The following is a 288,358-nucleotide window of genomic DNA, read 5'->3' on the forward strand; positions in this document are numbered from 1 at the left end:
TTTAAATGCCATGCAAATTATCATTTTCTTTTTCAACAAATACTGAGCACTTTTGATGTACCAGACATTGACTTAAGCACCAGGAAAACATCAGGGAAGAAGACAAATGGGATCCCTGCCCTCAGGAGCTTGCTGTCTAGGAAGCTCAGAGAAAATAATATCAATATGGGGCACTGATCCTGTGCCAACTACCCTGCTGAAGACTTATTTTACATAATGTCACTTAATTACTAAAGAAACACTTAAGTATTTTCTATATTAATGCCATTTTATTGAGGACATTGACCTGGAAACATTAAATAACTTATCCAAAATCACAAGGTTAATATGGCTTAACCCACGCCAACTTAACACCAAAAATAGAATTCCGAACCACTGGCTCTAAATCATGAAACCCCAAAGCCTGTGTTCTGTTTTCTGTGTTACATTGTCTAAAGTAAATCTGATTTTGAGTAACTATTGGAACAATGATAAATGATTTTACCAAACTGAAAAATTAAACATGTATTACTAATTTCAGGATAGGTCAGGTGAGCCTTGTACTTGTGAATTCTTTCGACCATCAATCCAACTACAACAGAATCTGTTGCACTTTGTTAGTGTGAGCACCTGGGTTTCTGTCTCGGTCTATTTCTTCTGTTATTAGTGTCAATACATCATTCTGGTTTTGCATGTCTTTGTTGATCTCATGGGTCAGGCCTTATTGTATGTGTGTTTTGCATGTTATATTCAAATATACTACTGTAAATATAATTTATGTTTGTAAATATACTCAGTAAATGAAATACTATTATCATTACTATTCCATTCTTTTCACAAATCTTCAGTTGTCTCTCCATTTTTTTCCTTCCCTTCCATTTTGTGCTATTCTCTTGCTGTTTGATCTTTTCTGGTGTACTTTTTCTTCTCTGCATTCTGCACAGGTTCTTTCTCTCTGCAATACAGCTACTACTTCTTCACTTCCCTTCTTGTTTTGACTAAAATACCTCTAAGCATATAACCTTTTTCTTTACTCACATAAATTCGCTGGCATCTATGCTCACCATGCCACCAAAAAAATTCTTTCAGTAGGAAAAGCTGTTTCTCTGCAATGCTACAAAAAATAACTTTTTATTTTTTGTTTGTCTTACTTTTAAAGCAATACTAAAAGCAGGGTGGTATAGGCAAAATTATAAACAAACTGATCAACAGGACAGAATAGCTAGCCTAGAAGTAGCCCCAGAAAACTTAAGAACTCAACTCTATATATTTTCAAAGTAGTATCAGAAATCAATGGGAGGGATAGATTATCCAATAAGTTATGTTGAGAACATTTGATATGTGGAAAAATGTATCATATTATATCACCACCTCGCACAAGGCACCAAAATTTTTTCTGAATGTAGGAGTTTAGAGTAAAAAAAAACTGCACAGGAGAAACAAAATTTAAGCTGAGGAAAGATTTTCTAGTCATTAAGGCAATATAAAAATATCAAGAAGGTCTGTTAATAAATTTCACCATAAATATGAGCATGACATCATCACCAAACTTCATAAAGACAGAATAAATAACAAACTAGGAAAAATACTTGTTCAAATATGATGGATTATTAGCCTTATTAAAAAAAAACTCTTCAAACAAATAAAAAATGCTAATTCCAAAGGAAAAGTATGCAAAAATAGTAACAGGCAAGTCACCAGAAGGGAAACACAATGGATAATAATAAATCACTAAATTTGTTTCAGCCTCACTGGTGGTTAAAGAAATGTACAGTGAACTGGTTTTCTCAAAGATTTGTAAAGACTTTAAAAAGAACACCACTTCATGCTGGAAATAGTGCCACGAGACAGACACCCTAACTGTTAACAGACACATACATCTACCTAACCTTCTGGAAAGCAATTTGGCCATATCTATTAAAAGCCTCAAAATATGAATACATTCCAATCCAATATTTCTACTTTCAGGAATCAATCCCAAGGAGAGATGGTGTCAAAAATTTAAGAGCAAGGATGTTCATTGCAGCATTACTTATAGTACCATTAAGAAAGAAAAAGAAACTAAATGTTTCACCTAATAGTGTAATAGTTAAATCATGGTATTTACATATTATTGAATATTACACAGCTATTGACTTAAACTGGAAAAAAGTTTAATAATTTTTTGTGATATAATAGCTGTAAAAACCAGGAAATAAAAGTTCAATGCTAGCATGCTCTTGTTAGGTTAAATACAAAGGAAATGTATCAAATATTAACTGTATGTTCTCAGCATTGATAAATAATGGGCAGTTTTTACTTTTTATATTTTTCTCTATTTACTAGAGTACTTTAAAAATAATAACTATACATTACTCTTAAATAGAATTTTAAAGAATAAAGCATAAAGGAATTAGTTATTTCCAGTTGAAAACAACCTTCCCTCAGTGATGAGATACTGGAAAATGACAGTTCAGGCTTCACTCTATTTTGAATTTGCTAAAATTTACCATAGATTGGATGTGCTCATCTTTTAGAAAGTGTTAATTTCATAAATATGTTTGGTTTCTCTAGTCCCTATAAGTGTATAATTCCCAAAATGCCATCTCTGTATTCTTCTATTCAAATGAGAGAAATTAGGTAATTTGCAGGATGATCAGACATCATCTCTGAAAAGTTTATATATTGAAGTTTTTATAAAAGGTATTCTAGAATCTTGCAGTCAGAAGTGTGGTCTGCAGACTGGCAGCATCAGCAGCAGCTAGAAACTTGTTGAAAATGCAAAACTTCGGGTCCTACCCCAGATTTACTGAATCAGAATCTGCATTTTAATAACATTTCCAGTTGATTTGTAGGCACATTCATATTTGATAACCACTGGTATAGAACACATATTCTAGTTCTAACTACATGTCTACAATGCAACTATAGTCCTCCTTTAAAACTTAATCTATGTTCATGTCCTAAGTACCAGTATTATCTTTATGGTCTATGAGTTCTAAACATTTTCTTAGAACAAGAGCGGCTTCCAACTGATGAATGGGATATATCCTAAAAATATATTGGTAGGTCAGTTGTTAACTTATACACTAATATTATTAATGCTAGATTTCTAGGTCATCTTACAGTAGCTTGCATAACCCATAATATAGTTGAAGAAGAGGACTAATTGCATTTAAATCATTTTTTATGGGAAAATATGTTCCCAGTTCTAACAGAAGATTCTAGGAAAGCCTGATACTGCCATCAATACAGGACTCCCAGATGGATGCAACTATTAGTATTTGTGTATGTGTAGACAATTAGTAGAGCTGATTTTCCGATTCTGAAAATGTTCTAAACAAAAATAATAAAATGTATTAAAAAGACAGGAATGTCAAGAGTTGCTATTGACTCATTCACATTTTCTCCCAATTTTATTTTGAACAAACACAATGGTAGGATCACATCAATGGTTTGAAAGAGGTTTGTGGATACAATGAAGCATCTAATGGAAAACCTACAGATGGATGGATACTCTAACGTGTAAAGTAAACATGGCCATCAATAACAAATGTACATTGTCTTCTATATATTTTTTTGCTTGTATGTTGAACTGTCACTCAAATGTACTTAACTTCATTGGACAAGGTATAAGGCTTGCCAATTTCCAAAGTCTGGCAATCCAAAATCCTTAGTAGCCATTCTGGAACTGCTATTGTTTATAGCATAATATGATTGTTATTTTAAATACAGCTTTGTTCTAATATGCCTCCTCCATCCCCAAATACACATTCACCTTTTATGCCTTAAAAATGGACTTCTCGGTAGGAACAAAGGAAATTTAACCACTGTCTATTATGGTGAGAACAACACAAGACCTAGAGAAAGCACTGGAACTTCTGTGCCAAGCCTGTGGGAAGGGGTCGTTGGGGTCATGGGAGAGGGAAGGAGAAGCCTCTGTCTTTAAGACTCCAGGTTATTTCAGAATATACAAGTTCCATTTTTGATTTAATCAAAGGTTTTAGGTAACACTGTTAGAAACAATTTAAACCTTTACAAAGAATAATTCAAATTGATTCAAAGATGCAGAATTCATCAGATTATCTTATAGAGACCAGTGTGACTTAATTCTCCCTAGATTTTATGAACTTTTATTAATAGAAATCAAGCTTATTGTCCAAAGTGACAATATATCAAAGAAATACATACCAAAACCTGCCGCCATTATAGTTTTTAACATTTTTATTGCATATTTACAATGTGTGGAACATTATAAGGATTTACAGTAGAAGCCAAATTTCCCAGCCCTTAAAATTTTAATAGGAAAAATCAAAAAAACCATACATATTTTTGAAAATGAGCATTAGAAACACACAGATGATTATAATTTTATAGACTAATACAGGTGAATGCTGTATGTAACAGAACAGCTGGGACAGGTAAAACAGAGTGGATAAGAAAGTCATCAGAGTGTGAAAAAACTACACTGGGTGGTATTGAATAAAGAGACAATACTGAAAATATTTTTAAAGGCTAAAATGTCCTGTAAAAGCATAGCTATCCCCTATGCAAAACTGTGAGGTAGAATTTTTCCCATCCCATTTTCTGCTCTTCTGACCACCATTTGGGGGACTTCCCTGCCCAGGTGACTCTCTCTCACATTGCTGTACCTGGGACTTATAGCAATACATGCTTTCCACTACCCCCTCAACCTCATCACAAAAGTAACCTTTTCTGTTCAATGATCAGTCTTACTTTACCTACTGAAAACGGGTGGTGAAAGTTAGTAACATAAACCAGTGCTGTTTCTTCTAGCTAACATATCACCATGGTTGGGCTTTAACCTTTCAAGGAGTGAAATATTGCTAAAGTTTCAGGCATAGGAACCCCTTGAGGAGCTGTTTGGGGCAGACAGGCCTTGCTTTCCTCAAATAGTTCCAATTGTCATCCTTGACCATGAACAATGCCATTGTTATTCCAAACTCACTTCTTCTAATATTTCAATATGGATCATAAAAATAGTTTACACCTTTATGCACATCAAAATACAAAATACAGGGCACAATAAAACTGAACTGGAAAAAGGTATGGCAGTTTCTTTTAAAACTACCCTGTGACCCAGCAATTCTAATCCAAGGAATTTACTGCAAAGAAATGAAAACCTATGTTCACAAAGACTTACATAAGAATGCTCATAGCAGCTTTATTTATAATGGCCAATCCTGGAAACAGCCCAGGTATCTATCAATAATAGGAAATTAAATAAACAAACTGTAATATTGTCATACAGTGGAATACTACTTAGCAATAAAAAAGAACAGCAATAATGAACCCTTGTAGAAAAGCATACATGTGTGAATCTATTTATACAAAGTTTTAGAACAGAAAAATCTTACGGTAGAAAAAGGAACAGTGGTTGCCTTTGAGGGTCAAGGAGGGACAGGAATTGACTGGAAAGGGCAGTGTGGAAACTTTCTAGGGTGGTGATAATGTTTCCTATTTCCATAGCACTATATGCATTTGCCAAACCTCAGTGAACACATATGTTCTATGCACTTCATTGTATGCTAATTTTATGTAAAAAAGCCAACAATGAACTCCAGTTAATATGCAATTTAAAATGCATCAGATAATAATATGAACTGATGAATGGATATGTGACAAAGCAAGCACAGGTAATGCTAATTAGCATCTAGGTAGTGAGTACACTATAAAATTACTTTAACTTTTTAATGTATTTGATAATTTTCATAACAAAATGTTGGGTAAAAATACAGGGTGCAATGTTTACCAAATAATTTTGCTGAGAATTCCATTATTGATTTTATGACAGTATGATCATCAAATTCTTATAAGTGTCCATTGAGAAGTTGTTTCTCTTAAAGCCTTCTGAGACTATTCCTAAGTGTGATGTGAGCAATCGGTTCTCAAATCTACTCTGGTTTATAATTGTCAAAGTGGTATTTCGATCCTTTCACCTTTACAAAATACAATACATATATTTTGATGATATATTCTGAGCAAATTTGTTGGCCATAAAGATAACGTAAGAGTTAAGACGAGAAAACATTCCTAAGAGAAAAATCAAATATAGAAATTTTATTTACCCTAACTTCCAGACTAAAAAAGAATCTGTAGCTGTAATAGCAAAGAAGTGAGGCTTGGTCATAAATAGTGAGTGGTCTACTGTGTTCTGAGTGGAAAGGCATCCAGTCATCTCTCATTTCTCCCCCAAGACAGAAGCATTTGGACACCCTAAAGACATGGCATTCAGCTTGCAAGACTTCTAAGGTGCCTCCTGGAGAGTCACTGGGAACTGGCTTGAGTTCAATAGCCCTTTAGTTAGAAAGTTTTCTACATGCCTAACTTAAAATCCCTAATAACACTGCTCCTGATAACTAGCAGTTGATAACTATTTTCAGTTAAGAATTCCTATAAAATTACATATAGGAATTATATATATAGCCTCATAAAGTTCTCCAAAAAAAATCTTTATGTGCCCACTGCTTTCAAAATATTTCATCATAGTTCTGGCTGTCTTTTGATCTCTAAGTTCTTCATGTTCTAGTACAGGTTCTGCTTTTTCTTGAAGTAGAGGGACTAGTGTTTATTCTCAAGCTTTCATGTTTGCTTTAAAATTCTCATGTTTGCTTTAAAATTCTGCAGTAATGTTGAGTCATATTAAGTGTCATACCCATGAACTTTTTTCAGTCTTAAAGACTCCCCTGTATTTATGCCAGCTCATGGAGTGTCCTTAGTTCTATGCCTCTATTACAGTATCAGTCGGCCATTTTCTGTTCATCATCACTGCCTGAGTTGACCAAGAGACTGCTCCTCTCTAAGCATAACCAGCACTAATTGTGGTCTTTTCATGATTTGTTCTGTTTTTTTAACCTCATTATTGGGATACTTTATAAATAACAGATTTATGCTGTTGTTGTTTCTACTGGTTGGCGCTTGCTCACTAATACCCATTCCTAGTATGATTTTCTTTTACTTGTGTCTATTAATGGGGTTACGTCACACCGTTAACCTCAAAACAGTTACTCATCACTTGTCTTCCATCTTGCTGGTCTATTATCTCCCTACAAAAATAGCTAATTTGTCAGATTTCAAAGCCTTGTTATTTACTGATGAGCTTACCAACTGGACCTTTTGTATCTTCAGTGTGTAATTCTGAAGATGCATTCTGATACATTAGCGAACTGGGGGTGACGGTGAAGGGGTGGTGGAGCTAAGGGGGGCGGGGCGGCGAACATAGGCAATGTGCCATTTCCTCACCATCCCATGCTTGTCATGTGAGACAACATAAAGGATAAAGAATACCCTATTTTCTATTCTGAAAAGATAATCACAGCAATGATACCTTCCATTCTATTTATTTCTGGTTATTTTGGCTTCAACAATTCTTTATATCATATTTTATTCTTGAAATTGGTATGACTTCTCTATTTTACAGCCCCAGATAAATTCTCAGATTTTTTTGTAACCAAGGTCACAGTAAATGGCAAAGCCAGATTTTTGAAGCCAAGTATTCAAGCTCCAAACACTTTCCATTATGTTCATCACAGTTCTTGTTTTAGCTGGTATGTTCTTTCCTCTACAAGTTTTGCCATTATTTACGCTTCTTAGCTAAACCTAGACTTTTCAGTAGCATGTATTAAAGTCAAATAATGTCAAATGGTAAGTTTCTACTTCATTTTATCTCATCAGGGTATTTGTTGCTCTATATAGCAGCATAGTGTATTTTCTACTCCCAACTGAAGCTTTTTATTTTTAGGACTGAAAGTTAACAATAAGTCTACTAATTAGGTTAACTGCTTAGTTATGTTCCAGCCATGTTTTTAATGCTAGAGAATTTTTCCTTTAGGGGCTTAAGCAAAGATATCCTAATCATACAGATCTCACTACTGATGATAATATACTTAATGGTGCCTGTTTCTGCCTGTACCATTCCCTATAGGCTGAAGATGTAAAGGACATTAGCAACCACAGTATGTTTAGTTTTTAGTAGCAACAGTGTTTTAATATGGCCTTGTGTACTTTGGGTAGGATGTGAGAAGGGGAGGAGTACATAATAATGTCCAATCTCTATTGGCAAGTGACTTACAATGTCGTAGAGAATTCTGAACTATTTCTTCAAATGTAGACCACATAGTGAGATAGATTCAGCTAACTTCATAATACATCATTGGTAACAATAGGTTTAGATCAGAGTATGGTTTAGTCATCACTGTCAGTAAGGTAACTTAATTGTCATGCTCATACTAAGGAGTATGACACTAATAATACCACTCCATATGTCAGCTAATAAGATAATGCAATAACAAACATGTTAAGACTAGCTAACACATGGGAGCAATAGCCAATGTAAATTTCTATAAAGTGAGAAGTATTCAATCTTCTACCTAGCAATGAGGACTAGACCTGCCATCAATATCCCAGCTGGCAGGCTGAGCAGTTTCATTAACATCACCAATGAGTCACCAGAACTGAACAAAGTCACCAACAATGAGGACTGGGAACAAAGCCAATATGACCTAAAATGAAGTTATCATTTTTGCATAACTCTGCTGGGTTAGACATGTGCGAAGAACAGATGCCAAACTGCCATTATATATTAAGCTTACACAGGAGCAAACAAATGATAAGAAGATAAAAGAAAAAAAATCCTCAAACAAAAAAACCCCAAAAAACCAAAACAAAACTAACCCTGCCAGTATTTCAATAATTCCCTGAGATGGGCTAAAGGAATGTGGGAGGTTGTGACATATACCAATTAGAAATGAGTGGTTCTTTCGGAGATTTGCAAGCTGATGTTAATTTATGACATAGAAACAGCTTGTGGTTTCGAACACACTGCAGTCACTTTTTTCACATGTTCACTTTAAGTGAGCTATGACCCTATGGAAAGAAGTTGTTTTAGGGCATTACTGGATTTTCATTCATAACTCTATGTACAGATACACATATGAAAGCAGCAGCAAATTTACAGATGAGGAGCAATGATATTCATTATGTTAAAATCATACTTGGCCTCATGTGAAACACTCAATTTACAAGTAACATTTATGAATCCTGCCTTATTTTACTTTTTTTAGGCAAGATAGCTTAAGGTATATAAAAATTAACATTTGGCAATTATAACTCCATGAGTTGATGGTAGAATTACTAACAAACCAGTTCCTTTCTAGCAAAGTCTTAAGAAAAACATTGTAACTACTCTGAAATTCAGTAGAAGAAACAGATGTTGAGTATTGATATTTAGTTATTGAGTATAACTAAATATCTAAAGTAGTTAGTATCTAAGAATCTAAGAATAGATTCACTTGTCAGTTCTAACTTTAAAAAAGTAAGTATGTTTAAAACATACTTCAGACTGCAATATAACAGGGATTATTACTAATGCCTATAATACAGCATTCATATTTAGGAGAACTGGGTATCTGTTATGCATGAGCAAGACTGGGAATAGGAGAAGACAAGATTCCTTCCCTCAAAAGAGCTTAGTGGGTACAGACATAAACAACTATAGAATGTGACTAGCACCATCATGAAGACTGAAATAATCACAAAAGTTCATAGTCATAGCAGTAAAGCCCCAAAGGACTGAGAAGATTATCAAGTACAGAAAGAACTTCCTGGATGTTCTCAGAAGCAGTGACCACATAAGACAAGAGGGAGCAGATGACCTTTGCCCTGAATTTCCTGGCATGTTTGACTAGGAAAAAAGGCTGCACCATTAACCTAAATTGTTCCAGGAGGAAAAGGTGATAAATATAGTAAATCTTTAATCAAGGTTGAAATGTCAAGTAGGCAATTAAAAAGCAGTACAAGTCTAGATTTCTGGACCAGGTATGTAATCCAGAACATTGGTATAAAATAAAAACCATAAGGATGAGATACCTAGAGAAGAGCCAAAAGCATTCTGACAGGATCTGAGAGAGCACATGTTCAGCAGGCACATCTTAAATTAGGGTTATGCAACTGTACTCACAGTTATTTCAGAGGATAGCATCTTCAAGGAAGGAGACATTGTCTAGGAAAGGTTGCTCAATGGTGTAAATGTTGCAGAGAGAAAAGGGTAAGGGATTCAGACAGAGAAAAAACCATTCAGTTTGGTTAACTGGGAGGCCATTGCTGACTTTCAAAAGAACAGTTTCAGTAGAGTGCTGTGTAAAACCAGACTGCAAGGTGCTGAGTAGTGAGTGATGAGGATGTAGGGGCACTGGATGTGGATTTCTCCAAGAAGTCTGTCAGTGAAGAAGGCTGGAAAAACTAGCAGGTTAAAAGGGAGGGTTTTTTTTTTTGCATTGGAAGATACATGAACATGTTTGTAGACCTCAAAAAGGAACCAGTATACAACTCGTTTATAATTTTGTTAACGACTACAAGCCTAAAAAATAATTTTTAATCTTTTAAAAAATTTTCTGAAATAAAAATACACAAAATTTAAATTATATGCATTTTACCATTTAAACTTAATACAAACTTAAAAGCACTAGCATTTCATGATAAATTTTATTTCTAAAGGAGTCATACAGTTGTTATTGGACTACTTCAGAATTTATTTTGCTTTTAGACTATAATGAGAAACTAAATTTTATTAACAATTGCTATTTTAGTTCCAGAAAGATTACTCTGATATAAAGGATTACACTGAAGTAATTATGTATGCCTTCTTCCTCAGCCCTCCTCCCCTAAAGACAGAGTATCTTCAGGGTAGTTAATAATTTTGAGAATATATTTCAAGTTGAAGAAGAGAAAAATTAGAAATAGTATTCCGTTATTAATAAGTTCTTAAAGATCTAAATTGGTCACAATAATTTTTTATGATAAAACATGCTTATTTATTATATACACATGCTTACATATGAATTTCCTGTCTAAAATACATGCAACCACCATGAAAAAACAATTAAACCATCCTCACAGTCCTAAGAATGCCCTTTTAAATAAGGCACTCATGTTTGGAAATAGGATGTAACTACTAAATTAAATAAGATGTTTAAAGAAGTCTTTTATTAAGCACAAACAACTTTTAATACATTATCAATACAAATAGGAAAAGGTCTTTTAATGACTATGATATATCAAAGATTTGAAAGGCTTTCTCTGTATTGACACAATAAAAATAATCAATTCTGAAGAATTACAAAGTAAAATTTTGAGGACACCACTGTCTACTAATAAGAGTTTAACTACTGTCTAAATTTACTAAATCACCTGTGGAGGAAGGGCAACTTTTTTTTTTTTTAATAGAATTCCTACTCTTATTAGCACCATTCAAAGCTTATTATCAGTTGTTTATCTATAAACTGACAGGTCAGGTAAAGCTTTAAAGCAAGTTTTCAGTGCAATGTTTATAGTTCCTTCTTTTAAGATACTTGGAATCTATAGCCTCAAAGCATGTTAAGTAATTATGCCTTGGTAGTAGCAAGGTGTTAACATGTAAAGAGAAATGTGTCATGAAAAGAAATGAGACTTATTTTGGCTGTGAAATGCATTTTAATGTGTGGTGGCTAATGCTGTAGTATGTTGACAACATGCGGGATTATGAACTGCAAATCTGTAGGTAGCTGGTAGCCATTAGCTCTCTGTGGTCACCATTTCAGGATGTCTCAGCTGCTGCCTTTTGAGATTAACTAGTTTCATCCTGTCTCTGATGTGTTCTGCAGTAGAAGCCATGTCACTTGGACTCCCAAAATATTGTTCGGTTCTAAAAATCAAAACGCACAGAAAAACCTCAGATTAATACAAATCTATTAACTGCAGTGAATACAAATAGAAGCAAAAATTTACCATAAAAAATCTACATGAGATAGCCTATGTGTAAATATCAGTTCATTGGTGATCATACTTTTTATCTCTGAGCAGGAAATTCAGCCAGAAAAACATTTTTTAAAATGGCATAAAATACATTAAGAAATGAGAAAAATATATTGGTGGTGTAAAGGTTATATCATGTGTAGTTATGATAATAGCAACAAACTGAACAATGAAACACTGGAAATATGTGGGTCCAGAAGCATACACAAACATAAAATTTATATAGGTACTTGAGTGCTACCGGCTGGGGACACCACTTGTCTATACAGCTGGCAAGCAAAATAAATATTCTTTTTAATGTTACGACATTGTTTGGTACATTAACAGATAAAATTATTAATTTTATTCTACTCTCAAAGATACTGTATTCAGAGTCACAGAATATTTTTAGAGCTGGGAGATTTCTTGGAAATTATCAGGTTAATCTCTTTATTTTTTAGATCAGAAAAGTGGAGCCTAGCAAGTTAAATGGTGTAAGCAAGATCACACAGGGAAAAACTAGAATTTGAACCTAGGTCTTTGAGCAGTGAATCCAGAAAGACCATCAATCTTTTTTATTTTACCAGGAGAAGGTATAAAAGACAAATCTGTCTAACCTGTCAAACAAACTATACATGGCATAAACAGATTACCATTATATTAATAATTATGGAAAACATTATACACAACTTTGGGAAATATTTAATTTAGCAAAATACCTAAAAGAGATATACGTAAGTTTTAATATGAATATAAAGTGGAATAAAATAGCAATTCCAAAATATTAAAGGTGGGTGTGAACTTTGAATATACAGTACTAACATTCTTTTATCTTAAAAGGATGAGGAAATGACACATGGACTATCTGTGAAACACAGATGAGAAGCTGAAGCAAGCATACTAGGGAGAGGTGTTCCTAGGCTGACATGGGTAGAACAGGAGACTGACGGTGTGACAACTGGCTGCGAAATGTAGGAATCAGGGAGGGTAAGGGATCCTGGAATGGAACAACCAGAAGCACGCCTATAATTCTGCTACTAGCTGAATTTTGTTCTCTTTTATTGCAGATGTGTAATACAACTTTAGGTGACTTTAGGCTACCTCTGATTGTTCAAGTTTAGGTGTGGCTTGAGATAACGTAAGTATAGATTATGAATAATATTCTTTCAAGGGAATAAAATGCCATCTTTTCAATATCAATCCCAAATAGTCACTGGAAGATCATGGCACAGTAGCAGCAGTGCTTATTATATGTCAGATCTGTTTTAAGTACTTTATGTTTATTTAGCTCAGGTAATTCCCACACCCCCGTAACCTGAGGTGGTATGAGTGTTACATGGCAGCTTTTAGATGAGGGAATTGAGGCACAAAGGTTAAGTGGCTTGCCTAAGGTGTTACAGTGAATAAGTGGTAGAGCTGAGACCTCTGCCTCCAGAGTGCACAGGCTCATCACACTATACCACAATGTTAAAGATACTTATATTTTTATTTAATGGTTTGGTTACTCTATCATTTGAATTAAATATCCTCTGGATTATCTCTAAATTACTTTCACTAAGAATCAGGATTAAATCACCAGGGATGAAGCTCCTCCTGATTCTTTTTTTTTTGAGACGGAGTCTCGCTCTGTCGCCCAGGCTGGAGTGCAGTGGCGCGATCTCGGCTCACTGCAAGCTCCGCCTCCCAGGTTCACGCCATTCTCCTGCCTCAGCCTCCCGAGTAGCTGGGACTACAGGCGCCCACCACCACGCCTGGCTAATTTTTTGTATTTTTAGTAGAGACGGGGTTTCACCGTGTTAGCCAGGATGGTCTCGATCTCCTGACCTCGTGATCCACCTGCCTTGGCCTCCCAAAGTGTTGGGATTACAGGCATGAGCCACCACGCCCGGCCGAAGCTCCTCCTGATTCTTTTCCTGATCCATTTATTTTGCATCAGATTATTTCATATTTTTATCACTATTTGAAATGGAAAGGTGTAAGATAATCAGGACCCCATCCCTTCACACATAAAGAAATTAGAACGCCATACAACACAGTACAAAGAGAATGGGTTTGGAGCCACACAGACATACCTGAGACTGTATCTTTACATTTAGAACACTTAGAAGCTGTGAAATCCTGAGAGCCTCACTTAATTTCTCTGGGCCTCAGTTTCTTCATTTGTTAATCAGGAATGATCATACTGGTTTGGTCCTCTTTGGTCAAAAGTAATGAAGGTGAAATGTTTCACTTGGTACTTGGCATATATTATGAACTCACTAAACATTAGTCCCTTGTCCCCTCTTCCTTTTCCTGAATGAAGCCCCAAGTCACACTATTCCCTACCATCATAGCCAAGGCTAGAACCCAGTGTCTTAATCTAGTCAATGATCATTCTACAACAAGCTGTCAAGAACACATCTGCTGTTGGCAAGTACCATTACTGTGGCTAAGAGGTGTGGATTTCTTTTCATTTTAAACTAATTTATCGTAGGAGTTAAAGATGTGGACCAAACCTAATTTACTTGGCTTTTTAAAGAATAGATTTCCTCTTTTAATGATTTCACTTTAAGACCACACCAATAAAAAATAAAATTATAAGAACATGCCCCATACCCATCAGGATAAACTACAGGAACAGTTAATCTATCCAAAAGTGATTTCCCAACTGCTTCAATTTCATCAAATTGCTCCTCATCATTAATAGCTTCAGGCTCTTCTGGACAGTCCTGCAAAATCTGCAGCAAATAAAAGAGCAACATCAATCAAGAGACACAGACAGGTCTGCAGTTTCAGAGGATCACCCCCCAACCCCACCCCCCCCAAAAAAAAGAGAGAAAAGAAAGACACAGAAATGGAATCAAGCTCATACAAATTTGGTAGATTAAAGGCATTTTCTTGTTCTTAGCATCTTCAGGTATACCACTATATAAGACTGATCTATTATTGGCAAAATTCAAGAAATCAACAAAATGAAATACATAATTCCTACTAACAATATGGTGATTTCCAAGAAAGAAAATGCTAGACTACTATTTAGAAAGTAAGTTCAATCTGTCCTTAAGAAGTATTCTTTCATTTATTAAGTAACCATTTATTGAACAGTTTATGTTTATTTAGCAGCCTGGAAGGTGAAGGAGGTATAGACTGTGTTCTCAAAGAGCATACAGACATTACAAATGAAAAATTATATAAATAAAAAACAACAAAGAGTACAAATACATAAATGATGTGACAACTTAGCTAGATGATAATGTTTAACAACTGATCTGCTGGCTTGAGTTAACTGCCATAAAATGATTAGGTTATAAGTCAAATATGGGAATCTCTATAGTCCTTGATGAGATACTGTTCTTCACTTCACCCTAACCATTACCATTGAAATTAAACCACAAGAAAGAACTGCAAAATTTGAGAAAAGAAAAAGAAGTATTCATTTTTACAACTTTTTTTTGCATTACACTTTATGTAATCTAATCATGTTTACTTCAGCATTACTCATAAACAGACATTTTTGTATTTTAAAACTCAAGATTTAAGTTAGATATTTTTCTAATCATTTTACTATACAATTTGCTTATAGTTGCGGTTATTTATATTTATGCTTAATGGTATAAAATAGAATACAGTCAAGAGGAAAGTAGTATCTGATAACAAATGGCTTTACTTAGGTTTGTACAACAAGCTCCGGGAGGCGGAGCTTGCAGTGAGCCGAGATCGTGCCACTGCACTCCAGCCTGGGCGACAGAGTGAGACTCTGTCTCAAAAAAAAAAAAAAAAGTTATCAGTGGTGCTAGACATTGGGCCAATGGTCACCCTTTGACAGTGAGGTAATTGGGGGAGCAGTACTGTGACTACAGAAGGTGGGGGGAGCTTCTAGGTGCTGGTAATGTTCTGTTTTTTTTTTTTTGAACAGTACACTGATTACACAGTTGTGTTCACTTTACGAAATCTCACTGCACAGAATACTTGTGGTCTGTATGTTTTCTATGTTAATAGTATACTTCATAATAATGAAAAATTCTCATTGAAACAATCAGTAGATAAACAAGTTACACCATTTTGTATACTTCCACTTATCATCATTAGGCCCATGTTAATCAAACACTGATCTATGGAGTTCAATGACCAGCTGAGAAATGAGGTAACTACGGACCCTTTCCCAACAGATGTACTTCATAGATAGAAACTGTTTAATTCCTGAGGTTCCTTGCAACATCTGTTCTATGGATCAAGTTAGGTTTGCTAATATCTCAAAGTGTATTGAACATTCCCTACATATAAACTTTTATTGTAAGAGATCAAAACAAAATTAACTACATAATAAAGTTCCTTTTCAGAATGGATATATAAGGCTTGGGTACAATAAATTCTTACTATGAAGAGTAAGAAAAAAGTTCTATTGAAAATGTGTCCAAATAACCCTGCATATTTTATTTTTTGTTTCTGAAATTAATGACCTTAATTCATCGAATCATAAATTCTAGAATGAATCTTTAAAGAACACATATAAAAAAGCATTTTACTTTTGTCCTTATTTTTTTGATGTCCCTACTTTATAAAATCACAAGGTGCCTTTTAAAAAATGTGTGACAATTAATAGCAGTTGCCAAAGCAAAAAGTTTCCCTTCCAGGCATAATGAAAGAGATTGAACTCATGATACTCTAAAGAACAGAGGGCATATGCTGGACACCAGGCTTGGTGAGGAGAGAAGTATAAAGAGAAGACTACCAGGTGGTTCTAGATTTCTCCAATCACGGCTCTCCAGCACTGGTAAGGATTAAGGAAATTTAATTTGAACTCTCTAAGGCAATATATTATATCTAAACAAACTGTAACAACGGAACTAATATAAATATTGAAAAATAGATTAGTCATATAGTTACATTACTAAAATTAACATTTTAAACACATATAATAAATACCACTGAGAATAATATTTCAAAAACACAAGCAAACCTTTTCAGCATTTGAGTGAAATGCAATAGCCATTTCCAATCTATGTACTCTCTCTTCAGATGCTATTGTAAATTGTTTCCATACTCTGTTCAATCGAGGAAGTGTATCCCCAGATGACCGAGAAGTGCAGCGCAAAGATTGGCATAACACAACTGTGGCCTGTAGCAACTGCCTGCCATAGTCATAAGTGCTCTAAAAAAGAAAAGGAAACATAAAATTATAATAAAAGAATTCTTAAGAGAAGGATGGAGAAAGTGTGCAGGAAGATTGTTGTTACAATTAAGTGACACTACTAGAAATCAATACTGAATAAATCTAGTGGCACTTATTACTATAAATCATCTGTGTGTATAAGTAATAAAGGGGAAGCAATATTTTTGGTTAGTTTATAAGAATTTTCATGGCCAGGCACAGTGATTCATGCCTGTAATCCCAGCACTTTGGGAGACTGAGGTGGGTGGATCGCTTGAAGCTAGGAGTTCAAGACCAGCCTGGCCAACATAGCAAGATCCTGTCTCTAAAAAAAATGAAAAAAATTAGTTGAGTTTGGCCACACTTGCCAGTAGTCCTAGCTACCTTGGAGGCTGAGGCAGGAGGATCACTTGAGCCCGGGAGTTTGAGGATGCAGTGAGCTATGATTGTGCTAAAACATCGTATCCTAATTGACAGAGCAAGGCCTTGTCTCAAAAACAAAAACAAAAAAATTTGTTTTAAAATTTTTAATTAGAAAAAAAGTCTCTTTCTGTTAGGCTTCCCCACTTTATTCTGTTTCCCCCATTGCAGTCTGCTTAAATTTCACTGGCCAGAAAGAATGTCTGCTTATGAATTAATCAAAACTACTTTCAAAAGTAGGTGAAATTAGGCACTCTATATTCCATATAGGAAACTACTCTGTTAAAATGTGAACTCATTAGGGAAAATAAGATATTTTTTGGCTTGGCGTGGTGGCTCACGCCTGTAATCCAGCACTTTGGGAGGCTGAGGCGGGTGGATCGCTTGAGGTCAGGAGTTCAAGACCAGCCTGGCCAACATGGTGAAACCCCATCTCTACTAAAAATACAAAACTAGCCAGGTGTGGTGGCCAGTGCCTGTAATCCCAGCTACTCAGGTGGCTGAGGCATGAGAATCGCCTGAACCTGGGAGGCAGAGGTTGCAGTGAGCTGGGATTGCATCATTGCACTCCAGCCTGGGCAATAGAGGAAGACTCTGTCTTTAAAAAAAAAAAAAAAAAAAAAAAAAGATACTTTTCACTACAAAAATGTTCTGTATTATTATGCTAACACTAGTGAGATGCAGAAAGTGAGGTTTCTTATTTACTGATATTAACATCCATTTCATATTAACTTCTATGAATGAACAGTTGGATTGCCTTAAAAATGCCATAATATATAGCATAAATCAGAGGGACCATGCAGAACATGTATTAAGGGAAACATAAACCCTCTCAAGTTTATGCAGGCTAGTTTTGATGCACCAGCTGACATTTTCTTAATTCTGTGACACTTCTGGAATAACAAAACTAACCTTCGTGTACTTGGAGGGTAAAGTTACATTATAATCATGCAGAAAGCTATTCAAACACTGAGCTTGTGGAAAAGGAAGATAACCAGTTTTGCACCTGTGCAACATCAACAAATTTTCTATGCTTTTCCAGCAAAACTTTCGTTTCTTGAGCATCATCGCCCAATCTGATGTGAGTCTTAAGCAGAGCATCCAGAAGTTCACTTAGCCATTCTACTGCCTAAACGAAAAGACATAACAATGAAGCTGGATTCAGAACTCTTTACTTATTGTATCAAAATGTCATTTATACAGAGATTACTATCATGTGATTAATGAATCCGTTAATTATAACATAAAGCTTTTAAAAGCTTATGTCATTCAATGATAAGCTACATGAATTAATGACCTCTCCTACTCCTCAAAATTCTTTAAATCTGAAGGCAAGACATACTGAAGAAAAGCATTCTTCTAAAATTAATATCACATAATAAAAGATCATGTATTTCTGTATATAGATCCATCAGGATTGCATTACAGATTTGTGTTCCTATATAAAATCAAAAATTTTATCTAAATCGAACTGAAATGATGTTCTCTGATGATAATGACAAAATATATCAAATTGTTTATCTGGTATTGAAATTTCTCTTGCAGATGCAAGAGAGCAAAATGCAGTGTGCTCCACCAGGTTTTATCCTGGATGTAACTGACAACCTAATCAACAATAATAAATAACAAACAATCCCAATCTCTAGCTCAGTAGAGGATTTCACTGAGAAGATTAAGTTAAATGAGATCAATAAACTAGCTGGGAATACCAAAGTGTATTCTTCAACAAGATAAATTAGAACCTGACTTCCAGAATTTACTTTTTTAGGACCATGAAAAGTACACTTTTGTTTGTAGTTAGATGAAATCAATCTTCTAAGAAAAGTTAACTACATAATGTAGCTGACTGGTCCTTACCTGGGCAGCGTCTTCTTCACATTTAAACAACTGCACCATTTGAAGCATCTTTAATCTTCGCACATCTACCATGTCTTCACATCTAATGAACCCAAACACAAATTTAACTCATCATTTGTTTTATTGATTACTACTGTAACATCATCTTTTGGCACATGTATTTTATAGTACACTAAAATACTTAGTCCTACACAATGGAGAATGCAAGTTTTTTGTATTGATTTGTAAGAATTTTAGGGATATTTATATCAATGTTACATCGAAACATCAAAATACCCGAATGATACTCAATGACAAACCCTCTTAAGGATAGCATGGATTCTGCAAAATAATAAAGCAAACTGTAAGGACAATAGTACACTAAAACCCCTTTGCTGTTTAGTATCAAACAAGTTTCAAGAATAAAAGTGTAATGTTTCTCAAATACAGGATGATATTTTTTTGACAAGGTCTCACTCAAGCACCTAGGCTGGAGTGCAGTGGTACCATCATAGCTCACTCTAACCTCAAACTCCTGGGCTTAAATGATCTTCACACCCCAGCCTCCCAAGTAGCTAAGACTACAGGTGTGCATCACTATGCCCAGCTAAAGAAACATTTAAAAATTAATGCTTTTCATTATATTATAGTACCTAAAGTAATATTTAATTCTGATTTTTTTTTTAAACCCCTCATCTACATTCTTAAAAACTAGATGGAGGGCTTAAAAAAACAAAAAAACTCTACTGACCTCTGGGTGTAGAGAAACACAATTCAAATTATTTTTTTAATGTCACTGTGGTCTGTTTGGATAATATAACCATTTAAATTTTTAAGGCAACTTAACTTAACTCTGGTCCATTTCCTTCATTTCTATGAAATTCTGTGTACTGCAGGTGGGATGGGGGACTCCCACTGCAGTCTCAAATACCAATAACAAGTTACCAGACACTGCGCTCTACTATACTTGATGTCCTTGAAGAAAGCTTAATAACAATATAGAAGTAGGTATCACAAGGCTTTTTTTTAAAAAAAAAAATAAAGATGCTCTGAATAAAAGCTATAACATGACATTAAAATTCAACTCGGTTAAAGTAATTCTCCAATGGACTGAAGGGAAGTGGTAATTATTTTTTAAATATGAAACTAAAAAACAATGTAGGCCACTTTAATGATGAAGATGGTATCATACATATACTGTATTCAGGTATTAGATAATGTGTGCTGGGGAAAATGTAAGATATGGTCTCTACTATGAAGATGCTTCCATTTGCAGAGATGTAATAAGTACTATTATAAAGCTATTTAAAATGTTTTATAAGAGTAGGGAGGAGCAAGTGACTAACTTGCCTTAGAAGTCCAGAAAGGCTTCCTAAAGTAAGTATCCCTGAGTATTGAAGAGTAAGTAGGAATTCACTGAGCAGAAAACAAGGAAAGAAGTATTCTTAGTCATGGATGCATGAAACAGCATGAAGCTTTCAGGGAGATAAAAAACAACTGTGTGATTTTATGGGAATGTTATAGAAAATTATGCAAGGACTGGATTATGAAGGGTCTCCTACATTATTCCAAGAAGACTAACTCCATCTGAGCAAACAGGAAGTCACTGAAGGAAGTTTTATACAATTGTTGTACTTTATGAAAATTACACTTATATACAAAAAGCTAGAGAGTAGCCAGGCCAGAGGCAGATAAGAGTTTAAGATCTTGACCATAAATGTTTGAGATTCAGAGACAGCAGAACCTGGACATTTGATTAAGCTGTAAAGGATGAGAAAGACGAAGGATTTTAGGATAAATCTCAAGTTTGGTAGCTGATGGAAACTTTAACCTAGGCAGGAAATTAAAAAAAGAGGGCAAGTTTTAGAGGAAAATGATTCCAGTCTGGACATACTAGGTGATCTAGTTTGGATCTGGGTTTTGGATTTGCATCCCCACATAAATCTAACATCAAAGTGTAATCCCAGTATTGGAGGAGGAGCCTGGTGGGATGCGATTAGATCATGGAGGCAGATTTCCCCCTTGATGATCTTGTGAAAGTGAGATCTCACAAGATCTGGTTGGTTAAAAGTATGTGGCACTGCCCCCTTCACTCTCTTCCTCCTCCAGCCGTGTAAGACACGCCTGCTTCCCCTTCATCTCCCACCATGACTGAAAGTTTCCTGAGGCCTCCCCAGCCAAGCTTCCTGTACAGCGTGCAGAACCTTGAGCCAATTAAATCTATTTTCTTCATAAATTACCCAGTCTCATTATTTTTATATAGTCTGTGAGAGCAGACTAATACCGAAAACTGGTACTGGGAGTGGGGCATTGTTATAAAGATACCTAAAAATGTGGAAGCAGTGATGGAACTTGGCAATGGGCAGAGGTTTGCACAGTTTGGAGGGGTCACAAGAAGATAGGGAGATGAGGGAAAGTTTGGAACTTCCTAGAGACTAAATTGTTGTGACCAAAATGCTCATAGTGATATGCACAATGAAGTCCAGGCTGAGAAGGTCTCAGATGGAGATGAGGAACTTATTGGGAACTGAGGCAAAGGTCACTCTTGCTATGCTTTAGCAGAGAGACTGGCAGCATTGTGCCCCTGCTCTAGGGACACATGGAACTTAGAACTTGAGAGAGGTGATTTACAGTATCTAGTGGGAGAAATTTCTAAGCAGCAAAATGCTCAAGACTTCACCTGGCTGCTTCTGGCAGCCTAGGCTTATATTTGTGGGCGAAAAGATGATCTGAGATTGGAACGTATATTTAAAAGGGACGCAGAGCATAAAAAGTTTGGAAAATTTGCAGCCCAGCCATGTGGTAGAAAAGAAAAACCCATTTTCTGCAGAGAAATTCAAGCTGGCTGCAGAAATCTGCGTTAGTAAAGAGGAGCTGAATGTTCATACCCAACACAATGGCGAACATGCCTCGAAGGCATTTCAGAAGCCTCTGCGGTAGCCCCTCCCATCACAGGCCTGGATGCCTAAGAGGGAAGAACGGTTTTGCTGCCAGGCCCAGGGCCCTGCTGCCCTGCACAACCTTGGGACACTGCTCCTTGTGTCCCAGCCGTTCCAGCTCCAGCCATGGCTAAAAGGACCCCAGATAACAACTCAGGCCACTGCTCCAGAGAGGGTGCAAGCTGTAAGCCTTGGTGGCTTCCACATGGTATTAAGCCTGTGAGTGCACAGAGGGCAAGAGCTGAGGCTTGGGAGCTTCTGCCTAGATTTCAGAGGATGTATAGAAATGCCTGGATGTCCAGGCCATAAGTCTGCTGCCTCATGGAGAACCTCTACTAGGGCAGTGTGGAGGGGAAATGTGGGGTTGGAGCTCCCAAACAGAGTTCCCTGGGACACTGTTGAGTGGAGCTGTGAGACCCCAGAATGGCAAATCCACTGACAGCTTGCACGATGCACCTGGAAAAGCTGTAGGCACCCTATGCCAGTCTGTGAAAGCAGCCAAGAAGGCTGTACCCTGCAGAGATACAGGGAGGGAGATGCTCAAGGCCTTAGGAGCTCACCTCTTGTATCAGTGTGGTCTGAATGTGAAACATGGAGTCAAAGGAGATTTTTCTGGGGCTTTAAGATTTGCCCTGCTGGGTTTCAGACTTGCATGGGGCCTGTAGCCCCTTTGTTTTGGCCAAATTCTCCCTCTTTGGATGGGTGTATTTACTGAACGTCTGTACCTCTGTTGTATCTTTGAAGTAACTAACTTTTTGATTTTGCAGGCTCATAGTTGGACAGGACTTGCCTTGTCTCAGATGAGACTATGGACTGTGGACTTTTGAGTTAATGCTGAAATGCATTAAGACTTGGGGGACTTGTTGAGAAGGGATGACTATATTTCGCAGTGTGAGAAGGACATCAGATTTGGGAGGAGCCAGGGGTGGAATAATATGGTTTGGATTTGTGTCCTCACTCAAATCTCTTGGAGGAGGGATGATATGGTTCAGCTGTGTCCCCACCCAAATCTCACCTTGAATTGTAATTCCCATAATCTCCACACATTGTGGAAGGGACCCAGCGGAGGGCAATTGAATCATAGCAGTGGTTATCTCCATGCTGTTCTCATGATGGTGAGTTCTCATGAGATCTAATTGTTTTATTAGGTGCTTTCCCCGCCTTCCCTCTGCACCTCTCCTTGCTGCTGCCATGTGAAGACGGATGTGTTTGCCTCCCCTTCTACCATGATTCTGTTTCTTGAGGCCTCCCCAGCCCTGCAAAGCTGTGAGTCAATTAAACTTCTTTCCTTTATAAATTATCCTGTCTTGGGTATATCCTTACAGCAGCGTGAGATTGGACTAATACAAGGGGCCTGGTGGGAGATGATTGGATCACAGGGGCACATATCCCCCTTGCTGTTTTCATGTCAGTAAGTGAGTTCTCAAGAGATCTGGTTGTTTAAAACTGTGCCGCACCTCCCCATTCACTCTCTTCCTCTTTCTCCATCCAAGTAAGATGTGTCTGTTTCCCCTTCACCTTCCATCATGATTGGAAGTTTCCTGAGGTTTCCCCAGCCATGCTTCCTGTACAGCCTGTGGGACTGTGAGTCCATTAAGCCTCTTTTCTTTAAAAATTACCCAGTCTCGGCCGGGCGTGGTGGCTCACGCCTGTGATCCCAGCACCTTGGGAGGCCAACGTGGGCGGATCACAAGGTCAGGAGTTCGAAACCAGCCTAGCTGACATGGTGAAACACCGTCTCTACTAAAAATACAAATATTAGCCGGGTGCAGTGGCACACGCCTATAGTCCCAGCTACTTGGAAGGCTGAGGCAGAAGAATCACTTGAACCCAGGAGGCGGAGGTTGCAGTGAGCCTTGATCACGCCACTGCACTCCAGCCTGGCAACAGAGCAAGACTCTCTTTCAAAAAAAAAAAAAGAAAAGAAAAATTACCCAGTCTCAGGTAGTTCTTTATAGCAATGCAAGAATGGACTAATACACTAGATTTTGGCAGTACATGGAGCATCCCGCAGGCGACACTAAGTAGACAACTGGAATTATGGGTCTACAGCACAGGAAAGCGGTAACTACTAAACCATGATCTATTAAAGAAAGTAATTCAAGTAGTGAGAATGTCCAGGGAGAATATATAAAGAAGGGAATCTGGCCTCAGAACAAACCGTGCAAGCAGTAACTTTAGCTAGTGGCCAAGAAATCAGTGACAAAAACCAAGAAACAGAGAAGGATCATAAATGTGTTTTCAAGAAAGATGCAATCAAAGAAAAGTCAGTTGTGCCTAACGCTAATCACAGTTAAGCAAGTCAGGACTAAAAGTATTCTCTGAACTTTAAGTAAGATCCAGCATTTATTACATTGGTAATGCTGGTAAGAGCAACACTGAATGAAATAGTGAGGGTAGAAGTCAGACTGAAAAGGGTTGAAAATAAATTGGAGGTAGTGGGGGAAGTAGTATGAATGTACCATAAACCTATCCAAATGACTTAGCTGTGAGGAAGAGCTCTAATGCTAAAAGACAAAGAGTTGAAGAGGAAGACATACCCATGTGTGTGATTATTATTTTTAAAATAGGAGAAATTTAAGCATTTAAGTGAGGGCAAGGAACCAGAGTAGAGAATGGGATTTGATGGAGTTAGGAGTCAGGAGGGTGATCAGAATCAGAGCCTAAATGGAAGCTCAGCTTTGATATTTTTTGATATAAATGGAGAGCTCTATCAATCATCCTCTGTGGTGACAGAATAATGATAAGTTTGCAGATATGAGGGAAGAAATTTCTGCCTCATGAATGTTTTCTCTGTGATGTAGAAGGAGCCTTTCTGTGAAGTTTTGTTGATGATCATAAAGTTTTTAAGTGTGCAAAATTTCATATAACCATGCTAGATTGTGTATATTGCATAATTTTAATCCTTTGCAATACTTTGTAGTTGCTATTGCAAACTGAGTTTTCAAAGAATCTTTTAAATTCCTAGTTTTATAGAAAATGAAACTAAACATCACTAGTCCATTGTTTAATCCTCCTACAGCAAATATGAGAACGATGAATGTGTGACATTCTGTAAGTTTAGATGAAGAAACAGATCAATGTAGATGACAAGTTTAACAACAACTCTAAACTAAACTAAATGAAATTTAAAAAGCAAAATTATTCTTCAAAAAGTTTTTTTTAAAGCAGAACAGAGTCATAGACTACACTGGGGATATGGAATTTGAAGTAGTTGAGTATAATTGAAATTTTTACAACCCAATAAAAAGGAAAATGGTACCTAATAATTCAATAAATTATTACTATTTGTTAGTAAAATTATATACAGTAATTATTACATTCACCAAAAACCTGCTATATGTCTTCTATATAACAGTTAAGAACGTTTTGTCTGTATATAAAATGTTATATCACTTTTCATTTTAACTAATATTGTTATTATTTTAGTAAAAAGTAAATGGTCAAACTTTGCCTTTGTTTTCTAAGCTGCATATCTTCCATCACTCCTTGTATGTGGTCCACATTTTCTTTATTTTCAATGGTTACATCCTTTCCATAGGCCCAGGATGCCTGATTGGAGATCTGATCCAGGAGACCTTGACCTTTTTCACGCAAACCTTGCAATCCCACATCTAAAACAAAAGTTACTAGATTTAATCTCTTACACAACTAAGGCACCTTCCCTCCCTCAAACAAATTGTCTCATCAGATATTGTACCTGGATCCCAAGTATAGGAGCTTTGTACAGTAAACCATCTTGGGATGGAATCCCAAGACTCCATCCTATGAACATTTCAAGCAATAAAACCCTTTAAATGTAACTCAAACTGGAGCTCTCTTTCATGCCAAATTCTCCCTAAAGGGAATTTTGAAAACATGGGTTTCCATAGACAATAATTACTTTTAAAAAAGGAAAGCAGAAGAAAAATATGAAAATTTCTATTTCTAATAGAAAACAATTTTGTTTTTTCTTCCTGCTTTTATGCTGTCCAACTTATAGGAGAACAAGGCAAACATGTTGTTTAAAAAAGCACATAACCCTTGCAAAATTTTAAGACACTCCAGCAATGTATCATCAATGTCAAAGGATGTTGAACATTGTGACTAAAGGTACAGTCTAGCTTCTATACCATAGGAAGTAACAATTAGGGTATATTTACAATTCTCCACATTACATGTGCAAAGGAACTTTTTAAACAAAGACTGTGGCTCAAGAAAACTAATATTTTAAAATTCATTTGTCATATTAAATACTAAATATGTATTATGCATACCATCTGTTAAAATAACAGAGGCTGGCTGGGCGTGCTGGCTCATGCCTGTAATCCCAGCACTTTGGGAGGCCAAGATGGGCAGATCACCTGAGGTCCGGAGCTCGAGACCAGCCTGGCCAACATGGCAAAACCCCATCTCTACTAAAACTACCAATGCAAAAATTAGCTGGGTGTGGTGGCAGGTGCCTGTAATCCCAGCTACTTAGGAAGCTGAGGCAGGAGAATCACTTGAACAGGGAGGCAGAGGTTGCAGTGAGCCAAGATGGCACCACTGCACTCCAGCCTGGGCAACACAGCAAGACTCCATCTCAAAAAAATAAAATAAAATAAAATAACAAAGGCTGTAAGCAAGTAAAATGTCAGTACAAGTGTGATTTTTCAAACCAATTCCCTAAGGCAGTTTTCAATAATTAATTAATTTGGTTTAGTCATGTGCAACCACTTTTTACTAGTTCTCTGCCTTAAGTTCCTGTTTCCTCTCTTCCATTGCCATTTCCCCTTTTGTCCCCCTTGATACGACTCCCCACCTTCCCATTGTCACAACCTGACCTTTTAGGAAAGTTCACTGTGCTTCCTGCTGTAGAGAAATTCTAAAGGCCTTGATGTCAAATGACATCAAGCCTACATCAGCTTAATGTAACTGGACCCCTTAATGTAAATGTACCCCACTCCTTGGAGAATGGGTAATCTGACAATATTCCCAGTTTGGTGAGACAAGAACCAAAAACCCAAACCAACTATTTTTTCACAAGGTTAGGATAAAGCAACAACAAAAATCATTGCATAAAACACAATTTTGGGCATACAGGGTTTACCACAGAACATTTCACAGCTAATTACAGTTTATGCATGCACTACAAATAATTGTTCATAGTATATGCAACACACAGCACCTGTAGATATAGCTGGGTAAACAGGCAAGGATAAAGGCCCAGTGAAGGGAGGAGTGACTAACTAACGATGAAAAATAAAATTTTCAGCATAAATTATAACCCCTCAAGGGAATAAAACTTTTTATACTATTTTTCTGTTTCCTGAAAATAATACTACTTAATTTAGTGTAAGTTGACTTAATGTCTAACCATGGTAATGATATTTAAAAAAAAAAAAAAACCTTATGTTTCAGCATTTTTAAAATCTGCTTACCAACACTTTTCAGCTTCTCTTCAAGCAGTTTTAAAGTTTGCTGAATCGATGCTCCATCAGCTGGTGCTACATCTACGCACAACATCCCTAATAAGCCATCCAACTGCTGAGACAACTAAAGCAGAGGGACACCAAAGAGATAACCCTGATGTAATCAGCATCTAAAGTGTTTAATGATTAATGAGGTTTATATCTAATGAGGTTATCACAATTACACTTGAAAAGACTACACTGTTACAAGACAAAGACAAATCATTAGAATACGCGTTATCTGGAAGATAGAACACACAGATGCATGCACCAGGAAGACAAAGAAGTACATTCAGGTCAGCAGAATGCAAAAAACTATTGAGACTTCCATTTCCGTCTAAGTTTTAAAGCATAAACATTGAGAAGGAGTCAAAATAAAATATTCTACTAGATTGGAACACTCTAGTTAGACAATAAAAGGTTGAATTGCATGCAGAATGACTTAAAAAATACTTGTTTTTTTAAAAAATCAAAGAATTTTATCTCATAACCCCCACCAGTAATTCATTTTATTGGTTCAGAAAAATAATTTAGGAGGCATGCAAACCTGAAAAAAATTACGTGTAGATAAGTGTTCAGATAATTTGAAGAAAAGAATCAGAGTAGACACTTACATCTTGGGCAACACCATGAAATTCAAGAGCTGCTTGTAAGAGATTTTGCCTAAATTCCAGCTGACTGGCCTGTCGATAACAAACATCACTAAGTTGTTGCTGCAGTGACTTTAGTTCCACAAGATCTTCCTCATCGCCAGCATTCAAGAGTGCTGCAATTTGCTGATTAAGTTCCACATACACTGCAAACCATTCCTGTAATCAAGATGTTACAAAGTAAATTAAGGCTCAAAGTAGTTCCTGGAAGAGATTACATTTTATAATTTCTCCAGATAAACTAAGTAATACATGATTTTTTTTTCCTAAGGCAAAATTATTAAAATTGAGGGTGGAAAGTTCCTAATCCTCAAATCCTAACTGTGATCCCTGGAACTCAATCCCTGACCTCTAAATGTTCTCTTCTCTTCCTTGCTCTAAGTGAAACCTGTCCATCCTCAGTCACCCCTGCAGCCTTCTCAACTGATAACTGTTTCCATGTCTGACATACTGCAAGCCTGAAGGTGGGTTTGGGTGCCTCGTTCCTCACTACTTGCAGACCATTTCTTTTCCCTCCTCTTTCAAAACACCGTATCCCCTCTGAAGTGCATGCTGTGTTAGATTACATCTTTTCAGCTTTCTGTGTTGTATCCCCTCATCCACAGAAGGGTTTAGCAAAGGTCACACTGCCTTCCATCAGCCTTCTTAGTGACTTCCACTACATAGGTACCCACCACCATCCTGAACCTCCAGTTCCTTGACTCCCTCCCTCACCTCCAATTAACTTGTCCTCACCTCAACTCAGCTACCTCCTCCACTGGCCATAAAAACATGTCATCATATACTACTGCACAGCTCCAAAAATCTCAATTTCATGAAACTCATTTTCTGACCACCTACTGACTCTCCCATTCACCTCTGTTTGTAGGCTCACACCTACAATCCCACGGAATCCACCAATCTATTGACCTCTCTACTGTCCAGCACATGAGAACCTCTGTCCTCACTTCCATCCTTGATCAAAGGCTATAACCACCTCCCAGCATATAACCCATGCCCATGCCTGGCTTTCTTTCCTTCCATCAGAATGACCTGTTGAAACCTGAGATCTGTTTTCTCTGCCTAATGTGTGCCTGTACCAGAGTAGCCGAACATGGGTAGATTAAAAACAACTAGGTGGATAGCGCTCTCTCTTTTCCCTCACATCAGAAGGGTAATGTGCTGATGTTGTTACAAGGCTTAGAGGGAGACACATCTCAGATGAGTGTGAGCACCCATCATCATGCTTATAAACTACAAAAGGATCAACAGATCTCTTTTTAAAGTTATGACTAAATAATCTCAAATGAGTCTTTGGCAATCTTTTTATGTTTCTCTAGTAAATTAACTTTCTCATTCTCATGATCATTTATGTTTTTTTCACTTCTTCATTCTCAGCCAAAGATCTTAATTCACTGGGAAGTAATCGGAAAACTCTTTCATCTTCCCACCAACAAATCCCCCACCCTCCGGTTCTTCTACAGCCCTATGCTCTGCCCTCAGAGCTGTAATAATGAGCAGCCTGTCTCTTCTTCTAAGGCCAACCACTCCACTTGTGCATTATAGCCTATCTCTGTTGCCTACACAAAGCTTTGCTCTCAGTTATCTTCTCTGTCTCTCCATCAGTTCTTCTGTCTCAACTGGATTATTTCCAGCAGCATATAAATAAGCTGTACTATATTAAACAATAAAAGACACATTTAAGATTTGAGCATTTTACTATGCTGAAATTAAACGTCAGTTTAAAAAAACATTTTCTTAAAGGAGTTCTCTGTATTCACTCTTTTCTCATTTTTCATTCTTTTTTTAATCCATTCCAATCAGGATTTTGTTTTCCCACCCTTCTGAAACCAACTGTCAAATTCACCAAAAAATTCATCTTGCCACAAATCCAATGGTCAATTCTCAGTCTTTATTGAACCTCTCAACAAACAGCTTCATTTGGCACAAGCAAGCACTTCCTCCTCCTTGAAATGGCAACTTTTCTCTTGTTTTCTGAGACACAACAGCTCCTTTTAGCCTTCTTTGCTGGCTCTCCTCCCTCTTTTTGCACTTAAAAGTTTAGGTTGACCCAAGGCTCAGTTTTCCAGAGGCTCTCTTCTCACTGGGTTTGGAATGACTTCACCTACTCCCATACCTTTAAATAGATCTATAGGCTAAGAATTACCAAATTAATATAGGCTTTAAATATATCTATAGGCTAAGAACTACCAAGTTAATATAGGCTCTAAATACATCTATAGGCTAAGAATTACCAAATTAATCATCAACACTGACCCCTCTCATGAACCCCAGATACTGATACCCAACTGCCCACTAGCCACCTTCATCTGGATGACTACTAGATATCTAAAATCTAACCTGCCACCAAAGACACTGATTCACTATCCTCCCAACCTGTTCCTCTCGCAGTCCTCCCTGCCTTAGTAGCTGCTAAGGCCAAAAGCCTGATTCTTTCATCAGCAAGTCTTGCTGGCTCAACCTCATCAACTTCTATCAATCAATTCTCATTACTTCTAATGCCTCCATCTATCAGCCTCCTGCCTTTCATTTTCATTGCTAGTCTCTGTTCCCTATTTTCCACACAATAGCCAGTGATTTGCTTAAAACATAATTATCTGTCCAAAAGTTTCAAATAACTTCACATAACATTTAAAATAAATTTCAAGTTTCTTTTCATGGGCTAAAAGATATTACATGTTTTGGCCCCTGACTTCCTCCAAAACTTTATTTTCTGTGACTCCCCTTTGCTCCCTGTACTCCAGCCACACCAACATTCTTGCTGTTCCTCAATCATCTTCCTGTGCTGGGGTGTTTCTACTGCTGTGTCCTCTATCTGAACTGCCCTTTGTTTGGATTACTTCTTGACATCATTTCAAGGTTTCTGATTAAATGTCATCTCCTCAGAGAGGCCTTTCCTAAAATCTATACCTATATTGCTCTCCGCTCCCCAACTTGAATGTAAATTCCATATAGTAAGACAGTATTATATCGCAAAAGCCTAGAACAACACATGACACATAGTATGTGCTCAACATGCATTGACTGAATGTATAAAACATTAATCACTGTAGATTTACTGTAGATTTACATTAAGTAGGTAACAGAGGGTGACTTTGTCACTCAGGGAACATGTGGCAGTGTCTGGAAACATTTTGGGTTATCACAACTGAGGAGCGGCGATGCCACTGCATGCAGTAAGTAGAAGCCAGTGATGCTGCAAAATACCCTACAATGTGCAGGGCAGCCCTTACGACAGAGATTTATCTGGCCCAAAGTCTCAAGAGTGTGCTGGGGATGAGAAATCCTCCTCTATCCAATGGTGATGATAATATCTGTCTTACCTTGTTTATCAGTTATTGTTTGGCTTTAACTCAATAAGCATAGAATATTTTTAAACTACATAGTTTATAATGGTTAACAGACTATTTTAAAGTAGAAAATATTACCTCAGAAAATTATCACTGTCATGCTCTAAAATATAAAAGGATTTCAATACCTTATTCATAGTACTTACATATCATTAAATGATCTAAATAAATAGGCTTAACTCTTTGAAGAAGTAATAGCAAAGATTCTGAGAAAAGTAGTAAAGGATTAGAGTCCTAGAATAGCACTTTTCAGAGCTACCAGCATTAGACCACTTGGGGTGTTTATTAAAAATGTCTAAGCTTCACTCCTGACTTACTAAATCAGTATCTGGGAGTTGGGCCCTGGGATATATATTTTAACAAGCATCTCTGATGACTCTTATGCCCGTTAAGGTTTAGGAATCACCATTGTGGAGCTAATTATTTCCTGGTTTGAATTTGTTAAATACAGGCTCCAGCAACCTGACCAGGGATGCAAATACATTGCGACGACTAGTATGTCTCAAGAAATTAACACCTGAAATTAGAGACATTGATATTAGTGATTGAGGTTGCCATAAAGAAATAATTAGTCTCTCTGGGATGTGGAGAGCAAAAAAAATCTGGCTGATACATTTGCATATATTTAAAAAAAGTCATCCAAACGTTTCTTCCTAAAAAACAGGGGAATGTACGGCCGGGCACAGTGGCTCATGCCTGTAATCCCAGCACTGTGGGAGGTAAAGGTGGTCAGATCACGAGGTCAGCAGATGGAGACTATCCTGGCCAACAGGGTGAAGCCCCGTCTCTACTAAAAATACAAAAATTAGCTGGGCGTGGTGGCGCATGCCTGTAATCCCAGCTACTCTGGAGGCTGAGGCAGGAGAATTGCTTGAACCTGGGAGGCAGAGGTTGCAGTGAGCTGAGATAGCACCACTGCACTCCAGGCTGGTGACAGCGCTAGACACCGTCTCAAAAAACAAAAACAAAAACAAAAACAAAAAAAACCAGTGGAATGTAAACTGCCTAGAACCTTAGGTGTATTTTGTTCACTTACAGCCATTCTCTGGTCTGTCTCTTATGTATATTTAACTGTGTAGAAAATGATTATTTTATAGCAAAATAAACAGAACACCACCACCAATATATGGCATTTGGATTGAGATGGTAAGAAAAGAGCTTGAAGGTTCACATTTAGGACACAAGCAGTCAGGATTGACACTGCAAATCATATTGGCAGTGATGCATACTTAGTGAAATGATGGATATTTATACTTTATACCATGAAATGCGAATCCATACGTAGGCGGAAGGGAAATGGACAACTTGGGTTAAAAAGGTGATTATATTCAGACTATACATTAGGAGAAATGAGTCTTGATTCACCAGGTAGACCTGTTCTGCTGCTTACTATTATGCATACTGCACAGAGAAAGTGGTTTCTTTGTAGACCAGAACTCAGCACTATGAGATGGTGGGACAGTGACAAAATTCTGAAGTAGTTTCAGATATTTATGCTCCTCCATGTTCCTACCACACACGCTTTTCCTACCACACACGCTTTTCCTACCACACACTTCCTTCAACCCAAAACATAAAATCAGATTACTGAACTAAACTGCTTTTAAATTTATTGTCAGTTACTATAACCATTTTCATGTACCTTATTTTCTTTGTTGCGTTCTATTAAAAAACCAAGTTAACTTATAATTACCAATCCTTGAACTAGAACTACAGGTTGGCAGAAATTTCATTTTTCTATGTATTAAAACTCAATATCCTAACAAATTTGGGGTTTTTAGCCTTATTTCTGCATTGTGCTTTTATATGGACTCTAAAATTTAATATATGACATTGAGCTGGTAATGCAAGATTGTATGTTAAAAGTTTTCTCAAATTCTACCGTTAATAGCTGTCAATGCCAGAAATAGTCATAATTTCACAAGACTTGAACAATTCCAATAATGCTTTAATCTGTTAACTCTTAGTTACAGAGAGAAAAGAAAGCTTTTAATAAAATATTAGAATATCTTAAACATCATAAGCTAAATTCATCCAGCATCAACCAACCTATTCTCAAGGTGACAATGCAGTGCCACCTATTGGCTAAAACAGCACAACCAGCTTTTTAAAAATATTTCAAAAGTGGGAAGAATAGTATAATGAACTCCTTCCCATCCAGCTTCAATAATGATAAATTCATGGCTAATTCTGTTTCACATACACTCCCATCCATTCAATCTGTCCCTACCTCCCAATTCTGAAACAAATCCCAAATATCACACATGATTTAAGGAAATAAAATCTCTGATAGCCATCAATGTTTCTTTTCTTTAGGTCATGTCTATAAATGCAGATGTCAATGTATATGTATATTCCTAAGTATTAAAAGTACAAGAATGAAAAAATACTGTAGCTTAAGCATACCTGTAAAATTTAGTAGCTTTCTCTAAAAGACAGCTAGAGAAATGATCCCCCCTGGGTATCAAGAGATCTGTGTTTTAACTATAGTCCAAATATTCACTGATCAAAAAATGTAGCTTCCCAGTTTTTTTAACTATAAAATAAGATGAAGATATTAGAATAATCTATAAGGTATTTTGAAATTCAAAAGTATTATATATTGGTTCCACATTATAAGTAAGCTTAAGCACATGGGAAGGGCCACCCTTAAGCGATGTTTCTTTAAGCTGATTTTGAAAACCTTATAAATATATTAAAAATACAAAACCAACATCCGAACATAGCAATTTCTATGTATATCATCTGCAATTTCATCCATACTATACACAATATAAAATTTGCTATTGAATTCTTTTTGTAAACTTAGAGTATAGTACAGTATGTATACAATCCAATTTCTAACTATATTTCTTTTGGCATTTAAAAAAATAATAAAATATAGATAAATCCTGTCTTTAGAATCCTCATGTGTCCTTCCTAAAAAGAACTTTTGGAATACTTTCATAACTAAATCCCCTTAGGTGAAGTCTAAAATGTTCTACAGTAAATACAGTTTTCAGGAACTAAAGAGAGGAACAAATTGTAGACTCTAACTATAGTAACATGTTCTAGAACAGTTTACCAGGTTCAAATAAATCACAATCCATGTTAAAAACAAAAACAAAAACATTAAGTTATTTTAAAAGTATCAAGAGAATTAAAAGATTATATCCTCAGGAACAGGGTTTGTAATATGATTATTTTAGTATAAAAGGAAGAACCATTATGTTGGAACCTGTGAAATGCATAAAATAAATCGATTTTCAATTATGAGATTTCATTTTCAAGTTTTTTACAAGTACCAATTAGAAAAATTGCAAGGAATATATGTGTAGTGCCTTTAGACAATTCCAAATCTTGTAATATCTCTTACTATTCCTTCGGCTAGATTACAACTGCTTTAGGGTATAGTAAGTAGATTTTCTGCCAATATCAGTAACTGTTATACCTGATTTACAGAATATTATAAAGAAAACAATATGAGGAAACTAAGCAAAATGGAATATATTTAGAAGAAAAATAAGAATCAGATATCGTTAAATTCTAGTAAAGATGAGATTTACTCATTCAAATTTATTCCCAAGCAAACCATATTACTTACTCTTTAATCTTGTTTAGTTAAAAATGGACATTTCCTAATACTATCCAACATAATTACAGGAAAGAAGAAATGTTGCAGAAATTAATGTTCAGATGGTACTTAATGGTCAACTGGGTCCAGAGTTTAACATTTTGACCAACTTTTTTAAGACAACCTAAGGAGAAGGGAATTAATGGATTCAAATTTTATTTTTCCAATTTTGTATTTAATCTATTTTAAATTACCAAAGTAATATGACCTTGGGGAGAGGGGGGTGAGCTACCCAGTCCACAAGCTGGATGATCTCTTTCTCAGTAATGAAGAATTAACTATAACAGAGCAGGAGCTTAACGAACACTAGCTTCTTTCACATAACAAGTTGTTAAATTTTAAATTATCTTTAATAATTATTATCCATAATCTGCTTAAGAATCTACTTATTTCCCAATTTTATACCTGTAATTTGTCTGATTACCCCTTTCACAAATACAAAAGGGACCCCTAAATGCTCAGAGAATGGAAAAGTAGTCTGCATCCTCTGGACTTACTCTCCATCAGTTGTGTTTAATGCAGCAATTCTGCTATCACTCTCAGGCATTTAATTGTACTATATACTCCCAATGAAGCGGGGGTGGGGGGGTCTTGAAAACAGAAGTTCTGCCACAGACTACAGATGAAAGCTCTATTTTTGTATTATCACTCTTTTTTCTGTCACTGTAGCTTTTAAAATTTCATGCAAATTGTGCTTCTATAAAAATATAATTAAACTGCATTAGAGACAAAACCAAAAACCACCTTCTAATTAACATGTACTAAGTAATCAAAATGTACTTTATGACCTCTAGGCACTTAACAAACTGTACTTCATGCCCCATACCAAAGTTTGCAGCAACTTATTACTCAGAACCACATATGCTACTAATTACCCACGTTCATAATAGCATTGTAACTTGCAGAGGAAAAAGCCTCTCACACTGTGCTGGCTCTCAATCTCTTCGTGTTTCTGCTGTAGGGCCTGGGAGGCCCTAATGGAGTCTCCAATGCCCCACTGGGCTCTTAGTTGTTCTGATCCAGGCCCTTCTAGCCAGTTCACAACCTATAAACAAAAGTTGAGATAACATTTTTAAAGAATCAGAAACTTTTCAAACTTTCATTCTAATTTATTTTTCCCCTCCCAAAGTTCCCCAATTATTTTTAATGTAAATTATTTACATTTTATCACATAGGCAGTAAATATTTCTTTTGGAACTACACAGCTATAATGTGACAACATTTTCAAAACCTAAATGTGGAAGAATGTACACTGTAGCATCACAAGCTTTCGGCTATCTGATCATCTTCCAGGCTAAAAGAAATCTGGAATGCTTCTATAAAGGAGGATTAAAAATTAACTTATGATAAGAGAATCAGAGAATCATAAGATTTAGAGTTGGAAGAAACATCAGAAATGATATCAGTCAAAGTTCTTAACATTTAAGAAAACTGAGTTTCAAAGAGATTAAGTGACTTGCCCAAGATAACATAATCCATCATTGAAAAACTGGACTAACAGCCATATGTTCTAACTCATAGTCTAATGTTCTTCCCAAGCATTGAAAAAACCGACTGAATTAACTATTATAAAGTTAATATACCACTTTATCATTTCAAAAATAGAATTAAAAATTAATTAGAATTATACTAATGTAATAATATACCCTCTTGGAGTCTTCTTAGGATCAACCAACATTCAGACCCACAAAAGGCCCCACTGGCACCAGTCTGCTAGTAAGGATATAGGGTGGGAACTATAGTTTGCCAGGATGACAGCATCAGGAGTTCTTCAGCTGAGTCCCTCAAGCAGGTATAAGGAGATGAGATCAGTATGGGGCAGATATGGGAGACACTCTGGCATCAAAACGTGATACCCCACAGGACTATGCCCATTGAGTCACTAAACTCAAAGACCCCCACCCCAAGTTATGCCTTCCATCATATATTAATAATTCTCCCACTCCAGATCTGGAATAATGTTTAAGCAATATTGCCTAGAACATAGTTGACATTCCAATTTTTAATCAGGTCTTCAGGGGAACAGAGCTAGAGGGTTAAGCAAAGATCAAGTTCTCATGCAGAAGGAGAGGACTGTGCTGACACCCTACCCACAATCACATACACTCTGAAACTACAGACACATTGTGGAGTAATTTTAGTGGAAAAAATGGTATTACCAAGCTTTACCTTTTGCCAAATTAGAAAAAGGAATTTAAGAATAGATGTATGGTTATATCCTAAATCTAAACTCAGGATAGCTCCCAAGAAGTGAATGGGGGTATCTCTGCAGCATAATATTATAGACCCAGTGGGTAGGCTTAATGTAGAACTTTATAAAAGAGCAGTGCAGATACATATTTCTGCTGTTACCAGGTTAAAAAAATATATTTCTAAATCTAACAGTTCATGGATCTTTTTACAATTATATAAAAATACCACATCATAAAGAAAAATCACATACGCACTCAGCCCTGTCTGGATATCCACAGATTTTCATGCTTGAATTCAACCAATCACAGATTGAATATATTTGGGAAAAAAAAATCAAGCACAAAAAAATAATAATACAACAATTTAAAGATACAAATAATAAGCCAGTACACTATAACAGCTATTTTCATAGCATCTGCATTGTAGTAGACATTATAAGTAATCTAGAGATGATTTAATGTATATAAGAGGGTATCCATAGGTTATATGCAAATACTATGCCATTTTATATGAGACTTGAACATCTTTGATCTTGGTATTCACAGTCTGCAGGGCATCCTTGAAGCAATCCACCACAAATACCAAGGGACAACCGTATTCTATTTCCTTCCATTAATTTTTCACCTGCATAAGGGTTTTCATATGCTACTCCAGATTTCAGTGTTATAGCCAATTCTCATAGATAACAAGTAGTTTTCATCCTCTTTTTCACTTAGCATTAAACTATAATACTTTAATGATTTTCCACTTGGCTATTGTTATTATAACATAATTTTCAATGACTTTGCAAATCCTTTTTTCAGAAGGCCAATCCTGTTGCCTGCCTGCCTCCATCTCTCCCATCTGTCCAACCAACCAACCAATCAACCCACTCTTATTAAGAGCTAAGTAACGTACTGCCTCAAATAACTATTGTACCTGCTATGAATACTTCAATTCTCTATTGTCGGGAGCATAGAATGTTTCCAATTTCCATCAATTCTAAGTAATTCTATGACTAACGCATCTATAGCAGTTATATATAACATTTTTTTCTCTGTTTTATTTTCCCAGGAAAGGTTTCCAATAGAGATTGGGAAAGTTTTCCAATAGAGATCTTCTTGGGTCCAGTGATGATGTAATACTAATGCTTGTTAATATACTTTATAAAATTGCTCTCTAAAGCTCTTGTTTCTATCTGAAATACCCAATTAATGATAGTTTGAACTGTAAATAACCTCTACAAGGTATACAAACTATTGACTGTTAATATACTTTATAAAATTGCTCTCTAAAACTCGTTTCTATCTGAAACATCCACCAATTAATGACAGTTTGACCTACAATAACCTCTATAACGTATACAAACTATTGGATTTTTTGTTGTTGTTTTTTGTTTGTTTTTGAGACAGAGTCTTGCTCTGTTGCCCAGGCTAGAGTGCAGTGGCACGATCACGGCTCATTGCAACCTCTGCCTCCCAGGTTCAAGCGATTCTCCTGTCTCAGCCTCCTGAGTAGCTGGGATTACAGGCGCCTGCCACCACACCTGGCTAATTTTTCTATTTTTAGTAAAGACGGGGTTTCACCATCTTGGCCAGGCTGGTCTCAAACTCCTGACCTCGTGATCCACCCGCCTCGGCCTCCCAAAGTGCTGGGATTACAGGCGTAAGCCACCGCCCCTGGCCCAAACTGACTATTGTTTTTAAAATACTTCTGCCAATTGAAAAAACAGAAATCTTTCCATGTACTTTTTAAAGATTAGTGATTGAATACATTGCAAATGTTTGCTTATTCAAGGTATGTGATATTTTGTGATTTATGTCTTCATGTTCTTTGTTCATTTATGTTCTAGAGTCTTAAAGAACTAATATTAATATATAAACTTGTCCCTTCTCTTTATAAGGCTTAATACTAGAAAGAAGGCTAGGCACAGTGGCTCATACCTGTAATCCCAGCACTCTGGGAGGCTGCGGTGGGCAGACGGCTTGAGCTCAAGAGTTCAAGACCAGCCTGAGCAACATAGTGGGACCCTGTCTCTACTAAAAATACAAAAATTAGCCAGGCGTGGTATGCACACCTATAGTCTCAGCTGCTCAGGAGGCTGAGATTGGAGAATCGTTTGAGCCTGGAAGGCGGAGGTTGCAGTGAACTGAGATTGCACCACTGCACTCCAGCCCGGGTGACAGAGTGAGACCCTGTCTCAAGAAAAACAAAACCCAAAAATTTAGAGAGCAAAACTCAAAAACAAAAAAGTCAAAGTATTATTGTTGACTCAGTGGAACAGCCTAAGTGCTAGAACTTTCTATTGGCTAAACTCTGTTTTCACAGCACTAAGTTCATCTGCAAAGCTGTATTATCAGATGCTCTTTAGAGTGCAATGTTTTTTTCCTCAACACATCCACTCTTTCTGCGTTACTCTTCTGTATGAGTTATCTTTGGAGGGCTAGGGTACTAGGATCCTGTTTCTCTCTGCTAGCTTGGAGAAAGTATCACTTTTTCACAAAAGATACAGATAAGCAGTGTGATACAAAGAAAGCCCTAGCCATGATTCTGAATTCTGAATTCTCGTTCTGCCACCACTAGTGGGTCTGAACTTTGGCTCTGCTTCTTCTAGTTGAAAGACTTTGGTTCCTCATCTTTTAAATGATGTTAATGATACCTACAGTACAGGGCTGTTGTCAGGATTATGTCAGTCATTATATGTAAGACAGCACAGTAATGATACTAATAATTGTTAGCCTCTATGCTTTTCTTACTTTTTCTGTAGCCTAGTTCCCTCTGTCCACTAACTCTTTATGAAGTTTATTTCACATCTGCATTTTACAGTAACAACCATGAGTTTCTTGAGAAAGCCCCTGAACTACTGTGTCTGACACTTTAAAAAATAGAAATAAAAAGAACGAGTTTTAAGGAAACATAGGTAAACATTTTAAAACAATTTTCCATGTCATTTTGGGAATCAACTGCTTCTCATTTATCACTATGTGTTACAAATACAGATATAGAAACATAGTGATAAAATGACTTTTAAGTATTTAAATAATGTAATTATTTTACTAGAAATATCTAAGTTCTAAAAATAAAAGTGGAACAAATGCATCTAAAAAATTTAACTAACAATGTATAGTTTTTAGAAACTTAAGATATCATTAAACATTTAGACTTTGATTTTAGAATAATCTAGAAACAAAAGAAGCAGGTTAATATAAATCGTGATAGCTGGGGATAAACAATTCATTAACATGGACCTTTTAAAATGCCGTAAATTGAAAAATAAATCTTAAATAAAGCAAAGATATCTCCTTGCCTCAAAAAACCAGTTACATAGTAATGGACATATATATATATATATGGCCTTAATATAGGCTGAAAGTAATTTCCCTTAGTATACAACATCAGTAATGTACACATAGTAAATATATGTCTATTTCTAATAAAAATGATGCAAATTGAGGTTGATGCCCCAGTAAACAAGTCTATTTAAATGCATTAATAATGGCAGTTTGCCAAACTAGGTTAAAACTTAATTTCAATCAGGACATCTTGCTCAATCAATCTGAATATTAACTTACTGGAAAACCAGTTCTATGCCCAATCCATATCAACGTGACCCTTCAGATGGTTACATTTATATGCAAAGTATAACCTTGGAGCTATGCTTTTAGAATCCACCATGAAAAATATTTACACTGGCCAAAAATGCCTGTGACTATCCATGCTTCTTGCATGGCTAGGCTCATTTTTAAAAACTGCATGACAGAACATGTAGAAGTATGCAAAGTCAAACCAGGCAGAAGGGCATGGCAAGCAAATGTCAACCATCTAACCTGGAGAAAGAGTATGGGGAACTGAGAATACAGCCTCCAGCTGTATGCTTATGCAATGCAGTGTATTCTGTTTGGCATCTATGATTCCTCTCTACAGAGGAAGAAAAGCACATGGATGATTCTAGAAATAACATTTGCAGTGCTGGCAGTAATTACTGCCACAATAAATAATGAGCATGATGACAGCACATTTCAGTGAAGTGGCACTGTCTGCTACCCAGAAGCATGTGAAATCTAATTTTTAATTTTAACAGCAACAGCAGTATAGAGAATCTCTGCATACCACATGAAGTCTTGTGCTACCGATTTGAACTGTGGGGAATCATGGATAAATATCATGGTTATTACTTATATAATTTATCTATCAAAGCAATTGATTCCTCTTGCATTATGTTTTCAGTAGTGAGTCAGAAAAACAAAAGAAGTTTGAAACAATTCAATTTTCACTGATTTAACACAGATACTCAGTTTATAATTATCTTTATACAAGCAAAAAAATTTTCACATTTTCGTCAAATTTGTAAGACTGAATATAGTATGATTCATGCTCTGTGTGACCAACATATGATCAATGTTACTATATAGTTCAATATATATTATCATATAGTAATCATTTTGGCAAGGGATATGGATATTTCCTTAAAATGTGACCTGTGAAAAACAGAGTGCAGGAAACATTATATGCTGAATATTATTGTTCAAACAAATTCACTTGTTATCTTGATAAAGAAAACTGAATATGAAGTTCACCAGTTTTTAACAGTAATCTCGTTACCATCATCACCATCATTATAAATATAATCATCGTCATCTTCTTTCTCCAGTTTCTTCCTTACCCAGTTGAGCTGGTCCGTCATTTAAAAATGTGTTTGCCAATCCATTAACTCCTTTGCCCCTCTGTCTTTCTGTCATAATCACTTAACCCATTTAGCAAAGTACAAATGCTGGATAAATACTGTCACCCATGTTTTTTGGTGCCTGAACCTCAACAGCCAGCCATGAATTGTCAGATAGGGTTACATAAAAAGCCAGAAAGGTTCTGCAATAAATTCAAGATCAACACTACCCCAAAATACAGCTACATTTTTGTGATGTGAAAGTTGTCCGAATCAAAATGGAGTCACTAATATTGGGGGAAAAATAAACAACCCTGACAAATAGTGCCAGAGAAAGTCATGGTGAGAGGTTCTCATGCTTATATGCCTGCTAACAAAAACTATCACAAAGGACTGCAAAAATCAAAACTATACACAAAGGCACTGCAGCTTCACACAAAAAATACTTCTGCAGCCTGGGAGGCATGGTGAAACCCCATTTCTACACAAAATACAAAAAAAACCCAAAAACAGCTGGGCATGGTGGCATGTGTCTGTAGTCCCAGCTACTCAGGAGGCTGAGGTGGGACGGTCACCTGAGCCCAGGAGGTCAAGGCTGCAATGAGCCATGATCAGGTCTCTGCACTCCAGCCTGGGTGATAGACTGAAACCCTGTCTCAAAAAAAAAAAAAAAAAAAAAAAATCCTTCCACAAGGACATCTGTCCAGCAATTGCCTGTCCAATATCAGAAGAGCATCGCCCTTGTTATTGATCTTTGGAACCAAAGACAATTATTTCAAAACAATTATGTAATCCTCATTTTTTTGCCTTTAAAAACGTTTGTCTTCCTTTACCTCTCTGAATATGCACACAGCTTACTATGACATGCATATTCCCATTGTAATGTTCTATTCTCTAAAACAAATAATCTCTTCCTTTTAGAGAGCCTCTCACTGTTATTTAAGTTGACAGTGATAATTTCACTCTTCGATTCCCCACAAAGAAAATTTTTAATCACCTCCACTGTATTCAAACCACTGATCCTCTTTAACCATCACCCCTGCAATTTGTACCATCAAGCAGACGGCCTTTTCCTCTTTATGAAAAAAAAGACACATCACACAGTAACTCCTTCAAACTTCCTGATGCCTGATTTACACACAGAGCACCTCTGGACTCATCCTAAAACTGCCCCTATAAACTTTATAAAATTAATCAGGGAAGAAAGAAAGGGGAGAAATGAAAATATACCAAGCTTGCAGCAGGCTGAACATTGTTAGGTCAGCTCAGTTTCACCTGCTTCCTCATAGTTGTTTGGTGCCTATTGACCTAGAATCATGGACTGTGTTACAAGATTATAGTTCCTCTTAACTGTTCTATAAATAACAATCTAAACATAATGAATCGTTAAGTTTTCACTTTGAGACATTCCTTCAGGTCCTGCATACTGACGAAACTACTCTGCCAGCTGGTTTCAAGGACCCCACTGACTCAGCTGGTCTAAGGGGCCCCACAAGACGCCAACTCACCAAATGATGCAGTTTCTACATCCTGCTGACTTCACCTCCCTTGCCTCAACCAATCAACAACCCCCATTTTCCAGCCCCTTACCCTCCATGATCCCCTTAAAAACTCCAGCTCAGAACTCCTCGAAGAGATGGATTTGAGGGTCTCCTCCCATTTCCTTGCTTGGTGCCCTGCAATAATTAACTTTGCTGTATTCCTGCTGTCTGTGTAACTGGTCTGTTACTGGCCAGAGGTCATAGGAACCTCATGGTCCTATGGTAATCCTAGCCATCCTTCCTGCGACACAGAAGGAGCTCTTGCTCTTACATTCTAAAGCAAATCCCTTCTATTGTGCTTTGATTCCGTTTACGTCCACCTTGTTGGGAAATTGATAGTATTAATTATTCCTTCTCTCTTGTGTATTCAACCTCTCCCCCCAACACTTTACAGCAATCTTTAAAGTTTTTCATACCATGAAAAGAAAGAACAACTATCCTTACCCCTCCTATAGGCTAAATTGTGTCCCTCCCCTCAAAAATACATCTGTTGAAGTCCTGACCCCCAGTACCTCACATTCTAACAATATTTATTAGGAGACATTCTTTAAAGAGGTAATTAACCTAAAATAAGGTCTTTAGGGTGGGCCCAATCTAAATATATGACTGGTATCCTTATAAAGAGAGGAAATCTGGACACACACACATACAGAGAGAAGATAATGTGAAGACAGGCAGAAGATGGCCATTGTCAAGTCAAGGAGAGAGGCTGGAACAGAGCATTCCCTCATGGCCCTCAAATGAACCAATCCTGCTGAAATCCTGATCTCAGAACTGCAAGAAAATAAATTTCTGTTGTTAAATCACTTAGTCTGTTTGCTACGGCAGCCCTCGCAAAGCAATACAATCCCTCTTCCACCACTTATAGCCATTACTCTATTTCTCATCTTTCCTTCAGAGACAGGGTTATCAACCACTTGTCTATACTCATTGCTTCCTTCACCACACCTCCCTTTCATTCCTGAATTCACTCCACTGTTGCTCTTGGCCTTGCCACTCCATGCCCTGTGGTCACCAGTGACCTCAATCTTGTGCTTTCTAACAGACATTTTAAGTCCTTTTATTCAACCTTTCAACGGCATTTGACAGGGTTGTAACTCCTTCCCTGAAATGCTTTCTTCCCTTGGTTTCCATGACAAAGAACTCTTCAAACTTTCTCATCTCTGGCCAGTCCTTCACTGCCTTCTTTTCAGGTGTATGCTCCTCTACCTTGCCATGAAATGTTAGAGTTTCTCAAAGTTCAGTTTAAAGCACTCTTCTTACCTCTCTCAACTTTCTCTTCGGACAATTTTCATCCACATCAATGCTTTTAATTACCATTCACGCACAGATGACAAACAAATATACCCCAGCCCAGACTTCGAAGTCTGGACCTGTTGTGGACTACCCTTCTACATATTCTCTTAGAAGTCACAGTCACCTCAAACTTAACAAGTTTGAAACCAAACTCATGATTCTCCACACTATTTTGCATCCACAGTAATATCCAAATCTTGCCCAATGTTCCCTAGGTGGGCAACACCATTATCTTGCAAGCTAAGACACCAAGTCTTACAAGTTAGAAATATGATTCGTCTCTAATATCTTCTTACTCATCCTAATCCTACTCCCATCACTCTCCTTCTTGGCACCTGGTATAGCTGCAATTTCACAGCTGTTTGTGTCATCACGTAATTATGTCCCATGAAGCAAGAACCCTATTTTTACTCACCATCACATTGCTGAGCCTTGGACAATGTCGTACTATCGTAGACATTTGTTTTTTTTGAATAGATGAACTAATAGATGTTATTAATAGAAGACTCATTATGTGCCAGACACTAAATATTTTATAAAAATTACCTTCTTTAATTCTTGTAACAGTCCTATTAAGTAGGTATTATTGTTGTTGTTGTTGTGGTTACTGTTGTTATCCTCTGCTTACTGAAGAGGAGACTATGACATAAGGACTTTCTTTTTCCCCAAGGTCAAGCAGCTTGGAAGTGGTAGAAGAGGGTAGATTCAGATTATTTGAGTTCAGAATATGATTTTTGTACTGCTCTGCTACTCTATCTTAGTGGTTTTCTAAGATAATCTCAAGCTAATGGGCTAAAACTTACCTGAATTTAAAACAAACCCTTTAACTTATGAATGAAGTCCATGGAAAAAGCCACATACAATTAACGTATGCTCAGAAATCTCCAGTTTATATGTGGTTATCATGGAATAAATTCTAAATCCTTTTGCCTGAAATTCAACATCTTAGATGATCCAACTCCTTCCTTCCTTTCAAATATTTTTTCCCATAACATCCTGATGCTCTAATTTGAGAAGTCATGAACTAGATCAATTGTGCAGGCCAATTCTGGCCCACCACCTGTTTTTGTGTAATAAATAAAAGTTTATTGGAGAATGGCCACACATGTTGGTTTATACAATGTCTATATCTGCTCTTGTACTATAATGGCAGAGTTAAGCAACCACAGCTGCAAGAAAGACTGTATGGTCCACAAAGTCTAAATGTCTGGAATTTTACAGAAGTTTGCCAGCAACTGCACTAGACCTCTAAAGTAGAGTCTAGTTCAACAGAAATACATATAATAACTACCACTGATTGAGAGCTGGATTCTTTCCAAACACTAGCCTTTCAAAAGGGGTATTATTATTCCTGTTTCAATTAAGCAAAGAAGGCAGAGAAGGAAAGAAAGAGAGGAAAAGAGGAAAGAAAGAAGACAGATCAAGCGAGGCTCAGGTAGGTGAAGTATTGTGAATGGTCACACAGCTAAGTGGAGAAACTGGGATTGGGATCATGCTCTATGACTCAAAAAGGCCATCCACTTCCCACTGTGCCTACTGCTTCCTTTTTCAACAGAACTTGGGATTCTACGCTGCTATGATTTACTCATGCTACTCTTCATCCTCCACAAAATGCCAGTTCTTTCAAAACCTATCACTGCCTGGTGAAATCAGCTACATTCTGGGAGGACAATCTCAAATGCTACTTCCCCCACTAAGTCTTCCCAGATTACCTGCAGCTAGAGAAATAATCCATCCTGTAAGGGCCCATAACCTCTCAGTCATGTCCTTGTGACCCTTAACACTTTCTCTCCTTAAACTTATTGATAGCAAAAACCAAGTCTACCTTTATATCCTGTAAAAAAAACCTAGCACAATGCCTTCCACAGAGGAATCACTTAATAAATGTTTATCTAATGAGTGAATGAACCTAGATTTAAAAATTAGGATGTTTCCAGTTTGCATTTTTAAATAAAATATTCGAAGATTTATTTTCTTAATTATTCAACATAAAAATCCAGAGTGTAATCTAAATAGTAGAAATGTCTTCCTTTAGTATTTTTAGTATTTTAGCCTACTTTTCTTATAAAAATAAATTTTAAAAGAAATTAAAATTCCTAACTAAATACATTTAATATTTTCTATCAGTATTATAAAAAAATTCAATATTAGAATCATTTGCATTACATGTGTTATTTTGTTAAGATAGAAATACTCTTCATAATACCCAAATTACCAAAAAACTAAGTTATTAGAAATTAAGAATAAATCAAGTATCAATAATGAAATGTTATTTATTCCAAGATACACTGAGACCACTGATGACGTTTCCAAGAACCAGTTATTTTTGAAGTTCATTGTTACACTAAGCTGAATGCTCAATGTCATCACTGTGAAAATAACATAACTTTTAATTCAAATACTATTTGTAAAACAATACATAATTTAAAAGTTTTAGAATCCAGTTTGATGTGTTCTAAGGTTTTCTATATAGTATATATAAGACTTAATAGTCACATAGTAGAAATTAGAAGGAATTAAAAAGAGTTAAATATATTCAAATCAGACACCTACCTGCATCACCTTCTGTTGAATCTCTTCTAACTGTGTGCGCTTGCTACGTTGCCTACAAACTTCCTGGTAGCGGGTGTATTGCTCTCGGAGTGAATCTAACAATTTCATAACCTGTGGCTGTGCGAGAAGTTCATCATCCATAGGAGACCATGAAACCCCTCCATCTGAGCCATTAAATCGACGCTGCTGTAATTCGGATAACAATTCATGCCCTTTACAAATAAAAGATACTTGAAATTAATCTCTCTAAAGAAATGCAATTCTCACTTCTCAATATTCTCAATTCTAGTCCCTTGTTTTTAAAACCTATCTATCTACATATCTACCGGTTACAAATGGAATTTAAAAATGTATGTATCACAATAAATAGGAAAACTGCACATATTAATATGTATATGTGTGTATGTGTGTGTACATATATATTTATGTAAACTAGATAGTATATTAAAATGCTATATCATATATCATAGACACAACATAGAAATACTATACTACATATTAAATATGGCATATATACAGTTTATATATTTTTTCTATCAATCACATTTTTGTTATTGGTGAATTCATTACTCAGGATACTGTGCCAAACAATCCTATTTCCCTGTACAACAAAATTATACTGTGGGATTTCTGTCTGATGGTACTAATCCAAGTAATATGTTGTAGGATTTCAGTATTAATCCATATTCTCAATCATAGTATTTAAAAAAAAGGTGACAGTATAACGAATGATTAAAGGGAGAAAGTTTTTATTACAAGTACAAAATAATATTTATATAATCCCTATTTATAAGAATCTTCACAATATATTAACTGTGAATAATAACGGGCCATACTAGTGTTAGAACTGCAGTGAATGTGTCTCAATTACAGCAAACCCATGTAGAAAATCCACTCATACATGAGAAACTACAACTGTAGAATGTGCAACAACTAAAGCTGTACATATTAAATAGTTTTAAAAGTAAATAAGGTAAAAATTGCTTTTGTGACTAATATTCAGGCATCAAAACAATACACACATTTAAATTCTCTTCCTTATTTAGAATAATATCCTAAATTTAAATGGCTTTCAACATATAGCAACTGAACTTTTATTATGGTTTGGAGGTATTTCTAATTTCTAAAAGTACCCATGATTGTTCTAAACCTCTTCGTTTTATACTCTTTCAATACTTCCTTTAAAAGTTAATAGCATATAAAATAGGACCTAGTAGGATATAAAATTAAATTTAAAATAGAAATTATAAAAGCTTCTTAATTCAATGAATTAAAATAAAAAGCTTTCAAGCTGTTAAACATATATATGGAATTAAGTTTTAAATCTAGAGCATTTTTACTGACAGTCTACTGTACCTGCTAAATAGATAATAATTCAGAGATTACAAGTACTTCTTTGTTCTCTAACAAAATAAGCTGTATATCATACTGGAAGAACTTAGGACACCTGAATCAATACAACAAATATATTCAGAATTTACTTCTTTATTATTTATTACATTTTATAATTGGAAAAATAACTGTTCTAAAGGTTTGTGCAAAGTCTTTTTATATATATTCATAAAAGCTATGAATATCAGAATACATTTTTTTTTCTACTTTGGCAATTGTCACCCTTAATATTTTCCTTGTGGATATCATTTTCATTAGAGAAGCAGCATAGCATAATGATTTCAAAGAGCATGCTTTGAAATCAAACTGTCTAGGTCCAGGTCCCAGCTCCAGCATTTACTAGCTGTGTAAGCTCTATAAGTTACTTAACCTTTTTATGCTTCAGCTTTCCCATCTTAAAATTGGAATGACAATAGTATCTATTTCACAGGACTGAAATGAGTTAACATATGTAAAGTGCTCAGACAGTATGTGGCACACAAGTAGGATTAGAATTATGAGCTATTATTAAAAAAAGATTAGAAATAAAATTGAGGTATTTCAATTGGAAAAAATTACAATTTGATTCTCCTAGAGTTTGTAAAACTGCTACTTGAGATATTTGGGTTGGAATATACATATCAGGCAGCACTATGTGCAAGGCTTTGCAAGGTGATAAGTGTTTTTACATCGATGATTACAAAACAGCAGGGCTTTGGCTTTGGATTTAGCTATGAAGAGAGGGCTTAATAGTTACTTGATTTTCAGCAAATCATTTTCTATTGCTAAGCCTTGGCTTCCTCCAGTACAAAATAGATAAAATAATACTAATTCTCTCAAAGGCTTGTTAGGAGAATGAAAAATAAACAACCCAGTGAAATAAAAATTTTTATCTTCATTTTATAGATAATCCAAATTTTTAAGAGAGAGATTATTATTAATTTTTAAAAATATTATAAAGCTGGGGTTCCCCCCACCCCCACCCTGGGCCACACAGCAGGAGGTGAGCGGCAGGCCAGCAAACATTACTACCTGAGTTCTGCCACCTGTCAGATCAGTGGCGGCATCAGATTCTCATAGGAGCACAAACCCTATTGTGAACTATGCACGTGAGGGATCCAGGTTGCGTGCTCCTTATAAGAACCTAATGCCTGATGATCTGAGGTGGAACAGTTTTATCCTGAAACCATCCCTCGCCCAGTCCACAGAAAAACTGTCTTCCACAAAACCAGTCCCTGGTCCTCAAAAATTTCCCCTTGAGTTCCTTCCACATGTACCACATTCATGCTGAATTCATGTTTATTTAATGAACCAATCAATCCAATTGGTTTATTGGATTATTATCACAAATATTTTTTCAATCTTACCTGTCTGAAGAACCGTTTCAGGATCAACCGATGGAAGAAAGTTTAAATCCACAGACCTGGCAAACACCAATGGAGTAATTTTCAAAAGGCGTATTTCTATCAATGTAACTTTAAAAATTCCTTTACATATAAAAAAAACAAAACAGGGGCACAAAAGTATGAAAATCTGAAGCATACCATCCTACCATGCTAACCTCTCTCAAGCATAAGGAAGCCCATTAGGGAAAAGTAAATACCAGTAGCCAGAGAAATACCAACGTAATAAATCATAAAATAACAACTTGGAAAAATATAGTTTACTGTTTTTAGTCATAATATTATTTCAAATGTATCAAAGAAGTCCATTTAGTATTTATCCAATGAGTATTTGTTTCAAAATGAAGTTTGTCACATAGTAACCCAGAAATGTAACATTAAAAAAGGCATGCAGCCATCCTCCAGTCAAAACTTTATTTACCTACAGCAATCTTTGATAGCTGTGAATATTCCATCTTATATTCCAGGTGTGTGTGTGTGTGTGTGTGTGTTTCCTAGCAGTTGTACTCTCTTCCCTAATCATACTTCTTGTGCAGCTGGACATCTACCTTTATTCTCCTAAACACATACAGGAAAGAAAAGATGAAGGAAAGAAAGGGGACAAGGACCTTGCTGCTGTAACCGACTGGTCTCGTGCTAAATTTTTCGCTTTTTGTCAATGGATCTGGGCCCTCAGATGCTTCCTGAGGATTGACATAAAGAAGGTTGAAAAAAAAAAAAAAAAAGACAGTTGATAAAAATTTGCAAGAGGAGGGACTCTATTATCTGGGATCTGGGGTTTAAAGGAAACTAAGCAATAACACATCAGTTCCTTGAGGAGGAACTGGCAAATACAAGATTTTGATATTTCATGTAGTCATGGAAACCAGGACTTCCCAAAGTGTTTCCCAAAACACTGAACAAGATATGTTTTTTTTTTTTTTTGAGACGGAGTCTCACTCTGTCACCCAGGCTGGAGTGCAGTGGCGTGATCTCGGCTCACTACAACCTCCGCCTCCCAGGCTCAAAGGATTCTCCTGCCTCAGCCTCCTGAGTAGCTGGGACTACAGGCGCGTGCCACCACGCCTGCCTAATTTTTGTATTTTTAGTGGAGATGGGGTTTCACCATGTTGGCCAGGATGGTCTTGATCTCCTGACCTCGTGATCCAACCACCTTGTCCTCCTAAAGTGCTGGGATTACAGGCATGAGCCACCGCGCCCAGCCTGAACAAGGTATGTTTTAAGGAAGCAATTAAACAGGTTTCTTTGCTGCACTGCTTCTTCAGAACCTGTAATCTGCAATATTCACAGTCATTCTCAAAGAGGGAAATACAGTCAACAGCATCAAACTCTTTGACCATGGACTCATTTTCTATAGGCACCAACATGGGATGTCTTTCCCAAGGAATATAACTAAGAAACCTTAAACTTACTCTGATGGACTATCCAGAAAGCAAAGAAGTCCAGCTAATTTTCATCAAGTAACTCATGATATTTTCATTTCCTAAACCACAGCATGTATGTGTGTGATATCTACAGACACACAATCACATATTTATATACATATACAAAATTTTATAATTTTACATTTTTATATGGCATCTGTAGGATAGAAACATTCCTAACTGCTTGTGGTGACTTTAATCAGATTTACATTCAAACCATTTGTTTTCACAGTTCGACTTTGTTTTAATCAAGATTTTGTGTTAAAACTATGATCTTACACTCGAAAACTTGTTATGTGACTATATTTGGATTCATGGAATAACAACAAGCATTTTATTAATGTTCCACTATATCTTCAAGGTCAGATTCAAAGGAGACAGATAGGATGATAGGGAACACAAGGATTCTTTCACATTTCCTAATGAAAAATTACTGTTCTAGTGACCAGTAATAATCAAGTGGCCTGAATAGTTAATTTGCTTGCTAAAGTGCTTTTTATCTGAGGAGGGGGACTTGGTCTACCAACAGAAAAGTGAAAGCTGACAAGGTTGTAAAGTTCAAGGGAAATCTGTTAACATGATAAATCTAGGTAGTTACATTCAGATAATACAACTCAACTATTACTTCACTGCATGTCATAAAACACTAAATTCCCCAAGTTGAATTCATGAATATCACATATTTTACAAGAACAGAAAAAGTATTATAAGCTAGACATTTAAGTGCTAATGTATTCAAATAAGGTTATAATAATTGTATTTCAAACTGCAACTTTTTTCATATTCTTAACCAGGAAAGAAGATAACTCTAAAATGGTAGAAAATTGTTTATTTTGAAAACATGTTCTTGAAACATTTTATCTAGTGTCAGAAAAAAGTAAATACATTACTGTTAATTTAAAAATGGGCCGGGTGCGGTGGCTCACGCCTGTAATCCCAGCACTTTGGGAAGTCGAGGCGGGCGGATCATGAGGTCAGGAGATGGAGACCATCTGGGCTAACATGGTGAAACCCTGTCTCTACTAAAAACACAAAAAATTAGCCAGGCGAGGTGGCGGGCGCCTGTAGTCCCAGCTACTCGGAGAGGCTGAGGCAGGAGAATGGCGTGAACCCAGGAGGCGGAGCTTGCAGTGAGCCGAGATCATGCCACTGCACTCCAGCCTGGGTGACAGAGCGAGACTCCGTCTCAAAAAAAAAAAAAGGCTTTTGTGAAGAAACTTTGATTCAAACCAATACGTTTTACATGTAAAGCAAATTCAAATTCTCATGAATATTGTACATCAATTTTGATTGAATGAAGACTTTTTTTTACTGTAGTTCTTTTAGCTTGCATTAACAATAGAGGTATCTTTTATCAGAATAATTATAGTTTTGGAAGGATATAATTGCATGCCACTAGCCACCTACCTTTCTTTCTCTTGCTGATTTCCTTTATCACTTCCATTGTTAATCAAAGCAAGTTCATCTAATAATGATGTAGATTCCTTTGTAAACTTCTCAAAAACCTACAATATGAGTTTTATTAACATACTAAGAACAATCTTAAAAATTAATATGTAATAATGATTGTCAGTTAAGAGCAATAGAATTGGCCAGCTAGGATTTGTTTTCCTTCCCCGGCAGTTAGTGCAATTCTACCACCAGAACACAACAATGTACACAAGAGAAGACAAAACTGTTTCCTAAAGCAATGAATAGTTTCATGGATAAATAATTTTTAAAATTTAAATACATCAATAAATTATCTTCATTCTCCATTCAGATACGTGTTTCTTTGAGAAACATTTGCATTGATAACAGTTCTAACTACATACATGTAATTTAGAACATGCTAAGTCTCTAATAACAGTTACAGAACACTTCTTTATGTTATTCTATCACCAACACATGTTGGTTTCATATAATAGTTGTTATATACATGCATGTAGCATTTAAAATTAGTTATAATTTTAATGATTTCTTCAAATATTTCTGAAAAGGAATTTGGGCAAGTCTGTTTAAACGTAAGTAATGAAGTGGACAATCACTTGACTGACACCACTTTTTAAATATGGTGGAAATAGGCTGGGTGCAGTAGCTCATGCCTATAATCCCAGCATTTTGGGAGGTCAAGGCAGAGGGCTTGCTTGAGCCCAGGAGTTCATGACTGGCCTGGGCAACATGGAGCCTCCATCTCTACAAAAAATAAAACCTTTGTCAGGCATGGTGGCATGCACTTGCAGCCCCAACTACTTGAGAGGCTGAGGTGGAAGGATTGCTTGAGCCCAGGAGTTAAAGGTTGCAGTGTGTGGTGATCATGCCACTGCATTTCAGCCTGGGGCAAGACCCTGTCTCTAAATAAACTGGGTGGAAACAGAATTAGTTATCCATTCAGAGATAACCAAAAGTTCACTATTCTCCAATAAAATTATCATTTAATCTAAAATGGTTAATCTGACGTTTGTTCTTTCACTAGTTCAATAAAAAAAAATCAAATTACACAGAGTTGCAGATTTCAGAAGTCTAGAATGCCAAAGATGATACATTTTCACAAATGAAAATGCTTAATCTGTCAAACTGCTCTTCAAGTTGATAATTCAAATTAATGTTTAAATATCCTCTGAGAATGGTATAGCAAGTAGATCACCTCAAGAAATTATGCTACTGTTGGCTGGGAGCAGTGGCTCACACCTGTAATCCCAGCACTTTGTAAGGCTGAGGCAGGTGGATCATGAGGTCAAGAGTTTGAGATCAGCCTGACCAACATGGTGAAACCCCGTCTCTACTAAAAATACAAAAATTAGCTGGGCGTGGTGGCGTGTGCCTGTAATCCCAGCTACTCACGAGGCTGAGGCAGGAGAATTGCTTGAATCCCAGAGGTGGAGCCCAGATTGTGCCACGGCACTCCAGCCTGGGTAACAGGGCAAAACTCTGTCTCAAAAAAAAAAAAAAAAAAAAAGAAAACAAAAAGAAATTATGCTACTGTTATTCTAATTAAAAATTTTACAACTTTTACTGATGCTACTAATGACAGAACAGTAATAGCTAAAACTTATACGGTGCCACTATATCATGTCTGGTGCTGGTTCTAAATGCTTTATATGTATATTCATTTCATTTTACCCATAATCACACAAACGTAGGTACTATTATTATCACCATATTACAGATGTGGGAATCAGGCCAAGGCAAGATTAAACACATTGTTGAAGGCCATACACCTAGCAACTAGAATCAGGATTCTAATCAAGTAAGTCTGACTTCACAGTATTTGTCTATTATGCTATAATGTGGTATGCACATATTTCTCCATTTTTGTAAAAAGAAAAAATCTATATTTTAATAGACTAAAATGATAAAAGTTATCAAAATATATCTTATTTCTATGCAATAACATTTTATCTCATTGTAATATACCAACCAGCCTCTTATTTAACCAGTCCATGTGATCATAGGTGAGACTCCCACCAAAATCTTCTGTTAACTGGCATGGTTCTATATAACGAGTCAATTTGTTGGCGGACACTAAAATAACCTACAAAAAGGTTAAAAGAAAAGAAACATTTAGTAACCCACTATTAAAGTCCATGAAAGTAACTAGGAGGTAAAATTAGGTTAAAATATGCAATACTGTTTCCAACATGATGACACATTATCATTTACTTAATACAGTATTTAAAACCAATTCAATAAGTTATAGATACCTGATAAAAAATTCATCAAAAACTTTTTCTAATATCACATTTTAAAAAACAACAGGTACCAGCAGTTCAGATGAAATATTTTCAAAAATATTTTATCTTGTTTCTTTGTAATAAAAATCAGTTCCTTAATACAATGAAGTAATAAAAAATTTTCACATCATCTTAAAATTAGCTAAGGACACTAAAATGAAGAGTAAATCTGGCAATCAAAAAGTTATCCATTTTAAAGTTTTTCTAATGTTCCTCTGATTACATATAAACAAGTCCTCCAGTTGTAGAGTATAACCCACAATAACGTATGCCAATATTTAATTTTTAGTAAAAATTAGAAGATCAGAGTATTTATGAACTTGAGATGTACATATTAAAATGCTAATCTTTTAACTCTAACCTTAAAAAGATTTCAAATACAAATTAAATAAGTACCTAAGAGAACACTGCAGAACTAAATAAAACTTCAGTGAAGATACACATGCATATGAAAGAAAATACATCTATGGAAGAAAGGTATTCAAATGGTAGTGTTAATACTAAATGACATATGGAAATTTATTTATTTATTAAAAATGACTTGATAAGAAAAATAATGTGTCTGGCTGGAAACAGCATTATTCCCACTCTCACAATAACAAAAGCCAGACAATCTGCAAAATTGTAACTTTTTTTGGAACTCCTAAGAAAGCCACGGTTACAGGGAAACCTGTAACTAGTTTGAAGTTGAAGAGAAGGCAGGCACCACAGAGAGAAAGGTGAAAGGGGCTACCACAGAGCACATGTGCGAAATTTTTGGAGCTCTCCTGTATCTTGATTATGGCAAAAATTATGTGACTATATGTGCTTGTCGAATCTCATAAAACTATACACTAAAGTATGAATTTTACTTCACATAAATTATACCTCATTAAACTGACTTTAAAAAAATTTAAAAAACAACTTAAGGAGGACTTGTGGAAGAACCCAGAAAGAGACAAATGAAAAATTTAGAAACAGACACAATATGTAAAACAAGGTACATCCATACTGTATATGAAGCTATAATATCAACAATAAATAAGGAGAAATTACCAAGACTGCTTTGCCGGAAGAAGGAAAATTTCATCCTCAGGAAGATACCATAAACATTGCATGAAAAATTCACAGAACTATGAACGCTATCAAATTTGAGTGTACAACAAATTGCTATTGATAACAATACATTAAATGGAAATTAATAGTCTTAAATATTTATATGAGGAAACAAAGCCTAGTGATGAGCTAAGTGACCCATCTAAGAAGTCAGGAGAGGAAAAAGAATAAGTCCAAAGAAAATAGAAGAAAGGAGGTGAAAAATCAGAAGTAAATATAAATTAAGATATTACAGGGGCTCAAAAAAGCCAAAACTTATTTCTCGAAAAGACTAATGAAATCAACAAACTTCTGATAGGAGGAAGCAAGAAAAACAGTACAAATAAATAATGGTAACAACATAAAAGAGAATACAATTTCGTTGACAGCAATGGTTTAAAAGACACTAAGGACACAAGACAATTTTGTGCCAATATCTATAAACTTAGAATAGACATATTCCTATTAAAAAGTGTAACTTATCAAAACTGACATAAGAAAACAGAATACCTACAACCAATGAAGTGAATCATTAGATTCTTTATGTTTTCAGTAATCATGCTGTTAGTGATACTTTTAGTATTGCCATTCTGCAATCACTTGATGAGGAACAAAGCCAATGAGTGAGATGGGATATTATAATTCTGCCTATCTCCAATAACCTTAAGAAAATGGGATTTTTGGCAAGGGAGGAAGGAAGATGTGGGAGAGAAAAAGCATCCTTACGGTGCTCGTTTTAAATTGGAAGTATCAGTTTAAACTCCACAATATATTTCATTTTAAATGAACACACACACACTCTCATTCTCTCTCTCACGCACACTTATATGTATATTTTCTAGTTGTGTCCAATGGAAGGTTTAGAAATAATGACCAATTTTGTAGAAATATATGTTCCTAGCATCCAGACTGTGATCTCTGAGTACCATTTCTCATAAAAAAGAATCAGGTTTTGTTAAAATAGCATTAGTCAAAAAAAAAAATAATTTTAAAATAAAAGGAATCACACATGATGAGTGAGCTTGGAACATCTTACCCAGACATCAAAAAAGCTATCAAAGAGGACTATGGTTGTGATGAAAGGACGTGAAAAGGCTTCCACTGACCAAAGATGTGACAAGTTACAAATCAATAAGAATAATAAATGCCATGAATTGAAACATTAAATATGCTTAAATCAATGAGTGCATACTGATAAAAAGAAATAATCACCATTGGACTAAGCTAGAGAACACACTTATTATAATGAAAACGAAGACTGGGCACAGTGGCTCATGCCTGTAATCTCAGCACTTTGGGAGACCGCGGCAAGAGGATTGCTTGAAACCTGGAGTTTAAGACCAGCCTGGGCAATGTAAGAAAACCCAATCTCAATAACAAAAAATAAAAAATAAAAAAGGTATGTACTTGTAGTCCCAGCTACTTGGGAAGCTGAAGCAGAAGGACTGCTTGTTTCCAGGAGTTAGGCTGCAGAGAGCTATTATTGCACCACTGCACTCCAGCCTGGGGGACAGAGAACCCCACAAAGAAAAGAACGGAAGGAAAGGAAGGGAAGGGAAAGAAGGGAGCAAGAAAGGGAAGGAAGGAAGGGAGGAAGGAAGGAAGAGATGGAGGGAGGGAGAGAAGGAGACAGAACAGCAAATAAAGAGAAACAAGCATTTATTTCACTTTTCATATACAAACTGTATTACTGGATAGACAAATAATAAGTTTCTCATTATAAAATGATCCCAGCTAGTAAATGAAGAAGGAATAATAGAACTAGATCATCATTTTATAATTTTTAATGAAGTAAGAGATCTAGACACTGGACATTAATGGCTGCTAACATCACAAAAAAGACAACTATTACAAATCTCATGATCAAGGAACATATCACCACCTGTGAAGAGCCTTAGAAAAAGGAAATCAACTCTAAAACTAACCACTGTCTAAATCCAACTATCAATTTATAAAAACACATGTAAATTATACCACAGGGATACTTGCAGAAATATGCAGACTACTGGAAACTCTATAGGGCAAACAATTTGGTCTCTTAAAAAAATGTATACGAGAAAGAGAAGCTAAAGATTAAAAAGCTGCATTTAAGAGACATATACAGAATCCCACAACCAATAAGAATTACATGTTCTTTTCAAGCAAGTATGAAATATTTTAAAACTTGACTGTATATTAGTGCATAAGAAAGCCTCAGCAAATTTCAAAGGAATATATAATATAATCACAAAATTAAGCTAGAAATCAATAATCAATCATATCAGCAATCCGTATTACTGATTTCTAGCTCGCTGCAGTCTCTGTCTCCCAGGTTCAAAGGATTCTCCTGTCTCAGCCTCCCAAGTAGCTGGGACTACAGGTGTGTGCCACCATGCTCAGCTCATTTTTTTTGTATTTTTAGTAGAGACGGGGTTTTACCATGTTGGCCAGGCTGGTCTCACATTCCTGACCTCAAGTGATCCACCTGCCCTGGCCTCCTAAAGTGCTAGGATTACAGGTGTAAGCCACCGCATCTGGCCCACAACTCTTTTTTTGGGATCCACAGAAAGGCTTTCACACTAGGGAAATTAAACACAATCAGATCCCAGAAAAGAACTTTTCCTTTCTCCAAAAATGTCAAGCAATATATTAACAAGATATATAACTATATATACTAAGAATGAAACCAAGCAATATATATTTATTCTATGAGTAAATAAATTACTTGCTAAATTGAGCATGAATTCACATCTGAAAAGATAAAATCCCAGAGCACTCTCTCCTGAAAATGCAGGCCAGGCATGGTGGCTCATGTTTGTAATCCCAATGATTTGGGCAGCCAAGGTAAGAGGATTGCTTGAGCCCAGGATTTCGAGACTGCAGTGAGCTGTGATCGTGCCACTGCACTCAAGTCTGGGCAACAGAGTGAGATTCTGTCTCCAAAAAAAATACAAAATATAAGGATGGTCTTTTTGCTCTTCAATTGCATCTTATTTAACATAATATTCTATTTAAATACTGATGAAAATCTCTCTTTTGAGAAATCCCACTATCATGTCCCTTAGTTATTTTTAATTTTCCATAGGTTACTGAGGTACAGTTAGTGTTTAGTTACATGAGTAATTTCTTTAGTGGTGATTTGTGAGACTTTGGTGCACCCATCACCCGAGCAGTATACACTGCAGCATATTTGTAGTCTTTTATCCCTTGCTTCCCTCTCACCCTTTCCCCCAAGTCCCCAAAGTGTATTTTATCATTCTTATGCCTTTGTGTCCTCATAGCTTAGCTCCCACATATCAGTGAGAACACACGATGTTTGGTTTTCCATTCCTGAGTTACTTCACTTAGAATAATAGTCTCCAATCTCATGCAGGTCGCTGTGAATGCCATTAATTCATTCCTTTTTATGGCTGAGTAGTATTCCATCGTATATATATGTATATATGTGTATATATGAATACATGTACATGTGTATATACATATATATGTATATACGTATATATGTGTATACGTATATATGTGTATACGTATATACGTGTATATGTATATGTGTATATATGTATATATGTGTATATATACACACATATACACACACACATATATATACACACACACACATATTATATATATCACAGTTTCTTTATATACTCATTGATTGATGGGGACTTGGGTTGGCTCTATGATTTTGCAATTGTGAATTGTGCTGCTATAAATATGCATGTGCAAGTATCTTTTTTGTATGATGATTTCTTTTCTTCTGGGTAGATACCCAGTAGTGGGATTGCTGGATCAAATGGTAGCTCTACTTTTAGTTCTTTGAGGGATCTCCACACTGTTTTCCATAGTGGCTGTACTAGTTTACATTCCCACCAGCAGTACGAAGTGTTCCCTGATCACGGCATTCACGCCAACATCTGTTTTTTGATTTTCTGATTGGGGCCATTCTTGCAGGAGTAAGGTGATATCACACTGTGGTATTGATTTGCATTTTCCTAATCATTAGTGATGTTAAGCATTTTTTCATATGTTTGTTGGCCATTTGTATATCTTCTTTTGAGAATTGTCTATTCATGTCCTTAGCCTACTTTTTGATGGGATTGTTTGCTTTTTTTCTTGCTGATTTGAGTTCACTGTAGATTCTGGATATTAGTCCTTTATCAGATGTACAGATTGTGAAGATTTTCTCCCCCTCTGTGGGTTGTCTGTTTACTGTGCTGACTGTTCGTTTTGCCGTACAAAAGCTCTTTAATTTCATTAGGTCCCAGCTATTTATCTTTGTTTTTATTGCATTTGCTTTTGGGTTCTTGGTCATGAAATCCTTGCCTAAGCCAATGTCTAAAAGGGTTTTTCCAATGTTATCTTTTAGAATTTTTATAGTTTCAGGTCTTAGATTTAAGTCCTTAATCCATCTTGAGTTGATTTTTGTACAAGGTGAGAGATGAGGATCCAGTTTCATTCTCCTACATGTGGTTAGCCAATTATCCCAGCACCATTTGTTGAAAAGAGTGTCCTTTCCCCACTTTATGTTTTTGTTTGCTACCCCTTTTACAATAGCTGCAAAAAAATAAAATACTTAGGAATATACCAAACCAAGGAGGCAAAAGACCTCTACAAGGCAAACTACAAAACACTGCTGAAAGAAATCACAGATGACACAAATAAATGGAAACATATCCCATGGTCACGGATGAGTAGAAACAATATTGTGAAAATGCCCATACTGCCAACAGCAATCTACAAATCCAACACAATCCCCACCAAAATACCACCATCATTCTTCACAGAATTAGAAAACACAATTCTAATTTTATATATATAATATATTATATATATTATATATATGATATATAACATATAACATATATAATATATGTTATATATATATCATATATATAATATATATATATGATATATATACTGGTATGGTATAAAAATAGTCACACAGACCAATGGAACAGAATAGAGAACCGAGAAATAAGTCATTTATCATCTTATGATTTTAAATATGAAATAAATCATCCTATGATTCTAAATATGAAAACAAAGAAACAATGACACTGTTACTATGGCCTTATAGTATAGTTTGAAATCAGGTAGTGTGATGCCTCCAGATTTCTTCTTTTTGCTTAGTCTGGGTTCTGTACTTATATGGTATAAAATGTATATATATTATATATATATAAAATATATATACATTGTATATAAACATATTTATATATAATGTATATATATTTTATATATAACATATATACATTATATATAATATATAAACATTATAATATATAAACATATAAATATATATATAATATATATTTTATACCCATATCAGTACAGAACCCAGAAATAAATCCAAACACAGACAGATGTCCCTTATATTAAACTTAATTTTTAATAATGTGTTATTGATTCACTTAACAATCATTATTTAGTGGAGCTAAATTTATTTATTAGAAGACGTGTGTTTTAGTGTTGGGAATATGAGGATGAATAAGACATTTTTCTGGCAAAGAAATTAGATTTTCATTTGTTTCTTAGCAATATTTCTCTGCAATATTCCAGAGAAGGTTGTGTAATGCACAAGATGTAGAATAAAGTTTTCTGCTTTGTTCTAAAGCCTTTGTTGAAAATACCCTAAATGTCATTGCTGCTTTTGTCACCACCAGGCCTGCCCTAAAAGAGCTCCTGAAGGAAGCACTAAACATGGAAAGGAACGACCGGCACCAGCCACTGCAAAAACATGCCAAACTGTAAAGACCATCGAGGCTAGGAAGAAACTATAGCAACTAACGAGCAAAATAACCAACTAACATCATAATGACAGGATCAAATTCACACATAACAATATTAACGTTAAATGTAAATGGGCTAAATGCTCCAACCAAAAGACACAGACTGGCAAATTGGATAAGGAGTCAGGACCCATCAGTGTGCTGTATTCAGGAAACCCATCTCACGTGCAGACACACATAGACTCAAAATAAAGGGATGGAGGAAGATCTATCAAGCAACTGGAAATCAAAAAAAGGCAGGGGTTGCAATCCTAGTCTCTGATAAAATAGACTTTAAACCAACAAAGATCAAAAGAGACAAAGAAGGCCATTACATAATGGTAAAGGGATCAATTCAACAAGAAGAGCTAACTATCCTAAATATATGCACCCAACACAGGAGCACCCAGATTCATAAAGCAAGTCCTGAGTGACCTACAAAGGGACTTAAACTCCCACACAATAATAATGGGAGATTTTAACACCCCACTGTCAGCATTAGACAGATCAACGAGACAGAAAGTTAACAAGGATATCCAGGAATTGAACTCAGCTCTACATAAAGTGGACCTAATAGACATCTACAGAACTCTCCACCCCAAGTCAACAGAATATACATTTTTTTCAGCACCACACCACACCTATTCCAAAATTGACCACATAGTTGGAAGTAAAGCTCTCCTCAGCAAATGTAAAAGAACAGAAATTATAAAAAACTGTCTCTCAGACCACAGTGCAATCAAACTAGAACTCAGGATTAAGAAACTCACTCAAAACCGCTCAACTACATGGAAACTGAACAACCTGCTCCTGAATGACTATTGGGTACATAATGAAATGAAGGCAGAAATAAAGATGTTCTTTGAAACCAATGAGAACAAAGACACAACATACCAGAATCTCTGGGACACGTTCAAAGCAGTGTGTAGAGGGAAATTTATAGTACTAAATGCCCACAAGAGAAAGCAGGAAAGATCCAAAATTGACACCCTAACATCACAATTAAAAGAACTAGAAAAGCAAGAGCAAACACATTCAAAAGCTAGCAGAAGGCTAGAAATAACTAAAATCAGAGCAGAACTGAAGGAAATAGAGACACAAAAAACCCTTCAAAAAATTAATGAATCCAGGAGCTGGTTTTTTGAAAGGATCAACAAAATTGATGGACCGCTAGCAAGACTAATAAAGAAGAAAAGAGAGAAGAATCAAATAGATGCAATAAAAAACGAAAAAGGGGATATCACCAGCAATCCCACAGAAATACAATCTACCGTCAGAGAATACTACAAACACCTCTATGCAAATAAACTAGAAAATCTAGAAGAAATGGATAAATTCCTCGACAAATACACCCTCCCAAGACTAAACCAGGAAGAAGTTGAATCTCTGAATAGACCAATAACAGGTTCTGAAATTGTGGCAATAATCAATAGCTTACCAACCAAAAAGAGTCCAGGACCTGATGGATTCACAGCTGAATTCTACCAGAGGTATGAGGAGGAACTGGTACCATTCCTTCTGAAACTATTCCAATCGATAGAAAAAGAGGGAATCCTCCCTAACACATTTTACGAAGCCAGCATCGTTCTGATACCAAAACCTGGCAGAGACTTAACCAAAAAAGAGAATTTCAGACCAATATCCTTGATGAACATTGATGCAAAAATCCTCAATAAAATACTGGCAAACCAAATCCAGCAGCACATCAAAAAGCTTATCCACCATGATCAATTGGGCTTCATCCCTGGGATGCAAGGCTGGTTCAACATACGCAGATCAATAAATCTAATCCAGCATATAAACAGAACCAAAGACAAAAACCACATGAATATCTCGATAGATGCAGAAAAGGCCTTTGACAAAATTCAACAACCCTTCATGCTAAAAACTCTCAATAAATTAGGTATTGATGGGACGTATCTCAAAATAATAAGAGCTATCTATGACAAACCCACAGCCAATATCATACTGAATGGGCAAAAACTGGAAGCATTCCCTTTGAAAACTGGCACAAGACAGGGATGCCCTCTCTCACCACTCCTATTCAACATAGTGCTGGAAGTTCTGGCCAGAGCAATCAGGCAGGAGAAGGAAATAAAGAGTATTCAATTAGGAAAAGAGGAAGTCAAATTGTCCCTGTTTGCAGATGACATGATTGTATATCTAGAAAACCCCATTGTCTCAGCCCAAAATCTCCTTAAGCTGATTAGCAACTTCAGCAAAGTCTCAGGATACAAAATTAATGTACAAAAATCACAAGCATTCTTGTACACCAATCACAGACAAACAGAGAGCCAAATCATGAGTGAACTCCCATTCACAATTGCTTCAAAGAGAATAAAATACCTAGGAATCCAACTTACAAGGGATGTGAAGGACCTCTTCAAGGAGAACTACAAACCACTGCTCAATGAAATAAAAGAGGATACAAACAAATGGAAGAACATTCCATGCTCATGGGTTGGAAGAATCAATATGTGAAAATGGCCATACTGCCCAAGGTAATTTATAGATTCAATGCCATCCCCATCAAGCTACCAATGACTTTCTTCACAGAATTGGAAAAAACTACTTTAAAGTTCATATGGAACCAAAAAAGAGCCCGCATTGCCAAGTCAATCCTAAGCCAAAAGAACAAAGCTGGAGGCATCACACTACCTGACTTTAAACTATACTACAAGGCTACAGTAACCAAAACAGCATGGTACTGGTACCACAACAGAGACATAGATCAATGGAACAGAACAGAGCCCTCAGAAATGATGCCGCATAGCTACAACTATCTGATCTTTGACAAACCTGACAAAAACAAGAAATGGGGAAAGGATTCCCTATTTAATAAATGGTGCTGGGAAAACTGGCTAGCCATATGTAGAAAGCTGAAACTGGATCCCTTCCTTACACCTTATACAAAAATTAATTCAAGATGGATTAAAGACTTATATGTTAGACCTAAAACCATTAAAATCCTACAAGAAAACCTAGGCAATACCATTCAGGACATAGGCATGGGAAAGGACTTCATGTCTAAAACACCAAAAGCAATGGCAACAAAAGCCAAAATCGACAAATGGGATCTCACTAAACTAAAGAGCTTCTGCACAGCAAAAGAAACTATCATCAGAGTGAACAGGCAACCTACAGAATGGGAGAACATTTTTGCAACCTACTCATCTGACAAAGGGCTAATATCCAGAATCTACAATGAACTCAAACAAATTTACAAGAAAAAAACAAACAACCCCATCAAAAAGTGGGCAGAGGACATGAACAGACACTTCTCAAAAGAAGACATTTATGCAGCCAAAAAACACATGAAGAAATGCTCATCATCACTGGTCATCAGAGAAATGGAAATCAAAACCACAGTGAGATACCATCTCACACCACTTAGAATGGCCATCATTAAAAAATCAGGAAACAACAGGTGCTGGAGAGGATGTGGAGAAATAGGAACACTTTTACACTGTTGGTGGGACTGTAAACTAGTTCAACCATTGTGGAAGTCAGTGTGGTGATTCCTCAGGGATCTTGAACTAGAAATACCATTTGACCCAGCCATCCCATTATTGGGTATATACCCAAAGGACTATAAATCATGCTGCTATAAAGACACATGCACACGTATGTTTATTGCGGCACTATTCACAATAGCAAAGAATTGGAACCAACCCAAATGTCCAACAACGATAGACTGGATTAAGAAAATGTGGCACATATACACCATGGAATACTATGCAGCCATAAAAAACGATGAGTTCGTGTCCTTTGTAGGGACATGGATGAAACTGGAAAACATCATTCTCAGTAAACTATCGCAAGGACAAAAAACCAAACACCGCATGTTCTCACTCATAGGTGGGAATTGAACAATGAGAACTCATGGACACAGGAAGGGGAACATCACACTCCGGGGACTGTTGTGGGGTGGGGGGAGGGGGGAGGGACAGCATTAGGAGATAGACCTAATGCTAAATGACGAGTTAATGGGTGCAGGAAATCAACATGGCACATGGATACATATGTAACAAACCTGCACATTGTGCACATGTACCCTAAAACCCTAAAGTATAATAAAAAATAAAAAAGAAAATGAATTTAAAAAAAAAAAATTGACCAAGATTACTGCTATTATGTTTTTACCTATGCAAAATAGTTTTAAATAAGGGAAGGACACAATTATGGAGAGCTACAGAAAACTCATTTTCTCCATTATTATAAAACATTTTATACAATCCATATTCTTATAAAATTCACTGGTGGCTATTAAAAGTTAAAACAGTAGCCCTGCCATGCAGACATACAGAATTGTATCAACACCAAAGGTATCTCAAAGTTAAATACCGTATGTGGGGGAAAAGCAACAGTTTGAACAATCGGCAGACACACAATCACAATAATTTCCAATTGACAACTTACAGAACTATCTACTGTGATGAAACATCTCAGTTTCCACTGCAATAATCTCATTTTTGTTTAAGAGGGTGAAGGTGAGGAGAAAGGGCAGAGTAGGCTGGCTAAAGAGCAATAAATGTTTCCATTTTACTAGAAACATTCTTTTAGAAAAAGAATGAAGGGAAAAGACATTTAAGAGTGTGCAATAGTAGGAAACATCTCATTCTATGCATACGCTTTTCGCCTAACAATCACCTTTATAAAGTGGGTCAGGATCAGCATGTGTAAGGGGAAAGAGAATCCCTCCTTCCACTGCAATGCAAAAATACACTCTGTTTACAAAGGTGAAAAACTGTCTACCTGCTTTTGGAAAATTACACCACTTACCAGGATACAACATATAAATAACAGACAACTGCTTCCCAGAGGACAAACCAAGTTTGAATAAACAGACAATTCAACTCCACTCTAATGATGGCAATCATCACAGAAGGGTGTGATTTCACTGCTGTGAATTTGCTTGTGAAGAGCAAATTCAAATGTGCAAGCAAAAGTAAGAAACCATTTGCAGGGAGGGATTTAGGCCTGAAGTAGAACTGGAATGCTGAAAAAGGAAAACTGTAGAGATCTCTAGATATTTGAAAAGCAAAAACTCAACATGCAGAAAACAGAGAAAACTGACACATTTCAGGGTAATGCAACAAAACAAGATTAGGAATCCCAGACTAGGTGATTTTCTATAAATTGTTTCATTATAGCTTTTTAAATTACAAAATACCGGTAGGGCTTCCTATATTCCTTTCTGTTACAGCCCTTGAAGAGACCACTAAATTTTCATAGATAGCAAACCTATATGAAAGTTTAAATATAAAGCAATGCAAATCAAAGGATCAGTTTTATCTTATGCGAAATGTTCTATTACCTGGCAAAGAAGAAAAAAAACAAAGAAAGAAACATAATGAAAAAAAATTTTTTTTGAGAGTTTTGCTCTTGTCACCCAGACTGGAGTGCAATAGCATGATCTCAGCTCACTGCAACCTCCAACTCCCAGGTTCAAGCAATTCTCCTGCCTCAGCCTCCCAAGCAGCTGGGATTACAGGTGCCCACCATCACGCCCGCTAGTTTTTCTATTTTTTTAGTAAAGATGAGGTCTCACCATTTTGACCAGGCTGGTCTTGAACTCCTGACTTCAGGTGATCCACCTGCCTCAGCCTCCACGAGTGCTGGGATTACAGGCGTGAGCCACTGTGCCCAGCCCATAATCAAATTTTTTTAAAGTCCAGCCTCAGAGAGTAATCAACTAAAAGTAAGAACAAAATTAGAAAAGATTCCCCCTCAAAATCATATTAAGATCACGTGTATTATGTATAATTCATTTTCATCCTATGATTCTAAATATGAAAATGAAGAAACAATGACACAATTGCTGAAAATTCTAAAGAAATATTTTCCAAAGCTACAAAAAAAGCTTTGAAAATCTTCAGTGAAGTGATTAATGAGTAAGAAATAACACTGTGAATTAGAGCACAAATATTTAAAATACAAAATGGCACAAATATATAATTATATTAGATTATATTAATTTAAAAATTATATGGCTAATTCTTTATTATCTTCTGCAAAACCTTCTTTCAAATATTTATTGACATTGTCACTGGTTCTAATTTAGTGACCAATTGATAGAAACATCATACTCTAACCTAAAGACAAACCTTCTTTAAAAATCAAACAATTCATTGCCTGTGAAGAAGATGGAACCACAAACAACATTTTCATTTCTCAGAAAATATTTAAAAGAGTAACTTTTCCAAAAGTATCCAGCATTTCTTTAGACTAGCCTATTGTGACTCTCTAAATCACTACTTCCCAGTTATGAAAATCTCATACTCTCTCCATATCATTCTACTTTTTTTTGCAGAACATAATGAAGTAGTATATATAATAAGCTCATTTTAATTTTTTTAAAAAGGATTTTCTTAATTATTAGTATTACAAAATACTAAATTAAAGCAAACTTCATAATAACACACCTTAAACAATTATTTTTTTTTAGAGACAGGGTCTCTCTCTGGCACCTAGGCTTAAGGGCCACTGCACCTTGACTCTTTGGCTCAAGTGATCCTCCCTTCTCAGCCTTCTTAGTAACTAGGAATACAGGTGTGCACCACCATACCTAGCTATTTTGTTTTTAATTTTTTTGTAGAGAAGGGTTCTCATTATGTTGCCCAGGCTGGTTCCAAACTCCTGGGCTCAAGTAATCCTGCCATCTCAGCCTCCCAAAGTGTTGGGATTACAGGTGTGGGCCATTGCTCCTGGCCTTAAATAACATATTATACCAAGATAAAAATGTAAGACCAATTTGTATTTTTCCCACCTAACAAATGACATTAAGGATCTTCAGTTAATTTAGAAACAGTTATGTAAAATACAATGATTCATCACAAATCATTTATAAAGTTACCTTTCATGTTGAATTTTAAGATTACATATACATCACAATCAAAATGGTATTATGTTGGGAGGCCGAGGCGAGCGGATCACGAGGTCAAGAGATCAAGACCATCCTGGCCAACATGGTGAAACCCTGTCTCTAATAAAAATACAAAAATTTGCTGGCCGTGGTGGCACACACCTGTAGTCCCAGCTACTCAGGAGGCTGAGGCAGGAGAATCGCTTGAACCCGGGAGGTGGAGGTTGCAGTGAGCCGAGATCACGCCACTGCATTCCAGCCTGGCAACAGAGAGAGACTCTGTCTCAAAAAAAAAAAAAAAAAAAAAAAAAAAAAAAAATGCCATCAAAAATAGAGAGGAAAAGCTATTTTCATGACCTGATATTTGAAATTTTAACTTTTATACTTTTAAAAAACCTAGCTGGCTTGTTTTTTTAATTTTCGTATTTCTTTTTAAGTAACTATATATGAGAAAAAGTTTGCAGTCCTGGACTGGTAGATAACTCTTTGAATGTGTAAAGTCTTTTATTCTCCAAAAATGAAGAACCAAATTTGATTTCATCACACTGCATACTATGTTTTTTACCATTATTTTTAGAGTACTAAAGACATCTTGATGCTTCCTTCCTTCCTTCCTTCCTCTCTCTCTCTCTTTCTTTCTTTCTTCTTTTTTTCTTCCCCTCTGTGGCCCAGGCTGCAATCTACTCGGCTCGCTGCTGCCCGCGCCGCGGACTCCCTGGGACTGCCGGCGCGCGCCACAGCTGCCTGCTTTTTCTCCTTTGGCTGCAGGCGCGCGTTCCCCATGTTGGCGACGCTGGTCGCCAGCTCCTGACGCCGAGTGCTCTGCCCGCCTCAGCCTCCCGAGGTACTGGGACTGCAGACGGAGTCTCGCTCAGCCGGTGCTCGGTGTTGCCCGGGCTGGAGTGCGGTGGCGTGGTCTGGGCTCGCGGCAGCCTCCGCCTCCCAGCCGCCTGCCTTGGCCTACCAGGGTGCTGGGATTGCAGCCCCTGCCCGGCCGCCACCCCGTCTGGGAGGTGCGGAGCGTCTCTGCCCGGCCGCCCCTCTGCCCGGCCTCCCCATCTGGGAAGTGAGGAGCGCCTCTGCCCGGCCACCCAACGTCTGGGAGGTGAGGAGCGCCTCTGCCCGCCACCCACGTCTGGGAGGTGAGGAGCGCCTCTGCCCCGCCACCCATCGTCTGGGAAGTGAGGAGCGCTTCTGCCTGGCCGCCCCGTCTGGGAAGAAGTGAGGAGCGCCTCTGCTCGGCCGCCCCGTCTGGGAAGTGAAGAGCGCCTCTGCGCGGCCGCCCCGTCCGGGAAGAAGTGAGGAGCGCCTCTGCTCTGCCGCCCTGTCCGGGAAGAAGGGAGGAGCGCCTCTGCCCGGCCGCCCCGTCCGGGAAGAAGTGAGGAGCGCCTCTGCCCGGCCGCCCCGTCTGGGAAGTGAGGAGCGCCTCTGCCCGGCCACCCATCGTCTGGGAAGTGAGGAGCGCCTCTGCCCGGCCACCCCGTCTGGGAAGTGAGGAGCGCCTCTGCCCGCCGCCCCGTCTGGGAAGTGAGGAGCGCCTCTGCCCGGCCGCCCCGTCTGGGAAGTGAGGAGCGCCTCTGCCCGGGCCGCCCCGTCTGGGAAGTGAGGAGCGCCTCTGCCCGGGCGCCCCGTCCGGGAAGAAGTGAGGAGCGCCTCTGCCCGGCCGCCCCGTCCGGGAAGAAGTGAGGAGCGCCTCTGCCCGGCCACCCCGTCTGGGAAGTGAGGAGCGCCTCTGCCCGGCCACCCATCGTCTGGGAAGTGAGGAGCGCCTCTGCCCGGCCACCCCGTCTGGGAAGTGAGGAGCGCCTCTGCCCGGCCACCCATGTCTGGGAAGTGAGGAGCGCCTCTGCCCGGCCGCCCCGTCTGGGAAGAAGTGAGGAGCGCCTCTGCCCGGCCGCCCCGTCTGGGAAGTGAGGAGCGCCTCTGCCCGGCCGCCCCGTCCGGGAAGAAGTGAGGAGCGCCTCGCCCGCCGCCCCGTCTGGGAAGAGGTGAGGGGCGCCTCTGCCCGGCCACCCATCGTCTGGGAAGTGAGGAGCGCCTCTGCCCAGCCACCCACCGTCTGGGAAGTGAGGAGCACCTCTGCCCGACCACCCACCGTCTGGGAAGTGAGGAGCGCCTCTGCCCGGCCACCCACCGTCTGGGAAGTGAGGAGCGCCTCTGCCCGGCCGCCTCGTCTGGGAAGTGAGGAGCGCCTCTGCCCGGCCACCCACCGTCTGAGAAGTGAGGAGCGCCTCTGCCCGGCCACCCACCGTCTGGGAAGTGAGGAGCACCTCTGCCCGGCCACCCCGTCTGGGAAGTGAGGAGCGCCTCTGCCCGGCCGCCCCGTCTGGGAAGTGAGGAGCGCCTCTTCCCGGCCGCCCTGTCTGGGAAGTGAGGAACGCCTCTGCCTGGCCACCCACCGTCTGGGAAGTGAGGAGCGCCTCTGTCCGGCCACCCACCGTCTGGGAAGTGAGGAGCGCCTCTGTCCGGCTGCCCCGTCTGGGAAGTGAGGAGCGCCTCTGCCCGGCCACCCATCGTCTGGGAAGTGAGGAGCGCCTCTGCCCAGCCACCTATCATCTGGGAGGTGAGGGGTGCCTCTGCCCGGCCGCCCCGTCTGGGAGGTGAGGAGAGCCTCTGCCCGGCCGCCCCGTCTGGGAGGAAGTGAGGAGCACCTCTGCCCGGCCGCCCCGTCCGGGAAGAAGTGAGAAGCGCCTCTGCCCGGGCGCCCCGTCCGGGAAGAAGTGAGGAGCGCCTCTGCCCGGCCGCCCCGTCTGGGAAGTGAGGAGAGCCTCTGCCCAGCCACCCATCGTCTGGGAAGTGAGGAGCGCCTCTGCCCGGCCGCCCCGTCTGGGAAGTGAGGAGCGCCTCTGCCCGGCCGCCCCGTCTGGGAAGTGAGGAGCGCCTCGGCCCGGCCGCCCCGTCTGGGAAGTGAGGAGCCCTCTGCCCGGCCACCCATCGTCTGGGAAGTGAGGGGCGCCTCTGCCCGGCCACCTGTCGTCTGGGAAGAAGTCTGGGAAGTGAGGAGCGCCTCTGCCCGGCCGCCCCGTGTCTGGGAAGAAGTGAGGAGCGCCTCTGCCCAGCCGCTCTGTCTGGGAGGTCTACCACGGAGGCCAGAAGCAATGTGGGGGCTGGACGTGGTGGCTCACGCCTGTGGTCCCGGCACTCTGGGGGGCGAGGCGGGTTGATCACTTCGGGCTAGGAGTTCGAGACCAGTCTGGCCAACTTGGCGAAACATGAAAAATACAACAGACAAACCAACCAACCAACTCAGTGACAACAAAACAGGTCTACCCTGGAGTCATACTCTAATTTTTTCTATTTTCCTCCCTTTCTGATCCTTTATCCCACTTTCTTTTTCTTCCTCTTCCTTCTCCCTCTTCTTTGTCAAATAGAGGATTGAGTTATTATCACTGATCCATATAAAGTCCCTCTCTCATTTATTTTAACTCCCACTCCCCATTTCTATTCCCCGACTTCCCATGTGTAACCTTCCTAATATGTTTGATACGCATCTTTTTGTTTGTATGTATTTTTAGAAAGTGTTTATTGTTTTTGTGTGCAAAAAAAATTAATAAAAAAAAATGGGAAAAAAAAGACATCTTGATAAGCTACATAACAATTTTATGAAACGAATACAATTTACACATTTAGTAATAATTGTCTTGAGGTAAATTTATAGGATTACCATCCTTATTCTCCTTAAGCTGTCATATATCAATTATCAGTGACTCTTACGGTTTTTCACCAGTGGTTTATTTGAAATTGTTTAATAGAGAAAGCCACCAAACTGATTATGATTTCCAGCTGAGTGATAAATCTGAGCAACTGACAAATCTCCCAAACTAGTCAACTAATATCTGAAAATTTTCAAATTAATATATTTTAAGTAAAAAAACCCATATTTTTTAAAAGATAGTATTAAAAATATGATTCCTCCATTAAGGATATAAATCCTCTGGCACAATTTAGAAAATGATGTAGGAAAATGCTAAATAATGTTGCTCTCAGCTTGGAATACAAAGTTTAAAGAGAGACTGATACTTAGTTTGATACTAAAATATCAAACTTCAAGAAACAGCTTATATTATCTTGCAATGATCAATGCAGTATGTCACTGATATCTAAAATCAAGTTTTACAAAATATCCTCCTATAAAAAATAAAATTCATCTATCAGAAAAACTACCTAAATCTCAGAAACAGGCGTTTTTTTCATGCAGTGGTGGGTTTGTATCTTTGATTGACTCTCTATAGACTGATCAGTAGGTATTAAGCTCTGTAGGAGTAGAAGTTAACTTGTAGATTCTGTTTAGAATAAAAGCAAATAGGCTGGGCACGGTGGCTCACGTCTGTAATCCTAGCACTTTGGGAGGCCGAGGCGGGTGGATCACAAGGTAGGAGTTTGAGATCAGCCTGGCCAACATGGTGAAACCTCATCTCTAGTAGAAAAAAAAAAAAAAAAAAATTAGCTGGGCATGGTGGTGCATGCCTGTAATCTCAGCTACTCGGGAGGCTGAGGCAGAAGAATCGCTTGAACCTGGGAGGTGGAGGTTGAGCCAAGATTGCACCACTGCACTACAGCCTGGGCAACAGAGCAAGACTCCATCTCAAAAAAAAGAAAGAATAAAGGCAAATAATTGTTGTCTAACGAGATTGATATATTGCCGTCCAGTGGAATAAGAGACAACCTCAAAGTTTACAACTTATGGATCTATAGAACAATAATTAGTTTTGTAACTAATTTGGTTGGCAATCTTTTCCTATAAAAACCCTGAATTCCTCAAATGCTTTTTGAACCACAGCTTACAAATTACTGGTAACCTCATTTATCAATGAATTGAATAATGTATTTGACTTATGCTCATTTTATATTTGCATCAGAGTCATGATTTTACCTTTAGGAAAACGACACTTTAACATAAGCTTTATCAATTTAAGAATGTGGAGTGATGAAATTCTGACTTTCATCAACTATTTTCAAATAGCCATCTCCATGAACATTCTAATATTTATGCATACCATTAAATTTATGAAGAAAAAGGTTACTGGTTGCGTTCAAAGTAGTATCATTTTACTAAGCAGAAATCTAAATTTCAAATCTATCCTCACATTACCAAAGAAATCTGAAATCTAATAATCAGCATAAAGGGAACAACAATTAAAAAAAAAACTGTAAAAAAGAAGGAAAAAAAAGATCACTACCCTGGACAAGCATTTCAAACTTTTGCTAAGTCCTTTCAAAGGCAATACAAAACATAAAGTTTTAAAAATAATAAAGCCCTACATAAATATTACTTTTCCCCTTCATTTTATATATGCTAGAGAAGTTAAGACAAGACAAATTAAACGACTAAAGCACAATATTGTATTAACTAGCACATATCATGGTTCAACAAGTTTGAAGAGAAAGGTATTTACCATATGGTCTTCAATAAAACTTTTGTGCAGGTTTTCTTTCATCTCAAATTTTAACTTGCAGAAAGATTAAAAACTTGTTTCTCCTTTACTCTCATTATTCCTTCTGTAACTATAATACTTATCCTTTCCTAGTAAAACATTCCCCAAAAACCTACCACTGAAACTTTCATTTTGTAGGCACTGAGATGTTTTATTATTATTTCACTATTGCTAAGAATGTGCGTGCAAGATCCAGAATGAAAATCTGCCTTTGTATGTATTTCTGCACTTAGTAAAGATTCATGTGTGTATATATGTTCATACACATACTATTTTGATGTTTATGTCTGCTTGTACCTGTTTGTTGAAGAATATTTTTCTCACTCAAGGAAAATAGGTTTCTATAAAAACTGGAAAGAATCAGAATAAATGGAGCCAGAGGTGTTCTTGAAAGAAGAGCATCATGGAAGTCTTTGGTCCTGGATCCTACAATTACGTATAGTCTCAAAAAAAGAACGTGATTAGATCCAGTATTAAGAGGTAAGAGAATAAAGCAATTTAGAATGGGTGCTGGTTAACATTAAATAAACAACACTTTAATGAGTGACAAAAAAAGAGAGTGGAGATCCTTTTAATAATTAATCTCTCCATTTGAGGACAAGATTAATGCCAGTATGACCTCAATTTTATCTTGTCATTAGATAGAATATAGACACTATCATCAAACCAGCAAAACCTATCATAGTCACCAGGTACAACACTGCTGAAGGATACGAAGTACTTGAATATAATATCTGAGTTCCTAAAAAGGAAAATGAACAGGTAGGTATCTATGTCAGAGACAGGAAGGATATACAGAGAAATATTAAGGTTAGCAATGAGAGATGAATATTCAATCGCTGATGAAAAATATTGGAGGAGTGAATAGGAAGGAAGTTACCTAGAAGAAAAAATTTAGAAAGTATCATGGGCAAGAAAACAAGAAATCATGTGGGAACAAGGTGTCACCAAAATGACCACTGGGTGTATACTTGATGAGCATTGTGGACAGCTGGTAATAAATCTTTGTTGCAGATAATTTAATTTTATAAGGTAAAACATACATTTATGCTTACAGGATCACCACTACTCTTAACAAAGTTTTTAAAATATTTTTTTAAATATGTATACTAGATGTACAAACACAGGCTTAATTACAACAGCCTAAATTATCCAAAATAATACCAAGAAAAATAATTTGCAATTAAACAAGCATCTATGTTGGATTTAATTATATAGAGCTCTAAGTATCATTTAATAGATAGTGTTGAATTGTCCCCTTAAAGCCGGGTTTGCCTGGCAGTGTATTAACCAGCATTTGAAATTACTCGCACCTCATTAGGAAATTGGGCTTTTAATAAGTGCCCAGTGCTTACTTACTTGAGAAAACATCCTAGCTGAATCTCTTCAAGGGCTAAGAAAACATATTGATATAAGAAGTTTTAATGCTTCTTGTTTTATCTATGACACCACATCAAGGTAGACAGAAATTCTGTCTTCTATTTTATCCTCCAAGATGCAGGGTATTTAGTCACTATTAATTTATGTAACATAAGACCCAACTACCAGAGCATCTCTGAGCAGATGCCTATTTAGTTTATGCAGGATGTGACAGGTGCCTCATAAAAGGGATCTTCTGTGGTACTGGGTGTTCACAGCTTTAGTTTCGGCTATTTGCCCCTGGTTCACTTTGCATTGTCTCAGAGCAACATTCCCTGCATGCCCCAGGCCATGAACTGCAGACCTCACTGGCTGGCTGAAGTCTTCACTCACCATGCTCCTGACTCTTGAAGCAACATTCAGACCTCCTGGCTTCAGCTTTTACTTTCTTCCCTCACTATGCTTTTGTCTCTTTTTGTTGGGGCGAAGTTTTCCAATCAACTACCGGGGCAACACCCTTCCTAATGTGATCCAGCAGTCTTGGTCATCTTCCCTTACATTACTGGCACACATCCTTCCACAAAGTCTACATAATAGTCAAGTCTACCAATGACAAAAGTTGAAGAGAAAAGTGGGAAAAAATTCTGGCTCCTACTTAGGATGTAGAAAGTTGGAAAGAGCATGGCTCCAACTCTAATATAACAATGACAAAAAAAAATGCAAGTTAATCTGAAAAACCACAACTTTTCTGAAGCCACTGGAGAGCTAAATTCACAAGGAAACCAATTAACCTGGAATCTAAGGAAAGATCTGCATCTTCAAGAAGATGGAACTGGAGTACTTGCTCACCTGGGAAAAATGCCAGACCTGATGCCAGCCAGGTAGGAATTTAGGTTAAAATGTTTAATGAATCACTAAGGCCAAATGTGGGCTAGTGTGAAAGTACAGAACCCACGGGAAGTATAGACACAAGAAGAATTCATACTCACTTGGAGGCTGAATCTCTAGGGGAAAGATCTCTCTGCAGGAGTCATGAGAAAGACTGGAAATAAGAGGAATGAGAGATTTGAAAAAGCCTCTCTTGGAGCACAGGCCTGGGTGAGGGGAAGGGCAGCCACTAATGGAAAGGCATGAAGCACAGCCCAAAATCTTCAATGCTATCTCTCCTATGAAAAAAAAAAATCTTAGAGTGCTGCGGAAAGGACAGAAAATCCTGCTGACCTTAGAGGACAACTGAAGTCCCACCACAGGTGGAAGAAAGGAAAAGAAAAGACTATCACAGGGGAGGGAGTAGAGACAGGAATATATTATAAACCCGAACTATCATAGGTTCCCAAAACTGGGGGAGGGGCAACATTACCCACTAGGCTGAGGGACAAAGAGCCTGCCTAAGATTGAGGCTGAATAAGAACAACAGAGAATGCCTCTCTAACAAATACTGAATAACAAGTAACAGCAGCCTATTGCTGAAGGTCAACTGTATACAGAAAGACTTTCTCTGAGGCGCAGGTACAAAGAAAAGACCTAGAGCAGGGGGTAGAACAAATAATGAAAAAGCAAAATTCTCTGGCAAACCAGCCCCCATCTTCAACACAAAGCAACTCTAGAGAAATTAGAAGCCTGTGGTGCACTGAGGAAAATAACAGCAACAACAAAATCCAAAGCCAACTCAATTCCTGGTTAGAACTCAACCCTTCTCTTATGCTATCAAAAGCCTAGAAAAAGGGCAAGATGAGCCCATGTGCAGGCACAAATACTACCTACACCTCAGTCTTTACTGTCCTAAACAAGATGTCTAACATTCAATAAAAAATAACAAGGCACACACAAAAAAGGAAAGAAAATGACCCACTGTCAAGAAACAAAGCAAACAACGTAAGTGGAGTAAGACAGATGCAGATGTAAGGACTATCAGATAGGAAATTTAAGACACTGATGCTATAGAGAATGAAAAAATAACACAAGGACAGATGAGGAATTTCAGCAAAGAGAAACTCTAAGGAAGAGTCAAATAGAAATGCTACAAATCAAAAGCATGGTAATTTTCAATGGTCCCATCAACAAACTTAACACGACCAAGGAAACAAAGAGTGAACTTGAAAATGGATCAAGAGAAAATAACCTAAACTGTAACACAAAGAGAAAGACACAGGGATAAAAATAAAACAGAAGACCAAAGAAAATGGTGAGAAAATTTCAAATATTGTATCATACATCCAAATGGAGGTTCCAGAGGAAACAGAAAAAGGGCAGACAAAATATTTGAAAAGAGAATGTATAAGCATTTTCCAAAATTGATGACAGACATCAAACCAGATATCTAAGAAGTACAGAGAACACTAAGTGGAATAAATACCAAATAGAACACACAGAGATATAGCAAAATAAAACTGCTAAAAACCAAAATCAAAATGAAAATCTTGCAAGTGGCTAAAGGGGAAAAAAAGGCAAATAACATACACAGAGGACCAAAGACATAAATAACAGCGGCCTTCTTTTCAGTGACCGTTACAATGAGAAGGCAAAGGCAATGAGACAGCACTTTTAATTTTATTTAATTTTTACTTTTTTTTCTTTTTTGAGGCAGGGTCTCACTCTGTTGCCCAGGCTGGAATGCAATGGCATGATCTCGGCTCACTGCAACCTGTGCTTCCTGGGTTCAAGCAATTCTCCTGTCTCAGCCTCCCGAGTAGCTGGGACTACAGGCACATGCCACCACGCCCAGCTAATTTATGTATTTTTAGTAGATATGGGGTTTCACCATATTGGTCAGGCCAGTCTCAAACTCCTGACCCTCAGGTGATCCACTGCCTTGGCCTCCCAAAGTGCTGGGATTTCAAGAGCCACCGCACCCAGCGAGAAAGCACTTTTAAATACAGTTGACCCTTGAACAACTCAGTACTGAATTGCACAGGCCCACTTACAGGGGAGTTTTCTTCTGCCTCTGCTACCCCGAGACTGTAAGACCAACCCCTCCACTTCCTCTTCCTCCTCAGCCTCAAGACAATGAGAATGGAGACCTTTATGATGATCTACTTCTACTTAATAAATAGTAAATATATCTTCTCTTCCTTATGATTTTCTTAACATTTTTTCTCTAGCTTATTTTATTGTAAGAATACAATGTATAATCATATACAAAATTTGTGTTGACTGTTTATGTTATTGGTAAGGCTTTTGGTCAATAGTAGGCTATTAGCATTTAAGTTCTTGGAAAGTCAAAAGTTAGACACAAATTTTCAACTGCACAGGAGGCTGCTGGCCCTAACCCCTGCATTGTTCACAGGTCAAAGGCATGATTAAAGTGCTGAAAGAAAAAAAAAAAAACTTGAAAATAATTTTCAAAACTAAAATAGAAATACAGATTTTCTTTATTAGGCAAACAAAAAATGAGACAATTCAATGCCAACAGACCTGCACTGCAAGATATATTAAAAGTACTTTAGGCAGAAGGAATGTTAACATCAGACAAAAAGATGAATCTCCAAAAAGAAACGAAGAATGCCAGAAATGGCATAAATGAAAGTAAATATGAAATTAATTTAAAATTTTTAATTGCTGTAAAAGAAAACAGATTATCTGTAGCAAAAAAATGTAGCAATGTAGTGTTTGTTTATAGCACAGTAAAAGTGAAATGCATAATAATGGGATGGAAGTATTGGAGATATACTGTTTTAAGGTCCTTCTATTTCATGTGAAGTGGTATAATTGAAGGTTAGACTCTGATTATTAAAGATGTATACAGTAAACTAAGGTAACCATTAAAATAATTAAGAGACATAAATTACAAGCCAATAATGGAGTAAGGTGTAATTATAAAAAATACTTAGTCCAAAGGCAGAAAAGAACAAAAAAACCCCATAAAATCTAGCAAGATGGTAGATTTTATAAACTATATCAATAATTGCATTAAATATAGTCTTACCCATGAAAAGACAGAGATTGTTAAACTGGATATGACAGCAAGATCCAACTATATGGTGTCTACAAAAAATTCATTTTAAATATAAAGAAATAAAAGTAAAAGAATGGAAAAGATACAACACACTAACACTAATCAACAGAATGCTGGAGTGGTTATATTAATATCAGACAATGTACACTTCAGAGCCAGATATAGTATCAGGAATAAAAAAGAACATTAAAAAATGATAAATTGGGCCCTACTCACCAAGAAGACATAGCTATCCTAAATCTTTATGCAATAAACAATAGAGCTTCAAAACACATGAAGCAAAAACTGACAAAAATAAAATAGAAATAGTTCCACATATAACAGTTGGAGGTTGCAATATTCCTCTTTTCAGTTATTAAAAGAACAGGCAGACACAGTATTACCATGGATAGAGAAGACCTGAAAAACACTATGAATCATCTTGACAGTTACAGAACACTCCATCCAACAACAGAATACTTATTCTGGGAACTCACCAAGATAGAACATATAGTGTGTCACAAACCAAACCTTAAACTTAAAATGACTGAAGTCAGCCGGGCACGGTGCCTCATGCCTGTAATCCCAGCACTTTGGGAGGCCGAGGTGGGCAGATCACCTGAGGTTGGGAGTTTGAGACCAGCGTGACTAACGTGGAGAAACCCCGTCTCTACTAAAAATGCAAAATTAGCCGGGTGTGGTGGTGCATGCCTGTAATCTCAGCTACGTGGAAAGCTGAGGTAGGAGAATCTCTTGAACCTGGGAGGCGGAGGTTGCAGTGAGCCGAGGTCGCACCACTGCACTCCAGCCTGGGCAACAAGAGCGAAACTCCATCTCGAAAAAAAAAACAAAAAAACCTGAAGTCATAAAATACATATTCTTGACCATAGCTCACAAACATTAACTCAAAATAGATCACAGATCTAAATTTAATCCGTAAAACTATACAACTTTTAGAAGAAAATATCAAGGACAATCTTTGTGACCTTGAGTAAGGCAAAGATTTCTCAGATTAGGACAACAAAAGTCTGATTCATAAAAGAAAACTTTCTCCACCTGTGAAATCAGAAGGCAAAAAAAAAAAACTGAAAAAGTGGACTTCATCATAGTTAAAAAAAATTTCTTGAAAAATGTTAAGAGAATGACAAGGCAAACAATAGACTAGGAGGTAATATTTGTAAATTATGTTTCATAAATGACTTCTATACAAAATACATAAAAAACTCTCAAAATCCAGTAACAAAAAAAGACCTTATTTTTTTTTTAAATGGGTAAAAGGTTTAAACTGATACCATCTGTGATACTGTGATACAAGAAATATGCATTTACTCTTTGTCCCCGCTTCCTGGCATAGAACTCCTGAAACCTTGTAATTCCTAGGTGATAGGAGCATCCTTTATTACAGTATTTGGTCTCAGTCCCCAGTTATTGACACAAGAGTTATAAGATCCTTGGCATTTCTGGAGTGATAAGTGTTTTTTTGGATGTTGGTAAGATAAGTGGTGGCTGTGGGCCTCTAAACAGATTCAAGATGAAGGCTTGTCACCAAAAAGACCAAGGCATAATTTGAAACTTTCATGGCCACTCCTCTCCCTCCAGAGAAGGGAGAGAGGCTGGAGACTGAGTTAGTTAATCACTAATGTCCAGTGATTTGGAGAGTTTCTGGGTTGATAAACATGTCCACGGACCAGGAGGGTGGTGCACCCCAACTCCCTAGGGTTAGAAGCTCCTGCGCTCTGAATCATTCTAGACCTTGCACTTTGTATATCACTTCATCTGGGTTGTTCATATAAAGCCAGTAAATGTTAATAAAGTGATTCCCTGAATTCTGTGAATCAATATAGCAAATTACTAAACCTGAGAAGGGGCTTGTGAGTACAGAAACAGTTTTCCTACCACCAGTCAGGGGCTAGAAATGGAGAAGTTAACTATAGGAGCATATAGGGGAATTCTGGGTGTGATGAGACACTTCCTGATTTCTTGATTGTGGTTTTATATGTTTTGTCAGAACTCTCAGAACTATACACTAAAATGGATTAATTTCACTGCACATAAATTATAGCTTAATTTTTTTAAGTAAAGAATAAAACCATGTATTTTTAAGAAATTTCAAGCCATCTCCTTTAAGAATAAACTAAGTTTTCTCAAATCTTTCTATCCAATATACATTAACGACCTTTTCTCTATACCAAAAATATACTGATACTGACCTCGGTAAAAATAAAAATGAGTGTATAGTATGGCAAGTTCCAAAATGAATCTTTATTATCTGACTGTAAGCATTCCAAGGGCCTATATTACACCAGGTTGGAGTTAGACTTTGTATTCTTCAAAGTTTCCACACTTTATTTAGACAATGTAAAGTCTGTTATTTATCAACTCTCCTACTGGGAAGTTGAGAATTAACAGGTGTGGAAGAAAGAATATGACAAACTGCTTAGATTTACATTCCATCGTAGTGCTTTTTTCTAACCTACAATAAGATGTACTATCACACAAGGAAAGTGAAAGAGAGAAATAAAAAGTCAGTAGGAAAGGATGGATAACTGTTCATGTACTAAAACTGGCCAGATACTAAAAAATAATTATGACATGTCATAGAAAATATAATTTCAACTCCAAAATGTCTAGGATTTTCTAGTATTTGTCAAATTTCCTCTCCATAATGCAATAAAAAAATTTAAATACAAAGGTTCTACTTATTCAAAGAAGTTAACAAAGAATGATACAATTGAAAATGGAAAACAAGAAAGCTTTCATGACCTTTAACAAAATATCATACTTCATTCAGCAAGTATCCAAATGCTGACCATATGCTAATTATTACTTAGGCACTAATTAAGCATTCCTTAAGCACTGCTTAGTAACCAATGCTGAACCATCAAAAATAATTTCAGTAAAATACTATTTTTAAAGATATAAAGGACTTTAAAAAAAGAGATTACATTTACCTCAAAGCCAAGTCTATCCTTTTCCTTCCAAAAACAAAAATGTGTTACTTTCTTATCCCAGAATTCATCTGGCTTTACCACACAAACAAGGGACACCTCAGCTGGAACAACATTCTATAAAATACAGAAAAATAATTACAAATTACACATGTAAAATGAATAATTTACTAAATTTATAAATTACCAGACAGTCAAGATTAAGCTACGTAAGAGACTTTTGGAGAAGAATTAAAATAATAAAGAAGAAATTCTCTAGACTTCAAAACATACATGGCAATAAAGAAGAACTTGAAAGACAAGGTGATTCAGAAAATACTTCAAATAAACAATGCAGCATAAATTGTACATGTGAATTACTTTTTGTTTTATTGAATCTGTGTACTAGGAATATGTTTAGCTTAAACTGTAAGAGTTAATTTTTAGTTGAGAAATTATTAAATTTGATTTTTCTACAATATGAAAAATTTTTTCTAACACAATCATCTTGGAGAATTTCTTCAAAAGACGTAAAGTCAATTTTCTCACTAAAATAAGTTTTTTATCAGTCATTATACAATGAGACCAAGATTTTACATGATTATTAACTTTAAGAGGAGGACAAAAAGCTAATCTTTGACGAATACAATTTCACATTTACTTGATATGGTTACTTATACTACCTAATGAACTGAAATGAACATTTATTGAATTAATATTTCACATATATTTTATCAAGTCCTATAGAGTCTAACTTTAAAATGTATCTTAAATCCAACAAGTTCTACCACCTGCACTGTTAACAACCCCAAACTATCCAGCTTTCTGAAATACTATCATTACAAGGCTCCTTGCTTGACTTTCTCTTGCACTCTGAATGAAATTCAAATCTCTTACCAAGACCTAAAAGGCCCTTCAAGCTCAGGCCCCTGCTGGCCTCTCAGATCTCATCTTACACCTTCCCCTCCTAGCTCACTCCTCCACAACAGCCATGCTGACCTCGCTGCTCCTGCAATATGAAAAGTCTGTTCTACTTCAGGTCTTTGTCCATGCTATTTCCTCTATCTGGAATGTCCTTTGCCTTATACCTAGGAGTGCTCCCTCAGTTTATTTAAGATTCTATTCAAATATTCCCTCTTCAGAGAGGCCTTCCTGTCTACCCTACCTAAAGTGGCATCATCTGACTCAGTCTCTTTTACTGCTGTATTTTTCTTCACAGCATTTATCACCATGGGCTGTTACATTTGCTTAACTGCTTATTGTCTAACTCTTCAAGTAGAATATAAAATAATAAAAATAAAACCTTCCCAATGGCAGGTACCTTATCTATCCTGTCACCCCTATATTTCCAGTGTTTATGACAAATGTCTCACATATATAATAGAACACATGCTATAAATATTTGTTAAATAAATGAATCCTCTTTAACAAGTAGATCTCATTCTCTTAATTTTACAGGAGAGTAATTTGAGCTTCAGAGAAACAAAGTCACTTGTCTAAGACAACAGAGTTAAAAAGTCATTGAGCTGAATAGAAACCACCTCTGTCTGACTAAAGTTCTACTACACTACTTCATATGCTCTGAACCTGGGGTCAATACATTCTTTCCGAAAGGTCCAGATAATAAGTATTTTAAGCTTTGCAGGCCATAATGTCTCTATTGCTACCACTCAGTTCTGTCAGGATAGTATGAAAGCAGCCACACACAATATATAAATGAATGGGCATGGCTGAGCTCCAATAAAACTTTATAAATTCAAGGGCCCAACCTCTGTTCTAGACCATAAATTACAGCACTGAATAATTATAATAATAATTACTATTATTACTATTCAGGGAAAAATGGAAAACCTTTGGAGGTAAACATGCACACATCATAAATCTAGCATCCTCTGCAACAACTGGATTGTGACTAAGGTAAGTAAAATAAATTCAATGGTATCAAAACTTTTATCAGAGGGGCTGGAAAATTTAAGATAAAATTGAGCTTTATTCATATATTGCCTTGTGGAAGATTATTATTTCAAAATCATTGAATATGAAAGCTGTGAGAAACAAGAGAAACCACACCCCTCATTTTAGAGAATACTAGTTATAGGCATTGTGGGGTCCCAAACAGCTGGTCCCAGTACCTTCCGAGATGAAAGCAATGAATGACTTCATATGTAGAAACTGTTTGACTAGAAGTAAAAAGGCCATTGCAACTTCTGAAAATGTTAACTATTAATAAATCCAAAAGTTGTTAAAATACCTATCAGAAAAGAAATCGCAAGAGGGGATTAAATCATCCATTGATTGTTCTTCAAAACTGCCACTGATCAAAGTCCAGTTCAAACAGCAAGTCCCAAACAGCTCATCTGTGACACAGTTGAATGACAGGATGAAAGGAAGAACACAAGGTCATAATTAATGGATATCTTACCTAATAGTTATTTTAACAACTTTCACAGGGAAGAGTTAATTCTCAAGGTTTGAAATATAAAAGTGCTGGACGCACTTTTTTTTCCAAAGAAAAAGTTATTTTAGGACACCAATTTGTGCTCCCTTAAAAACTGATCCTGCAGAGGCTATGTCCTTTCTAACCCAAAGAGTGATTCTAGCCTGTAATCCCAGCGATTTGGGAGGCTGAAGCAGAAGGATCACCTGAGCGCAGGAGTTTGAGACCAGCTGCAGCAATATAGTCTCTACAAAATAAAAAAAAGTAGCCAGGTGTGGTGGCCCTCGCCTCCAGTCCCAACTACTCAGGGGGCTGAGGCAGGAGGACTGCCTGAGCCCAGGAGCTGGAGGCTTCAGTAAGCCATGAACTGCACTCCAGGCTGAGTGACAAAATGAGTCCCTGACTTTAAAAAACAAAGAAAAAAAAGGTGGGGTGGGGGGATTCTAATGATGAAAAGTATAAGCCAAACATTTAAGAAGAATGAGGCAATGGGTAGAAAATTCAGAGACCACCTCAGATACATGCCACTGGTAAACACACATTTTAAAATGGATAAAGTCAAGGTCTGGGGCTTACTTAGTCTATACTAAGTTCCAATTTTAAGTTATTTAAAATCCTTGAGCCTCGTTGACCTCTGTAAGGTTGTGAGGCCAAAATTAAATGAGATAATTCATATAGCAAGCTTAGCACAGTACCAGAAACATAATAAGCACTAAAACTAGAACTAAAACCTAAAATTACCACTTTGTTCCTATCCCTTGAATCCCTTTCTCCCAATTAACCTAAATAAATGATAAAACGTTAAAAACCATTCTCCTTAGTTATCATTTAAATTTTAAAATTATATACCTTTCCACAGAACCCTAAAGTAGCTACCTTATTTGTTGAATTCATTTAAAATTCTTGATCTTTCTTTCAATATCACTGATATCCACTTAAGTGAATGTTTATGATTCCACGTTACTACCAACTTATGTTTCCCCTAGACTGGCCTGCCGTCAGCTACTCTCATTGTATTTGCTTCATTATGAGCTATATTTAAGTCAGCGTACCTGTGAGGAAAGCCCTCTTTACTTTCATTCAAATTGGATAATTCAAATTTTACCTCTCTAGAAGCCCTTCTACAGAAGGCCAAGTGCATGAGAGCAATCTGCCCTCCCCGTCACTCAAATGTTTTACTTTTCCTTTCCATATCATATCTTCAATACCCTTAAAATAAATCAACAAATGTCTACTGGGTGCCTACTACATGCCAGGGGATCACATAAACATTCTGTGTGGAACATGAGGAAATATAAAACACAAGACTGGCATCAGATCTCAAAAAGTTTGTAATCGTAGATGTTTATTAAATGTTAATTTGTGAGGGGCTGAAATTCCTGAGGACACAGCTGTTAAGCAAGTTTCTTCTGGGCTACAAATAAATAAGATCATCATGAATCCTGATGCTTTATGTAAGAAATAGGGGACTAGAAGAGAAAGACATGCCAGAATCACCTGAGAAGTTTCTTCGAACGACACTTAACCAATCCTACCACCCACCTCTAGTTTCGGAATGGGGTGCAAGAGGGAGAATGATACAGACACCAGAGCATGCAAAAGCTCCCAGGTGAGTCTCATCATTTCAATGCTCACACATTGAAAATCACTGGCCTCCTTTCTTAAATTACTTAAACATGACATATTATTTTCATTTACAAACCTATTAGAATAGAGTTGAGATTTACTTAACTGCTTAAATTCAAACCTAAGGAGTTGAATTTGAACAATCCAATAGTGATAAGTGCATTTTCACAACTCAGTCACTGCTAGGAAGCCAGGCACAGTCCAATAAATTAAATGCATTTGCCATTTTCACCAGGATCTGTTGCTGTAAAATAAAAACCATTTCCTGATAGACAAAACCAAAATTACCTGTAGCATTACGACTACTGTTTTCACCACATTCCACTGTGATTTTCTGCCATCCACAATCACGGTGAATCCTCTAGCCTTACACTTCTCACTGAAACAAAACAAAATTACAAAGCATTAAAACAAGCTCCAGATTTCGTTCTTCATAATTCTAAATAAAGAAGGTTTAAAACTTAATCGCATATGGAGTAGAATTAATCTCACTTGGTTTAGTTTACATTGTCAATAAATAAAATTCTTGAGAGTATCCTTTCATTTTCTCAAGCAATTTATTTTTCTCATTTTAGGAAATGTTCACAATTTACAAACTAATGTGGCAAGAAAATTATTCTAAAAGCATAAAAATGTCTTAAAAAGTAAAGAAATAAAAGCAACATTCAAACAGTCCTACTAGTCTCTCAATTTCTTTGTCTGTAAAATGGGATCACAGTGAAGTAAGTTACTAATTGCCAAATGTGTTATATATTTCTTGTCTCACCTTCCTGCCAGAAGTATAAGATTTGTGAAGTGATAGTTCAAAACAGATAGAAAATAAAGTAAGTTATTAATAAACCACAATAATGGGCTTCTTAGCGTTCTTTTGGAGAAATTTAATGAGATGAGGTAGAACTTGCTGATTCAAAAGCTTGTATAGACCATGTTTAACCCACTTCTGCTCTCACTTTTGCATTCTCAGTCACTTGACCAGCAAAATATTATTTTTAGTGTTGGATTCCTGTATTACATTGAGTGATTTAAGTATTAACTAAACACTTCCCAGAAGTCTAACCTAGTAAAACACAACAATTTCTGGAGAGAAAAACTCCATTCTAAAGGCCAAAACTACATACCTATCATTATCATTATTATTATTATTGTGTTTACTTATCAACTTAATGTAAGGATCTCAACTGCCCTCCTTCCAATACAGTAAATGGAACTACAGCTTTGCTTATCAGAGCAAGATTTTGGTAGTGAAACCTGTCCCCATTCAAACTGTTCCCAATTACATACATTATAGGAAAAAATAAACAGACCTTTTCCTGGGATTTAAATCCACCAACAGTTCAGGGGACTTTACTAGTCCTCCTCTTCTCCCTCCAAGCATGCACACTAGTTCCAAGAAGGATCTTGGAGAAGTCATGTCCTGTTCTACCGAGAAACAGTAAGATCACAAGAAATGAGGATGATATTGCTAAAAGTTTAGAGTGGGAGGGAACAGGCAAGGACAGAAGCTGAGCTTCCAAAGTAAACAAAAGAGTATTCAAGAGGTAAGGCAAACTGATGCATATGTTCACACAAAAACCTGCATATAAATATTCACAGCAGAATAATTCATAATAGCTGAAGAGTAGAAACAATCCAAATGTCCACCAACTAATGAAGAGAAAAACAAAACACAATATAACCAAACAATGAGACATTATTCAGCCATAAAAAAAGAATGAATTACTGACAGATGCTAAAACATGGCTAAACCTCGAAAACATTATGCTAAGTAAAAGACGCCAGACACAAAAGGACACACATTGAACGATTCCATTTATATGAAATGTCCAGAATAGGCAAATCTAGAGACAGAAAGCAGATTAGTGGTTGACAAGGGTTAGGAGGGAAGAATGGAGAGTACTGCCAATGGGAACAAGGTTTATTTTGGGCTGATAAAAATGTTCTGAAATTAGATAGCATAATGGATGCAAAACCTGTGAATATACTAAAAATCACCGAATTGTCTACTTTAAAAAGATGATTTTTATGACATGTGAATTATATCTCAATAAAACAAAAGTACTCTATTTTTGGATTTGCATCACAAGATAAAGGATCCACTAAATATTCTTTGGGAAAAACTAAAGGTAAGGCCAATCCAGTGATCACTTGTGGGTTAGCAAAAGAAAATCAAAGACTTGCAGAGGAGGCTAGGCGTGGTGCCTCATGTCTCTAATCCCAGCACTTTGGGAGACTAGGGCAAGAGGATGGCTTGAGCCAAGGAGTTTGAGGCCAGCACGGGAGACCAGCAAGACTCCATCTCTATCTAAAAACAAATAAAAGACTTGTGGAGAGAAGCAAACCTGAAACACAATGACTATCTGTGGGCTCAAGTAATGAGGGGACTCCTGGAGTTCTCCACCAACAAAACATCTAAGAAGACCACCATGACACAGGAGAGGATACAAGCCCAAGAGTGATCAGCTAGGCAGGGTAGCTGGCTGTTGAGTGGTCTGGAGTAGTGGCAACAATGCAGGGATTCTACCAATGCCTTTTTCAGGAAGGAGAGCTAAGACACAGCAGTCCAGGAGAGGGCCTTCCCACCAACAGAAATGTGCCACGTGCCATTCTCATAATGTGATACTTTCTCAACACTGGCATCTGTATCCCTGAGATGTAGGTTACACAACCGTTTTGTTAAATACATTTTATATAAGCAATACATTTATATTTCAAAGCACACTATAAATTAATCTGTACATTAAGACTAAGAAAGTAATGAAGCTTGCAAATACCATCTGTAGTGATCTTAAAGGAATAAAATACTCTAAATTTATCTTTCAGAGTACTTAGAAACACGCTTAACTCTGTCATATTCTCACATTTTACTTAGATAATGAAAATACACAGAATCCAAAGATAACTATTTCAAAATTGCCAGACCAAGTGGTCTTTCAGGTACTTGAAAGGAAATAGTTTTGTTTTTTGCTTCATCCCTGTAAGTGGAATGATGGCTTAAACTGCTTTTAAGAACATATTTAATTTAGAAGCATGTTATACCCTTTATAAAGGGCCTGTTGTAGGACCTGAAGTGCCATTAATAACAAATTCCTATAGCCACTGTTAGCATGTTTATAACTATACTTTAAGAACAGTAATAGAAAAAAAAACCTAAGACCCAGCATCCTAGTTCCTAGTCCAGTTGAGCCGTTCAAGGGTGACATAGCTGAGTTAAAACATCCATGTAAAGTTGAAGCTGTCTAAACAGTCCACTCACTTTTGACACAGAAGACAATGTTAGTGGATTTCCTGGGGCCAACATCCTGCAGATCTTCACTCATTTCTTTGATTACAACTAAAGGCTCCTTCTCTTCCACTCATACAGCTCTGCTGGTACTTACATAATGGCACTAATTTCACTTATGCTTTTATTATAATTACTTGTTTACAATTCATCTTCATTAGATAATATGCTTCCAGAAAGCAAGAATGTTATCTTACAAATGTCTTGGCAGCTTCTAGCACTGTGCTTTAAATACGGAGGGCCTTTAATAATGTTAGATGACACACATCACATCACTCCTCAGACACGACAATAGCTTTCCATCTCATTCAGAATGGAAGCCATTGCCTGCATGGTCTCCCATGACCTGACTCCTGACTCTCTTCTGATCCCTCTCCCAGCACTGTGCTCCTCTCTCAAACTGTTCCAGCCACACTAGCCTCCTTGATGTTCCCAGAACATGTTAAACCTGCTCCTGCCTCAGGGCCTTTGCACTTCCTGCTCCCTCTGTCTTCAACGCTCGTTGATCAGATTCTGTAGGGTCTGCCTCTCCTTTCCATCATCTCTGGTAAAATAACATCTTATTTTGTAAAGTATCACCACTCTATCACTCTGACTCTTTCCATGCTGTTTTCATAGCACTCATGAATATCCAAAATACTGTACACTTAGTATCTGAAACACAAAACAAACTTACGGCCAACCTGTGTAGAAAAGAGTCAAGAAATGCTTCCATTCTCAACTGTGCTAGGTTACTCACTTAAAATAGCTATATATCACACTTTGTCCCTGTGATTATTAAAAATAAGCACAAAGTATAAGAAATTGAGTAATTTCTTCTTATTTTTACAAGAATTTTGAAAAGCTATTATTATATTCAAAACGTTAAGAAAGTCATTGCACAAAAAAAACAATTTTGGACATCTCCTATTAGGAAGAGGCTACCTTAGCTAGCTACACTGCTGGAGATGTTGGCAGATGTTCACAGCTGGAAGGAGTTAAACATTAACAGCTGGAAGCTGGGAGACAAAAGCAGGTCACAAAAGAATGTAGATATTACCAGAAATGAAAAAACCTTTCTAGACACATGCTGGGCCTGATCTGCTAGGGTAAACTTAAAAACATTCCTAGGACAAAAAGAGGGGTGAAACATGGGAGATAACGTAATAAAACAAAGTACAATATTAGTTTTAGATTTTCTAAGTGGTGGACATATGGGTGTCACCGTATAATTCCTTTAACTTTTTTGCATATATGAACATTTTAATAAAATGTTGGGTTATGTTTTAAAAGCACTCCTGAGTGGTGGAAACTCTGAATGAAAAACATTGGTTTTAAGATCACACATCTAGTTAACTGCTCTCTAGCATCGCAATGGAGAGATCAAAAACACCTTAGCTCTCTAAGGAAATGGCAAGTACGGATAAAAAGCTGACAGCCACGTTTGTTAATCCCAAAATTGTGGGAGGCTGATCCAAGAAAGCAGAAGGATAGAGTTCTCATGAATATTTGAGAAGGCCAAACTTTAGCAAAACAATCATAAGAAATAAAGTATCCAGGTATCTATTTTGCCTTGCTAGAATGAGTTCTTTCATATTGCTTCAACTTACACCTTCTCTGCTAGTTGGCAGGTACGCGTAGATATGCAGAAACTGATTCATCATTTACACTGGAGGAACATCATATGTACATTTACATGAGAAAGAGAAAATTTAAATAGTATAGGCTATTTTGCCTTCCACTGTACCTCCTGCTTATCCACGCCAGAGTGAACATCAGCCCGGAGATGTGAATGAATCTGCTAGTCCTTTAGCCTCCCTCAGTTACCCAGTGCCTCTGACAGGGTGAGCATCCTGTTGAACTGAATGCGATTCCAGTATACACAAACATGCATTTTCTTAAAACAAACCTAATCACAAGCTAACTATGTCTTCTGGAATTCAGTATGAATAACTTGCTCCAATGCTGAAGGAAAACCTAACACGTTCATGGAAAGATAATACAGTCTCTGATCCACCCTCAGGCATTTTTCAAGAGTAACTTTGACAATTAGGAGTTTTTGCTTTTCATTTGAACCTCAGAACTGGACTTCACATGAGATGCAACTACACTGAATTCTATTCACTTGAAGTACAAAAAGGCTCTAAATTGGTGTCAGGAATCGTGGACTCTCATCCCAGCTGTGCGACTCACTAGGTGTGAGATCTTGGGCAAGTAACCATAACCTCTGAGTTTCAATTTCCTCAACTACAAAATAAGGCAGTTGGCTCAGATGGCACTTGACATATTTAACCTTCTATGAATCCATCTATGAATTTTTTTTCATAATTTGTAAGCTATAAGCCTGGCTAACCATGGTTACCTAAAAAGCAGTTTGTTATCTAATGATGAACAAGTTAGCAATCCACAGCTTGGGGGATTAGCAAGATTACTGCTAATGCAATTAGCTAATGCTAATACTAATGCACTGACTACAGGTTCTCATCATTTTCACCCCCAGAAACTGAAAAAATTGAAAATTTTCACATGAAGACCTCTATTTCCACAATATTAAAAAAAAAAAACAGCAACAGAATCATTAAATTATAGAACACTATTGGATGCAGGTGTAATTAAAATCAGTTGTATTAACCCCATACTCTGCAAGGTGGTTTAAATGGAAAAAAAGCTATTGTGTCAATAAAATGCAAATACAGGAAAAACATATAAAGAATTGTTTACTCTGATGAAAATGTTTAAAATTCACTAGCTAGAACTTAAGAGCAGTATATGAGATAGTCGTGTTCCTTTTTCTACATCTACATTGTACACACACACACACACAAACACACACACACACACAGAAACCTGCCCTCATTTACATGCTTAATTGTAGTGGTTTACAAATCTGGTTGCACATTAGAAATACACAGGAAGCTTAAAAGACTTTTTAAAAATTCTGATAAGCAGGCTTCCCAAGAACAATTGGATCAGAATCTCTGGAAGTGAACCCCCCATCATTAGAATTTTGAAAAAAATCTCCAGATGACTAATATGCAGTCACAGTTGTGCCTCAGTCCCAATTATGGGAGAAGCAGATGGGGAGGAAGCTTTATTTTTGTTGTTGAAGTCATGGGTAGACTGGGGCAAATAAAGAGGGTTAAGTTGGATCTTCACTGAAGAAATGTGAAAATTAAAGTTAAAGGCCCTTTAGATTAAAATATAAACAAACATTTTTGACATTTTTTAAAATAAAAATATTTATAAACTCCTAATAGCCTTCACTCACTCAATACATTAAAACCTGCAGACATATTTATATCAATATGGTGAAATAGCTTACCTAAATAAAAGATGTTTTCTACTGATTAAATTCTCCAATTTTCCTAAAGTTACATGATATAGATGCTTAGTTACTGTGTTCCTTAAAAGTTGACAATACATACATTTTGGAAATCTGTATATCTTTAAATTCATCAAGAGCATAAAATCAGCATTTTATCTGCAATGAAGTTATAAGTCATTGATTTTAGTATCTATAATTATAATTTCACTGTGAATAAAAGCAGATAAGATAGCAAAGTATACTTCAACAATAGAAAGAATCATTAGTAACTGAATGAAAACATACTGAGATTTAAGAAAAGACACCTTTAGAGTCACCTTGGAATGCTGAGTAGGTAGTCTAAGGTGACACTCAGCTCATCCATATTTGTCTGTTCGAGGCATAATGGAATTGTCAAAATGAGGCCACTCCGTCTGTCCTTTCCTCCTATTAAAAAAGAGATTTAAATTTAACATGTCATACATATTAAGGCATAATTTGAATAATATATATTTGAATCCAATCTTACTAAAATAATGATAAGTTTAAGACATAATTTGGAAAATATCTAATGGCTACTTATAGATTGTAAATGTTTATGATACTATAGGAGAATTACAGAAAATTTAGAAAAAAGGAAAAAAATTCACCCATGAAATCTTCACCCAAACATAGCAAATATCACTTTATTTAAATTTCTTCCATTTAGTGTGCTTAATGTAATCAATTCATCAAACACCTCTCATGTGCCCAGCACAATAAGTATTTGCAAGCAAAATAAAATAAATTTCCAATCAACCTAGGAAGAAAATATTTAAGTCATAAGAAATATGATAGTTTGTTATGTTCTATAAGATATGTAAAATTATAAAAAGAGATTTAGAAAATGATTAAGAGCTGCAGTAAATGTGAAAAGTTTCATTGAAAAGACTTGGGAAAAACAGAGCTGGGGGTATTGGCGTGTCTGTAGTCTCAAGTCCCAGCTACTCAGGAGGCTGAGGGCGAGAGTATCAGTTGAACCCAGGAGTCCAGTACTAGCCTGGGCAACATAGCAAGATTGCATCGAAAGAAAGAAAAGAAAAGAAAGAAGAGAGAGAGAGAGAGAGGAAGAGAGAGAGAGAGGAAATAAGGGAAGGGAGGGAGGGACGGAGGGAAGAAGGAAGGTAGGGAGGGAGGGAGGGAAAGGAAAATGGGTAGAATTTGTAAACCAAGTCAAAACAGTATTCTGTGATGAGGAATGATCTGAGTTAACTCACAAAGGTCAGACAGGCATATACTGTTCATAAGACAATAAAGATAAAGCCCTGCCCAGCTGAGAAGGGTGCGTGGGAACTGGATATTGAAGTCTGAAATCAAGGTAGTAGAATACAGTTACATTCCATGTACGTTCAAGTTCCTTTCAGTGTGCCAAAAGTATAATGTAACTTTTAAATACTTTTATACCCACATCATGTCTTTGGAAGTTTCCTACATGTTTGATTTTCATACTGAAGCCCATCTTCTGACCAAACTGACATTTGAGGTAATTTTAGAAGCTTAAAAAGCAGCAAATACTGAGAGAAACAATTCCACATGATCGCTAGACGTCTATCACTAAAAACTGAATGGTGTGAAGAAAAAGACTCATATTAGTGACATAAGTGCAATTCATAACATATGAACCGTAAATGAACTTCCGTCCTCCATTAGGTCAACCATCACTGCTATCCAACCACTTTGTTTAATGTCAACAAATAACCCTCTAAGGTGATTCAACTTACTAATCAATCAATATGACTTCAATTGCCTATTTTTTTGTTCAGAATATAAGGGTCATTTTTCAAAAAAAAATGGATTAACACAAGTGGTTTTCAAACTGCATCCCCTGAATGACTCTCTCGGTTTGAAAAAATTTTCTCTATTACTAAAAAAGTTTGAAAACTACTGGCTTAAATCATCAATGGTCAAGAGAGGGCATTAATAGGAATAGGCTAAGAAGTCTTTCATTTACTCCTCAAAATTGCTAAGCTTTATCCATGCATTAAGCCAAGCCCTAAAAAAGGCTCACACCTGGACTATGGCACGCTGACTCACTGTAGAATTGTCTTTAGAAGGTAAATTTAACATTCAGGGCTATATTTAAATCCATTCCCCCTCAGCTTTCATTCAGGGACAATAAAATAATCACCAGTGTAAAAGTACCAGAGGTGTGAAAGCCAACAGGAAAAAGACTTTCAAGATACTTATGGTCAAAAGCATCAAATGCTACACAGAGACAAGTGTCACAAGATGCAAAAATGTCATGGTAAAGATTATAAGAGAATAATAATGTCTACTATTGAAAAGAGTGTGAGAACACAGGCATTTTCGCACACCCTTGGAAAAAATAGAAATTGAAACAATCTTCTTGGAGGGCAATCTGACAAAACCTAACACAAATATAAATGCATATTATCCTTATACCACTTCTACTTATAAAAATGCATACTGCTGAACTTGTACAAAATAGACAAAGCTTTCCAGGTATAGAAGAGAAAAAAATGCACAAAGCTATGAATAAGAATATTTACAAAATCATCATTCATATCAAAGTATAATATATAATATAGTATATATTAATATTATATATTGTATTAATATAGTATATAGTATTATATATTCAATATATATTACATATTGTATATATAATATACACAATATATAATATAGTATATTATATATTGTATAATAGTAATATGTATTGTAATATGATATATATTACATATTGTATATACTATATATTACTATTATACAATATGTAATATATTATATATTGTATACTATATATTATATACAATATATCATATACTATATATTGTTATATATTGTATATACAATATAGTATATTATATACAATATATAATACATACTAGGAAAACATGTCAATTTATACAGAGACATAACATACTTTGAAAAAAGGACATTAGTATTATCAAGGCAATTAGGACAGGACATAAAAAAGAGTAACACAGAGAAAGCAAGATAATGCAGTCCAAATAACTCTGAGTTGGCAGAGCTACAGTATCTATACTAAATCATGTAGAGATTTACTCAATGATTCAAACTCCAGAAGATCACTACACCCAATGTACCATACATACATGCTCCCACTCATAGCTTCCCCTTGACTCATCTTAGCTGATACATACTTTGAGTTGATAACTGAAGATAAATTCAAGTGTATATAAACAGTTTTGAACAGCAAAGAGTGAAAACAGAATAATGGATATTAACTCCTCCAGTGTACTGAAACTTTCTCAGAGGAAGATGGAAGAAAAAAGCTAGAAGACAGTTATAAAAACTAATCATTCTGTATTTCAGAAACAATTATTTGGATGCCAGTTAGTCAATTATTAATTATTACATTTTCGTATAAGTGAGATATCATGACATCTACCTTGTAGGGGTCATTTTAATGAAATTACAGAACAGAATAAGTATCAGAAGACTGTATTTTCAGGGATTTTGTTTTTGTTTTTTTGAGACGGAGTCTTGCTTTGTCGCCCAGGCTGGAGTGCAGTGGCGTGATCTCGGCTCAGTGCAAGCTCCGCCTCCCAGGTTCACGCCATTCAGGGATTATTTTTATAGTTCATTCCTAGAGAGCTTTCTCCAAATGTGTAGAGCATCAAAAATCTTAAAGGAGGCTAGAGAAGAGTCAGATCACATACAATGGGAACCCTGTCAGGCTAATAGTGGACTTCTCAGGAGAAACATTATAAGCCAAAAGAGACTGGAGGCTTATTTTCAGCATTCTTAAAGAAAAAGATTTCCAACCAAGAATTTCACATCCCACCAAACTAAGCTTTGTAAGTGAAGGAGAAATAAAATCTTTTCCATACAAGTAATTCCTAAGGGAATTCATTACCACTAGACCAAAGAGATCCTTAAGGGAGTTCTTTAAACATGGAAACAAAAGAACACCTGCTACTACAAAAACACATTTAATTACATAGCCCACAGACCCTATAAAGCAACTATGCAATTGAGACTACAAAGCAACCAGTTAACGACTTCAAAATAGGATTATAACCTCACATATCAATATTAGCCTTTAATGTAAAAGGACTAACACCCCACTTAAAAGATACAAAATGGCAAGATGGATCCAAAAAGAAGATTTGGCCAAGCACAGTAGCTCATGCCTATAATCTCAGCAACTTGGGAGACTGAGGTAGAAGGATCACTTGAGCCCAGGAGTTTGAAACTAGCCTGGGCAATATATAAGGACACCTGTCTCTACAAGAAAATTAGCTGGGCATGATGGCACATGCCTGTGGTCCCAGCTAGTCAAAAGGCTGAAGTGGGAGGACTCCTTGGGCCCAGGAGATCAAGGCAACAGTGAGCTATGATCATACCACTGCACTCCAGCCTGGGTGACAGAACGAGATCCTGTCTCAAACAAACAAACAAAAAACTCAAAAAACAAGACCCATCCATCCGCTGTCTTCAAGATACCCATCTCACATGTAATGATAATGATAGGTTCAAAGAAAAGGGTTGGGGAAAGATCTATTACACAGATACAAAACAAAAAAAGAGCAGGGGTCACTATTCTCATATCAGAAAAAACAGACTTTAAACCAACAATAATAAAATAGGACAAAGAAGAGCATTACATAATGATAAAGGGTTCAATTCAACATGAATACTTCATTATTCTAAATATATATACATGCAAGCAACACTGAAGTACCCAGATTCATAAAAAAAATGTAATTTTGGACCTACAAGATGAATTAGACAGCCACACAATAATAGCAAGGGATTTCAACACTCCACCGATAGAGTAAGACAGATCATCGGGGAGAAAACAAACACATTCTGAACTTAAATTTGACACTTGACCAACTGGACCTAATAGACATCTACAGAACAGTCCACCCATCAACCACAGAATATACATTCTTCTTATCTGCATATGAAACATACTCTAAGACCAACCACAGGCTCAGCCATAATGCAAGTCTTGATAAATAAAAAAAACTTGAAATCATACCAACCATACTCTCAGATCACAATGTAATAGAAATAGAAATCAATACCAAGAAGATCTCTCAAAACCACACAATTACATGAAAATTAAACAGCTTGCACTTGAATGATTTTTGTGTAAACAAAATTAAGGCAGAAATCAAAAAATTGAGATAAATGAAAACAGTGATACAACATATCAAACTCCCTGGGATGCAGCAAAAAGCGTTAAGAAGGTGGTTTATAGCACTAAATGACTACATCAAGAAGTTACAAAGATCTCAAATTAACAACGTAACGTCACACCTACAGGAACTAGATAAACAAGAACAAACTCCAAAGCTAACAGGAAAAAAAAGAAATAACTGAAACCAGAGCAGAAGTGAATGAAATTGAGACCCCAAAATACATTAAAAGGATCAACGAGGCCAGGCGAGGTGGCTCAGCCCTCAAATCTCAGCACTTTGAGAAGCCAAAGTGAGCGAATCACTTGAGCTCATGAATTTGAGATCAGCCTGTGCAACACAGCAAAACCCCATCTTTACAAAAAATACAAAAATTGGCTGGGCATGGTGGTACACACCTGTAGTCCCAGCTAATTGTCAGGGCTGAGGCTGGAGGATCGCTTAAGCTCAGGAGGTCAAAGCTGCAGTCAGCCTTGTTCGTACTACTGCTCTCCACCCTAGACTGAGTGACAAAGTGAGATCCTGTCTCAAAAAAAGGGGGGGGGGGCGCTGACAACACCAAACGATATACAAGATCAACAGACCACTAGCTAGATTAAGAAAGAAAAAAAAGAGAGGAGATAGATGAGATCCAAATAAGCACAATTAGAAATGACAAAGGTGACATTACAACTGATCCTACAGAAATACAAAAGACTTCTGTGCACACTAACTAGAAACTCTAGAGAAATGGATAAATTCCTAGAAACACAGACCCTCCCAAAGTTGAATCATAAAGAAACTGAAGCCCTCAACAGCCCAATATTGAGTTCTAAAACTGAATTGGTAATTAAAAAAAAATCTACCAACCAAAAAAAGCCCTGGACTAGATGGATTCACAGCCAAATTCTACCAGACATACAGAGAAGAGCTAGTAACAATCCTACTGAAATTATTCCAAAAAATTAAAGAGGAGGGATTCCCTCTCCTGTAAAGCCAGTATCATCCCGACACCAAAACCTGGTGAAAAAAATCAATATACAAAAATAAGTTGCACTTCCAAACACCGATAACACTCAAACTGAGAGCCAAAAAACATATTCCCATTTATAACAGCCACAAAAAACACCTAAAACTACACCTAAGCAAGGAGGTGAAAGATATCTACAAGGAGAGCTACAAAACACTGCTGAAAGAAATAATAGAAGACATAAAGTAATGGAAAAACATTCCATCGTCATATTTAAAATGTTAAAATGGCCACACAGCCCAAAGCAATCTACAAATTCAATGCTATTTGCATCAAACGACCAATGTCAATTTTCACAGAACAGAAAAAAACTAAAGTTCATATGGAAACAAAAAAGAGCCCAACTAGCCACAGCAATTCTAAGAAAAAAGAAAAAAGCCAGAGATATTACATTACCTGTCTTCAAACTACACTACAAGGCTGCAGTAAACAAAACAGCATGGTACTGGTACAGAAACAGACATATGGACCAATGGAACAGAACAGAGATTCCAGAAATAAGGCCACACACCTATAGCCTTCTGATCTTCAACAAAACATGCAATGGGGAAAGAACTACCTATTTAATAAATGGTGCTGGGATAACTTGCTAGCCATATGCAGAAGAATGAAACTGAACCATACCTTTCACCATATACAAAAATTAACTCAAGATGAATTAAAGACTTAAACCTAAGGCCTAAAACTATAAAAATCCTAGAAGAAAACCTAGGAAATACAATTCTGAGTATCAGCCTTGGAAAAAAAAATTATGACTAAGTCCTCAAAAGTAACTGCAACTAACACAAAAATTGAAAAGTAGGACATAATTAAACTAAAGAGCTTCTGCACAGCAAAAGAAACTATCAATAGAGTAAACAGAAAACCTACAAAATAGGAGAAAATATTCACAAACTATGCCTCCAACAAAGGTCTAATACCAAGAATCCATAATGAACTTAATCAATTCAACAAGGAAAAAATAAATAACCCCATTAAAAAGTGGGCAAAGGACATGAACAGACATTTCTCAAAAGACATACAAGTGGCCAACAAGCATGCACATCACAAATAATCACAAGAATGCAATCAAATTGACAATGAAATATCATCTCATACTAGTCAGAATGTCTATTATTAAAAAGTCGAAAAAATAATAGATGCTGGTGAGGCTGCAGAGAAAAGGAAATGCGTATACACTGTTGGTGGTTGTGTAAATTAGTTCAGTAACTGGAGAAAGCGGTTTGCAGACTTCTCAGAGAACTTAAAACAGAGAATCTATAAAACAATGTATTTTCCTTTGGGTATATACCCAGTAATGGGATTGCTACCATTCAATCCAGCAATCCCGTTACTGTGTATATATCCAATGGTAAATAAATTACTCTATCAAAAAGACACATGCATTCATACATTCCTTGCAGCACTATTTATAATAGCAAAGACACAGAATCAACTTAGGTGCCCATCAACAGTGGAATGGATAAAGAAAACGTGGTACCTATACATCACAGAGTACTATGCAGCCATAAAAAACAGGGAAATCATGCCCTTTGCCACAACATGCAGCCAGAGGCCATCATCCTAGGTGAATATTGACACAGAAACAGAAAACCAAATACTGCACGTTCTCATTTGTAAGAGAGAGTCAAACACTGGGCACACATGGACATAAAGATGGGAGCAACAGACACTGGAGACTACTGCGGGGGGAGGAAGAGAAGGGGAAAAGGGCTGAAAAACTACCTACTGGGTATTATGGTCACTACTTGGGTGAGGGGAATCAATTATACCCCAAACCTTAGTATCGTGTAATATACCCATGCAACAGACCCTGAATCTAAAATAAAAATTGAAATTAGAAAAATAAATTGGCCTGCCAAGAACCAGTACAGAGTTAGCTCTCCTAGCTCTTCATTCCAATTTAAAGATGTCTTAGAATACCTTCTAAACAAAACTTTCATAAAAAAATAAAATGCATTTGTCATACTTAACAAAGAAAAAACTATTAAAAAGTTTGTATATCAAACACTTCAAATTTTAAGAAGAAAACATACCTGAAAGGAAGGCTAGTTTTTTCTTCAGAATGGGTAGTATTACTGAGGCCTCCATTTTACTCCAGTGAACTTCCTTAATTCTGAAAACACAGAAAGTCAAATGTCAACTACAAGACAACAATTATTCCACGAAATATATCCTAATGATAGTTTATCCCAGAGTTTCTAAACCTGAGAACTACTGACATTTTGAGCAAGATAATTCTTTTTTTGTAGGGAGTTATCCTGTGCATTGTAGAATAGTTTGCAGCATCCCTGGCCTCTACTCACTAAAAACCAATACCACCTCCCTTTCCCAGCTCCGACAACCAAAATGTCTCTAGACATGGCCAAATATCCTCTGGTAGGCAAAATCACAAGTGGTTGAGAATCACTGGCTTAATTCTTTCTCAGAGCAATACTCGGGCCAAAACACTGCCTGGTACATAGTAGTAACTAAAAAAAAATAATTTGTTGAATAAACAAATGAATCAATCAAACAGGCAGTCAATCTTCCTTTGTGTTCCTTATTAATTACACAGCTTAATGCAAGATATCTGATTCTTTCCATTTCACTATTAAATGGCTTTTTCTGATTTCTCATATTTTTGCTCCCCTGTAACACATGGTACCATATCTTATCCTGTTTATCTCACTACATTTTCTAATACACTGTTTCAATTTTTGCCCCCATTGTTAACTGCCTCCATCTCTCTACATTTTACAGTTTTTAATTTTCCAGGGAAAAATTTGATTAGGCCAGCTCATCTTTTTGTACCAGGCCACAATTCACTATTCTTTGATTCAGTTTTCCAGGGTCTACTCAGCCATAGCCAGGGGTTATAGCTAAATACAAAAAGGGACTACCCTTATTGCAAGGGCTAAGGGCAAGATAGTTTCCCTTAAATGGAGGTTTTGCCATGGCAGGCATTCAGGCTTGGCCCGCCCAGTATAGTATCAAATTTTGATTTTAAGGAGAGCAGGACCTTTCAAACAAAACAACAACAAAAATGAACAAAATCAGATTCAATTCTATTATCCTCTTATACTCATGTCTGAGAGAGTATTCTCAATCACATTTTATCCCTCCTCCCCTGTCCCATCTCACACCCACCCACCATCACAACACAGAGCAGTTCCTTGAAGTGCACTGTGAAATTTTATTGTATTTAGTGAAAGCACACTCTCGTGAAGACATTTCTAGCACAGCAGAAAATCTGACTCTTTGTATGAGCATATTACTTATTCAGCAAACACCTGCTATTAACCTATCCCACCTAAGGCTGTGCTACCAGCTAGAGCTAAAAACTCAAGAAACAGCCCTGCTCTGGGGGCGGTAAGGCAGTCTTTAAAAAACAAGCAAAAAAATAGATGTTAAGAGAAAAAAAAGACGGAGTTCTAACATTGGTCAGATAATGGCTAATTAAACAAGACTAATTAAAGCAGTATATAATTTTATAGCTTTTGTATATACAATTTAAAAAACACGACCATTTGCATCCGTCTTCAAAGAAAACAAGTTGTCTATCTAGATGATATATTCAAGTTCCCTTGAATATTTGCAATTTGTTTATTAAAGTTTGTTCTTTATTAGCCCAGCAAACAGACTAGTAGGAAGTAGGAGGAAAAAAGCTCACAATTTACATCTTTAATCTAAAAGTAGTAGCACTTCATGATGAGTTGTCATCCAGTTACACAAGAACCCAGACAGCTTGGATTCACATCTTAGATCTCCTGTCTTGTGACCAGCTTGCTGAAGACCTGATTTGAAAGTTTGATAAAGGGGTGATAATAATTACTATAATTAACATTGACTAAGTGTTTATTATAAACTATGCACTGTTTTAAACGATTTCTTTTTATTATCTTAGTCTTCACAACATTTCTACAAGGTAGGTACTATTATTTTATTAGCCCCAAACAGCTTGTTGTTTTCCAGTCCCATCATGGGACAAACCCCGTCTATTCCTTCAGACTCATCTCTGAGTTGCATCCTAAAATACTGGATAAATCTGACCCTCAGACTCTCAAAAACAAAGTTTAATTTTCTTGTGTAATACAACATGGCCACCTTATAAACTTTCAGATCAGGAATCCTCCTGGCCACCAGGTGAGACCCTTGACCCAGTACTATTTTACAGCTAGACCTTTTCTGTTGCAACTCTTCTAAATGGTCCGAAGTTCCCATGTCCAGGCTTTCATAACTCACTCTCTCGGGATCCTGATCTCCACCAAATCTGCTGAATGTGCATGACTATATTCTCTGGCCACACTGACTCTTCTGACATTTTGGATGGCCTTTCTTTTACTCTCTCCCGTTCTCCCCAGCTAGCTGGATGGGTTGAGGCCACACCTTCTTCCCCTAACAAACCACCTTCACATTCAATTACACCCACTCCATCTGCTCCCTCTTTCTCACCTTCCCCTCAACATCCCAACCTTTGATGTTGTTTTCCAGTGCCTCCTCCTTATCAGGGATTCTCCTCCCCTTCTCATACTAGGTCAGAGGCCACCTATAATCTCATTTTGGCCTCAGAAAAAGTTCTGCTGCTCCAGGACATGGCAAATGGGGATCTAGGCACCATCAGAGTCCATGTTCCCTTCCTAATGTCTGATCTTCCCCAAATAAAAACTAAGCTTTGGCTCTTTCAGTAGGGGCCCTCCTCATTTCATGAAGGAATTTAAAGGACTATTGCTTCCTTCTACCTCACCTGGCAGGACATGTATATTATTTTTACCACTTGTTGCACCCATGAGGAAAAATCCCACACATGGTCTCTGGCTCAAAGGTGAGCAGATGAAGTGCATACCCCAAACCCCCAGGAGTCTGGCCCCAAACCCCCAGGAGAACTGCAATGCCTTACACTGATCCCAGGTGGGGTTATCAAGAGGGAGACCACAGCAGGAAACGTCATAATCACATGATCACTTGCCTGATTCAGGGCATAAAAAAGGCCATATAAAACCTGTAAATTATGCCAAACTAAGGGAAATAAGACAGGGGTCAAATGAAAACCCAGCCCTATTTTATACCAAGCTGGCTGAGGCTATGAGAAAATACACTAATATGAACCCCCAGAGCCCAGAAGTCCTCACTGTCATAGCTGTTTATCAGCCAAGCATCCCCATACATTAGACATGAACTCCAAAAGCTAGATCAGAGACCACAAACTACTTTCCCAACATTGCTGGACACAGCCTTCAAGTTCTTCAATAATTGAGAACAGAATAAGGGGACCAGAGCTATAGAGAAAGAAAAATGCAAGAAGAAGAGACAGGCTTAACTGTTGGCTGCTTTAGAAGCCTCCAGCCCATTCCAGATTGTCCTAAGGACACTTCTCCAAGTAAGTGTTCTTGATGCAGAAGGACAGGCCACTGGATATGGTTTGGCTTTGTGTCCCCACCCAAATCTCATCTTCAATCCCCATGTTTTCAGGAAGAGAATTGTAATCCCCATATGTAGAATGGGGGAAGTGATTACATCATGGGGCTGGTTCCCGCATGCTGTTCTTGTGATAGTGAATTCTCAAGAGATCTAATGGTTTCATAAATGGCAGTTTCCCCTGCCCTCTGTACTTCTCTCTCCTGCCACCCTGTGAAGAAGGTGTCTGCCTCCTCTTCTACCATGACTGTTAAGTTTCCTGGGGTCTCCCCAGCCATGCAGAACTGTGAGTCAATTAAACCTCCTTTGTTTACAAATTACCCAGTCTCAGGTTTTTCTTTATAGCAGTGTGAAAACAGACTAAATAGAAACTTCAACTTAGATAGTCATACTTCAGGGGTGTAAAATATAGCCCACACTTATTCAAACAAGCCCTAGCAAGAAACCTAATTGAACAATCTCTTAAGAAGGGATAACTTCTACCATATGTAAATTACCTCCTCATTTGATCCTCCTTCACAGAACTCACACAGCAAATGAAATGCAAACCTTAACTTCCCAACAAAAGGAAAATAATTTTTGTCTAATTCAAAGGTTACTTAAAGGTTATATATAAAACAAGGTAAAAGGAACCAGGGAATAAGAGAGACATGAAGAAGGTTATAAAGGTAAAAAGGTATTTTGAGAAAGGAAGGTTATTTTTTTAAAAAAAAGACTTTATATGGGAAAAAAAATCTTGTATGGTAAATTCTTGTCCTAAAATAGAATGACTGGTTGTTTAAGAAAGAGGAAGGCTTAGGACAAGTCACAAAGTCCAAGCATGTCAAATATAGGCTGTGTAAGTCATAAGAAGGTTTGTAAAGGGAAATTTATGAAAGGAATTTTGTATGTGATTAAGTTGGTCATAACTGAAAGGGAATTATTTAGGATAGTCTTTCTAACATTGCCTCTCCCCATGTTAAAACAAGGTTTTCTTAAGGTATTAATCTATTCTTAATAAAACTGCAAGAAGTTTTACTTTTCATTTTGTAACATTTATTTTTAAAACTTCTCAGAATCATCTCAGTTTAACTTTTGCTGTGTCCCGCTACTTTCTGCTTTTTCTCCCCTAAAGAAGGCCTAATAAAATAACACTCCCCAGTTTTTGTCAGCTCCTGTCACATTTTCCTCCAATTCTAACTGTCATTATGGCCTAATGCTAAACATTAGCATAATATTTTAATGTTTCAACTTTAAGGTCAAAAAACTTAAGCAATGTTTTCCTCTGACATAACTTAATTCTGGACCCTTGGCTTTTCTTGATATGTCTAAATTCTCAATGTAATCAAAAAAACAACTTATGCTGTTCCTAAGAGTCATGTATTCCCCTGCTGAACACACACTTTCTGTGTCTAATTAAATTCAAACACTTTTTCATTGAGTTTAATTTTCAGGTTACCTAAATGGGTTTCCAATAAGGAAAAACAGTCACAAAGCAAAAGGTTTGTCTCCCTTTTTGGTCAATGGCTTTAAAAAACAAAATTTTACCTTCTAGAATTCAACAGATTCACTTTCAAATGATACTGTGAATGGAATCATTCTCTCCCCAAAGATGCCTGCTACCTTTACGAATCTCCCCTGGATTCAGCTGGTCACCAGTTTCATCTTGACATGCTCCCCCTCTCTGATGAGTCCCTTCCTCCAGAAAGATCCAATATCCTAAGTCCCACAATCTGGGACAATGACCCACAGGGTTTCCTGACAAACCAACAACCATAGGTAGGGTCTACTCCATGCCCTAGGCATGCCAGGAAGTAGCTGGAAGATGAGACCTCCACCCCATTGCCAAAGATCTGTCACTGCTGTTCTGTCAGAGGGGGTGGGGGAGATGTGGAGTCTTGATAAGTAAGCAACAACAAGGAAGGGGTGATCCCAGATGGGAAACAATGAACAACTGTTCTAATAGATGGTTAATCACAATTGCAGATAGCCCCCTTGCAGCATGACTCTATACAATTTCCCTCCAGCCCCCACCTCTTGGCAGACAACCCTTTCTCTGCTGTGCGGCCCATTGCAACCTTGCAGCATATTTTTATACTTTCGCTAATAAATCTGCCTTTCTTTACCTACAACTGTCTCGGTAAATCCCTTTAAAAACTGCAAAGCTGGTCCCGGGCAGTAGCACCCATGACACCCAGGAGTTCAAGACCAACCTGGGCAACATGGCAAGAACCCCACTCTATTTTTTAAACAAGGGGAGGGGAACAGTTCAGAGAGCTTCCAGGTGGGTGAACACATCAAGATGCTGAGATGGTAGCACACCAAGAGAGGCCATGGAAGGTCCCCATGCCTCCTCCCCCGATACCTTGCAATAAACATCTCTTCTGTAGGCTGTTCCTGAGTTGTATCCTTTATAATAATCCAGTAATCATAAGTAAATTGTCTTACTGAAGTCTGTGAGCTGTTTTAGTGGATTATCAAACCTGAAGGGGTTGTGGGTGATGAGAACCTTGATTTGTAGCCAAGTCAGACAGAAGTGTGGGTCACCTGGGGACCCAATACTTGTGCCTGGCATCTAAACAGAGGACAGCCCAGCAATGGCATCTAAAGTGAAGACAGCCTGAGCCTGTAGTCCCAGCTACTAAGGAGGCTGTGGTGGGAGGATTGCTTGGGCCCTAGAGTTTGAGTCCAACCTGGGCAACATAGCAAGATCCTTGTCTATAAAAAATAAAAAGAAACAAATAAATAAAGTGAGGACAGTCTTGTGGGATTGAGCCCTTAAACCCTGGATCTGATAACTCCAGGCACTTACTGCTAGAATTGAATTGGGTTGTAGGACACCCAGGTGGTATCTGGAGAGCTGGAGAATTCATTGGTGTGAAGAAAAAACTCACACATTTGATATGAGAAATACTGTCAATGAAAAGTTATATACACACACACACACACACACACACACAGACACACACACATGTGTGTGTACAGATGAAAAAAGAAAGAACTTTTATCTGAGGAATGCAAGTCCTTTTAATTATCAGACCAAGAGAGACACTAAAATGAGACCACAATCATGCCCTACTCCACGTCTTGAGCGGTGTATTCATCTTCTGAAACTGCTTGCTATTGCCCTAAGTAGCTATAAATAAATCTAATAATGCCCCACCAGACATTATAACCCACATCCTACAGCTTAACAATGTAGAGCCAATCACTAATCAATGTTATTTCTGTGAACCAATGAGAATTTCTGACAACTTTTTTGCCATAACCCATACCTTATAGCTTAACAATGTAAAGCCAATCACTGATCAATGTTATTTCTGTGAACCAATGAGAATTCCTGACAAACAACTTTTTTTGCCCTTAAAAATCTACTTCTAACTGCTACTAATCAAAGTGCATGTTCAGGACAATTTGAATCTATGCTCCCAGGTTGCAGTCCTTGAGCTTAGCCAAAAAAAACGCTCTATTTATATTAATTTTGCCTCAGCCTCTTCCTTTTAGGTTGACATGCATACAGACATGCCACTGCCTTGATTCATGCTAAGGCACCAGCACTTTTTCTCACCAATGCTTTTACACCGTCAGCACAAATGTCAACACAGTAAACAGGGCAAATAAAACCTAAGAATTATAAAAAACAGTTTTGACCTCAGGGACTCCTGAAAGCTAGAAACAAGAGAACTACTGATCTCGGTTGTCCATGGGATGCTCCCCCAGAAAAAAAAAAATTCAACCTTGAGGAAGAAATGCAGATACAGAGACAACAGTCACAGAAACAGAACTGGCTTCCTAACCGGATTTTCCTTATGGTATATGAGCAGAGACAAATTCTCAGCTGCCTTTAATTCCTTCCTATTTTTTTGAACTTATTTCTCCATCCTTCTCATCAATTCTGTAAATTATACAAAATAAATCCCTTTTCTGCTTAAGTTGGCTAAAATAGGCTCCTCTTTTAATCAGTGGAGAAAGTTGGTAGAAGAAGCAAAACTAAAATTGAGAGTTTAGTAGACAGTCTCCAATCACTTAAGGCTTTTGTTTTTTACTGTTGCCATTTAATTTGAATAAAAATGCACATCAATACGTTGAAATTTTAACCCTTGCCATAGTCAAACCTAATTAAACAGCATCCAAGAAACAGGAACATCTGGAATCCCTAAGACAAGGCATAAGAAATGATAGATGCAGGTGACTCATGGATAAAATCTATTAATATTATTGAAGATTTCCAAGTCAAATTATTGATTTTACACCATCAAATGCTAAAATTGAATTTTTCACAACTGCATTCTCCACATCCCTAAAAGGGAAAAGGAAAATGGTTTTAGTCTCTTGGTCTAGATTTACTTTGGCAAACTATGATATCCAGAAGCAATCTTCCATTTCATCACTATCTCCTGAGAGATAGGTGCTTTATCCAAACTTTCCTTTACACAACCACTTCAGCATGGTAAAATACTGGGTTTGAAAAAAATTAAACAGCTTTTTAAAATTGTTTAAGAATATCTTGAAAGTGATAAAAATGTAGCTTAAAGTAATACTAAAGAGAAATACAGTTTTGTGGGTGTATAAGCCAAGATCAAATGAACTGATAGATAAAAAGTAAAGCAGTCAAGAGATGAAAACAATTGTATTTACTCTGTATCTTCCTCCCTTCTAGAGTCTCCTTTCCATCAATCTCTTTCACTGTTGTCACAAAAGAGAAGGGTAATAAAAAATAATTATTACTGTACCACTAGGTCAAATTTAATTTAATTTTTCAAAAGTTATTTGCTCCAGTTTTTCAAGTGTTTAGCACAGTCATTAAAAAAACAAAAATCTTTCTCTTTCTGGTTATCTTAGTATCTAATAGAAAAATTTAAATGGATAATGTACAAAATAAATAAAGGAAAAATCTTGCAAAATACAACCAATACCACCACCATCTCCACAATAAAATGTTAAATAACATAAAGGTGGAAAATGGCGAATAGGAGACAGGACTAACGTGCAGCTCCCACTTGGACAGACAGTACAGCATCTGGAGACACATATTGTTAACTTTTCTTCCAAGAATGACCACAGGAACATAACAGCAAAACTGAAGAGTTCACAGACCCTTCAAAAGAAGTGGCTTGCTGCTGCAAACACCACAAAACAGCTGAAAAACTGTGAATCAACAAAGTCTGAGAGGGGGAGAAGTCAGCCTCTGAACACACATCCCCACTGGGGAACCCAAAAATCCAGATCGTGGGAGAAGAATTTAATCTTACCCAGAGCTGAAATGGATTTAGGGAGCTATGTGAAACATAAAAGGAGAAGAAGCAGTTGGAAGAGCCCTGTAGGCACTCCTGGTCCCCAGCATGAGCTCAGGGAAGCTATTCCTGACCTCATCTCACAGAGGTCCCTTAGGGAAGGTGAGGCAGCTGGTGAAATTGGGGAAGGGCCACAGGGTGAAGGATGCTCCTAGCTGAACTCTGTAATAATTGTAACTGAGCACAAACTTTTCCTGAGCAGAATCCAGGGAGTAGGGGGCAAACAGGAAGTGAAGATACAAGCACAGAAGCCACAGCTGACCATGCAGGCAGGCAGGCAGGGAGGTGAGAGACCTGAGAGCCCTGCTTGTTTTCTCAACGTGAAGGCTTGTATCTGAGGGCAAGACCTCAGCCCTGCTCTCTGGCTGTCTGGATACAAACTCAGTGTGGTTGGTGGGGGCAAGGTGGGAGTGAGACTGGCCTTGCTGACTGGGAGCTGGGTGAGGCCTGTCACTGCTGGCTTTTCCCCACTTCCCTGGTGATCTATATGATGCAGCAGAGGCAGCCATAATCCCCCTGGAACATAAGTCCATTGGCCTGAGAACCACCCACCATCCCCCAGTGAAACCCCCACCCAAAGAGAGTTGGAACTCAGACTAGTCTAACCCTGCCGATGGTTTTGCTCTATCTGCCCTGGTAGCCAAAGACAAAAGATAAAGCTCTTGGGAGCTCTATGGCCACAACCAAACCGGAGAAACCAAAGTACTCATCCTGGCCAATGTGGGGCAAGATTATATCCACCTTCTACTACTGCAGCTGGCACTCTCTTGAAAGTGCCACCTCCTGGCTGGAGGTCAACCAAGTCAAGCCATTACAGTAACTCAACAGAATAACCCTGCTCCAAAAAAGGAGAAAACAACAGCTAATTCTACCACCTGCAACACTCTGGCTAAAACGAGGTCCTGATTCTGTCCACATGACACCTTCACTACCAGCATAACCAGCATTCAAGAAAACCAGCACCAAACAAAACTAAGATCAAGGACTCCCACAGAGTCCACTTTATTTACTCCCCTGCCACCTCCACCAGAGCAGGTGCTGGTAACCACAGAGGGGAGACCTAAAGACGGATGACATCACAGGACTCTTTGCAGACATTCCCCAGCACCAGCCTGGAGCCTGGTAGTCCCACTGGGTGGCTAGACTTACAAGGGCAATAACAATCACTGCAGTCTGGCTCTCGGGAAGCCCCATCCCTAGCACCACATCAAGGGATCACCCTGTGGGACAAAAGAATCTGAACAGCAGCCCCTGAGTTCCAGATCTTTCCACTGAAACAGTCTAACAAAATGAGAACGAACCAGAAAAATAAATCTGGTAACATGACAAAACGAGGTTCTATAACACCCCCAAAAGATCACACTAGCTCCTCTCCAGCAACAGATCCAAACCAACAAGAAATCTCTGAATTGCCAGATAAAGAATTCAGAAGGTTGATTAGGCTATTCAAGGAGGCGCCAGAGAAAGGTGAAAACCAACCTAAAGAAATTTTTAAAAATATAGGATATTAATGAAAATGTCTCCAGAGAAATAGATATCATAAAGAAAAGACAATCATAACATCTAGAAATAAAATACACACTTAGAGAAATGCAAAATACACTGGAAAGTTCCAACAATAGAATTGAACAAGTAGAAGAAAGGACTTCAGAGCTCAAAGACAAGGCTTTCGAATTAATGAAATCCAAAAAAAGACAAAAAAGAATTTTTAAAAATGAACAAGCCTCAAAGGAATTTGGGATTACGTTAAAACAACCAAACCTAAAAATAATTGGTGTTCCTGAGGAAGAAGAGAAATCTAAAAGCTTGGAAAACTTATTTGAGGGAATAATCGAGGAAAAGTTCCCTGGTCTTGCTAGAGACCTAGACATCCACTTACAAGAAGTTCAAAGAACACCCAGGAAATTCATTGCAAAAAGATAATCACCTAGGCACATAGTTTTCATGATATCTAAAGTCAAGACGAAGGAAAGAATCTTAAAGCTGTGAGGCAAAAGCATCAGGTAACCTATAAAGGAAAACCTATCAGATTAATAGCAGATTTCTCAGCAGAAACCCTGCAAGCCAGAAGGGAATGGGGTCCTATCTTTAGCCTCCTTAATCAAAATAATTATCAGCCAATAATTCTGTATCAAGCAAAACTAAGCTTCATAAATGAAGGAGAAATAAAGAATTTTTCAGACAAACAAATGTTGAATTTGCCACTACCAAGCAAGCACTACAAGAACTGCTAAAAGGACCTCTAAATCTTGAAACAAATCCTTGAAATACACCAAAATAGAATCTCCTTAAAGCATATATCTCACAGGACCTGTAAAACAGTAACACAATGAAAACAAACCAAGGTATTCAGTCAACAAACAGCATGATGAATAGAACAGTACCTCACATCTCAACACTAACGTTGAATATAAATGGCCTAAATACTCCACTTAAAAGATACAGAATGGCAGAATGAATAAGAATTAACCAACCAAGTATCTGTTGTCTTCAAGAGATTCAACTGACACACACGGACTCACATAAACTTAAGGTAAACGGGTGGAAAAAGACAGTCCATGCAAATGGACACCAAAAGTGAGCAGGTGTAGCTATTCTTCTATCAGACAAAACAAACTTTAAAGCATCAGCACTTTAAAAAGACAAAGGGGCCATTATATAGTGATAAAGGACTCGTTCAACAGGAAAATATCACTATCCTAAATATACATGCACCTAACAGTGGTGCTCCCAAATTTACAAAACAATTACTACTAGACCTAAGAAATGAGACAGATGGCAACACAATAATGCAGGGGAAATACAATACTCTCCTGACAGCACTAGACAGGTCATCAAGATGAAAAGGCAACAAAGAAACAATGGACTTAAACTACACCCTAGAACAAATGGACTTAACAGATATTTACAGAACATTCTACCCAACAAATGCAGAATATACATTCTTTTCATGAGCATATGGAACATTCTCCAAGACAGATCATACGATAAGCCAAAAAACAAGTCTAATAAATTTAAGCAAATTGAAATTATATCAAGTACTCTCTCATATACTACAGTAGAATAAAATTGGAAATTAATTCCAAAAGGAATACTCAAAACTATACAAATACATTAAAACAATCTGCTCCTGAATGATCTTTTGGGCAACAATAAAATCAAGATGGAAAAAATTTCTTTGAACTGAACAATAGTGACACAACCTATCAACACCTCTGGGATAGAGCAACAGTGGTGCTAAGAGGAAAGTTCATAGCATTAAATGCCTATTACATCAAAAAGTCAGAAAGTGCACAAATTGACAATCTAAATTCACACCTCAAAGAACTAGAGAAACAAGAACAAACGAAACCCAAACCCAGCAGAAGAAAAGAAATAAAGATCAGAGGAGAACTAAATGAAACAGAAACAACAACAAAAAAGATACATGAAACAAAAAGCTGGTTCTTTGAAGAGATAAACAAAAATCAATAGACCATTAATGAAATGAACCAAGAAAAGTAGAGAGAAGATCCAAATAAGCTCAATTAGAAATGAAATGGGAGCTATTATAACCAAGATCATTCAAGGCTACCATGAACACCTTTATGCACACAAACTAGAAAACCCAGAGGAGATGGGTAAATTCCTGGAACTATACAACCCTCCTAGATTAAACCAGGAAGAAAGAAAAACTCTAAAAAGACCAATAACAAGTAGTAGGATTGAAATAGTAATTTAAAAATTTCCAATGAAAGAAGTTCAGGACTAGATGGATTCACAACTGAATTCTATCACACATTCAAAGATGAATTGGTATCAATACTACTGAAAGTATTCCAAGATAAACAGGGAATCCTCTCTAAATCATTCTGTGAAGCCAATATTCCCCTAATACCAAAACCAGAAAAGGACATAACAAAAAAAGAAAACTACAGACCAATATCCCTGATTAACATACATGCAAAAATCCTCAACAAAATACTAACTGAACCAAATAGCATATCAAAAAGATAATACACCATGACCAAGTGGGTTTCATACCAGGGATGCAGGGTTGGTTTAACATACACCAGTCAATATATGTGATAACCACATAAACAAAACAATTAAAAACAAAAATCATATAATCATCTCAATAGATGCTGAAAAAGCATTTGACAAAATCCAGCATCACTTTATGATTAAAACCCTCAGCAAAATCAGCATAGAACGGACATATCTTAAGGTAATAAAAGCCTTCTATGATAAACCCACAGCCAACATTATACTGAATGGGGAAAACTTGAAAGCATTCCCCCTGAGAACTGGAACAAGATGTGGATGCCCAGTTTCACCATTTCCATTCAACACAATACTGGAAGTCCTAGCCAGAGCAATCAGACAAGAGAAAGAAATAAAGGGCATCTAAATCGGTAAAGAAGACAAACTGTCACTGTTTGTTGATGATATGATTGTATACCAATAAAACACTAAAGACTCCTCCAAAAGCTTCCAGATCTGATCAATGAATTCAATAAAGTTTCAGGATACAAAATCAATGTACAAAAATCAGTAGCACTGCTATACACCAACAGCGACCAAGCTGAGAATCAAATCAAGAACTCAGACCCTTTCAACAACAGCTGCCAAAAAAAAAAAAGGAATATACCTAACCAAGGAAGTGAAAGATCTCTACAAGGAAAACTACAAAACACTGCTAAAAGAAATCACAGACACAAACAAATGGAAACACATCCCATGCTCACGGATGGATAGAATCAATATTGTGAAAATGATCATACTGCCAAAAACAATCTATAAATTCAATGCAATTCCCATCAAAATACCATCATCATTCTTCACAGAATTAGAAAAAAAAAATCCTAAAATTCATATGGAACAACAAAAAAAAGAGCCTGCTTAGCCAAAGTAAGACTAAGCAAAAAGAACAAATCTGGGGGCATCACATTACCCGACTACAAACTATACTACAAGACTATAGTTACCAAAACAGCAGGGAACTAGTATAAAAACTGGCACACAGACCAGTGGAACAAAATAGAGAACCCAGAAATATGGCAAATACAGCCAACTGAACTTTGACAAAGCAAACAAAAACATAAAATGGAGAAAGGACACTCTTACTACCCTACTAAACAAATGGTGCTGGGATAATTGGCAAGAAATGTCACACACACACACAAACACGTCATGGAATACTACTCTTCAGCCACAAAAAGGAATGAAATAATGGCATTTACAGCAACCTGGATGCAGATGGACACCATTATTCCAAGTGATGTAACTCAGGAACGGAAAACCAAACATCATATGTTCTCAGTTATAAGTAGGAGCTAAGATATGAGGATACGAAGGCATAAGAATGATATAATGGACTCTGGGGACTCAGGGGGAAGGGCGGGAGGGGGTTGAGAGATAACAGACTACACACTGAGTTGAGTGCACATTGATCAAGTGATGGATGTACCAAAGTCTCAGAAATCACCACTAAAGAACGTATTCATGTAACCAAACACCACTTGATCCCCAAAAACTATTGAAATAATTAAAAAATATCTTCCGTTCCAAGATGGCCGAATAGGAACAGCTACGGTCTGCAGCCCCCAGTGTGACTGATGCAGAAGACAGGTGATTTCTGCATTTCCAACTGAGGTACCTGGTTCATCTCACTGGGACTGGCTGGACAGTCAGTGCAGCACATGGAGGGCAAGCCGAAGCAGGGCGGGGAGTTGCTTCACCTAGGAAGCGCAACGGGCCAGGCGATTTCCCTTTCCTAGCCAAGGGAAGCCATGACAGACTGTATCTGGAAAAACAAGACACTCCTGCCCAAATACTGCACTTTTCCCAAGATCTTAGCAACTGGCAGACAAGGAAATTCTCTCCTATGCCTGGGTCAGCAGGTCCCATGCCCACGGAGCCTTGCTCACTACTGGTGCAGCAGTCTGAGATCAAACTGCAAGGCAGCAGCCTGGCTGGGGGAGGGGCATCCACCATTGCTGAAGCTTAAGTAGGTAAACAAAGCAGCTGAAAGCTCCACCTGGGCAGAGCCCACCACAGCTCAACAAGGCCTATTGCCTCTATAGACTCCACCTCTGTGGGCAGGGCAAAGCTGAACAAGAGGCAGCAGACAACTTTTGCAGACCTGAACGTCCCTGTCTGACAGCTCTGAAGAGAACAGTGGTTCTCCCAACACAGTGTTTGAGCTCTGAGAATGGACAGATTGCCTGTTCAAGTGGGGCCCTGACCCCCATGTACCTAACTGGGAGACACCTCCCAGTAGGAGCCCAAAGGCACCTTGTACAGGTGGGTGCTCCTCTGGGACAAAGCTTCCAGAAGAAGGATCAGGCAGCAATATTTGCTGTTCTGCAGCCTCTGCTGGTGATACCCAGGCAAACAGGGTCTGGAGTGGACCTCCAGCAAACTCCAACAGACCTGCAGCTGAGGGACCTGACTGTTAGAAGGAAAACTAACAAACAGAAAGGAATAGCATCAACATCAACAAAAAGGGCATCTACACCAAAACCCCATCTGTAGGTCGGTCACCAACATCAAAGACCAAAGGTAGATAAAACCCAAAGGTAGATGGGGAGAAACCAGAGCAGAAAAGCTGAAAATTCTAAAAACCAGATCACCTCTTCTCCTACAAAGGATCGCAGCTCCTAGCCAGCAACGGAACAAAGCTGGATGGAGAATGACTGTAATGAGTTGACAGAAGTAGGCTTTTAGAAGGTCGGTAATAACAAACTTCTCCGAGCTAAAGGGGCATGTTCTAACCCATCACAAGGAAGCTAAAATTCTTGAAAAAATGTTTGACAAATGGCTAATTAGAATAAACAGTATAGAGAAGACCTTAAGTGACCTGATGGAGCTGAAAACCATGGCACGAGAACTTCCAGATGCAGGCACAAGCTTCAATAGCCGATTTGATCAAGTAGAAGAAAGGGTATCAGTGATTGAAGATCAAATTAATGAAATAAAGCGAAAAGACAAGCTTAGAGAAAAAAGAGAAAGAAGAGTAAAAAGAAATGAAGAAAGCCTCCAAGAAATATGGGACTACGTGAAAAGACCAAATCTACGTTTGATTGGGGTACCTGAAAGTGACAAGGAGAATGGAACCAAGTTGGAAAACACTCTTCAGGATATTATCCAGAAGAACTTCCCCAATCTAGCAAGGAGGCCAATACTCAAATTTAGGAAATACAGAGAATACCACAAAGATACTCCTCAACAAGAGCAACCCCAAGACACGTAACTGTCAGATTCACCAAGGTTGAAATGAAGGAAAAAATGTTAAAGGCAACCAGAGAGAAAGGTTGGGTTACCCACAAAGAGTGGGATCTCTTGGCAGAAACCCTACAAGCCAGAAAAGAGTGGGGGACAATATTCAGCATTCCTAAAGAAAAGAATTTTCAACCCAGAATTTCATATCCAGCCAAACTAAGCTTCATAAGTGAAGGAGAAATAAAATCCTTTACAAACAAGCAAATGCTGAGAGATTTTGTCACCGCCAGGCCTGCCTTACAAGAGCTCCTGAAGGAAGCACTAAACATGGAAAGAAACAACCAGTACCAGCCACTGCAAAAACATGCCAATGTGTAAAGACCATCGACGCTACAAAGAAACTGCATCAATTAATGGGCAAAATAACCAGCTAACATCATAATGACAGGATCAAATTCACACATAACAATACTAACCTTAAATGTAAATGGGCTAAATGCTCCAATTAAAAGACACAGACTGGCAAATTGGATAAAGAGTCAAGACCCATTAGTGTGCTGTATTCAGGAGACTCATCTCACATGCAGAGGCACACACAGGCTCAAAATAAAAGGATGGAGGAAGATCTACTAAGCAAATGGGAAGCAAAAAAAAAGCAGGGGTTGAAATCCTAGTCTCTGATAAAACAGACAAAGAAGAGCTAACTATCCTAAATATATATGCACCCAATACAAGAGCACCCAGATTCATAAAGCAAATCCTTAGAGACCTACAAAGAGACTTAGACTCCCATACAACAATGGGAGAATTTAACACCCCACTGTCAACGTTGGACAGATCAATGAGACAGAAAGTTAACAAGGATATCCAGGACTTGAACTCAGCTCTGAACCAAGCAGGGCTAATAGACATCTACAGAACTCTCCACCTCAAATCAACAGAACATATATTGTTCTCAGCACCACATCACATTTATTCTAAAATTGACCACATAATTGGAAGTAAAGCACTTCTGAGCAAATGTAAAAGAACAGAAATCACAACAAACTGTCTCTCAGACCACAGTGCAAACAAATTAGAATTCAGGATTAAGAAACTCACTCAAAACCACTCAACTACATGGAAAGTGAACAACCTGCTCCTGAATGACTGCTGGGTACATAACAAAATGAAGGCAGAAATAAAGATGTTCTTTGAAACCAATGAGAACAAAGACACAATGTACCAGAATCTCTGAAACACATTTAAAGCAGTGTGTAGATGGAAATTTATAGCACTAAATGCCCACAAGAGAAAGCAGGAAAGATCTAAAATCGACACCCTAACATCACAATTAAAAGAACTAGAGATGCAAGAGCAAACAGAAGGCAAGAAATAACTAAGATCAGAGCAGAACTGAAGGACACAGAGACACAAAAAAAACCTTCAAAAAAATCAATGAATCCAGGAGCTGGCTTTTTGAAAAGATCAACAAAATTGATAGGCCACTAGCAGACTAATAAAGAAGAAAAGAGAGAAGAATCAAATAGATGCAATAAAAAAGGATAAAGGGGATATCACCACTGATCTCACAGAAATACAAACCACCATCAGAGAATACTATAAACACCTCTATGCAAATAAACTAGAAAGTCTAGAAGAAATGGATAAATTCCGGGACACATACACCCTCCCAAGATTAAACCAGGAAGAAGGTGAATCTCTGAAGAGAACAACAACTGGCTCTGAAATTGAGGCAATAATTAATACCCTACCAACCAAAAAAAGTCCAGGACCAGACGATTCACAGCCGAATTCTAGCAGAGATACAAAGAGGAGCTGGTACCATTCCTTCTCAAACCAGTCCAATCAATAGAAAAAGAGGGAATCCTCCCTAACTCATTTTATGAGGTCAGCATCATCCTGATACCAAAGCCTGGCAGAGACACAACAAAAAAAGAGAATTTTAGACCAATATCCCTGATGAACACTGATGCGAAAATCCTCAATAAAACACTGGCAAACCAAATCCAGCAGCACATCAAAAGCTAATCCACCACTATCAAGTCAGCTTCATCCCTAGGATGCAAGGCTGGTTCATCATATGCAAACCAATAAACGTAATCCATCACATAAACAGTACCAACAACAAAAACCACATGATTATATCAACAGATGCAGAAAAGGCCTTCGATAAAATTCAACAGCGCTTTATGCTAAAAACTCTCAATAAACTAGGTATTGATGAAACATAACTCAAAATAGTAAGAGCTATATATGACAAATGCACAGCCAATATCATACTGAATGGGCAAAAACTGGAAGCATCCCCTTTGAAAACCGGCACAAGACAAGGATGCCCTCTCTCACCACTCCTATTCAACACAGTGTTGGAAGTCCTGGCCAGGGCAATCAGCCAGGAGAAAGAAATAAAGGGTATTCAACCAGGAAAAAAGGAAGTCAATTGTCCCTGTTTGCAGATGACATGATTGTATATTTAGAAAACTCCATCATCTCAGCCCAAAATCTCCTTAAGCTGGTAAGCAACTTCTGCAAAGTCTCAGGATACAAAATCAATGTGCAAACCACAAGCATTTCTATACACCAATAACAGACAGAGAGCCAAATCATTAGTGAACTCCCATTCACAACTGCTTCAAAGAATAAAATACCTAGGAATCCAACTTACAAGGGATGGGAAGGACCTCTTCAAGGAGAACTACAAACCACTGCTCAATGAAATAAGAGGACAAAAACAAATGGAAGAACATTCCATGCTCATGGATAGGAAGAATCAATATCATGAAAATGGCCATACTGCCCAAGATAATTTATAGATTCAATGCCATCCCCATCAAGCTACCAAAGACTTTCTTCACAGAATTGGAAAAAACTACATTAAAGTGCATATGGAACCAAAAAGGAGCCCACATTGCCAAGACAATCCTACGCAAAAAGAACAAGGAAGGCTGTAGGCATCATGTTACCAGAATTCAAACTATACTACAAGGCTACAGTAACCAAAACAGCATGGTACTGGTACCGAAACAGACATATAGATCAATGGAACAGAACAGAGCCCTCAGAAATAACACCACACATCTACAACCATCTGATCTTTGACAAACCTGACAAAAACAAGAAATGGGGAAAGGATTCCCTATTTAATAAATGGTGCTGGGAAAACTGGCCAGCCATATGTAGAAAGCTGAAACTGGATCCCTTCCTTAAACCTTATATAAAAATTAATTCAAGATGGATTAAAGACTTAAATGTTAGATCTAAAACCATAAAAACCCTAGAAGAAAACCCAGGCAGTACCATTCAGGACATAGGCATGGGCAAGGACTTCATGACTAAAACACCAAAAGCAATGGCAACAAAAGCCAAAATTGACAAATGGGATCTAATTAAACTAAAGAGCTTCTGCATGGCAAAAGAAACTACCATCAGAGTGAACAGCAACCTACAGAATGGGAGAAAATTTCTGCAATCTACCCATCTGACAAAGGGCTAATATCCAGAAGCTACAAAAAACTTAAACAAATTTACAAGAAAAAAAAACCCATCAAAAAGTGGGCAAAGGATATAAACAGGCACTTCTCAAAAGAAGACATTTACGCAGCCAACAGACACATGAAAAAATGCTCATCATCACTGGCCATCAGAGAAATGCAAATCAAAACCATCTCATGCCAGTTAGAATGGCGATTATTAAAAATTAGGAAACAACAGATGCTGGAGAGGATGTGGAGAAATAAGAACGGTTTTACGCTGTTGGTGGGAGTGTAAATTAGTTTAACCATTGTGGAAGACAGTGTGGTGATTCCTCAAGGATCTAGAACTAGAAATACCATTTGACCCAGTGATCCTATTATATCCTGGTTATATACCCAAAGGATTATAAATCATGCTACTATAAAGACACGTGCATACGTATGTTTACTGGGGCACTATTCACAATAGCAAAGACTTGGAACCAATCCAAATGTCCATCAATGATAGACTGGATTAAGAAAATGTGGCACATATATACCATGGAATACTATGCAGCCATAAAAAAGGATGAGTTCATGTCCTTTGCAGGGACATGGATGAAGCTGGAAATCATCATTCTCAGCAAACTATCACAAGGACAGAAAACTAAACACCACATGTTATCACTCATAGGTGGGAAATGAACAATGAGAACACTTGGACACAAGGTGGGGAACATCACACACTGAGGCCTGTTGGGGGTTGGGGGGCTGAGGGAGGGATAGCATTAGGAGAAATACCTAATGTAAATGACGAGTTGATGGGTGCAGCAAAAATATGGCACATGTATACCTATGTAACAAACCTGCACATTTTGCACATGTACCCTAGAACTTGAAGTATAATTTAAAAATAAATTTAAAAAATAACATAAACATACTAGTCCACATTCTTCTACAATGGGATATCTGACCTAAATATATCTGAGTGGATTATACTCTCAGACAAGGAATGAAGCCAGTAACAGACATTTACCTAACATGAAATAATGAAGAGTAGAAAGGAAAATACCTTAAAAAAAAAACAAACTTGTCTTGTAAAGCAGGCTAAGAAATGAAAGAAGGAATTCACAACATTCGTAACAAAAAAAAAAATACACAGCACTGCACTTATCCTATTTATATGGTCATTTAAAGCAGCACCTATTTTAAGTCATAGTTCATTAAATATAAAAGAGGCAGAAAGCCAGAGCTTATGACAAATTAAGTGCCTTAGAGACTGGTAAATATAAAGGAAAATGCAACCATGATTTTGTGTTAACTTCAACCAAAAGCAAGAAGCACCAAAAAAACTAATATCATTTCTAGGTGCAAAATAAGTACTCCTTAGAACAAAGCCCTTCTACAGTTAGGGACAATGAATTCTGAGAACTAGAAATACAGGGAGACTAGGTTTTCACGTATATTTGTATCCATTTCCTAGTTTAACTATCTTTCCCAATATTGTGGAGATTTAAAGAGGAAAATAAAGGCAACCAAGGCGTATTTAAGTTTGTATTTTGTCTCCCCAAGGGCAGAGACCACGTCATTTATTTTTGTATTTATTTGCTCACTCAAATAAATACATAATATTTATTTGTATAAATATATAAATCTATACTTAGAACCTAACAGACTGATAGAAGTCCAGATGGTGGACATTTCTGGCATTCCCAAACATCTGGTGAATTAATGGATAAATGAACAATAAAATGAACAAATGGTAAAGCAAAACACTTACTCTAAGAATCCTAACATTGTCACAACTACCTGAATGCCAACACCTTGAGGGGAAATCACAGGATTCACATATGCATGCTTTTCCTTCAAAGGAGCTCCCACCAGCTGCCTATCTACTGGGAGAGCCACCCAAGATCCCACAGCTACATAAGTTGCTGGATGCCAAGAACAGCAAGTTCTTGCTGGTTAAGATGGACATCAGTGGGTGCCATTAATGGGCTGCCATTAGAGGGCGGCAGAGGATGTATTCAGCAGCAGAAAATAGAATTGCAGGCTTTTTAATCAAGACTGGGCAAACTGCACTTTATGAGAGACTGTATTTGATGATGTGAGTGGGTACACTAGAACTCCTCTCTCAATAAATATAAATCAATCAGTTTATTTGGAAAATTCAGTTAAATTCTTCAAGGAGCATTTCTTTTTTTTTTTTTTTTGAGACGGAGTCTCGCTCTGTCGCCCAGGCTGGAGTGCAGTGGCGCAATCTCGGCTCACTGCAAGCTCCGCCTCCCGGGTTCACGCCATTCTCCTGCCTCAGCCTCTCCGAGTAGCTGGGACTACAGGCGCCCGCCACCACGCCCGGTTAATTTTTTGTGTTTTTTAGTAGAGATGGGGTTTCACCGTGGTCTCGATCTCCTGACCTCGTGATCTGCCCGCCTCGGCCTCCCAAAGTGCTGGGATTACAAGCGTGAGCCACCGCGCCCGGCCGGAGCATTTCTTACCAACCAGTGAAAACCCATTAGGATAGCCTAGGGGTAACTAAGTCATCTCTAATAAGTCTACATCACGTAGACACAAAATGGCAATGAACAAAATTAGAATGCAGGCTCTTTGGCCTTGTATTTCCAGAAGAAATACTATAGTTATAACTATCCATAAATTGAGATTAGAAATATTTTCAACTGTTGTTACGAAGTAAGAGCAATTTTAGAAATTAAAACATACAGGTACTCAGTGCTCTAATACTCCACATATCCACACATAAAATTATACAGAAATAAACATTATTCAACTTTAGGATAATAAATTGGTGAAGCAAATCAACAATGGAAATTTTATGTAATTTTTGTGTTATTGCAGGTGCCAGTGCATGATTACTAATCTGGTTTTGCAACAATACTGACAGTTGTAGAGGAAAGAACAACAATCCTTTGAGTAGACCTAAAATGAAAGTTATTTTTTAAAAGGGGTTTCACCAAAATACAGATTTATCCAAAAGCGTAACTCCTCTAAATTAATTTGAAAGTTAAAGTATCACCGAATATCATTTTTACCGTATGAATCAAGAACTAGTTTATTCAGTAAGAAATGGAGAAAAGAAGGAAAAGAAAGCCTCTGAGATGTCAAGTTTTCTATAAAACTACTGCTAATCCACCTTAAGAGACAAAAAAATCTACATTAAGAAGTCTAGTGGAACATTAAAAGTCCTATATTTAAAATTCAAAAGTCTACTGAAAATGGTAATGACAGCCCACCACTTAAAAACCCTTTTCAAAAACTACAATATAAGCCACTAACCCTAGACCATCCTCCTCACTCTGTCCCTTCTCCACCCCTCTGGCCATTCTACCAAACCCTTATCAACTGCAAACCTCCATTTTTGAAGGTCCAGATTTAAAGTTCCTTTCCTTAAACTTTCATATTAATATATGAAAAATTTTTTAAATCTTTGGTTCTTCTTAATTTACAGATAAATCCTTAGTTTGACTGCTTCTTCACCAAAATAGGAGCAGCAAAAGGAAAAGGGAACATTGCACTAGAGAAGCAAATCACACTTGTGTAATTCCAGGAGGGTCAAGATATTCCTGGAACCCCCAGCTTTAAAGTATCCCCTATGGCTAGGACCTCATTATCTACTGCCAGAGTTCCCTTAGATGAACTCTCTACCTGTACATTTTCTGCATCTAAGCCTGTGTTGAGCTCTAGAAACCCAAACCATTTCCTTTTCCTTTTCCAAGGCATGCATGTGTCCACTAAATTCACCTAGCTGGGTGAGGTCTCCTTCCATCACCAGTGGAGGAAGTGGATACAGCCACAATAACTTCACAAATTCCAGCAACTAATATCCAGATTCCAACCCCTCTTCACCTACTGTAGGTGTTTCCTCTCCTCTTCTTCAACTCAGAATTTCTCTGGGTCATTACCAAACCTCATTCTCTCCCAATCTTCCTCCTAGAAAGAGGTGTTCTTCCTCTCTCCTTGGTTAAAAACACACATGCCTTCCATTAAGTTAAGACTAAATGTAATATTCCAGATATATAAGATTTAAATGCATTTGGAACAGAGGTTCAGATGTATTACAGGGCCCCTAATTCCACATAATTGGCATAACAAATTAATTTTTAGTGCCCAAATGTCTATATGTTCAATACCACAAATACATAAAATAATACTTTTGTTCAAATGAAATAATATACCTGTATCATGAATTGAGATTTTGGCACTAAATTTTTTTGTTTGCATAATGTAAATATTTGGTATGTGCCGAACACTACATTGGGGAGGGGAGGAAATGTAAAAATAGTTTTTAAAAAAGGTTAAAAAAGTTTTAAGTTAACTTAAAAAATGGAATATTGCTTTAAAATGGAAATTATAATAGTGTTACCAAGGCAGAAAAAAGCCAGTGAGATGTATGAGTTGCTTTCATCAGAGTGAAAGTCTCATTTAAAAAAAAAAAATGGGGCCGGATGGGGTGGCTCACACCTGTAATCCTAGCACTTTGGGAGGCCAAGGCAGGTAGATCACCTGAGGTCAGGCGTTCAAGACCAGCCTGGCCAACATGGTGAAACCCCATCCCTACTAAAAATACAAAAATTAGCCAGGCGTGGAGGTGCATGCCTGTAACCCCAGCTACTCGAGAGGCTGAGGCAGGAGAATCGCTTGAACCCGAGAGGTAGAGGCAGAGGTTGCAGTGAGCCAAGATTGCGCCACTGCACTCCAGTCTTGGTGACAGAGCAAGACTGTTTCGGAAAAAAAAAAAAAAAAATGCCCCAGGCATGGTGGCTCATGACTGTAATTTCAACACTTTCGAAGACCAAGGTGAGAGGACTGTATGAGCCCAGGAGTTGGAGACCAGCCTGGGCAACATAGTGTGACCCCATCTCCACAAAAAAAAAATTAGCCAAGCATGGTGTTGTGCACCTGTGTGGTCCCAGCTACTCAGGAGGCTGAGGTGAGAGGATCCCTTGAGCCCAGGAGGTCAAGGCTGCAGTGAGCCATGATTGTGCTACTGCACTCCAGCCTGGGTGACAGAGTTAGACCCTGTCTCAAAACAAAAATTAAAAAACAAAAAATAACATATATTGTATTTTTTGTAGTAAAACTACTGAAACAATAGAACATTCTGCAAATTTTCAATCTGGTCAACTATTAAACTTGTTCAATTATTAAAATGTCATTTTGGAACAAACATAGGACACATGGAAAACCAAGTATTTATAGAGTGACCAACTCTTTTCTCTCTCGTAAGGACTGTAAGCGATATTAGCTATCTTTCCCAAAAAAAGACTTCCCTCACCAAAGATCTCTCTACTATGGGATTCTGTTCCAAAGAGTTGTTCTCCCTGAAATAAAGTTTAGTGCAGTGGCAAAAAACATGGCCTTGGAGCCAGGGTGTGACTCCCAGCCAGCCACTTACTAGCTAAGTGGTTTTGGCAATTCCTTTAATTTCTTTTATGAGCAAATCACTGAACCTAACTCATAGGACTGGGACTTAAGTGAACAAATTTGTATATATAGTTTAGTATACTCAGGATGATAAGGACCCAATAAATGGCATTTATTACTAGCAGCTAAATCTTCCTTCCTCCACTAATTACTGGTTTACCAGTTTACTACCAGTAACTCCACTGAGGCCACAGTGAAAGCATTCCCACTAAGGCATTCTTGATCTAGAAAAATAACAGTCCCAGCCTTATCCTGATACTTTTTTATATTCCAAGAATATTCTTTCATCCTCATATTTTTATATATGATTCTATTAATAACCCAATGTTTTCAGATGAAAAAGCTGAGGCACAGAGAAGTAATATGCTCAAAATAATATAGAAATTAACAGATTTATAAATCGTGAAATCGTTTAGTCTAACCTTTCCATGTTGTAGATAAGGAAACTAAAATCTGGAGACACAGACTTGCCATCCTAAGGCCACAAAACAAAGCAGCCTGTGAAACCTAGGCTCTTGCAACTCTGTCCAGTGCTTCTCTCCACTATATTACATAGTCAGATAATAAAACCAAAATTAAAAACACATAAATAGCAGATAACTATTATTCTATTAATTTTTTAAATAAAAAATATATCCACACAAAGACTTGTACATGAATGTTCACAGCAGCACTGTTCATATAACAGCCAAGATATGAAAGCAACCCAAATGTCCATCAATTCTATATGGATAAACAAAACATGACACATCCATATAACAGGATACCAACAGGCAATACAAATGAATGAAAACGCTGATATACGATATAACGAGGATAAACTTAGAAAACATACTAAGTGAAAAACGCCAGACACAAACATATATTGTATGATTCCTTTTGTATAAAAAATGTTCAGAATAGGCAAATCCAAAAAGAAAGAAAGTAGTAGGCCAGTGGTTGCCTAGGGCTGGGGTGGGTATGGAGAGTGACTGGTAATAGACACTAAGTTTCTTTTTGGGGTGATGGAAATACTGTAAAATTAAATTGTGGTAGTGGCTGCACAGCTCTGAAATCTACTAAAAATCAATCTGTATAATTAAAATGGGTGAAATTCATGATACATAAATTTTACCTTAGTAAAGCCATCAAAACTAATTTAAAAAATAAACAACTGAATTGGTCATTTTGTAAATCAGGACAATCTGGATGAAAATGATGTACACTTTATTAAGATATAAAAACTAAAAAAAAAAAAAGTAAGCAATATTCTCTAGAAAGTCTGTAAAATGAACTGCATATGGAAAGCAATTTATCCCCAAGTGGTACTATAATCAGAACATATTGCTATGAGAAACTTCAGTTTTGCAAAGACAAATTTCTTCCAACATTGTACATTCTGGATGGTATAAAACAATGACAATAAAAGACTAAATGGATTAAACAACGGGAAGAAAGGAGAGTATAAGCAGTATTGTTGATAACATTTATGTTCATAAGATTGTCCAAACTCTCTATTACTCTATATTGGAACTACAAAAGGAACTTAGATTTGCATTTTATTTTTAATCTCAAGGGAAAATTATAAAGGTCTTATATCTTAGGGTATCTCAAAGTTTTCACATCAACACACAGAAAGACGTCCAAGATTTGAGTAAAAGTTAAATGTATTCCTTTCAATGCTATTACATGTTTTAAAACAAATCGAATTTGCTTTTGAGAAAAGGATAAATGTGCCTATGGATTAAAACAATACTATTTTGTATTCCCTAAAAATAAACTCTGAAGAGCATGATTAAACACAAATCACTTTGAAACATGGCCTAATCTAAAAAATGGGATCTCAAATTAATTATGTGTATTTCCTCACACCTCCAAATAAAAATAACAATAATGCTAACATTACTGAGCACGTTTTACATATAAACACGATCCTAATCACTTTCTGTGCATTGTTTCATTTGTAACTCACAATTATCCTACTTAGTTAAAACTATTACCGTCACCATTTAACAGCAGAGGAAACAGCGGCCTAGTGAGATGGAGAGAGGTTAACCTGCCCAACATTATGCAGCAAAACTGGCATTTAAACCTAAGGCTAAGTCCAAGGATACAATATTGTGACATAAGAAATATACTCTATATTTTGTATCTGCTCCTGATTCTTGGCACAAAGCTCATACAACTCTTGGAATCTCTAAAGTGCTAAGTGTCTTTTGTATGCTAATGAAATGACTGATTGCTGAAGGCTCTTTTGAAGGATGGGGGCTGGTTGCCAGGGAAATCAACCCTGTGAATAGAGTTGGAACTTTCAGTCCAACCTCCCCCTACCCCCACTAACTCAGAGAAGGGAAGAGGAGCTGAAGGTTGTGTTCACCAATGGCCAATGATGTAATCAATCATGCTTATATAATGGAACCTCCACAAAAACCCTAGAGGACTGGATTCAGGGATCTTCCATATTGTTGAACACATGGAGGTTTCTGGAGGGTGGAATGTCGACCAGAGGTCATAGAAGCTCTATGCCCCTTCCCATACACCTTGCCCTGTGTATCTCTTCCATGTGGCTGTTCATCTGTATGCTTTGTAATATCCTCTGTAATAAATGGGTAAATGTACATGTTTCCCTGAGTTCTGTAAGCCATCCTAGCAAATCAAAACTGAGGAGGGGGTCATGGGAACCCCAATTTATAGCCAGTTAGTCAGTAACACAGGTCACAACCTGGGGCTTGCAATCAGTATCTGAAGCAGGGGGGTAGTCTTGTGGGACTCACCCTCAACCTGAGGGATCTGATGCTGTCTCCAGGTAGGCAGTGCTAGAATTGAGTTAAATTACAGGATACCCAGTTGGTGTCAGCTGGCAAATTGATAGGTTGCTAGTGGGGGAAAATTTCCACACATTTTGGTGACCAGAAGCGTTCTATGTTGACTGTGTCAGAGATGAAAAAAACAACTTAGGGTTTTTTTCTGTATCTCCTACAGAAGCCCTACTCTTAAGCTCTAAGTTATATTAATTCTCATGCTTATGGTAATTAATGTAGTAACCTTTACTGTAATATAATAAAAGTCTTTGACATCCCTCAAATATAATTATTCATTTTTTTAAAGATATGACATTAAGGTTATATTTTTTAAAAAGAGATCTTTATATTTTAAATGACATATACTTTAATGAAATACGTCTGGGTATTTTAATCTGTTCATGCTACTGTAACAAAAAAACCTGAGACTGGGTAATTTATAAATAATAGAAATTTACTTCTCACAATTCTGGAAGTTAAGAACTCCATGATCAAGGCACCACCAGGTTCAGTGCCTGGTGAAGCCCTGTTCCTCATAAATGGTATCGTCTAGGTGTCCTCACATGGCAGAAAGATGGGAGGGCAAAAAGGGTACAAATGCTATGTCTTCATGTGACAGAAAAGTGGGAGAGTAAGAGAGCATTCCCTTCAATCTCGAGTCCTTTTATAAGGGTGCTAGTCCCATTCATGAGAGCATAGCCCTTCTGACTTAATCATCTCCCAAAGGCTATATACCTCTTAATGCAACCACAGTTGGAACTAAGTTTCAACACATGAATTTTGGGGGACATTCAGACCATACCATTAAGATTTGCTTCAATAATGGAGAAGGAAGAATATGCATAAAACAGGATTGGCCACTTATTGATAATTGCTAAAAATGGATGATGGGTAAACAGTGGTACCTTTTATTATTCCCTTTGTTTGAAAAGGTCCATAAAAATTTTGGAAAACTAAATCCTTAAACGTATCAAAAATGTATAAGAGGGAGCTATAATTCTTAAAACAATTTTTCATTTTAGCAATATTTTTATTTCAAAATCTCAAGGGAAGGCAGAAAATAGGCTACACATACTCTTAAAATATTCTCATATTCACCAACATATTCTAAAGCCCAGTGTGGGGAAAAATCTGAGTATCTGGACCCCATTTAAGACTGCTGAGAACACAGGAGACCAATTCTGATCACTGCAACAGCCGTAAGATAGAAAGGGGAGGCAGGCATGCCGGCAGAACTCCAACTTCTGCCACTCTGTTGGCAATGGAGACATTTATTCCTTGTCTTGTTAGGCCTTTCTCACTTTTGTGACCGCAGTCATTTTCCCAGCAGTCTCCTTCTCACTATCACTATCACCATTATTATACTTTTTGTTAAGTGATTAAATTACTATGAAAAACAACAATTTATGTCCACAATATCCACTCATGCTGATACGTGCATAGAAGTGGTTGGTCAGAAGACCAGGCAGATCTCCAGGTTAATAATCAATAAATGTCATATTGTTTGACTCAGAAAAGAAACAGATTCCAAAGATTTTGAGCATGATGCATATTAACACTAAAGAGCATACCCAAATTTAATTAACAATCTATTTTACATATATTGTCAATAAAACCAAAATAGTTATTTCTGAAATCTAAAATAGATGTTGGCTATGTCATTTGAATGTGTCTATTTGTTTGCCTAGGACAACACCTGGCAGATGGCCAATGTGCAATAAATATTTGTTGAATAATGATCCTGCCAGCTTTCTCAGTTAGGTGCCACTTAGCAGAATACAGAGGAAGCAGGAGAAAAAGGAAGGAAAAAACAAGCTTAGATAATTTTAAACTTGCCAAAGAACTATGAATAGAGCATTATTTACTTTGAGCAGAATATTAAATTACATAGTTCAGGGACACTTACTGAAACATTTTGAGACCTGGCCCATTAGGATCATGAATGAAGAGGGGCACTTTATAAAGCCTTCTTTATGCTGAGTCAGCTCCAACTTCTGGCTTCAGAAATGGCTTATTTGACTTTACTACTTTTTACAGCCTAAGTGAGTTTCCATTATTTATATTTCAAAACTTGGAAAAAGTCACTATTTAACATGCAGATGTTTCCATTTTATAAAATTACATCTTAACTTTTATTACAATATTCACTATTACCCCCCACCTCACTTTCTCACTTTAGTATCTATGAAACCTTTTCAGTTCCTAGTACATTCTCAAAATATTTAGATGGCTCCTGACTGCCACTAACCTCTCACTTGGCAGATTATCTGATATCATCCACAAAAGAAGCACAGAGAAAATTTTGGGATTCCTCTGGACAGTCAAAAATAAGAGTTTTTGCTAGCAAGTATTTCTAAGAATTGAGGTAACAAAATTTTTGCCATCCACTATCATTATACTCTAAAACAGCTATTTGAACAAATAGTATTTTTTGAAAGAAAAAGCACAACACAAAATCTAATATTTAAAAATAAGGAACTATGATAATTGTTTCCTTTACAAAAAATCATTTAAGGTTAAAAGAGCTTTCTTAAAGTGTCACTGCTTTCAGTACAAAGCTTAGGTAGGAGGCACCGAAGTAGCGCTTCCTGGTTTTCAATGACTTCTGCACTGCCTGTGGAGCTCTTGACATTACTAGAAATTTTGGGGGGAAAATGAGTAGAGGCAGCAGGGTGTCATGATTAAGGCTAGCACCAGGCTGAACTGGGATCAAATCTGAACTCTGCCGCTTATTAGGTGTGTGACCTTAAGCAAGTTACTTTACCACTCACCCTGGCTTCAGTACCTTAAGAGGACCTAGCTGCCATTTGGTGTGGGGTGATATGCCAAAATTATTCCATTAAATCCCCCTTTTAGCTTAAGCCCACTCACATTGGTCTCACTGCTTAAAGAACTAGAAGTGAGACAATCATCCTTCCTGAACAGCCTCCTTATGATCCCTCCCCTCGTAGGAATCTACCATCTATCAATCACCGAGACAATAATCTACATATGGTCCCCAGACCCTCACACTGTGTAAGCATAGTGTCATTTAGTGTGTTACCAGGCAGCCTCTATAACATGACAGACATCAAATATGTCACGGGTGTATGTGTCTGTGTTTGTGCATGCATGTGTGCATGTATGTGTGTTGTAGATGAGGAAGTTCCTCAACACTACTCCTGGCCTGAATATTATACCTCTTACCTCGATTACACATTTTACATTTTGGGGAGTTATATATCTCCTTTTTAACAAATATGTCCATGTGTGTAATGGAAGGTGAAAGGAGTTCCATCTTAGGTTTTGCAAATACAGTGGCAGAAAAGATGTTGCAATGACTTTACCTTAAGATACAAGCCTGTGGTGGGAATGGGGTCTGTCTTTAATGAAGGAAAATACTGTAGAACCAGGGACTCATCCTACATCAGGAAAGCACACAGGCTTCATCTTGAATGCTAACCCAGGCCATTGGCATTATATGGACACACTAAGTAACCTACTCTGGTTTCAGTAGGGAAAAAATTATCAACTGAAATGAAGCTTCATAACTCATTAATCAAGGTATTAGTGGCCATGTAAATCAAAATCCTCCAGTATAACCTTCAAAAGCTAAAAAGACTAACAAGAAGAACAAATAAAACCATACAAATTTCACACTTTTAATACAAGACAAACTAACTTCAAATTATGTAAAGGAGAAAACATAAACTCCATTCTAGTGGAGATGTTACTCAAGCTCTTCCCCTAACCCATTACAGAGAGGACAGATAGATCTAGGGGAAGAAAAATTTTGCAAAAAGAAAAAGGGGGCTGGAGGCCAGGAGAAAGCCTAAAATTAAACTAAAATCATCCACAGAAAAAGAAAACCCAGCCTAAGTGAAAAAATCCTCAAGAAGACCACTCGTAGATGAGAGAAAATTATAGGGAAGGGATTTAAAAGTGCAGGGAGGATTCAAGAAGGTAATCTTGATAAGGTAATGCATCAAAGGTGTGATAGTAAATTTCACTTGTTAACTTGACTAGGCCATGAAATGCCCAAATATCTGGTTAAACATTATGTCTGGTTATGTCTATTACATTGTTTATGGAAAAGACGAGCATTTGAATTTGTGGAATAGGTAAGGCAATTACTTTCCCCAATGTAAGTGAGCATCATTCAACTTGTTAAGAGCCCAAACAGAACAAAAGGAGGGAGAAAGGCTGAATTCTCTCTATCTGCCTTACAGCTTGATACATCAGTTTTCTCCTATCCTTGGGCTGGAACTTACACCATTGCTGCTCCTAGTCCTCAGGCCTTCAGACTGACTGGAATTTACACCACAGCTCTTCCCAGGTCTCCAGTTTGCAGATGGTGGGACTTCTAAGCCTCCGTGATTACATGAGCCAGTTTCTTACAAAAAAATCTCGTTCTAGATATAGATATACATATGTATTTAGATATATATCTATGTAACTCTCCATCCTCTTGTTTCTATTTCTCTGGAGAGCCCTGACTAATACAAACAAGGATGGTGGTAAAAAGAAAAGAATGTGTGTTTTTGGAAATTAGATGATGAAAAAAGAAACTACAAAGAAAGTTTCAGGTTCTGTAAGGTGCATAAATACGTAAAGAAATTTAAGATTTTGTGAGAACTTACATATATATATATACTCAAACACACACACACACACACACACACACACAACCCTACTTGAGAAACACAAAATCCTCTCCCTCAAAAGATGAAAAAAAGCCATCCAACAAACAAACCATACTGTGCTACACTGACAGAGGAGGACATTCTTGAATTAGTAATCTCATAAAACCCCCTAAAACAACAGCCCTGCTCATAGTCACACAGAGTTGTTGCAATCTTCATCTATATAAAATTTCTAAAATAAAAAATAATGTTAGGACAATTAAGCTAATGAATAGCACCCCCCAAAAAACCAACAACAAAGTAGAAGATTTTAATAAATATTCCAAACTGAATTGTATCTCTCTTTTTTATTTTTATTTATTTATTTACTTCTTTTTGAGACAGGGTCTCACTCTGTCACCCAGGGTGGAGTGCAGTGGCACGATCTCAGCTCACCCTAACCTCTACCTCCTGGGCTCAAGTGATCCTCCAACCTCACCCTCCCCAGTAGCTGGGGCTACAGGCACACACCACCATATCTGGCTAATTTTTGTATTTTTTGTAGAGAATGAGTTTTGTCATGTTGCCCAGGCTGGTCTCAAACCCCTGGGCTCAAGCCATCTGCCCACCTCAGCCTCCCAAAGTTCTGGCACTACAGACATGAGCCACTGTGCCTGGCCTGAACTGTATCTCTTTAAACAAGCATTTAGGAGTATGAAAACCATCATAAATCAGAAATGTAAACCTAAAAATAGAATGGACAAAAAAAAAAAATAAGAGAAAAGGTGAGGACTAAATTCCTGCTCAAAAATAGAGTAAACTAAAACCTTAATAAAAGGCACTGGGGAAAACAGGAAAAGAACCAAGAGAATGAAAATGAGATAATGAGGTTAAAAAAAAAAATCACAGGAACAGTTGGTAAAATGGAAGCTAAACAAAGAAGGTATAATTATATGAGTAACTGAAGTCCCTGCAGAAGAAAAAGAAAATATTAGAACAGAATTAATATTTAAAACTATAATCCAAAAAAAAAATTTGCAGAAACAAAAACAAATCTGATTCTACATATTAAGAGAACCCACTAATGTAGCAAGGAAAACTGACCTGTTAAAATCAATTCTAAGATATATTATAGTAAAACTATTAGACTTTAAAAATATGAGAAGGAAAAGATCCAAGAATTCCAAACAAAAGATTCAAGCAACTCACAGGGGCAAGAAAATTAAGACCGGCATCAGACTTCTCAAAACAACAAAACATATAGAAAGCAAGGCCACATTATAAAAAGGGAAAGTCTGAACCAAGGGCTTACTTCTACCCAACCTGTACTACCACTATTAAGGCAACAGGAGAACAATTTTTAATATGCAGGAACTCAGGGAAAATTGTGGTCACCATGAGTTCTTCTTAAAAAATCCACTAAAAGCTGAGCTATATCTAACCAACAGGTAAACTTCAGCAAAAGAACTGGTGGTGAAATTTTAATATATTTAATTGTAGATCTAAGAGCAAAACGAAGTTGCAATTAAGGATTGAGGATGAAACAGACATAATACAACTGAAAAAAATGGAAAAAGAGAAAAAGAAAAATGTAAAATAAACTTTTGTTGAAATAGCGATAAGAATTATAGGATACCATTAAAAACTAACATAATAGATAGTATAAACTTAAATAAGAAAACAAAGAAATTAGGACATTTTAAAAAGGCATAAACACACAAGTAGCTGCTACAACAACAAACAGCAAAGCCTAAATATACAAAAAAAAAATTAAAGATGAAAAGGCAAAAAAGCACATCACAGAGAAATCAAGAAAAATAGAACAACGTACATAGTATTTATAACATAAGAGTTGAAATCAAACATAAGTCACTAAAAAGTTTTTCATTTGGCTATTAAAAAAATTCCTAATAAATGCTTATTCAAGAGATAACCTAAAACAGTATAGACCAAAAAGCTAAAAAAAAAAACTTTTTTTCATTTTAAAAAAAGGGATAAGCAAAGGCATACAAAGCAAATAGAAACAGTAAGGAAGCAAGAGTAATGATCTTGATACTAAAGAAGACTCAAGTCAAAAAGCCTTAAATATGACACAGAGAAACACTGTTTAACGTTAGAAGCTGCAATTCACAATGAAGATATAACCATTGTGTAGACCTATCATCACATAGCAACTACTTTTAAAAAGCAGAAACTACAGGGATGTACAGACATAGGAACATAACTTTAATAATACGAAAGACTGAAAACACTTATAAACTTAACTGAAAACTACATACCCTGATAATAAAAACTGTACCTTCTTCTCAAATGGACATAAATAATAACCAAAAAAAGTGCACACATATTAGGTAATTTAAAAAGCAACAGTATATTTTATGAAGTAGTAATAATGCAAACACTCTGATCATAATTCTAACAAAACTAGATATTAACAAAATCAAAAACGGCATTCTACCTCAAAATTATACATCTTCCAAAAAAAGGTACAAAATTACACATTTAATACCCTGAACAAAGTCTGTAGCCTTGAACATTTATATCAATAGTAAATTCATAATTCAAAAAGAACAAACTAAACCAAGAGAAAACAGAGACTAGAAATAATAAAGACAAAATAAATCAGCTGGGTGGGGAATTTTAAAAATCATATCATAAATCAAAATCCTGGAATTTTTTTAAGTAAATGAACAAGGTTAATCCAGAAAAAAAAAAAAAAGGAGAAAGTACAAATTCAAAATAAGAAGCAACAAGGGAGACGATACATTTCAACAATATAAAAACACGTATTACAAAGATTATTTATTGCAGTGTTATTTATAATTGGAAAATACAATCAGAAATAACCTGAATGCCCACAAATGGGAAAGTAATTGAATAAACAAGCTGTAGATCCACACAATGGAATACTATGCAGCTCTAAAAATTAATAAAGAGATCTCTATATCATTATAAAATATAGATATCCAGTATATACTATTAAGTGGGAAAAACAAAATACAAAAGAATATATGCAGTTTGACCCAGCCATCCCATTACTGGGTATATAACCAAAGGACTATAAATCATGCTGCTATAAAGACACATGCACACGTATGTTTATTGCGGCACTATTCACAATAGCAAAGAATTGGAACCAACCCAAATGTCCAACAACGATAGACTGGATTAAGAAAATGTGGCACATATACACCATGGAATACTATGCAGCCATAAAAAATGATGAGTTCGTGTCCTTTGTAGGGACATGGATGAAACTGGAAAACATCATTCTCAGTAAACTATCACAAGGACAAAAAACCAAACACTGCATGTTCTCACTCATAGGTGGGAATTGAACAATGAGAACTCATGGACACAGGAAGGGGATCATCACACTCCGGGGACTGTTGTGGGGTGGGGGGAGGGGGGAGGGACAGCATTAGGAGATAGACCTAATGCTAAATGACGAGTTAATGGGTGCAGGAAATCAACATGGCACATGGATACATATGTAACAAACCTGCACATTGTGCACATGTACCCTAAAACCCTAAAGTATAATAAAAAATAAAAAATAAATAAAAAAAAAAGAAAAAAAAAGAATATATGCAGTGTTCTACTTTTTGTATAGGAAAGAAGATATACACTTATCCGTCCATTTTGTGTACAGAGAACCAAAAGAACTATATACATGAGAAACTAACTAATCAGGGTAATCGCCTAGGGAGCACAGGACAAGGGATGCAGAAGATGAGTGAAGTGGTAGAAAAGATGGGAGGTATGATCAACACTTTTCTGTGTATAGCTTTCTGTATGGTTCTGACTTTTGGAACCATGTTAATGCTTAATATACTCAAAGAAATACGGAGATCCACAAAGATGAGAAAGGAAAAAAATTCTAAGATGGAAATCAAACAAAACAAATGTTTCTAATGGTATTTCAAATGATTCAGGGAAAATTTAGGAAGAAAGGAAGACCTAACCACCAAAGTAACTTTTGAACACAGTATTTTTACTACATATTCTCAGGACGTAAACAAAAGAGAACTGTAAGTAAACACTGAATTCCAATAAGTGGGTTTGCTTTTTATAGTGTTAAGGATTAGCAATTCTAAATTATTTTTTGTATATTCTAAGATTGAGCAAATAAGTAAGTATACTGTGAACAACAGAAACCAGACTTCCTATTGTTAAAGGTAGTTACAAATATGGAAAGTGCAGAAGGAGGCAAGAATGAAACCAGTAATGATGGCTGGCACAGGAATATGTCTTCATAGTTTTTTTTTTTTTTTTGCTTTTTTGTTTTTTAAGATGGAGTCTCGCTCTGTCACCCAGGCTGGAGTGCAGTGGCACGATCTCAGCTCATGGCAACCTCTGCCTCCTGGGTTCAAGCAATTCTCCTGCCTCTGCCTCCCAAGTAGCTGGGGTTAGAGGCGCACACCACAGTGCCCGGCTAATTTTTGTATTTTTAGTAGAGACGGGGTTTCACCATGTTGGCCAGGCTGGTCTCAAACCTTTGACCTCAACTAATCCACCTGCCTCAGGATCTGAAAGTGCTGGGATTACAGGCATGAGCCACCACATCCAACGTATTCATAGTTTTTATACAGAGATAGATACAGGGATACACGCACGCATGCACGTGCACATGGCCTGGAGTGTGTGCATGTGTGTGTGTGTATGCATGCCCTGGTGTGTGTGCATGTGTGTATGCATGTCCTGGCTCTGTCCACTTGGAGGGCTCTGATGGTTAATTTCAGTAATTTCAGGTGGTGACTTGACTGGGCCACAGTGCGTCCAGATATTTGGTTAAACATTTTCTTGTTTTCTGTAAGGGTGTTCTGGATAAGATTTACATTTTAACTGGTAGAGTAAATCAGTTTGCCCTCCGTAATGTAGGTGGGCCTCATCAAATCAGTTGAAAGCATGAGTAGAACAAAAAGACTGACTCTCAGTAAGAGGCATTCCTCCAGCAGGACTGCCTTCAGACTTCATTCACAACATCAGCTCTTCCACAACATCAGCTCTTCCTGCCTGATGGCCTTCAAACTAGAACATCGGCTCTCTCTGGGTCTCCAGCCTGCTTGCTGATTCTGCAGATTAGACTTACCAGCCTCCATGATCATGTAAGCAAATCCCTTTAAATAAATAAATAAATAGACATCTCTCAGTAACACGAGTGCCCAGATCTTGATTTCTAAATAACATTCGCACTAAAAAGAATTAGGGCTGCTTGAAAATATGACAGATTTCAAGGCTGGATAAGGTAAGTACAAGATGACTCTGAAATACTTGTTGCCAGAATATAAGGAAAGGCTCAGGCCGGACACAGTGGCTTATACCTGCAATCCCCCAGCACTTTGTGGGGCTGAGGCAGATAGATCACTTGGGGTCAGGAGTTTGAGACCAGCCTGGCCAACATGGTGAAACCCCGTCTCTACTAAAAATAGTACAAGTATACATCACCAGTAGAGGAACAAAACAATAGTATGGGTGTCCTGATAAGAGATTCTGAAGACACATCACTTCTGTAGTATTCCAGCCAGAAATGCATAACCTGAATCTAATCATGAGGAAATGGCAGACAAACTCAAACGGCAAAAATATTTCTAAAAAATAACTGACTGCAATTCTTTAAAAATGTCATTTATCAGCTGGGCACAGTGGCTTTTGTCTGTAATCCCAGTACTTTGGAAGGCTGAGGTGGGAGGATTGCTTGAGGCCAGTAGTTCAAGGCCAGCCTGGGCAACATAGTGAGATCTCATCTCTTAAAAAAAAAAAAAAAAAAAAGGCATATTATGAAACACAAAGGAAGACTGAGGAAGTGTTCTGCATTAAAGAACCTAAAGAGACATGAAAACCAAAAGTAACACATATAATCCTGAACTGGAACCTATACCAGGGGAAACAGTTTCTCTTTTACTTAAAAGGAAATTAGGAAATACTGCAACATTTAAATAAAGTCTATAGAGTACTGCATCAATGTTAACTTCCTGATATTATGACTATATTGTGGTTATATATTTTTAAAAAATCCTTATTTAGGGAGACATACTTAGGAATAAAGGGACATAAGTATTTAGGGGCTAAGGGGCATAATGTCTACAAATTATTCCCAAATGGTTCAGAAACAAATACTGTCTCATGAAAATATGAAACCAAATATGGTAAAAAGTTAATATTAGGAGAATGCGGAGTGAAACCTATACAGTAATTCTTTGAATTATCTTCGCAATTTTTCTATAAGTCTGAAATTATTTCAAAATAAAATAAATTTAGGTAAAATTACAGTCACATGTGACAAGCTTTTCTACGTTATTTCTCAACCTATGTCCAAACCCACACACGTATTGTAAAAACCAAAGGCGAACAACTAAGAAAATCCTCAAGTTATTCTTTTCCCATACCCTCTACATACAATGGCACGTAGCCTGCTGATTCTACCCTCTTCTCAACAGCACTACTGCCTCAATTACCGTATTACCTCAGAAACATTTCCTGACTCCAGACTCACCCGCCTTTACCCACTTGCAAAATTAATTCTTTCACTCCATTTGAAAATCCTGAATGGTCCTCCACAGCCAATTCTTTTACAAGACTTAAGTCTTTTCCAGATCATCCTCCTGCCTCTCTCTCCACTTCATGGTTTTCTCATTAGCAAGAAACCAAGTGCAACTCTCTGAACTTGCAATACTGTTTCATGGTTTGAGACCTGGCCTATGATGTCATCTTCACTGAAATATCATTACTACAATCCTTTGTCCATGAAATTCCTACTCATGCTTTAACCCTATCTTAGATTCACCTTCTCTGTGAAACCTTCCCTGACATAACACTCAAGGTGAGGATGAGTACCCGTTCTCTCCCTCCTCAGTGCTACCATTTACCTTCCACTCTATTATGATTATCATTCATCATTATCCATCTCCCCTTCTAACAAGAGCTCACTGACAGAAGGAACCATGTCATTTTTACTTGTTGAATTACTTAAGATACAATATGAACTCAAATAGCGTTTATTACAATGAGTAATTATATGTAGCCAGGTGTGGTGGCTCACACCTGTAATCCCAGCACTTTGGGAAGCTGAGGCAGGAGGACTGCTTGACCCCAGGAGTTCAAGACCAGCCTGGGCAACATAGTGAGACCTCATCTCTTTAAAAAAAAAAAAAAAGCTGGGCATCGTAGCACATGTCTACAGCCCTAGCTACTTGGGAGGCTGAGGTGGGAGGACCACTTGAGCCCAGGAGTTTGAGGTTACAATGAGCTACAATCGTGCCACTGCACTCTAACCCGGGCAACACAGAGAGATCCTGTCTCTAAAAAGTAATTTTTAAAAATTATATGTACATATACATACACACTACCTGAGCATATAGTAAAGGGTAGATGTTAAGAAAGCCTCAATCTGTATGTTGACAAGTAAAATCTAAGAAAATGAAAAAATAAATTTCAGTCTGAAAAATATTTAAATAGGGGAGATGACCGGTGCTCTTACTTGTAATTTAATATGTAAGAACAAGTCCTAGACTTAATTATTTTACACTCATGTTTGAAAAAAAATCTGATGTAGTTTTTTTTTTTTTTTTTATTTGCTATAGTTTGATGATTCAGAACACTCTGTGGTTCACAGGCTTTACAATCATGAGTTGGGACCAAAATAAATGTATGTAAATAGAATAATATAAAATCATATTTTACCAAGTAGTTTTACTTGGTAATATTTAATTACAAGGATCATCTTTTTGGCCAAGGTGTTTTAAAAGCAGTAATCCCTGATTTAAAATCAAGTCTATAAAAATATCTAATTAGGTCTTAATCTTATTTTCTTGATCTAAAACCAAACTGATTATATAATCTTCTACCAGAAAAATGTTTAAAAGAAAACATTGCAAATGTTACACTTGCCCTCCTTTCTAAGAGACAAATGAAATTATTTTCTAATAATTTACATTATTACAGGGACAAATGAAATTATTTTCTAATCCTAAAACAGAGATCCTTAAATCACTAAAGACATGATAATCTATATGAAAGCTTCTGTGAAAAAAAAAAATACCATGACACACAAATATCCACAACCATACCTACAGAAATTAGCACTGTTTTTCCTGTCTTCTTGTGTTTTAATACCCCATTCTCCTGGTTTTTCCGATGACCTTCTGATGTTCACCTTGTGTTAGACTTTTTGGGGGACTTGGCATGATTTGATCCTTGTTTACCTGGCCCTTCCCACATTTCCATCATAGCCTACGTTTCCAGGCATAAAATTTAGCATCTATTAAAAACGTGTGCTTTACAAAGTCAGGCACTGAGCCAGTTTTTATTTACCATTGTGTGTGTGTCCCTTCCCTACAAGTCCCAAGCATACTGTCAGTGAACATAAGACGAATGGTTAAGTTTGGAGATATTTTTAAGGGCTAATTTTTAAAAAGATTCATTTTCTTTTGAAATAAGGAAAGTGATTTTTTTCCATGGTCCCTTCTGTCAGTAAGCTCATTTTCCAAACTTGTAATATGACACATATGCCAAATATAGAAGCATAAAGGGTAACTTCAAAATCTGCCCTCAATGTTTGAGTACAGAGACTTGCACCACCCCTGCTCATCAGAGACAAGAGTCCATGGGAGTTGGTATCTTTATCTCCTGCCAGAATAACGGAGATCCAGTCATGGCATACAAATTTGGAAATGAAACTGTAAGTATTAATTGTAAGTTGACCTTTGAGCAATACAGGGGTTATGGGCACCTGCCCTCCACATAGTCAAAAATCCACATATAACTTTAGACTCCCCAAAAACTCAGCTACCAAGAACCTACTGCTGACCAGAGCCTTACCAGTAACATAAAACCGATTAACACATATTTTGTATGTTATATGTACTGTATACAATATTCTTACAATAAAGCTAGAGAAAATAAAATGTTATTAAGAAAATCAAAAAAAAGAGAACATATATTTACTATTCATTAACTGGAAGTGGATCATCAAAAATGTCATCATCCTTGTTGTCTTTACATTGAGTCAGTTGAGAAAGTGGAGGAAGAGGACAGGTTGGCCCTGCTGTCTCAGGGGTGACAGATACAGAAGAAAAGCCACATAAAGTGAACCCATCTGGTTCAAACCTGTTTTTCAAGGATCAACTGTACAATCATACTAATAAGTCCAAAGAAAACTGTTGGCATAATAAAATTAACGCCTTCTCATGGCCTTAGAAGTCCTGTCATGATCAAATTTCTTCCAAATTCTTAGATTCCATAAAAATATATATTAAATAAAAGTTACTCACAGCATATACATTTAGAAAAACAAAATTTGACAAATACTTTGACAATTATCTAATAACGTTCTTTCTACCATTCCTGGAGATTAACCTAATATGAAGCATCAGCCCCTTTAAAGTAGTCCCCTCAGTCATGCCAGTTTCTGTAAGAAACTAGAAACTTATTGCTCAATAAATTACTCTGTGTAGGGAAAAAGGTCAGTGTCATTTTATAATTCTTTCTGTGCTTTGGAGTCATAATATAATGAACCAAATTGAGTATACGGCCCTAAAATAAATAATGAACTAGAGCACCTAATTTCTTCTTCCTCAGAGGAAAGCCTTTGTTGTCACAAAGTTAATTGAATTCTTACCTTTGAGTCTATTTTTTCTCTATGTTCTTTATTAACTGACCTCTTTTCTCCTTCTTTTCTTCCTCTGCCTTGCCCTTGTTTCCTTATCCCTAACTGCTTTTATTATTAGAAACTAAAAGTCTGTCAGTCTCTTAAATTAAATATATTAACTACTTACATGCCAAATGTTTACACCAGTTTTATAAGAAATTCAGGAGTGTCTCATTTACTAATCACGACTAATGTTTGATTTCTCTGCTGTAGCAGTAATTTCTTTATTATCTATATTCGTGCCAACTATGTATCTTAGTATCTGACAAAAAGTAAACACTCGAAGTGAGATTAAGACTATTAATTCAACAAAAAATTCTACAGTATCAATGGATTATATAGGATGCTATATGCTGCTCTGTACTGTTTCTGCAACCACCTTTTAAAAAACTCAATAGAGAATTTTTTTAAATCTTTGAGAGAATAATCCTGAATTTTGTTATTTCGTATTGTCTACAGAAATTTAATTATTGTCACAAAATGTTTTCTTCCTTTTGCAAACCAGCTCATAGTTCATATAATGACTCTCCTGGATGAGTCATCTGCAGGAAGTACAAGGGTTTTTTTTTTTAATCTGCTAAGGTAAAAACTTTGAAGTATAAAGTTAAAAGCTGCACAGCTGGAAGCATTCTGGGAAAGAACTTTAAAAGTGACTGAAACCACTGGTATTCACTTATATTTTATCCCAGCTACATATTAGAATCATTTGGGGAGCTTTTAAAAATATCAATGCAAGAGCCCCAGTTCAAATCAACTGAATGACAATCTCTGGGTTTAGACCTAGGCACAGGAATTATTTCGGAGCTCCCCAGGTAAACAACATATGCAGCTAGGATTCAAAACCACTGGCCAGGTCTTTATCATTATTAAGGGAGATTAAAACAATAAGGCATCATTGAGCACTACTAACGCTTTATTCTTAAAGAAATGCCATTTAACTACATGTAAACGTTAAATTATCTACTATTCCAATGTTTAAGTCCAATACTCAACAAAGAGTAGATGCTCCACAATCAGTGACTGGTGATACTGATATATTAACAACCAAATTTACAATCATTACCTTACTTTGGAAGGACAATCAAACTATTCTGGTGCAGAACATATTATTTTGACATTTTTCAATAGTTCCAGCTGCACCTCTTCTGAAACAACTGATGATCCAGTCAAATACCTAACAGCTTGCAGATTACAAGGTGATGGGATACATGGCCTTGAGATGAAGGATTGGGGCATTTCAGATCAAAGAACAAATTGATCAAGGTCATGGTATACAGACAGTAGAAACACAGAATCCTATAGAATAGAATTCTATAGAACATCAAATGGTGTGACAGAGACACACAGGAGTAGCTGGAAGAGGAGAGAAAAGCTAAGATTCTTCACAGACTAAGAAGCTCTCTGAATAACATACTAAGAAACTTAGATGATGATCAACAGGCAACAGAGAGTCACTGAAGGTTTTCTAAAAGGAGTGACTTGGTGTTCTACTTCCTGGAAGATGGAGTAGATACAATTTTTCTATTCCTCTCACTAAGTACAAATAAAAGTACTACACATTACATATAAAACAAGCATAAGAAGTCTGTGAACGGTAGAGAAAGGAACGCAGACTGACTAGGGGCCTCAGGACCAAAGATTAAGTTTCCCTTGAGTTTTCTTTTTGCCTAATTACATCTCAGACTTGCAGCTGTAAAACTGGCAACCTGGAAATAACAATAGGAGAAGACAAAAATAAAGCCCTAACAAAAGCCTCCAGTCAAAAGACCAGGAAGGAGCAGTCCAGCAAGAAAGAAAACTTTAGACAAAAATAGTGCTACTCTAGCCCAAAGTACACAAAACACTGGCCTCACCCTCACCCATGCCAGAAGGTCAAATGGAGGGCCTAGATTTCCATTCTCCAAAGTCTCTAAGGCGGCATATAACACCCCTCAGGAGTGTGAAGTGAGAGAAAGCCAAGTAGGGATCCAACACATTCATCTAGTAACGATCTCCCACCTCCAACATCCCCCATCCCTGTTGTGTGAGTGGAGCCCAGTGGAGCCCACACGGGGCGCTGTTGGAATGATCTGACAATGATTTTAAAGCAGCTATGATGAAAATGCTTCCACAAGGAATTATGAACATGTTTAAAACAAATAAAACAACAGAAACCCTCACTAAGAAAACAGACAACCTTGGCAAACAAACAGAAAATATAAGAGAACCAAATGGAAATTTTAGAACCAAAAAATACAATAATCAAATATAAAAGTGCAGTAAATGGGATCAAAAGCAGAATGAGGGCACAAATGAAGGAATCAATAAAATAGAATATAGTAGAAGTTGCACAATAATAACAAGAACACAGACGGAAGAACAAATGAACAGATCCTCAAGGACCAGTGAGACTATATGAAAAGATCATTTGTTTCACTGGAGTCCCAGAAGCAGAGGAGAAAGGGAGGGGAGGACTGAAAAACTACTTGAAGAAATTAAAGGCTAAAAACTTCTCCAATCTGGCAAAGAACCCAAACACACACAAGGTGAATGAAGCGGAAAGAGGAGGGACACACACACAAAAATATGTGCCAAGTTACACCCTAATTAAACTTTCGAAAACTAAGGACAAAGAAAGCATTCAGAAAATAAATGAAATCTTATCTACAAGAGAAAAGAAAAACAATTAAAATGAAAGCAGATTGCTCATCAAAAGCCACCAAATGAAGTGGCTCATGATGGGGGCTCAAGCAGGAAGATTGCTTGGGCCAGTTCAACACCAGTCTTGGCAATACAGCAAGACTCTCATCTTTAAAAAAAAAAAAAAAAAATGTGGGGCCAGGAGCGGTGGCTCACACATGTAATCCCAGCACTTTGGAAGGCCGAGGCAGGTGGATCACGAGGTCAGGAGATCGAGACCATCCTGGCTAACACGGTGAAACCCTGTCTCTACTAAAAATACAAAAAATTAGTCAGGCATGGTGGTGGGCACCTGTAGTCCCAGCTACTGGAGAGGCTGAGGCAGGAGAATGGCATGAACCCAGGAGGCGGAGCTTGCAGTGAGCTGAGATCATGCCATTGCACTCCAGCCTGGGTGAAAGAGCAAGACTCTGTCTCATAAAAAAAAAATATATATATATATATTAAGAACAGGCAGGAAGGCCTAGAGAGAGCAATTGAGCAAGAGAAAGAAATAAGAGGCATATATATAAGAAAAGAAGTCAAATTATCTCTTTTCATTATAATATGATTGTATACCTAGAAAACACTAAAGCCTCCATCAAAAGGCTCCTAGAACTGATAAATGGGCTCAGTAGAGTTTCAGGATACAAAATCAATGTACAAAAATCAGTAGCACTTCTATACACAATAACATTCCAGGTGAGAGCCAAATCAAAAATACTATCCCATTTACAATAGCCACACACACAAAAATAAAATACCTAGGAATACATCTAACCCTGGAGGTAAAAGATCCCTACAAAAAGAACTACAAAACACTACTTAAACAAGTTATAGAGAACTAATGGAAAAATATTACATGTTCATGAATTGGAAGAATCAACATCATTAAAACGGCCATACTGCCCAAAGCAATCTACAGATTTAATGCAATTCCTATCAAACAACCAATGTCATTTTTCACAAAATTAGAAAAAACTATTCTAAAATTCATCTGGAACCAAAAAAGGACTCAAGTACCCAAAGCAATTCTAAGCAAAAAGAACAAAGCCAGAGATATTACATTACCCAACTAAAAACAATACTATAAGGCTACAGTAACCAACACAGCATGGTACTGGAACAAAAACAGACACATGGACAAATGGAACAGAAAAGTGAACCCCAAAATAAAGACAAACCTCAGCCATCTGCTCTTCGACAATACAGGCAATGGGAAAGGACTCCCTATTCAAATAAATGGTGCTGGGATAATTGGCTAGCCATGTGCAGAAGAATGAAACCGGACAGTACCTACATACTACATACAAAAATTAACTCAAGATGGATTAAAGACTTAAATATAAGACCTAAAAGCATAGAAATCCTACAAGAAAACCTAGGAAATACCATTCTAGACATCAGCCTTGGCAAATAATTCATGACTAAGTCCTCAAAAGCAATTGCAACAAAAACAAAAATTGACAAGTGGGACCTAATTAAACTAAAGAGCTTTTGTACAGCAAAAGAAACTATCAACATAGTAAACAACCTACAAAATAGAAGAAAACATTCACAAATTATGTATCTGACAAAGGTCTAATATCCAGAATCTGTAAGGAACTTAATCAATTCAACAAGCAAAAAACAAATAACCCTATTAAAAAGTGGGCAATAGACATGAACACACATTTCTCGAAAGAAGACATACAAGCAGCCAACGAACCTGAAGAAATGCTCAATATCACTAGTCATCAGAGAAATGCAAACATACCTGTCAGAATGGCTATTATTAAAAAGTCAAAAAAAAATGACAGATGCTGGCAAGGCTGCAGAGAAAGGGAAACGTTTATATACTGTTAGTGGGAATGTAAACTGGTTCAGCCAGTGGGGAAAGCAGTTTGGAGATTGCTCAAATAACTTAAAACAGGACTACCATTCAACGTAGCAATCCCATTACTGGGTATATATCCAAAAGAAAATAAATTGTTCTACCAAAAAGATACATGCACTTTTATGTTCACTGCAACACTATTCACAATAGCAAAGACATGGAATTAATCTAGGCACCCATCAACGGTGGACTGGATAAAGAAAATGTGGTACAAATATACCATGGAATACTATGTAGCCATAAAAAAGAAGGAAATCAAGTCCTTCGCAGCAATATGGATGCAGCTAGAGGACATCATCCTAAGTGAATTAACAAAGAAACAGAAAACCAAATACCACACGTTCTCACTTGTAAGTGGGAGCTAAACTACAAGTACACATGGACATAAAGATAACAAGAGACACTGTGGCTACTAGAGGGGAGAGGGTGCATGGGGGCTAAAGGCTGAAAAACTACCTATTGGGTACTTTACTCACTACCTGGGTGACAGGTCCATTCATACCCCAAACTTCAGCATCACGCACTACACCCATGTAACAAACTACATATGTACCCCATGAATCTAAAAGTGGAAATTATTTAAAAAAAAAATATATATATATACACACACACACACACACACACACACATGAGGTGGTGTACACTTTTATCCTAGCTACTTGGGAGGCTCCAGCAGGAGCCTCACTAAGCCCAGGACCTTCGGGCTGCAGTGAGCTATGATCTTGCCACTACACTACAGCCTGGGTGACAGTGCAAGACTCTGTCTCTAAATCTCTAAAAAAGTGAATTAATTAATTAATTTTTAAAGAAAACAAAACCAGCTGGATGTGTTGGCTCACACCTGTAATCCCAGCACTTTGTGAGGCCAAGGCAGGTGAATTGCTTGAGATCAGGAGTTCAAAACCAGCCTGGCCAACATAGTGAAACCCTGTCTCTTACTAAAAATACAAAAAATTAGCCGGGCATGATGGCGCACACCTATAGTCCTAGCTACTCGGGAGGCTGAGATAGAAGAATCACTTGAACCCAAGAGGTGCAGGCTGTAGTGAACCGAGATCATACCACTGCACTACAGCCTGAGAGATACAGTGAGACTCTCTCTCAAAAAGAAACAAAACAAACAAAAAAAAACATGGAGGCCAGAAGGGAGTGGTACAATATTTTTCAAGTGATGAACCAAGACTATCAACCCAGAATCCTATACTCAGTAAAAATATATTATAGGCTAGAGGGAGAAATCAAAACATTCTCAAATGAAGAAAAACTAAGCAAAACTTTTTCCAACATATATACCTCAAAAGAATGGCTAAAAGAAATTTTCTAAATAGAAAGATAATGGTAAAAGAGGAAACCACAGAAGAGTGGGAACAAACAAAAAAAAGGTGGTAAGCAAAAATATGGGAAAATACAATAGGCTTCCGTTGTCTAAATTATGTTTGACACCTGAAGCAAGGATATAGCTGTCTGACATGATTTTAAATGTGTATACAGGAAACACTGTAAGATGATTAAATTACAAATGAGGTAAAGAGCCATAAAGGAGGTAAGGCTTCTACACTTCACTCAAACTGGTTAAATGATGACAACAGTAGACTGTAATAAATTATGTATATACAATTAATAGCTAGAGCAACCACCAAAAAAGATACACAAAGAGATACACTCAAAAACAAAACACATGAATCAAAACAGAATTCGAAAATACGCTTGCTGGGTATGGTGGCTCATGCCTGTAATCCAGCATTTTGGGAGGTTAGGCAGGAGGACTGCTTCAGTCCAGGAGTTTGAGAGCAGCCTGGGCAACACAGCATGTTGGCAACATAGCAAGACGCTGTCTCTACAAAATATTTCTAAAAATTAGCCAGATGTGCTGGGCACGTTGGCTTACACCTGTAATCCCAGCACTTTGGGAGGCTGAGGCAGACAGATCACAAGGTTAGGAGTTCGAGACCAGCCTGGCCAATATGGTGAAACCCTGTCTCTACTGAAAATACAAAAATTAGCCAGATGTGGTGGCACATGCCTGTAGTCCCAGCTACTCAGGAGGCTAAGGCAGAAGAATCACTTGAACCCGGGAGATGGAGGTTGCAGTGAGCCGAGACAGCGCCACAGCACTTTAGCCTGGGCGACAGAGTGAGACTCTGTCTCAAAAAAAAAAAAAAAAAAAAAAAAAAATTAGCCAGATATGGTGGCACACACCTATGGTCCTAGCTACTTAGGGGGCTGAGATGGGAGGATCACTCAAGCCCAGCAGCTGCAGTAAGCTGTGATGGCACCAGTGCACTCCAGCCTGGGCAACAGAGTGAGACCCTGTCCCAAAAAAATAAAATATGCTCAAATAACCCATAAAAAGGGAGGAAAAAGAAAACAGACAAAAGAGAAACAGAGATGAACAGAAAATAAAATGGCAGACGTAAGCCCTAACATAGCAACAACTACAGTAAATATATTAGTCTAAATATATTCATTAAAAAACATGTTAATAGAGCTTAGATTAAAAAACATGACCCAACTAATTGCTCCCTACAAGAAACTCACTTCAACTATACTAAAAAGGCAACCTGAAAGTAAAAGGATGGAAAAAATAAATCATGTAAACATTAACCAGGCCAGGCACAGTGGCTCACGCCTATAATCCCAACACTTTGGGAGGCCGAGGCGGGCGGACCACGAGGTCAGGAGTTCGAGACCAGCCTGGTCAATGTGGCGAAACCTCGTCTCTACTAAAAATACAAAAATTAGCTGGGTGTGGTGGCATGCGCCTGTAATCCCAGATCCTCGGGAGGCTGAGGCAGGATAATTGCTTGAACACAGGAGGCAGAGGTTGCAGTGAGCTGAGATCATGACACTGCACTGTGGCCTGGGTGATAGAGTGAGAGTCCATCTCAAAAAAAAAAAAAAAAATTAACCAAAGAAAAGTGAGAATGGCTATATCAGAGACAGAGATGTACATTTTATAATGATAAAAGGGCCTATTCATCAAGAAGACATGGCAATCTTAAATGTGTATGCACCAAATAACAAAGTTGAAAAATATGTGAAGCAAAAACTAAAGAACTGAAAAGACGAATGCATAGTTATAATTGCAGATATCTCTTCAGTATCTCTCACTCTCTTTCTCTCTCTCAACAAGTGTTTATCACACAAGTGTCTATCGAACAACTACACAGAAAATCAACAAGGATACAGAAGAACTCAACACTATATCTACCAACCAGATCTAATCAACATTTATAAAACAGTCTACCACAAAACAGCAGAATATAAATTTCTTCCCAAATGCACACGGATCACAGACTAAGATAGATCATACCAAGATAGACCTGAGCAATAAAGCAAACCTCAACAAATTTAAAATAACAAAATCATACAGAATCTCTTCTCTGACCAAAATGGACTCAAACTAGAAATCAATAACAGAAAGATAAAAGAACAATCTTCAACCACTTAGTAACCAAGTAACATTTCTAAAAAATCTCATGAGAAGGTGGCAGAGTGAAAGTAGGTTAATGGTAAAACTCATTGGAAAGACCTACTCAGCAGTCTGCCCAAATCCAACTTTGAGGAGTTTATGAAATAGGAATTAGTCTCCCATTATATATATTATTTTTTTCTCTGCTTTGTCCATGTTGAGGATGATCTCCCACTTTCAGATTCCACTTGGGCATATATTCTTTTATTACCTACCTAGGTAATATTTATGACTACAATAGTGGTCAAGGCTGGGCACATATTTTTAAAGTATTTATTTTACTTATTTTTCTAATTGACAAATAATTGTACATATTCATGTAGTACATAGTAATGCTTTGATATATAATACATGCTGATCAGATCGGGGTAGTTTTTTTTTAAATTTAATTCCAACTTTGTTTACATTATATAAGACCATTTTATTTAATAAAAGCCTAAGTCTAGATGCTGCATGAGGGGTAAGCATATTAAAAAATAAATAAATAAATGAAGCATAAGTTCTCATAACATTTACAAAAATCTAGAAAACTCAGCTTTAGAAAATGGAAGCTGCCCAAATATTTTGTTTGTTTTTGTTTTTGTTTTAAGAGACAGGGTCTTTCTTGCTCTATCACCCAGGCAGGAGTGTAGTGGCACCTTCTTAGCTCACTGCAGCCTAGAACTCTTTGTCTCACACAATCCCTCCCACAACAGCTCCTAAGTAGCTAGGACTACAGGCATGTACCACCACACCTGGCTAGTTTGTTAAAATTTTTATTTTCTTTTTTTTGTAAAGACAAGATCTCGTTACGTTGCCTAGGCAGGTCTTGAAGTCCTAGGCTCAAGGGATCCTCCTGCCTTGGTCTCCCAAAGGGCTAGGGTTATAGGCATGAACCACCATGCCTGATTAAAGGATGTTATTTCTGACAGTATTATTTAGGATGGTAAATAATTAGCAATGACTTAAATGTACAGCAGATACAGGAATAAACAGAAATTTACACTACCTAAGAGCCAAATAGGAAGTCTCAAGGGAAATAAAAAAATACATTGAACTGAATGAAAAATGAAACTACAATATATCCAAATATATGGAACATAGCTAAGGCAATGCTGAAGGGAAATTTATAGCACTAAATGTATACATTAGAAAAGAGGAAAAAATCTCAAACCAATAATTTAAGCTCCCATCTCAAGAGCAAAATAAACCCAAAGCAAGCAGAAGGGGGGAAAAAAACAAAGAAAAAAAGAGACGACACAGATTACCAGTATCTGGAATGCAACAGAGATACCATGGCAGACTCTGCAGACAGCAAAATAGAGTACTATGAACACCTCTACACACTTTTAGACTAAATGGGCCACTTCCTCAAACTATCACAACCCATCTAATATAAAATAGATAACTGAATAGTTCTTTAGTTATCAAGTAAAATAAATTCATAGTTTATAAAACTCAAAAAGAAAAAAGAAAAAAAGAAATCTCCAAGCCCAGGTGGAGAAGTCAACAAAACACTTTAAAAGGAATTAACACCAATTCTACACCATCTCTTCCAGAAACAGAAGAGGAGGAAACACTTTCCATTTCATTTTATTAAGTTAGTATTACCCTGATGCCCAAACTAGGCAAAGACATGAATATAAACCTAAGAATCCCAAACTAAATATTACCAAATAGTATTCAGCAATATACAGCAAGATTATACAAAGTAATCAAGTGGGGTTTATTGCAGGGATGGCAAGTTGATTGAATATTAGAAAATCATATTAACAAGCTAAAGGAGGTAACAATCACATAACCATGAACTCTTGCAAAAAAAAGCAATAGGCAAAATTCAGTACCTAAGAAACCTCTTAGAAAAATATGAATAAAGGAGAACTTCATCAACTTGATGAAGAGTTTGCATTAAAAACTAAAAGCTAATATTATACTCAATTGTGAAAGACTGAACACTTTTTCCTAAGATAAAGAATATGGCAGCCAGGCAGGCACAGTGGCTCAGACTTATAATCTCAGCACTGTGGGAGGCCAAGGTGGGAAAATTGCTTTAGCCCAGGAGTTCAAGACCAACCTGGTTAACATAGGGAAACCCTGTCTGTACAAAAAAAAAAAAGAACAAAAAACTTAGCTGGGTGTGGTGGTGCCCACCTGTGGTCCTAGCTACTCAGGAGGCTGAGGTGGAAGGATTACTTGAGCCCAGGAGGTTGAGGCCGCACTGAGCCATGATCACATCGCTGCACTCCAGCCTGGGTGACAGAGTGAGATCCCGTCTTAAAAAAAAAAAAAAAAAAAAAGAGCAAGGCAAGTATGTCTACTTTCACCAATCTTTTCAATACAGTTTTGGAGGTTCTAATCAGTGCAATAACAAGGAAAGGAAATAAAAGGCATACAGATAAAAGAAAAGAAGTAAGACTACCCCTATTTGCAAATAATTGCCTATGTAGGAAATCCCAAGAAATCTAGCAAAAATTCCTAGAACTAGTGAGTTCTGTATGGCTGCAGGATATAAGACAAACGTATAAAACCCTATTGTATTTCTACATACTAGCAATGAACATATGAACAATGAAATTTAAAAAACAATACCATTTATAATCACTCCAAAAAATTAAATACTTAGTTATAAGTCTAACAAAATATGTATAATACTTGTATGCTGGAAACGACAAAATACTGATGAGAGAAATCAAAGAGCTATAAAACATTGAGAGACATAACATGTTCATGGGTTTGCATACTCACTATAAAAACGTGTCAATTCTCTCTGAATTTATATGAGTTAAATGCAATTCCTAGCATAATTCTATCAAAATTCTTTGTAAATATAGAAAAAAATTATCCTAAAAGTTACGTACAGAGGCAAAGAAAGAATACCTAAAACAATTTTGGAAAATAATGCAGTAGAAGGAATCAGTTAACCCAATAAATGAATAAAACAGGAGAACTCAGAAATAGAAACACACAAATATGCCCAATTGCTTTTTGACAAAGGTACAAAAACAACTTGATGGAGAAAGATTGCCTTTCCTACAAATGGTGGTAGAGCAACTGAATATCCACAGGCAAAAAAAAAGAACCTTGACCTAAGTCTCACACCTTATACAAAATCGATCATGGACTTAAATGAAAAGTGAAAAACTGTAAAACTTTTAGAATAAAAGTTTTCTAAAATTTTCAGGATCCAGAGCCGAAATTTCATCAAAATTAAAAATATTTGCTCTGTGAACAACCATGTTAAAAGAATGAAAAGACAAGCTACAGAGTGGAATAAATTACTTAACAAACCACATATTCAATAAAGAATTAGTTTCTAGAATACATAGAGAAGGCTTGAAACCCAACAGTTAAAAAAAACAAACAAACAAATAGAAAATGGGCAGAAGGGCAGAAGTCACGAACAGACAACTCATCAAAGAGGATACACAGATGACAAGCACATGAAACGATGTTCAACATCATCAGCCACCAGGAAAATGCAAATTAAAACCACGGTGAGACATCACTACAAACCTATTACAATGGCTAAAATAAAAACAGTGAAGAACCACATTGCAAAAAAACTGGATCACTCATTGCATTATTCTCCTAGAGCAACCATAACAAAATACTACAGACTGGGTAGCTTAAACAGCAAAATGTCTTTTCTTACAGTTCCGGAGGTTAGAAGTCCACGATTAAGGTGTCAGCAGGTTTGGTTTCTTCTGAGGCCTCTTTCTTTGGCTTGCAGGTACTGCCTCTTCTCTGTGCCCTTTCATGGTCTTTCCTTTGTGTGCACATATCCTTGGTGTCTCTGTGTGTCCAAATTTCTTCTTTTAAGGACACCAGTCAGATGGATTAGGGGCCACTCTAAAGACCCAATTTCAACTAAAATCACTTTTTGGAAAGACCTGTTTCCAAATACAGTCACATTCTGAGGTACAAGAGTTAGAGCTTCACATAACCTATGAAATTTGCGGGGATATAATTCCCTCTTTAACATTCGTATATTGTTAGTGGCAATTTAAAATATTAATAGTACAGACACTATGGAAGACAGTTTGGTAACCTCTTTAAAAACCTAAACATGCAACTACCATACATCTTGGCAACTGCACACTTAGGCATTCATTCCAGAGAAATGAAGACTCATGTTCACACAAAAACCTATACATGAACATTTACAGCAGCTTTACTCGTAAGAGTCAAAAGCTAGAAACAGCCTAGATATCCTTCAATGGGTGAAAAAACTGTGGTACATCCATACCACAGAATACTACTCAGCAATAAAAAAGGAACTATGGAAACAGAGTAACCTGTGTATGAATCTACAGCGAATTATGTTGAATTAAAAAAACCAATCCCAAAAATATATATACAATAAGATCCCATTTATATAGCACTCTTGAAATGACAAAGCTATAGAAATTGGAGAATAATGGCTGCCAGGTATTAAGGAGGAAGGAGTGAGTGAGAAGGAACTGAGTGTGGCCACAGAAAGAAACTCTTTATATCTTGCTATACATGGGTGGGAAACTTACCCGAAAGCTTTTTTGTACTTTCTAATATTTGAATGCTGTGTTCTAAAATAAAGTACAAGAATAACAATGGTCACATAGGGGTGGATGAAGATATATTAGTTACCATATGTGGAATGATTAAGGAGGGCCAGGTTCTGTCTAATCCAGACCTGTCCTTGCTCCAACGCCAGTGCTTCCAATCACCAGTCTATGCTGAATGTTTAAATGTCACCCAAAGCAACAACTGCAGTGTCCAGCATGATCCTGCATAAGAGATGTACTGTAGACTGAATGTGTCCTCCCCCACAAAATCATACATTAAAATCCTAACACCTAATGTGAGGGCATTAGGAGATGAAGCCTTTGGTAGGTGATTAGTTCATGAGGGCAGAGACCTAATCAATGAGATTAGTATCCTTACAAAAGAGATCTGGAGAGTTCCCTTGCCCTTTTTTCCCATGTGAAGACACAGCAAGAAGATGGTCAACTACAAACCAAGAAGCTGGCCCCCACCAGATACAAAATCTGCCGTGCTTGGATCCTAGATTTCCCAGCCTCCAAAACTGTAAGAAATAAATTTTTGTTGCTCATAAGCCACCCAGAATATGGTATTCTGTTATAGCACCCTGAATGGACTAAGACCAGATGTAAATTATAAAATTCTCTCTCCTATCAACATTCTTACTTCCACAGTATCTGATGTCAGCAAAGTATTACGGAGAATAGCAATAATTTGCTTAAATGATTCACACTAAGGTATGAGTAAGTGATAGGCTTAAATATTCTCTCAAGGTTCAAAAGCAGTTTAGCTCAAATGACATTTTAACAGAAACTGTATGTCAGAACAGAATTAAATTGTAGTCCAAGCGCTATCAACTGCTTCATTCAGAGGCCCTAATGCATCCACTCGCTCTATTTCTAATCTTGGAGTTCTTAGGTATTTTGAAAGTAAATGGGATATAAATCCTAAATTATAAAGTAGTAGTGGCTTATGCCTCACCACAACTCAAGATGCGTTATCTGGTTAGCTGCCTGTCCTACTAGGAGAAATATCTGGTATAGAGCTTTCATCTGGCTGTGAGTAAAGGTAATTCAAGATCTAGTAAAAACTGTAAAAATCCCTGTTTGTCTTCTGAGCTGCCTGTAAGCTCCCTTTTCTCTTGTCTGTTAAGTTCTCTATAGTATCCTTCCCATCTCCTGCCTCAGGAGTCCACTATCTTCCACCTTCCTCTATCGAATCAGAAAAAGATTTAAACAAGGACTGAACTGTCTTTTTAAACGCTTGTCTTGCACTTCAAGGCAGCTAAGAGGTATTTTTACCTTTTGGTTTGACTTGGTTAAACTGAGGAAGTAGGGGCTTTTTTATTTTGCTGGGTCCACTAGAAAAATTGTTTTAGTACAGATACCACACCTGGGAGAATCTGGCCCAAAAAGTTAATAGGTGACTTGACATCTCTTTTGTCCCTGCCACTCTTAATAAACTTAATTATTCAGAACCCAAGACTCAAGCTGCAAAGATCCAGATGTTATTTTCATAGTGTCTACTTCCCTCTCCTGGTTTGATACTCCTTTCCTTCTTTCAATGTGGTGACCATTTTTGTATATCTTCCTCCCTTCCAACCCCCAGGAATCTGTTCTCACATCCCAAACTTCTTACAGCCTCCATCCTGTGAGAATTAAATGAACTATAAAAGTCTGGGGAGAAGAAAGGCATAAAATACATAGGTGGCTAGGTTGACCTCACAGACTTCCAAACATAAAACTCAAACATGGGAAAAGAGCAAGGGACCATCACCACTACTACCCCCATCCAGCTGACAAAAAGTAAGATTCAACACTTTTGTTTTTTAGAGTGTGTGTCTTAAAATAAATCACCAGTACTTCTTAAAACTCACTATCATTAAAAAAAAAAAAAAAAAAAAAAAAAAAAACCTCTGAGAAACTGTCAGAGGAGACTAAGGAGAAATGACAACTAAATGCAATCTTGTTTTCTAGATGGTTCTTGAAACAGAAAAGAACTTTAATGGAAAAACTGGTGATATCCAAAGCAAGTCTCCAGTTAACAGTAACATACTGATGCTGGTTTCTTAGTTTTGACAAATGAACCACAGTAGGATACTGTCAGTGGAAACTGAAACTGGGTGAGGTGTATATGGGGACATTGTACAATTTTGCAACTGTTCTGCAAATCCAAAATTATTCTAAAACAAAAAGTATATTTAAAAATATAAAAGATGAAAGCTTTTAATGTAACTTTCCAAGAAGTAAAAAAAGTAAGGGACAGAACACTATGTGATACAGAAAAAGCAATATAGGAATAGGTACTGAAGTATCGTTTGTATAAAAAGGATGGGAAATCATATGCGTATACATAAAATATTTCTGAAAGAATACGTAAGAATCTGATGACACTGACTTTGTGAAGGAGAGAACTCAGCAGTTGAGTAGGAATGAAAGGAAGAATTTTTAATGTGTCCTCTTATACCTCTTAAATTTTGAGGCCAGGCACAGTGGCTCACACCTGTAACCCCAGCACTTTAGGAGCCTGAAGCAAGTGGATCTGCTTGAGCTCAGGAGTTTGAGACCAGCCTGGGCAACATGGCAAAACCCTGACTGTATAAAAAATACAAAAATTAGCCAGGTGTGGTGGCACGCACCTATAGTCCCAGCTACTCAGGAGGCTGAGGCAAGAGGATCACCTGAACCCAGAAGGTTGAGGCCGCAGAGAACCCTGACTGCACCACTGCATTTCAGCCTGGGTGGCAGAGTGAGACCTTGCCTCAAAAAAATAATAAAATAATAAAAAATAAAATTTGAAACATATTAATGTATTACCTATTCAAAAAATAATTAACTTTTAAAATAAAAAGGATGACCAGGAACCGAACTAAGACAAAGACTATGGAAATAATGTAGAGGATTAATGAGAAAAAAAATTTAGGAGCTAAAAAAGAAAATCTAATCTACTGTATCTATCCATTAAGGCTTTCTGCATCCCCTTCCTCACTTTTTCCACCAACCTCATTTCTCCTTAACGCACTACAGACTTTTTATTCTAGCTGAACCAATCTGACTGCTAATTCCAAAGAGTCACCAGCCATTTTTCCTCAAATCCACATCTCTCCCTATAAAACCTAACTTTAAACTTAAAAGCCACCCACCTATGTGCTATTTAGCATTCTGAATATTCTATCTACACCAGGGACAGCAAATACAGGCACTAACGCCACCACTACTCCTACTCATAACAATGAACACTGCTCAATGATCACAGTATCCTTTCCCACTAATCCAGAAGCTGCGTCCAACTAACTTCTCAATGCAGTCTTCCAGGCAGTCTTCACTATCAATCAAAGCTAGCCCATGAAATAAAACCTACTTGCCATATCTAGTCCCCACTATATTAATCTGTTTGCCTCGATACGTTTGCCATGGATTTTGTGTCTATTTACATGCATATCTCACTTTAATACACTTTGCTTTATTGTGCTTTGCAGATACTGTATTTTTCATAGATTGAAGGTTGGTGATAATCCTAAGTGGAGCAAGTTTGTCAGCCCATTTTTCCAACAGCATGTGTTTATTTTGTTTCTGTGTCATATTTTGGTAATTCTCACAATATTTCAAGCTTTTTCATTATTATTATATTTGTTATGGTGATCTGTGATCAGTGATCTTTGATGTTACTACTACAATTGTTTGGGGGCACCACGAATCACACCCATATAAGATGGCGAACTTAATCAATACATATTGTGTGTATTCTGACTGCTCTGCTGACTGGGGCTTCTCCTGTCTCTCTCCTTCTCCTCAGGCCTCTCTATCCCAAGAGACACAATAATATTGAAATTAGGCCAATCAATAATCCTACTTGGCCTCTAAATATTAAAGTGAAAGAAGGAGTCACATTTCTCACTTTAAATGAAAAGCTAGAAATGATTAAGCTTACTGAGGAAGGTATGTCTAAAGACAAGAGAGGTCAAAAGCTAGGTCTCCTGTGACAGTTAGTCAAGCTGTAAATGCAAAGGAAGAGTTATTGAAGGAAAGTAAAAGTGCCACTCCAGAAAACATACGAATGATAAGAAAGTGAAACAGCCACATTGTTAATATGGAGAAAGGTCCAGTGGTCTGGATAGAAGACCAAACCAGCCATAACATTCCCTTAAGCCAAAGCCTAATTCAGAACAAGACACTAGTTCTAGTCCATTCTATGAAGGCTGAGAGGTGAGGAAGCTCCAGAAGGCAAGTTTGAAGCTAGTAGGAGTTGGTTCATGAGGTTTAACGAAAGAAGCCATCTCCATAACATCAATGTGCAAGATGAAGCAGCAAGTGCTGATGTAGAAGCTGCAGGATGTTATCAAAAAAATCTAGCTAAGATAACTGATGAAGGTGGCTACACTAAACAACAGATTTTCAATGTAGATGAAATAGCCTTCTATTAGACAAAGACGTCACCTAGGACTTTCATAGCAAGAGAGAAGTAAATGGCTTCAAAATTTCAATGGACAGGCTAACTCTCTTGTTAAGGGCTAATGCAGCTGGTGACCCTGAGTGAAAACCAATGCTCATTTACCATTCTGAACAGACTGAAATCTACTCAGTCTGTTCTCCATAAATGGAATAACAAAGCCTGGATAATGACATATGTGCTTACAGCATGGTTTACTGAATCTTTTAAGCCTACTATTAAGACCTGCTGCTCAGACAAAAAAATAAAAAAGATTCCTTTCAAAATATTGCTGCTCATTGGCAATGCACCTGGTCATCCAAGAACTCTGATGGAGATGTACAAGGAGATTAACGCTTCCATACCTGCTGACACAAAAGTCATTCTGTAGCCCACGGATCAAGGAGTAATTTTGACTTTCAAGTCTTATTATTTTAGAAATACATTTCAAAGGCTATAGCTGCCATAGATAGTGATTTCTCTGATGGAGTTGGGCAAAGCAAATTGAGAACATTCTAGAAAAGATTCATCAATCTAGACTCCATTAAGAACATTTGTGATTCATGGGAGGAGGTCAAAATGTACTGACACGAATAGAAGTTTGGAAGAAGGTGATCCCAACTTCCATAGATAACTTTAAGGGGTTCAAAATTTCAGTGGAGGAAGTAACTGCAAATGTGGTAGAAATAACAAGAGAACTAGAATTAGAAGTGGAGCCTGAAGATGTGACTGAATTGCTGCAATCTCAAGATAAAACTTTAACAGATGGGGCCGGGCGTGGTGTCTTACACCTGTAATCTCAGCACTTTGGGAGGCCGAGGCAGGCAGATCACGAGGTCAGGAGATCGAGACCAACCTGGCTAACACGGTGAAACCCCGTCTCTACTCAAAATACAAAAAATGAGCCAGGCATGGTGGCAGGAGCCTGTAGTCCCAGCTACTTGGGAAGCTGAGACAGGAGAATCACTTGAACCCAGGAGGCACAGGTTGCAGTGAGCTGAGATCCTGCCACTGAACTCCAGCCTAGGCGACAGAGCGAGACTCCACCTCAAAAAAAAAACAAAAAAAAACAAAAAAAAAACTAACAGATGAGGAGTCGCTTCTTACAGAGGAGCAAAGAAAGTAGTTTCTTGAGATGGAATCTACTCCTAGTGAACATGCCATAAACATTGTTCAAATGACAACAAAGGATTTAGAATGTTACATAAACTTAGTTGATAAAGCAGTGGCAGGGTTTGAGAGGACTGACTCAAATTGTGAAAGTTCTGCTATGGCTGAAACGCTACCACCCAGCATCTCATGCCACAGAGAAATCTTTCATGAGAAGAAGAGTCCATCAATGTGGCATACTTCATTGTTGGTTTTTTTTTTTTTTTCAATTTTATTTAAAATCAGGACACATCTCATTCTATGTCATAGAATGAGGGAATCTATCTTGAACCTATTCTGATTCAGGGGGCTGCCCTTATGAAAAAAAAAAGAAAAAGGCAAGAAAGTAATTACCATAGCTACCCCAAACTTCAAGCAACTACCATCCTGATCAGTAGCTATAAACATTAAGGTAAGACCTTCCACCAGCAAAAAGATTACCACTCACTTAGACTCAGAGGATCCGCAGCATTGTTAAGCAATGAAGTATTTTTAAATGAAGATATACATAGATCATTTTTTAGACATAATTCTATTACACATTTTGTAAACTACAGTGTGAACATAACTTTTATATGCACTGAGAAACAAAAAATTGTGTGACTTGCTTTATTGAGATATCTGCTTTACTGTGGTGGTCTGAAACTGAACTGGCAATATCTTAGAGGTATGCCTATATTTGTATATACCCCATTTTGTTCTGCAAAGGATTAAAGACACAATAAATGAACTATAACAAGTTAACAAATTAAAGATAAGGGCAAAGAATAAAGAACCAAAAATGGTGCCAAGAAAAAGGCTAAAAACTGTATAATATAAAAACCTATTTATGGTATGGAGTGGGCCACAAATCTAGTTCTGGCTTTCTAGTAGCCATAACAAAAAGGAAAACCCAGGCAATCGAAGAGATACACAGAGAAGTACTCAGAAGGGGAGCTACCTTGGTAGTTAAACCAAGCAGTAATTTCATATAGCAAAAAGAACCCCACAGAATGATCAAAATATAGGAGACACATAACCACCAGTCTTCAAAGAGTTACATGTTTCTCATATTGTCCTTCAGGAGAGACCTATGACACCTTACCAAAGCCCAATGTGGCAAAATTGATTTTACAAAGACAAGACACAAGCTTTAAGAGCTCTTTATTCTTTTACTCAGTTTCTTCCTTCATTGCCTCCCTAATCAGATTATAAACTCTTTGAAAACAGAACCATGTTTTCTAATTCTTATATATAGCTCCAAAGTATTTTGTACTCTGCAGAAAAGACGCAACGTCAGTGAGAATTTACACAATGCAATTCAAGCCTTTTCTGATAAAAATTATCTAACCTAAACTCAGTAATTCCCACTTCTACTACAAAAACATGCTAACTGAAGCCCCAACAGATAGAATTCCTAAACTTTCTAAACTATTACTGAATCACAATTCATGACCTCTCAAAAGCATTTTGTTTCATATATGCCTAGCACAAAGTGTGCAAGGATACCAAATCAATATCACTGAACCTGATCAAATAAAATGAAACTCATAAGCAAAAGCTCTGGCAATACCTACTAAAGGAAAGACAATATTACTATCTTTCAAGAATATAATCAATAGGTCTTTACAAACCAATTGACAAAGGCAGGTTCATTTTCTAAATGATTCTGCAAATCTACTAGAAGGCAATGAATTATAACGCAGATTACTTCTTTCCAAGAATGTGCAGTTTCTGCATATGCCAAGCTGCTGAAGAACTGTACTTCTCAGCTCTCACACACACATGCACATGTACATGCATGCGTGCACATACACACACACACACCACTATCAAACCAGCTCTGACCGCTAACTTACTAATTTACTTCTCTGCTTCACCTGGTCAAACTGAAAATGAAATTAGGAGTAGGTAATAAATTATTTAGATAAGGTGATTATGAGAAAATGAAGTATCATCTTAAATTACTACTCTTAAGCATTGGCATTGGGACACATTAACAATCCTCTATTTGTATTTTATTAATGGAAGTCATTAATAAATAAGTAGTCTCATCCAACACTGGCTTAGTTCATTCATACACTTAGTATTTCAGTTTATAGTAGGCTCCCCCCTTGGTATTCACTCTATATAGGGGCACGCCCTATCATCCTAGGAGTGAATAGTTGTAATGAGCCAAAGAATATTCCCAGGACTGGGGGAGTCCACCAAGTAGACCTTGGAAAATCCAATTCCTGCACCTTTGTTTCTTTATCTATTAGAAATGGAAATGGAAATCATCTCTATCTGATATGATTATTGGAAAGATTAAATGAGATAAGGTTGTAAAGTGCCTAGTGTTAGTTCTCTAGCTTTTTTTTTTTTTTTGAGACACAGTCTTACTCTGTCGCCCAGGCTGGAGTGCAGTGGTGCGATCTCGGCTCACTGCAACCTCCACCTCCAGGGTTCAAGCAATTCTCTGCCTCAGCCTCCTGAGTAGCTGGGATTACAGGTGCCTGCCACCACACCCGGCTAATTTTTGTATTTTTAGTAGAGAGGGGGTTTCACCATCTTGGCCAGGCTGATCCTGAACTCCTGACCTCGTGATCCACCCACCTCAGCCTCTCAAAGTGCTGGGATTACAGGTGTGAGTCACCGCGCCCAGCCTTAGTTCTCTAGCTTTTTTATAGGTAAGGAAAACAGAAGGATCTAAGCACTTAGGTGACTCATCCACAGCCAATGGCTAATAAACATAGGACAGAACAAAACTTCTGACTTAGGGCTTAATGTTCTTTCCACCTCACCAAGCAGCCTTAAATTAGTAGAACTCAACATCTCAAGTTTGTCACTGTTGGGTATTCACTACATGCAAAGAAAAGAAAATTGACTATTTTGAACATCTATTACATGCTAGAAACCAATCTCTTTCTTCATAACTGCCCTGTAAGTGTTATCTCATGTTACTGAGAAATTAACTTGTCCAAAGTCACAAGGCTAACAAGTGACAACACAAGATTAATCCAGATCTGTTTAGTCAACGATTTTACCTACCATCCTTCTTAAAGAGTGTATTTAGATACCATTGTCCACCAGAATCAAATCCCAAATGGCCTGTGAATTTTTATAGATCCTTGTGATTTATTAGTGGAAACTGTCCCTAGCTCCACCATCCTATCTACTTAAATTTGTTCCTATTAGGTTAAAACATAATTATAGTAACTGTAGTAACAAATTTACATTTGTATAGCATGTTACAGTTTATTACATTTTTTTTGATTTTTGTTAGATGCAACTACTGAGCCTTTTCATATATTAGCTCATGTATCATTTAATATTTCAAGACTCTTATGAGGTAGGAATTATTGTCATTTGACAAATAAGAAAACGGGCGAGGGATTACATGTCTGTAATCCCAGCATTTAAGAAGGCCAAGGTGGGCAGATTGCTTGAGCTCAGGAGTTTGAGACCAGCCTTGGCAACACGAAGAAACTTCATCTCTACAAAACATGCAAAAATTAGCTGGGCATGGTGGCACATGCCTGTACTCTCAGCCACCTGGGAGGTTGTGGTGGGCGAAATCACTTGAGCCCAGGCAGTTGAGGTTGCAGTGAGGTGTGATCACGCCACTGCACTCCAGCCTGGGCGACAGAGCGAGACCCTGTCTCAGAAGAAAAAAAAATTAGAAAGGTCATCTCAGATCTCTCTCTGCCCCCACAGTTCTCAGATGATTTCTAGTAAACTTTCAAAGGGCAGATATTTTAAACTGTTCCAGAGCACAGAAAAAAGTGAAAACTTTCCTCATCATTCTTAATCCTGGCTTCATCTTGACACCAAAGCGAGGCATGGATAGTAAACTTAAATGAAAACATAATATTAGATTTATCCTTTGTAATTACAGATGGAAAAGTTTAACATATTTAAGTGAAAAACAAAGGAATATGTGTAGTATAATCCCATTTGTAAAAGAAAAAATATTGTGAATAGAAACATGTCTGTATATATGGCAGAATATGGAAATGTGTGTTTATAGATAAATACACACATAAATGCAAAGATACAGGTTTGGAAATATAAACCTCAAACTGTTAACAGCGGTTTCTCTAAGATGGAAGGGGTCTTAGGAGTGAAGAAGGGGAAAAAGACAAAAAGTGAAGGGAGATTTTCAGCTTTTACTCTCTCTATATATATATACATACATACTATTCAAATTCTGAAACAGTGGGTTCTAGGATCGGCTATGCCATTAAGAAGCTGTTACTAGGTTGAATCACTCTGACTCTGTTTCTCCATTGGAAATGTGGAAAGCAGACCTACCTTATTATGACAGAAGAAAAGGAATTTATTTGAAAATGCATAATAAAATCTGATGAATATGTGGCAGTGTTGCCACAACACCTTATTGTTTGTTATTGTTTGGTTTGATTTTTTTATTTTTCCCTCACTTTGTCACTGATCAACCAGACATTCACAAACACAATTTAATTTCTGTATGCCTCACTGAGTGCAGGAAGTAGAGTCAGAAGACCTGAGTTTACATTCAGACCTTGCCTCTTATTAACTGTAAGGTTAAAAAAACAAGCAAATGATTAAACAACTTTGCACTTCAGTTTCCTGGCAGTAAAATAGGAATAAACCTACCTCACGGCATCGTTTAAAACATTAAATGAGAAAATGATATACAAATGGCCAATAAAAACATGAAAAGATGAAATACAAATGAAAATCACAATGCAATATCACTTCACAGCCACTAGGATGGCTATCATCAAAAAGACAAACATTAACAAGTGTTGGCAAGGATGTGGAGAAAATGGAACCCTCATACATTCCTAGAAGGAATGTAAAACAGTGCAGCAGCTATGGAAAACAGTCAAGCAGTTCTTCAAAAAGTTAAACAGAATTACCATATAACCCAGCAATTACACATCTAGGTATACATCCAAGAAAATTGAAAGCATATATACCATACAAAAACTTGTAAATGAGTATCCACAACATTATTTATTATGGCCAAAAAGTAGAAACAACCCAAATGCCCATCAGTTGAAGACTGGATAAACAAAATGTGGCATAGCCATATAACAAAATAATATTCTGCCATAAAAGTAATGAAATATTGATATATGGTATAATATGAATAAACCCTGAAAGCATTATGCTAAGTGAAAGACACTAAAGGCCACATATTATGATTCTATTCACACGAAATGTCCGAAATAGGCAAATCCATAGAGACACAAAGTAAATTACTGGTTGTCAAATATGGGGAAGGGGGAATAGTAAAAGCTACCAGGTACAAGGTTCTTTTTAGGGTAATAACGTTCTTGGATTAGTGTTGACATTTGCACAATTTTGTGAATATATTAAAACCACAGAATTGTATACTTTAAAAAAGTGAATTCTATGGCATATGAATTATATCTCAAAGAAAACTATTATAAAAATTTAAGTCTCTGCTGTCTTTTTTTTCTTTTGAGACAAGGTCTAGCTGTCACCCAGGATGGAATGCAGTGGTCCAATCATGGCTCACTTCTCTGCTTGCTACTTTTTATTAGTAAATATTCTACTTTCCTCAAGAGGTTGCTCATGTTGCTTGCAACAGCTTTAAAAGATCTTTGAAGTTAGCTACTATAGAGATGAACGGTATTTTTAGTAAAGTAAAACTACTATAACAGAGAAACTTTCTAAAAATTGGATTAGTTTGGTACAATTTCATTTTTTCAAAAGAAATGTCATTAATACCAAGTTCATTTTTAAAGAGTGGAAAAGCTTCAACAAGTCCTTATAAAATACATTTTTTAAAAAGGTCAAAATGCAATACTTTGTTTTCTTAATTAGTGGACATTTCATTTTCAGATACATCATTAGTAGATTACCTGTTTAAAATGTCATTAAATGCCTAGCAATGAATTAAAACCCAAGTAGATGCAACTTCGTGACCTCTACTTACAACTTTCTACATTCTGCATTCTGTTGTCAGATTCCTAGTCCATCACTAGCTCCTAATCTCTTACATCAATTATTCCATTCAATTCTTACTCGCAGGGGCTAAAATGTTTGGTAAATGCAATCAATTCATTTTTCTAATGCTGGGGAACTTACTGGAGTGGGCCCAATTTTTAAGGTTAAATTTAGTCCAGAATGTTTGAATAAATATTCAACAAAACGATTTCCTGGAATTTGGAACATAAAAACAGCCTATAGAGTTGTGAAATGCTTTCTAGGTCCTTCGGGAATTTTTTCACGTATTCAGTCATGGGGCAAAGTATTACGTATAAAAGCTTCCTGGTCCTAGAACAAAGACGTATTTTACTGCTCAAAGCTAAAGGAATTAGTATTGTTACACTAAAATAGCATACCAATGAAACCAGCTAGGTATTGGCATAACCCAAGGTATGTAAACAAAGATAAATTGTACCTTATTATGCATTCTTCCTTGAGGGGAAAAATTCTCACATTAATAAGATTTAGCTAGCCAAAACAGAAAAAATACATAGATATATGTGTGTCTGTGTATGTAGGTTTGTATAAGGATTAGGATTTTGAGTGGCAATTTAAATTTGATGGTTTGCCAAGCTATGCTGGGATACATAGCGGGCATGCTTGACACAGGCAAAACGTGAAGCAAGAGACGACCTGTCAAACAGCTGCTATCTAGTTACTCCCTCGGCAGCACTCCCAACTTCTCCCGCGATGTCTGTGTATGAGAGAAAGATGTCAAAGCACCAAGAAAACCACGGGGGCTGTAAGCGCAACAGCCAAGTCCAAACCGTGCATCCCAGGGTGAAATCCCACCCGTACCCTCAAGAGCTGGTCAGACTGCGGCTCTTTTCTAATATGAGTCTACCTAAAATAGAAAAATAAACACACAACCACGGTCCCTGGCCAACCCTCTCTCTCCTCCCCTTTGTGACTCTCCCAAACGCTGGAGAGATGTTAACCTCCGGCAGGCCCGTGGAAGCCAAGCCCCGCGACCTGAGGAGGCGTCTAGGAGCCTCGGCACAGCCCTGGGGCCTCGAGCCCGTGTCCTCCACCCACCCGACAGGGCCGGTCACCGGTCACACAAAGGAGCCAGCCGCGGGCGCTGGACGCGGGACTCGCCCGAGAGCCGGGAGCCACATCTGGTTCCTGCACGCTGGCAAAAGAGAGCCGCTGGAAAATAAGGATTAACGGCCAAACCTGTTGCACAATTCGGGTCCCTTTCACCCAGAAATGAACAAGGGCGCTCAGGAACGGAAAAGCGCGCGGCCCGGTCTCTGCGGCCCGCGGCCGCACCCGGCAGACGGCGCAGAGGCAGAGGCGGCCCACGGGGCTCCCACCTCGGGCGCTTTGTCTGCGGCGGCGGGGGCGGCCGGGGCGCTGGGAGCGGAGGGGGTGGCGGGGCGGGGGCGCCCCTCCTTCACTGCGCAGCCCCTCCGCCCCGCGGCCCGCGCTGGGGAAGAAAGCCGGGCCCGCTGCCGCCGCCGCCGACTGCAACGGCCCAAGCCGGCCACCCGGCCGCGGGGCCTGCGCGCTTCTCCCGCCCGGGCCGAGAGGCGGCCACACTCACCTGGCTGGCGCTGACGCTAACGGCCGGCGGCTCCGGGGCGTTGGGGAAGACGGGAACGCTAGCGAGGTGCGGGCGGAGGCGGAGGGCGCGGCGGGAGGAAGGCGGGCTGGGGGCGGAGCGGGCCGGGGCGGCAGCGGCGGCGGCGGCAGCGGCAGCGGCAGCGGCGATGGCTCCAGTCACTCGCGGCAAATCGCGTCCCAGCCCCTCCGTGCGTCAGGCGGGGAGCAGGGGTGCGGGGTGGCCCGGCGACCTCTCGGCACCCGCTGCCCGAGCCGCGTCCGCGCGACCCCGCGCGCGCCCGGGTGACGGCGGTACAGCGACCCAGCCCGGCGCGGGAAGGGGGAAGTAGGCGGGGCGGGGCGGAGCGTCCAACCGGGCCTGGGGCTAAGGGCTGGGCGCGAGTGGGACTCTGGCGCTCCGGACGGACCCCTGCCGTCCCCACCCCTAGCCGAGGCCCAGGCTCCCCAGGCGGGAGGCAGTCTTGGGGAGTGGAAGGGCACCTAGACCTGGAGTCAGAAGTCTGGGCTTAAGAGAGGGCCCGTTACTTGACACCTTGGCAGGTCATTTATTTCCTCTGGCCTCATGCTGGAGTTCGAAGGTTCGCGTACAAAGTCTCCCAACAGCTGCTCCCAAGTACCCACTGCCAAGCGGTGGTGTGGCTGAAGGATGAAGGCAGATGAAAGGGAAAGGGTTGCGGTGAGGAAGGGCTGGATTCAGGGCATTTGTTTTGCTTTGAGGATATTTCCATTTGACAGTCCAAAATTAATCCACAAATGGGGCTCCCTGATAATGGCTACTTCCCCATTTTTACCAACCTAGTTATTTTTCTCCAAGTATACTGACTTAAAAGAGTCCTTGTTTTCATTTTATTGCGCAAATCATTTTTATGTCATTTCCTGAATTCAGTTCAAAAGAGTCATCAGCAAATTCACACCAGATCAGAGCAGCTGTGTGGTCCCAATTTCAAGACTTGCATATTATTCACTCAGCCACTCACTTCAGTATCACCTAATTCCATTGATAATATCTTCCTATTCCAACAACTAAGCAACCAAATTTCCCTCCACTAAAGTTTTCTGACTTAAAATCCCATGGATTAATTCTTCCTCTTAATTCTGTGAATATCAGTCTGTCTCCATGACTTCCACCTCTTTGCCACTCTAGGTCAAGCCTTTAATTTCACTGCTGCTTCAGTTCCATATAACTGCCAGAGAGGATGCTCCAAAAAGACAGAGCTAAGCATGAAATGTCCCTCTTTAAAATCATTCAGAGTTTCTCCACCTGGTTGAATCAGGTTCAAACTCATTACCATGGTTTACAAAGCCATTTAAAATCTGATCTCTTGACCTCCTTGGTGTCAGCTTCAACTCCTAATATATCTACATATCACACAAATTCAACAGACTTTGTCTTTGTGCCCTTGTAGTTTTCCCCCACCTGAAATCCATCCCTCATTTAACCAGTTGAACTCCTATTATCCTTCAAGATAATGAAGATAGTGCATCCCTACCTCCTTGGAATCTTCCCTGACATCATCTCCTTTCACCACATCTGTATCCTTACACCATACACTTACAATGAATTAAATACTCAAGGTTTTTCTCTCTGCTTTCATAAAATCGTCCATCTACAGTATTCCCTATGATAGTCTTTAGTACTTGCTTTTTTCCTGTTGCTTTGCTTGGTGGCCTTTTCTTCCTAGACTGTGTGTTCCTTAAAAGGACAGGGATTTTGTCTAGTTCATTTTTTGGCTCCCCAGAACATAGCATAGTGCTCAGCACAAAAAAGGTTCTCTTTAACTGTTTGCTGAAGTGTTGAAATAATTTTCCACTCCAACAAATAGATGTTGAGCATCTACTCAACGAGAAGAAAATACAGTGAAGTCCACAGTCCCTGCCTTTTTTAGCCTTCCGTGGTATTGCTGTTTTTCCCTTCTCTACTATGTGGCATTCTCTGCTTATCATCTTAAACTCTCTCAACTACCATTCACATTCTTTGCTTATCCTAGTAAAACAAGAGCATGCCAAGCAATCCATTATAGTAATTCACAAAATATCCCTGCCCTTCCTCTTTACATACTTCTGGTTCCACACTGTATAACCTAGGTGTTAGATGAGAGGTAACTGCTATAATGGAAAAAACATTAAACTGTAAATTCAGAAAATGAAATTTGGATGCTACGTTTTCCAATAACTACTGAATGAACTTAGCTCAATCACTTATAGTCATGAGGCATTACTTCTGGAGTTTCTTCGGCTCTATGATTAGCATTTGTTTTTAATATTTTATTATAAAGGTAAATATATATATGCTAGATCCTTGCAATGTAGCTATCCAGCATATGTTTGAACTCCAAGTGATAGGAAACCATTCACGACCTCACAACAGTGTTCATTTTTAAACAGTCCTGCTAGTTTCTATGTTCAACTAAAATGTGTCTCTGTATACATTTGGCAAGTAGTTACAGTATTGGTAGAAACACCGCTGGACTTAAACTCCAAAGAAGTGTGGTCAAATCCTGGGTTTATAACTTCCTAATCGTGTGACCTTGGAAAAGCACAAAACTGCTCCAAGTATGAGTTTGTTCCATTCTAAAAGGAGAAAATGATAATAATAGCACCTTAAATCATTATTATAAATATGAATGCAATGTGTATGAATGTGTCCAGTGAATCTGAACCTAGTACTAACATTGTTTAATACAGAACAGCATGGTTCCCCCTCTATATGCAGCCTTGTAAACATTTGAAGTCAGCAGTCACAATGTGTGCCTTCTCCACCCATTTTTTAGTCACATCCCATTCATCACCATACACATGTATCTAAACATTCTCCAGTGCCTCTTAAAATGTGGCACCTAGAACTGAATCCAATATTCCAAGTACAAAGGAATATTGTAGAGGAGTACAATTTTCTGCATTCTAATGATGATATTTCAAAATTCAGTTTGATATCACATTATTTTTCTACCACCCCATACTGTTCATAAATATCATGTCATTGCCAACTAAAAACAAGCAAAAATTACCCCCAAATCTTTTTTAAGTCTTTAACATATATACAGCTATAAAACCATATCTTCTCCAACCTGTATTTTGCAGTTTGTTTTTGGAAACCGTGCAGATCTTTGCATTTATTCCTCTTAAATATCACTTTGGAAGTTACGTACAGAAGCCCCTGCCAACTAGAAATCAATGTGAAATGAGAGCAACATTTTAAAAACATTAGAGGGTGGAGGAAAAGAATCCAAAGGCACCTCAAGCAACAAGTTTCTAAATTCTTAATTTCTCCTCTACTACTTCTCTTAGATTTATTTATTATCATTATTATTATTATTATTATTATTATTTACAGGGAGTCTCACTCTGTCACCCAGACTGGAGTGCAGCAGCACGATCTCCGCTCACTGCAACCTCCGCCTCCCAGGTTCAAGCCATCCTCCTGCCTCAGCCTCCCTAGTAGTTGGGACTACAAGCACGTGCCACCTTGCCCAGCTAATTTTTGTATTTTTAGTAGAGACAGGGTTTCACCATGTTGGCCAGGCTGGTCTCGAACTCTTGACCTTGTGATCCACCCACCTCAGCCTCTCAAAGTGCTAGGATTACAGGCATGAACAACCGTACCTGGCCTAATTTATTTATTTTTAAGAGATGAGGTCTTCCTGTATTGACAAGGCTGGTCTCAAACTCGAGGCCTCAAGCGTTTCTCCCACCTTAGCCTCCCGAGTAGCTGGAACTATGGGAGTGAGCTACCATACCAGCAAGGTTTTTTTTTTTAAGCCACATTTGAATGTCATCTAAAATTAGATAACTTCCCATACTCATCTTATTTTATTTATATCATAAATTAATAGTGAAAATGCCTTCTATGAGCCTGTTCCATACATGGTTCGCTTGAACCACGGAAGAATTCTCAGTCTGTCTCAAACTGGTATTGCTACTGCCAATTTCCTGAAACTCAGCTAGGTTAGGTAATTTGCTACACAGTCATCCGGCACCAAAGTTGGCTTGGAGAAACTGCCCCTCTTCCAGCCCTTGCTGAAGGGTGGCCCCAGGCAATACTGTTTTGTACTGTGTGTGTAATCCCTGAATCACTGTTGATTGCCCCTGGGTGGGCACTGACCTAGACACAGACAAGTCATACTCATTCAAAAAATGACCTGGGGGGAAAAAAATCAGTCCAAAAAAAAAAAACCCTGATCCAATCAGGCAATCAATTGGGGAAGCTGAAATCCAGAAGGACTCACAGAGGGTGTCCATGGGCAGGAAGGGCCCTATAGATCACCAGTAAGCAGAAGCTAATGTCTACCAAACAATGACTGAGCAGAAAATATCCATTCATATATTCATTCAACAAGTATTGATTAAGCGTCTCCTGTGATTTAGGTACTGGGGATAGAGTAGGGACAAAATACATAAAAATTCTGCCTCATGAATCTTGCATTCTGGTGGGTGGGACAGGCAATAAACACAAAATAAGTAAATCAAATTGTATATTAGAAGGTGATAAGTGCTGGATAAAAATAATGCAGGGAAGGGGACTAGAGAGTGCTGGGGTTTGGGGAGCAATTTTTACTATCAGGGAAGGCCTTGTTAAGAAGGTGAAGTTACAGATAAGGCTTGAAGGATCCAAGGCAGTGAGGCTGTGGAAAAGAAGGTAGGGGAGAAGCTGAGGGAGCCAGCTAGTGGCTGGGTCATCACGCAGCAGGCACCAGGATAAGGAGCCACAACTTCAAACTATACACAGAGCAGGACATTGACAATCTAGCTGGGAGCTTTTCCCCCAGGTCAACTAGAACAGAAACTTTGTAGATGGGACCTCAAAAGTCTGTATTTTTAAACACTCCTGAGATGATTAGGACATTCCACCAGGATGAGAATCCCTGCTCTTAAGAAAAGACTGCAAACTCCCACTGATGCCTTGGGTTCTGAACACCCGTTAAATTCTGTCTTCCAGAATGCACGATTTAATTTGCATTCCTCTCCTCTTAGGGTCTATATTAGTCCATTCTCACACTGCTATATAGATAATACCTGAGACTGGGTAATTTATAAACAAAGGAGGTTCAATTGACTCACAGTTCCACGTGGCTGTGGTGGCCTCAGGAAACTTATAATCGCAGTGGAAGGGGAAGCAGCCATGTCTTACATGGTGTCAGGCAAGAGAAGAGTGAGCATGTGTGAGTGCAGGAAAACCTACCATTTATAAAACCATCAAATCTCGTGAGCATTCACTCACTATCACAAGAACAGCATGGGGGAAAACACACCCATATTCCAATCACTTCCCTTCCTCAACATGTGGGGATTACAATTCGAGATGAGATTTGGGTGGGGACACAGAGCCAAAGTATATCAGGGTCTTTGATTGTTCAACTTTTCTGTTATTCATGGAACACTTGATTTCATGGCTGAGATTTCATAGGTATTTTTTATAAACTAAATGAAAAGAAACCAACACCCTAATCCCCAAAGTAACATGGTTGAGTTCTATATTTTGCAACCACAATCACCTAACATACCAAAGTCACAAAGCCGTGAGATGATGATGCCAAAACTGCAGCATCCCATAACTCATATCTTTAGGGGCAAAACAAAAATGGAAATTTGGGGCTGTCTCTTTAACATTTCAAAATAAATTTTTGAAAATTGTTGACGTATTATATAAAGGTATATAACATTTATTTTAATAATGTACATTTAATTAATCTGAGTGTCCAATTTATCGGTTTTGACTGATTTGATATTTTAATTCCCAGCTCAAAATTTCTCTCTTTCACTGAGGCCATTAAAAAGATCTTGTGTTTCTTAAAAAAAAAAACAAAAAAAACAAACAAAAAAAACTGTCATGATTCTGAAATTATACAAATGACATTTTTAAGTATTTTTGTTTTAGTTTTAGTCTCCTGTTAGTTCATTATCTAGGCCAATGTATTTTGAGTCCTTTAGGTCAGCCGTCCCCAACCTTATTGGCTCCAGGGACCAGATTCATGGAAGACAATTTTTTTCCATGGGATGAGGGGTTGGGGGATGGTTGTGAGATGAAACGGTTCCACCTCAAATCATCAGGCACTAGATTCTCATTGGAGTGTGCAACCTAGATCCCTCGAATGTGCAGTTCACAATAGGGTTCGTGCTCCTCTGAGAATCTGATGCCACCACTGATCTGACCAGAGGCAGAGCTCAGGTGGTAATGCTTGCTGGCCAGCCACTCACCTCCTGCTGTGCGCCCGGTTCCTAACAGGCCGTAGACCAGTACCTGTCCACAGCCCAGGGGTTGGGGACCCTTGCTTTAGGCAATAGAACCTTTTCTAAGACCAAGAGAGTTTGCATTCACTTGTGTCAGGTGGTTTTCTTCCCCCCAATCACACTTTCAAGAAATGTTTTTGGTAAACTGTCCAAAGGGGAAAACTAAAGAGCAGTGTTCGATTTTTTTTTTTGTAAAATCAGCAAAACTTTTTTTTAACAAAACTGATTTTCTTTTCTAGTTGTAAAATTAGGATCTTAAAACTGGAAGATACTCATCTATTCCATCCTCTTTTCCCTGAGACTCAGAGAAGTTAAGCAACATACCCAGCCCTACAGTTAGTTAACAAAATATCAAACACTATAATTCAGGCCTCTTGACTACTCGTTGATATAAGCCTTGGAAAATATTAGAATATTTGCAGTATTATCTGTATGTGTGTGGTGCATAGATGTGGTGCATAATTTAGGCAAAATACAAGTTTATGTCTTAAGCATTAAATGTGTTTTAATAGTATTGTGAATTATAGAAAATAAAATAGCATTTCAGACAAGGGAAAAGCTTCTAATTTCAGTGATCAATTTACTGTCACTCTTAATTAATATGAACGTTGTGAGAGAGGTCAACAAAGGAGGCCAAGTGAAAAGCAAATTGTTCAGGCAAATCATTTTAAATGCTCCTGGCAATATACAATATATTACATAATGGAATACAGTAAACAGGCTATGCCAATTCTTATAGTTCTCGTCAATCAATTTTTTTCCATAAGAACCCTTAAATGCTACAATATATGCTCAAATGAGCGTTCCTGAGTCATAACTCTTTGGTTGCAAGTGCCAAAGCCAATTTGAACTGGATCGAGGTGGAAGTATGATAGCTTTTCTGGATTAATACTGAGGTAACTCAGAGCATTGAAGGAAGAATTGCATTTCTGGGGACCTCAGAGACCAGCATCAGAGGACCTAGTAAAGTCAGCATCTTTCTTTTTGCCCCTTCTATCAAATCCATTCCTCTCGGACTTGTCTTCAATCTGTCCAACAGGAAATCTGTCTGTTTTAGACTACAAGGAGCAGAGGCCCAAATAGCACTGGCTGTACATACATCCCCCAGCTTGAATAGCTCATGCAGAAAAATATCAGGAATGGCTGATATTTTGTGTCAGGTGAAATTTCAAACACTGTGGCCAGTAGAACAAGATTGGCCTGGCATGTGGGGAGCTGGGTATCCTAACTGGCAGCTCTAATGTTGGGAGAAAGTTTACCCCAAAGAAGATGGGGCATTACCGAAGAAGGAGAGAAAGGGATACTAGGTAGATAAAAAAAATAGATATTCATTGCAGTTGTGTGCTTTACAAAGCCTCACACTGGAAAGGTGATTTTTGTGAAATATTTTATTACCCACTCAAATGTTAAAATTATAATGTAAATTACTTCTAGTCTCATCATTTTATATTAAAAACCTATACTCAATTACGTTTTTCTGGTTTGTGAATGTTCCTTTAAAATCCTAGCCTAGAAAAAAATCCTTCAATTTATTCATGATGATGGTAGAAAAACGCAATTTTGCTTGATCAGAACATTATTACTTATTACTTGCATTAGAAAATTTGAATCTAAAAATATGGTATTCAGAGCTAAAGAGGTAAAAATACTTGATTGTCAAATTCAATCTGCATAGTGAAATATTCAGATCTCATTGAAAAAGTATTAGTTAAGTTACAGAGAAAGCTCCTTGGTTTCTGTTACATGATATTTCAATATGGGGCTGGGTCCTAGATATTAGTAAGACAGAAAAGAATGTTAAAAACAAGCTTGGTCCAAGTCATAAGATTCTCCTTTGTTTTTCTAATGTGTGCCAGTTATCAGATTGAATACAAAGGTCAATATTTATCTTAGCCATCAAGTAATGTGTTCTGCCCTGGACGCCAACACTCTAGGCCATGGACTAAAGTGTTTTCCTCCTAGCTTCAATTCTCTGGTGGTCAGAAATGGTTCTCTTGTTTATCTACTGTTTTTTTTTTTTTTTTAATCCTGTGTTTTTGGACAAAATAGGGACAAACCACATTTAAAAATAATCTCCACCCATGCCCAGGCTCCTTCCACTCTGTCACTCTTTCCAGCTGCACTGGAGAGGTGTGTACACAGCTTAATGGCAGCTCGTGAGAAGTCCCATTGCATAAAGTCGGAGGAGGCACTAGCAACACAGAAGCAGAGTTGATTTGGTTGTGGGATAAAGTGGAAAATGGAAAGAATTGCCTTTTGTATCAGTCTAACTTTTCCTCTCCTTCTGAATAAAACATTATTGTGTAACAAAGGGCTTTTAAACAATTTCTTTCTTTCTTAAGTTGGCGATTTGACAAATACAGATTGTGTCATCTTGGGTTAAAGCCACTTCTTAGGGTGTGGAGTTACTTGATTCCGGCACTGTGGATCAGTGTGCTCAAAACATCTGACACCAGCTAGCTTTATGCCTCATTAATATTGTCTTAGATTTAGGGGGAAAAAAGGAATGGAGAGTAGGTTTCTCTTTCGGGTCTTGAAGAAGGGGAGCCACCGAGCTAACCTTCTTACCTAGTTAACCATTTTATAATGAAATCATAACTTTTTGTATAAAAAAGGTAGACAACTCAATGAATATATTCTATCATCATTTCTAATGATGGAAAAATTTGACATCTAGACTTCTCCACTTAAAGTACAGTAGCAAATTTGGGGCAGGAGCTATTGCTGCTGTTTAGCTTCCCCTCCTGACTACCAATCCTGTGTGTCTTGTCTGTACAGAAACCGTGCCTCGATGCTTCCAAGCAAGAGTATCTGACTCTGGAAGTGTTTAGAGATTCTGTGTGCAGGCATCGGCTTGGTTGTATCTGGGAAGATGTATCATTCTAATGTTACATGGCTGACTTTTAAACATTTTACTTCGAAAAAAGATAAGCATGAAGAAACATAGGAAAAGACATTCAATGACTTCTTTGTTCATGCAACCAAAAATGTCAGGCCAGCACTGTGTTAGAGACCTGGAGACAAAGACGGGGATGTCATGTGTTTGCTCTCATTGTAACTGGGAGACAAGAACCCAAGCAAACACTCAATGCAACATGATATATACCACAGTTGTAATTAAATTCTGCACAAAATGTTAGCAGGACCCAAATAGGAGTCACTGCCAGGGTGTTTAGTGAAGGGTTCACTGAGCCTTTGACATTTGAACTGAGTCTAGAAGAAAGTCATTATCTCAGCAGAGAAAGGGGGGAAAAAGCAGAAGAAAAAGTATACAGTGGCTGAGAAGCACCAAACAACATGCTGTTTGGAGGAGAATTTAGAGTATTCTTGCTGTGGCTGCATGAGGATCATTTAAGGATCAAAATGGGAAGTACCTGTGGGCCACGGGTGGAAAACTCAACAGGCTGCAGAGGCCAGGCAGGTAATGTAAATGATGTAAGTTAAGCAGCTTTAGGCACAAAATGCATTTGCTGTGTGTGTCAGAGCTGATAGCTCACTGTAGGACACAAAAACCTCTAAAAATATTGAATAAATTATATTTTCCCCCAGAATGTGAGAGATTGTCTTTTTCCTCATACTGTTTCCAAAAATGAGTATTTACAGGTTTTTTTTGTTCATTCATTCAGCAAACATTTATTGAGTGCCTTTTATGTTGAAGTATTATATTGGGAATTAAGGATGCTACAGCAAATAAAACAAAAATTCCTATCTTATGGAACTTACATTGTAATGAGAGAGGAGACAGAAAAATAAAGAAGTAAAATGTGCATTTGTCAAAGAAATGTTATGGAGAAAAATAAAGGAGGGAGAAGTAATAAGGAATGGGAGATAGTTTGGGTTTTAGATTGGATGACCTGGAAGGTCTCACCAGGAAGGTAGCCACTGAACAAAGACTGGAGAAGGTGAGCGGAGGGAACTATGGGGATGTTCATCTGTAGGAAGAACATTTCAAGCAGAGGAAACAGCATATGAAAGGACCTGAGGTGAGGTCACATCTGCCAGGGCAAGGGGGAAAACAGAATGGGAGGAGGGAAGAGAGATTGTATAGGGCCTTTTAGGGAATTGTAAGGACTAAGGCTTCAGCTCTGAGCAAGTTGAAAAACTTTTGAGCAGAGGAGTGATAGATGGGGTTTGTATTTTTAAAGACTTGGCTGCTGCGTGCAACCAGAATGAATCCCTTGGGGGAAGGGTGGAAGCACAGAAACCAGCTGCAAGGTGAGTGCTACTATACAGGGCAGACATGATGGTGGCTTGGCCCAGTGTGGTGGCAGCAAGGGTGGTAGGAAGTGGTTAGATTCTGGTTATATGTTAAGGATAGAGCACCAGAATTTCCTGACAGATTGGATGGGAGGTGTCACTAAAACAGAAATCCAGGGATAACTCTGAGGTGTTTGGCCTGAGTTATTAGAATGATAATATTATATTTACTATGGAGAAGATTATGAGGAGGAACAGTTTGGGAAAGAGGCAGAGCTCAATAATTCGGCTTTGAAAATGTTAACTTTGGGATGCCTATCAGACAGTAAGCACACTTTTAGAATAAGCAGCTGGACAGATGAGCCTGGAGTTAAAGAAGGAGATCTGGACTATAAATACACATTTGGAATGTGTTGGTGTGGCAGTGTATATATAATGTTAAAACCATGAGACTTGGTGAGATTAACTAGAGTAGAGAAGAGGTCTAATGACTCAGCTCTGGGGTACTGCAACATTTAGAAGCTGGGAAAATGAGGAGGAATCAGCAAAGGAGACTGAGGAGAAACAGCCAGTGAGGTTGGAGAAAAACCAGGACAGTGTGTTATCCTGGAAACCAAGCAAATAAAGTTTTCAGAGGAGGAGGGAATGAACAACTCGGTCAAATGCTACTAATAGGGCAACTGTTTTAGTCAGACTTTTTCTGAAATAGAACCAATAGGATGTGTGTATAGAGACTTTTTTTTAAGGAAATTAGCTCATGCAATTATGGAGGCTAGCAAGTCCAAAATCTATAGGGTAGGTGGACAGGCTAGATATCCAGGAAGAGCTCTTGATGTAATTCAAGTCCAAAGGTCATCTGCTACACAATTCCTTCTTGCTCAAGGAAAGTCAGTCTTTTGTTCTATTGAGGCCTTCAATTGATTGGATGAGGCCTGCCATGTTACAGAAGGCAATCTGCTTTCCTCAAAATTGACTGTTTTAAATGTAAATCTCATACCAAACCATGCTCACAGAAACATCCAAAAAAAGTTTGTCCAAATATTTGGACAATATGGCCCAGCCAAGTTGACGCACGAAAATACTTATCACATAAAGGAGGGGTGGAACAAGATGGTGGAATAGAAACCTCCACCGATCTTCCCGCTACAAGGATACCCATTTAAGAACTATCTACACTCAAAAAAACCTTCATAAGAACCAAAAATTAGGTGAGCACTGATAGTACCTGATTTTAACTTCATATTGCAGAAAGAGGCACTGAAGAGGTAAGAAAAACAGTTCTGAATCACTGATGCCACCCCTCCCCCATCCCCCGGGCAGCAGTGGCATGGTGCAGAGGACATTTCTATGCACTAGGGAGAGGGAGAGCCAGCATCTGTGAGGCATTGAACTCAGTGTTGCCCTTACTATAGCAGCAAAACCAGACCAAACTCAGCTGACATCTGCCCATGGAGGGTGCATTTAAAATAGCCCTAGCCAGAGTAGATTCACTAATGCTGGCAGTCGGAACTTGAGTTCCTGCAAGCCTTACCACTGCAGGCTAAAGTGCTCTGGGGCTTCAGATAAACTTGAAAGACAGTGTAGGCCACAAGGACTGCAACACCTAGGCCAGCCCTAGTGCTTAACTGGGCCTAGAGGCAGTGAACTGGGCGGGGCAGAGGGTTGGGGGCCATGCAAGCTACTGGGACATCATCTGGGACAGCTAAGGGAATGCGAGCATCACCCCTCCCTTAACCCCAGGTTGCACAGCTTATGGCTTCTAAAGAGACCTCTTCTTTCTGCTTGAGGAGAGAAGACAGAAAAGTCAGGAGGATTTTGTCTTATCCTTTGGATAGCAGCTCAGCCAGAGCAGAATAGGGCACCAGTCAGAGTTGTGAGGCTCCTGTTCCAGGCCTTAGCTCCCAGATGACATTTCTAGATACATCCTGGGCCAGAAGGGAACTGACTGCCTTGAAATGAAGGATCCTGTGTGGAAGGATTTATGATCTGCTAACTGAAGAGTCCTTGGGCCCTGAATAACCAGCAGTGATTCCCAGGTACATCAGAGAACTTTGGGTAAGACTCTGAGACTTCCTGGCTTCAGATGAGACTCAGCACATTCCCAGTTGTGTTGGCTACAGATTGAGACACCTTCTGTTTGAGAAAAGTGGATGGACAAGTGAAGGGGACTTTGTCTTGCACCTTAGGTACCAGCTCAGCCACAGGTGGGTGGAGCACCAAGTGGGCTCCTGGGGTCCCCAGTGCTAGTACTTGGCTTTTGGGTGGCATTTTTGGATTGGCTCTGGGCCAGAGGGGAGCCTGTTGCCCTGAAGGGTGAGTCTCAGATCAGGCGGCATTCACCATAAGCTGACCTAAGAGCCCTCAGGCCTTAGGAAACATCAATGATAGTTTGGCAGTACTCTTTGTGGGCCTGAGGTAGCAGTGGCCATGGGGTAAGGCCCCTCCACCTTTGGAGAGGAGAAAGAAGAGTTGGAAGGACTGTGACTTGTGGTTTGAGCACCAGCTCAGCCACAGAACAATTGAGCACCAGGTAGACTTCAAAAGTTTTTGACTTTAGACCCTTACTCCCACATGGCCTCTCTGGATCTTCCCAGGACATGGGGGAACTTGCCACCCTGAAGGGAGGAACATAGGACTGGCTGGCTTTGCACCAGCTGACTGTAGAGCCCTGGGGCTTTGCGTGAACATAGGTGGTAGCCAGGAAGTGATTACAGCAGGTTTTGGGCAAGACCCAGTACTGTGCTGGCTTCAGGTTTGACCCAGTGCAGTCATAGGGGTAGTGGCCATAGGGGTGCTTGTGTCACTACACCTCCAGCTCTAGCTGGCTCAGAGCAAAAAGAAACTCCATTTGCTTGGGAGAAAGTAAGGAAAGAGAACAAGAGTTTCTACCTTGTAATCCAGATAATTCTTCCAGACCTTGTCCAAGACCATGAAGATGGTACCTCTGTGAGTCTGCAAGAACCACAGCACTATGGTGCCTGGGGTTCCCCTTAAAGCAGATACAGCTTAAATTGCAAGACCCGCATTCTTTCAAATAGCTGGAAAGCTTTCCAAAGAAAGACAGGTATGAACAAGCCCAGACTGCAAATACTACAATAAATACCTAACTCTTCAGTCTCCAGACGCCAGTGAACATCTACAAGTATCAAGACAATCCAGGAAAACATGAACTCACTAAATGAACTAAATAAGGCACCAGGGATCAATTCTGGAGAAACAGAGATATGTGACCTTTCAGACAGAGAATTCAAAATAGCTATTTTGAAGAAACTCAAATGAAATTCAAGATAACACAGAGAAGGAATTCAGAATTCTAACAGATAAATTTAACAAAGGGATTAAAATAATTAAAGAGAATCAAACAGAAATCCTGAAGCTGAAAAATGCAATTGGCATACTGAAGAATGCATCAGGGCCTTTTAACAGCGGAATTGATCAAGCAGAAGAAAGAATTAATGAGCTTAGAAACAGGCTATTTGAAAATACACAGTCAGAGGAGACCAAATAAAAAATTAAAAACAGGCCAGGCGCAGTGGCTCATGCCTGTAAGGTGGCTCATACCTGGGAGGCTGAGGTGGGCAGATTACCTGAGTCAGGAGTTCGAGACCAGCCTGGGCAACCTGGTGAAACCCTGTCTCTACTAAAATACAAGAAAAAAAAAATTAGCGGGGAGTGGTGGCATGTGCCTGCAGTCCCAGCTATTCAGGAGGCTAAGGCAGGAGAATTGCTTGAACCCGGGAGGCGGAGGTTGCAGTGAGCCGAGATGGTGCCACTGCACTCCAGCCTGGTGACAGAGCAAGACTCCATCTCAAAACAAAAACAAACAAAAACAAAACAAAAATACAAAACAATGAAGCACACCTACAAGATCTAGAAAATAGCCTCAAAAGGGCAAATCTAAGAGGTATTCGTCTTAAAGAGGAGGTAGAAAAAGAGATGGGATAGAAAGTTCATTCAAAGGGATAATAACAGAGAACTCAAACCTAGAGAAAGATATCAATATTCAAGTACAAGGAAGTTATAGAACACCAAGCAGATTTAACCTCAAGGCATTTAATAAATAAGCTCCCAAAGGTCAAGGATAAAGAAAGGATCCTAAAAGGCACAAGAGAAACTAAACAAATCACATAAAATGGAGGTCCAATATATCTGGCAGCAGACTTTTCAGTGGAAACCTTATAAGCCAGGAGAGAGTGGCATGACATGTTTAAAGTGCTAAAGGAAAAATCCTTTAACCTAGAATAGTACATCTGCTGAAATTACCCTTCAAACACGAAGAAGAAATAAACACTTTCCCAGACAAAAAAAAGCTGAGGGATTTCATCAACATCAGACCTGTCCTATAAACAATGCTAAAGGGAGCTTTTTAATCAGAAAGAAAAGGACAATAATGAGCAAGAAGAAATCATCTGAAAGTACAAAACTCAGTGGTAATAGGAAGTACACAGAAAAGCACAAACTACTATAACACTGTAACTGTGGTGTGTAAAATTTTTTTTTTTTTTTTTTTTTTTTTTTTTTTTTTGAGACAGAGTCTCGCTCTGTTGCCCAGGCTGGAATGCAGTGGCGCAATCTTGGCTCACTGCAAGCTCTGCCTCCCGGGTTCATGCCATTCTTGTCTCAGCCTCCCAAGTAGCTGGGACTACAGGTGCCCACCACCACGCCTGGCTAATTTTTTGTATTTTTAGTAGAGACAGGGTTTCACTGTGTTACTCAGGATGGTCTCGATCTCCTGGCCTCGTGATCCACCCGCCTTGGCCTCCCAAAGTGCTGGGATTACAGGCATGAGCCACCGTGTCTGGCCTGTAAAATATTTTTATCATAGGTAAAAAGACTAAACAATGAACCAGTGAAAAATAAAAACTGCAACAACTTTTCAAGACATAGAGAGTACAATAAGATATAAATAGTAACAACAAAAAGTTAAAAAGCAGGGGGACAAAGTTAATGTGTAGAGTGTTGTCTTCTTTTTGCTTGCTCCTTTGTTTGTTTGTTTATGCAAACATTGTGTATTGGTCCATTTTCATACTGCTGTAAAGAAATACCCGAGACTGGGTAATTTATAGAGAAAAAGAAGTTTAATGGACACACAGTTAAACATGGCTGGAGAGTCCTCACAATTATAGTGGAAGGTGAAGGAGGAGCAAAGTCACGTCTTACATGGTGCATGCCATTAGATCTCATGAGACTTGTTCACTATCATGAGAACAGCACGAAAAAACCCACCCCCATGATTCAATTACCTCCCACCAGGTCCCTCCCAAGACATGTGAGGATTATGGGACCTACAGTTCAAGATAAGATTTGGGTGGGGACACAGCCAAACCATGTCACAGTGTTAAGTTGTTGTTAGCTTAAAATAATAGGTTATAAGATAGTATTTGCAAGCCTCATGGTAACTTCAAACGAAAATCATACAACAGATACACAAAAAGTAAAAAGCAAGAAACTAAATCATATAACCAAAGAGTACCACCTTCACTAAAAGGAAGACAGAAAGGAAAGAAAGAAGGAAGAGAAAACCACAAAACTAGCAGAAAACAAATCACTTACTTATCAATAATAACATTGAATGTAAATGGATTAAACTCTCCAATCAAAAGACATAGGTGAGCTGAATGGATTTTTAAAAAACAAGATCAATGATCTGTTATCTATAATAAACACACTTCACCCATAAAGACACACACAGACTGAAAATAAAGGGATAGAAAAAGATATTCCATGCCAATGGAAACCAAAAAAGAGCAGGGGTAGCTATACTTATATCAGACAAAACAGATTTCAAGACAAAAATTATCAGAAGAGACAAAGAAGGTCACTGTATAATGATAAAAGGGTCACTTCAGCAAGAGGATATAACAATTTTAAATATACATGCACCCAATACTGAAGCACTCAGCTACATAAAGCAAATATTATTAGAGTTAAAGAGACAGATAGAACCCAATACAATCATAACTGGAGACTTCAACACTCCACTTTCAGCATTGAACATATCTTCCAGACAGAAAATCAACAAAGAAACATTGGACTTAATCAGCACTACAGACCAAATGGACCTAATAGATATTTACAGAACATTTCATCCAATGGCTACAGAGTACACATTCTTTTCCTCAGCACATGGATTATTCTCAAGGATAGATCACAAAACAAGTCTTAAAACATTCAATAACACTGAAATAATAGCAAGCATCTTTTCTCATCACAATGGAATAAAACTAGAAATCAATAACAAAATGAATTTGGAAACTGTACAATTCCATGGAAATTAAACAGTATGTGCCTGAATGACCAGTGGGTCAATGAAGAAATTAAGAAGGAAATCAAAAATTTCTTAAGACAAATGATAATGAAAACATAACATACCAAAACCTATGGGTACAGCAAAAGCACCACTAAAAGGAAAGTTTATAGCTATAAATGCCTACATAAAAAAATAAGAAAAACTTCAAATAAACAATACAATGATACATATTAAAGAAATATAAAAGTAAAACAAACCAAAACCCCAAAAAGCAAAAGAAAAGAAATAATAAAGATCAGAGCAGAATAAATGAAATTAAAATGCAGAAAACAGTACAAAAAATTAATGAAACAAAAAGTTGATTTCTTGAAAAGTTAAACAAAATTGAGAAACCCTTAGCCAGATTAGCTAAGTAAAACAGAAGACATACAAATGGCAAACAGACATATGAAAAGATGCTCAACATCATTAATCATCAGAGAAATGCAAATCAAAACTATAATGAGATGTTATCCCGTCCCAGTTAAAATGGCTTATATCCAAAGATAGGCAATAACAAAAGCTGGTGAGGATGTGGAGAAAAAGAAACCCTCGTATACTGTTGGTGGGAATGTAAATTCGTACAACCACTATGGAAAACAGTTTGGAGGTTCCTCAAAAAGCTAAAAATAGAGCTACCATACTATCTAGCAATCCCACTGCTATATATACCCGTAAGAAAAGGACTCAGTATATTGAAGAGATATCTGCACTCCCATGTTTGTTGAGGCACTGTTCACAATAGTCAAGATTTGGAAGCAACCGAAGTGTCCATCAACAGATGAATAGATAAATAAAGTGTAGTATTTATACACAATGGAGTACTATTCAGCCATATAAAGAATGAGATTTGGCCGGGCGCGGTGGCTCACGCTTGTAATCCCAGCGCTTTGGGAGGCTGAGGCGGGCGGATCATGAGGTCAGGAGATCGAGACCACGGTGAAATCCCGTCTCTACTAAAAATACAAAAAATTAGCTGGGCATGGTGGCGGGCGCCTGTAGTCCCAGCTACTCGGAGAGGCTGAGGCAGGAGAATGGCGTGAACCCGGGAGGCAGAGCTTGCAGTGAGCTGAGATCGCGCCACTGCACTCCAGCCTGGGTGACAGAGCAAGACTCCATCTCAAAAAAAAAAAAAAAAAGAATGAGATTCAGTCATTTGCAACAGCATGGATGGAACTGGAGGTCATTATGTTAAGTGAAATAAGCCAAGTACAGAAAGACAAACATTGCATGTCCTCATTTATTTGTGGGATCCAAAAATCAAAATAGTTGAATCCATAGAGATAGAGAGTAGAAGGAAGGTTATCAGAGTTTGGGAAGGGTAGCGGGGTGGTTGAGGGGAGGTGGGGATGGTTAATGGATACAAAAAAATAGAATGAATAAATAAGACCTAGTATTTGATAACACAACAGGGTGAGTACAGTCAATAATAGTTTTACATTTTAAAGTAACTAGCAGAGCATAATTGGATGGTTTATAACACAAAGAATAAACACTTGAGGGGATAGATACACCATTTTTCATTATGTGATTATTATGCATTGCATGCTTGATCAAAACATCTCATGAACCCCATAAATATATATACTTACTATGTACCCACAAAAATTAAAAATAAAAAAATTAAAAATATCATCACAGCAAGGACTATATGGTTTGAATATTTGTGTTCCTCCCAAACCTCATGTTGAAACTGAATCCCCTATGCAACGTTATTAAGAGGAGGGACCTTTAGGAAGTGATCAGCCCATGAGGGCTCTGCCTTCATGAATGGATTAGTGTCCTTATAAAAGGGCTCAAGGGAGGGAATTTGGTCTGTTTTGCGCTTCCATACTTTGACCTTGTGAGGGCATAAGGGCATAGTTGGTGTCACCTGTGAGAAATAAGCCTTCATCAGGCACTGAACCCGTCAGTGCCTTGATCTTGAATTTCCCAGTCTCCAGGACCATGAGAAATAAATTTCTGTTACTTTAAATTACTCCATGTCAGGTATCCTATTATGGCAGAACAAACAGACTGAGACAATAAGTAAGATGAGGTGGAAAAGTGATCCTTGCACTTGGAGATTATTGGTGACCTTAGGAAAAGCAGTTTTGATGGAATGATGGGAGAGGAAGTTTGATTGAAAGGGGTTCACAAGAAAATGGGAGAAAGGTCTTATTTTGCTACAAAACGATAATGCCATGCACTTCTAGGCTCACAGGATTTGGGGGAATGAAAGCAAAGCAGTGGGCTGTAAGTCACCAGGTCAGACTGACCCAGAGAAAGGGTCCTGGGGCAAGTTGGAGAACTGATGAAGAGCAGCTCTCACAAAGCCAGAAACCTGGAGAGGAGCTACAGTGGTTCCAGATTACTAGTGGGGCATGTGACTCCACACAGAAGATGAGTTTTGGAAAAACACATCTTCAGGTTAGGACTCCAGGATTCCCACAGATTAAAATCAATTAAATGGGAGTTCATAATCAAGGGTTATAAAAAATATAAACAAGCAAATTCATGAAAGTATCAGAAATAACCAACATCACATTTAGTTAAATCGGAGTTCCACATACTGGAATGATCAGACAAAGAATATGAAACAAATTATATGAAATGTTTAACGTTTTAAAAGATAGAAACACGAAAATTAAGCAAGCAATAAGAGGCTCTTCTATAAGACCAGGCAAATTTGAAGACAAAACAAATAAAGCTTTTAGAAGTTAAAAAAATGGAATTGTTGAAGTAAAAATTTCAATTGATTGGTTAAAGCACACATTAGGCAGAGCTAAATAAAAATATTGGCAAATTCGAGGACCCATCTGAACAAATGATACAAAGTGCAGCCCAGAACACAAGCAGATAAAATACATGAAATGTTAAGAAATATGCAAACAGTCTTATCAAATTAATAGGAAGAGAGAAAGAGAAAACCCATTTGCTTCAAAGGCCTAGCAGCTCACCAAGCAGGTGGGCAGAAGATAAAATCCATAGGCTCATGCACACTAATACTGAACCAGAAAATCTGAGGTTGATCCGACTAATATTTTTTCCTTTGGGGGCTGTGGAGGAGGGGGTGGGAAAATGCAGAGCCAGCAGGAGTTTCTCTTCCTAGTTATTAATAATAAATGAAATACATAAATTGTGGAAGCACTTGCAATGTGCATGCTTTAAGATCTTCCTGTAAAATTAATCTTGCCATGTGACATCAGAATTGTCCTGTGAGTAATTTCTTTTTCTGAGGCTGCAAAATATTTATGTTTCTGTTATTTATAAAAGCCAAAATTCAAATATTCTTTGAAGCCATTATCTTCTTTTTCCTTCCATTCAGTGACAGCTTTCTTGTGCGTGAAAAATATCTAGAATTGAAATGATTACTTGTTCACCATTCATTCACTACTTGCAGCCTCCCCACTAAATCAACTGACATAGTTCTTTCAAAGTTAACAATGACTACTTAATTATCATATTCAGTGATTTTTTCCCTCTCTTCCCTCTTTATAGTACTTGATACTGTTAACCACTCATTCCCTTTTTCTTTTAATCAACAAATAGTTATTAGGTTTTCACTATTCTCAAAACTAGGTCCTGGGGATGAAAAGGACATTCTCTGATGTCAAATGTTGTTCAGTCTCTTTATCAAAGAAGATGTGCACAAACTATGTGATATAAAGCTCTAAAGGAAAAAAGTAGAACCACAAATGAGGGAGCAATTACCTCTACCCAGGGAAGTCATAAATGGCTTCACACTTGAGTCTTCTAGAAAGACAGCGTGTGTTGACCAGCTGGATGGAAACAGGCTATGGCATCATTAGTGGCAGAGGAAGTACATGACCAAAGGTGCAGAGACATAAAGCATCCAGGTCTGCTGAGGGCACTGCAAATAGTTCAGTATGTCTAGAACATAGGAACCAAGCTGGGCTTCACAGCTACAATGAAAGGCAGTGCAAAATAACGGAAGACATTGAACCTATCAAAGGAATTTGGACTTAAACCTATAGGCACTACACAAGGTGCTAACAAAGTTCTCCTTCTCCTTTTTGTCCTTCTTAATACAGTAGTAATTTGCAAATAACACACTTACTTGCAAGTAGATGGAAGCTGGATTGGAAGGCTATAAGACTGAAGGTAGAAGACCATGTGGGAAACTTGAACTTCTGAGTGAGAGAGGATAAGGATCTGAACTAAGAAGGAGGCAGATAGATGTGAGAGGTGGTGGACTGAGTGAATGACAGTCCCATTAGGAGAGGGGGTATACAAGGCAAAGGAGCAGGGTTTGGGAGGATGTTCTCAGGGATGAGGAATGTGGGCTGACTGGGCATCCCAAAAGGTGACTAATCCAATTTCTGCTCTTTTGTTGCTGTAATATTTATCACTTTCTTCATTATAAAATACATACCGTTCATTGCAGATGATTTCAACCATTCTGAAAAGTATAAGGAAAAGAAAAACCACCAGTGATCTCATAACACAGACATTTTAGAATATTTGAAAAGATCACACCACTGCACTCCAACCTGGGTCAAAGAGCAAGATTCTGACTCTAAAAACAAAAACCAAAAAAAGGTTCGCACTATGCACATATGTGTATTTTTAGAAAATTGTTTCTTACCCTATATAGAATGTTATAGCCTGCTTTTAACATTTAATCTGTACCATAAGCACCGTTCTGCATAATAAGATAATCTTTGGATATATCATTTTAATGACTTTATAGTGTTTTATCCTATGAATGAACCACCTTTTTTTAACCTATTGGTTAACATTGCAATTGACTTATGTTTTGCTCTCAGATATAATGCTATAATGAACATTTTGCATATAATATTAGGCAATTCTGATTATTTCCTTGGTACAAATTCCTGGAAATAAAAAATACAGTGTCAAATTTAAGAAAAAACATGCCAGGCACGGTGGCTCACACCTGTGATCCCAGCACTTTGGGAGGCTGAGTCAGGTGGATCACTTGAGGCCAGGAGTTCGAGACCAGCCTGGTCAACACAGTAAATAAAACCCCATCTCTACTAAAAATACAAAAATTAGCTAGGCGTGGTGGCACACACCTGTAATCTCAGCTACTGGGAAGTCTGCAGCACGAGAATTGCTTGAACCCAGCCAGCAACGGTTGCAGTGAACCAAGATGGCACCACTGCACTTAAGCCTGGGTGACAGAGTGAGACTCTGTCTCAAAAAAAAAAAAAAAAAAAGTTTAAGAAAGAACAATTATAAGGTCTCTTGATACATACTAACAAACTAATTTCCAAATATATATCCCAACTGATGTTCCCATTGGCATTGAGAACTTCATTACAATTTTTTTTTCTAAATATATAAGCAAAGATTTCTTCTTTTTAAATTTGCATTTCCTGAATGATAAAATAATATGTTTATTGGCAATTGTATTTTCTTGGTGAATTGTCCCTTCACTATTCATAGATAATTTTTCTATTAGAATGTTGGGTTTTTTCCCTTGATTTATATTAGCTGTTTTTATACTAAGTATATTGACTTTTTTAAAATTCTGCCACACTTTTTTGCAGATACTGATATACAAAATTTTATAATTATTTTACAGCTAAATGGTATTAATCTTTTCTTTTGGAACCCTTGATTTTCTTCTCAAAACTCTTCTCTTTGAATGTCCATGAAACTCTTTTAACCTGTTTTTCACTTCTCAGTCTATTTCCCTGTTAATGGTGTCTAGCTGACATTTTTTCCTTCTTCAAATAGAGACATTTGTCAGTCCTTGGCCCTTTTCTGCCAATATCCTTATACTCAGAGACCTAATCTATCTCAATGCCTCAGTGTTTTTAAATACTGAGTCTCTCAATCTAATTTTTTTGAGTACTATATGTACATAATATTAAATTCAAAACCACAAAATAATATACAGTGAAAAATAAGTGTCTTTTTTCTCCCTGACCCTGGGCCATCCAGTTTCTCTCCTAGGAGCTAACCACCACTATTAGTAATAGTCTTTTGTGGAACCATCTAAGAATAAGCTATGCATTTACAACTATTCACAATAGCAAAGACATGGAATCAACTTAAATGCCCAGCAATGGTAGACTGGATAAAGAAAATATAATACATACACACCATGGAATACTATGTAGCCATAAAAAAGAACAAGATCCTGTCCTTTGCAGGAACATGGATGAAGCTGGAGGCCTTTCTCCTTAGCAAACTAATGCAGGGACAGAAAACCAAATACCACATGTTTTCACTTATAAGTGGGAGCTAGATGATGAGAACACATGGGCACATACAGGGGAACAACGGACACTGGGGCCTAGTGGAGGGTGGAGGGTGGGAGTAGGGAGAGGATCAGGATAATCAGGATAAAAAACTAATTGCTATTAGACTTAATACCTTGGTGATAAAATAATCTGTACAAGAAACCCCCATGACACAAGTTTACCTATATAACAAACCTGCGCATGTAACCCTGAACTTAAAAAAAAGAAATTTTTACAATACATTCTGAACTTCATTGAATCTACCAACAAAAATGGAAAATGTTTATTATTACCTTGTTAATCTTTAACTTAAATGAAAATACTGATATTGGCCGGGCGCAGTGGCTCACGCCGGTAATCCCAGCATTTTGAGAAGCTGAGGCGGGTGAATCATTTGAGGTCAGGAGTTCGAGACCATTCTGGCCAACATGACGAAACTCTGTCTCTACTAAAAATACAAAAATTAGCCAGACAAGGTTGTGCAAGCCTGCAATCCCAACTACTCAGGAAGCTGAGGCAGGAGGATCACTTGAACCTGGGAGGCGGAGGTTGCAGTGAGCCAAGATCGCACCACTGAACTCCAGCCTGGATAACAGAGAGAGACTCTGTCTCAGGAAAAAAAAAAAAAAAAAAAAAAATTTAAGGTATTTAGTCAATCCCTTCTTTCAAAAGCTCTTAAGTTTAAAATGTGTTAAATTGTCAAGTTTGAAAATACAAATTGACCTACAAAGTAAAATGAAAATATTTGGATCCTCAATTAATGGCATCTGAAAAAGATAGGATATTATTTAACAGAATTAGAAGTATTTTAAAAGCAGGATACATCTAGAAATAAATTACTGCAATGGCTATAGATAACATTCTCTGATTTTTATGGCAATCACATAAACAATTTGTTTTTCTCTCTTTCAATTCTGTGTCTACATATTTTACCCCTCCTGGCAATTTTATAATAAAGATCAAATCTTCAAAAGAATATTCTATCCATTTACAAACATCTGAGTACATACATATGTACGTATATGTGTATAATTTCCCCACACAAATATTACCATACTATGTACTATTCTACACATTACATTTTTTTACTTAACAATAGATTTTGGGCCAGGCATGGTGGCTCATGCCTATAATCCCAGCACTTTGGGAGCCTGAGGTGGGAGGATTGCTTGAGCCTAGGAGTTCAAGACCAGCCTGGGCAACATAGTGAGACCTCGTCTCTACAAAAAATGAAAAAAAAAAAAAAAATTAGCCAGGCGTGGTGGCATGTGCTTTTAGTCCCAGCTACTTGAGAGGGTGAGGTTGTAGGATGGCTTGAGTCTGAGAGGTTGAGGCCACAGTGAGCCATGATCATGCTACTGCACTCCAGCCCTGCGCAAAAGAGCAAAATTCTGTCCCAAAAATAAAAAACAATTTTAAAAAAAGGCAAACACAAAAACAAAATGAAAACACCCCAGAAAAACAATAGATTTTGGAGATCTTTTCCTACTAGCATTGTATTTCATTGTTTGAACATGTCATAATTTTTTAACCAGTCTTCTAATGATAAACATCTACTCTGCTTCAAGTCTCTTATAATTTATCATAAACAATCATTTGTACTTACAGGATAAGTACTTAGGACTAGAATTACTAGTTCAAAAAGTATGTGCATTTGTTATTTTGATCGGTTATTGTGAAATTGCCTTTTGTTGAGGTTGTACCAATTTACAACCTCTCCAGTAATACTTGATTACTCTGTTATAAAATGTTTTGGTTTTTGCCACTCTGATAGGTGAAAGATAGCATCTCAGTGTAGTATAGTGAGGACTGATATCTTCATATATATGTTTAAAATCCACTTGTACTTCCTTTTTAATAAACTATTTTCAAAATATTCTTTAGCTCCTCACTTATATTTTACATTGAATAGTTGGTCTTTTAAAAATAATTTATAGGCCAGGCATGGTGGCTCATGCCTGTAATCCCAGCACTTTGGGAGGCTGAGGCAGGTGGATCACTTGAGGTCAGGAGTTTGAGACCAGCCTGGCCAACGTGGTGAAACCCCATCTCTACTAAAAATACAAAAAATTAGCCAGGCCTGGTGGCAGGTGCCTGTAATCCCAGCTACTCGAGAGGCTGAGATAGGAGAATCGTTTGGACCTGGGAGGCAGAGGTTGCAGTGAGCTGAGATTGCGCCATTACCCTCCAGCCTGGGTGATAAGCACAAGACTCCGTCTCAAAAACTAAAATTTATAGCAATTTGCTTCTGATATTTGGTGTATATATTATTTCTTAGTTTTTAGTTTATATAGGATGGTTTTATTTTGCTAATTTGCCTGCAGAATTTTTGTGATTATTATGTAGTCAAATTTACCAATCTTTAGTAGCTTCTGAGTTTTATGTTATCCTTAGAAGCCCTTCCCATGCTGATATTATTTAATATAAAATTATTCCATATTTTCTTCTGGTACTTTGGATTCATTTTTTTGTCTAAATCTTTGATCCATCTGGAATTTATTTATATGTAAAGTGTAAGGTAGGAATCCAATTTTTTTTTTCCAGCTTGCTATCCACGTGTCTGAATATCATTTGCTGAATAATTTTACTTCTTCCTAAATTTGAAGTGCTATAAAAGCAGCACTTGTATCATCTCCTTGTATGTTTTGTGGTCTTCTTCTGGACATTCTGTTTTATTAATGAACATGCTCCAAACATTCTGTTATAGAATAGGAAGTCCCTCATCTCTCCTTTGAAATTTATGATTATTATTTATATATTTTTACATATGAACTTTAGAATCAGCTTGTCTACTTCCAAATTTTAAAAATTCTTATTGTTATGTTTATGGGGATCAGGTTAAATTTACAGAATAATTTAGGAAGAACTGACATTCTTATGATGCTGAATTATCCAGTCTAAGAACACAATATGCTTTTGATTTGGTCAAGCCTTCTTTGATGTCCTTCAGAAGTGCTTTTCATTTTCCTCATATAAATGTTGTGTATTTATTTTAAAGTTCATTCTCATGTTTTTCATATTTTTGTTGCTATTGAAATATTTACTATTATAGTTCTATGCAATTCACTTTCAAATTTCTTTTAGATGTACCACACTCACATGTTCAGCTATTTTTTAGATATTTTCATCTGAAAGTTCTGCTGTTATTTTAAACTCGGCAAGTCCCAAATTTGATTCATCATTCTCCACTAGCCAAAGTGCAATCTGTCTTCTTCAGTTTTGTATCTTGCCAGGGTCTGGTACAGGGCCACATGCCTGGCACATGGTATGTTGACATATGTCTTCTGAGTTGAAACACTTGCATGTGTGCCTTCCCTTTCTACTCCTCTCTTTTTCTCTTTCACATAGACATACACACACTGAGGGCCAGGTACATAATTTGTGGAACCTCACACAAATGAAAAGTGAGGAGACCCTTGCTGAAAAGCAAGGAAAAAGTGCCATTCAAGGTATTGAAATAAAAAGCTTTTTCCTTTTTCCCGTGGTCTCTCTTTCTACTTGTCGTGGTGTTTTAATTTGATATTTAATGTCATCCTACGTAAAGACAAATTAAAATGTTTAATGATTAGCATTTTACCACTGACTTTTATGTGTGCAGTGCCAGTTTCAAACACAAATAGAACAATTTAATGTATGCAGAATCACAGAAATTTTGCCATTTCAGTGTACATGCATATGTACTTTGTTATTACCAGAACAGTGAAAACATTACACAAACCTAACTCAATTTTGATTTCACTTTTTTTTGAGACAGTCTCACTCTGTCACTTAGGTTGGAGTGCAGTGGCACCATTGTTGCTCACTGCAACCTCCTCCTCCTGGCTTCTGGGTTCAAGCAATTCTCGTGTCTCAGCCTCCTGAGTAGCTGGAATTACAGGTGCGCATCACCATGCCCAGCTGATTTTTGTACTGGGGTTTCACCATGTTGGCCAGGCTGGTCTTGAGCTCCTGACCTCAAGTGATCCACCTGCCTCAGCCTCCCAAAGTGCTGAGATTACAGTTGTGAGCCACTGCACCTGGACTATTTCACTTCTTAATACACATACATCCTGCCTGCACTGTGTGCCTTTGACTTGCTGATTAGTTAGGAAGGATTGAAAAGAAAAAGAACTACGGGTTACCTGTTTTCCCTTTTTCTTTTGTTGTAAGTATCTTCTATAATCTCCTTTTCTTTTATGTTCTTATTTTCAGCTTAAGTGGGTGACTAGTAAGAAAATTAACATGAACAGGAAATGATATAACAGCGTTCCTTGGTCATTCATGTTTCTTAGAATGCCATTGTCTTCTTTCTGTGTTTGAAGTAAGTTCTGGTTCAAAGGGAAGGTTTGGCCTCTTAGAGCTGTCAGCCCCTCCTCTTACTCAAGCATGGACATAATATGCTTGTCTTTTTTTTTTTTTTTTTTTTTTTTGAGACGCAGCCTCACTCTGTCTGGAATGCACTGCAACCTCCGCCTGCTGGGTTCAAGCAATTCTCTTGCCTCAGCCTCCCAAGCAGCTGGGATTACAGGAGCCCACCACCACACCTGGGCTTTTTTTTTTTTTTTTTTTTTTGTATTTTTAGTAGAGATAGGGTTTCACCATGCTGGCCAGGCTGGTCTCAAACTCCAGACCTCAAGTGATCTCCCCACCTTGGCCTCCCAAAGTGCTGGGATTACAGGCATGAGCCACTGCGCCAGGCCATGTGCTTGCCTTTTACTTGCTTCAAGTCTCATTGACCTTCACATGTTGTAGGTCTACCAGAATTCTGTGCTCATGGGCCATATGAAAGCTAAGGGCACATAGGGCAGCAAAGAACAGCAGGGATATATTTGTACGTATCTCGTCTGCCCATTCAGATGCTCCATTGTCTCATTGGGCTTCACTTACAAAACATAAGTTAAAGGATAAAATTATTAAGAATTTTAAGACAGGGACAGCAGAGCATTAAACCACACACGGCTCTCTTCTGGGAGCAGGTGCAGTTGGACTGAACAGGTCTTATGCCTGTGAAGCCAGCCTTACACACACCCAGCTTTGCTTTCTTCCTACTTCATTCTTGGTTTCCAGTAGCAAGGGGTCATGCTAACTTAGAATTTTGAAGTTAGTTTTGGCTTTTTCTTCTTTTCCTTGCTGTTCCACCCTCTTCTCTCACTTCTATTTACTAAATAATATGGCTTAAATCTATCTCTAGCATCTGCCCTTTCTTTCTATTCCCACTGTTATCATCCAAATTTGGATAATCTTATTTCTCTGTAGTATTTAGTAAAAGTAACCAATTGCTATGGACTAAATTATGTCCCCCCAAAGTTCACATGTTGAACCTTACTCCCCTATGTGACTGTGTTGGAAGTAGAGTCTTTACTAAGATGAGGGCAATTAAAGTTAAATGAGGTCATAAGGATGAAACCCTAATCCCATAGGGCTGGTGTCCTTACAGGAAAAGGACCAGAAGCGCTCTGTTTCCATCATGTGAGGAAACAGCCAGAAGGCAACCATTTGCAAGCCAAGAAGAGAGCCCTTGCCAGAACCCAACCATGCTGGCACCCTCATCTCAGACTTCTAGACTCCCAAACTTTCAGAAAATAAATTTCTCTTTTTTAAACTACCCACTCTGGATTATTTTATTTTATTATTTTATTTTGAGATGGAGTCTTGCTCTGTCACCCAGGCTGGAGTGCAGTAGTGCAATCTCGGCTTACAGCAACTTTGCCTCCTGGGTTCAAGCAATTCTTTTGCCTCAGCCTCCTGAGTAGCTGGGATTACAGGCTCACACCACTACACCTGTCTAATTTTTGTAGTTTTAGTAGAAGCGTGGGGTTTCACCATGTTGGCCAAGCTGGTCTTGAACTCCTGACCTCAAGTGATCTGCCCACCTCGACCTCCCAAATTGCTGGGATTGTAGGCATGAGCCACTCTGCGCAGCCCAAGCTGAGTTATTTTGTTATGGTAGCAGGAGAAAGACTAATCCATCGCCTAATACTTTTCCCCTATTTTTAGTTTTTATCTGCTTCCATCAGTATACTTTCTCTAGATTAATTATCTTAAACTTATAACTCAAAGTATTACCCCATTTAAAAACATTGGTGATTGAATTGAATGTTTGCTTCTCAGCCTGGCATTCAAAGACCTCCACATAAGTGGCTTTTACCTACTTTTCTGTCTTTTGTGCCTCAAGAAAATTGTATTGCTCATGCTTTCAGGAATAGGTCTCCTCTTTCCTGCCTCTGTGCTTTTGGAACTCTTCTCCTTCCATCTCTGCCTATTGAAATCCTCCTTCCTTTTATTCAAGGTCTGTTTCTAAATGTCTTTTCTTCCTTGAAGCTTTATCATACTGTGTTATCTCTGTTGGTTTTTGGTGACAGGGAGGAATCTCCTTGGCATTTCATTTCCAATCCCATATAGAATTTAAATAAAATTCAGGGCAGAGTATGATTTTGGTATTTTTCTTATCTTTCCTATTACAATATTTATTTCATATGGATAGTAGCTGGGTCCAAACTTGGGTTTTGGGAACTACGTGCCTTATTGTGGAGTCTAATAACTGTGTGAACTCACTGTGAAGTCTGCTTTTATATATCAATTTAAATAATTGTTATCTAGAGAGAGAAATTAAAAGATGTTGTAGTTTAACTCTCTGCTTATTGGTCTGTTTTTCCCCAAGGATGATGAGTTCTTCGAGGGCAGAAATAGTTGATTCACTTTTCTGTAATCTCCAAAAGAAATTTCATATTGATTCAATAATATTATCTAATATACATTCCAAGTCCCAAATTGTCTGTCATTTTTTTGAGGTCCAAGATCCAATTAAGGTTCATCCATTTCATTTTGGTGTCATATATTTTTCTCCTATAATCTAGAACAGGCTTTACCTTGTTTCTTTGTTTCGTTCAAAGTCTAGGTCCAATTATATGACAGAACGTCCTATAATTTGAATTTGTCAGATTATTTCCTCATGATTGGATTTCGGTTAAAGATTTCAGGCAAAAATATTACATAGGTAATGTCATGTCCTTCCCATTATATTACAAATGGAGGCACATAATTCCAGTTTATTCCATTATTGATGACTTTGCTTTTGACCATTTCATTAAAGTGGTGTCCTCCAGCTCTTACTACTGACAGGTATATTTTCTCTTTGTAGTAAGTAGATTCATTTGTGGGTCATACTTCAGGACGAATATCCTCTTTTCCAATCTCTTTTTATCTGATGGGTTTCATGGCCAATTAATGATCATTTTCTGAATCATTATTGTTACACTGAGGGTAGTAAAATGGCATTCTTTCACATTTGAAAAACAAAAATGTATGACAAAAATCTAAATATTTCTTTTAGAAGCTCCAGTAACAAAAAAAAGTATTGATCTTGCTAAAAAGAATGAGAAATTGGCACCCAAGGTTTAAACCCAGGTCTGAGAATTGGGTAGAAAGGCAAATGAAAAGCTATAGAACAAGTAACATACCAAAAAGGAGTCTTTTCTTTTAAGAGTTGTCTGTGCACGTAGGCAAGAATAGGAGCCATTTCCTGCTAAACTAAAGCTGTGCACAGAACATCTCCAAGTAACTTGGATGAATAAAAAAAGAGTAAGACTGTGGAATGGGAGTTAGCAAACTATGGTCCATGGAACCAGTCTGACCCGGGGCCTGCTTTTGTAAATAAAGTTTTAATTGGAATAAAGCCACGTTCATTTGTTTACTTTGTCTATGGCTACTTTTGTGCTAAAACACTGTATTTGGGCTTGCAACAGAGACTTAGCGGCCTGCAAAGCCTAAAATATTCACTGTCCGGTCCTTTACAGAAAAAGTTTGCCAGCCCCTGGTATAGAATGTCTCCAAATGTGTGTTTGGTAAAATGTGATTTTTATTCCTGCCTTGTAGGGTGGGGCCCCAAGCAAGTGAAGAATGACACATTCAAATAAGAAGATGAGACCCTTTAGACGAGAAGCAATAAAGCCTATTGCTTAGCATTGGCTCTGGAGCTAGCCTGCCTGAGTTCAAATCCTGGCTCTATCATTTATTAGCTGTGTGACCTTAGTCAAGATTTTAAACTTCTCTGTATCTCATGTTCTTGTCTGTATAATGAGGATAATCATCATACATATCTGATAGGATTGTTGTGGATATTAAGTTAATTGCATATAAAGTTCTTGGACTAGTGTCTGATACATAGTAAGGTTCTTTAACAGCTATTACTATGTAAAGCAACTCCGACATAATTTTTTATTTCTTAAAATACTTAATAAAATGGAGAAATATTAACTGAATACATGTTCTTAAAATCAAGATAAAGTGGAACTTGTCTGATAATGGCCCAGGTGCAAGAGGAAACTGTGATACATTTTGAAGGTCACAGGCAGAGGCCTGTCTGGTTTTGGATAGGTAAAAGGACAACCATAAAATATAATCTCTGAAACAAAAGGAAAATGACAGATTCCATAACTGGGTATTTTTTTACATTGCAAAAGTAATGTGCAATTCTAATATTTAGTAATTCTTTTAATTCTTTTTAAAAGATTATCATTTGATAATTTAAATAGTAACTAATATATTCGGTTGAAATCACTTGATGAGTTTATATTTTTGTTTATGAAACTATACATCTTTGAAATTTAAATATAACTATGAAAATTTAAAATTTGTTTATCATTTGTAGACATTACTGGCTTTAATATATTTTTGAAAACATGATTTAGTACAATAGAAGTTGATCCTCTGTTGCTTTTAGCTTTATTCATTCCTTCAATGAAAACTGATTAAGTACCCAAAATGTGCTATACTCTGCACATTACAGGGTTCTGTTAGCTGATATATTTATGTGTGTGTGTATTTGCATTTGGGTTTATATGAATATAAAATGTTTTCTACAGAGCTAAAAGCACTTTACATACATATTGCATCAGTTAATTTCAAAACTATGTTCTAATGTGCAGAGAGAGGACATAGCTTTTGCTTGCACTTACAAATAAAAGAAATAAAAAAAGTACCTTGTTTTTCTTTTTAGTTCTCAAATCATGCTCACATCTTTTTTATTTATTTAATTTTAGAGACAGGGTCTCGCTCTGTCACCCAGGCTGGCGTATAGTGGCGTGATCATAGCTCACTGCAACCTCAAACTCCTGGATTCGAGGGATCCACATGCCTCAGCCTCCAAGTAGCTAGGACTACAGGCGTGCACCACCCTGCCTGGCTAATTTTTAAATTTTTTTGTAGAGACAGGGTCTCGCTATGTTCCCCAGGCTGGTCTCAAACTTCTGGCCTCAAGTGATTCTCTCTCTTCAACCTCCCAAAGTGTTGGAATTACAGGTGTGAGCCACTGTGCCTGGCCCCAACATCTATTAACACATGTAACCAGTTCTCTGAGACAAAGTAGGTATAATTCCATCTAATAAATAAATTTTAAAAAGCCAAGGCTCTGAAGATCAAGAGATTTACTGAAGACTGTGAAACCACTCAATGAGCCCTGGAGGCCAGAGTTAGGTCCCCCACCATTGTCCATTTTCTAAATTAAGTCTATGTAGAAAAACCTTTCAAAACTTGCTTCTCTTTTAGAAACTTATCATGTTATAGGACCTATTCCTTCCAAGGTCCATCATGCTAGTCTACACGTGAATCAATTTTAGAGTCAAGAATAAATTCAGATCTGCTTACTCTCAAACCACTGTACTTTCCACATGTTACAAAAAAAAGGATCCTTTTATGCCATTTCTGACTCTGTACAGCTAACATTGTTGTAGTGTAGACTACAAACACAACTAACCTTATTAGTTTCTAAACATTTTTAATGAGGCCAGGTGCAATGGCTCACACCTATAATCCCAACATTTTGAGGGGCTGAGGTGGGAGAATCATTTGAACCCAGGAGTTCAAGAATAGCCTGGGCAACATAGTGAGACTCTGTTGCTACAAAAATTAAAATAATTAGCTGGGTGTGGTGGGATACACCTGTGGTCCCAGCTTCTTGGGAGGCTGAGGTGGGAGGATCACTTGAGTCTGGGATGCTGCAGTGAGCTATGATTGCACCACTGTACTCAAGCCTGGGTAACAGACGAAGACCTTGTCTCAATAAATAAATAAACATAAAGGTGTTTAATTACATAAAAATTCATATATACTCAGAAACAACTCATATGTCAGGGAAACTTTTATATTGAAAGAGCTGGCTAAAAACAACATTTAGGATGGGTGTGGTAGATCACGTTTGTAATCCCAGCACTTTGGGAGGCTGAGATGGGAGAATCACTTGAGTCCGGGAGGTTGAGGCCAGCCTGGGCAACATGGTGGTACCCTGTCTCTGCAAAAAATTAGCCAGGCCTGGTGGTGCACACCAGTAGTCCCAGCTACTCGGGATGCTGAGGTGGGAGGATCCTTGAGCCTAGGAGGTTGAGGCTGCAATGAGCCAAAATCACACCACTGCACTGCAGCCTGGGTGAAAGAGTGAGACCCTGTCTCAAAAAACAAACAAACAAAAACAACAGTTAGAACTGAGGGATAAAGAGCCTCTCCATGCACATGATAGAGCGGAGCTGCCATCTACTTAATATTTTCCTATTCATCATTTTCCTAAGGAATATGAATTTGGAGTCTATTGTCTTCCTGGAAACTCTTCAGTGAAGCCTGAAATGTAAAAATGCTGGACATACTAAATGCAGTTAGTCTATTTCCTGGGCAGCTGGACATTTAGGTTGGTGTGTGTGACTAGAAAGGAGATAGTTGTTTCCCCATTTGATGTTTTCTTAACCCCCTTATCACTGCCTACAAATGCTGGCTCCACTGGAAATTAAGTTTCTGAAGTATGCTGGAGTAAGCCATTTATTACTGAATATTTTCTGGAAAATGACTCATAGACAAGTAGAATAAAACCCTTGAGGGCAAGAACTTCCCTTTTGCTTGTGGCTCTTTGATGTACCTACTTTATTTAAAACAACTGGCGTCCCAATAACACAATGGAATTCGATGTATGATATAATCCATCCAAGACCTAGGAACTTCTTGAATTAGCTGAAGAGTTGGTCCACCTACTCCCCACATTTGGAGACACAAAGGGAAATGTCAAATCTTCAGCAGACCTAAAATTTTCTGGTTGGATTATAGCCCAGTTCTCCCAACCTGTGCAATACTAGCAATGAAGCTCAGAAAAACAATCTGAAGTAAGCAATTAAGAAATTTCTGTATTTCTATGTGTGTGTGTGTGCACAAAAGGGAGGTGTGGAGCACAGCTGACCCTTGGACAACGTCAGGGTTAGGGCCACTTTCTCCCCAAACACTTAACTACTAATAGCCTACTGCTGACTAAAAGCCTTAATGATAACGTAAACAGTCAATTACTCATGTTTTGTATGTTAGCTGTATTATATACTGTATTATTACAATAAAGTAACCTAGAGTAAAGAAAATGTTATTGATAAAATCATAAGGAAAAGAAAATATCTTTACAGTACTGTACTATATTTCTTGATACCGTAAGCTTGCATCTTCTGTTTACAAGATAAATTATCTCTCTAAAATGGTAGGCAACCACAGCTGTAGACTTCAATCTACAGAATATATCAAGCTATTCAACTTTTTCTTGTAATGTTATGACTTCTCTGCTTCTTGGGCGCAGTTTCAGCGCCAAGTGCCAAGTGGCACTTCCTGTGGGTCCCATGGTGTTATTCAAGGTTTACAGTATTGCACTACATGTGATGAAAAATACGTGAGAACCAGGAGAGATCACTTTTACTATAATAACCAATCTACTAGAGAGATGAACTGCTTATGCAGAGATAATTAGCCTCATGCAGTGCTATAAGTGGATACTTGCATCACTTGAACTTGCTGCAGTAGCAACAGGAGGTAGCTATAAAATAATTACAGTTGTGCAGTTTGTACTACAGTTAATTTTATGCAGTTATAATTTAATAGCATCTTTTTGGTTGCTTACATTTCTCTTGACACCTCATGGCACCATGTATGGTCTGTAAATATTTGTGCAGATTTTGATAAATTTTAACTTTTTATAGTAGATTTGTGTATATTTTGTGGTAGTAAATGATAAAATAATAGACTAATATCTACCTATATTTTATGCATCATGACATATCTAAGTTTTTCTTATTTTTTTCCATATTTCTAGGCTATCTTGGAGCAGGAATTTCCCTGAAGTCAAGAGCAAGCACCACTGCAAGACATAATGCAAGCCTAGCGGCACGTAGGATGGGATCACCAGCCCTGGGGAGAGGATTTGGGTGGAGTTTCACTGTATCCACTACAAGCCCGTACATGATGTGACCCCCTCATATCTCTGACCTCATCCTCTGTACAGCTGCACTGGCCTCCTTACTAGTTCCTGAAACTGCTGGGCACACTCCCACCTCAGAGCCTTTGTTCTTCCTGTTTCCTCTATCTGGAACACTTGTCAGGTGACCAACTGTCCTGGTTTGCTTGGGCCAGGACTGCCCTGGTTTCAGCACTGAAAGTCTTGCAACCAAGGAAACCCCTTAGTCCCCGACAAGCCAGGATGGTTGGCCACCTACACCTCTTCCAGATACCCACATTTGGCATAGATGTTATCTTCCTTGACCATCCTTTTGAAAACTGCACCCCTTTTCCCTCACATGCAGAATCCCAACTCTCTTTCCCTCCTTTTATTTTTATCCATAGCATTAGTACCTTCTAACGTAGGATATCATATAGATATCATATATTTGTTTTCTTTTTCTTTTTTTTTTGAGACAGAGTCTCATTCTGTCACCCAGGCTGGAGTGCAATTGTGCAATGTTGGCTCACTGCAACCTCTACCTCCTGGGTTCAAGCAATTCTGCTGCCTCAGCCTCCTAAGTAGCTGGGGACTACAGGCGCATGCCACCACATTTGGCTAATTTTTTGTATTTTAGTGTAGAGATGGGGTTTCATCGTGTTGCCCAGGCTGGTCGTGAACTCCTGAGCTCAGGCAATCTGCCTGCCTTGGCCTCCCAAAGTGCTGGGATTACAGGCATGAGCCACCGTGCCCAGCTTTGTTTACTTTAGGAATATAAATTCCACGATGACAGTTTCTGGTACATAGTATGTGTTGAATGGATAAAATAAATGAGTATATCTAATATTTTATAGAAAATATATGCTTTCTGTTCTCAAGAAGTATACGTTGTCCTTTAATAATTAGTTAAATATATTTCAGATCATAATCATTTATCATTGTTATTTGGCAATTATGCTGGCAAAAGGTCAAATTGATCACAGAACCATTTCTTCAGTAAGAGAATGAAGAAAGACTTTAAAATTAAATCATTTTACTTGGTGGCTGATGGTAATGATGTGCTATTTTTAAATTATGTGAAATAATTTAACAGATTACTTATTTAGAATTTGCAACTTGAAAAAAATAGGCTAGAAAAAATGGGGCAATCTAACTGACTGACAGCATTGTGAACTTAATACATGGTAGCAGCCATATCTTAAACACATCTTTATAAGCAAATGTTTAAATGGCAACACAGGACAGCTATGAGAATGAAATTCCAACAGCTATGAAGTCAAAGCATTAGATTTTGCTTTATCTTCAGTGATCCATATTTTCTTGAATAAGAAGGGCAGAGAAAGAGAAACAAGTATCATTTGGAGAGATAAATATTTATTTGCACTTGAAAGAAAAGTTTTTAGAAAATAAAATGGATACTCAAACACACATTTTCATTTCCATAGAATGTAATAGATGCTTTGACTCCTATTTCTAAGAACTTAGCTCAAACTATAGCTCGCTGTGCTCCACAAACAGTAAAATATGATAATAAATATGAAGTGGTCTCTCACAGTATCTGAAATGTACTTTTTTGCTTTGGGTTTTAGTAGATAATTTTTTTTTTTTTTTTGAGATGGAGTCTTACTCTGTCGTACAGGCTGGAGTGCAGTGGCATGATCTTGGCTCACTGCAACCTCCGCCTCCTGGGTTCATTTGATTCTCCTGCCTCATCCTCCTGAGTAACTGGGATTACAGGTGCCCACCAACACACCCAGCTAATTTTTGTATTTTTAGTAGAGACAGAGTTTCACCAAGTTGGCCAGGATGGTCTCGATCTCTTGATCTCGTGATTTGCCCGCCTCAGCCTCCCAAAGTCCTGGGATTACAGGTGTGAGCCACCACGCCCAGCTTAGTAGAGAATTAATATACCTTCAAACCCCTTTATCAGCCAACCCATAGTATGGACAAACAATTATTGTCCAGCCATGGAGAATTTTTAAAACAAAGAATGAGGAAAATTTTTCTTTAATTTTATTTCTGAAATATTTTGTCCCAAGAAAATGTAGGCCAGACGTGGTGGCACACACCTATAATCCCAGCACTTTGGGAGGCTGAGGCAGGCAGATCACTTAAGCCAAGGAGTTCAAGACCAGCTTGGGCAACATGGCAAAACCTTGTATCGAGAAAAAATAGAAAAATTAGCCAGGCATGGTGGCACCTGCCTGTAGTCCTAGGTATTCGGGAGGCTGAGGTGGGAGGATCATTTGAGCCCAGAAGTTTGAGGCTGCAGTGAGCCATGATCATATCATTGCACTCCAACCTGGGTGACAGACCTATACCGTGTTGAAAGAAAGAAAGGAAAGAAATAAAGGAAGAAAAAGAAAGAAGGGAGGAAGGAGGGAAGGAAGGAAGGAAAATATAATAAATGAAATCCAATTAAACACATTGCATTATGACAGAAGTTAGTATTAGTTTCCCATGATTTATACATAGATTCACACACAATATGGTTGAGTTAAAATAGGTCACATATCTTTGTTCTATGTATAAAACAATAGAAGAAGCTAATTCATCTAAATACTTTATCTGAAAAAGCCTATAGTTGTAACACATATAGTAATTCTATTAAAGACTAAAGTATTTTACTTTATGCTCAATTAGTTAATTTGCATTCTCTTTAAAGTTATGATATGGTTTGGCTGTGTCCCCACCCAAATCTCATCTTGAATTGTAACTCCCACAATTCCCATGTGTCATGGGAGGAACCTGTGGCAGGTGGCTGAATTATGGAAGCGGGTCTTCCTGTGCTATTCTCGTGGTAGTGAATGAGTTTCCTGAGATCTGATGGTTTTAAAAACAGGAGTTTCCCTGCACAAGCTCTCTTTTTCCCTGCTGCCATCCACGTAAGATGTGACTTGCTTCTTCTTGCTTCCACTATGATTGTGAGGCCTCCTCAGCCATGAAGAACTGTAAATCCATTAAACCTCTCTGTTTTGTAAACTGCCCAGTCTTGGATATGTCTTTATCAGCAGCAGGAAAATGGACTAATACAAGTTATAAATTAAACTCCAACATGGAGTCAAAGAAAATACGAAGATTTTTTAAAAAATTAAATGAAGCTGGTTAAACCCACTGTTATGGGTTAAACTGTGTCCTACCTCCATCCCTGAATTAGTATTTTGAAGCCCTAACCTCCAGTACCTCCGAATGTGACTGTATTTGGAGAATGGGCCCTTAAAGAGGTAGTTAATTAAAATGAGGTCATTAGGAAGGGCTCTAATCCAATCTGACTGGTGTCGTTATACGAAAAGGAAATTTGGATACAAAGAGAGACACCCGGGTTTCCTGAGTACAGAGGGAAGACCATGTGAGGCTGCAGTGAGAAGGTGGCCACCTACAAGCCGAGGAGAGAGGCCTCAGGAGAAACCAGCTGACGACATATTGATCTCAAACTTCCAGCCTCTAGAAGTGTGAGAAAATACATTTTTGCTGTTCCAGCCACCAGTCGGTGGTATAGTCATGCATCACTTACTCACAGGGGTACATTCTGAGAAATTTGTAGTTAGCCTTTTTGTAGTCGTATGAATGTCATAGAGTGTACTTACACACACCTAGATGGTACAGCCTACTGCACACCCAGGTATATGTTTTAGCCTACTGCTCCTAGGCTACACACCCATACAGTATGTCATTGTACTAAATACTGTAACAGCTGGAACACAACAGTAAGAGTATGTGTGTATATAAACATATGTAAACATAGAAGAGGTACAGTAAACAATGTGATATCATAATCTTATGGGACTACCTTCTTGTATGTGGTCTGTTGTGGACCAGATCATCTTTTAGTCCCCAATTAAAGTGCTATTTAAGTGTTTTGTTTGTTTGTTTTGTGGACCTTGGCATGGGGGCTGGATGAATTTTATCTGCCTGGAACCCTCACCAAGCATTTCTTGCTTCCTTCCTCCTTACCCATTCTCCCTGCTTTGTATTTTGTCCTTTGCTTCACTTCAGCTCTTTCCCTTCCAGGGCTTCGGAAGTAATCCACATGCTGCAACCAGATGTCTTTAAATGTATGAAAGGGGAACAAATGTCATTTTATTCCAAATGGAAAAAATAGAGAGAAACTGAAAGGTAAGGGGAAATAGATGGTACTAGACCTGATTTTAGGATGGCATTCTTCCTCATCTTAGAAACGAAGTTCTTAACATGTGAACAGATTTCTAATTAAATTACTTCTAAGTCATTTAATGATTTTACATTTCACTACCTTTGTAAGCCTTTATCTTATTTTCTCTGAAGAAAAACAATTCACTCATTTCCCTCTGTCTATATCCCTAAGTTTTGCTTCAAATCTATTTACATTTCTATTTCCCCCTCATTAAAAGTCATGCCTTGGTAAATAGTAGGCACACAATAATTGCTTGACAGATGAATATGTAAATACCAAAATGCATCTTGACATTTTCCACCTATTGCTATCCCCAGCTGTGGCCTGCATCTGAGCCTCATTATCTCTCTTGGTTCATAGTCAGGGGACCCCTAACTGGTCTCCCTATTCGCCTTGTTCCTGGCAGTCTGTTCTCAACACAGTAACCAATGGTTCTTTTAAAACATAAGGCAAATGTGTTACTCTCTCCCGAAAGTCCAGACGCAGTTCTCCATTTTACTCAGTAACACACCAAGATCTTACAATGGCCCACAAGGCTCTAGTAATCTGCCGTTCTCCACAGTCCCACTCACTCCACCTTACCCACCACCCTGCTGTTCTCCAGCCCTCTAGTTTCCATTTTAGAGCCTTTGTACTAGTTTTTCCTTTTGCATGGAGTAGGATATCCTTGCTATGGGCTGAATTGTGTTCCCCTAAAATTCATATGCTGAAGTCCTAACCCCAGTACCTCAGAACGTGACTAGTTGGAGATAGGGCCTTTAAAGAGGTATTGCACTAAATGAGATCATTAACATGGGCCCTAATCCAATATGATTGTGTCCTTGAAAAGAACAGGAAAGCTGGTCACAGACACGGAGGAAAGACCGTGTAAAGGCTTAGGGGAAGAGGGCCACATACAAGCCAGAGAGGGGTCTCAGAAATATCAATCCTGCTGACACCTTGACCTCAGACTTCTAGCCTCCAGAAGAGTGAGAAAATAAACTTTCTGCTTTGTTGCAGCAGCCTTAGGAAACTAACACAACCCCCAAAGCTCCCTCCTCACCTCCTTCAAGTGTCTTTAAAAATGTTACCTTCTCAAAAATACTACCAGGATTGTCCCACTTAAAATTACAACCTCCCCTATTCTCAACATCTCAACTTCTACTCCCAGTTCCCTTTACTACATTCTACTTTTTTTCACAACAGCATTTATCACCATCTAACACACTCTAAAATTACTTATTTATTGTTTATTTTTTATTATCTATCTTTCCTTGATAGAATTTGAATTCCACAAGGGTAGAGATTTTTGTCTTTTTCTGTTCCCTGGTATATTCTCTGTGCCAAGCACCTGGAATAGTGTTTGGCTTATAGTAGCTGCTCAACAAATATTCATTGGCTAGTGAATGAGTAACTGACACAGAATACTTGCCTGTGCTCCTAACTGAAAATGTATTTTCTTTGATCAACACAATGCATTTCCTCAAATTAATTCAGTCTGTTTTGTTTCAAAATACATGGCTTCTCACATAGTAATTTATGTATTGTTTAATCCAGAAATTGGGAAAAAATTCAAAGATCTATTCCAGCATTTATCGAGCACTTACAAAATATTACTTTTATATATAAATTTTATATAGAGAATTTTATAATTATATATTTAAATATTAAATATAATATTTAATTTAAATAATATTTAATATTTAATTCTAATAAAAAAGAGATATATTACTATTAAAATGACTCCCATTTTACAGATTGGAAAACAAAATAATAAAAATGTTAAATAACTTGTTCAAGGTTCTTGTGTTAGGAATGATGGAACAGAATCTGAACCCAGGCAATCCAGAAGTCTAGGCTTATAACCACTATATTATACCGCCTGGTAGAGGGATATTATTGATTTTCAAGTCCGTGTGTTATAACCCTACGTGCTGTGGACCTCCAGTACCAACTCTTAAGATTCTCAGGCCAGGTGCAGTGGCTCATGTCTGTAACCCCAGCACTTTGGGAAGCCAGGCAAGAGGATCACTTGAGCCCAGGAGTTTGAGACCAGCCTGGGCAACATGGCAAAACCCTGTTTCTACAAAAAAAAAAAATAGCGGAGCATGGTGGCACACACCTGTAGTCCCAATTACTCAGGGGGCTGAGGTGGGAGAGTCACTTGAGCCCAGGGGACAAATACTGCAGTGAGCCGAGATTGCACCACTGCACTCCAGCTGGGCGACAGAGCGAGAATCTTGTTTCAAAAAAAAAAAAACTAAAAATGATTTTCAAAGTTGTAATAGGAAGTATAGGCATATATACATATATATTTGTATATAGTTTATGTAAATAAGTAATAAACTATAAATTCTGATTTTAATGGGAATATAATTAAATTTCTTCTTTTAAAGATTCCTTTTACTTGGTATCAAACTTCTCCCTTAACTTGCTTTCTCACTCTGAATTACTTTTTTTTCTTCTAGAAGCGGTCAGGCATGCCTAATAGCATTATCGCATTCTTTGATGTCTCCATTTTATATTTTGGAGGGCAGTTTTAGCTAAAAACAAAGAGAAACTTTTCTTAAATATCAGAAAATAATATTCACATGAGTAAACTTTAGGTTAATGGTATTCAACAAGGAGGCAAAAAATCTCAGTCACTTAATCTGATAAAGTCAAAAGGCAATTAAATATATTATCTTGAGACTATGACCCTTGGGTAACTTTGATCTTCAGACTTGAAGGATTGGGATGATTTATTTCCTCGTCTGCACCCAGACTGCAAACTAGGTGTCAATAGAACTAGATGAATAGTGGCATTTTAAATTATGATTGCTTAACTCTACTGAACATGCTTATTTAAGGTATGAATGATTGACCAAAAGGAAGATGCTGTGCACTGAATGTTTGTATCCTCCAAAACTTATACGTTGAAATCTAATATGCAAGGTGATGGTATTTTGATATGAGGCCTTTGGGGAGGTAATTAGGTCATGAGCGCCACCTTCATGAATGGGATTAGTGCCCTTACAAGAAGAGGCCAGAGAGCTAACTTGTTCTCTTTCTGCTATGTGAAGATACAACAAGAAGTTGGTAGTCTGCAACCTGGAAGAGGGTCCTCACTAGAACACAACAATGCCAGCACCCTCATCTTGGACTTCCCAGCCTTCAGAACTGTAAGAAATACATTGCCGTTGTTTATAAGCCACCCAGTCTGTGGTACTTTGTTATAACAGCCTGAGCTAAGACGGAAGACAGAAGCTTATCAGATCTCTATAACCATTAGCACTCTATTTAAATACATACATTATGGACCAGGCCCCCTCAGCATCTTGAGCCCATTGTAGCTGGGGCATCAATGACATGCAGTAGTCATTCTGAGTCTGCTGTTGGTGGCTTGCTCACTTATTCTGCACAGCATTTGTTGGCAAATCCTCACTAGTCTTGTTAACTCCCCTGAAATACACTACCTCCCTCTTTGTCTCAGAAACCAACTTGCCTCTATTTTATAGAAAAAAAAGTGCTTTTGAAGAAGAATTAAAATATCCGTTTCTGGCCCTCATTGCTGATAACTTAGATAGACGTTTCAGTTCTCATCTTAACTCCTACCTCTTGGACCATTCCAGGTTCTCCTTAGTTAGTTGCTGCTTTGTTTCCTGCCCCTGATATTCTGTGTTTTAAGCCTTCTCTTCTGACTTCAAACACAGCATCTGTGTTATATGCTGAGCATCTCCAGAATAATATCTCTAGCCCAAACTTCTCCTTGGCACTCAACACTTGTATGTCCAATCATCGATGTGCCATTCTCTTGAATGTCTCACTTAACAAGTCCAAAACATGTTTTCTTCTAATCCTGCTTGTCTTTTAGCTCTGCAAGCCCAGAAAAGAGCACCATCATCTGCCCAGATGTTTAAGCCAGAAACCTGGCATTGTGCTCGATTCCTTCCTCTCCCTGTCTACACCCAGACTATCTAGTCTAATAGCAAGTCCTATGATATTACTTCCAAAATACATTTCAAACCAACCCACTCTCCATTGTGATTTTCCTCTTTTAGTTCCAGGCTGCATTTATCTCTCTCCAGAGCGGGGAGTTCCCTGCTTCTATTCTTGCTCCTTATGACCTCTTGACCCTAGGATTCCCTTTCCATCTCCCATATCATATAGCAGTTTCTCATCACTTTTCCTTTGGACCACTGCCATAGCCTCTTGTCTTCTTTCATTCTAATCCCTTTGGCATATTGCTGTCAGTTGGGTCTTTTTAACATGTGAGATCTAGAATCTTTAGCACTGCATTGAAGTCCTTTCCTGATCTGTTGTGTCTCTTTGACTCCAAATGTACTTCCCTGCCTTGTTCCCTATCAAAGCCACACAACACTATACACCTCCCCTACTTCTACACTTTTGCTGTGCTGCTCTCATGATGTCAACCCATTATTCATCTGCCTTTGTCCTGTTTGCTCTTTGAGAGAGTCAGTTAAGGTTCTATTCTTTCTAGAAAGCTTCCTTCGATTTCTCACAATTCAAGAAATGTGGCCCCTGAGTTTCTTGTCTAACTTCTGTCACAACACTTATCACAGAATATGCTATCTCTCCCACGAGACTGAGCAATTTTAGGGCAGAGACTCAGATTCTGATGGGTGGCACATGAGCAATGCTCACTGAATGATTGTGGTATACATTAATAGATGAATAATACAATTTCAAATAAAATTAGAGAGGTACAGATATTGAGCACAAAATAAAAATGCAACATAAAAACTGTTAACTCTGGAGAATATTGTGAGATAAATGGTTGAGTGAAGGAAGAATTTTCGTTTTTCTCTTTATGTGTTTAATTTAAAAAAAAAGAAAAACAACAGAGGCCAGGCTCAGTGGCTTATGCCTGTAATGCCAGCACTTTGGGAAGCTGGGGCAAGAGGATCGCTGGAGGCCAGGAGTTCAAAACCAGCCTGGGCAACATAGCATAACTCCATGTCTACAGAAAAAAGATAAAATAATAAAATGAAATTAAAAGGCCAGGCGCAGTAGCTCACGCCTGTAATCCCAGCACTTTGGAAGGCTGAGGCGGACAGATCAAGAGGTCAGAAGTTCGAGACCAGCATGGCCAACATGGTGAAACCCTGTCTCTACTAAAAATACAAAAAAAAAAAAAAAAAAAAAGCCGAGTGAGGTGGTGCATGCCTGTAATCCCAGCTACTCAGGAGGCTGAGGTAGGAGAATTGCTTGAACCTGGGAGGCGGAGGATGCAGTGAGCCGAAATTGTGCCACTGCACTCCAGCCTGGGTGACAGAGTGAGACTCTGGCTCAAACAAAAGGAAAAACAACTGGCCTGTTATGTGGGAATTATGAGAGTATGCCATGAGCATGATCAGAACTGGGCTCATTAGGCTCCTAACTAATTGAATAACCTTGGACAAACCGCTTAAGTGATTTGGGCCTTAATTTCCCCATCTATAAAGTTAGAGAATTGATGAAACGAGAAGTTCTATTAAGATCTTTCCAAGGTTTAAAATTCTACTATTTTATAAATTGTATTAGTCCATTCTCACACTGCTATAAAGAACTACCTGCGACTGGGTAATTTATAAAGAAAAGAGGTGTAATTGACTTAGTTCCACAGGCTGTACAGGAAGCATGGATGAGAAGCCTCAGAAAACTATGATCATGGCAGAAGGTGAAGGGGAAGCAGGCACATCTTACCATGGCAGAGCAGGGGAGAGGGAGAGAGAGAGAGACAGAGAGAGAGAGAGAGAGAAACAGAGACAGAGAGAGAGGGAGAAGGTGGAGCTGCTACACACTTTCGAACAACCAGATTTTGTGAAAACATACTCACTGTCATGAGAATAGCAAGGGGGAAGTCTGCGCCCATGATCCAATCACCTCCCACCAGGCCCCTCCTCCATCACTGAGGATCACAGCTGGAGATGAGATTTGGGTGGGGACACAGAGCCAAACCATATCATAAACAGAACAAATCAACAACTTTATAATAGAACTCTGAATTCTTGAACCTGGGAGGCAGGTTCTTATAATAGAACTCTGAATTGCTTGAACCTGGGAGGCAGAGGTTGCAGTGAGCCGAGATTGCGCCAGTGCACTCCAGCCTGGCGATAGAGCAAGACTCCATCTAAAAAAAAAAATAAGTTCCTTGTCTTATGAGCAGGTTGACTTAAGATAGGACAGTTTCGTGGCCTGGTAAGTGCCCTCGATGATTCCTTTCCAACCTGATCATGATCTCTAGCTATTTCATTTTTCTGTCTTGGTCTGTCTTAATGTCAAAGTTAATTTGTATGGAATTTCTTAAAGGTATCTATATACCACCTTAGAAGACCTCCGTTTCACTTTCTTGCTACTGATTAAAGTGGCTATAACTTTTTCTGTACAACATTTTAAACATTTGTATAGATATATTTTTACAGAAAATTTCCAGCTGATCTAGTTGAGATTTAAGCTTTTCTAAAAGAAAAAAAAATACATTATCTTAGAAATTGCTTGAATTTTTGTCCTATCACACTTAAACTATATTGGTAGTTAAAACACTTAAAATACAGAAGAATATATCTTTTCCATATTCCTTTGCACAAAATAGATATTATTCTATTCAGAGAAGCCAGTTGGATACCGAGAATGGTATATCATTCTGTCGTCGGCAGTACAAACTAAAAATCTGTAAAATGTCTCTGACATGTTTTATTATTCAAGCAGCTTCTCACCTCTTTTCTAAACAGATCTGCTAATGCTTCATCATCTTAAGAACAGAGTTGATGCCTCAAGCCGAAAAATTACAAAGCTTCAATTACTTGTCCTACTTTATAGGGATTTATTTTTAAAGCAGGCAAAGAACAGTGTTTTGATGGCCTGTGCTACTGGACCTCTCACGCTCAGCATGACTGCAGACAGCTGCAACCAAAGTTAGCAAGAGGCTAACCAGCTTTGACCTGACTGCGGAACTCCATCAATAATCTGAAGGAAATGCTGGGGCTGCAGCCAAAAGGAGTTGACAGCTGTCTTCTTAAGAGCATTTCACAACAATTTCAGAGAGCCTGATTGTAACTTCTTTTTAGAATTCTCTGGTTTTGAATTTTGGAAGACTGAGTAGTTGAATGGGGCTAATCTGAAAAATTCATAATAGCCCCATTTAGGACTCAAATAAAACAATACATTTGATGGAGCTGTGAAATAAATACTGTTTAGAGAGAAAGCAAGGTATCATTATTACTGGCATTATTTTCAAACGACAGACCCAGCTCTAAAAAGCAAGCTGTGGTTATATGATATATGAGTAAAATAAACTGACCCATGTTAAAAACATTAAAATCATAAGTATTTTAACATATATTTGTAGTTAGGTCATTTTATAGGTATGGTAATTAAAATAAACAAAATATTGGCCTAAGAATTGATAGGTTAGTGAAATATAATGAGTAACCCAGAAATTAACTGTGTAAAACTTTAAAATCAGATAAAGGCAGTAGCACAAATCAAAAAAGAATTAAGAGTTATTGAATAAATAGTGTCATGACAATTGAATAGACACAAAAATAATTATTTTATTGTAGTTATTCTAGTAAGGATGGGTATATTAAAACCAGGGAGCAGGCCGGGCGCAGTGGCTCACGCTTGTAATCCCAGCACTTTGGGAGGCCGAGGCGGGCGGATCACGAGGTCAGGAGATCGAGACCATGGTGAAACCCCGTCTCTACTAAAAATACAAAAAATTAGCCGGGCGTGGTGGCGGGCGCCTGTAGTCCCAGCTACTCGGAGAGGCTGAGGCAGGAGAATGGCGTGAACCTGGGAGGCGGAGCTTGCAGTGAGCCGAGATTGCGCCACTGCACTCCAGCCTGGGCGACAGAGCGAGACTCCGTCTCAAAAAAAAAAAAAAAAAAAAAAAAAACCAGGGAGCATTTAGAGCTAATTAAATAAATACAAACACTCAATAATAGGGAATTGCTTTTGTAAATTGTGGCGTATTTATGAGATGAAGTTGTAAACTGCCATTAAAACTTGTAGTTACAAAGATTATTTGGCAATTGAAAGTATGATCTAATAAGTTAAAATGATAGACTTTAGCAAAATTCATGCACTTACATTACTTAAGATTAAGTTCAGTCAGATGTGGTGGCTCATGCCTGTAATCTCGACAATTAACAATTTGGGAGGCTGAGGTGGGAGGATTGTTTGAGGTCAGGAGTTCAAGAACAGCCTGGGCAACACAGTGAGACCGTTGTCTCAAAAAAAAAAAAAAAAAAAAAAAAAGATTAAATTCACATATGTGTGAAGAAAGCCCTAAATAACAGTGGCTTAAAGTAGATAGAAGCTTATTTCCCTGTTAAATGAAAGTTCATTCAGCAATCCAGGGCCGGGATGCTGATGGCGCATAGACATTAACCTTGTGGATCCACCATGCACAGACTGAACGTTGAAGCTGAAGACGGAAGCATTTCTGTGTTCCAAGCAGCATAGGATGAAGGAATAAAGACAAAGGGTCTATGTGCTGTCTCTGAAGGATGATTCCCAGAAGTTGCCACATGACCCTTCTGCTTTGAGCCCTCTGGCCTGAATTCAGTTAAGTGGCCACTCATGGCTGCAAACTGGGGAGGGCAGTCTGTAATCTGGATGGTCATGTGTGCAGACAAAAGTCAGGAACTCCATTACCAAAGAAGAAGGGAGAAGGGATTTAAGGGGACAGCCAAAGTCTCCATTATAACATCATTTTACAACTATGTAAAAAAGGAAAGAGGGGAAAGAAAGGAAAGAAATAAACCAGTGGAAGAGGACACGTCACTGGAAGGAAAGACACTCAACTTGTACTTTCGTTCATGTTTGTTTTTAAAGTCCCTTCCTTGGCGGTGCCACCAAAAGGAGTTTCTTTGGCCTGGCCTCTTCTCTTCACATTGTCCTCACTGTCCATAGCTCCTGTCTTTTGGGTTACTTTCCCCAAATACCCAAACCCTCTATGCCTTCTCCCCTCTTTTCAGTTCCGCCTGTTTTAGGGATCAGTATGTATACAGGTGCTCAACAACAAAAAGACCTACAGGGCAATCACTCTTCACATGGCAATGATATTTTGTTACCTTCACTTATGGGCATTATTTTCCCTGGAAGGAAGCTTGAGCAACTCACAGAGAAAGCATTATACTAGTTAATCATTGTGCCCAGCTTGCCCATGAACTCCATTTGAGGAAAGCTGCCCTGTCCCTAACCTGAGTGTATTTGTTAATACACTTGTAACACCTGACATGTTACAAGTGTATTTTCATGGCCCCATCTCTTTTTAATGGTGAGTTATTCTTGCAAAAAAAAAAAAAGTTTATATGCTTAGTATACTTAATACAAATCTTATGAGTGGTGTTACAAGAAATAAGTTTTGGAAGCGAAATAAGTTTTGGAAGCAAAATAAGTTCTTAAATTGCCAAATTGGTAAAATCCTATAAACTTTGCTAGGAGATCTGAATGAAATTACTTGAATATTATCCAGTAATGTTTGCTGGTGTTTTCAACGTTTAAATATTCACTGCAGGCGATAGATCTTTGTAAATACTGTAATAGGAAAAAGCAGAGAGAAAAAAAATGTGAATGCTCCCTATATAAAATGGGAAACAGATCCAAAATCTGAATTACCAAAAGCAATATTGATTTCAGCTGCAAAACCAAAACCAGGGCAAACAGACAAAATATTTTCATCATTAAACAATGACATAAACTTAAGGAGGAGGTCCCAAGACGGCCAAGTAGGAACAGCTCCAGTCTATAGCTCCCAGTGTCAGTGACGCAGAAGATGGGTGATTTCTGCATTTCCAACTAAGGTTATGGGTGAATCTCACTGGGGCTTGTCAGACAGTGGGTGCAGGACAGTGGGTGCAGCCCATGGACTGTGAGCTGAAGCAGGGTGAGGCATCACCTCACCCAGGAAGCGCGAGGGGTTGGGGAATTCCCTTTTCTAGCCAAGGGAAGCCGTGACAGATGGTACCTGGAAAATCGGAACACTCCCTCCCTAATACTGTGCTTTTTGAACGGTCTTAGCAAATGGCACACCAGGAGATTATATCCTGCACCTGGCTCAGAGGGTCCCATGCCCACGGACCCTCGCTTACTGCTAGGACAGCAGTCTGAGATCGAATTGCAAGCTGGCAGTGAGGCTGGGGGAGGGGCGTCCACCATTGCTGAGGCTTGAGTAGGTAAACAAAGCGGCCAGGAAGCTCGAACTGAGTGGAGCCCACCACAGCTCAAAGAGGCCTGCCTGCCTCTGTAGACTCCACCTGTGGGGGCAGGGCATAGCTGAACAAAAGGCAGCAGAAACTTCTGCAGACTTAAATATCCCTGTCTCTCAGCTTTGAAGAGAGTAGTGGTTCTCCCAGCACAGAGTTTGAGATCTGAGAATGGACAGACTGCCTCCTGAAGTGGGTCCCTGACCCCCGAGTAGCCTAACTGGGAGACACCTCCCAGTAGGGGCCGACTGACACCTCATACAGCTGGGTGCCCCTCTGAGACAAAGCTTCTAGAGGAAGGACCAGGCAGCAACATTTGCCGTTCTGCAATATTTACTGTTCTGCAGCCTCCACTGGTGACACACAGGCAAACAGCGTCTGGAGTGGACCTCCAGAAAACTCCAACAGACCTGCAGCTGAGGGTCCTGACTATTAGAAGGAAAACTGACAAAAAGACCACACCAAAACCCCATCCATATGTCACCATCATCAAAGACCAAAGGTAGATAAAACCAACAAGATGGGGAGAAACCAGAGCAGAAAAGCTGAAAATTCTAAAAATCAGAGTACCTCTTCTCCTCTAAAGGAACACAGCTCCTCACCAGCAACAGAACAAAGCTGGATGGAGAATGACTTTGATGACTTGAGAGAAGAAGGCTTCAGATGATTGGTAATAACAAACTTCTCCTAGCTAAAAGAGGATGTTTGAACCCATTGCAAAGAAGCTAAAAACCTTGGAGAAAGATTAGATGAATGGCTAACTAGAATAAACAGCAGAGAGAAGACCTTAAATGACCTGATGGAGCTGAAAATCATGACATGAGAACTACATGACACATGCACAAGCTTCAGCAGCTGATTCAATCTAGTGGAAGAAAGGGTATCAGTGATTGAAAATCAAATGAATGAAATGAAGCAAGAAGAGAAGTTTAGGGAAAAAAGAGTAAAAGGAAATGAACAAAGCCTCCAAGAAATATGGGACTATGTGAAAAGACCAAATCTATGTCTGATTGGTGTACCTGAAAATGACGGGGAGAATGGAACCAAGTTGGAAAACACTCTTCAGGATATTATCCAGGAGAACTTCCCCAACCTAGCAAGGCAGGCCAACATTCAAATTCAGGAAATACAGAGAACGCGACGAAGATACTCCTCGAGAAGAGCAACCCCAAGACACATAATTGTCAGATTCACCAAAGTTGAAATGAAGGAAAAAATATTAAGGGCAGCTAGAGAGAAAGGTCGGGGTAACCACAAAGGGAAGCCCATCAGACTAAAAGCAGATCTCTTGGCAGAAACTCTACAAGCCAGAAGAGAGTAGGGGCCAATATTCGACATTCTTAAAGAAAAGAATTTTCAACCCAGAATTTCATATCTAGCCAAACTAAACTTCATAAGTGAAGGAGAAATAAAATACAGACAAGCAAATGCTGAGAGATTTTGTCACCACCGGGCCTGCCTTACAAGAGCTCCTAAAGGAAGCACTAAACATGGAAAGGAACAACCAGTACCAGCCACTGCAAAAACATGCCAAATTGTAAAGACCATTGATGCTAGGAATAAACTGCATCAAATAATGAGCAAAATAACCAGCTAACATCATAATGACAGGATCAAATTCACATATAACAATATTAACCTTAAATATAAATGGGCTAAATTTGCCAATTAAAAGACACAGACTGGCAAATTGGAAAAAGAGTCAAGACCCATTAGTGTGCTGTATTCAGAAGACCCATCTCATGTGCAGAGACACACATAGGCTCAAAATAAAGGGATGGAAGAAGATCTACCAAGCAAATGGAAAGCAAAAAAGAGCATGGGTTGCAATTCTAGTCTCTGATAAAACAGACTTTAAACCAACAAAGATCAAAAGAGACAAAGAAGGCCATTACATAATGGTAAAGGGATCAATTCAAGAAGAAGAGCTAACTATCCTAAATATATATGCACCCAATACAGGAGCACCCACATTTATAAAGCAAGTCCTTAGAGACCTACAAAGAGACTTAGACTCCCACACAATGACAAGGGGAGATTTTAACACCCCACTGTCAACATTAGACAGATCAATGAGACAGAAAGTTAACAAGGATATCGAGGAATTCAACTCAGCTCTGCACCAAGCAGACCTAACAGACATCTACAGAACTCTCCTCCCCAAGTCAACAGAATATATGTTCTTCTCAGCACCACATCACATTTATTCCAAAATTGACCACATAGTTGGAAGTAAAGCATTCTGCAGCAAATGTAAAAGAATAGAAATCACAACAAACTGTCTCTCAGGCCACAGTGCAATCAAACTAGAACTCAGGATTAAGAAACTCACTCAAAACTGCTCAACTGCATGGAAACTGAACAACCTGCTTCTGAATGACTACTTGGTACATAACAAAATGAAGGCAGAAATAAAGATGTTCTTTGAAACCAATGAGAACAAAGACACAACACACCAGAATCTCTGGGACACATTTAAAGCAGTTTGTAGAGGGAAATTTGTAGCACTAAATGCCCACAAGACAAAGCAGGAAAGATCTAAAACTGATACCCTAACATCACAATTAAAAGAACTAGAGAAGCAAGAGCAAACACATTCAAAAGCTAGCAGAAGGCAAGAAATAACTAAGATCAGAGCAGAACTGAAGGAGATAGAGACACAAAAAACCCTTCAAAAAATCAATGAATCCAGGAGCTGGTTTTTTGAAAAGATCAACAAAATTGATACACCACTAGCAAGACTAATAAAAAAGAAAAGAGAAGAATCAAATAGATGCAATAAAAAATGATAAAGGGGATATCACCACCGATCCCACAGAAATACAAACTGCCATCAGAGAATACTATAAACACCTCTATGCAAATAAACTAGAAAATCTAGAAGAAACGGATAAATTCCTGGACATATACACCCTCCCAAGACTAAACCAGGAAGAAGTTGAATCCCTGAATAGACCAATAACAGGCTCTGAAATTGAGGCAATAATTAATAGCCTACCAACCAAAAAAAGTCCAGGACCAGACGGATTCACAGCCAAATTCTACCAGAGATACAAAGAGGAGCTGGTACCATTCCTTCTGAAACTATTCCAATCAATAGAAAAAGAGGGAATCCTCCCTAACGCATTCTGTGAGGCCAGCATCATCCTGATACCAAAGCCTGGCAGAGACGCAACAAAAAAAGAGAATTTTATTTTTTTATTTTTATTTTTTAATTATACTTTAGGTTTTAGGGTACATGTGCACAATGTGCAGGTTTGTTACATATGTATCCATGTGCCATGTTGTTTTGCTGCACCCATTAACTCGTCATTTAGCATTAGATATATCTCCTAATGCTGTCCCTCCCCCTCCCCCCACCCCACAACAGTCCCCAGAGTGTGATGTTCCCCTTCCTGTGTCCATGAGTTCTCATTGTTCAATTCCCACCTATGAGTGAGAACATGCAGTGTTTGGTTTTTTGTCCTTGCGATAGCTTACTGAGAATGATTGTTTCCAGCTTCATCCATGTCCCTACAAAGGACATGAACTCATCATTTTTTATGGCTGCATAGTATTCCATGGTGTATATGTGCCACATTTTCTTAATCCAGTCTATCGTTGTTGGACATTTGGGTTGGTTCCAACTCTTTGCTATTGTGAATAGTGCCGCAATAAACATACTTGTGCATGTGTCTTTATAGCAGCATGATTTATAGTCCTTTGGGTATATACCCAGTAATGGAATTTAGACCAATATCCCTGATGAACATCGATGCAAAAATCCTCAATAAAATACTGGCAAACTGAATCCAGCAGCACATCAAAAAGCTTATCCACCATGATCAAGTCAGCTTTATCCCTGGGATGCAAGGCTGGTTCAACATATGCAAATCAATAAACGTAATCCATCATATAAACAGAACCAGAGACAAAAACCACATGATTATCTCAATAGATAAGGGAAAGGCCTTTGACAAAATTCAACAGCCCTTCATGCTAAAAACTCTCAATAAACTAGGTATTGATGGGATGTATCTCAAAACAATAAGAGCCATTTATGACAAACCCACAGCCAATATCATCCTGAATGGGCAAAAACTGGAAGCATTCCCTTTGAAAACTGGCACCAGAGAGGGATGCCCTCTTTCACCACTCTTATTCAACATAGTGTTGGAAATTCTGGCCAGGGCAATCAGGCAGGAGAAAGAAATAAATGGTATTCAGTTAGGAAAAGAGGAAGTCAAATTGTCCCTGTTTGCAGATGACATGATTGTATATTTAGAAAACCCCATCGTCTCAGCCCAAAATCTCCTTAAGCTGATAAGCAACTTCAGCAAAGTCTCAGGATACAAAATCAATGTGCAAAAATCACAAGCATTCCTATACATCAGTAACAGACAAACAGAGAGTCAAATCATGAGTGAACTCCCATTCACAATTGCTTCAAAGAGAATAAAATACCTAGGAATTCACCTTACACGGGATGTGAAGGACCTCTCCAAGGAGAACTACAAACCACTGCTCAATGAAATAAAAGAGGACACAAACAAATGGAAGAACATTCCATGCTCATGGGTAGGAAGAATCAATATCATGAAAATGGTCATACTGCCCAAGGTAATTTATAGATTCAATGCCATCCCCATCAAGCTACCAAAGACTTTCTTCACAGAATTGGAAAAAACTACATTAAAGTTCATATGGAACCAAAAAAGAGCCCACATTGCCAAGACAATCCTATGCAAAAAGAACAAGGAAGGCTGTAGGCATCATGTTACCAGACTTCAAACTATACTACAAGGCTACAGTAACCAAAACAGCATGGTACTGGTACCAAAACAGACATATAGATCAATGGAACAGAACAGAGCCCTCAGAAATAACACCACACATCTACAACCACCTGATCTTTGACAAACCTGACAAAAACAAGAAATGGGGAAAGGATTCCCTATTTAATAAATGGTGCTGGGAAAACTGGCCAGCCATATGTAGAAAGCTGAACCTGGATCCCTTCCTTACACCTTATACAAAAATTAATTCAAGATGGATTAAAGACTTACATGTTAGATCTAAAACCATAAAAACCCCAGAAGAAAACCTAGGCAGTACCATTCAGGACATAGGCATGGGCAAGGACTTCATGACTAAAACACCAAAAGCAATGGCAACAAAAGCCAAAATTGACAAATGGGATCTAATTAAACTAAAGAGCTTCTGCACAGCAAAAGAAACTACCATCAGAGTGAACAGGTAACCTACACAATGGGAGAAAATTTTTACAATCTACCCATCTGACAAAGGGCTAATATCCAGAATCTACAAAGAACTTAATCAAATTTACAAGAAAAAATCAACCCCATCAAAAAGTGGGTGAAGGATATGAACAGACACTTCTCAGAAGAAGACATTTATGCAGCCAAGAATCACATGAAAAAATTCTCATCATCACTGGCCATCAGAGAAATGCAAATCAAAAACACAATGAGATACCATCTCACACCAGTTAGAATGGCGATCATTAAAAAGTCAGGAAACAACAGGTGCTGGAGAGGATGTGGAGAAATAGGAACACTTTTACACTCTTGGTGGGACTGTAAACTAGTTCAACCATTGTGGAAGTCAGTGTGGCAATTCCTCAAGGATCTAGAACTAGAAATACCATTTGACCCAGCCATCCCATTACTAGGTATATACCAAAAGGATTATTATTATTATTATATTATTATTATTATTTTTTGAGACGGAGTCTCGCTCTGTTGCCCAGGCTGGAGTGCAGTGGTGCAATCTCGGCTCACTGCAAGCTCCGCCTCCCAGGTTCACGCCATTCTCCTGCCTCAGCTTCTCCGAGTAGCTGGGACTGCAGGCGCCCGCCACCACGCCCGGCTAATTTTTTGTATTTTTTAGTAGGGACGGGGTTTCACCGTGGTCTCGATCTCCTGACCTTGTGGTCCACCCGCCTCAGCCTCCCAAAGTGCTGGGATTACAAGCGTGAGCCACTGCGGCCGGCCCCAAAAGGATTACTAATCATGCTGCTATAAAGACACATGCACATGTATGTTTATTGCGGCACTATTCACAATAGCAAAGACTTGGAACCAACCCACATGTCCATCAATGATAGACTGGATTAAGAAAATGTGGCACATACACACCATGGAATACTATGCAGCCATGAAAAAGGATGAGTTCATGTACTTTGTGGGGACATGGATGAAACTGGAAAACATCATTCTGAGCAAACAATCACAAGGACAGAAAACTAAACACCGCATGTTGTCACTCATAGGTGGGAACTGAACAATGAGAACACTTGGAGACAGGGTGGGAAACATCACACACCGGGGCCTGTCGTGGGGTGGGGGGACGGGGGAGGTATAGCATTAGGAGATATACCTAATGTAAATAACAAGTTAACAGGTGCAGCACACCAACATGGCTCACGTATACATACGTAACAAACCTGCACGTTGTGCACATGTACCCTAGAACTTAAAGTATTAAAAAAAAATGACATAAACTTATAAGAAGCTATATGTACTCAATGCCCAGCTTGAGGATGCTTTTGGACCTACTTAAAAATCTGACTGTCATTGCAAAAGGAAAAAATATTTTCTGTTGAACAAGACAATTAATTCTAGATGTGTTTTAAAGTTTTACTTTAAGAATAATAATTTAAAATATTAAATAGTTATGGTATTATTTTTTAATTTTAAAATTATTTTATTGCACGTTATTTTGTGTTATTCTTGCTTTCTTTTAGTGTTTTAAAAAATTATCAGGTAGAGTTTTTTTTACATATTATTAAAATAACATGCTAATATATTAGGGTCATAATAATAACAAACCATAATTTATTATTATAACATTTTTATAGAAAAACTCTGAGAGGTTTAGTATAAGCCTATCACAGAAAAATGACTTGCTGCTTATTACTATGATAATATATTCTTAACAACACAGAAAGTGTTATAAAAAATATAGATTACTTATAATTTGGGGAATTGCTGAGAATTTTCAGAAATTCTTATTTTTTGTGTTTCTGAATCCTGAAGAGTAATATCTGTTGGGAATTTAGTAGGTCATGGTAAGAACCACAGAAGCAATGACGGGGAGAAATAAGCCACTACCAGGGTGGGAGATGGAGCGACTCTTGCTAATTGGTCTTGCTAATGAATCTTGCCTTATGCTGAGAGTTGTCCAGCGATCTAGTCCCAAGCTGCTTGCTTCTGTTCTTGAGGCTTATCTGCAATGGAATTCTTATTCCTTCCAAGAGAATTCTGCTTTCTTTATCACCACATCTTACCATACTGTAAATTATTGGAGGTAACCTGAGTACGGCAAAAGGCCCTAACATGTAGCCTGGGCAACATGGTGAGATCCCGTCTCTGGAAAAATAACAAATTAGCCAGACATGGTGGCATGTGCCTGTGGTCTCATCTACTCAAGAGGCAAAGGTGGGAGGATTGCTTAAGCCCCAGAGGTCAAGGCTGCAGTGAGCTGTGATCACACCATTGCACTCCAGGCCAGGCAAGAGAGTGAGACCATGTATAAGAAAAGAAAAGAAAACCCTAGTATGTACAGAAATTTAAAATTGAAGGATCAATCAGGGTGTGACTGAAGAGCATTAGGATTTATTTTCAAGTAGATATAATCAATGAACGAGGAGTGATTTTATTTTGCCTCCTAATTAAATAGCTTTATTTACATTAAAATATGGTTTAATCCTAGGTTCTACTATTTCAGAAGCCTGAACTACCTCAAGCCTGTGTCTGCCTGGCTTCAGTCTGATGTCAGAATTATTAAACAGGCTAATGAATCATGCTGATTATCCAGGTAGCACTGTGAACTGTAAAATAGCTACTACATTGTTTATTACTATAATACAAAATTATTTCTTCAGTCTGAAGTTGTTGTCAGAAGGAATGCCAACATTTCCAAATTAGAACTAACCGTTGGAAATGGTGCAGGTGTGTGGAATTCAGGACGTGTTTCACAACTTCACCAAGCATGTTTCTTCAATTGTAACTCAATTGTGCTACCAATTATGTTATTTATCTCTCTATAATCGGAATTTAGTCATTTCTTTACTCTTTTTTTTTTTTTTTTTTTTTTTTTTTTTTTTTTTAGGTGAAGTCTCGCCTGTTGCCCAGGCGGATCTTGAAATCCTAGACTGAAGCAATCCTCTACTTCAGACCCTCAAAGTGCTGGGATTACAGGCTTGAGCCACTGTGCCCAGCCGCTTTACTCATTATTTTCTGTTCCTTGGTTTTTTGAGTTACAGCCAAAAGAACTTTTGTATCATACACAACAGTGCTCCAAAATGAAAATGATATATAGATTTGCTTCCACATCTATTTATAATTATTTTTTTCTCTTTTATTGAAAGAATAATGTCACTTTATTTAAAAATCACCGATGTATTCACCATGTCAACAGGACTAGTTTCCATTTCGAATATTAGACCTTATGTGTCCACGTAATTTATACATTATTTCAACCTCAGACAACTTTATAATATTTTGGTATTTCATTTTAATAAAATATGAATACTATTCTTTATTGCTAGGCTATTTATTGTGAAGATATAAACTCTCTTATATCTTATATACCAAATATCAGTAAACATTTTCTGTAAAGGGCCAGATAGTAAATATTTTAGGTTTTTCAGGTGATACAGTTTCTGTCAAAAGTATTCAACTCTGCCTTTAAAGCATGAAAACAGTGGTAGACAATATATAAATGAATGTGTGGCTATGTTGCAATATACCTTTATTTATGTTCACTGAATTTAAATTTCACATTTTTTTGTTTCACAAAACATTGTTCCTCTGTTGAATGTTTTCAACCATTTAAAAATTTAAAAGCTACATTCGTGGGTCATACAAAAACAGATGGTGGGCTGGATCTGATCACTGGGCCAGTTTGCCAACCCATCTACTATGTTAGATTCATATAGACATAAATATTTTCAACGTGATGCTTCTACCTACTTTTGCTGGTAAGGAATAAACATTACAGTGTTAGTGGTAGCCAGAAATTCATTTTCATAGGTAGTAAGTGAATTCACTTATTTATATGTTCCAATACTCTATATCAGAATAATAGATAATAACTAGGTTTCATTTGAGTCAAAGTGGTTTAGTTAATCATATGTAGAAATAAAATTGGATTAATAATGACTCCCTTTCATCCTCAAAGGGGAATTGGAAGAAGTGATTAGTGATTTTTACATCATATAAGAAGTAAAATTGCTGTATAAGTATGGAATTTAACAAGGCATGTGAACTTGGCTTTCATCAAACCCAATTATAAACGTCTAGATTTACACACAAAGGAGACTGCAGGATGATTGCTGACTTTACCAGACAATACACAATTGCATCTCTCTATTCAGCAAGCTCAATGAATGCATTTAAAATATAATTTGGCTTGCACACAGCTTTCCCACAATTTGTCTATCAAATATAGTGAAGAACTGCAAAATGATACAAAAATGTCTATGAAAGTTTCCCTCAATGAATGTATCATCTCATTCTCACTTCAGAATGATCAGTGGAGTCCTGGAAGTCCTCTAGCTATCACTCTACAAAGATTTTTCGACATGCATCAAAGAAGCCATTGGTATACATGAAGCATAGTTTATTTGTGTATTGCATTTTTACATTTAGAAAATTCCGAAATGCTAGAAAATTATTTTACTCTCATCACTTCCTAAGTCTGCTTTCTTGACCAGCCTTTCCTATCCTTTGTACTCTGCCGCAGCCACTTTTCAACTTAAAGCCTTTAGAGCATGGCTCAAACTACAACCAGGGACCGAACTTCTAGCTATGGATCTGCTCCCTTTGCCTTTGGGAACAGAAGGGTTGCAGCAGTTGCTTGATGCCATATGTTGGTGCTTGCTAGGAACTAGATGCTTTCTCAGTGGTGGTAAAATCTTTGCTCTTGCTTTATGTTTTTAATGCGAATTGTAAAGTGGAAATTCCTACACATATTGAGTGTGAGTATGAAGTGACTAGTCTGAATTTGGGTCAGCTTCCACTTGTTCCTATGTGGTAGAGGAGCCAGTAGGTATGACTTGGTGGTTCTGGAGTGAAAGCCTGCTGCATATCTCAAGGGTTTTATTCTCGTGGAAAAATCTCAAGCTTCATAAATCTCAATATTCAAATTAGAAGCATTTTTAATGAGATATTTTGTGTTTGCTCTGCTGAGTCTGACCCTTTTAATTCTTCTTTTTCATGTTGATTATATCAACATGATACTCACATAGTCTCAAGTGGGATATTAATTTACTTTCTAAAGGAACGTTAGATTTTCAAATTCCAGGTTTCTATAGTTTTCCATCAAGCACTTTATCTGATAGTAACGCTTGCTGTTATTAAAATCCTTACTGGCAAGTAGCTTTACAGATGTGGAAAGTGCCACAGGCAAATGAAGTCACTTGTCTAAAAATTGTCAGGAAATTCTGGGTTCCTTGAATTATAATATTTTTCTTATCCTTTTGAGCTGCTTTCCAGCTTAGATTTTACAAAACACCTTAAACTAATTTTGGGTTAAGTAGAATTTTCTTATGGTTGAGTCAAATCTCTTTGGACATTATAAAGTGTTCCAAGAAACATTATTAGAAATAACACAATTTTTTCCTGTTATAGTTTTTATACTCAATTTCACTTTTAACCTTAAAACATAAAATAGCCCTTTAAGTATACTCCCTAATTGGAATTTAACTTTTTTCCCCTTTATCATCTATTTAAAATGACATTTCTGATGGATGTTGGAAAGGTTCACTATTCCATTGACTATTCAAAAGGACTCACTTTTCATTTTCCAGATGAAGTCACTTTTTCAGAGTGAGCTTTGGAAATCAATGTAAAAGTCGGTTCTCCTTATATTCAGGGCGTAGACCATTGAATCATACAATGTCTGTAAGGCATATAGAAAACGATGTACGTAGTAACGTCATTTTCTTTATGTGAATACTTTTCTATGTTTCTATAATGCTCATAAGAAAGACTAGGTTCTCAATTTTTAATTCAGAAGTTATCACTAGTATTAACATCTACATATATCTCTACATTCATATAATGATTAGATATTGAGACTCTTACTAGGTCAAGGAACAGAGAAGATAATACAGTAGACACCTAGTTTTACAAATTCTTAGGGAGGAAAGAAAGCTATTGTTACATAGAAACCGATGATGAACAACATAACCTAGAAACTGGAGATGAGCAAAATAACCTAGAATATGATGATAATTGTTAATCAGAAGACTAAACCAAATAAAGGCGGGCTATGGCCTGTTCAAGAACCAGAATTATGAATGCTACTTACAATGTAGTTTTCTAAGAAGTAGACCAAGCAGCTACTATTCTGTTCATTCTTTCCATCAGTAGGTAAGGATTTTTTTTAACATCTACTATAAGCAAGGTGTTTTATGTTCTGAAAATTCAAAGACTCTTGCCCTCTATGATCTGATGATCTAGTGGGCGAAGTACCTAGTCCATAAGAACAAAGCATTTTCTACCATTTGTAATGAAAGACCTCTCACTGCCCAATTCAAAATTTCAAAGGATTTCTTAAATGTATTAGTGTATTCACTGTTCACAGAAATTGCTTTGGATGTGGTATGAAATGGCCTAACTTTTGGTTCTCAATGGTTAAGGGTAAGCTGCTTTATTGGATTCAGGTTTGCAGAGAGCTATCTCTGGGATGAGGACAGTGCTCAGACATATTGAGGTAAATCTGAGGAAGAGAAACATGTTTTGTCAGATAGCAAATATATTGATTCCTAGATTATATTTCTGGATCCATCACTGAAGCATTTTCTTATCCTTTCGATGCTTCAGTTTTCTCACCTATAAAATAAGATGATTGAATTAAATCTCTAAAATCGTTTCTAGAATATAATACAATATATTTCAAGAGTTAAAAAATGGGAAGAAGTCAGTTTATTCATCATGTACCAGAACTGATATGAACTGAACAACTACAGGCTCTATGGCTAAAATGACCAAGAAACCATGATAAGCAAAAAGAAAGGAAATAACATAGAAAATAACAACATTTTTTCCCGAGGACTGGGAGCTGGACAGAAACATTAATAACAATTCATAACAACTTGGCTGGAGCATGCTTGAGTTGAGTTTGTAGAGCATGCACCTTAACAAAATAAAACTCTTTTGACTACATGTTCCCTTCCTGCCTCAACCTCACTTCTTTGCTTCAGATTCACAGCAAATACATTGAAAAGACATGCTTGGCTTTCTAGCTCCATAATCTCATTGCCATTGGGTTTTTGACCTTTTACTCCACTAAAATGGCTTTTTAAGTTACCAGTGCTCCCCATGTCGCCAAATTCAGCAATTACTTCTTTGTCCTCCTCTTCACTCAACAGGACTGTCACACTCAATAACCTTCTCTTTTCTCTTTTTGTCCTCTTTAGCCCAACTTTCCTGATTTATGCCTACCTCACTGATAACTCTACAGTTCCTGCCTCTGGTTCCTCCTCCTATGCCTCTTCTCTAAATGTTGCAATGTGATAGAGTTCAGTCTTCTCTTCCCTAGCTACACTACTCTCTGTCTCTTGATCTCATTTGCTCCATGGCTTTAAAATGCATTTATGTGAAGATGACTTCCAAATATGTATCTCTATGCCTCAAGTTCCAGATTTGTAGTGTTCGCTGAACACCTGCTATCTTCCCTTGGATGTCAATAAGCATATCGAACTCGACATATCTAAAGAGAATACTGGAAACAATCCTCCACCACTATCACTAGGAAAGCTGTTTCTCACTCGGGCTTTCCTACCTTAGAAATAACTTAAAGGAGCTGAGTGTCAGAAAAGTGAAAACAGGTAAACTGGTCACTTAATCTAGTTACATAGCTAGTTAGGGGCAGAGCCAGAGATGTAACTCAGATCACCAGAATCTCAGTTCAAGTTTTAAAATATATTCCACACTACTTTGATATTTTTGAATCAGATATCAGGTATGATTTTTGCTGTCATTATTTTCTGATGCATCTTGTGTAGTCATTGTGTGATGGATAAGAATGAATTCATTCTAATCTTCCCCTGCCTCCAGTTGCTTGTGGGCTGCTGGAAGAACTTGTGTAGTGATATAAACTACATCATTACAATGTATATCTTCCAGCCTCACCTGGGTTTTCAAGCCTTCCTAAATATTTTTGCTTTTTCTTAGTTGTCTCTCTTTTCCATTTTGCTCAGCAGCTGCCCAAACTTTTATAACTCACCCCATTTATATTTATTGAATAAATTTACCTTCAACTTGCCATGGAAACAGAAGTTATCTGGTAAATAGTTCCTCAACTTTCCACCATCCTATCTCTAAATTTTCCTTTACCTGCCTTACACTTCCCTCTTCTGTAATCTCAGTTGGAATCTACTATAATGTAAAACTTTTTAAAATTTTATATTTTTTTAGAGACAAAGTCTCACTCAATTGCCCACACTGGAGTACAATGGCATGATTATGGCTGACTGCAGCTTCAAACTTCTGGGCTGAAGTGATTCTCCCACCTCAGCCCAGCTGGGACTACAGGTGCATGCCACCATTCCTGGCCAATTTTTAATTTTTTGTAGAGACAGGGTCTTGCTTTGTTGCCCAGGCTGGTCTAGAACTCCTAGCTTCAAGCGATCCACCCAGCTTGACTTCTCAAAGTGTTGGGATTACAAGCTTGAGCCACCATGCCCAGCTAAATTACATTTTATTAAAAAAAAAAAAAAAAGAAAAGTTGAATGAGCAGAGCTGTTCCTCCTTCTTGGAACTATGTTTTCTCTTGAGTTCTCTATCACCATTACCTCCTGGTTTTCTTTGTACCTCCCTCACACTCCTTCACTGAGCTTATCTACTACTTAAAATGTGTTTCACTCTGGAGTTTCATTCTAGGCCTTTTCTAATGTTTAACCCTTTCTGTTTGGGGAAACCCCATTTATTCCATATCCTTGCATAATACCTGTAGGTATGATCCATATATCCAGTAGGGATGTGAAACTACTATATTTTCAGCTTGCATATTTTATCTGACCTTCTTTTTTTTTTTTTTTTTTTGAGATGAGTCTCACACTGTCGCCCAGACTGGAGTGCAGTGGCGCGATCTCGGCTCACTGCAACCTCCGCCTCCCGAGTTCACGCCATTCTCCTGCCTCAGCCTCCCGAGTAGCTGGGACTACAGGCACCTGCCACCATGCCTAGCTAATTTTTATTGTATTTTTAGTAGAGACGGGGTTTCACCATGTCAGCCAGGATGGTCTCGATCTCCTGACCTCATGATCCGCCTGCCTCGGCCTCCCAAAGTGCTGGGATTACAGGCGTGAGCCATCGCGTCCAGCCCTGACCTTCATATTTATGTTTCCAACTAGACCTGGTTATTAGAGCGATCTGCTTACCACATGGCAATGGGGTGACTAACCAATATTTTCATACCACACCTCACCAAGGTTTGCCTGCAGACATCAGTTTTCAATCACTGCCATCAAACGCATTAGCAGATACATATGAAGAAGCTATCTCTGTTGGAGAAGTATGTGTGCCAAAAATTATACTTACCACACTTTGTCTTAAGGAGAGTACAATATAACATGGTAATGTTTGTGATGTGATGGGTAACAGCTGGCAGGATAAACTATATTCTAGGAGGATGGATTATTTAATTCTAGGCTTTTGTTTTGCTGATTGGGGAGTGCAATTTTGGGCCAAAAGCCAGACTGTTAAGAACAATACATGAAGGCTGAGAACCTGCCTTGGTTTCTCTAGCTTTCCCCATACTGTACTTGCTGCCTCATCTAAATAAAGAACAAAAATAAACAACAGCAACAATAAAAAACTTCAGTAAAGTTTCAGGATACAAAGTCAATGTGCAAAAATTAGTAGCATCTCTATACATCAATAACATTCAAGCTGAGAGCCAAATCAAGAATGCAATTCCCATTTAAAATAGCTATGAGAAAAATAAAATACTAGGAATACACATAACCAAGAGAGTGAATGATCTCTACGAGGAGAACTATAAAACACTGCTAAAAGAAGTTGCAGATGACAAAAACAAACGGAAACACATTCCATGTTCATAAACTGGAAGACTCTACCTTGTTAAAATGGCCATACTGCCTGAAGAAATCTACAGATTCAATGCTTTTCCTATCAAACTACCAATGCCATTTTTCACAGAACTAGAATAAACGATTCTAAAATCCATATGGAACCAAAAAAGAACTCAAATAGCCAAAGAAATCCCAACCAAAAGAACAAAGCCAGAGACATCACATTACCTGACTTCAAACTATACTATAAGGCTACAGTAACCAAAACAGCATGGTACTGTTACAAAACCTCGTACAAAAACAGACACATAGACTAATGGAACAGAATAGAGGCCCCTAAAATGAAGCTGCACACCTACAACCACCTGATCTTTGACAAAACAAGCAATGAGGAAAGGACTTCCTATTCAATAAATGGTGCTGGGATAACTGTCTAGCCATGCACAGAAGAATGAAACTGGACTCCTACCTTTCACCATCACCATAAAAAAAAAACTCAACATGGATTAAAGATTTAAATGTAAGACCTACAACTATAAAACTCCTAAAAGAAAACCTAGTAAATACCATTTCAGACATCAGCCTTGGCAAGTAATTCTTGACTAAATTCTCAACTGCAACAAAAACAAAAATTGACAAATGGGACCTAATTAAACTAGAGAACTTCTGCACAGCAAAAGAAACTATCAACAGACTAAATAGGCAACCTACAGAATGGGAGAAAATATTCAGAAACTATGCATCCAACAAAGGTCCACTATCCAGAATCTATAAACAATTTAAGCAATTTAACAAGCAAAAAACAACCAAATTTTTAAAAATGGACAAAGGACATGAACAGACATTTCTCAAAAGGAGACATACAATTGGCCAAAAAAACACATGAAAAAAATGCTCCATGTCACTAATCATCAGAAAAATGCAAATCAAAACCACGATGAGATACCATTTCACACCAGTCAGAATGTCTATTATTAAAAAATCAAAAACATAACAGGTACTGATGAGGCTGTGGAGAAAAAGGAATGCTTACACACTGTTGTTAGAATGTAAATTCATTCAACCACTGTGGAAAGCAGTTTGGAGATTTCTGAAAGAACTTAAAATAGAGCTACCATTTGACGCAACAATCCCATTACTGGGTACATATTCAAAAGAAAAAAATCGTTCTACTAAAAAGACACACGCACTTCCATGTGCATCACAGCACTATCGCAATAGCAAAGACATAGACTTAACCTAGGTACCTATCAACGGTGGACTGGATTAAAAAATATGGTACATATGCACCATGGAGTACTACACAGCCCTAAAAAGAAGGAAATCATGTCCTTTGCAGCAACATGGATGCAGTTGGAGGCCATTATCCCAAGTGAATTAACACAGAAACAGAAAACCAAATACCTCATCTTCTCACTTATAAGTGGGAACATTGGGTACTCATGGACATAAAGATGGCAACAGTAGGCAATGGGGACTACTAGAGAGGGGAGAGAGGGGAGGGTCAAGGGTTGAAAATCTTTTGGGAACTATGCTCGGTACCTGGGTGATAGGATTATTTATACCCCAAACTTCAGCATCAAGCCACATACCCAGATAACAAACCTGCACATGTACCTCCAAAATCTAAAATAAAAATTGAAAAATAAAATAAAATGAAAAAGAAAGAAAATAAAGCAACAAAGCATCTACAACTGTCAAGGCATTGTGCTAAATCCTTTATGTGCTGCTTCCAATAATTGTAGCAAGATCTGCTTGACTTCGATGAAACTAATACAATTAGAACTTTGGTGAAATGAATCTAAAGAAAAATAGCATATAGGCATATGACTTCTAATTAAATATTAGAGATATATGTTCTAAACCAGGTGTGGTGGTGTGTGCCTGTAATCTTAGCTACTTAGGAGGCTGAGACGGGAGGTTTGCTTGAGTTGCCCAAGAGATTGAAACCAGCCTGGGCAACATAGTGAGACCTTGTCAAAACAAACAAACAAACAAACACACACACCCCACCAAAAAAAGATAGAAAGAAAGAAAGGAAGAAAGAAAAGAAGAAAGAAAGAAAAGAGAAAGAAAAATATTTGTCTTTTTATCACTGGAATTTATTATGCATGAATTGAGGTGGTCTACATTGTTGCTGAACAAATGCAGAAGAAGTTTCCACATTTCAATCTGAAGCAAATAAACCCATTAGAAAAATGTATCAGAGGGATAATGCCATTCTGTTGTAAATAGAATCCAAAATTCATATTTGTATCTGGAGGCTGATCACTTCTGACCAGCTGAATCTATTTTAAGCAACATGGGAGAGAAAGCATATATTCTGGACATGAAAGATAACAATACTGTACTTCGGATTTGATTGGTTTAAAAATATTCTAAGAATGCATGAGGCAGGTGCATACAAAGATATAAAAATCTAAGACTGCATGTTTATCTTGTGATTTTGATTCCACGTCTTCACTCAGAAAATGCCTAGATTAAATTTTTGTCCATTTTTGTCAGACAATGTGTAAAATAAACCTCAGGACTAGAATTCCTATTGGGAGAGCTTTTTCCTCTGTAAAGGAACACTTGTCATAGTGAATGAATATCACTTTCTGATTCACAAGAAAAATCTGTTAAGGTAGGAGAACATCCAATGAGGTAGAAAAGCATCCTGAAACAATTTGGTTATAGTAATTAAAGAAAATGAAGGGGATGAATTAATCTTTGGCATAGTTTGGCAAAAAGCTTTTATGCTAAGATTGCATTAGTAGTAGATGTCTGGTGTGTGGCATTGAGAAGGATTCCAAGTACAACCGCAGGCTAAACAGGAAAGATCAATGAGTAATATTTGCCTTGGGTGTAGAATTGGGGAACGATAGCCCTCACACAGTGTATTTGCTGACACGAGTGTAACAGTATGACTGTAATGCTGAAAAAGCGTCTGGAGAAAAGACATAAATAAGAATTCTGAACATGAAAGGAAATATCCATCTCATGGCCTCCACAAAATATGTAAAGCATTGGTTAGACAAAAGATAAAATCTGGTCTCGAAAGAGATAATTAATAGCACTTGAAACAAATTCTATACTCTAGTATTATTTGGAATTTGTGTACTTTGATATAGTTGAAATAGGATGATACAAGAGGCTTATCATCAAAACCTGTGAATCAAAACAGGGAACGTTGCCAGGCATGCAATCCCAGCTACTTGGGAGGCTGAGGCAGGAGAATCTCTTGAGCCTAGGAGTTCAAGATCAGCCTGGAGAACATTAGTGAGACCCCATCTCAAAAAATAAATAACTAAAACAAAATAACATTTAAAAAAAACAGCAAAAGTTCACATTGTTATTATCCAGAGATATGCAACCCAAACGACATGGATTAGTTTCATTAAATCCAAGATTCAGAATCTTGAATGAGAAAAACAGTATAAGCCCAATGTTTAAACAGGTATCTAACATTCAGACTTTCAGACTTCTTTTCCATTTTCTCTTTTGTTTTTATGCTGATTCCAAGTAGAGCTTTTTACCCACAACTCACCAATCAGGATCTTTTTCTCCCTCTCTCTTTCTAATTTAGTTTCTTTTATAAAACGCTTCTGAGATGAAGTGTAACAGGAAAGAAAGAAAAGACAAAGGAAATTAAATGACTAATCACCCAATTAAATTAGAGGCTTATCTTCTTTCTCTACTCTTCTTCCAGTTGGTTATCTATGCATTTATGAAGAGTTCAGTGTGCTTTGCAACACAATAGCACCACAATTAAGCTTAATCTATTTATTTCACAACTAGCCAAGTGAAAGTGTTTAGAAAATAGATGTCCTTACAATGTTTTCTGGCTTAATTTCTGAACCTAATTTCTGGCTTAATTTCTGGCTATTTTCTCAAGAGGGAGAGATGATAAAAGTACATGCATATTATACCCTACATGTTGAAATAAAAGTTTAAAATCATCTCTAGGGAAAAAATTTTTCTATTCGTTCTGTATTAAAGCCTAGTAAAATTAACTCTGTGCTCACCCTTCTCCCTGCCATTAATTTGTGCCTTCTTCCTTGAAGAAACCTATACATCAGAACACGAAGTTCTTTCTTCTTCAAAGAAGAAGGCACATATTAAGTATTTGAGAAGTTACATTCTTGTGGAAAGAGTAGAATCTTAGCCTCTTTAAGCAAAGCACCAGAGAGTAGGTAAAAGCACAACTCTGAGATGATATTTCCTAGGGAACAGATGTAAATGAGGTCTCCCCACATTACTTTATTGGTTCTCATAATACCAGCACACTGTAGCTATTTGGAAAAAAACATGTATTAACAAATTTGATTAAAGAGATATTTACTGAACACGTACCTCAGTATGTCAAGGTATTATAAGTACCACAGAGAAATATCAGGATAAGCAAAAGACTAACTTGACTATCAAAGAAGTCACAGGCTAGTGGAGAACTTAGGTATTTTTAGAAATCTGTCTCTCCATCAAAAAATGTAATACAAATAAACAAAATATGACCAGAGAAGTAAAGTCAATGAATTATCTGGCTCAAGATGATTTATCTGGTAAGTGGTGGAGGTAAGCTTTGACTCCAGGCTTTCTGATTTCAAAGGCACCTCTTCATAACTTACAAAATAGCCATTTATGCATTAGAAAGAATCCCATTAAATGGTAGTGATAAGATAGGAGTTGGGGTGTGGGGGAGGGAAACAATGGAATTAGAAGGCATTTATCCAATGACATTATTTCCCAGAAATAATGTTAGAGAACAATTCTTATTCATAAGCAAGAGAATGGTACTAGGTTATACACATACAGTAATGTTTTTGTTTCTAAGGTACCTGTTTTTCCTTGTTTTAATATTTCTGAATTCAAGCTTTATCTTACAAATTTACATTTAATGTAAAGCTGTTATTAAGTTGATATTACTTTTTATAATCAGTGACATCATAAACGAAGAAATCTTGGTTCTGCTACTCACTCACCATATAATCTGGGCTTTCTGGGTGTCACCCCAGATTCCTCATTTACAAAATTGGAGTGATGATACCTCATAGAGTTTATGAAGATCAAATGAGATAATGTATGCAAATCACTTAGCAGTGCCTGGCATATGAAAGGTCCACAGCTAAATGTAGTTATTGTCATTTTTATGGCTGTTGGTGCAGTTCATAGACTGAGCATTGTTTATCGTTTACTTTCTGTAAGAATTTTATCATTGCCCAAAAATATGACTATCATCAAGATACAAGCCTGGTTTTTGAAGAAAAGGAATTACTGTAGGGGTTGGAAAGGTGAGGCAAATGAGAGGGGGAGGGTTGCCACATACTGAAAATCTTCACTGGGAATGTAACCTCTAAGAGAGGAACTATTTCTCTGAAAGCATGCAGATGCATCATAAGAACATGTCAATTTTCTATTCTGTGAAGGATGAGCAAATTGTGGCTTATCATCAGTGAATTCAAGAGTGACAATAATGCACTGACAGCTATCTGATGACAAGGGCAACCACGAATTGGGAGAGAGACTTCAGAAGAAAAACAGTTATAATTAGACCACAAGAAGGAATCCAGAAGAATGTAGAAAGTAGAGGGCTACATGCAATATTGCTGAGGTTACCTAGCAACAGGGTAGCTTTTACCATTGTTAGAAAACGGCAAATGGAATAGTAAGAATAGGATACAACACTGAGCTCAGGAGGGCTGCAATATATGACTTATCAATGACGTTGGAATTACATTCATAGCAACATCAGTGTACGATGCTGTTTTGTGGCACATGCTTCAGGGAATTGGTTACATAAACAGGTGGTGTGTGTGTGTGTGTGTGTGTCTATAATAATTTCATAGTCAAGCCTATAGAAATAAAGAATAATTCAAATATAAAGAATTCAGATAGTATGGAAGAAAATGTTAGGTACCACCCCTAACTGGAATGTGCAAGAAAAAGAATTATAAATTCAAGGAGACATTATATATAAACCAGATGTGAGTTGGCAAAATATATGACTTTTCCAAGTAATATTTACATTTTAAGAGGGGGCTCCTGGAAATGCCTTCTTCCAAGCTATAAGGTACAGGGGTAGGGATTTCAGCACCTGCAAGGCAGATATTTTTGAAGTAGAGAATCTTTGTAGCAGCTGAGAGGGGTTTACAGCACACAATCTGTTCTTCTGTTCAAGGTCAGTGTGCCCAGATGAAAAACTGTCCTCCTTTAGAAGAGGCTAACACGGTCTGAAGCAGCTACAGAACAGCGTACGTTATCTGTCAATTCAAACCAGCATGATGAAAATTATTCAAATCAATTAATTAAAAAATCTCACATAAATAATGCATTTGCCATCCAACTTTGTTCTGTTTTCCTGGCTGGGTTCATAATCAAGAGAGTTAATATTTTTAAAAATGCAAATATTCTTGTTTTTAATCTTTAAAGATCTTGCTAAATAGACAATAGATAAAGTTCTACCTGGTGAAGTTCATGAAAGCTTTTAGAAGGAAAGCATTTGCCAGATCAATTTAGTGTGAGTCAAAAAGAGATAAAAAAGGATATGACTCTCATATCTTCAGAGTACTCCAGGATCTTTGAAAGTGCCATACAAATATTCAACGGTTGCATACAGGCAAAGTAGAAATAAGCAATGGACAAATCCTTCAGGAAGTGAGGTGGGTACTCTAAACTTTAGCCTGCAGCTGAGCCCCAGGGTCTCCTGATTCCTAGAACCATCACCTTCATTATTCTTTAGTTCTTTCTTCACTGTGGTAAAACAGATACAACTGAATTCTTTAATTCACGTCTAGAAGGGCACCAGCAACACACCCTCTTCAGTCAGCAGGGATAAACATCTAGCCTGTTTTCCCCAAGCCGATCTCCCAGCACACTGAGTCTGTACATCTGGAAAATATTGTTTGCTGCTTAAAGGATCACTCCAACTGTGAGGCTGCTGGCAGGAATTCCTGCTACTCAGACTTTTGGTATTTATTGGGAGAGCCCCCGTATGCTGGTGCAAGGATGCCCAGAGGGAGTCCTAAAAATCCTTTTGAGTCTCACAGCTGGGCTCCTTTTTCAGGCTGCACAGCTGGCATTATATTTGGGCAGCATGCCTTAGCTTCTGACTGTGGGGTTGCAGAGGCCAATCCCCCTCTGCGGTCTCAAGAACTGCAAGTTCCTCCAGTATCCAGCTTCCGCCTTCACGAGAAGAAGTCTTGAGTTGCTTGATTCTTAAAAGCTTTCAAATTGCTATCAGTTTATTAAAATGTTCAGTTCTCAGTACGGTAAGTTTCACTTAAAATACTATAGATTAAATGGGTTTTGGCTAACTCTGAAAAAATAGCATTGCTAAATTTAAGATAATTTTATTATGTAGCAGCTATGGAAAGAAAATTAAATTTGGAGTTTCTTGAGCAGTTAACTGAAATTTTAGTGGACCGTAAACTTATTCCTAAGACTCTTCCCGATGTAAAAGTTCAGCAAGAGTCTCGCTCTGTTGCCCAGGCTGGAGTGCAGTAGCACGATCTTGGCTCACTGCAACCTCCGCCTCCCGGGTTCAATTGATTCTCCTGCCTCACCCTCCTGAGTAGCTGGGATTACAGGCGCCTGCCACCGCGCCTGGCTAATTTTTTGTATTTTAGTAGAGATGGGGTTTCACCATGTTGCCCAGGCTGGTCTCGAACTCCTGAGCTCAGGCAATCTGCCCCCCCTCGGCCTCCCAAAGTGCTGGAATTACAGGCCTCAGCCACCATGCCCGGGCGATAGTAAGATTTTCATAAAGGACATCAAAGTTGTCTTCCAAGCATCCTCCCTTCTTCCCTCATAATGCTCGACTCCATTTCCATGGCAGTCCTTAGCCCTGACATATCAAAACCAATCCAGGTAGCCCAGTCCCCTCGACACCTTTATTAGCTCAGGTAACATAGGCCTAGTAATCGACACATGACATTTCCCTTGTTCCTTGGTTGGAGGAATCCACCCTCTTCTTTTGGATGTGACTGAGGTGCAGGTGGTCTCAGTTGACGCCTCAGTCACCTTGTGAAGACAGCCTGAGGGCAAAGCTGATGTATGCCAGGAAGAAGATTCAAAGACCCATGTCTCAAAGGAGCTGTACCTGACCAAATCTCACCTTAACTCCCATAAAATGTTTGGACTTTTTAATCTATTGAGCTAAAAATTCCCATTTATTGTTTAATCCAATCAGGATACTTTTTTGCTACTTGCATCCAAAAGAATTTCAACAGAATAAATTAAGGTGCAAACTGAAAATCCATAAATTTCCCCAGCCTCCTGGGATGACTCTTTCTTTTAGTACTGTAATTCAAGGCCCTTATCCCAGGAGACTGCTGGAAGTACTGTGGTGCTTGTTCCAAGTCCTCTGAGGATCGCTAAGGAGGGATTTTTTATTTTCTCTTCTCACCTTTTCTCTTGTGGCCAGGGTCACTCTTGTACAGATCTAAGTCCTCATTCTCTTTTCCTCTTTAATTCCTGTATGACAACTCAGCTGTTTCTGGGGCAACTACAACCCCAACCAGAAAGTTCTAAACAAGTTATTGCAACATTCTCTACATCTGAGGAAGACAGCCTTTTATGGAGAGTCGCTTAACTTTGGAGAGTTAAACCACTCTCCAAAAATCCATGATTTTTTGGCTGGACTTTGAGAACCTCTTTTTCCTCCATTGCCACCTTTTTGACTCAGTATTCACTGCCCACTGCCCCACCATCCCCAAACACTGTTCAGTGACAAGTTTTGGGCCTTATCTTGCCTAACCAAAAATTTATTAGAATATTTTCCCAAAATAATGAGCAACGTTCCCCAAAGAAATTACAGTCATCCTCAATAATGCAGAAGACACTTTGGTTTTCAATGTTATTATATATGTAGATACTAAACAAGAAAACTGTGATTGTGGCTAAACTTTTTCTAAGGCCGAAGATTTTATTGTGCATTTTAAATAGTAATAAATAAAATTTGGGAAAACTACTAGAGGTTATGCTCTTGATTTGTTGGCTAATATTTATAACACACAGTGCATGAAACATTCAGAAGTTTAAAAAATATTACTTAATGTTTAGATATAAAGTTGGTAAAATACATTTTTTATTTTATTGGGATCCTCTTTTGAATATGACTTAGCAGATACAATTCTTTCTATACTTTCTAGTACATTATTTTTTCATTAAGAAAGGCTTTGGTTAAATCCCTCTATTCATCAAAAATGCTTTCATCTGATTTATTTTTGTATTTCATCAGCGAAGGTCTACATAAGTAAACATCATTGGGGAAGTATTTGAGTCGGAAGATAGTATTATGATTAATATTATGCTTTAATTAAGTTACATTGACATTCATAATAGATCTCTATCTGGCTAATAAGAACTAATATTTTCCTGGATAAAGAACAATGCAAATTATAGACAGACAGTGATCAACTACTAGTGCTTGGTTTTAGCACTTCAAATGAAATGGATCATATTCTATGGGAAATTATAGAACTAATTATGAAGAGTGACGATGCTTTGGAAAAAATAGATTCTCAACAGAAGGTTATTATAAAAGTTACTGATAGGTCTAAATTTTTTAATATCCAGGACTTTTTCATGAGTGGGTTCGATTTCTGCCTCTCCCAGAGCCACCATGATAAAGCACTCCAAAATAACTCAATGTGCAATATACAACATAAAGTGATAAGATCAGATACATTTCTGTCTGTGACAAAAATCATTCAAATAGGTCCATTTCTGAGCATCAACAGGAATCTCAAGTCAACCCAGCCCCAATATGCAAAGCATTTCTCTTCCCCTACAACCATTAATTAACTCCAGGCAGTATAAATATGTACAAATATCACAGCAGAGCTTGGAGCCTCTGGGCTCATCACATTGTGCTCTCACATCACCTTGACGTGCACCACACAGAAACACCTTCATTCACCGAATCTTTGCCAACATAGTTTTATACATAGTAATCACTACCTTGATTAGTTTGATATAGCTGCACTGATTCTTTTTGTTCCTCAAGCATGCCAAACTTGGTCTTGTTTTGGGGTCTTTTTGTTAGCTGTCCTCTAATTGGAAGTTTCTTCCTGCAAGGCCCTGAGCAAATGTCACATTCTCAGGTCTTGGAGCAAATGTCTCATTCTCAGAGAGCCTTTGCCTAATGACTTGCTCTAAGGTTGTTCACTTTCCACACTCACAATCATATTATTCTGTTTTGTCTTTTTGTTGTTGTTGTTTGTTTGTATGTCTCTTCTCTCACATTCTAGAAGTCACTTCCCCCAGAGAAGAGACCTTGTTTATCTTGTTCCTTCTACATCTCTAGCATTTAGATGGTGCTCAAAAATATTTGTTGAATGAAGCCAGGTGTGGTGGTGCATGCCCTGTAGTCCCAGCTACTCAGCAGGCTGAGGCACTAACTTTAGCTTTTCAAACTTTAATGTGCATGAGAATTGCTTAGGAAATCTTGCTGGAATGACACTTATGCTGCCGGTCTGTGGAACACATTTTGAGCAACAATGGTATCAAGTAAGAAGACCTGATGCTGCCCAAATTGTCTTTATAGTTACTGATTCACTGCCCTCATGTGGTTTCTGAAATAATTACCCTATGCGTTAGCATTTTCTTTATCCTTAAATATCTGCAAGCATTCTCTAATTATCCCAGTTAAATGCCTTTCAGACTTTAGTCTTCTCATAATACTTTCTTTCTTATTTTTGCCATATTCACGTATCAGTACATATTACCATCATAATTTTTAACGTATCCCTGTACAATCTCTTCTCTAAATTAATTATTTTAATTGGCTTTCTTTTTCTTAAATAGATATATTTTCAAATGAAACTTCATATTGATATTTCAAATGGCAAGAGCAATACTGCTTATCACAAATACAAGATAAGTGTAAAAATAATTGAAGGCAAGCAAAACAATGCTTAAAAGTCCAGATATATGCTCTTCAAAGCTCCAAAGGGAGACTAACAAGTATGAGAGGGTAGTAAATACTCAGCAGTAAACTGGCTTTCATTTCCATAGTATCATGAGGACTGAAAAGGGGCCGAATGGAGATTAACTCTTACATAATTTAATGTCATTTAAGGCAGTGAATATGCACCCTCTAAATTATCTCTTGAGGAACCTGCTGTAGATAATGTGTTAAGAGTCTTGTTTTCCTTCTGCACATTCATGTCATCTGTACTTAAGAATTGTATTTATAGATGTAAGTTAATTAGTGTCACAACAGGATTGGTCTAAGTTGAAAGTGTGTGTAAGCATGGGTTCCCTTACCACCCCTTTTAGCATAAACACTGGACATGAGGCATTGTGCACTCGGAAACTGGACAAACTGGGTTTATTTCTATGCCAATTTACTGTCAACTTTCTGGATGTTGCAAGAGTTTCCATTTGTATTCTTAGATAAGCTTGTTCTCATCCATTCAGCCATTCACGGAGTAGGAATTGGGCCTTAATATACAAAGCTTTGAGCAGGGTAGTGGACAAATTCTGCTTCTCTTCAGATGATTAATCAAATTAATCCTGAAAATCCATCTCCCTTTACCAGTGAGTGGTTTAGGATGCACAAGCTAAAGTTAGTGCGGGCCAATGAGATGCAAGGGGAGACTGAATAGCTGTGTGGGAAATAAGCTTTCTTATCCTTAGAACCACAGGGAGGCAGCCTTCCTCTCCTCTCAGACATGAAGAAAGTATGATGGCTATTAGTTACTGTAGGCCACTATAGCCCTCCTTTACCTTGGAGGGTAACAAGCCTTAGGGTGAAGCAGAGCCTGTAGGTGGTGGATCAGGGAGAAAGAATCTAGGTCCTTAATGGCATTGCCGATTGCTCAATCAACCACTTCTCAAGCCTGCTCTCGTCATCCTCCTATATGAGGTGATTGATTTAATTCTGTTTAATCCAGCATAAGTCTGGTTTCCAGAACTTGTAATCAATAGCATTCTAACAGATACAAGGAGGATATAAAAGATTTTTAATCTAGTTGGGGGAACCATAACACACTTTAAAAAAGTTAAATATCAGTGCATTTCAGTGTAAGTTAAGAATGGTATGGTTTTGTTCTGATACTTATTAAGCACCTGGTATGAGCCAGGCACTGTACCCCATGTTCTACCTACATTATCTCATGTATGTTCCAACACAGTTGGTGGACATTGTTATCCCAATTTTAGAGCTGAAGAAATTAAGGTTCAGACAGCTGTGTACCTGTCTAGTTTCATGGTGAGTGAGCAGAAGTGTGATTCTAAATTTTATGCTTTTTCCATAGAGTTGCTGGGAGCAAGAAGTTCAATAGAAGTCAGTGTAGCAGATTGATCAGCTGAAAAGTGTGAGTAGAGTGGCTTTGTCTTCAGATAGACCAAGTATTTGCTTCTTACTGTAATATAAGACAAATTACCTAATTTCTCTGAACCTCAGTTTTCTTATTTAAAATATGAGATAATTAGGCCAGGTGCGGTGGCTCACACCTGTAATTCCAACACTTTGGGAGGCCGAGGTGGGTGGATCACTTGAGGTCAGGAGTTTGAGACCAGGCTGGCCAAGATAGTGAAACCCCGTCTCTACTAAAAATACAAAAATTAGCTGGGCGTGGTGGTGGGTGCCTATAATCTTAGCTACTTGAGAGGCTGAGGCAAGACAATCCCTTGAACTCGGGAGGTGGAAGTTGCAGTGAGCCGAGATTGTGCCACTGCACTTCAGCCTGGGTGACAGAGCGAGACTCCGTCTCAAAAAAAAAAAAAAAAAAAAAGAGAGAGATAATTATACTTACTTCACATGGTTCTTGCCAGGATGGGTAAGATTATATATTTATAATGAGGCCATATTATTGGAATGATAGACGGTGTGATTATTGCAATACAAGAAGGATTTGAGGAGGGTGTTGTTATATATCACGGTCACACATTATTTTATGGGAAGGCTCCCTGTGTTTTAGTAGGACGAATACTCAATTTTTAAACCTTTTTTATTTTGAAATATTGTTTATTCACAAGAAGTTTTCACCAATACCCGTTTTTAAAGGCTTATAGTATCAAACTTTTACTGTATATCCTGCCATACTTCTTCTTTTTTTTTTTTCAAGAGACAGAGTGTTGTTCTGTTGCTCAGGCTGGAGTGCAGTGGTGTGATCATAGCTCAATACCTTGACCTCACATAGCTTCTACCTCCTGGGCTCAGGCGATCCTCCCACCTTATCCTCCCAAATAGCTAGGACTATAGGCATGCACTCCCACGCCTGGCTAATTTTAAACTTTTTTGTAGAGATAAAGTCTCACTGTTAACAGTGGAGGGTGTCCAGGTTCTTGGCGTCTTGAGCAAAGAATTGGACAAAATGCACAAACAAAGCAAGGAAGGAATGAAGGGATTTATTGAAAATGAAAGTACACTCCATAGTGTGGAAGTAGGCCTGAGAATAGGGGCTCAAAGGCCCTGTTACGGAGTTTCTGTGAGTTTAAATACCCTCTACTTGGGGTATGCCCTATGTAAATGAAGAGGATGAAGTAAAGTTACAAAGTCATTTATGGCGTATGCCCTATGGAGAGGATATTTCCTGTTACAGCTCAGTGTGAATTGGCCTTCTGTTCCCTGCCTCCAGACCCAATTTTCCTGCCTCATCACTATGTTGCCCGGGCTGGTCTTGAACTCCTGGGCTCAGGTGATTCTCCTGCCTCGGCCTCCCAAATTTCTGGGATTACAGGCATGAACACCTGTGTCCAGCCTGCTTCATTCTTTACTTAAAAAGTTTACTTTTAATTCATTGACCTTTGGGAAATTTAAAATGGAAAGTTTGAATCACAGACTTTGGTTTTGAAGCAATAGCTATTTGAAGATCAAGAGCTAAATCAAGGCATTCAGAGGCTCAGAACTTCACACATTCATCCTTTCAATACCCTTCTATTACAGGAGGAGCAAAGGTCATCTTCCCATTTAACTGGTGAAAAACTCAAAGGTGGAGACCAGTAGGAAAGGATGAGAACTAAACAGAACTCTCTGCAGTCCCAGCCCAAGGCTTATGAGCTATCTCCTTGCTGCTAAATAGGGAATTTTCCATTCATACCATTTTAATTTATGAAATATGATCTTCCTCAAACTCTGAAATAGACTTTGTGCTTTTTACCCTGCATGAACTTCTTGCCCTCTTTCCTGATCCTCCTGAGTTTGCTCTCTTAAAAGTAACCTTTTAAATCCTGGAAAATGATTGTTTTCTCAATTGACTATGGCTGCTCACAGAGTGTCTGTAGCTCTCTTCAGTGACTCAGCACCTTACAGAGAAAAATTGTTCTGGAGGGAATGTTAGGGCAGGCCACATTGCCACTTACAGGAAAGAAAGAGATCAAATCCTGCCTACAGGGAAAGCTGAAACACCAAACTTAAATGCTAAATGGAAATAACAACAACAACAACAAAAAACGACCAACAGATGATGAAAACCCAGTGAGGCAAGGTAAAGAAGGCAACAGCAGAAGTTCTCCTAGGTATGAACAGGGCAGGTTCTGAAAAGCTGTGTGTAAATCTCTCAGTATCCATGAGCAAAGAGGCCCTAATCAGGTGATCACACTGCTGTGGCTACTAGGTAGAGCCTACTCTTCCTTGTTCTGATGCCTGCTTTAGCCTCACTTTTCTGAAGTTGAAAGTTTGTGTGTAAAGATGCAGTATAGAATTTGAACTTAGAAAATTGCAAACAAACCAAGGAAAAATCACTCTTCACTGCTTCTCTCACTTGTTCATTTGGATCCAATGCACATGGCCTATTTCCTAAGAAAATAGTCTGTTCTAGGTAGTTTCTATGGTCACAGTGGGTTTTGTCAGAGCTGTGTGTGTACTTGGGACTTGGACACTGTCATTTTTCTTGAAGCCAAGTAGTAGAGAAAAATCTTCCATATGTCATGTTTTCCCCAGGGCAGCTCCTCCTGAATCACTGTAGATTGTTCTAGAAACACAGACAAAGCAATAAAACCCTCTTTCATACCGTGTTGACTCGAAATCATAACCATAAGTTCCCACCACAAATTTCTTTCTTCATTAATTCATTCATTTTCTCCCTTCTTGCTTCTTGTTGTACAAAGGCTTTGAAGGATCATAGTAAAATTTTAAAAAGGAGAAAATGAGTCCTGGGGGAAATCTGGGCCTAGCACACCATATACACACCTGGACATTTGCTAGAGGAGCACCTTATATTTGGTCCAGAGCTTTGCAGCAGCTAATACAGATGTGTGTGAGAGATCTCTAATTTGTAAATGGATAATACAATTGAAGTGTCCATAAGAAGAAAACAAACCTGTTTTTTAGAAGAATCATAACAGCTTTTGACCTGAGAGAAATTCCCTCCTAAAGTGTAATGATGTGGTGGACAACTGTTCAGTAGCACTGCACATATAATGCAATAATGGGTTTCATAGGGTTGTTACTTATAAGGTCCAGCAATGCAAGCTGATGGTTTCATGGCCAAATTTAGCTCAGTAAAGGTAATCCTGCAAGGAGGTCGACAGTGTGGTTGCAGGATACTAGCTGTAAGATTTGGTGGTAAAAAAATGTTAAGTCCCATAGAAACAGATGTACTGTATGGGTATCTGGGAATGTTACCAGATTTTTTTTTCTTTTCTTTCTTTTTTTTTTTTTTTTTTTTTTACAAGAAGCTTTTTAACTCCTTTGAGCATCTGAGTTCAAGGTTATCCTCTCTGGAGAGCTGCTCAAGTATAGATAATCTACAATGTTAACGAAGGACACATCCATTCGAGCTGGTGGTAGAACTGATATTTTCTTATGAAAACTAAGGAATCGAATCCAGACAAGGCCAGGATGGGAGGCTACCTTACCTTTAGATAGAGGGGGCTGTGATTGTTGCAGAAGAAAATAAAAACAAAACAGACTACTTTTTCTTCAATGCTAGAAATTAGAGAGCATTCACTTTAGGAATTTTTATGCATTACTATGTCTTAACTTTTGGATTTTAAAGGTGGAATATAGTCATACAAATTGAAAATAGAAACATAAAGAAAAAATTAAAATCACCTTTTTATCCAATCACTGGATAAAATCAATATTGGCATTTTCTAACTTTTAACTACAGAATTGGGGTTTCACTATGCAGACAGCTTTTATCTACTTTGTTTCATTTAATATTGTATTATCAAATATTTAATTTCATATCATTAAATATATGAAAAATAATTTATAGTCATGATTTTGTTATATTTGTTATATGTTGATTTGTTTATATTGTTTATATGCTATATTTTATATTTCGTTGCATGCGTAAGTCATAACTTATTTAGTCACTCCACTATTTTGGGCATTTCGGTTTTTTTTGTAGACATTCTGGTTAGGGGACTACCTCATTTGGTTTCTGCAAAGATACTCTCTGTAGTTGGACTTCTTGGGTTCAAATCTCAGTTAAACTATTGTGTGACATTGGGAAAGTTACTTAACCTTGCTGATTATCAGTTTCTTCTTCTGTCAAGTGGGGATAACATTGGTGCATCTCTCCTAGAGCTTTTGTGACAAGTGATGTTTGTTAAAGAGCTACCACATAAAAAAGGAATACCACATGATAGCTGTCGTCATAATTATTTTCCAGGGGTGTAAATCCAAAGTTTGTGCAGTCAACAATCCAAATTTAGATCTTGAGTGACAAACCCCAAGCGTTGCAGCCTGCTTCTAAGAGAGTTATCATCTCACAACTCAAGCTTCAGGGAAGAAGGGAAGGAGGGGTCTATCACAATGAACACTTCAGTATAGAAAACAAAGATATTGGGTGAAAGGTAAAGAGGAAAGCAATTAAATATAACTGGGGCTGGTTGCTCACTGGTTGTGAAATGGTGGCTCACACCTGTAATCCCAGTGTTTTGGGAGGCTGAGGCAGAAGGATTCCTCAAGGTTAGGAGTATGAGACCAACCTGGTTAACATAAGGAATCCCCATTTCTATTTAAACAATAACAACAATGACTGGGCTCTGTACTAGTTTGCTAGAGTTGTTGCAACAAAGGACCACAAAATACGTGGCTTTCACAACAGAAATTGATGGTCTCATAGTTCTGGAGGATGGGAAGTCCAAGATGCAAAATGTGTCTGCAGGGTTGGTTCCTTCTGGGGGTCCTAAGGGAAGGATCTGTTCTAGGCCTCTCTCTTTGGTTGTAGATGGCTACCTTCTCCATTTGTCTCTTTACATCATCAACCTGCTATGTGTGTCTGTGTCCAAATTTCCCTTTTTATAAGGACACCATTTGTGGTAGATGAAGGTCTTCCCCTAATGACTTCATTTTAACTTGATTATCTCTGTAAAGACTCTATCTCCTACTAAGGTCACACTCATAGGACTTTGATATATTAACGAATTTGGGGGCAGTGGGGATGACACACTTCAACTCATAATGTGATCCAAAGTGAGTTTTAGTTTATTTTATGCTTTGGAGAAAAATCACTTTACCAAGAAAGACAAGATTCAGACTAGTTTTAACTTTTTTATTGCCCACGATAGCATCAAAACTATGTGTGCCCAATGCAAGCTCTCTATGAGAGCCATAGTAGCTGGTGAAGGAGGTAGATGTGGGGAAAAAAATCTTAAATTAGATAATTAAGAAGAATTCAGGGCCTCTCTCTCAAATTCTCCCATTCAAATTGTCTGTCTCTTTATCAAGCAGTCCTTTTTTTGAGACAGGTCTTACTCTGTCGCCCAGGCTGGAGTGCAATGGCATGATCTCGGCTCACTGCAACCTCCACCTCCTGGGTTCAAGCGATTCTCCTGCCTCAGCCCCCTGAGTAGCTGGGATTACAAGTGCCCGCCACTGCGCCTGGCTAATTTTTGTATTTTTGGTAGAGATGGGGTTCCATCATGTTGGCCAGGCTAGCCTCGAACTCCTGACCTCAAGTGATCTGACCTCCTCGGCCTCCCAAAGTGCTGGGATTATAGGCATGAGCCACCATGCCCAGCCTCAAGCAGTTCTTTCATGAGTGAGGTGTTCATTATATTCTTGAGCATTACATGAACATTTTAAAAGACATGCATGGTAGCATCTCAGAGGGTAAATCTGAAGGGACCTCACTGCCTTGATAAAAATCAGAGAACAAAATTGAACTTCTAATGTGACCCCAAAATGGCTTCAGCAGATAGGAGAAGGGGAAATCATGAAGAAAATGCTTTCTTTTGTACTCTTCAAAACTAACATAATAAACCAGTATGTACCCGTAGACTTAATTGGCTGAAGAAAATTAAGAAATAGATGTATCTCTTAATAGAAATAGATCATATAAAGAACTCAAATACCTCAGGAATATATAAGACTGGGGTTTCAAGGCAATGGAAACCCAACTGATCAGCAATAACTAAGAAACAAACTCTTGGGAGGTGGATGGGTTAGCCTATTCGTGGTCATTCTTCCCAAATACCAAGTAGAGAATCATGATTCAAGTCACCAAAATGATCCAGGGATTTGCAGAACTTGAAGAGGCACTAAATGGGAAGCAGCAAGCCAAGAACAATTGACAGAATTATAATTCAGATCTCAGTTCTTGGCGTCTTTGAAGATTGTTCTAAATTTTGCAAGTGATACTAGGCAGGGACACAAGCTCTAGTCTTCCTGCTTTAATCCGCAGTCTACAGGCTCAAAACTAATCCTGTGAAGTCAATGAGTATGAAAGATCCAAAGGCTCCTCCTGTGATTAGATTTCCGACTTTCCTTGGAGCTGCCATTCAGCACAGCTCCCTGGCCTTGTGTAGGACTTCAACATGAAACATTTCTCAGGGAATCGTTTATGCTGGAACTCTGGCCAGCATACCTCCAGGAGCAGAGCTGAGAACTGAAGAATCTTTAGAAAGGGGAGGAAACTGAAAGTAGGACAGCCCTTGAGAGCACATTTATCCCAATGGCTTTTGGTGTGTTGTCAGATGCAAAAATTTCCAGTCTGAAGAGTTTTAATATTCCTATCCTTCCTAGTTGAAATATGGTTTCCTTCTTTTCTAAGCATCAAAGGATGATGTCACCATCCTTCCAAGTCATTTAGGAACAAGGCAGTAAAGTAGATATTTGGTAATGATTTCACCCAGACTTTGATGAAAAGCAGCAAATCATGGTTCTTCCTGAGAAATATTTGCTTTTGTATTCTATGTCCAGATTGCCATTTATTCTGATGTGTGCAAACACAGAGGCTGTTTGATAATCTTGTTGCCTCCAAGACAACCTTATTCTCAGTTTAGGAATAAGCCAAATGCATAAATATCCTTTTCTTGCCTTTGAAATGATGGTATTTATAAATGCTTCATGATTTATTTCAGATGCACCCAATTTAGTGGTTGGGCAATTTAAATCTCACCAGAAGATTCAAATGCAAAGATATCTACCAGAATTTTAGTTTTATAGTTGAGATATAAATACACACAGAAAAGTCTATAAATAAAGGGGCATGAGTAACTCCATATCATAAATATTTTATTCTCAAGTTCATATTTTTCTCTCCATCACATAGACCTATGATATGTGGCTGAGATGTGCATGAGTGACAAATCTTTCCAGCAGATACATGATATGAGTAGTGAAAATTGTCTTAGTGAGTTAGTTGTTGTTTGTAAGGTGGCAAGGACACACTCTCTCTTCCTGAAAAATTAGTCCACTGTATCCTTAATATGTTTAAGAATAAGAATGAGTTAACTACTGCCTTCTGCTTAAAAGTGAAAATTAGGATGTCTTTTCTCAGTAATTTATATCATGCTATAAATAGTATTTGCTAATAATATTAACAAGGAACTGACTTACTTCCTCTTTTTAACCAAGAGATAAAAGGTAACTGACTTTCCAATTACTGAGTACTGCTTTTGCTAAAAACTTGTCTCATTTCATAAATATATTGAAATAATTTAAATTCTAAGCCTAGAAAAAAAAACTGGTAGAATTAGAATTCTCTGGCTTTCTTATCAGGACAAGCAGAAAAGTATGCCTAGTCTGGCTCCTTGGCATTGGAGGTCCAGAGGAATTATTTGGATGTTTTCAATTAAAACCTGACAAAAGATAAATTGCTGTGTGAATGACAGGAAAAATCAAATGCTGATTTTATGAGAAGGAACTCATTAGGGAAACACATTAAAACCAGGAACTGATGGGACCTTATGGTTCTGGGCGACAGAAAGTAGGTCTATTGCCACTTACAAAATGTTTTAAAACAATATAAAATGAGTTCCACAAAGTACAGACAATGATAATGCAATTAGATGTTTCAGTTCTTTGGATGGCCAGGGACAAGCCATACTGACCAACCATACCATACCAGGCATGATGCCTGGGCTGCATGTACTGGTCTAGGAGTGCTCCAAGGGCAGGGGCTTCGTCTGTCTCACCTTTGATGTTCCAGTGGAAAATGATATATGCTTATTATCAAAATTCAAAAATCATTGAAAATACTCAACAAAGAAAATGAAAATAATTTGGTCCACTCCCTTAGAGATAATTTATTGTTGACTCTTTGGTAAATCAGCATTTGATTTACCAAATCAAATTACTTTTGGGGGTTAATCTCTTTCTATCATTTATCCATCTATATTAGACATCAAGGTGGAAATATTTTTTGTTATCTCAACCACTGGTCTGAAAATTTATTACAGATTGAGGCCAGTTTTTGTTTGGAAAGCTAACATGATTGAGTTAAAAGAAAAACCTTAAAGATGTTGAAAAGATATTGGTTGATGCACAAACTTCAGAGAACAGGGTAGAATTGCTCTGCATGAGAAAAGGAGAGGAGTTCTTTTTTTTATTTTTCCTTCCAAAAAAGGACAGAGAGAAGAGTAGAGAATAAATAATCCAGGGAGAAGTAAATGAGAGGGAGGGAAGGGGAGCCAGAGGAGGCTGTGAGACTAGAAGCTGCATGGAGGAGGAGTGAAGAGAAGAATTCATGGTGCCGGGGTGCCCAGGAAACATTTGGAGACCAGCAATCTCTTATGGGGTCATCATGGCATTAGCAGTGCAGCAAGCAGTGCCATGTTTCCCCTAATGGCTTAGTAAAGACTTATATCTACAGAATACTTGGTGTGAGCGAGCTTTTCCTGTGGGAACAGGGGTGAGTGTCAAGAGCATATTGAAGTGGTGTGGAAAAAAAGCCCATATGTGTGGAAGCAGGTGCCCATGGGCTGAGAGACAGAGGTGGCCAGGAGACACAGCCCCTTACTTCTTTACTGCCTGATTCCCCCTAAATTCACAGAACACTTGGAAACGTTTTAGACTCTACAGGACCTGGAATTGGCGGTGTTGAACCACTTCTACCTTTAAGGGTCAGAAAGACCCTAGAATATATCTTCTTTATAATTACTCTAATCCAAACCATGATGGTGAGACTGCTCCCCCAGTCTTATTGATTAAGATGCAATCTCCTGTAAAGAATGTGTCTCAGATATTTTTAATGGATTTTGGTACCTAACGCGTGCTAAGGAACACATCCCTGGCATTCCTCTCCTCTGGTCCTGTCTTCATGTTAGTATCCCTCTTGTTCCAGTGATAACTCTCACCATCTCCACTCCAGAGGACATGGCTGCTCTCTGGCAGTGACTGCTGCCCACCTATATGGACGTGGGCTCTACCATAATTTCTCCTTACAGAAGAACAAAAACTAATAGAAGGAGAGTCCAACACGGAAGATACATTGCTTCTGCAGTTCAAGTCCATTTTGCCATAGGTCACCTATGGGCCCAGCCACCTTCCTGACTTGTCATCAGCTGTTCTCTGTGTAGTCAGGCCCAGGTCAGGACACCTGGCTCCTCACAGTCACCGAGTCTCAAACCCAGAGAAAAAAGAAAAAATTTCTCCTCACCTCAGACTAATTCCTACTCACTAAGTCCTCATTTTTTGTCCCAGGATGAGTATCTTCCTAGTATGATGTACACTGGAGAACTTCTATCTGTTATAGGGAAACCTAACTACTATATAAAAGAGTGAGACTGGCTCTGTGATCCCAAGAAGAAAATAACAAAGATGATGCTTTTTCTATCATGTGGGTTAGATGGCCTTACCCTTGGGCAACTTGATGTAATGTTGTTTTTACAAAAGAAATATGTAAAGTAACTCGAATACAATTTTCCATTTCCTCTTTCACTTGACAATACATTTTGTACATCATTCCATATATGTCAACTTTATGCTTTTTAATAGTTGCATGCTATTCCATAGTTACATGGTTATACTATAGTTTGTTCATGAACATTTTGGTTGTTTAAACAAATATTGCCACAAGTATTTATTTCAAAATACTTTAATAGATGATGTAAATCTAGTGGGTATCCCAACATTTACCATACAACACTTTTTAAATTGTGGTTAAGTATATATATGTAACATAAAATTTATGATTTTAACAATTTTAAAGTGTAGAGTTTTGAGGTATTAAGTACGTTCACATTGTGTGCAACAATCACTACCATTCCTCTTCAGAACTTTTTCATCTTCCCCAACCTAAGCTTTGTACCCTTAAAGACTAACTCTGCATTCCCACTTCATTGCAGCCCCTGGCAACCACCCTTCTATTTTCTGTCTCAAAGAACTTGACTCCTCTAGGTACCTCATATAAGTGGAATCATACAGTATTTTTCCTTTTGTGACTGCCTTATTTCACTTAGCATATGATTTCTTCGGTCCACTGATGTTGTAAGCATGCATCATAATTTCCTTCCTTTTCAAGGCTGATAATATTTCACTATATGTATATACACATTTTGTTTATTTATTGGTTGATGGAAATTGGGTTGCTTTTGACTATTGTGAATGATGCTGCTATGAATGTAGGTATACACATATCTGATTGAATTCCTGCTTTCAGTTTTTTGGGGTTTATATTCAGAAGTGAAATTATTGGATCATATGGTAATTCTGTTTAATTTTTTAAGGAACTGCTATATTATTATCCATAGTAGCACTTGAGTCATTTTTAATAACATAAAAGTAGCCATATATATATAGCTATTTATATATAGATATATATGTATTATATATATCTGTATTATGTATATTTTATATATAGACAAATAGCTATATATATAGAAATAGCCATATATATATGGCCCTATTCTACAGAAATGCTTTACATAAAGGTACAGATACCTGTAGGATAGGGCTGGGAACAGTGGCTCACGCTTGTAATCCCAGCACTTTGGGAAGTTGAGGGGGAAGGATAGTTTGAGGCCAGGTGTTCAAGACTAGCCTGGTCAACATAATGAGACCCTGTCTGTACAAAAAATAAAAAAGTTAGCTAGGTGTGATGGTGTGTGCCTATAGTTCTAGCTACTCAGGAGGCTGAGGCAGGAAGATTGCTTGAGCCCAGTAGTTCAAGGTTAGAATGAGCTGTAATAGCACCACTGTACTCCAGCCTAGGCAACAGAGTGAGACCTTTTCTCTAAAAATAAATAAAATAAAACAAGATACTATACATTACTGTTTGTTTTCTTCTCTTCCATTGGAATATGACTCTTACTGAGCTGAGAACATGCCATTTTATTTATTGTGGCTTGGTATCACCTTTAAACATATATTAAATCTAATCCTTCTCTCTATGACTCTTATTAAAATTGCTGTTGTTCTTGGCTATTCTCACTTGAATATTCTCTCAGATAAACTTCAGAAACATTTGTTCAAGTTTATTAAAATTCCATTAGGATGCCATTGAATTTACAGATTAATTTAGGAAAACTGACAACTTAAAATATGGAGTCTTTTTATTAAGGAACAAGACATTTTATGTATTTATTACAGTCATTTTAATTTATGGTTATCTCTTGATTATTCTCAGTAGAAGACAAATCTTAATTTCAAGTTTTTGTTGAGAACCACCTGTTCAGCTTGATTATCTCCTTTGTTTTTCTTAACTGCATTTATTCTCATCCTCTACATATGAACTATAACTCATTAGAGTTTGGAAGCAAGAACTTTAGAATAAAAATATCTAATTAAATTTCTACCTGAGAAAAAAGGACACAGGGCAATAGCTGTACTCTTGGCAGCAGCTCCTCCAAAGCACATGCTTCCTCTTATTTTAAAGACTTGCCTTGATCCACCTTGGGGTGGGGAGAAAATGGAGAGCAGGGAAGGCAGAGAAAGAAAAGAAGAAATGGCAGAATACCAGAGGAGGAATCATGTGGATAAATTCTTAGTTCTTGTAGAGTCAGAAATTCCACGTGTGGCCTCTTTGTTTTATTTCCAATGTTGTGAATTCTTAGAAAGTGAAATGTACTATGACTAAACGTGAATGAAAAGGTCTTGTAAATTCAAATATAAATGATATTTTGGGAGATGTATAGTGCTATGTATACTTCCTCCAGGAGTGTGAATAACTGAGTACTGACAATATTCTAAAATGAAAGAATTTAAACACTTTGATTTTAATTGAATAAAATTTGGGTTAACAACTTTTGTGGAAAATAAGATGTTTTCCAATGAAAAATTTGTGATGCAATTGCAAACAACATCACGGTGTAATTTCATCATTTGTATCTCCTTAAAGATTGATGAAATTCTTTCACACTGTACATTAAATTTTTAGTAAAAGGCCAAAGATGGAAATAAACATATATTTCTAAGAGAATGTCACAATCACCACTAGAGGGTACACAGTAAGCAATCTTTCTTCCAGATATTTGAGCAGAAGAATATTACCAAGAAATAAAAGGCAATATAGAATCACAGTACTTGAAACAACCTCAATAGGTGATCTGAAAGAGAAATGGCTTTTAGAAATGGTCAACGTATTTGATATCTAGCCAAGGCAAAGGATATCAAGTGATTTTCAAGGGCAATGTGTGTCTTGGGTAAAAGTAAAATGAATTTATCTAGGAATACAGAAATGTTTCTGAAGTAACTAAACAAACAAAAAAATAAGCCTTTTATACATACATGGAACTCTGTAACCATCTCCCTCATTAAGCCTGTTGATTAAAGCTGCTTCTAGAATGATTTTATTCTGAAAAGTCAAACTTAACGAGGTCTTAGAAAACAAAATGATGACATAGGATTTTAGAACCTCAGTAAGATCTAAGTTGGCAGTAAAAGAAAAAGACAACATTCTTAAACCAGCAGTGACATTGGCATGAGTCAGATGCAGAGGGCATGAATTCTTTACTTCAGATACATCCCCAGACTAGTGGATCCCATGTTGTGAAAAATAAACACATCCCTCCTTCCTTCCAATCCTAAAAAGAGCAGTTTTTTGTTTATTTAAATTGGAGCATCTCATCCAATACGCTACTAAATCTACTGTAATGTTTCTTGATGAAAAAAATCTTTCTTTAATATAGGATTTCTCCCATATCCCACTATAAACATGCATCTAACCTTTAGCTTTCAAATACTATTATGTATTATATTACAGAAAAATTATGCTTCTTAAAAGAAATACACCAAGCTTTGCACTATAGGAGAAAATAAGGCAAGCAAATCTCATGATAAGGAGAAAAAATTAATCCTTTTATTAACTATTTTTCTAGGCATAATATTGCTTAACAGTTACAGAGTACTTAGCAATTTATGATATACCTTTATAATATTCTTTTAATCTAGTCAGGTAGGTATTTTTATTCATATTTTCTGAGTGAGGAAACAGAGACTTGGAGCAGTAAAAAGCCTTCCCCAACTTCTCCCAGTTAATAGAGGACAGAGCTAGGAGAATGAAGCTTTGAATTCCTTCCTAATCTAGTCTTATTGCTGCTGTTCTCTGGCTCCCATGCAACAGAGATGATTCAGCATCAGAAATCCCCTAAATATTGCACATTTACATCTCTCTGAAAGAACCTCAGAGTTAATATGAGAAGGATTTTTTATTTGGCTGTGAGTGTTCTGGTACTTATGCCCAGAGTGTCCGGTCATCCCTAATTTTGATTTCTTGGTCATTTTCCTTTCTCAAGTCCATTTCATCATATAGGTATGAAACTCCAGGCAGTACATTACTAAAGGCTCATTATATTTCTTTGGTGGTTGAAGTTTCTTGGCCTTCATTATAACATTACCCTGTCTTATTTTGATTACCTGGCAAACTTTTTCAAGATGTACGAAGTTGCCAAGTGCATGCTTAAATCATTTTAGCATTTGTTAAAGCATTAGAGTAGTTTACAGAGTTGGTCAAGGTGCAGTGGCTCATGCCTGTAATCCCAGAACTTTGGGAGGCCAAGATGGGCGGATCACTTGAGCTGAGTTGAAGACCAGCATGGGCAACATGGTGAGACCCTGAGTGTAATAAAAATAAAAAAAAGTAGTTGGGCGTTAGTCTGTTCTCATGCTGCTAATAAAGACTGGGTAATTTATAAAGGAAAGAGGTTTAATTGATCACAGTTCAGCATGTCTGGGGAGGCCTCAGGAAACTTATAATCATGGTGGAAAGCACCTCTTCAACAGGGCAGCAGGAGAGAGAATGAGTGCCGAGTGAAGGGGGAAGCCCTTTATAAAACCCTCAGATCTTGTGAGAATTCACTATCATGAGAACATGATTCAGTTATCTCCACCTGGTCCCCCTTGACATGTAGAATTACAATTCAAGATGAGATTTTGGGTGGGGACACAGAGCCAAACTGTATCAGGCATGGTGGTGTCCACCTGTGGTCCCAGCTACTTGGGAGGCTGAGGTGGGAGAACCGCCTGATCCTGGTGGGTGGAGGTTGCAGTGAGCAGACATCGTGCCACTGCACACTAGCCTGGGCAACAGAGTGAGACCCTACCTCAGAAAACAAAAACAAAAACACAAAACAAAAAAAGAGTTTACCTATATTGTTATTCAGCAATTTTAATGTACATGTATTAAATTAGAAAAATATTTATTATATTTTTATATTGAATATTGATGAAGACGATTATTTTTATATTGAATATTAATGACAATAGGATTATTTTAAAATGTAATAATGTCCTCTGCACGTGAATAATTTCAAAATAATATGGAGATCAAATACTACAGGTGTATTCTTCCCTGAAAATATCTTATCTACATCTAAATTTTAAACTTAATATGGCCATTGGATCACTTTTGAACATATTGTCAAGTTGTGAATTTGGTGTGGTGAGGGTTTTTCAAACTTCAATCATTTATCTTCAATATTTTTACCATATCTATATGCCATCTGTATTATTATTTACTATATATATTCATAAAATAAAATTGGATCTAATTGTATTTCCAGCATATTAAATAAATGTGTAACTTTAAATATTTTTTCACAATCTATTTAAAATACTCTTTGGTACCATATTTGATATGTGTACTATGTTTTGAGAGATACTGGCCTAGTAGAAAGAGTTCTGAACTAGGAAGTAGAGACATGGATTATGGTATAAACATTATTATTTTCTAGCTCTGATCTTTGAGCAAGTTAATTAACCTTTCTGAGTCTGAATCTTATAAAGTTGTGAAGATTAAAGGGCTAATGACCATAAACATCTTTGCCTGTGCAATACTTTAAATAAATGTTAGTTTTTAATCCCTAGAAGGAAATTTACCTGATTAAAGACCCTGTTTACCCAAGTCAAGACAGGGTGAGGTAAGCCCAAATACCTTCTTCTCTGTGTAATTCTTATCCACACAACATACCCTAAAATGCTGATAAAAGATACAGAAGCTATTTCAGAAAGGCCAGGCTACTGATGAAACCAAGCGAGAAGGCAGATCCCCATTGTAAATGCTTTGTATGGAAGTTTACATGATTATTAATCATATTATCTTAGAAACTCTATGTTTCTAGACGCAAGAACAGAGTGCCACTAAAATAAGCCAAATCAACGGAAAGGAGGGCTATTATAGGTGCTCGGAGGTCTTGTGAACTATGAGGACACCCAATGGCATTTAAGTAGGTCTTATGTCAACTAGGACCAGAAGACCAACCTCAATCTTTCAGAGGCTTCGTGATCTCTTCTCTGTCTCTGTCCTGTTTCTACTCTCCTATGGCTCATTCTCATCACAATTTCCTCTGCTCTCTCATCTTGCTCATGACCCCAAAATGGCGGTAAGAGGAATCTGTCCCAGCTTATACATTTTCATGAAGTCTGAGGTCTCTGGCTAATCAACAGATAAGCTCCTCTCGGAATGCACTTCAGAAAGAATGAGCTGTTGGCACCCTAGGACATTGAATGGAGAGAAAGTGAACTTCATTCATTCAGTCATGAGCATGTCAACCTCTTCCACTGCCCAACCCTCCCTCCCAAAGTATTAGTAACATTTTGCTAGGGGTTGTGTTTTTGACACTGATATGGCTCCAACTAAGAGTATGAATGTGGGGATATTGCAAGTTTTTATTCCAGACTGCTGACCTCCCATACTGTATTCTCTAGAAGAGGGAGGATACGTATAGACTCTGGTCTATTTCTCTTCTATTTAATTTCCATCTCTCTTCTGAGGTATCTGTGGTGTCTGTCTTGCTGTTGTCTGTAGATTGACAGTAATTACTAACTCAGCATCCAAGCATGTTCTATTTATTAGCTTCCTCAAAGACTTTTTGCTTATTTCCATGGATTTTTAGATTCTCAGGTTAAAGCTCTAAAATTTTGAGGCTAAATATAGTCTTTACATCTAGATGTGGGCTTTGAGAACCAGAACATTGGGAATGGCCAAAATTCTGGTAATTGGATTTCACAGCTGGCTCCCCTATTTCTAGAGAAAGAGAAATGTTTTCTGGCAGATAGTGTCTGTTAATTTACACATGGTTCCTTAGGGTTAAGTCTGCTAGTAAAGTGTAGTTAATGTCTTACCAGTTATTGTACACCTAAGAAATTTGTTAAAAGTTACTAATTAAAAGACATTAATTAGAAATTACCATAATTTATCTGAAGCTGGGCTGTACCTATCTCCTTGTCTATTCCAAGCAGCTATTCCTCTTACTTTCCAAGTGTTTACTTTAGTTGCAGGTCTTGAGGTCCAAGCAAGAGGAATCAACTTTGGCTAACAAAAACAGAAAAGCGGGTGGAGCCAAGATGGCCGAATAGGAACAGCTCCGGTCTCCAGCTCCCAGCCCCAGCGACACAGAAGACGGATGATTTCTGCATTTCTGCTTGAGGCACCGGTTTCATCTCACTAGGGAGTGCCTAACAGTGGGTACAGGACAGTCGGTGAAGCACACTGTGCGCGAGCCGAAGCAGGGCGAGGCATTGCCTCACTCGGGAAGCGCAAGGGGTCAGGGAGTTCCCTTTCCTAGTCAAAGAAAGGGGAAACAGACGGCACCTGGAATATTGGGTCAGTCCCATCCTAATACTGCACTTTTCCAACGGGCCTGGAAAACGGCACACTAGGAGATTGTGTCCCGCACCTGGCTCAGAGGGTCCTATGCCCACGGAGTCTCGCTGATTGCTAGCTCAGCAGTCTGAGATCAAGCTGCAAGGCGGCAGCGAGGCTGGGGGAGGGGCGCCCGCCATTGCCCAGGCTTGCTTAGGTAAACAAAGCAGCCAGGAAGCTCGAACTGGGCGGAGCCCACCACAGCTCAAGGAGGCCTGCCTGCCTCTGTAGGCTCCACCTCTGGGGGCAGGGCACAGACAAACAAAAACTCAGCAAGAAACTCCACAGACTTAAATGTCCCTGTCTGACTGACAGCTTTGAAGAGAGTAGTGGTTCTCCCAGCACGCAGCTGGAGATCTGAGAACGGACAGACTGCCTCCTAAAGTGGGTCCCTCACCCCTGAGCAGCCTAACTGGGAGGCACCGCCCCAGTAGGGACAGACTGACACCTCATTCAGCCAGGTACTCCTCTGAGACAAAACTTTCAGAGGAACTATCAGACAGCTGAATTTGTGGTCTCACGAAAATCCACTGTTCTGCAGCCACTGCTGCTGACACCCAGCCAAACAGGGTCTGGAGTGGACCTCTAGTAAACTCCAACAGACCTGCAGCTGAGGGTCCTGTCTGGTAGAAGGAAAACTAACAAACAGAAAGGACATCCACACCAAAAACCCATCTGTACATCACCATCATCAAAGACAAAAAGTAGATAAAACCACAAAGATGGGGAAAAAACAGAACACAAAAACTGGAAACTCTAAAAAACAGAGCACCTCTCCTCCTCCAAAGGAACGCAGTTCCTCACCAGCAACGGAACAAAGCTGGATGGAGGATGACTTTGACGAGTTGAGAGAAGAAGGCTTCAGACGATCAAACTACTCTGAGCTACGGGAGGAAATTCAAAACAACAGCAAAGAAGTTAAAAACTTTGAAAAAAAATTAGAAGAATGGATAACTAGAATAACCAATGGAGAGAAGGGCTTCAAGGAGCCGATGGAGCTGAAAGCCAAGTTTCGAGAACTACGCGAAGATTGCAGAAGCCTCAGTAGCAGATGCGATCAACTGGAAGAAAGGGTATCGCTGATGGAAGATGAAATGAATGAAATGAAGACAGAAGGGAAGTTTAGAGAAAAAAGAATAAAAAGAAATGAACAAAGCCTCCAAGAAATTTGGGACTATGTGAAAAGACCAAACCTACGTCTGATTGGTGTACCTGAAAATGATGGGGAGAATGGAACCAAGTTGGAAAACACTCTGCAAGATATTATCCAGGAGAACTTCCCCAATCTAGCAAAGCAGGCCAGCATTCAGATTCAGGAAATACAGAGAACGCCACAAAGATACTGCTCGAGAAGAGCAACTCCAAGACACATAACTGTCAGATTCACCAAAGTTGAAATGAAGGAAAAAATGTTAAGGGCAGCCAGAGAGAAAGGTCGGGTTACCCACAAAGGGAAGCCCATCAGACTAACAGCTGATCTCTCAGCAGAAACTCTACAAGCCAGAAGAGAGTGGGGGCCGATATTCAACATTCTTAAAGAAAAGAATTTTCAACCCAGAATTTCCTATCCCACCAAACTAAGCTTCATAAGTGAAGGAGAAATAAAATACTTTACAGACAAGCAAATGCTGAGTGATTTTGTCACCACCAGGCCTGCCCTAAAAGAGCTCCTGAAGGAAGCACTAAACATGGAAAGGAACAACCGGTACCAGCCACTGCAAAAACACGCCAAATTGTAAAGATCATCGAGGCTAGGAAGAAACTATAGCAACTAACGAGCAAAATAACCAACTAACATCATAATGACAGGATCAGATTCACACATAACAATATTAACGTTTAATGTAAATGGGCTAAATGCTCCAATCAAAAGACACAGACTGGCAAACTGGATAAGGAGTCAGGACCCATCAGTGTGCTGTATTCAGGAAACCCATCTCACGTGCAGAGACACACATAGACTCAAAATAAAGGGATGGAGGAAGATCTATCAAGCAACTGGAAAACAAAAAAAGGCAGGGGTTGCAATCCTAGTCTCTGATAAAATAGACTTTAAACCAACAAAGATCAAAAGAGACAAAGAAGGCCATTACATAATGGTAAAGGGATCAATTCAACAAGAAGAGCTAACTATCCTAAATATATATGCACCCAACACAGGAGCACCCAGATTCATAAAGCAAGTCCTCAGTGACCTACAAAGGGACTTAAACTCCCACACAATAATAATGGGAGATTTTAACACCCCACTGTCAACATTAGACAGATCAACGAGACAGAAAGTTAACAAGGATATCCAGGAATTGAACTCAGCTCTATATAAAGTGGACCTAATAGACATCTATAGAACTCTCCACCCCAGGTCAACAGAATATACATTTTTTTCAGCACCACACCACACCTATTCCAAAATTGACCACGTAGTTGGAAGTAAAGCTCTCCTCAGCAAATGTAAAAGAACAGAAATTATAACAAACTGTCCTTCAGACCACAGTGCAATCAAACGAGAACTCAGGATTAAGAAACTCACTCAAAACCGCTCAACTACATGGAAACTGAACAACCTGCTCCTGAATGACTATTGGGTACATAATGAAATGAAGGCAGAAATAAAGATGTTCTTTGAAACCAACGAGAACAAAGACACAACATACCAGAATCTCTGGGACACATTCAAAGCAGTGTGTAGAGGGAAATTTATAGCACTAAATGCCCACAAGAGAAAGCAGGAAAGATCCAAAATTGACACCCTAACATCACAATTAAAAGAACTAGAAAAGCAAGAGCAAACACATTCAAAAGCTAGCAGAAGGCTAGAAATAACTAAAATCAGAGCAGAACTGAAGGAAATAGAGACACAAAAAACCCTTCAAAAAATTAATAAATCCCGGAGCTGGTTTTTTGAAAAGATCAACAAAATTGATGGACCGCTAGCAAGACTAATAAAGAAGAAAAGAGGGAAGAATCAAATAGATGCAATAAAAAACGAAAAAGGGGATATCACCACCGATCCCACAGAAATACAATCTACCATCAGAGAATACTACAAACACCTCTATGCAAATAAACTAGAAAATCTAGAAGAAATGGATAAATTCCTCAACAAATACACCCTCCCAAGACTAAACCAGGAAGAAGTTGAATCTCTGAATAGACCAATAACAGGCTCTGAAATTGTGGCAACAATCAATAGCTTACCAACCAAAAAGAGTCCAGGACCTGATGGATTCACAGCTGAATTCTACCAGAGGTACAAGGAGGAACTGGTACCATTCCTTCTGAAACTATTCCAATCGATAGAAAAAGAGGGAATCCTCCCTAACACATTTTACGAAGCCAGCATCGTGCTGATACCAAAGCCTGGCAGAGACATAACCAAAAAAGAGAATTTCAGACCAAAATCCTTGATGAACATTGATGCAAAAATCCTCAATAAAATACTGGCAAACCGAATCCAGCAGCACATCAAAAAGCTTATCCACCATAATCAAGTGGGCTTCATCCCTGGGATGCAAGGCTGGTTCAACATACGCAGATCAATAAATGTAATCCAGCATATAAACAGAACCAAAGACAAAAACCACATGATTATCTCAATAGATGCAGAAAAGGCCTTTGACAAAATTCAACAACCCTTCATGCTAAAAACTCTCAATAAATTAGGTATTGATGGGACGTATCTCAAAATAATAAGAGCTATCTATGACAAACCCACAGCCAATATCATACTGAATGGGCAAAAACTGGAAGCATTCCCTCTGAAAACTGGCACAAGACAGGGATGCCCTCTCTCACCACTCCTATTCAACATAGTGCTGGAAGTTCTGGCCAGAGCAATCAGGCAGGAGAAGGAAATAAAGGGTATTCAATTAGGAAAAGGGGAAGTCAAATTGTCCCTGTTTGCAGATGACATGATTGTATATCTAGAAAACCCCATTGTCTCAGCCCAAAACCTCCTTAAGCTGATTAGCAACTTCAGCAAAGTCTCAGGATACAAAATTAATGTACAAAAATCACAAGCATTCTTGTACACCAATAACAGACAAACAGAGAGCCAAATCATGAGTGAACTCCCATTCACAATTGCTTCAAAGAGAATAAAATACCTAGGAATCCAACTTACAAGGGATGTGAAGGACCTCTTCAAGGAGAACTACAAACCACTGCTCAATGAAATAAAAGAGGATACAAACAAATGGAAGAACATTCCATGCTCATGGGTTGGAAGAATCAATATCGTGAAAATGGCCATACTGCCCAAGGTAATTTATAGATTCAATGCCATCCCCATCAAGCTACCAATGACTTTCTTCACAGAATTGGAAAAAACTACTTTAAAGTTCATATGGAACCAAAAAAGAGCCCGCATCGCCAAGTCAATCCTAAGCCAAAAGAACAAAGCTGGAGGCATCACGCTACCTGACTTTAAACTATACTACAAGGCTACAGTAACCAAAACAGCATGGTACTGGTACCACAACAGAGACATAGATCAATGGAACAGAACAGAGCCCTCAGAAATGATGCCGCATATCTACAACTATCTGATCTTTGACAAACCTGACAAAAACAAGAAATGGGGAAAGGATTCCCTATTTAATAAATGGTGCTGGGAAAACTGGCTAGCCATATGTAGAAAGCTGAAACTAGATCCCTTCCTTACACCTTATACAAAAATTAATTCAAGATGGATTAAAGACTTACATGTTAGACCTAAAACCATTAAAATCCTACAAGAAAACCTAGGCAATACCATTCAGGACATAGGCGTGGGCAAGGACTTCATGTCTAAAACACCAAAAGCAATGGCAACAAAAGCCAAAATTGACAAATGGGATCTCATTAAACTAAAGAGCTTCTGCACAGCAAAAGAAACTACCATCAGAGTGAACAGGCAACCTACAGAATGGGAGAACATTTTTGCAACCTACTCATCTGACAAAGGGCTAATATCCAGAATCTACAACGAACTCAAACAAATTTACAAGAAAAAAACAAACAACCCCATCAAAAAGTGGGCGAAGGACATGAACAGACACTTCTCAAAAGAAGACATTTATGCAGCCAAAAAACACATGAAGAAATGCTCATCATCACTGGCCATCAGAGAAATGCAAATCAAAACCACAGTGAGATACCATCTCACACCAGTTAGAATGGCCATCATTAAAAAATCAGGAAACAACAGGTGCTGGAGAGGATGTGGAGAAACAGGAACACTTTTACACTGTTGGTGGGACTGTAAACTAGTTCAACCATTGTGGAAGTCAGTGTGGCGATTCCTCAGGGATCTAGAACTAGAAATACCATTTGACCCAGCCATCCCATTACTGGGTATATACCCAAAGGACTATAAATCATGCTGCTATAAAGACACATGCACACGTATGTTTATTGCGGCACTATTCACAATAGCAAAGAGTTGGAACCAACCCAAATGTCCAACAACAATAGACTGGATTAAGAAAATGTGGCACATATACACCATGGAATACTATGCAGCCATAAAAAATGATGAGTTCGTGTCCTTTGTAGGGACATGGATGAAACTGGAAAACATCATTCTCAGTAAACTATCGCAAGGACAAAAAACCAAACACCGCATGTTCTCACTCATAGGTGGGAATTGAACAATGAGAACTCATGGACACAGGAATGGGAACATCACACTCCGGGGACTGTTGTGGGGTGGGGGGAGGGGGGAGGGACAGCATTAGGAGATAGACCTAATGCTAAATGACGAGTTAATGGGTGCAGGAAATCAACATGGCACATGGATACATATGTAACAAACCTGCACATTGTGCACATGTACCCTAAAACCCTAAAGTATAATAAAAAAATAAAAAAATAAAAATTAAAAAAAAAAGAAATTAAAATAAAAAATAAAAATAAATAAATAAATAAATAAAAACAACAACAAAAAAAACCAAAACAGAAAAGCAATCTATGGAAAGATAATAGTAAGAAGGTAGAGAACCAGGCTTAAAAAGTAACAGCAACAGCTATCTCCAGGAATCAGATAGCCCTGAGTATACCACATTGTTTCAGGATACTGTTCCAACCATTCTCCTTTCTTCCACTTAAAGTTCAAAGTCTTGGAGGAGAGAGGCCAAGTAGCCATCTTTGGTCCCTGGTGCACCCTGAGCTAGGGAAAGACAGACAATCTTATTTTATGGGTCCAGGATTGCGCACATTGGAGGCAGTGATTTTTGAAAAGACACCAAGAAAATGGAGACTGGGGTAGCAAAAAAGAACATACATCCCCTATAGGGAACCGTGAAAACCTATCTTCTTCTTTGAATAGCTCTTGCGATTTGGTGCCACAGAGAATTCCACCACACAGAGAGCAGACTCAGTAGGTCTGGGATGGGGTTTGGGAATTTGTTTTTGAAAAGGCTCTCCAGCTGGGGGTAATAAATAATCAACCAGGGCAACAAAGAATAAAAATTGTTATGCATAAAAACTTCTGAAGCAGAATTACTAAACTCTAAAATTATATTCTTGACTATTTGGATTAGAAAAGAATTAAGAATTATAACATTTTAATTCTTATTTATATTTCTTTTTAGAGATAGTCTCACTGTTATCACCCAGGCTGGAGTGCAGGGGTGTGATCATAACTCACTGCAGCTTCGAATTCCTGGACTCAAGTCATCCTCCCACCTTAGTCTCTTGAGTAGTTAGGACTACAGGCATGTGCCACCACGCTCAGCTAATTTTTTTATTTTTTGCTTGTAGAAACAGGGTCTTGCCATGTTGCCCAGGCTGCTTTCAAACTCCTGGCCTCAAGCTATCCTCCCACCTAGGTCTCCCGCAAGTGTTGGGATTATAGGCATGAGCCATCACACATAGTCACTACTTTTTTTTTTTTCAGATGGAGTTTTGCTCTTGTTGCCCAGGCTGCAGTGCAGTGGCACAGTCTCAGCTCACTGCAACCTCTGCCTACTGGGTTCAAGCAATTCTCTTGCCTCAGCCTCCCAAGTAGCTGGGATTACAGGCATCTGCCACCATGCCCAGCTAATTTTTTTGCATTTTTAGTAGCGATGGGGTTTCACTATGTTGGTCAGGCTGGTCTTGAACTCCTGACCTCAGGTGATCCACCCACCTTGGCCTTCCAAAGTGCTGGGATTATAGGCATGAGCCACTGAGCCAGGCCCCTAGTCACTAATTTCTGATTGTTTACTATTATGGTCTGAATTGTGTCCCTTACTCCTCCACCAAGTTCATATGTTAAAGTCCTAACCCAGTACCTCAGAATGTGACTCTATTTGAGATAGGGCCTTTAAAGAGGTAATTAAGATCAAATGAGGTCATTGGGGGTAGGCCCTAATTTAATATGACTGGTGTCTTTATAAGAACAGGAGATTAGGATAAACACAGGCAGAGAGGAAAGACCATGTAAATGCAGGAAGAAAATGGCCCTCTGTGAGCCAAAGAGAGAAGCCTCAGAAGAAAATAAAACTGCCACCACCTTGATCTTGGCTTTCCAGCCTGCAGAAGTGTCACAAAATAAATTTCTGTTATTTAAGCTACCGAGTCTCTGGTACTTTGTTATAGCAGCCCTAGCAAACTAATGCAGTTACAAACTGGTATAGCACATTCAAAAATGTATTGTCATCACAACTGTCATGGAGAAATTAACAATAGCTCCTATATTTTTCTAGGATTGCCCAGTTACTCTAAAAAATCCAGAAGATGGCCGGGCACGATGGCTTATGCCTATAATCCCAGCACTCTGGGAGGCCGAGGTGGGCGAACTACCTGAGGTCAGGAGTTCCAGACCAGCCTGGCCAGCATGGCAAAACTCCATATCTATTAAAAATACACACACACACACACACACACAAAAATTAGCCTGGCATGGTGGTGTGTGCTTGTAATCCCAGCTACTCGGGAGGCTGAGGCAAGAGAATTGCTTGAACCCAGGAGGCGGAGGTCGTGAGCCAAGATCGCGCCGCTGCACTCCAGCCTGGGTGACAGAGCAGGACTCTGTCTCAAATAAATAAATAAATAAATAAATAAAATGATTCAGAAGATACTATATTTTTCCAAGCACTGTTCTAACAGACCCCATAAAACTACATAAGATACAATCCTTTCTCTATCTTCACATCCCATCTTAAAGAGGGGCAGAAGAGGGTGTATAACACTGCACTTACCTGGTCAGTAGTCAGACCAGTAGTCTCCTGCTAAATCTGGTCACTGTTGGGACTCCACAGATCTCACTGGCCTCTTGGGGATTATTTGTGGTATCTCTCCCACTGGCATCTATGGTCTTGGCCATTTGTTCTAGACCTGAAGCTCTCTGTTGGTTCAGCAGTCTTCACTGCCTCTCCGTACCTTTATCAAGATGTGGAGGGTTTTCTGGATTTCTGACATGAATATTCAAGCTCCCATATCTACTTGCTTTCTGCCTCCACCTCTGGTATTTTGCTCTTTCCTACACTGAAAGTGGTTGGGTGGAGGCCTTCTCCTAGGCTTGCAGTGAGAGATGCATACCAATAGCGCTAAGTTTCTCAAGTGCCAATATATTTATTAGGATATTTCTAAAGTCCCCGTGTGCTTTTACATTGGGCACTGGAGGCATGAAAGGGATCAACGGCCTTGATGTTTCCTCTACTCACTGCCTCTGCTACCTTCTACTCTGCCTTATTCACTTCCTATTAACTGGGCTGAGGATGAATTTGTTTGCTCAGTCTTCCTATATTGATAGGATCTTCCTTATACAAAAAACATTATGACTAAGATTACCAATCTTGGCTCTCTAAAGGAAGCAATAAAAGAGTCTGCAAAATCCTTCTGCTCTCTTTTTCTCTAAAACAAGTTGCTGCATTTCAGATAGCAAGAGCTGAATATTAACACTGTTGTTTTTTTCCTTTTTACATTCCTGTTTTAACAATTCTAAATCTCCCCTAGGCAAATTTTTTGGTAGAATAGAAGCAAGATTAGCATAAGAAAATGTAAAACAGAAAATTTCATTAATATTTTAGAAAATTTCATGTTATTACTACCTCTCAAGAACTGCTATGGAGTGATTCCTGTCTCACACTAATAGATATAATTATGTTTAACATAAATTCAGTACATTGTGGATCAGTTTGGTAAACCCCCTTTGCTCAGAATGCTTCTTTAGTATAGTTCTATCCCTTTAGAAAGCTCAGTGTCCCCCATACCAGATAAAGGAACTAAATCAGTGGAAACTCTTTGAGCAAAGCAGTCGGTATGCTCTCTACCTGCTCTCTCCAATCACATCTGAGAGCTGAAAGAGAAATCTCACTCAAATTCTCAGTGCCATAGTTTGTTCCCCTAAGCACAGCTTAAATTGGTTAAAAAGCAGCTGAAAGAGAGAGGACCCAGTCTGGCGACATGATCAAATACCTATTATTTCTATTTTGAGGAGCGTGTCGCTTCAGATTTTCACCACGATGGAGCTGGATTAATTCTACCCATTTATGTGTGGTGTTCAAATGAGAACTCACATCACCTGGGGGTAAAACTTTATGAACTCAAAACTACACTGCTCTCCTGAGCCTAAAGCAAATCAAATTGTTTTTCACAGGATAGGGCTAAGGGAAGTCAGTCGGTGTGTTCAACAGCAACACTGAATCACCTTCTCCCTTCTTTTGGCTGCCCACTGAAAGTCATTTGGCTATTTATTATTGTTCTCAATTTATCTCAATTCAAAATATTGATTATCTACTAGTCAATTAGCATGGGGATGAGCATTGTGTGGAATATTAAGTAAGTACCTGGATCATATAACCTTGTTGGGTCAACTTGACACTTGAATGGAAAAAAAAAAATAAGGCAAAATAAAAATTTAGTCAAAATATGTAGTAAACCTAAAGAAATGAAAGCATATATTCATACAAAGATTTGTATACAGATGTTAATATCAGCTGTATTTGTAATAACTCCGAATCTGAAATAACCCATGTTAGTTTTCTCTTGCTGTGTAACACATGAACCCCAAATTTAGTGACAAAACAGCAAACATTTATTATCTCATAATTTCTGTGGATTGGGAATCCTGGAACAGCTTAGTCAGGTGGTTCTGGCTCTGGGTTTCCCATAAGGTTGCAGTCAAGCTGTCAAGGGCCTGTGGTCATCTGATGTCTGGACTGATGTTAGAAGATCTGCTTTCAACTTGGCTCACTCACGTGACTGCTAACAGGAGACCTCGGTTTCTCACTACATGGCCTTCTCCATGGGGCTATTTGAGTTTCCTCACAGCATGGCAGTGGGCCTCCTCCAGAGGGGATGACCCAAAAGAGCAGGGAGGAAATACAAAATCTTTATATGACTTAGCTTCACAAGTTGCATATCATCATTTCTACTTTATTCCATTCATTAGAAATGAGTTGCTAAGCCAGTCCATACTGGAAAGGAGAGGGAAATTAGACTCCATTTCTTAAGTGTCAAAGTAGTATCAAAATAATATTCCTGAACATATTTTGAAACAGCCACATAACCTAAATGTCCATCAATAGGAGAATCCATAAAGAAATTGCTTGCATGTTCATACAATGGAATACTATTCATCAATAAAAAGGAATAAAGCTTTGATTCATGCAATAACACGGATGATTCTCAAAATAATTATGCCAAGTGAAAGAAGTCAGACAAAAAAGAAGACATACTGTAAGATTTAGTTTACATAAAATTATATAACCACACAGTAAACTATACATATAGAACCCAGATCAGTGGTTGCTTGGGACTGGGGCTGGGGGATGGAGTGATAAAGGAAGGGAGGGAGAAAGGGATTTTAAAGAGCCATAAGGAAACTTTTAGGGTTGATGGATATATTCATTACCTTGACTGTGGTGACTATTTCAGAGGTGTGTGAGTACATCAAAACTCATCACATTATATGTTTTAAGTATATACAGTTTATTATATGTTGATTATACCTCAATAAAGCTGAACAAATTATGGTGAAGAATAAGAAAATTTTTCATTTAATATGCCAATTATATTTTCCAGAACCTTAGTTTTTAGCTCTGTCTCTTTAGTCACCAAATATAATTAATAAGTCTATGCCTTTTATCTATCATAGGATAGTTTTCAGCATTGAAGGAACTTATTAACCTCTTTTAACATATGTGAATAATTTCGGGACTCTGAGTTTTTATTTGGCTAATCAACACACTTCAGGTTGTTGTCATATTGTCTTTCAAAAACATCCCCTAAAATATTTTAAATATATAAAGCCAAAAATATCTATTTTGTTTTGTGGGTTTGTCCAAAATCAAACTAACTTCTTCCTCCACAAATATGCTCCCTTATCTCAGTTTATTTAGTCACCATTCACCCAGCACCATGACCTAGAAATATCTACTATTTCTCCTTCATTCACATCTTCTTCGACCCATCCCTCATAATTTATTTTTTAATTTAACAAACATTCATTGAGCAACTGCCACACGCCAGACACTGTACTTGTTAGGTGTACAATGTGAGCAAATGCACCTGATTTTACCCTGATGCAGCTTACATTTTAATGTAGGATATAATCTCTAACTCTGGTCAATTGCATACTAGGAACATCTCTTACATCCCTTGGTCCTCCATCCTCACTGCTACTGATTCAGTTTAAACATGAATTGTCTCTTGGCTAAAGTAATTTACTAACCGGTCTCTTTTTAAAAAATCTCCTCAGACTAGTTTGTTCTCCATATTGTTGCCAAGGTCTGCTTTCTAAAACATTGATTTGATTATGTTATTCTCTGATTCAATGGTTTTTGTTTGTTTGTTTGTTTGTTTTTCGAGATGGAGTCACACTCTGTTGCCCAGGCTGGAGCGCAGGGTGCAATGCAATGACGCGATCTCGGCTCACTGCAACCTTTGCCTCCCAGGTTCAAGTGATTCTCCTGCCTCAGCCTCCCGAGTAACTGGGATTACAGGCGAGCGTCCACCATGCCTGGTTAATTTTTGTGTTTTTAGTGGAGATGGGGTTTCACCATGTTGGCCATGATGGTCTTGAACTCCTAACCTCTGATGATCCACCCGCCTCGGCCTCCCAAAGTGCTGGGATTACAGGTGTGAACCACCATGCATGGACTCTGATTCAACTTATTTTTGATGGATTCATATTTACCAGCTGAATGAAGTCCAAACTCCTTCATGACTTGACCATGACCTGCTGACTCAGCCTCAGCCTCACCAATTCGGCTCCCTCCTTCATTCTAGCAGTGCCACTCCGCTCGAAGTTTCCCATCATGCTGTGTGTGCTTGCACACTTTGCTTTTGCTTGGAAATGTCCTCTGACCTCTCCTGAGCCCAGTAAATTCTGTTTCTTCAATACACTATTCACATAAACCTTTTTTCTAAAGAACACCTATTCATAAGCAGAATTTATTAGTTTTTCAAACATGTGTGTATTGTTGTAATTTAGCACATATCAAGGTATAGTGTAGCTCACAACTGAGGACAAAAAAACAACTTCGCTCCCAGGCAAGCCATAGTTATCCTGCTGAACATAGCTGAACATACATTTTATAGAAAAACAAAATCATATGATGTTACTCTGTGCATAAACCACACAATGGATCAAAACAAAAACAAGAACCTTCTATAATTACATCAGAGCCCAGAAAAAAACAAGAACACAGTGCTAACCATAAGAGTGGCCACATACACCCCGTTCCCAGTTAATAGCTCCTGCTGCCTTACAAATTGCAAGTTCAACCCCGTTGTATTCTTTCCTCCTCCTCAATAAAATTTAAGATAGCCAATCATAGAATTGCTCCCACTTTCTGACAGCACCTGATGTGGAGAAAAACCACTGTTTCCTTAAACCTTCCCTTAAATTACCTAATGCAAGCCCAAACTCAGACTCTATAACAAGTCCTCGCTAAAATCCTCTGAGACTCCTCTTTGCTCCTCATGGCCTGGCGTCTCCCTTGTTGCAGCAAATAATAAACCCAGCTTGGAACACAGGTATATTTCTGGTGGCATTTGGCTGGTGGGCATCAACATATTTACATATTTGATTTTTCTACCTGAATATGAAGACTTTCACATCTGGGACTTTTTTCTTTTGTATTCCCTATACCAAGTGTAGTGTCTGACCATAATGAGTACTGTTTACAGGATATGTTAATACATGTGTATTTCATGATAAAAGGCATACAGTTCAACAAATAGATGAAACTGAATCTAATAAAACATATTACTTTTCATCAAAATGCTCTGCTATTTGGCTTCTGATTGAGTTTTGCTTTTGCATGTGTGAGTGCTCACCTATGGTTTTGATGCTCTTGTCTTTGGCCAGTTCCCACCATCTGCAGAGCTCACGTCTTCATTTTGAAGTTATGAGGGCTTGTATTGTACCTCCCAGTTTCCTACAATCCTTAAAATTCACAGCATGGATAGCTATGTACAGCCCACCAGGTGTGTGGATGCTGTGATCCAAACTACACATTACCGGAAATAAGCCACAGTAGGAAAGCAGATTAGGACAGTTTAAAGAGTGGGGAAAGAGAAGCTATGAAAAGCTAGAAAGAAAATTGATTTCTGACTACAGCTAGATATCATACTTGTTTTGACTTCATGGGTGATTCATGGTATAGTGTAGTATGGTTGCCCTCTCTCTCCAGGAATTATTTCTATCTGTAGATTTCCAGAGGCTTCTCAGCATTAATATTATGAATCTTCCTGTTTTGTGCTTTAGTAACATACTATTTGAAATAGAATAACAAATGCTAGATCTATTCAAGGCACTTGTCTCATTTTTATCCAGTATAGCAGAGTAGTTAAGAACTTAGGTTTTTAACTCAGAAGGACATGGAATAGAATCCAGTATCACCAACTTTCTGTCACTTGACCTTTCTGAAGCTCAATTTTCTCATTTGTAAAGTAGGGATATCAACAGTAAATACCCTATAGAGTTGTGGTGAAGTGAAATGAGATAGTATATAAAAACTTTCCTTGGCACAAAAGTTGCTAAAATGAATTATAGCTATAATTAGCTACTTTTCATTTATATAGAAATTACATTTATAAATACAGGGTAGAATACTATGCAATGTTACATTATATAATACACTATTATTTTACATATTATGACGGTATATAATATTCTACATATATTATATAATATAAACTAAAATAGAATAGTTTATATAATAAGATTTAGTCAAACTCATTATCTCAGTAATAAAAATTTTGCAAAACTGGTTTGTGTATTATGTCTCGTCTGAAATAAACTTCTAGCCTAGGAAAATAAAATAAACTCTTTATAATATCTATCACTGTAGGAGTTTTAGTGATTGGACTGGATGACTTTCAAGCTTCCCTGTTGTCAGAAAGAGAATAGCGAATTTGATAAACAGCAGGACAGACTAAACCAAGTGGGAAAATAAGCAGAAACTAGGCTGGCCCTGGGGAGGGATCCTAGTCAGCAGAGTACGGCAAAAGAAAGTTTAGTCAAACTGGATGTGTTGGCAAAAATAGTGAAAATTGGTTCTTCTAAGCAGATAGCTAACAGCTGGGAAATCAAAAGGGAGTTGGAGCACAGCAGAGCAACTGGGTGAAATATGTAAATAAGATATATTGCTAATATTATTAGCTAAATTAATGAATTCTCTTTATGTGCCAAGGTCTGTTCTGAATTGTACTTGTTAGCTCAATTAAGCCTTATAATATCCCAATATGATGGATACTATTATTATCACCATTTCACAAATGAAATGGAGCTCAATTGGATCACCTAGAACAGAATTTGATTCCAAACAAAGGCATTATTTGTCAGGTGCCTTTGGGTTGCAGTTTGTTTTGGTGTATTTTAAATCTCTGACATCGTATTGTTCATATCTGGATGACCAGTCTGGATCATTTTTACGTATTTTATGTCTTTCCTTATCATGCTCATGTTTCGCTCTACATTTGTGAACATATGGAATAATTTATAATGACTTCTTGCATGTTTATGTTTACTAGTTCTATCATCTGTTTCTATTTTGATTGATTTTTCTACTTACTAAGGGTCTTACTTTCCTGCTTCTTTGAAGGCCTGATAATTTTTGATTACATGCCAGATACTGATAATTTTACTTTGTCTGCTACTGGATATTCATGTATTTAAAACAATATTCTGGAGCTTTATTCTAGGACATAGTTAAATTACTTTATAACAGTTTAACAAAACAGATTTTTGTTAGGTGGGACCAGATTAGCCTTTAGGGCTAATTTTGCCCACTCGTGAGTCAATATCCTTCAGAGTGCTCCACCTAATGCCCCGTATATAATGCCATTTTTCTACTCTGACAAAAGGAAACAGTAACTATTACTGGCCTTGTGGGACCTCCAGGGATTGTTCTATCTGCTCCTTTCAGATGGCTCTTTCCATGGCCTAGGGTTATTTTCTCACATACATGCAATGATCAGGACTCAGGTGAAGAGATGATGAGGGAAAGGGGACCTCTGAAGATCTCCAGAACTCTCTAGACCAGAAGTTCTCTCCTCTCTGATTCTTCACCCAAATTCTAGTTTCCTTGGCCTCTGCAAACCCTTAATTCTACCTTTCCAACTCAGGAGACTGTGGGGTTCTGTCTGGGTTCATTCTCTTTGCGCTGTATCCTAGAAACTGTCTCCAGGCAGTTTCCAGAGTTCACCTCATTAGTTTTCTTTTTCAGGAATCAGTGTCCTGTGATGCCTGCTGTCCAAAATCTGAAAATCACTGTTTTATATATATTTTTCCTATTATTTAGTTGTTTGTGACAGGAGGGCAATTCTAGTCTCTGTTGCTCCACCTTGGTTGAAAGCAGAAGTCTTTGAATGTCTTTTTGCTAAGTTACTAATGCTACAGCCTGAGTAAGCACATGATTTGTATCCTGAAACACAGTACACATAGTTTAATTAGCTGTCTCATGACCACATAAATTCCACCTGGACTCAGCCTACACCTCATTTTAAGGTTTATTGCCTGCCATATCCCATTTTCGTATACTCATTTATATGTTAGCCATGGCTCTTTCAGTTGAAATCTTAAAAATTCTACTCAAACTATTTAAGGGAAATTTATTATTATTATTATTATTATTATTTTTGGAGACGCTCTGTCACCCAGGCTGGAGTGTAGTGGCATGATCTCTGTTCACTGCAACCTCCGCCTCCCATTTGCAATTGATTCTCCTGCTTCAGCCTCCCGAGTAGCTGCGATTATAGGCATCTGACATCATGCCTGGCTATTTTTTTCTTTGTATTTTTAGTAGAGATGGGGTTTCACCATGTTGGCCAGCTGGTCTCAAACCCCTGACATCATGTGATCTGCCCGCCTCGGTCTCCCATAGTGCTGGGATTACAAGCATGAGCCACCACGCCCTGCCTAAGGGAAAATTATTTTTAGCTCGTTTAACTAAAAGTTCAGGACTAACAATTTCTGTTAGTCCATTTAATATAAATTGTTTTATGTGTGGATAAGATTGCGGGGGGTGGGGGGTGGTGTCCCAAGTAATTATGAAGGTTCTATGTCATTATTTCTTAAAAATGTACTCTCAAATGGCAGGCAAGATTGCTGTTGGCACTACAGGACTTACATCCAAGCAGCTAACTTCTTCAAGATATATATCTTACGAGTTTAAACCTCCCCAAAGAAAAGTCCTCAGGTTAGATCAGGTTGGCCAGGCTTGAATCATATAGCCAGTTTAGAACTAACCACTCTGGCTTGGGGCAAGAGGCTCTCATATTGACCATGGCTGATTATGTGCTCTACCTAAATCATATGAAATGGGTTATTTATAGGAAAGTGGGGTACTATTATCAGAAGAAGAAGATGAGTCCCTGTGCAAGACAGGGATGCACATATTACACTTGGGATATAAAGTGGCAGCTTAATTTCAAGAATAATGCAGAAACTCAATACCATATTTGATGGAAGTCACAAATGACCTCCATCATCCCAAGTCTAGTGGTTATCCAATCTGATTGTATTTAACTTTTCAGCAGCTTTTACCATAAACATTCCTTCTTTCTGGAAACATTTTGTTTATATACAAAATAAAGGACTTACTTCAAGATGAATGTGTCAGCTGAGTTATTAAATGAAGGGCTAAATCTCTGACTAAGGACAGATTGGTCAAAGAATATTGGGTTTGGTGAAGTCTACTACTAACTGGACTACTAACTGGAGTCAGGTAATCTCATCTATGAAAAGAAGATAATATCAGGGCAGAGTCAATACATTTATACATTTAATATTAAGATTCTATAATTCTATTACAACATAATATTAAAATAGTTCTTTCATTAGTGAAATGCTCCTGGTGCATAAACTCCTGGTACAAAATATGAAATGTTACTATTGATTTTCAAATTGGAGAAAGAAATCATTCGTGGTGTTTCTCAATATGAGTTTTCCAACATCAAACTGTAGAGGTTATTAAAAAGCATTTTCAACATTAAAATGAGAAAGAAATCTTGTCATTCTTGAGAAAAAGCACTGGGATAGCAACTGTATTCCATGTTATTCAACCAACAGGGCTTTCTCATCAAATCCAGTTCATGTCTCTAAAAGAGCCAAGCAATTGGTAATAACGGCTTGGTGCCTTGTTATAAAGGATTTGAAGTTGTGTTTGAGTTGAGCTGGAAAGACTGCCTTTCCCACAGTGACTTTATTTGCCAGTACTAGCTCTTGTGAGTATTAGCATGAGTTATGATCTGAACCAAGAAGGATTAACTACATCTGGCTCTGGTTTTAGTTGGTTCCTTGGCCTTTGGTAAGTCATGATCACCTAAGTTTCTATTTCTACAAAGAAAAAAGGCGTGTAACACATATGCTGCGAAGGTTGACTAACAAGGAAGTAATATGTTGTTTAGGAATATATATGTATATTATAAAACTTATTTTTTAATCTAGGAGAAAATAAAATTTAGGGTAGTTTTTACCCTTGGGGAGAGCTGGAGTCAGGAGGATGACAGAGGGAAGGATCCCACAGTGACATGCAAAATAATAGTAATAATTAATAGTTCTTAGGTTAGGTAGAGGATTCATAAGTATTATTTCCCCCGTAACTTATTATCCTTCATAATATATAACCTTTTGAATATATTAAATATTACCTAATAAAATATAGGATAATAATAAAATAAGTTTGTTTGGAAAAATACTCTAGTGCATTGAATAAAGGGCGTTCGGAAGAGCAAAATGATTCAGCTCAATTCTACAACTTTGTGTATCTAAGTTAGAATCTTCTCTAACTTAACACATATTGAAGAGGTTGCACAGAGTAACATGAGAAAGACCTTGGTTGGCACAGCCTAATTTAACTTTCTTGAGGGCACTTTATTTAAAACACAAAATGTACCTACGACTGTATCCTCAGGTACAGGAATACAGATACTATAAGCACAGAATTCCTACACTTACTATTTCTGCTTTCTCACCCTTCCATTCTGTCTTCTTGGACTTGATTTTCTACTACTCCAATAAGTAGCTCTGATCAATATCACAAATGACTTCCATCTTACCAAGTCCAGTGGTTATTCAATCTCATCTTCTCAGCAGTTTTTATCATAAATACTCCTTCTTTATGGAAACACTTTGTTCTCATACTTGTGGGTATTTTTTTTTCTATTTCATCTGCTGCTGTTTCTGAGTATCCTTTGGTAGCCTGACCTCTCCTCTAATTTTTTTTCTTTTTTTAAAAAAAATTTATTCATTTGTTTATAACTTTTACTTTAGATTCAGCAGGTTCACGTGCATATAATATACAATGTTATATTGCGTGATGCTAAGGTTTGGGGTATGAATGATCTTGTCACCCAGGCACTGAGCACAGTACTGAATAGTTTTTTAATCCTTAACCTCCCTCCTCCCTCCCCTATCTAGTGGTCCCCAGTTTCTATTGTTGCCATTTTTATGTCCATGTGTACTCAATATTTAACTCTCATTCATAAATGAGAACATGCAGTGATTGGTTTTCTGTTCCTGTGTTAATTTGCTTAGGATAATGATCTCCAGCTGCATTTATGTTGCTGCAAATGACATGGTTTCATTTTTTATGGCTATGTAGTACTCCATGGTGTATATGCATCATATTTTCTTTATCTAGGCCACCGTTAATGGGCACCTAGGTTGACTCCATGTCTTTGCTATGGCGAATAGTCCTGCAATGAACACGTGAGTGTATGTGTCTTTTTGGTAGAACAATTTGCTTTCTTTTGGATATATAGCCATAATCAGACTGGGGGGTGGAATGGTAGTTCTAAGTGGTTTGCGAAATCTCCAAACTGCTTTCCACAGTGGCTGAACTAGCTTACATTCCCACCAACAGTATATAAACATTCTCTTTCCTCCACAGCCTCAACAGCATCTGTTGTTTTTTGACTTTTTAATAATAGCCATTCTGACTGGTGTGAGATGATATCTCACTGTGGATTTGATTTGCATTTCTCTGATGATCAGTGATGTGGAGGATTTTTTCATATGTTTGTTGGCCAGTTGCATGTCTTCTTTGAGAAGTGTCTGTTCATGTCATTTGCCCATTTTTAAATGGGGTTGTTTTTTGCTTATTCAATTATTTAAATTTCTGATAGATTCTGGATATCAGACTTTTGTCAGATGCATAGTTTGCAAATATTTTGTCCCATTCTGTTGGTTGTCTGTTTACTCTGTTGATAGTTTCTTTGGCTGTGCATACACTCTTTCGTTTTCTTAGATCCCATTTGTCAATTTTTGTTTTTGTTGCAAATGCTTTTGAGAGCTTAGTCATAAATTCTTTGCAGAGGCCAATGTCCAAATGTTTCCTAGGTTTTCTTCTAAGATTCTTATCCTTGAGGTTTTGCATTTTAATCTTTAATATACCTTGAATTGATTTTTTATATGGTGAAATAGGGGGATACAGTTACTTTCTTCTGAATATGGCTAGCCAGCTATGCCAGCACCATTTATTGAATTGGGAGTCCTTTCCCCATTGCTCATTTTTTGTTGAATTTGTTGAATTTGAAGATCTGATGGCTGTAGGTGTGTGGCTTTCTTTCTAGGTTCTCTATTCTGTTCCTTTGGTCTATGTGTCTGTTTTTGTACCAGTACTGTGCTATTGTTGTTATTGCAGCCTTATAGCATAGTTTGAAGGTGGGTAATGTGATGCCTCTGGCTTTGTTCTTTTTGCTTAGGATTGCTTTGGAAATTTGGGCTATTTTATTTTTTATTTTTTATTTGAGACAGGGTCTTGCTCTATCACCCCTGCCAGAGTGCAGTGGCATGATCACAGCTCACTGCAGCCTCAGCCACCTGGGTTCACTGCAGCCTTGACTTCAGCCTCCCTGTGTAGATGGGACTACAGGGGCACGTGCCACTATGCCTGGCAAATTGTTTCTTTTTTCTTTTTTTGTAGAGATGGGGTTTCACCATGTTGCCCAGGCTGGTCTCAAACTCCTGGCCTCAAGCTATCCACCCGCCTTGGCCTCCCAAAGTGCTAGGATTATAGGCGTGAGTCCCTGTGCCTGACCTGGGCTCTTTTTTGGTTCTATATAGGAGCCAAATAAAGAATGCAATCCTATTTAAAATAGCCATACATACAAAAATGAAATACCTAGGAATATATCTAGCCAGGGAGGTGAAATATCTCTACAAGGAGAAATTGCAAAACACTGCTGAAAAAATCATAGATGACACAAATGGAAAAACATTCCATGCTCATGGATTGGATTGGAAGAATCAACACTGTTAAATCATCCATACTACCCAATGTAATATACAGATTCAATGCTATTCGTATCAAACTATCAATATCATTTTTCACAGAACTAGAAAAAACTACTTGATTTCTAAATTTAAATGACTTAGGTCTTATCCTACATTATTGCCCACTAGGTGAATCTTGTAATAAGCTAGCTGATCCCCAAATTCTGTCTCCAGCCTGGGCCCCTCTCCTCAGCTCCAGATTTGTGTATCTGACTGCCAGACTGACATACTCACGCAGGCATCAGACAACTTTCAAAAATCTGCTCATCCACCAGATTTTCTCCTCTAAGAAAATGCAATATCCACCATGCAAGTATCCCAGGCTACAAACATCCTTGATTCCTTGCTTTCTTTCATACTCCACAATCCATCCTTTATTAAGTACTGTCAACTCTATATTCCAAGCATAATCACTTCTCATCAACTCTACTGCTATAATTCTAGCTCAAACTTCCATCCTATCTTACTCAGACCCATGCATCCTACATAGCAGGCAGAGTTATTTTTCAAAGCAGAAATCTTATAACATTTCATTGCACAAAACTCTGCTGGTTTCCCATGGAAATTCCAAGTGCCTTGCCATGTCCAGCAAGGCCTACATAATGGGGTTCCTGCTAGCTCTTAGACCACATCCCATACCAGTCTTCCACCTTCTTTAGTCTCCAACCACTCTGATTTTTTGTATAACCCACAATTACAGAAAATTCTATCTCTTCTTGGTGTATTTGCATTTGCTATTTCCTTGGCTTGGAATGTCTCCCTACCTCCTCATCCCATCCCATACTATCATACCATTTCTTCTTTGCTTTATTCAAGTCTAAACACAATGCCAGATCTTTAGAGAAAACTCCATTAAGGAGCTAGGTAAACTAGAACATCCTTTCTTCTTTACCACTTTCTCTAGACGCTGTTTTGTTTTCTCTGTGATATTTAAAATTATTTGAAGTGATCTTGTTTGTTTCTTGATTTGTTTCTTTTCTGTGTATTTCCTTATTTAAATGTTGACTAACATTGGAACAAAGACTACCTTATTTTTTTGCCCTATCCCAGGTACTTATCACATAATAGGTGATTAATACGTATTTATTCGGTGAATTGTTCATTGTTGAATGAGTAAATAGTTTAAAGTCATGTGGGTCTTGCCTGTAACCCAGGGTTATTTTATATTATATATAACTTGATAAAATAGCCCAAGAGGGTGATGACTTAATAAACACAATACTGCATGCATCATTTTCGTTTATGTAGAACAGGTAGATTGTCCCAGAATTCTACCAGTCTTAGTCTTTTATTCTTACATGCTCTTTGCCTCATTCTGATGAGATCTTAAGACATTTAAACCTAAGCAAAAAGACAAGGAGGAATTATGTTTTACCTTCTGCCAGATTTACCTTCTGCCAGATTTACCTTCTGCCTAAAACAAACTAACAAACAAAAAAGGGCAAAAGAAAGAAAACTAAACAGAATCTATTCAAAATAGTTTTCAGTTTTTAAGACGCTGGACATCAGGCATTGAAAGTGAGTAATCCTTAAAAGATAGGAAACAAAAGAAGTCAATCTTATAATTCTTCCAGTTTTACTGCCCAGGGAGTTTCTAGGCTGTGGCACAGGGAGAAACGAAAACACTTCTAAATAACATATAGGTGAATTAAAACACCAAAAGGGAAAATAGAAATTATTTAAACTGAATAAAAATGTAAATATAATGTATCAGAATTTGCTAAAGCAGTACTTTAAATATGGCTATTTTATTTTATTTTTTTGAGAGGGAGGCTTGCTCTGTTGCCCAGGCTGGAGTGCAATCCTGTGATCTTGGCTCACTGCAACCTCCGCCTCCTGGGTTCAAGCGGTTCTCCTGCCTCATCCTCCTGAGTAGCTGGGATTACAGGTGTGCGCCACCATGCCCAGCTAATTTGGCCTTGAACTCCTGACCTCAGGTGATCTGCCCACCTCGGGCTCCCAAAGTGCTGGGATTACAGGCATGAGCCACCATGCTCGGCCTAAATACGGCCTTTAAAAAATAATACATATTTAGGCCGGGTGCAGTGGCTCACGCCTGTAATCCCAGCACTTTGGGAGGCCGAGGCAGGCGGATCACGAAGTCAGGAGGTCGAGACTATCCTGGCTAACACGGTGAAACCCCGTTTCTACTAAAAATGCAAAAAAAAATTAGCCAGGGGTGGTGGCAGGCGCCTGTCGTCCCAGCTACACGGGAGGCTGAGGCAGGAGAATGGCATGAACCCAGGAGGCAGAGCTTGCAGTGAGCCGAGATGGTGCCACTGCACTCCAGCCTGGGCTACAGAGTGAGACTCCATCTCAAAAAACAAAAACAAACAAACAAACAAACAAACAAAAAAATATATATATATGCTTATTTTAGAAAAGAAAAAAGGTTTCAAATCAACCTCTGCTTCCACCTTATGAAACTAGAGAAGGAAGAGTGAATAAAATCTGAAGTTAGAGAATTAAGAAAATCAGAAGAGGAGGAAGAAAATAAAAGATATAGAAAGAGTAAAGTGGAAATAATAAAATAAAAGATAGAAAAATAGAGAAAATCAATGAAACCAAAGGTGGTTCTTAAAGATAATCAAAAAAGTTGATAAAATTCCTGCCACACTGATTAGGAAAAAAGAGAGAAGTCATGAATGAACAATATTTGTGAAAGAGAAATGTGACATCACTACAGAATTTACAAACAGCAAAAGGATGGCGAGGGAATGTTATGAACAACATCATACCTACAAATGTAACAACTTATGTGAAATAGGCATATTTCTTAAAAGTCACAGACTATGAAAGCTTGCTTAAGAAAAAAATAGATAACCTGAAAAACCTTCTATCAATTAAAGAAATAGAATATTTTGTTAAAAACATATCTAAAATGAAAAACTCCAGGCCAAGACAGCTTTGTTCACAGATTCTTCCAAATATTTAAGAAAAATTAATACCAATTCTACCCAAACTCTTTCAGAAAATTGAAGAAGGAATATTTTCCGACTCATTCACTAAGGACAACATTATTCTCAGACTAAAAGTATACCAAGACATTACAAGAAAAAAGTTATGAATCAATACCCCTCAAGAACATAGATACAAAAATGCTAAAGCAAATTTTAGAAATTAACTGTACCAACATACGAAAAAGGATAATACATCAGGACGAAGTGAGGCTTATTCCAAGAATGCAATATTGGTTTAACATTCAAAAATCAATTATTGAATGTTGATTAGCTACCATATTAATAAACTAAAAAAAGAAAACCCATGAGATCACGTAAATAGATGTACAAAAAGTTTTGACGTTACAGCTATTATGTAAAAATAATTACACAAATTGTGAGATGTCAAAATAATGTATGCTTGGAAGAACGGTATGTGTTTATGTGTGTACATGTACTTTTTTTTCTGGAATCATTCAAGAATAAGATGCTTACCTCATGGTTCTTTGCCTTCAAATATTTCAGAGTCTATTTTCTAAGAGTAGAGGTATTCTCCTTCATAACTACAGTATTGTTATCAGCATCAGTAAATTTAACATTGATATAATACTTTTACCTAATATATGATCCATATTCTAATTTTGCCAATGGACCCAATAATGTCTTTTATAAAACTTTTTTCTCTTCAGAACAGGGTTCTATAACAGTCCAGAACTGCATTTAGTTTTATCTCTTTAATCTCCTTTAATCTGGAATATTTCCACACTCTTTGTCTATTATCACACCAATATTTTATTTTTAAATACATGACTGATGTCATTAAGATGGCGGGTTAGAAGCTAACCTGTTCACATACCCCCACAACAATAAGAATTCTGCATCCATCCATAGTTAAAAGTCTTTGTGCAGGAGCCTCAGAATTCAGGTGGGAGTTTGTGAAGTCCTAGTAGAACTCAAGATCTACAAGAGGGTTGTTTTGAGAGTGTAGACCAACACTCAGTTGGCTGATCTGCCTTGCTGAGTTTGCTTCCAGGTTCAAGCCTGAAAACAGTCAAGTCCCTCAAAGGGCTAGGCTACAGCCCTGTTTGCCATTGAGCTTGCAACCAAAACCATCTGTGAAAGGGTCCAGAAAGAACTATGCACACTACTACTTTGGTGGACAGGCTGGCTACCCATTGATATTGGTTTCCACAGTGAACCCGAAAGTTTCCTTGTGGGCTGTTCCAGTTCTCCTCAGCTCCTCAGCTGAGATGCTCTGCCTTACAGCAGACGCTAAGGGGCCCCAGTCTCAGCTCCGGCCCCTCTTATTGTAGTCAGGGAGCTATCCCATCTGTGCTGAGACCTGCTGGAAGACATGTACCCATCTGGGCCAACAAGATGGGCTCTCTAGCCTTTGTTTCTTAGGAGATCCTGGAGAGGTGGGGGGAGGGCAGTCTCAATTCCAGCCCCTCCTGCTACAATTGGTGGGTTATTCTTCTATGTGGGAACTTACTGGATGACATGCACCCATCAAAGCCAAGACTGGGCTCTTCAGCCTTTGTCCCACAGCAGATCTCAAGGGGGCCCAGTCTTACTACTAGCCCTTCCTGCTGCAGTTGGGGCACTATCCCATCTGTGCAGGGGCCTACTGGAGATTCATACCTATCCAAGCAAATATGATAGTCTTGTCAACCTTCATCCCACAGCAGGTCCTAGAAGGCTCAGTCTCAACTCTGGCCCCTTCTGTACCAGTTAAGGAGCTATCTGACTTGTGCAGAGACCTTATGGTGATACATGCCCACCTGAGTCAGACAAGAACAACAGCCTCTTTCCCACAGCAAATCCCAATGGGGCCCAGTCTCAAATGCAGCTCCTCTCACTGGAATTGGGGACCCATCCCACCTATGCAGAGAACTGCTGGGAAGCATGCTCATCTGGGACACTGGGACAGTCTCGTTGACTCAGGTCCTTGGCCAGTGTTCCTACATAGTCCCAATATCCTCCTTATGTCTTCCCCAGGATCATCTGGGCTAGAAAGTTGCATCAACCTCAGAGCCCTCTCAAGACTCATGGCAAGCCTAGGCTTATAATATCCCCTTGTGCTGAGATGGCTGCAGTGATCACAGACTAAGGTAACACAATAGTGAGTTAGCTTACAATCCCTGGAAGGCCCTGTGAAGAAGGATAGGCACAAACAAAACCAGACTGCAAAGCTAACATAAATACCTGATTACTCATTATG

The 288,358-nt window shown here is 38.0% G+C and overlaps 1 protein-coding gene and 1 non-coding gene across 4 annotated transcripts; both read right to left on the minus strand.

Moving 5' to 3' along the window:
* Window positions 1–4,075: 4,075 nt before the first annotated feature.
* SESTD1 (SEC14 and spectrin domain containing 1) lies at window positions 4,076–169,138 on the minus strand. Of its 3 annotated transcripts, none has more exons than XM_030802447.1 (18): window positions 168,793–169,138; window positions 101,442–101,521; window positions 93,561–93,669; window positions 86,948–87,038; window positions 82,621–82,734; window positions 54,943–55,056; window positions 52,950–53,047; window positions 50,083–50,138; window positions 47,345–47,556; window positions 36,042–36,164; window positions 28,121–28,315; window positions 27,477–27,591; window positions 25,529–25,688; window positions 19,157–19,238; window positions 18,306–18,428; window positions 16,688–16,879; window positions 14,344–14,465; window positions 4,076–11,659 (listed from the first exon to the last, which is right to left on the minus strand). In XM_030802447.1, the coding sequence occupies exons 2-18, from the start codon at window positions 101,494–101,496 to the stop codon at window positions 11,530–11,532; spliced, it is 2,091 nt and encodes a 696-aa protein (XP_030658307.1). In that variant the 5' UTR covers window positions 101,497–101,521; window positions 168,793–169,138; the 3' UTR covers window positions 4,076–11,529. The 3 variants fall into 3 exon arrangements, with proteins under 3 accessions (XP_030658307.1, XP_030658306.1, XP_030658308.1); XM_030802446.1 differs by lacking the exon at window positions 168,793–169,138 and adding an exon at window positions 133,206–133,244; XM_030802448.1 differs by lacking the exon at window positions 168,793–169,138 and adding an exon at window positions 103,058–103,160.
* On the minus strand, window positions 29,300–29,401 carry LOC115832714. The gene has a single exon (XR_004028223.1). It is a non-coding gene; the product is annotated as a small nucleolar RNA U13 (small nucleolar RNA).
* Window positions 169,139–288,358: the final 119,220 nt, after the last annotated feature.

This window comes from Nomascus leucogenys, chromosome 22a (assembly GCF_006542625.1).
Source record: "Nomascus leucogenys isolate Asia chromosome 22a, Asia_NLE_v1, whole genome shotgun sequence".
In the NCBI taxonomy this organism is placed as follows: Eukaryota; Metazoa; Chordata; class Mammalia; order Primates; family Hylobatidae; genus Nomascus; species Nomascus leucogenys.

Coding starts and splice junctions, on each gene's coding strand:
- SESTD1 (XM_030802446.1), bottom strand. Junction 50,139..52,949: donor AATCAGCAAGAGAAAGAAAG/GTAGGTGGCTAG, acceptor GGTGTTTGCCAG/GTCTGTGGATTTAAACTTTC. Junction 47,557..50,082: donor TGAAACGGTTCTTCAGACAG/GTAAGATTGAAA, acceptor TTATTTGTAAAG/GGCATGAATTGTTATCCGAA.